The 251,382-nt window shown below is 35.8% G+C and overlaps 1 protein-coding gene across 2 annotated transcripts; it reads right to left on the bottom strand.

Moving 5' to 3' along the window:
• Positions 1-15,166: 15,166 nt before the first annotated feature.
• Positions 15,167-225,137, bottom strand: LOC129744988 (dual oxidase). 2 transcript variants are annotated; one of them, XM_055737811.1, is made up of 15 exons: positions 225,064-225,137; positions 115,062-115,324; positions 82,959-83,039; positions 46,626-47,180; positions 35,864-36,267; positions 35,523-35,800; positions 35,288-35,455; positions 24,304-25,273; positions 24,037-24,240; positions 23,666-23,975; positions 23,482-23,605; positions 17,406-17,656; positions 16,508-17,340; positions 16,310-16,438; positions 15,167-16,247 (listed from the first exon to the last, which is right to left on the bottom strand). In XM_055737811.1, exons 2-15 carry the CDS (start codon positions 115,165-115,167, stop codon positions 16,119-16,121), a joined length of 4,542 nt encoding a protein of 1,513 aa, XP_055593786.1. In that variant the 5' UTR covers positions 115,168-115,324; positions 225,064-225,137; the 3' UTR covers positions 15,167-16,118. The 2 variants fall into 2 exon arrangements, with proteins under 2 accessions (XP_055593786.1, XP_055593787.1); XM_055737812.1 differs by lacking the exon at positions 225,064-225,137 and adding an exon at positions 115,653-115,736.
• Positions 225,138-251,382: the final 26,245 nt, after the last annotated feature.

Raw genomic sequence — 251,382 nt, 5'->3', positions numbered from 1 at the left:
ACAAAAATTACAAAAATTACAAAAATTACAAAAATAACAAAAATTACAAAAATTACAAAAATTACAAAAATTACAAAAATTACAAAAATTACAAAAATTACAAAAATTACAAAAATTACAAAAATTACAAAAATTACAAAAATTACAAAAATTACAAAAATTACAAAAATTACAAAAATTACAAAAATTACAAAAATTACAAAAATTACAAAAATTACAAAAATTACAAAAATTACAAAAATTACAAAAATTACAAAAATTACAAAAATTACAAAAATTACAAAAATTACAAAAATTACAAAAATTACAAAAATTACAAAAATTACAAAAATTACAAAAATTACAAAAATTACAAAAATTACAAAAATTACAAAAATTACAAAAATTACAAAAATTACAAAAATTACAAAAATTACAAAAATTACAAAAATTACAAAAATTACAAAAATTACAAAAATTACAAAAATTACAAAAATTACAAAAATTACAAAAATTACAAAAATTACAAAAATTACAAAAATTACAAAAATTACAAAAATTACAAAAATTACAAAAATTACAAAAATTACAAAAATTACAAAAATTACAAAAATTACAAAAATTACAAAAATTACAAAAATTACAAAAATTACAAAAATTACAAAAATTACAAAAACTACAAAAATTACAAAAATTACAAAAATAACAAAAATTACAAAAATTACAAAAATTACAAAAATTACAAAAATTACAAAAATTACAAAAATTACAAAAATTACAAAAATTACAAAAATAACAAAAATTTCAAAAATTACAAAAATTACAAAAATTACAAAAATTACAAAAATTACAAAAATTACAAAAATTACAAAAATTACAAAAATTACAAAAATTACAAAAATTACAAAAATTACAAAAATTACAAAAATTAAAAAAATTACAAAAATTACAAAAATTAAAAAAAATTACAAAATTACAAAATTACAAAAATTACAAAAATTACAAAAATTACAAAAATTACAAAAATTACAAAAATTACAAAAATTACAAAAATTACAAAAATCACAAAAATTACAAAAATTACAAAAATTAAAAAAAATTACAAAAATTACAAAAATTACAAAAATTACAAAAATTACAAAAATTACAAAAATTACAAAAATTACAAAAATTACAAAAATTACAAAAATTACAAAAATTACAAAAATTACAAAAATTACAAAAATTACAAAAATTACAAAAATTACAAAAATTACAAAAATTACAAAAATTACAAAAATTACAAAAATTACAAAAATTACAAAAATTACAAAAATTACAAAAATTACAAAAATTACAAAAATTACAAAAATTACAAAAATTACAAAAATTACAAAAATTACAAAAATTACAAAAATTACAAAAATTACAAAAATTACAAAAATTACAAAAATTACAAAAATTACAAAAATTACAAAAATTACAAAAATTACAAAAATTACAAAAATTACAAAAATTACAAAAATTACAAAAATTACAAAAATTACAAAAATTACAAAAATTACAAAAATTACAAAAATTACAAAAATTACAAAAATTACAAAAATTACAAAAATTACAAAAAATTACAAAAATTACAAAAATTACAAAAATTACAAAAATTACAAAAAATACAAAAATTACAAAAACAACAATAATTACTAAATTTACAAAAATTACAAAAATTAAAAAAATTTCAAAATTACAAATATTACAAAAAATACAAATGTCTCAATTATTACAAAAAATACAAAAATTTCAAAAATCACGACAATTTCAAACGTTACAAAAAAAAAATAAAAAAATTGGAATAAATGTTTTCATCAATAAAAATTTCAACATAACTTAAATTCGGCCTGGTCATATCAGACCAAATATTCGTTAAAACTTCACTGAAGCTTGAAAATGTTACATTCAAACATAAAATAGAAGTAACCACCAGAACTCGCAACTATTGTTAGTTATTTTAACGAGGACGTCCTTTTATTCAAACAAAAAAAAAGCTGCAAGTTTAACGGAAGTTGACGTACTAAAGACCGCAAAGAGGAAGAGTAGGCGATGACTTTTGCCAACCGCACGGTTTTTCTCGTTGTTCGCAAAAATTTCATAAAATCCAAAATTTAACATTGGGAAATAGACATAAAATTATCTAAAAGAGTATCAAAGTGAAGGCTGGGATGAAGTGTTAAAGTTTTTCCACCGGCGAGATCCCAGTGAAATATATTAAATTTCATGAAAAGAGTTGCTCAAATGTGGCTGGACATTAGGGTGACCCAAAATTGCATAACTTCTGGGAATTTGGGGGCTCACCCTCTAAATGGTAGATAAGGATGTGCAGAACCAACTTTTGTATGGGGCCGACTAAAAAAAATCATGTTTAGAGGTTCCGCAAACGCGATCTTTAAAAAAAGTCCACTTTCTAAAGATTTGATTTTAAATAAATTTTGGGTCCAAAAATTTACATAAAATTTATATATTTTATATTTTTTAAATTTTGTTTGAGTTAAAAATTACACGTAAAAAATACAAAATGAACCAAATTTGTATCAAAATGTAAAACTAGCAAGCTATTTTTAAGAAAAAAATTTTTTTGGTCCAAAAATTTTGAATTCAACTGACCAAAATGTGTACCAAGCGTAGAATATTTTTGATATCAATGCCATCAAAAGATGCGGATTTCTGTGCACTTAAACTTTGCGGAACAAAACATGTGGTTTGTATCAACGTGTGAACAGCTATTCACGATTTAATGCTTAACAAAAATCACAATTTAGGATATTTTTATTTAATTTATCAAATTTGTCTTAATAAATACCTACTTTAAAATCAAAATACTTGCAAAAAAAAGACTTTGATGGTTTAAAGGAGTCATCAGAAGGCCATATGCTGAATTTGAGAAGAATCGGACAACAGGAGAGGGTTTCAATGAATCTCAAATGTGAAAGGGATTCTGAGACATAGTGCTCTAAAGAAGCATAAAAAACTGGTTTTTCATCATACATTTTTGTCTTTATCAATCGATTGCTTGATTATGAAGGTTTTATTAAAATTTCAATTAAGACTAACATTTCACTTGAAGACTGCAACTCGATTGGACTTAAAACAAAAAAGTTATGGCTGTTCCAAGATTGTATTTTTTTGGCAAATTGTCGTATAACACACAATGAGTACTTTTTACTCATTGCGTTTTACAGGACAATTTGTAACCAAAATACAATCTTTGAACAGCCATAACATTTTTGTTTTAAGTCCAATCGAGTTGCAGTCTTCAGGTGAAATGTTAGTGTTAATAGAAATTTTCATAAAACTTACAAAATCAAGCAATTGATTGGTAAAGACAAAAATGTATTATGAAAATCCAGTTTTTTATGCTTCTTTAGAACACTATGTCTTAGAATCCCTTTCACACTTGAGATTCAGTGCAACCCCTTCCTGTTGTCCGATTCTGCTCAAATTCGGCATATAGCCTTCTGATGACTCCTTTAAACCATCAAAGTCTTTTTTTGCAAGTATTTAGATTTTAAAGTAGGTATTTATTAAGACAAATTTGATAAATTAAATAAAAAATATCCTAAATTGTGATTTTTGTTAAGCATTAAATCGTGAATAGCTGTTCACACGTTGATACAAACCACATGTTTTGTTCCGCAAAGTTTAAGTGCACAGAAATCCGCATCTTTTGATGGCATTGGTATCAAAAATATTCTACGCTTGGTACACATTTTGGTCAGTTGAATTCAAAATTTTTGGACCAAAAAAATTTTTTTCTTAAAAATAGCTTGCTAGTTTTACATTTTGATACAAATTTGGTTCATTTTGTATTTTTTACGTGTAATTTTTAACTCAAACAAAATTTAAAAAATATAAAATATATAAATTTTATGTTAATTTTTGGACCCAGAATTTATTTAAAATCAAATCTTTAGAAAGTGGACTATTTTTAAAGATCGCGCTTGCGGAACCTCTAAACATGATTTTTTTTAGTCGGCCCCATACAAAAGTTTGTTCTGCACATCCTTATCTACCATTTGGAGGGTGAACCTCCAGATTCCCAGAAGTTATGCAATTTTGGGACACCCTACTGGACATGTGTTTTTTTTCGTGATCGTTATTTTTCTCCGGAAAATCTGCTGTTTTAATGTGAAAACATCAGTTGTATACGCGAAAAATACTATAATCGGGAACAGTTTGCATAAGTTGTGCACATTGGCTTATGGTGAAAATAGTTGTTTTGTGATGTTAGGTTTCTGCATCTAAAAATTTTTTTCTTGAAAACAAAGTGTAGTGCGATTGAAGGGGAAACGCACGTTTGCATCTAATATTCATACAACAGGCTAATGCTTTGAAGTTACTAAATATCAGAGTGCAGGTTAGTGTTAAAAAATCTGAATGAACAGATATGAACTGATATTGAAAAAAGTGATTTTATGGTGACTTTAGGTGGTACGTTTTTTGTTTCCTGCGCATGAAATGTGTATGCAGCATTTTTGTTTTTTGGTTGCCAACGGGAGTTTAAGGCATGCTATGATTTTTCGGAAGTCATTTCCTAATGGCAAACCAATGGATGTTTTTAGGAATGTAGCTGCACAAAGCTAAGTATCATTGATAATTAGGTCATACATAATTTCATATAAGGTTTATGTTTTCGACCGGTGAGCATTGTTAGTGGACTATACTAAAGCGTGTAAACCCACTTATCTGTCTGCTGTTATTGTCAATATCGTTTTTGTTGTTAGTTGTGTTTGTTGTTAGTTGTTTAATTGAGATTCAAAACCGTAAAAAGCCAAAAATGAAAATTTAAAAATGACTTCATATATTTATTTAATTTTATTTTCTTCATTTATTTATTTAATTAATTCAATTTATTTAATCCTATCATAACAATTTCACTGGCGCAAGTTAAAACAAATGTTCTAACTTATTCATTGTGTTAAGAATACATAATTTATTGAATGTACTTCAAATTTTGCTAAATCTACAGAAAAAAAACTATTAACCCTCATCTGCATTAGAGTGTCATTTTGACACTATTGCAAGTTTGAAGGCTTGTAACTTTTTTCAGAAGCTTCAAAATACAAAAATTTCTTCGGGGACCCTAAATAAATTCAAAATTTCTTTAATATTGTATCTTTACTTTTTTATGGACGAACCCTGGAAGCTTGGACAAAAAAAAAATCCCTTTTCCGACTTAGAGTGTCAATTTAACACTACAAAAGTAAAATCTATCAAAGTCATTTGAATTATTATGAGCTTCATATAAAACTTATATCAATAGAAACCTTGTAATGTCAGTAAAATATGTATGTTTAGAACATTATATATAGCTAAAGCTTATAGTTTTCTCATTATTCAGCATGAAAGAAAAAAAATCCGAAAAAACATGCCTCCGGAAAACTGCTGTAGTGCATATATTACACGTCCAAAAAAAATATTTGTCTTATGCATATGAAAGCTGAAGTTATTGTCTACATAATGAACACAAGAAATATTTTTTTAAATTTTTTTTAATGAAATGGTCGCAAAAAGTGCAAAAAGTGGTCTGAAAAACCTACTTTTCATTCGATTGCTTTTAAATACTGTTTGAGCGATGGTAGAGTTTTTGAAAAAATATGACTACAAAATCTATTGAAATTCTAAAATTTTGCTGTCTTTAGATTTTCCATGCAACAAAAATTGAATTTACTGGAGTTTTTCAAAGTTCACTACTTTTTTACAAATTGAAATTTCATCTGTTTTTGTGATCCACCGCCAGGTTGTACCCGGATTTTGAGTGCTTTTACTTTGTTTGTACCAATCAAAAGTATATTCATTGGAAAGCATATTTAATTAACATTCTAGTGAGGTGCTGTAAGACTTCACAAAAATATGAAAATTATAAACGTAAAATCATTCCTGAATTTCTAGAACATGCAGCACGTCCAGCAAAACGTGTTTGGTTGCTCTCCGATTAGGTACGGTGGGTGGTGATTTGGGCAGAGAGCAAAGCCGAGAGCCGAAATAATGATGCGTGTTGTTGAAATTGTGTTTAAATCACGGAAATTTCAACTTGAAAAACAAAATAATTCCATAAATTGGAGTAATAGAAGTGCTGAAGGCTTTGAACTGTCGTCTATAGTTTTTTTTTTTAATTTTAGTGTAACGAGATATGTTTTAGGTCCACGGTCAAAAAACGGAGTCTCGATATTTTAAATTTATATATTCTTTATTTTGAATGGATCAAGCAGCTTGTTATAATTTATCTTGTGTTGGATAATTCAGTAGATCAAAAAAATATATTCAAAAATTAAGTCTCAAAGGAGTGTCTCCTGAACAGGAAAAAAAACTTTTGTTCCCCATTAGTCCCAGCTTTGATCGTAATTGCCTCCGGCCACATGACAAAAATGCAACCAGGAACGAACTTGAGCCGTGAAATGCAACATGCAGGTAATGAACCGAGAGGGTTAAGAGACATTGTGAGAAGCCATAAGTACAACTTCCCCGGTAGACGTCCAATTCATTCCCCTACCGAACGAGAGAATGGCGAGTTATTGAACTTATTCGAGGCTAATAGGCTAAGCGCATATCACTCCAGTTACCGCGATTCCGATTAATATAGGTATCTACAACCTACAACGACGACGATCGCCACTTCACTTCTCCAGAAGTCCAGTGAGCAGGTCAACCGCAAGTCAGTCAGTTGGTTGATGATGCATCGTTCATGTGATACCTACCTACTTGTTAAACTACCTCCATGTGGTCTGGTGTGATTGACCGATTGACCTCCGCCAAGTTTATTTCATATCGCGTCATCAAAAGCGCTTCGAACGGTTAACGATGATTAGCGTTTAGAATGGCTAGGCGTTCGCTATTTTTTCCTACACTTCATTTTCGACACCTGTCCGTTTAAGATTAATCTAATCGACTAGGTTCGTTGACATATCCTGGTGAGGAGAGTCGGAATTGCAAAATTTGTTTTGAAAACATTAGAAAAAGTTTAAGGTCAATTACGCAAAAATGCCCTCTCACTAACTTCATAACATAAATAGCTTTCAGTTGAATTGATGGCTGGCCGATATGTGAACTTCTGGTTACTTGGGTTGCTTACCTTAGGACGAATTTAGATGATCACTGATTCTGTATTGTTATCAAAATATAAATTCTATTACTAAAGTGAGACATTTCTATCCAACTTCGTTTTACAGCTTTTAAAATTAGCAAGTCTAATCAATAAATTGTTTACTTTTCGTAGTTCAACTACCTATGAAATTCCGATCCCCAAAACTTGATGTGTTTCAAGCGCAATAAAAGCCAATTTTTTGTCTATCCATCTTATACAATCCCCAATCGAAATCTAATGATTGCAAATGAGAAACCAATCGAAATCAAATTACTTCTGCCTCTCCTTCTTAATGGTCCAACGGAGGATTTCGCTCGTCTATTTAGGTTCAATGTCGGTAAGCTCGATCAGGGAGGGGGGAAGGTATTGATCTATCAACACAGAAACACCTTTGAAGCCTGTCCCTTCTTCTGCGTTTGCCTCTGCCGTTCGATCTGATTGAAAAGTTTTTTTTATGGACATGGCACGCACTGTTCGCGGTCGAGTTCAAGGCCGTTTTGAATGGCTCAGAAAGAGGAAAATTCGTTCAAAACAACCGCTAGGTATCACCAAAAACAACGCATTCAACACACACTCGAAAACTACCGCGCAGCCGTAATAACAGAGCTTCGGAAACGGACAAGCCAATTTAGGAATTGGGAGTGTGCACTTACAATTGAATCAATTTCGGTGAAATATTGACGCGAGTCACATCACGTCTTCACCGGCGGATATTAACCTCAGTATTTAAATAGAATTGATTAACAGGATCACTTATGAATTTAAAAAGTCATTGGCTGCAGTCTGTATAGTAAATTATTTGTTTCTCTTTTGAATGAGAACTTTGTATAGTTTCAATTAGAGATTGATGAAAATAATTCGTCTGATCTATTACCAGAATCTACAAAAATAAAATGGCTGAAGATGCTATTTCGTTTGGCTTTCATCTAAATAAGATTTGACTGAAATAAACTGATCATAAAATTTATGAATATTTTTTGCAACACTATGCAATGTTTCAAAGGTTGGTTCAATGTGGATAAAAATGTGGTGAGTAATTACACCGCTTGTGTGAAGTATTGAATCACAATCACAAATATAGTTTGAAGATTTACATAACACAAAAACCCAGCTAAAAAAATTGTAACTATAGGACAAAATTTAACAATTATGTGGTCGTTTTGTTCATAGTTAATTTATTTTTTTTTGTCTTCCGCCTAACTAAGGTTTGCCACAACGATTGTTCGATCTTGGATTGATCGTTTGAAGATCGATCTTTTTAACACATTTTCATATTTTCGTAGGTGTTGGAAAGTTTAAGGAAACATGAGATATCAAAGAACGAAAGAATATATGCCGTAAATATCATGAATTTCGAAAAAGATTCAACGGCTCACCGCCTGGATTTGAACCCGCGAAACCAGCTTTAGTACAACGGGGCGTCAGCCAGGAACATTTTTTTTTTTTTTTTTTTGTGATGGTCCCACAGGCCCATTTGGGTCCTTCCTCCACCCCATACGCATCTTTTGAAGAAGGAGGGACAGTTTATCCTTAGGATAATATGTATTGTTTACTTATGTTGTCAATTTCTGTACGACTTGTTCGTCTTACTTCCGCGCATGTCCATCACCGTACAAATTTCTATCTGATGTTCCGTCAGATCTTCATCACTATTGTATGATCCTTTTTAGGATTAGTCCTTGTTTTATATTGTATGTTTTATGTAAGTTTTTGTCAGCTTCTTAAAAATATTCAAGTTTGAACTGTCTTTGATGCTCCGTGGTAGGCTGTTATACAGTTTCAGTCCATTGTAGAACACAGATCGTTTGGTCATCTCTTTTTTTGTATTTGGTAGTCTGAAATCTCGGGCTCTCCTTGTATTGACATACACGGATACGTCAACTCCGTACTGCAGACCGTCCAATAAATAGGATGGTAACATTCCTTTTTTCATTTTGTAGATAAAAATCATACTGTTGTAAGCAATCCTCTGCTTTACTGACATCCATTGCAACATATCAAGCATAAGAGCGCTAGGAGTATATCGGTTGCATCGTATTACCACTCGCATTATCTTGTTTTGTATTCTTTGCAGCCTCTTTGTCTGCGTGTCTGATGCATGAAGCAAAATTGTAGCGCAATAATCAAAGTGTGGCATAATAACAGATTTCACGTAGATAATTTTTTACCAGAAAGTCATATATCTGCTTATCCGACAAAGTATTCCATATTTCATGGCAATCTTCTTAATAGTGTAGTCAATGTGGGCTATAAAATTTAACTTTTCATCTATCTGTACTCCTAAGTATTTAACTTGATGTACTCTTTCGATTGCACAACCATCAATCAACAAGTTTGAACACTCTCCAATTTTGCGGTTGCCAATGATCATCCAGTTGGTTTTATTGAGATTCAGACACAACTTTCTCTGTTTTAGGAAATCTGCAATATTTTTCAAATCAACATTTGCGTTTTGAATAACAAGCTCTAAGTCATTTCCACTCCAGTAGGAGACTGAATCATCCGCAAATAGCTTAAGACGACCGTACTGTAGGCATTGTTTCATGTCGTTGATGTACAGTATAAATAACAGTGGACCCAAGACACTTCCTTGTGGGACACCTAAGTTATTTTCTCTGTATCGCGAGTAAGATGAATCAAATTTTGTTCTTTGCATTCTGTTATCTAAGTAATTCTTAAACCAGTTAAGAACCGTATCATTGATACCAACTCTCACTAGTACATCTATCAGCAATAACCGATCAATCGTTTCAAATGCTCTCTTAAAATCCAAAAACACAGCAATTGTGTAGCTACCATTTTCAATATTGATCTTCCATCACGGTGAAAGTGACGAAACAGGCTCCAGTATGCGTACTAGTCAAGCTCCATCGATCGACTGTTGAATCTTCTATCGATACACTCCATGTACATCTCGCATGCAGTGATGTCACACATTTTTTCTTTTTTTTTTTTGCAAGGATTTTCATCCGTTTGGATGATTCATCCCGAAAATGATGTCACACATACCGATTATCCGGTATTTATACCGATTTTTGGCGAAATTTTTACTATTTACCGAATACCGATTTTAAGCAAAATATACCAATTCCTCATTTTTTTCTTATTCGTTCAGATAGATAAAATATTTCCAAACTTGATAAATTTCAAACCAATGTAGTCCTTTTCAGCCAGCAAGCCTCAGCATAGTCGATTTTTGACTTCTATGCTTACTGTCTTGAGATCTAATCTTGACCATCAAGTAACATTGTTGATCAGAAATTATAGCAGTTTAAAACGTTGAAAGATTATATCTTGTAGTTGTATGTATAAAACTTAGGAATCAAGACAATTAAACATTTTCCGAGATCTAATTTTAATTAATTTTGGGGCGCTGATTCCTAATATTCATTTTGGGTTTTTGTCTGCTTCAGTTTTCGAAATAATCAAAACTGATTCTGATATTTTTGTTTAATTTTTCAAATAATGTGAATGAAACCGGGCAAAATCCGGACACTTTTTTACAATATACGGAAAACCGGTACCGGGTAATCTGGATTGCTTATGCTATCCTCATTCCTTGAGATCAATAAATCAAGGAAAGAAAGTTTTCCCTCAACTTCTTTCCCAATCGAAAATCGGGTCGGGCTCTGTTGGTTAGACAAACTAAGGTGTCTGTGGAAGCTAACGTTATTTTGCAGAAGCGAACTAAGATATGAAGAAGAGCAATTTACTGGAGCATTGATATCGATCTTGTTTTGTTTCAAATAACACCCCGATCAGGAGGGAAAAACTAAATCATATCAAAATGAGATATTTTGATACTAATTTTTTCCTATCTAAATGAGTTATTATTCAGTACTCGTAGGATGTTAAAATATCTCAAATCATAACAAAAGATCTATGCGATCATAGCTAAATTATATCAATTTTAGATATGCTGCTTTCAAGATTATATCTCATTCAGATAGTATAGTTTGATATTGGACAGAACAAAACCTATCTAAATTATAACTTATCAAGATATGAATGCTTCGAGAAAAAATTCTAGTGGAATGTCAATAAACCACATTATATGCTAAAACCATGCTCTATTTTTGGTTTCCCAAAAATTTGATTCAATTTTATGGATCTGTTGAGCGAAACTTATTAACGAACGGTTTGGGCCGTTGACTTCGATGTCCGTGTTTCAGAAAAAGTTGCACGTATATCAAATTATGATATAATCATTTTATTTTAGGACAATCCGAAAAAAATCTTTTTTATTGAAAAATAGCTCAACTCCATTTAAGCCTGTCAATCAGAATAAGATATAATTCAGATTGGAGAAACTTCTAAATTGAAAATTTAAAGTACTTAATAATAACTGAATCAGATGTAAATATCTTGGTGAGATACGTTTGAGTTATTATTTTGATATGCTCTCCTGATCGGGACAACTGAGAAAATTAGGAATACGTTTATCTAAGAATGTAAGTTTTCCTTTATTATACTTTAACTTTCTTGTATAAATCATTTTATTTCAAAATGATTTTGAACATTTTTAACTAACCCAAGTAACAATTTAGGTGTTCTTGGGTACTAAACATACCAAAAAATATATAGATAATAATATTTCGTGGACCGCTATAGAAACTACCAAATTCGACAACCGATGGGGCCTTCTAGTATACATCGCTGGATACCGGGACGCACCTCTCATGGCAATTTGGAAGCTCTCTTACTTGACCACCAACGATCATTTAATCGTGCTTCAAGTCGTCCTGTCTTTTGGTCAGGTGGTCAAGAGAGAGGCTTCCAATTGCCATGTCACGGCAAGTATTTGTCTCATTTGAGCAATTCACCGTTTCATCACATACACGTCGGATCACTCGCCAGATTGCTCGCTGATTGGATTTCCGGGATGCATCGAATTAAGCACGGTGGAGGCCCCCGAGCCCTTCGTCACAGTCGCGCAGATTCCAACCAGCGACAACAATCATCCTGGCCCGGTGTTCGAAGAAGGAAACGGGGCTCTCCAGCCTGTGCAACCAAGCAAGTACCCATTTATATCTTTCACTGCGTTCAGTGACACGTCTTCGTCTTGCAGAAGCCTTCCTGTCTTTTATCAGAAAACGTCGCAACACATTATTGAGCCATCCATGAACAGTCTGCGCCTGTATTACCAGAACGTGCGTGTTTTGAAATCTAAAATTTCTGAATGCTTTATTTCCGCATCTGAGCTAAGCTACGAAATCTACACGTTCACCGAAACCTGGCTTGATTCTTCAGTACCTTCTAGTCATCTATTCTGCTCTGAGTATAATGTTTTTCGCTGCGACAGAAGTAGTGTCAATAGTCGTCGTAGTCGAGGTGGAGGGCTCCTCATAGCGGTTTCAATCTAGCTTAGCTCATCAATCGTTACACGACGATAGCATAGAAAACTTGTGGTGTCCAATGTAAGTTACTATTGGATCAGCATATATATGTACCACCGGAAAAAAAATCAGGATAGCTCAATTATCGATTTACATGTTGATGCGTTAAAATGGATAACAGAACTGGGGCAGGGGTGTTCAGACCTAGACTCAGGATCTCAATTCCTATGGGAAACTGGCCAACAGTTTTCCAAGCTGAAATTCAAGCAATTCTAGGATGCACTTTAGCCTGTTTGAAAAGGGGATACAGGTACACAAGTATCTGCATGTTCTCTGACAGCCAGGTTGCAGATCGAGCACATGTTACTCCAAACTAGTATGTGTATAGTTGCACTAAGAAACCTGGCCATGAGGAACAGAGTATCTTTATTCTGGGTACCAGGCCACTGCGGTATCCTAAGGAACGAAGAAGCAGACCAACTAGCTAGGGAAGGATCTCAGGGACTGTTGATAAGACCTGAACCTTTCTGCGGAGTATCGAGGAGTGCCTTGACTATGGAATTCAAGAACTGGGAAAGCACCACTATTGTTTCCAACTGGAAAACAGCGAAGGGAGCAACCCAGGCAAAAAGATTCATTGAACCAAGCGCACGACTCTCCAAAAACATGTTGAACTCAAGTAGGCACGAGTTAAGTACTTACACAGGTCTCTTGACCAGACATTGTCCAACAAAACAGCATCTCAAAAGGATAAACATAATTTAAAACAATGACTGTCGGTTCTGCAGGTTCAAAAAAGAAACTGCAGAGCATCTTCTATGCAACTGCTGCGCCCTCCTTAATAGGAGAGAGCGTGTACTTGGGGCAAAGTAAATAGCGAACAAGACATATGGTTGCATATCAGCCCTAAGAAGGTTATATCATACATCTTTGATATCATACCCGATTGGGATAAAATGCTTAGTCAGCAATCAACTGTCACTCCAATCAATAGTGCAGGTGAACCTGAAAGCATATAGTAACGCGGGATAAATACCACAAATAGATCAACTACTGGTCGCAGTGGGCTCTCCCCTACCAGGTAAAAAAAATTCTCCTGAAAAAATTGCAACGCTTGGAATGTTTCGAAAGACTGTGTGCATGAATTAAAAGTGACATAACGAATCGCCGATTAGCTATTAAAATTGGTTCTGCTGAATTCTTTGATTTTATTCTAAACTCTGGCGTACCGCAAGGCAGCAATCTAGGTCCATTATTGTTTACTCTGTTCTGTAATGACAGAAATTTTCTACTTATTGGATGTGGAGCTCTCCAGTAGGCGGACGACCTAACAATATATTTAGTTATAAACAGTCTAGCTGATTGTTACGCGTTACAACGCTTCCTAGACTTAGTTCTGAGCTGGTGCTTCTATAGTTTATAGGTTTTAAGCGTTTCGAAGTACTGTATTATCACATTTGGGTGCAGGAAATATCCGTTCTTGTATAATTACAATATACTGGGCGAGCAGTTGCATCGTGTCTAGAAGATAAAGGATCTCGGCGTCTTATTGGACAGTCGTATGACTTTTAAACGTCATTACTCTGTGGTACTCGAGAAGGAAAACCGCATGCTGGGATTCATCATACGTTTGAGTGAAGAATTCACCGATCCAATCTGCCTGCGAGCTGTATTGCTGCCTTTTTCGATTAATATTGGAATTGGCTAACCTGATATGGTGGCCTTTCGAAATTGCCTGGATTACACGTTTTGAGGCAATTCAATGACGATTTGTGCGTTATGCTCTTCGTGAGCTACCCTGGGAGAATCCTTTAACCTTGTCACGTTTCGCTTATCGTTGTGCTCTCGTTGGTCTTCAGACGCTATCGAATCGCTATTCCATCGGCCAATATCTATTCGTGGCAAAGATTCTACGAAACGAAATTTAGTCATGAAATACAATTTTGGACACTATATCAAAAACCACTTGACAGATGGTCACTAAATTTTGCACACGCATACATTAAATACATTACTAGGTATTTTCACTGAAAATTACATCAATTTCCATTCATGCATTCAAAAGTTATTCACTAAACAAAGTGTTGCATTTTTTTTCGAATACATTCCTTACTATCCGTATAATGCAACAATCAAAATAATCTATCATGAATGGTAAATGAGAAAAAAAAACATCTCGACCAGGAATTGAACTCGATTAAAAATTTTGATAACCTTTCCGACATCTAACCAATAGGCTAAATCTTCAGATGTAAACTAGTCAAGTTCATCGAGTTGAATTCGCTGCTAGATTCTACGGCAGAAAATGCTCATCGTGCCCCGATTCAACAAGTTAAAGTAAAAACGTGTATTAAAGTGATTATAGTGAAAATTCAAAAATTCAAATGTTGGTGAAAATTGAAGAACAATGTGTACATCATGTTGCAGTGCGTATCTTATAGATCGAGATGAATTAACGATTATAAGAGCTTATTTTCCGGTGCTCATAAATTATAATAATGTCGTCACTTAAAAAACTTGTTGGATTTTTTTTAATAATTCTGTAAAGATGATAAGGTGATTTCTTTTTTGCTACAAAACTATTCCTCATGAATTTTTTTTTTTTGAGAAAATTCGTTCAGTCGTAGAAAAGAGGAGTGCTTACGATGCCCCGGATGCTCGTTATGCCCATATCTCCCCTAGTTTAGTTTTCACAGAGTGGGAATGAACCAAAAAAAAAAAACATCAACAAAAACTGTAAGGTTTTCAAATAATCTATTTATTTCTGCGATGACAATAAATACAGGCTGAACATATGACATCTATTTACAGATCATACAAAAATACAAAAAAAGAATTGCGCTTACTTACACAACTAGAGAACATATTAATAGTTAGGTTACGACATCAGGCATATCTTCGTTGCTCGCGTGTAGACAAGGCAATGGGGCAATGCATATAGTAAGTGTGGATTTAGCTGGTTAAAATAACAGTAGAGTAAAGCAGCAGTGTGTTCTGGCAATGAAATTCGCAAGCTCCGATACCGGAATAATCGGGTTCTGGAAGAGGGGCAGATTCGTTGTTTCTTGTGTCTGTGTTTTTTTCTATGAAATCGGGCAGTTTTGTGTCCTCGCCTTCGGCGGGCTGACTTTTTCCACTCAAGAGTCTTACACGCTAAAAAATCAATGCAGCTGATCAGCTCACGATACTTTTGTTTTACACTAACAAAAAATGATGACATAATCGAATTCTGACGAATTAAATGGTAATATCACTCACGTTTCTTTCCTAACAAATAATCGTTTCATGCACTGGGGCATTGATGAACAAATTGGAATATTTTTACGCACTACCTACAAGATCCAAGAGGGGTTCGATCAAAAGCAATCGAAACCTATAATGTATGCAAATGCTCTATGATTGATTAGAACCTTTTAGGCACTTGAGCTAATACTTTTTGCACAAACATGTTCATGAAACCGATTGAGCACTAAGCTCTTAGATTCATCGGTTTGGGGACTGATCTTTAACAAATGGGCAAACAACTATCCTAGGGATTGTTGGTTTTGCTTTCACTCGATGCTAAACAAGTATAAAATTATTAGACGAACAGAAAAAAAAAAACAAAAAATAAAACAGATTCCTAAGTGAGCAAAACTGTTCTGGTACTCTTTCTTCTATAGCCACTGGCACTGGGTGGTGGCAGCATCTCAACCAAAGTTCTCAAAGTGATGAATGAAGTATGGCAACTTTCGACCCTTGTTGACTTCGTCACATGCCGACATAACGCTTTTGGTTAGAGGTCGCGGTCCGCACGAGAACACTCCTATCTTGGAAACCTGATATTTTAAGTTTGATACGTTAGTATTGATATAGATTTTAGATTGTGACAGAAACTTACATAGGAATGCTTCTTCTGCACGAACTTGAGAAAACTGGACATGTCTGGTCGCCCGAAATGGTTCACGGCTTTCAAGCCAGTGAACATCGATGTTTTGGATAACCGCTGGAAGTGGTTCTCGCAAATGTACTGTAACATAAAGGGACACAAATAAGTTCTACAGCTGTTTCTTTTAGCTGGCCAGAGCTTTTTACTTACCAACATAGTAGTTCGAAGGTCGAATTTATGAAAGAACTGTGTGATGAAGATGTGGATCTCCAGCACATTGGTAACGTCCTTCTTCTCAACATCCCTGAGGACATCTATGAACCATTCGAAATGCTTGTGCGATGGGCAAATCCAAAGGAAGTATACCTTCTTACATGCCACTCCAGAATAACGATTCGTGCTAGTTCCGAAAACCAAATCATTCAAGATCGATGCATAAGGAGTAACTCCAATACCTCCGCCAACCATAACGGCCACCTCGAACTTATACCAGTCCTGATTTCCACCGCCAAATGGTCCTTCGATCCGGATCTTTGGCTGATCATCGGGGTTGTAGTTGCACGGGTCGAAATAGTTTCTCAACTTCCAAGTCCACGGTCCCTGTGCTTTGATGTGACAACTGAGGAAGTTTTCATGCGGTGCCGATGTAAGGGTGAAGCTATGCATTTCCTCCGGTTTGATCTCGGTACAGGACAACCGAACCCATTGACCGGACAGATATTTTAGATTCGGTGGCCGGTAGAACTTGATCTTGATCACGTCCGATGGCAACAGATCCGTCTCAATGACGTCCAGCGCTAGATACTTGGTTCGCAGTGATACAATTTTGTCCAGCGTGTAAACTATTCCGGGTCCAATGAAGAAAAGCCAGAATCGGGGAGCACCGGTGAGTCGGGCCAAGCCATGGATCAGACACAGGGCGTAGAGTAGCACATACAGCGAGTGAGCATTCCAAAAGAACTTATAAGCCTTCTTACGAATCGTTGGGTGGGCGAACGCAAATATTATGCACATTATACAGAACAACATAACACCGGTAACACCTTAAAATTAAAAAAAAAATTAACTTGAATAATTTCGAGAAATATTCACAATATCAAAAAATTACCTGTAACGGTTTGGAACAGCCAGTACGTAATATCCGGTCGATAATCCGACGTGAAGTGAACTTCCTTGGTGAGGCACTTCAGGTTTTCGATCGATTGCGTTGAAACGTGGTAAAAGTTCACAATGTGACCAACTGTATGTAGCAGCGAGAAGAAAAGGGCCGTGCATGCTGCAATTTTGTGGAACTGTATGTGTGAGTCCAGCGGGATGTACTGCTGGATGGGGAATTCCTTCAGCTTGGTGATGAGATTTCTAAAATAAAGAAAATGTTGAAATCTTTTATATGCGGCAGATTGATTGGTGGTTATGGTCATGTATGTTAATCTGAAAATCCAGACGGTCACGGATGGAATTAGAGTACACTGCACAGGCAAGATGTTTTTGATGTCAGTGTGGTAAATTTGTATTACTATATAATTACTTTCTCATCAGTTCAGGGACAGGATTTAATTGTGCTACTGCAGCTTCTAGAGTATTAAAAATCTTTTTGGTAATCGCTTAACTTTTCTTAAACAGACGTGTCTAAGTGAATCTCTGAATTGAGATTCGTAAAATCACGACAATGGCGTGGTTGGTAGAATTAGCACAAATAGCGCAGATTTTTATAGCTGCTGCTGTTGATAATTTAGATTTGGCCTTCCGGTGTAATAAGACGGAATTGGCTATAGAAGCACAGATTTTTATGGCTGCTGCTGCTGATTATTTTGATTTGGCCCTCCGGTGGAATGACAAGGAATTGGCTATAGAAGCGCAGATTTTTAAGGCTGCTGCTACTGGTTGTTTGTTTGTGACTGCTACTGGTTGTGACTTTCCGGTGAAAAAAAAAACGGAATTGGCTTGGAAGCACAGTTTTTTGAGGCTACTGCTGATTGTTTGCTATGATTTGGCCATCCGGTGGAAAAAGACGGAATCGGCTTAGGAAGTGCTAATTTTTAGGCTGCTGTTGTTGATTGTCTGCTTCAATTTGGCCTTTCGATGAAAAAAAAAGGAATTGGGTAAGGAAGTACAGAATTTTTAGGCTGCTGTTGCTGATTGTTTGTTTTGATTTGGTCTTCTGGTGGAATAAGACAGGATTGGCTTAAGAAGCGCTGATTTTTATGGCTGCCGCTGCTGCTGATTGTTTTGATTTGGCTTTCCGGTGGAATAAGACGGAATTGGCTATAGAAGTGTAGATTTTCAGGCAGCCTCTGATGATTGTTTATTTTGATTTGGCCAACCGGTGGAAAAAGACGGAATTAGCTATAGAAGCGCAAATTTTTAAAGCTGCTGCTGCTGATTGTTTGTTTTGGTTTGGCTTTCCGGTGAAAAAAAAAACGGAATTGGCTTAGAAGCGCAGATTTTTAAGGCTGCTGCTGATTGTTTCGGGATTTTGATGCGCAGATTTTCGGGACTGTTGCGGCTGATTGTTTGTTATAGTTTGGCAATCCGGTGGAAAAAGACAGAATCGGCTTAGAAAGTGCAAATTTTTAGGCTCTGTTGCTGATTGTCTGCTTCGATTTAGCCTTCCGGTGAAAAAAAAAAACGGAATAGGGTTAGGAAGAACAGATTTTTAAGGCTGCTGTTGCTGATCGTTTGTTTTGATTTGGCCTTCTGATGGAAAAAGCGAGGATTTTTAAGGCTGTTGCTTCTGTTTTTTTTATTTTGATTTGGAGTTTTAAGGCTACTGCTGCTGATTATTTGTTTTGAATAAGCCTTCGATTGGGTAGGCTGTTTATAAGAATACTATCGAATTATTCGAGTGACAAGAAAAGCTCAGTTTGAGAAAGCGTTGCTAAGAATGTTTTTTGCGGATTGTTCCGGCTCTGGTAAATAAAAGCAGAGCGACAGGAAAAGCGCAAATTGGGAAGGCTTTTGTGAAGAATATTTTGGGATGGGATAAAGAATAAGCAGAAAATATAAAAAAAGATTTGAAAAGCTTTTGCAGAGAATGGAATGCATAATTCAGATGAAGGATATTCGGGATATAAAATTTTGTATTTCAGAAGAACAAAAGTCTGATAATTAAAGATTCCTTTGAGAACACAGTTGAGAAGGAATGTAAAGATGAGATGAAGGATAAGCAGATATAAAATAAAATTTGTGGTATGAAGAATAAAGATGTGGAATATGGAATTAAAATTAAGGATATTTGGTAAAAAAAAAATTGTTCTAGAGGAAAAAAACAAAAGTCGACGCGTAAAAAGTTTAAATTGAGAATAGGGGTGAGAAGGAAATAGGGATGAGATGAAGAATATGCAGAAAATAAATCAAATTTAATAAAAAATTAAATTAAATAATAGTTGTATTCGGCAACACTGAAGATAAATAAAATGAAATATATTTCTATGGCAACGTTTGTTATTTTGGCCAAACTAGGCAAACCAACAAAACAAAGTGAGTCATTGATCTATTCTTGTGAGTGAAAGACGTGTCGTGTCTAAGTGAATCTCTGAACTGAGATTCGAAAAATCACTACAATTATCTCACTAAATTTTTGGCTTACTAATGGATAAGCAAACTAAATTGCTTACCAAAAATAGCGGACTCTATAACGATTTTTTTTATGCCAGACACTGGAGGATAGATATATCACCAATTATTCTTGAATTATTCCCTCTGATGGAGTATATTAATCCATCAGTTAAAAGGTTTAGTGAGAAAATTTAGAACGATTTTTTTTATAAAACTGATCAGAATAATAAGCAAATATCGTTTTATTATCAGGAGCTGCTTTCTTGTATGATTTACTCGCAATTTACAGCTGTTTTTAAAGCTTTCACAAAAATCGTTTAGGAAAGAATGGGCTTGTGATATAGCTCAGTTGGCAAGTCAGTTGCTTTCTGAGCCGATGTTCGTGAGTTCGAGCCCAAAAGTAAACATCGAACACAGTTGTACCGGATAAGTTTTTCAGTAACTGTCCGCCAACTGCAACGTTGATACAAAGTCGCGAAAGCCATTCAGATGGTAAAACGACAATAATCGAAACAAAAAAAGTTTAGAAGAGAACTCAGTGTTCTTAGTTGGGGTTAAATAATTTAATGTTTTAAATAATTAATTGGCCATATTGATAAAATGAACTGCATAAATTTACCAAAATGGCAAAATGGACGAAACTAACATGATTGATACCATTCGCAAAATAAACAGAAAAAGTCAAAACTGCAAAAATTGATATTTAAAATTTTGTCAGTTTTGTCCCTCTCTAACATTTTGTAAATTTTGTGTTCATTTGTCAATTTTGCAAATATTTTCAATTTTGTCAATTTTGTCAATAATGTCAATTTTGTCATTTCTGTTTTTTCCTAAATTTTGTCCGTTGGGTCAATTTGGTCAAATATGTCCATTTAGCCAATTTTGTCAATATCGCAAATTTGGTTAATTTGGTCAATTTAATCAATTTTGTCCTTTAAGTCAACAATGTCAATTGGGTCAAATTTGCAAATTTTGTTAATTTTGACAATTTTGTCAATATTGTCAGTTTCCTCATTGATGTTAATTTTATCAATTGAGTAACTCTTGTCAATTTTGTGAATAAATCATTTATGTCAATTTTATCATATCTGTCAATTTGGTAAAATTTGTCAGTTTTATCTTCTTTGTCAAATTTATCCATTTTGTTAATTCGGTCAACTTTGTTAATATGTCAAAAAATATAATTTAGTCAATTTTGTAGAATTAGGTCAAAGTTGTCAATTTAGCTAAATTTGTCCATTTTTTTTAATTTTTGATAATTTTGTAATTTTAGTCATTCGTGTTTTACGTCATTTCTGTTACTTTTGTCAATTTTATCACATTTGTTATATTTATCATTTTTGTCATTTTCATATTTATTGATATTCATATCAGTTTTTTCAATACTTCCTAAATTTTAGTTTTGGAATTGATGTTGATTTAGTCAGTTTTGTGAAATATTTTAATTCCGTCAATTTGGTGAATTTGGTCATTTTTGTCAAATAGGTTGTGATTCTTTTTATACTGTCTTTTAGACGGCAATATGTTGATTTTCGTTTTTATTTTCAATTTTGTCAATTTATCAATTTTTCCATCTTTTCCAATTTTGTCACAGTTATTAATTTAGACAATTTGGTCGATTTTTTTTATTTTTGCAAATATTGTAATTTTTGTTAATTTTGTATTTTTTTTGTCAATTTTGACCGTTTTGTCATTTTTTTCCATTTGATAAGTTCAATCTATTTTGCCAATTTTCTCTATTTTGTCAATTTTGTAAATTTTATTAAGTTTAAATTTTATCAGTTTTGTCCCTTAAGTCAATAATGTCCATTTCGTCAATTTTTTCAAAGTTGCAATATTTTTGTTTGTCAATATCAACAATTTTGTTGGTTTTTGGCCATTTTGAGAATTTTTAGAAAAATATTATTCAATTTACTAGAATCGAACATTTTTCAATTGCGAAAATCATGATTGAGACTTGAAAATTATCACAGAATAGTGTACCGTTACCTTGTCGCCATATCAATAATCTGATTAAATATTTTCTTAGACAATCATTGAACTCATCAGTCTATCCATAGTTTATCCACAGAATCCTTATAGTTGTTTCGACAATCCGTAGAAAATCTGTAGGAAATCGATTCGTAAATCCTTAGAAATGATTAAAATTCGAAGATATACGGAAAAATCCTACGAAGCTCATCACATTTTGAATCAAGAAGGAAGGAATGACTTTGAAGCAAAAAAAAAACCTCTTTAGTTCGGCTGCTAGCAGGGAGCAACAATAGCAATAACAAACTGAAAACGGGCTTCCTGCAGGAGCAACAATAAAAATTAAAAAAAAAAGACATACACCGTCTTAGCCGATTTAGGCTTTACAGACTGAATAAATGACGCGGACAACTTAAGATTAACATTTAACACCCAGCACCGAGATGGGAATCGAACCCATGCCATCAGTGGACCAGTGATTACCGTCTTACCACGCTAACCACTCGACCACCGAGACGTACTACGTACTAAAAATTAATGCGTTTCTTGTTCCTCTTCGGTCGGCGGGCCATAGACTATACAAATGGCATGTGCAAATTCGATGATTCCACGACGATTGTTTGATTCTATGCTCGCCCACACACGATAAAAACATAATTCCCGCGATAACAAATGATTGCTGGCGAAAACAACAACAGCACCAACAAAAAACCACCTCTAGCCCCGGCTGGGGCTGAGTAAATGGCTTTAGTTTTGTACAAGCAGCACCATACACCATACCACAGAGGGTCGCTTGCACAAAAAATTTCGATCCCGACCGATTTTATTCAAACCGTTTGCGTGGTCATTCAAGCAGTGCCATACACCATCCAAATCGTAATGCCAAAATTTCACCGAATTTCGTCGCATTTGCCCAAATATGGTGTAGTCTATGCCCCGCTTTAGAATGCGATTGGTTTTTTTCTCGGGATTTTCATCCTGAAGGATGATTCATCCCTCTAAAGCGGGCCACAGACTACACAACATTTGTACAAATTCGATGAAATTCTGGCGCCGTGAATACGATTTGCTTGGTGTATGGCACTGCTTGAATGAGCGCGCATACGGTTTGAGTGAAATCGGTCGGGATCGAAATTTTTTGTGCAAACCACCCTCTGTGGCATGGTGTATGGTGCTGCTTGTACTAAATTAAAGCCATTTACTCAGCCCAGCCGGGGTGGGAAGGGTTTTTGCTGATGCATTTGCTGTTTTTGCCAGCAACCGTTTGTTATCGCGGGAATTATGTTTTATCGTGTGTGGGCGAGCATAGAATCAAACAATCGTCGTGGAATCATCGAATTTGTACATGCCGTTTGTGTAGTCTATGGCCCGCTTAATGCGGTTGGCAAATGCTTGACATTGAAATTCTTTTAACTTCACACGGCTGGGGGCTGAATGACCGGCAAACGAAGAAGAACCCATTTGAGGAACAGTCCATTGAGTTGGACGGACCAAGAACTTTTAAAATTTGTTTAATAATGAACTGACTACCTCGTACTTATGAAAAATAAATCAGGAAACATCTACTTAAGTAGTGTAGCCTTTCAAAGTTTATGAAGTGTACGCTGCTTCAGTTTTGGACGCCTTTGTATCTATGATTATTTTATAAGATTTACCTTGACATGGTGAGCAAAAGTAGTGAGTAGCAGAACGATAGCGAGGCAGCAGATCCACGCGTAATGGCTATTCCAACTCCCATAATGTGCCTCAAATCCGTGTGCTCAGCCATGAAGGAGTAATCTGAAAAATATTTGATAAGATAAAGGATACACTCGTTCAAGCTAAGAACAAAAAACTTACGAATAAAACGCTCGACAAACAGCATTATTGTTATGACGTAAAACAGAAACAGATAGAAAATGTTCTGACGATTTTCCTCCAAGAACGTGGTGTAGCAATCAATCTTGCCCTGCAACCAGTTGCGCCTGGTATCGCCTGCCGGCTCGATGTGGAACGAAGTCATCCGAGCCACATTGGTGGAAGTATCAAGGAAATTTTGTTTCGCTCCCTTGCAGTCCAGACCGATCGCCACAAAGTCTCCCTTGTACTCCTTCATCATCAGTTTGAAATCTTGATAGGTTAGGTGGTTCTTGTGCTCCAAGCCAACGTCCTATAATTTGGTATACATTATTAAAAAATTAAATTTTTATCTTTACAAAGTTATAGAGTACCTGAAACATTCCGTCGATCAGCTCCTTGACTTGACTATCGGTGACACTTGTAGTACGGGCAATTTCCACTAGAGATCGCATCATCTCACTCAGCTCGCCTTTGTCAATTACCCCGTTCCGATCGTTGTCACACATGTCGAATATGATTCGCAGCTTGTCGTCGGTTTTACCCCGCGAGAACAGCACCACAGTTTCAAGGAATTCCTGTGAATAAAATCAAAGCGTAACAATTCTGAAGTTTATGTTTTCTAAAATCTGTTGGTATACCTGGAAAGAAATCCGACCATCCTGATCCTTATCAACAATGTTGAACATCTTCCGTACAAACATATCGTCGGGTTTCATTCCCAGTGCCGCAGCGAATTCCGATTTTGACAGACTAGTTCTCATAACGGTCATAACCTCACCATCGACGGAAGCATCCGACCTTCGACGTCGTTCACCGGGTCTCAGACCAAACGTCAGAGCATAAGCTTCCCGGAAGAAGTGTTCCAAACGTTTTTGACGCCTTTCACGCGTTTCGGCCTTAGCCAGCATGATATCTCGCTGAACATCCGCAATAGTCATGTCCTTTTTGTGCAACAACAAGAAATCTTCTAGCTTTTTGACGAATTTCCGCCGAGCTGAATTAGACTCCAACTCAAGTACCAGATCATGATCGTTCGGCACACGCAGCAAAATGTATGGCTTTTTCTTCTTATAGTTTTCCTGGGATTGCTCAACGTTGACGACTTCAATATTCTTCAAACTAAATGTCCGAAGTTTTTCACCCTTCCGATCAACCGTATAGATGGCTGCTTCCGGTCCGAACTTGACCGTCACCAGCCGTTTGTGATTCGCATGAAGCCACTCGCGGGCAACCATCTTTTCTACTGAGCCTTTTCCATTTCCACTGTTCTTCAGCGCTTCCTGTTTGATCTTTAACTTCCGCCGACGACTGTTTTGCAACTTTATCACGCAATACCCTGCTCCAGCGCAAAGGATTGGGACGAAGCCCAAAAATACACACGAATAGATGTAGGCCAGTTCCGATCCCGAAAAGTAATCGTAACCCTCCAGGTAGTTGCAAGGTTCCAGATGGGTAGCATTCAGCTGTTCCGGCTGTGGACAAGGGTCACCTTCGCTCCAGTGGAAAACATCCTTCTGGATTTCTTCTGCCTCAATATCCGTACTGTTCACGATGATGTCCCACATGGTGATCTTGCGCAGCTCAGCGATTTCTTCCTTGGAGAAAATGCTACGATAATGGATTGATAGAGAAGATTTATTATTTAGGTTGCTTGAAGCTAGCTTGAAAATGGGAATATGACACGTGGCATGAAGTTATTTGGTAAATGGCCACATGGCATAATGTTCATTTGGTATAACCAGTGTTCGGCATCGCTAACTGAAAAGTTAGCAGCGCTAATTAGATCGCTATCTCGGTCAAAGTTAGCGATCGCTAATTGAAGCCGCTAAATGTTGCGTAAAAGTTATCGATCTATAATAAAGCGCTAATCGCTAATCGATAGTAGAAAGTTTTGAAAAAGATAAGCAAAACACAAATTTTGCAGCCATCTTTATTTATTGACTAGAAAAGTTGTTAAATGATATCAATAAGGGCAGTTTTCGAACTTATTTTGTAATATTTCTGTACAATCAGTTGAGTCAGTCCACTTTTAGTTTTAGTAAGCGTATTTGGTGGAAAGTAAAAGGAAAAAAAATTGGAATCAAATTTTTTAAAATATTCACCCATTTATTTTATTTTTTACCATCAGTTAATGTGAAGATTCTCTTTAAGTAGATGTTTTATTTTGTCCGAAAATTTTTTTTCATCTTTTTTGACGTTAATACACTTATTTTGTTCTGAAAATTTCAATTTTTCACAACTTTTTCATTTTTTTATATTCAAAGAAGGCTATGCTATGCTAAGACATAAATTCAAGTGAAGACAATTCAAAAAGATGCTCATTTCTATGATTCCAGTCAAAATCGAGATCGAATAGCTTCTGAAATAAATCTTTAACGAAAATTTAAATACCTGATCGGATTCAAAATTTTAAATCTGAATGATGCTTTATTTGTCTATTGCCAAATTAACACTTCAAAGAGTTATCGTTCTTCAGTTAGCGGAACTAAAAATTAGCGGAACTTTCTTATCCGCTAGCTGAAGAAAAATATAGCGAGAAAATTAATTCGCTAACCGAAAGTTAGCGGACTTATTAGCGATTAGCGGATTAGCGTTTTTGTGCCGGACACTGGGTATAACATATCTGAGAACAAGTGGTCATTTGGCATGAAGCACAAATTTGGCATGATGGTTTTTTGGCACAAAACATCTGAAGACGAGTGGCCATTTGGTATGGTTTAAAATTATGATTAAGAAATAAGAAAAAAAACAATTCTTTCATCGCAGTAAAAGTACAAGCAACAATTTGATAAATTTGAAATATTTTCGAAAATCTGTGATCTGTGAGACGGGATCAGTGGTCTTGACCTTGCTTAATATTAATCAAAACCAAAAACCTAAATAACAAGCGACATTTTTCTTGGCCACAATGTTAAACGAAAAAAAATTGGATCGAATTTCCCTCCCACGACCTCAACACAGGCCGTCAGTCAGTTGCAAATGCTTCCGGCGATGCTCGGTGGAACTTTTTCCGTAAGTGTCGTTAAAAATCAGTAGAATCAGTGTCATTTTTAGGTCCTCTCCGGTGCCACATCCTGAAGTTGAGATTTTTTCCTGCAAGATGGACTACATAGGAAGTTTCCTTAAGTATACTGCCGTTGGACGCATAATTGTCACATGTGACATTTCGACGTTTTTCACTTTTTGATGCCAATCGTCATAATTTGATACGTATTATTGAAATTCTTTGTCGAAACATAAAGTTTATTCTAGAAATTTCAAGAAAAATTCAAAGTCAATTTGTCACACTGGGACAAATGGACGCATAACTGTCACACTGAGACGATTGGACGCATATTTGTCACACTCAAGAAATGAACGTGTTATAACTTCGGAACGTCTAAATAGAATTTCACTAAACTTGGCATGCGAGTCCTTGATAGTCGGGAAGGGATCGCGGAGATATGAAGAGGGGGAGGGTCACTGATATCGCGACATCCCAGCATGTGCAAGAAAAACTCTGCAAACTGCTTCGGGTTCGTTGCTGGCGCTTGGAATAGTGCATGTAAACATACCCACTTCATTGCATTAGTCAAATTATTACTCTTCCGGCGCCGTGTAACTGTAATCCACAATTATCCAGGATGGCCATATGTGGTTGTCGGTGGTTTTAGCAGACCATTTTTTTTCGTTTTGCTTTGAGTTATAGATTTTGGCGCACTTCGCAAAATACCGGAGATGTCTGTTTTTAATGTTTACAAATTATTCCGCCAGAGTTATTTTGTGAAATTTTTCCCGTAAATTTTGTACAAATTTAACAAAGTGCGTTGACTGACAAAATGATGATTCCCGGCAAACAGCCTCAAGTAACAGTAACTTTCAGCAATAAAACATCATTTTCTAACATAATCAAACTAAATGAGGATTAAAATTTACATATTTGATACAATATATGCGTTAAAAGCAAAGAAATTGTGCGTGACCGGGCATTAGGAACCAACACTTTTTTTTATACACCAATTATCGCCCATCACTAAACGCTTCAAAAAACAACAACTATTGAAAAAATCGAAAATTTTTCTATGCAAATCTATTCTACGAACATAAAAATATCGTTTTAAGTTGATTTCAGGTCGAATAGGTACTATCTAGTAAACAAAACCCTTTTTGCTCTAGGAGCACAGTAATGCTTAGTTCGCTAACAGACGTCGAATTCAATAATTTGACCGGAAACGAAAAACCAAATACTTTGAAATGGTCGAACAATGATGCCGACACAGAACACAGGTGTTATTTTTGGAGAAAATATACCAGATTTTTCAAAATGCACACAAAAGGGTGGTAAATGGTGTCTGGGCGGTGGATAGTGACTTGATGGTGGTTACGTTTTTTTTTTCAAATCCTTCAATCTCTTCTGTAATTTTCTTAATTTATTTCATTTGTGCTTTTGTTTGCAAGGTTTTTTTTCAGTTTTAATCCTTAACAGGTTATCCAATTTTGTCAAGTTTACAAAAGAAGCAAAACAAACCTCATGCAGATAGCTTCTGCAGTCCTTTGTTAGTTAATTAGTCATTTAAAATAAAAATTCAAAAACCTTTTCTATCCATTCTATGAATTTCTTGTAAACGAGGCCGAGATCAGTGAGATTAGCATATAGCAAACCGATTCCAATATAGAAATCATGAAACTAACGAATTATTTTGAGTATGGTGAATGAAGAATGAATTAACATTGAGGGATGGTTCTAAGTGAGGTGAATTTTCAAAATATATATAACTTTCTTCCCTTGATTTGTAAAAGATGGACTACAATTGAATTTATTTGACGTACTACCAGACTGTTGTTTTTGTTGATTGAGCTTTTTGTAGTATTGAATATATTGTATCTGATTTGTTGTAATATTTTTATTATGGATTAGAATTCATTTAATGGATTATACTGCCACTGTTCCAACAAAAGATTTATTGATTAACATTATAAACTATAGCTTCAAAGATTTTTTAAAATAAATGAATCAAATCAATTTTGGTTTTTACTTACCTTTATTCGTTGCTCATAGAAGGCTTGCTTCAATTACGAATTTTAAAACGGATAGTTGGAAAGCTCTTAAAAATAAGCGCTTTTTGGAATCGGTTTCAATTTGCAGCGTAGGGAACAAGAAACTCTTTGTCACGTTGTTAGAAAATACAGCAATAATTAGATTTCAGAATTTGTTAAACATTGCTGATACTCATTGAAAATAAAAATCTCATCGTTTACTGAATTGGCCTCAACAGGAGAAACTAGGAGTTTCAATAGGAAACTTAGGAATTTTAGGAGCATAGGAGCATAGGCTGTAGTGGCCACGTCGCTTACCAAAGTGACAGTCCATGCCACATTACCTTGACCCCCAAACACTCAGCGTGAGATTTGTGGAGGGATGGCGTACAGCCGGTCTCCGCAAAACAAATCATCACATATGCTGCACTTCCCATCCTTCTATCGACTACATGGACTTGGCCGGCGTCGTTATTGGTTCATATTGAATAGTGAGATTCTCAAAACTGTACAGTGAGATTGTGATGCTTGTACCCAGCACCTTTCATTTGGTTCATTGTGCAATGTTGATTATCTCGAACCAATCACGGAGTGCAACCATTATGCCATTGGCCGTGGGGCCGTAGGTGGACCGTAGTTGATAGCAAGCTCAAGCTCAAGCTCAAGCTCAGAGTTACTTCATCCGGAACTTGTCCCAGGACCGTATTGACTTCAAACGGATTGATTGTCCTCTTCTGGTATCGCTTCTCTCGTGGTTGCGACATTTTCAACACGGCAGCTTACAATTAGTTGAAGAAATATTGCTTCCTGTTAAGTAAGTGAGCTGCCGCAAATTGCTCCTCCGACCCGTTTTATTGATCGAACCCGTTAAAGACTTCATGTTTGTCACCAGATAATGTTCGCTTTGAAATAATCCGATTCAGACCTGATTTTTTCAATTTAAGCTTCCATTCACGAATAAAACACCAGAGCCACACACGAAATACCAAACCAAACAACTACTGGGAAAATGTTCGTGGTGTGACAAATATGCGTCCATTTTTCGACTTTTCATAGAATTTCGCGGCATAAATGTCACACAAGGATTTTCATTGAAAAAACAGTTCATTCTCGAAAAATTTGATCGAGGCTCATATGATAGGAGTATACTTTAGAGATCTACGGCATTGGAGTCAACAAAAATTGCGAAACTGTGCGATAACAGCGAAGTGTTTTTGTGAAACTTTGATTGCGTTTTTCTCGCTTTGCCTTTTTGTAACATGTGACAATTATGCTTCCAACGGCAGTATAGATCTGTGAGTTTGGCGGGCTAGTATTGTTGATGCGAAGGCTCCAATAGCGAAAACCAGCTTTTTTACAGACCGAATTGAACAAAAAAAATTGAAAAATCTGAGTTATATAGTGGAAGGAACTTGAAACATATTGTTTCATCTACCCTAGAAATATCAAGGATTATTTACCCAATACCGTTGTGCCAAAGTGAACTGAAAGCCTGGTGATGGAATCAAAATGAAAAGTGAATTTAATAACGGATCCTTTCGATCTATCCGAATCAGCTCCGGACTTTTCAATCTCGGTCAGTTCCTGAATTCTTTCTGAACAAGGATAAGGTAAGTTTGAATCCAAAGTGACCCTGTATGGAAGCATGACAATGTTGTGAAAAGAATCAGAGTTTTGCAAAATAGTATTCAGCCACACTAAATCTAGCATATATTCAAAAGTTTAAGTTCGTATTTTTTATTCAAGCGCAACGAAACTGAAAATAATGAAGAAGATTGTTCAGTTTTCATGAAATTAGTATGTAGATTAGACTGAGTCGATTTGGGGTCATTTTTGAATTTCTCAAACCCTGGGGTCTAAAAAGCTTCGTCTTGGTCTAAAACTCATCCATGATTTTTTGCAAAATTTTTAAGTAACGTTTACATGAGTAAATTTTAATTTTTAGGTTTGTATGGGAAAATTGAATATTTTGTACTGAAAAATCAACATCATTTTTGTTTCGTCTGAAGAACCGAGCCAGCTGATGGTTTTTGTGCCAATTTATAAAATTCCTAAAGGAAACTTTCTGCTGAACAACTTTGTCGAGAACCGTAACTTCGTATCTTATTAGGCAAAAAAGTTATTGGCTGTTTAACAGGGGTATGTCTTTTCGCACTGATAAACAATAAATTCAATAGACATCCCTGCAGGGTGCCTAGCGAGGTATTGCGTGACTTCTTTCCATGCAGCACTTCGCGAGGCTCAAGCAGTGATGTCGATTGAATTTATTGTTAATCAATGCGAAAAGACATACCCCTGTTAAACAGCTAATAACTTTTTTGCCTAATAAAATACACTGAGGTTTTTTTTACGCGGTATTTTGTCCCACGTAAAAAAAACCGCGTAAAAAAAACCGCGTTAATTCGAAAATCCGCGTAAAAAAAAACCGCGTTAATTCGAAAATCCGCGTAAAAAAACCGCGTTAACTCGAAAATCCGCGTAAAAAAAACCTCGTTAATTCGAAAATCCGCGTAAAAAAACCCGAAATTCGAAAATCCACGTAAAAAATCCATTTTAATTAAAAAAATCGCGCAAAAAAGCACGTTACTAGAAAAACGAATAAGAACCATGATTATTTAAAAATTTGCGTACAATGATAGTTTATTTTTAAGATGAAAAACAAAATCAATTAGATAAATAGAATACTAGAATATAGTGAGGCTTATTTGACAGTGTGGAATTCAGATCGTCTCATGTCTCAGGTCTCATTTTCCATGTCTCAGGTCTTATGTCTCAGGTCTCATGTCTCAGGTTTCATGTCTCATGTCTCATGTCTCAGGTCTCATGTCTCATGTCTCAGGTTTCATGTCTCATGTCTCAGGTCTCATGTCTCATGTCTCAGGTCTCAGGTCTCATGTCTCAGGTCTCATGTCTCATGTCTCATGTCTCATGTCTCATGTGTCAGGTCTCAGGTCTCATGTCTCAGGTCTCATGTCTCAGGTCTCATGTCTTAGGTCTTATGTCTCATGTCTCAGGTCTCATGTCTCATGTCTCATGTCTCATGTCTCAGGTCTCAGGTCTCAAGTCTCGGGTCTCATGTCTCGTGTCTCAGATTTCGAGTCTCATATTGCAGGTCTCAAGTCTCAGGTCTCAGGTCTCAGATCTCATGTATCACGTTCTTAGTCTCAGAGCTAAGATTCTCCCAACTACAAAAAGATTCTAAGTGTTTTCCTTTGAAAAAGTCTTAGAATATTTTCTCTCAAAAACCGCGTTAATTCGAAAATCCGCGTAAAAAAAACCGCGTTAATTCAAAAATCCGCGTAAAAAAAAACCGTGTAAAAAAAACCGCGTAAAAAAACCTCAGTGTACAAAGTTACGGTTCTCGACAAAGATGTTTAGCGGAAAATTTCCTTTAGGAATTTTATAAATTGGCATAAAAACCATAAGCTGGCTCGGTTCCACAGACGAAACAAAAATGATGTTGATTTTTCAGTACAAAATATTCAATTTTCCCATACAAACCTAAAAGTTCAAATTTACTCATGTAAACGTTATTGAAAAATTTTGCAAAAAATCATGGATGAGTTTTGGACCAAGACAAAGCTTTTTAGACCCCAGGGTTTGAGAAATTCCAAAATGACCCCAAATCGACTCAGTCTAATGTAGATACACTACTGGATATGATGTGGTATTCCAGACTTGTGGAAAACTAAAAAATCAATTTTCTCTAACTGAACGAATTTTTTTGAGCAGTTAAAAGCATGCAACATGATTTCAATTTCTGCTTATTTTAAGATTTATAATCTGGTGAGTGATGAAATCGACAAGCCGTTATCAAAAAACGAGAAAGGAGAAACTGTGATGGTAAACAATGAAGCTTCAGAAGTGGACAATAGTATTTCTGGTAACTTCTTCTAGTAACCTACATTGTTTTGTAACAATTTTTTCATTATGTTCAACGTGCTGCCGTGATTTTAAGAATCTCAATTCAGAGATTCACTTAAACACGTCTGTCGTTCACAAAAATAGATCAATGACTGACTTTGTTTTGTTTGTCTGCCTAGTGTTGCCAAAATAGCAAACGTTACCAATGAAATTTCTTTTATTTCATTTACTTCAGTGTTGCCGAATACAACTATAATTTTATTTTATTTTTTATTAAATTTGATTTATATTCTGCATATCCTTCATCTCATCCCTACACGTACGAATGATTATGAGCTAGAACCAAAGCTGGAGACATTTCATTCAAATGAAGATGTTGACTTAGAAGAGAAACATATAGATGCTCGAGGAATTATGAATTTAGTTTCTTGATTATTTCAAGCTGTTCTTAGCTCAATTTTTGTTCAAATGTGGTTAAAGATTATCGGACTGGACGCAAAAAAGAAAGCACGCTGAACCCGAAACATGGAAAAAATATGCCCGTAAATTTGAACAAGCCACCGGAGAGTCGTATTTAAATACACAAGTAATTATGGTACCCGAAAAACGTCTCGAAGAAATTCTTATCTGTGGTTGTAAAAATCATTGTTTTACGAAAATATGCTTCGAAGATAGGAGATTAATCCACAATCTTTTTTTATGAAAATGCTTCCTAGGAAACTCAGACAACTTTCATTGCCCAGTTTTGGTATGGATTGAAGAAGGTGAGTTTCAGATCCTAGACAGGTGAAAGAAATTCTAATCCGGACAGTACAATCAGACTTCAGAGGATAACAAACAGTTTTCAACGCTCTATTTGCAGAAACATTATCTAAAATAAGGATGAACATCAAGTATTCTCTTTCGTACACAAGCCATTACCGGTGAAGTGATTCTCCTGATTGCCGTAATTTACCCACTGGACTAAACATGACGAAAATGCACTCTCTTTATTTTGACTCAAGTACTGAAAACAATGCAAAAATCAACTTATCGAGTTACAGAAATGTGTTTCATGTCCAACTCCTAAGAAAGACACATGTAGCACCCGTGATCAGTTGAAAATTCATATTGACGCAGAAGAAGGAAAGTCATCAAAAAGCGATTCTGTGCTTCTAGAAAATTCAAGAATTCATATCTTCAACCTGGTAGATACAACTAGCGGAACTAGGGCGAATGATTATGATATAGCAAAGTAAGAAAAATGTCATGTTATTCTTTTCGATTGGCAAAAAGCACTTCCTTCGCCGAAACTAACTACTGGAATAGCTAACTATAAGCTAAAATCAACGATTTTAAGTTTTCAAATCCAGGATTTAGCTTCGAATCAGAGATTTATGTAAAAAATGCCGTGAAGGTGTTGCATCTAGAGGAGCACAAGCATTTCGTAAATATAGGTAGTTAATTTAACATTCTAAATTTTTCATATCATTCGTTTTACCCCTGGGACTGTTAACGACGGACCAGATATTCACAATACGGCAAATCCTCAAAAAATGCCGAGAACACCGAGTCTCTACGCACCATCTATTCATCGACTTCAAAGCCGCATACGACACGATCGACCGTAACGAGCTATGGAAAATCATGAACGAGAACGGCTTTTCTGGGAAGCTTATCAGACTGTTCAAGGCGACGATGAATGGAACGCAGTGCTGTGTGTGGATTTCGGGTGAATTGTCGATTTCATTCGAATCGCGCAGGCGGCTTCAACAAGGTGATGATCTATCCTGCATGATGTTCAACGTGGCGCTAGAAGGTGTTATTCGACGAGCGGTGGGCAAAATGCGGGGCACGATTTTCATCAGATCCAGTCAACTTGTCTGCTTTGCAGATGACATTGATATAGTCGGCAGATCATCTGCGGGGCGGTGAAAGAGATCTACCGCAAACTGAAACGCGAAGCAGGAAGGATTGGGTTGATGATTAATACGTCCAAGACTAAGTATATGCTGGCCTGTGGATCCGAGACCGACCGAACCCGCTTGTCCAGCAAAAACAAGGTCACAGTCGACGGCGACGAGCTGGAGATAGTCGAAGACTTTGTCTATCTCGGCTCACTGGTGACCGCAGACAATGACACCAGCCATGAGATCCAGCGGCGAATTATCAGCGGAAGTCGTGCCTACTATGGAATCCACAAAAAACTGCGGTCGAGAAGACTTAGCCCTCGCACGAAGTGTAACCTGTATATGACGCTCATTAGACCGGTTATTCTCTACGGGCACGAGATATGGATATTGCTCGTGGAGGACCTGCGTACACTCAGAATATTCGAGCGACGAGTGTTAAAAACCATCTTTGGCGGCGTACAGGAGAACGGAGTGTGGAGGCGAAGGATGAACCACGAGCTCGCGCGACTCTACGGCGAACCCAGTATTCAGAAGGTGACGAAGGATGGACAGAAACGCTGGGCAGGACATGTTGCGAGAATGCCGAACGACTGTCCTGCAAAACAGGTGTTCGCTACGAATCCGGTAGGAACAAGACGAGCAGGGGCGCAACGAGCAGGGGCGCAACGAGCGAGGTGGTTAGACCAAATGGAGCGTGATCTGGCGAACGTGGGGTGTCCGAGAAATTGGAGAACGGTTGCCATGGACCGAGTGAATTTTAGAAGTTATGTTCGTCAAGTTATGTCGTGAGACGGAACACTATGAAAAAAAAAAAATGATTTTTGAAATCCAATCACAATCCATTACTTACCCATTGTCTTCATTTTCAAACCAGAAACGATCGGCATCTCGGATCCGACTGAACTGGTCCAGGATAACTGCAGTAAAGAGTTCACCCGGTTTGCCATCCGATTCCAGCATCCCCCCGACATAGACATCCACGTTGTCCAATTTATTATCGTATGTTTTTATCAACAATCTGTAAAAAATTAATTTAATTTACAAAATGTTGAATTATTTCTTTAATTACCATATTTTAAACTTACTCCAACAGCTCCGGCTGCCGTTCGAACACATCTGGGTTGATTTCACGCCACGTTTTTTTCTTTGGTAGTTTGTAGGCCACTCTTGCTGTGTTGTAATCGGGCAGTCCGTTGTCGCGACCTCGCATGATGTTCAGCGCCCCCAGATCCCGCCGGGTGAATTCCATTGGACCGAACAGCTTATCCCGGACATCGGAACAGAGCAGCGGATCTTCCCGTTCGGCAATCTGCGAAGCCATCCCCATCAGGAACTCCTCGATCGGGGTATCATCCAAAACATCCTAAAGAAATGATAACCAATCTGTAAAATGTATAGTGGTCTTCAACTTGAAGTTCATACTTACATTCGAATTCCACCAGGTCGAACAGAGCCTCAAAGCCGGGAAGTCAGTATTCGTCCGTCGGAAGTCACACTCTCCATTTCGTCTGAACAAACCCGGAGGAATAAGAGAGTGTCCAAATCGGAAGGCCGCTGCCTGGAACATGTGGCTCACACCGGGATGCGTATCGGAATTGTAGTTCTTATACGGAGGAAGTTCGCTGTCCAGGAACGAAGGCAAATACTCGTAGGCAATGACGTTTTGCAGACTTGCGATCACAACTCGTCGAGCACGCTGGAATATCTCTTCGTCGCTCCAGTCCCGATGTTGTTTTCGGACTCGCTTGGCCACAACGTTGTGCCATCGCAAGAACAGAATGGCGAACGATAGCAGCGCCGGATTCTGGTTCGTGCGAGGATCGCCAAGAACTGGGGAATGATAAAAAGTATGAATAATATAGGAGGTTATTTACAATATTGTCACTGGACAAAGCTTTATAAGATGTTACACTAGACTTCTGCATGCTTTTTATATAAAAAAAATAGTTTATTAAAACTATAAACACTTGGCATTCGTAGCCAAAAATAACTAGAAAGCTGATATTTTCAAGATCATTCTATTTTCCATAAAGTTTTTTTTTTTTAAATATTTTTTACTCAATAGCAATGACTTTAATGAAATGCATATAATGCACTTTATGGTTTATTTGATGAAACTGATCAAAACAAACAACCGTCAAATGACCTTTATTAGCCTTGATGATTTACTGACCACACTTTACATACTTTTTGTACAGTTTCAGTGATATTTCGGGGGGTGGAGGCGTCCAGCTACACCCTTCACAGTAAAATAGATTTTTTTTTCTTAACATGACTTTTGTTTACCTTTTTGTACAAAAATGTCTGAAAACTTTCAAAAGAAATTATTTATGAGCTTGGATGGGCCAAACAATTGGATTGGGCTATTTAGATCAAAAGAATATTGCTGTTTTCAACCCTTTTTGGTTTGGGCTATTATTTTTCTAAAGAATGTATTTGTCCTCCTGTCCCGTTTTAGTATGGATTCTTCCAGACATTAACGTTTTTTTTTTTTTTGTAAATTCTTTATTTGAAACGGCTCATACCTTTAGGCTTTAAGGAGCCAAACTCGTTGTGTTTGATTACAATTGTTTGCTTAAATCTGGTTCACTTTTTTAGAAGAAAAAAGAAGATAGATAGAGAAATATGAAAATAAAAAGAATTATAGACGAAGGTCAATAGTTTTTAGAAAAAAGTATATTTCAAACATATAGTCCAAGTCCATCACAGCTAACACATCCCTCACTGGAATGTTGGGTGGCTTTCCTCGGGCCCGAAGGGAATCTATAAAGTTTGCTCTGGCGACAAGGTGGTCCTCACACGACCAAACAATATGCTCGATGTCATGGTAACCTAGGCCGCAACCGCATAAATTGCTGCTAGCAATATTTATACGATAGAGTACCGCATTCAAGGAAGAATGATTGGACATGAGGCGGGAAAATATACGAATAAAATCCCGACTCAGGTTCAACCTATTAAACCAGGGTTTAAGGCTTACCTTTGGGATAATCGAGTGGAACCACCGACCCTTCTCATCCTCGTCCCATTTGCGCTGCCAGTTGATAAGAGACAATATTTCTATAAAAAAGCAGAATTTATTGAAGAAAAACATAAAATCCCCTAGCCTGTTTTTTAACGGGTTTGACAACGAATTTCTCCTCAAAATACTTTGAAAAAAGTACCGAAGCAATGCTTCAGGCCAAAGAAGAAGGAGTCCTATATAGTTATCCTGCCGTTCCACTCCAAACTAACGAATGGGATAAAAAAAAAATCCTATCTCAACACGGTCTGAAAACAGTGTACAAGAGCCGCAACACCCTAAAGGATCGATTGGTCTCCCTGAAAGATAAGAATCCGCAAGAAGAGAGATCTAGAATCTACGAAATTCCCTGTGAGAGTTGCCTAGTTGGCCAAACTCGTCACAAATTTAACCTTCCCATGCCGTTCGGGTCAATATGACCCGAAGCGCACATTTAAAATCTCTTCATCATCATTCCAATATACTGAAGAACTAGGAATTTGACAGACCAAGTATGTTCTATGAAAATAATGATCAAATTAACGTCAAAAAATTGAAATTTGAGTTTTGAAAATCGGTTCATTGGGAAATGAAATACAGCTAAGCAAAGCAAAAATTTATAACGTTTTTTTGAAGTTAGATTTTTTTCTACCGGAAGATCTGAGATAGCGGTCAAAACTTTCATTGGACCCCAACATATCTATACACTGTCGGATAGATGGATTCTTGACGATTTCAAACATCAATGAAACACTTAAATACAGAAAAGCTGTTAAAAGTTATGAGCATTTTAAAAATAAAATTGATTTTTCGGACTTTTTACTTTCTGAACCAGTTTCTGATAACTTGGTAATACATATCGACTTTATTTTAAAATTTTGAGTAATAAGAACAAATTACCTACACAATGAATATAATATCATCAAAATCGGTTAACATTTACAGCCAGGAGAACGAAATCAAACTACAACTCAAATTTCCCCGAAACGGATATTTTGCGAACGGCATGGGAAGGTTAAAATTCGACTTAATGAATACATAAATGCTGCAGTCAACAACAGGGTTAATGAAACTCAACGTAAATGGATCACTCATAAAACTGGGAAAAAGTGATCTTCAAGAAAAGTATGAGAAAAGCTCCACATTCGAACGCATTGAAGTCGATCTTCATTAGCACCTCCGAGAAACCGTCATTTAATGAAAATGACCAATCAATTATGTCGTCGCTTTTTACCTTCACCAGAAGAAAAATTCATAAACGAACCATCTTTCGACGAATACTACCTCACTCGTACTACGATCCTGCCAGTAATTTCTTCGTGTGGTAAGCAAGGTTGCCATAGAAAAATTTGTAACTTCATAGAATTTTGAGCAAATTTTTATCACAGAATCTGTGTCACAGAACACAGAATTTCGAAATTTTCACAGAATTCACAGAATTTTTTAAATTTTGAATGGATTTCCGAAATTATACATTTTTGGACAATTTCAAATTTATGTTTCTTACTTTGAATTAGAAAAGTATGATAATATTGGTAATGGAAATTGATTTTGCCCAACTAAAATGTGAAAAAGACCCAATTTATCATGAGTTTTCTACGAAATTCAAGCAAATAGTATCACAGAAATCCATCACAGAATTTTTGGGTAAAATCACAGAAATTCAGAATTTTTTTAAGGATACTTGATCCCATTTTCTTGTTTTCAACATATCTTTTTGGAAAAAATTAGCAACTCGAACCTGTTTACATTTTCTGATAACGTGTAACTTCTAGTTTCTATGCTCCAAAAGTAAGAACGATGCTTAAACCCGTAAATGATTCAGAAGAATTATCGTAGGAGTAAAAAATGCGATATTCTTAAAGTTAAGGGAGACTTGATCCTCTATAGAAGGAGACTTGATCCTTTATTCAGGAAACGCTAGTCAAACAAAAACCCAAGATAGAATGTCAATTGACAATCTTGGGCATGTGTGTTCTATTTTGACAATTTATAAATGTTAAAAGAAGAAAATTCCATAAATTTGTCTTAACCCTAAGAACATTGCATACTTAAAGACGCTACAGTGAATCCTTGATTTGGTCACCCCATGATGCATTTAAGGGTGACAAAATGGGAACAGTGACAAAATCGGGTAGTTTGGCAAAAGCACTCTTTTATGATAATTTTGTTCAGATGAATCAGAAAACGTCATAACTGCGTCATTCAAAACAGTGTAGGGTGTTTTTCTGTGTGCTATAAATTTTGATTAATTAATTCGTTAAGACTCTTTTCCATCGAAATATTTTTTTTTTCTATTTTTCTTAAAGCACACTGTTTGGACTGGTATTATCAAGAAGAACGAATGATCAGCAAATAAAATCCCAATGACCTTATAAAAACAAGGTATGAAAATAAGTTTATAAAATATATTGTTCTAAACAACTTTAAATGAAAAAAAAAATCAAAACTGACAACTGGGGGAGCATTCTTTCTGCTTATTTCGAATGAAGCTGTACGAATATTAGGCAAAATAGTTGATTGAGCTGATGCTTTAGATTTCTCGATAAAGACGTCATCTCTTGCATGCAACTTTAACCCGATTCATGATAATCAAAGACGCGCCTACTAAAAATTCGGCACCAAACATTAAATGCGGCATAATTAGTGTTTTCACAAGTTTTAATTTTATTTTCGCGGGTAAGAAATATGAAGTGATTTTAAGCATACGCAACGTTTTGTAAATTTTTTAACATTGAGAATTAACGAATGATGTCCATTGCAGGTTGTTTTGAATCATTACGCCAAGATTAGTTAGGCTTTCTACGTATTGGATAACGTCATTACAAACGCTCAGCAGTGGTAAATTTGAAATATTGTACGATGCGGAGAAAAACATAGCCTTAGTTTTATCGCTGTTGATGGGCAATCAATTCGTTTGAGACCAACTATGAACATTTTCTAAGTCGGTATTCATTATATCTATTATATTTCCTGGTAAATTACGAGCAGCACAAAAATAAATTTGGACATGCAGGCAAGTCATTTATTTTTTTTTTTTTTTTAATTTAGATAAAATTTATTAGGCATATTACTTAACAAAAGTTTTTATGTGCCGGGGAGCTTGTTTAATTTCATCTTAACACTACTAGAGAGGGGTGGTTGGAAGGGATTAGGATTGGGAGAAGGGGTCGAAGGTGTTGGATTCGTTTTGCCGTACTGTTTGACGACAGAAGAAGACGATTTGTTGGTCTCATTGATGGTATTATCGCTATCGGCTAACACTTCATGTGCACGGCGAGGGCATGGAGATCGTTTGCGAGGTGGGCTTTCAACTGTAAGCACTTTCGGTCCAGATTCGGATGTTTGGTGTACGCGTTTCATTTGCTGCTGCTCGGTTGAATTCTGCTGGGTGAGATTTGTGTCCTTTTGTATTGTTCCACATCGTGTTATAGCTGCATAGCTGGGCGAGTTCGAGTTGGTGCAAACTGTACGGCGGGCTTCTGCTATAGAAATATTTTTCTCTACGCTCATCCTCAGAACGGTTTCTTCTTCAATCCATTTTTTACATCTTTTATCGGTGGGTGAGTGCTCCGTTGATTGGCATGTTTGGCAAAATTTTGAACCGGAACATCCAGTCGAATCATGTTTCGTACTACAGCAAATACTGCATGATTTTTCAAACGTACAATATTTTTTTGTGTGATTGTAACGGTAACAATTTTTGCAGAGCAATGGTTGTGGGATATAAACTCGAGTGCGCACTCGAAGCAATCCAAACTGCACAAATTCTGGTATTATTGTCGAGTTAATCGTCAGCACCAAAGTTGGTGTACTGACAATTTTACCTTCTGATGTTTTTTTTGTAATGCGGCGAACGTGCGTTATTTTTTGAGTTGATAACTCGGAAAGCAGTTCTTCTTCGGTCATTCCATTTACTTCGTCACATCGAACAACCAATTTCCTGGTATTTAAATGAGGATGTCTACCTATTTCAATAGGAGTACCATCTTCCAGTTTATTAAGTAGCACTAAATGCCTTCCTTGATCTTTATTTCTGATTTCTGATTTTAAAACATACCATTTCTTGTTCCGGTCAAAAAAAGCTCCTTCGATTTTTCCCACTTGTTTTTCAATGGATCGTCCAATCAGGAACGGGTTGTTTGGTAAATTGTGTCCATCCAAAGCACGTAAAAACAGGTAATATAACTTCCCATGTAGATTTGTTGGGTCAAGCCACTCCGGAAGAGTACGGTCCGGTCGATCACCGGGCGACGGGCTCATGATTAAACGCACTACCGAGCATTAGAATGCATTCGAAAATTATTTTTTTAGCCTTTATTAAGCGAGAGCAGGGATCAGAAAATCGACTGGTCTCGCTGAAGGCTGAGAAAGAACTGAAGTCATTTATAAATAAAGAGAAAAGTATTGGTCCCAGAATTGAGCCTTGAGGAACCCCTGATATAACCGGAGCAGTGCATGACCGAGATTCATTACACAAAACAAATTGTATTCAATTCTTCAAATAGAAATCTAAAAGCGAAACCGAACTTCTTGAAAACAAAAATTGGTGCGACAGTTTTTTGAGAAGTTTTACACGCGAAACTCTATCAAATGCTTTCGAAAAATGTATGGTCAACAACACTGACGTTGCCTTTTGTCAACGGCACTGTGAATATCATCGAGAACTTTGGTCAAAACTTTAGTTGTACTGTGTTTAGATCTAAATCCTGATTGAAAATCACTGAGAAGATTCATGGAGTTTAAAAATGTTTGAATTTGCAATTTTATTATACGCTTGAAAACCTTAGAAAGAACGCATAGGATGCTTATTGGACGAAGGTTAGAGAGGTCTTTGCTATTAGATTTCTTCTTTATAGGTAGGATTTTCGTTATTTTCCAAGCTGTTGGAAATTTACTAGACCTTATGATGGTATTAAGAAGCTTACATAAAGGATATGACAAAGATGGTAAAAGCAACTTCAAAAATGTAAGTGGAATTCCATCTGGACCAACGGCATTCGATTTTATTGAATTAATTGCTACTATTATATCATTGGTGTCAGTTAAGGTTAAACAAAAACCATTTTCGTTTAAAGGCAGAGGGCAGAAATTTTCGTCGTCAGAAGTGAAATGAGAGGCAAAGAATTCATTGATCTGGTCGCTGGAATGGTTGAAGACGTCGGTTATTCGTGGATTTAGAATTTTGGTTCAGTTTTAATTTTCTTCATAGTTCTTGGTTTGAATTGGCTTGTGACAGACGATTAGAAACGGTATCTATTTTGGCATGCTTTATTTTGTTCGTCACCAAATTTCGTAATCTTTTATATTGAGAAAAGTCGTGCTGCAGTTTATAGATCTAACCCAACAACGATAAGCAACATCTCGAATTCTTATAGTGTTTTGAATATCTTGATTAAATCAAGGATAACGCCTCGGAGAAACTTTTTTAAAGGGACGAATGCATCAAAAAGTTCAAGAATACGCGTGTTCAAAAAGTGAAGAACAAGGTCAGGATCATCTATCTGGTCGCAAAAAGTCCAATCGTAGGAATTAAATGCAGAATATAAAAGATTTAAGTTTATATTTGCGATAAAAAGAAGAATTATTGTACGTCTCGGTGGTCGAGGGGTTAGCGTGGTAAAACGGTAATCTCTGGTCCATTGATGGCATGGGTTCGATTCCCATCTTGGTACTGGGTGTTAAATGTGTTAATCTTAAGTTGTCCACGTCATGTATTCAGTCTGTAAAGCCTAAATCGGCTAAGACGGTGTGTATGTCTTTTTAATTAGTTTGGGGTTGTTGACTAACATTCAACGATCTATAAATTATGTCATGTTCGGAAATCCCAGGAGCAGATACTTGATCGTGTTTCATTATAAGGTCATTTATATTTGTAATCAAAAGATCTATTAAAGATCTTCCATTTGAGTGGAAGTGAGTTGGATTAGTATTAATGCAAGAAAATCCTAGGATATCCAAAGAGTCTTTAAAATTGTTTGATGACTCGCAAATGTTTAGCAAATTAGTACTGAAGTCTCCCACTAGAATAATGATTTCGTACATCAAAGAAATATCGATAAAAAGATCATAAAGTTTATCAGAGCAAACATTTCTAGGTGGGTTGTAAAAAACAGCTAAAAGAAAAGTACGACTGCCAACAGCAACTTCTGTGCACAAGTATTCGGTTTGTCCTGATGGTCTGAAATGATTCTCGAGAGAACAATAGGGTACATTTCGGTAGTAGATAGAGATACCTCCCCCTCGGGCATAAGATCTATCATTACGCAAAAGTTGGTAGCCATCAATCGCGATATTATTATCAGTAATTGTACTATTTAGCCACGTTTCAGTTAAACATATCAAATCAAATTTACTTCCCACAAAACAAGCTGTTAATTCATTGAACTTAGACATTTGTCGGGCACAAAGGCTTTGAATGTTAATGTGGCAAAAGTTAAGTTTATCAGACGGTAGAGAACAGTTTATAATGTTTCGCGGAATGTAAATGTGACTTCGGTTGTCAGGAGCATTGTTTATATTAAAAGGCATCATAAATAAAGAAAGTACTTACAAGAGAGCATAGCTTTTTCCTCCCCAAATTGACCAGTAAGCTAGGATTGTGTTTAGAAACTATCACTTGATTATCCATTTTTCACAAAAATTAAATTTTAATAACCAGTGTGTAAACATATAGCATAAGTCCTTGTCGGCTAGCAGCAGCAGTAACCTATCGTTGGTTCCCAGCAGCAACCCATCGTGCGACGTAATCAGCATCCCACCCACGCAGCAGTTCAGCAACATTACTTTTAGGAAGGAGATGGAATCATGGATAGCTTAAGGATCGGAATCAGGGGATATTTTCATGTAAGAAACAGTTTACAGTGATGAAGAAAGATCTTGAAGTCACATTTTTTTTAAATTTTCCAAACAAAGTTCAATAACTTAAAACATAGTTTTGTTATAATTTTTTGAGCTTGAAGCATTATTGTTTTGCTCTATTAGGCAAATATTTCTAGAATATTTCGGTGTCGAATTTTGAATACGGCGAATGCGGCAACATCGCTGTTTCTAGAAAAACGCGTTTAAAGTTTGACAGCTCCATAAGCTCCCAGCAAAAATATTATTTTGTTTCCATTATTTCTCAATAACCAAATATTCTTTAGATAACATTGTACAAACAAAATGTAGGTCTTCAAATGTACTTTTTTACCCAGCTGACAACTCAGTTTGTTTACATTTGGCGCATTCGCCCTATTCAAAATTCGCTACCGATTTTATCTTTGTTAGAAATTACAAATTCAATATATAGCAAGGAATCAAGTATCCCCAGGGATCAAGTATCAAGGGATCAAGATGAATTTTTATTTTATGTTTTATATATTTTTTAAAAATGCTTAAAATGGTTTTAGCTGCTTTGACTCCATCTTCCGATATATTTCAATAATTTGGTACTGTGGAACGTATATTCTTATAATATTGATGATTTATTTATGTAATTGGAAAGGTTTTTTACCACTACCAAGTTATGGATAATTTTGGGAGATTTAATCTTATAAAAAAATACGTTTTATGCCTTATTGATTTTCAAAAATAATAATTCAAAGCTAAACTTTATTTTTTTTGATACCTTTTTCATTAATGACATTGATAATAACATTGATAAATTTTCGACCTTCGAAGTTTTCTACGTATAAGTAGGGGAGAGTGGGGATACTTGATCCCCTTTTCTTATTTTCACCATATCTTTTTGGAAAAATTCAGCAACTCGCCGTCTTTGACATTTTCTGACAGCTTGTAACTTCAAGTTTCTATGCTCCAAAAATTAGAACGATACTCGAACCCGTTGATGAACTAGAAGCATTTTCGAGGGAGTTAAAAAAATTGCGATTTTTCTGAAGTTAGGGGAGACTTGATCCTCTTTTGAAGGAGACTTGATCTTTTATTCAGGAAGCCCTAATCCTTGTATAATAATCAAACAAAACCCCAAGATAGAATGTTAATTGACTATTTTGGTCATGTTTGTTCTCATTTCACAATTTATAGCTGACATAGAAAGAAAATTCTATAACTTTGTCTCAACGCTAATAACATTGCATACTTATAGGCGGTATTTTTTTATAATGAAGAGAAAATTAATTATATTTGCTCTTTTCTTCAGACAATTGTTTGATAAATATTAGTTTTTGGATAAATATTAGTAATTTCGTAATCAGCAATCATAACGATCCATTCAGAAGAAGAATATGCCGTTTGGAAGGGGGATCAATTGTACCCATAATCAACATTTTAGAAAACTTTTTATGAAAAAAGTTAAGAGTTTTAAATTGCTTTGTAAATATGGCATTATGAAGTTCATATTACGCTCGAACGATTGATTTATTGGAACAAATATTTTTTTTCATAATTTTCCCATGTAAGGAACATTTTAAAGTGATGAAAAAAGATCTTCAAGTTACATTTTGTGAAATTTTTGAAACAAAGTTCAATTACTCAAACAATTATTTTGTTAAAATTTTTTAAACTACAAGCATTGTTATTTTGCTCATTTTGGTACATTTTTCTAGAACATTTGATCTTTGTAAGACATTCCAGTTTCGAGATATAGCTAAGGAATCAAGTATCCCCAGGGATCAAGTATCCTCATTCTCCCCTACCGAATTAAGTGCCACCGTATGGGAAAACATAAATGTCAAAGTGGAACGTATTTTTTGGTTTCACCGATTAAATATCAGGCATTCATACGATATGCGAAAAGAAAACACTCTGATGGGACATTTTCCACGCGATGTGTAGACGATAAACTGCTTCATTGGTTTTTTAAAGACAGTACTGACAAGCCAGTGAATTACATACAACAAAAAGTTGAAACATCATAAAATGTCACATGTTTTTGGGGTAAATTCACAAGAAAATAAAAGTAATAGTCGAAATTGCACTTTTTCGATGACTATAACAAGCACACAACTCAGCATAAAAATGAAATGTTATAAAATAATAAAATGGTGATCATCACCACCTGGACTAGTAAAACATCTTCATTAGATCAATAATAAGTCCATTACGCGAATTTTGTCTATAAATAAAAACAGTCTATTGCAAATGCAGCTCGCGCCAATGCAGTCAGAAAATCGAATATTGAATCGTTACAGCGGTACCAACATAATTTTGTAGTATAACTAAAGGCGCATTAAATCTCGATACTCACGGTAGAGTCGCTCGGGGCTCAGCATTCGCATAACGTGCGGCACCGGATTGTTGAACAGCGGTACCCGCATCGTGTTCTTCACCGGCATCGTGCCTTCTTTGTCCGTTAGCAGCAAACCGTCCTGGAAGGCCCTCATGGCGTTCAGCCACGCCTCCGAGGTACTGTAGATGAAGCTCCCGTCGATCCACGACGTCATCTGATTGATCTGCTCCCGGGGGGCATTTGGGCTTTGACCGGTGTTTCGATCGTACGCCGCCCGGTGAAATGGAATGTATCGATCCCCGCGACATTCGCGATCGTACATTTCATCGCACTTTTCGATCTCGATCCGATGCATCTCGATTGGGCAGCCCGATTCCGACGCCATCACAATCTCGTTGGTCACAACCTGGCCGAAAAAGGCCAACATGGCCGTGCGGTTGAACTTCGAGGGCAGCCCATCCTTCCCACGCATAAACAGCCGGCTCAATTTGCGCGGTGATGGTCGATTCGAGCCGGCCAGGGCATAGACGCCATCCGAATAGGCAGGGGGCGCCTTCCTGGTGAGATGGTTATCTGAAAGTAGAGTCGGGAGGGGTGATTAATTATGGATTTTAATACCTGCCCACCACGATGGGTGAGTGAGAATTAGATTAGGCTCAATTTGATATGTATAATGAGATGTAAATTCCAAACGACTGATCGGTGGAAACAATCGCGATCGCGATCTGTCTCAACCAGTCGTAAATCTCTTCCCGGGGAATCAAAATAAAAATCCATCTTGTCCGCATGCAATTTAGATTTCAGTAGATTAATGGAAGACCCTGCCGAATATTTAAATTGGCTATGAAAAGGCCTACTATTCCTACCGTAAATTTTGTAGATTTTGTAAATTTAGTAAATTAAATTGAACGCGCACATTTAGGTTCTCACTTAAACTTCTTGTTTCTTTGAAGAGATTTTTGTGCAAGTACGCTTTAGTACCCAAGGCTGCCAGCAACAAACAAAATAAAGAATCAACGAACGATATTACCTTCTAAAAACATAAAACTCAACCATATCGATCCATCACAGACAGTAAAATAAAACCACGTCCAGTGAGCGTCACAATGACGGATGACCAAATTTTGTAAAAGTCAACTACCGGTTGACGGATCAAAATAAGCAGTAAATGTTTCCACCAACTAAGTAGAGGCCACTGGTAATAAGTGATTAATTACTGTAAATCATCGCCCAAGAGACCCTGCCAGTTAACGCAGTCTGACATGGTGAACCCAGCCCAGTCTCAGTCAGTGCGTAGTTTGCAGTCAGTTCGTGGAAGGATTCTTTCATTCTTGGCCCGAGGGGCTGTTTGTGTGTCTTGCCAATTTGGTGCGTAATCAAAGATCTGCGGTTAATGATAGCGCTCGGCCTATGAGGTAGGTAAATTTGTCACAAGATCTCCCACGATGTGGCGTGCGAATCTCGAGAAAAGAGAAAGGATCCCAACCGACCCCAAGCTAATGTGTTATCAAGTTGAAGGATGTGAATATCTACGGTTGAAATTCTTTTTTTTAACAGGTCATTTGACCTTTCGCTCCTAGATCAATCTAGGGAGACTTCTAGGGATTTCTGATCATGTTGACGGAGCAAAATATGAATTTGTACATAGGTACTTGACATTAAAAAACTACATAATCAACCGTGAAAAGCATAGTTCATCTTAAATCTGAAAACATTAAAACGGGTCTTTCTCGGAGCTATGTAAACAAAATAAAGATATTATGTACTCAAAATGTAGGACTTTTATTGAACTTTAATGGAAAAATAACAATAAAATTATTCTGATGTGGTTTTGATGAAATATCTAACATTTTGGCTAATACTACTCATCATATTTTGAACACCTTGTTCGCTAACCTTAGCGGCCATTTTGTTCCACTATCTCTTCATCTCTGTTACATCCCGAGTCGTCCTATCAATCTTCTTTGTCTTCTGCTTCACAATTGGTCAATATTTTTCGATTGGTCGGAATTGAAGGTAGTTGTATGGGTTGATGTTCTTTTCGACAAAATCCACCCCGTTGTATCAATACCACTGTAAAAGGTGATACGGTCGAAATTTGGTCAATATCAACTTGAACTGAACAACCCTCATTTTGAAGGTGTGTGTGTAGAATGTTGCTCCTATTTTGATTTTGGAATTCACTCTTCAGTGAAGAAGAGCAGCGTATCAAAATTTTGCTCGCGCATCGCGAAAATCCGAGCTACTTGCACGCAAAGCTGGCAAAATCGCTAAAAGTTGTCAAATCAACCGTTACAAATGTCGGGGGAACGTTTGTCAACAGCCAGGAAGTCTGGACCGGGGGGAAATCGAAAATCGGAAGCCGCTGAGACGACAAAGAGAGTTGCCGGTAGTTTCAAGCGAAACCCTAACATCTATCTCCGAGATGCGGCAAATAAGCTGGGTGTATCGTCTACAACCGTGCATCGAGCCAAAAAACGAGCCGGACTATCGACTTACAAGAAGGTAATGACTGCAAATCGCGATGATAAACAAAATACGACGTCCAAAGCGCGATCCCGGAGGCTGTACACGACGATGCTGACGAAGTTTGACTGCGTGGTAATGGACGACGAAACCTACGTCAAAGCCCACTACAAGCAGCTTCCGGGACAGGAGTTTTATACGGCAAAAGGAAGGGGAAAGGTAGCAGATATTTTCAAGCACATGAAACTGTCAAAGATCGGGAAGAAATATCTGGTTTGGCAAGCCATCTGTACCTGTGGCTTGAAAAGCAGCATTTTCATAGCTTCCAGGACTGTCAACCAAGAAATTTACGTGAAAGAGTGTTTAAATAAACGTCTGCTGCCTTTCCTGAAGAAACACGGTTGTTCCGTACTGTTTGGCCGGATTTTACATCTTGCCATTACGGTAAAAAGGCCATGGAGTCGTACGCCGCCAACCACGTGCAGGTGGTTCCCAAGGACAAGAACCCTCCCAACACGCCAGAGCTCCGCCCAATTGAGAAATACTGGGATATTGTCAAGCGGAACCTAAAGAAGACCAATAAAACTGCTAAGGACGAGCAGCAGTTCAAGGGAAACTGGCTTTCTACGGCGAAGAAGGTGGACAAGGTGGCTGTACAAAATCTGATGGCAGGGGTTAAGCGTAAGGCCCGGCATTTCGGATTAGGAAAAGCGGAAGCCTAACTATATTTTCCTGAATTTTATACAAATTAACTTGAAAAATAAATTTATTTTGATTTTTTATAAACGATTTCACCGATTTACACGCGTTTTCCCTTGACCAAATTTTGACCGTATCACCCTTTATTACCTCTTTTTGATAGTGACAGCTTTCCAAATCTGGCCAAAACTTTACTGGTCTTTTGTGAGATCTAATGTATGGAAGAAAAAGGTTTTCTCAGGCACTCCTTTCTTGTACATCTTGGAGTTCATGGTCTTTTTTGTCACAAAACCGGGGTTTTTCGTCCGCAGCTGCAAATTCCTAGCCAGATCAAACACTTTCTTACAAACTTATCGGCAAAAAGGAATTTGAACTTGCCGGGGACATCACCCCAAACAGTGGCTTTATAGAATGTTTGGCCAGGAAACCAGGCCATCCATGAGGAGGATGCATCTGTAGTACTTCGTTAGAACCTTGTTGTATAACTTCCGGGCACGTCCTTTGGCTACTACATTCTGCTTCAATGTCCGCTATGGTTGCTTAAAAGGCGAACACGAAAAGATTGCGACACGTTCAACAGGGCTTAACTTCTTTACTATTGGGTTAAAATCAACCAAATTTTGCACACTTTCTCATTCATGTGTATTGTTTACAAGCTTTCAAACTCGAAGTCTTGTATTACGATTCAACGAAAATGGAGGTAGTCCCACTCGAGTCGAGAGAACAAATTCTTTCCAAACACCTGGAATTTTCTGACCTGTCGCAACGGCAGTTGAGAAAAATGTTGAATATTCACCATTCAACCGTCCAGAGTGTTGAAGCGGTTCCAGGAGCGGTTGACGTTGGACAACGGCAAAGGAGCTGGAAGAAAACCGGGACCGTAGAACAAAAAGACGGGAAAGGTGGAGCGGATGATTAAAGCAAATCCCAACGTCTCAAGCCATGATTCGGCTAAAAATATCGGCATCCGCTCGCAGAGCTACGTCCAGAAAGCAAAGAAGAGAGCTGGACTGCATACATACAGTAGTTTTTCGATTTTATCACGCTCAAAAAAAATTTCACCGTGAATATGGCGAAACCGTGAATTTGGCGAAACTAAAATTTAAAGTGGAAAAATATATTTTTATCGTCTTAAATGATTGATTATAACGCATTATGTAGCGCATACACTTTGGATCAATCAATTATGAACATAAGATGTTTACTAACACTGATTACTACATAAGTTGACTATACACAAATTATTGATTTCAGTTCAAATTACTCTTCTCCATAGCAATTTTAAGATTTATTCTTGACGAAAAAGCATTTTCTCAGCCAATTAAAGTGAATTATTTAGTTTTTATGGAAATTCAACAGTCGTTATTTCTTACGTCAATTAAAAAAAAATCCAAAGAAAACTGTATCAAAAAATTATCTTCTGCCAATTAATGATTTTAATATTTTCATTCTCACTTCACATTAATCTATGATGAATTGAAAAAGTTACCTTTTTGAAAAATATTTTGAAATTTGCACAACTTAGACTCTAAAAGTGTGTTTCTCGAAATTTGCTTTATGGTCAGATAATCGTTTCTTTTTCATACTTTGCAGAAAAAAATCAAAGCCCCATTTACATATTTTATGGCAAAGCTAGAAGAATTTCATCTGCATAAAAAATCAGTTCAGACAACACTAAATTCTGCCAAATCTGGATTGCACTCGGCACCCTCTCAAGTAAACGAATATTTAAAAAATCAGATAAACCTAATCTCTTTTCAAGAACGCTTACAGTCACCCACATTTTTATATGATTAATAAACCAACAAAGTATACTATTTTAGAGCTGCTAAGCAAGCACAAATAACAACACTAGCAATAGCGTGACATCGAAATACTTATTTCGAATATTAAAAACTTTTTTAAAATCCGAATGACGATTTTACACACTTTACAGCTGAAGGTAGCAGTTCAATGACATTTTCATATTATTAATGCTTATATACCATAACATAAACCTTAAAAAAATACCATGAACAAAGACGCTCTACGCTTTTGAATGAAAACTAAGGTTCTGTAAATGGTTTCTGAATGATTTATGAAAAAACGTGATAAAATCGAAACAATAACTGTGATAAAATCGAGCGTGAATTTGGCGAGTAGTGAAAAAATTGAATAGTGATAAAATCGAGAAACTACTGTACATACAAGGTACGGAACTTCCCAAACCGCAATAAGTGACAACAATCGAGAGCTCAAACCCGGGCACGGAAGCTCAACGAGAAAATGCTGACAAAACGAGGCTACTTTGTGAAGGACGACGAAACGATGATTTTAAGCAAATTCCGGGGTTGGAGTTTTCCACCGGCAAGAGTTAGTTCGATGTGGACGACAAATTAAAGTAGAAGAAAATGTCAAAGTTCGCCTCCAAATATCTCGTTTGCTGGCCAGTCTGCTCTGGCGGACTGAGGAGAGGGCCTTTCGTGACAAAAGGCACAGTAATTGGCGAGATCTCCAAATCTGAGTGCCTTTTGCCGTTCTTGCAGCAGCACGACGAAGCTCCCCTATTTTAACCAGATTTGGCATCATGCCACTATTCTAAAAGTGTCCTGGAGTAGTATGAGGTCAATTCTGTCTATTTCGTTCCAAAGGACATGAACCCGCCAAACTGACCGTGGAGTGGAGTAGTACTGGGCAATAATGAAGCAGGAACTTCGGAAGAGCAAGAAGACAGTCAAAGACGAGAAGGACATGTTAAGAAAATGGAAAAAAAACTTAGAAACTGGTACCGGATGACACTGTAAAGACTGGAGGGCATCTAGCGAAAATGCGTTCATTTTTACACTCAAGGCTTCATCGATTAACTTTTCTTTTGATTTTTGAAGTAAATCTATATATATAAAAAGCAATTTCTGTATGTTTGTTTGTTTGTTTGTTTGTTTGTCCTCTATAGACTCCGCCGTCTTAAGAGCTAGAGGTCTGAAATTTGGTATGGATGCTCATTAGGACCAGGAAAGATGAAAAACGTTTTTAAATTTTCGGATGACCCCTTCTGAAGGGGGTCGTCCATAGAGGACAAATATTGTATTTGTGATATTGACGTTACTTTTCGTCGGATCGTGATGAAAATTTGCACATGAGTGTTTTGAAAGACAAGCAATCGATTTCAGGTGTCAAATTTTGTATAAGGGGTCAGCCGAAGGGGTCGTCCATGTTAACTGTTCGCTATTTTTGCGATATTGTCGTTATTATACATCGTATTCAGTTGAAAATTGGTACACGGTAGTTTTGAGTGACGTGCAATCGACTTGAGGTATCATATTCAGTGTAAGGGGCCGGCAAAAGGGGTTGCCCATATTCAATTTTTAGTATCTTAGTGATATTGACGTTTTTATACATCAGATTGGGATGAAAATTTGCAGATAAGATTTATTAGGGACAAACAACTAATTTCACTTATCCAAACTAAAATCAGGGGTCGGCAAAAGGGGTCGTCCATATTAACTATTCACTGTTGATGCGATATTGCCGTTATTATACATCGGATTCAGACGAAAATTTGTACACGAGAGTTTTGAGAGACGAGCAATGGATTTCAAGTATTAAATTCAGTGTAAGGGGCCGGCACAGGGGGTCGTCCATATAAACCTTTCAATATTTTTGCATTATCGTCGTTATTATACATCGGATTGGGATGAAAATTTGCACACGGTAGTTTTCGATTGAATCGATTGCAGATGTCAAATGTTTGGCCAGGGGTTGAGGAAAAGGGTCGTCCATATAAATTTATTTTTCACTGTTTTTAGCCATATTGACGTTATTTTACAATGGATTGCTTTGAAAATTTGCACACCGGAGTTTTGAGGGAAGGGCAATCGATTTCAGATATCGTAGATTATATAAGATCCCCCGAAAGGGGTTTAGCTTTTTGGCAATAATTGCGTTGTTATGCAATGATTTAGTCGAAATTCATACACGTGGTTTTTGGCACGGTCAATTGATAACTGATTTCAAATTTAGTAGCAGACGACAGACAAAGTGGTCGTCCAATATTTTTGCAATTATTACTTAACAAAGAATTCCGAAGTGCATCTGGGAAATGCTTGGCAATTGACTTTCATACAAACTGTTCATGACATATTCCAAGTTGAAAGCGAAACGGAGTTCGTATGGGATCAGCTAGTATATGTATAAAACTACTTTAAAATTTGGTTGGATTCTTAATATCATGAGAAAATTGGCATAACTTTTTCGGTGTCGCAATAATTTCTTGTTCGCCGTTTAGTTTGGAAAAGGCACTTGCCCGCATAAACGGGGCAAGTATAAACTTAGAATTTTTTTCACAGTAGTATCGTTGCTTTTAACCATTTTTTTTTTAATTTTTCACTTTCAACGGGAATTTGTTGAGAACTATTTTTGTTATGCAACGAACGATAGTTGATATTTTTTTAAAATAATTATACATATTTGACCAAAACATGCTTTTTATCTTTACCTCTAAGGTGGCTCTTAGAGCGCTTACCCGGGATTTACCGGGAATTAGAAAAATTCGTGAATTCCCGGATCCCGGGAAACGCTTAAAAAATCCCGGGAATTCCCGAAGCCAGTAAAATGTGCTAAGTACTTCAAATTTACACGATCTAAATTGGAAAAAAATGAATCAGATTGAGCAAGGAAATTGATAGTTCTACCACTGACCATACTGACTGGATACTCGATTTCGTTTGTTGGATGATTTTTCCAACAGTACGGAATATCGATTTGAAGAAATGCTATCCCAGTTAGAAAGTGGCTCCCAACTTTAAAATAGGCTACTTCAACGATAAAATCAGGCTAAGCAGTACATTTTTCCTACAGGGCATATTTATGCCAAATTTTGAAGCTTCGCAATACCGACGGTAGGTGGATTTGCAAAATTGGACAACAAAAAATAGCCAGAAAATGGTCGAATTTTCGTTCTAGGAATCATGTCAGTGTGATCAGTGGTTCTACCTTTATGGCTTAGTTTTAATTTTTTTTTTTCTTAACTATGTTTTTCCAATCGAAAACTTAGTGAAAAAGTGAAAAATGACAAACAGACTTTAAAACTAAACAATTCCAATAATGACCAGTAAGAATCTGGATGTTCTATTTTGTAACCCTCATCATTTAGAAATTCCGTTTCGGATACTGTTAACAATAGCAAAATCATCAAAAAAAAACATATTGTAAAACAAATGGATAATTTTCTGAAAATTTAAAATAAATGATGAATAACCTGAAGTACAGCTAACTAGCTTTTATCGATAGTTAGAAATCTTTCTCAAATTTTTGCAGCTAAAATCGGACCAGTTTGTCGGTTAAAGGTTGTTGTGGGTCTTTGGTTTGCTTATTGAATTTTCTTTAAAAAAGTTTGGAATGTTTTTCAATACTACTACATTAAAATTTAAAAATACCATATTGATAAGAATTCGTATGCAGTAGAAGGTTTAGACCTTCATGTTGAAGTCTGCATTTTCTATTTTTCCCGGGATCCCGGGAATTCCCGAGAAAAGGATCGTCAGATTTCCCGATTCCCGGGAACGCTAGAAGCACCGGGAAATGGACACTCTAGTGGCTCTCAGTTCATTGTAGAGCAACGCATTTTTGCCATTTCCAATGTCTGCAACTGAGATGAAATTTTCTATTAAAACCATAAAAAAACCATGATTTTTTCTAGATAGGTAGTTCATCATGTTTTGCATCCGCTGGAATAGAAAACTTATTTTTTCTTCAAATTGGCGTTCAGTTCAGTCTGGTCGAATCCCGATGAAATATATATGTATGTAATCAACAAAAACAGTTTTTTTATGGATTGTAACATTTTTTGACTAATCGGTAATTTACTGTAGTGAAAGACTCTTTCCACTTTCAAACGGAATTAATTTAATTTTCGTTTAATACAAATCGAAACACTTCTGAGAGCTATAGGAGGGTATTTGGGTACGAAAAATATTTCTTTTTTGATTTGAGATCCCTCCCTCCCCCTAGAGAGGAAGATAAGAAGAGAGAAAGTGGGCTATCATACATTTTTATGCATTACTGGAGAACTTATCGAGCATATGAACCTAATTTGGAATGAGACTGTAAATTTTTGGATACGAGAAATGATTGACCCCCCCCCACCTCCCCCCCCCCCCCCTTTCTTCCACATAACTCGAAAGGTCATCAAGCAAATGGAACTAAATTTAGCATGGGAGGGTATTTCAGTAAGAAAAAAAATTTTTTTGATGATTTGTAATACTTATTTGAAAGAAATTTTGCATTGGAAGGTTATTGGGTGCGCGTGCGATAAATTTTCCAGCGCTGTTTGAGACCGCTTATTCCTTATAATGTGAAGACGAAAAAGGTGGAAGGAGGCTCCAATCCTTTTTTTTTAGATAACTTTACTTAATCAAGCAAAAAAAGTTAATTTTTCATGGAAGGGTATTGGGGTACGAGAAATAATTCTACGATCATTAACGTGCACCATGGGACCCATATTCGGGTGACGGGTGTATTTCCTGGGAGGCCCCGTCACATCAAAAACGTGTGACGCTCTCTTACTCAAGGTAGTCGCTCAGTTTATCCACACGTTCCAAATCTTGAAGGTCTTCCTCTTTAATTTTTCTCTCCGAGAATTTCTTTGGGACCGGTTAGTATGAGCGTGACGACGAACGTTCCCCTCCTTCCGCACAGAGGGGAGATTGAAAGGTAAAAAAGGCTCTTTACCTCTAACACTATTTTATTCATACTCATACAAGGCGTCTATCCATTCTTTCACATGGGAGACGAGAGAAAGAGGGAGACTTTTTTTTATATATTTTTTTCAAATAACTTGAAAAAGCCAAATGATGCATGTGAGTTACTAAAAACAGGATGGTTTGTCTTCAACTATGTTGACCATTTGACCCTAAGTGGCCGTCTTAATATCTACAGTTTTATTCGCCACCTAGCGGTCCCTAGAAGAACTACTGATCGTAAAAGTTACCATGTGAGTTCCGCACAAGATCTCATTCAGATTTTCTGACAAACTTAAGAGGCAAAAGATGGGCATGTTAGTGGGAAATCTTTCTCAAGGTCAGGGTGCCTCCCAAGTTGTTTTACGGGAGAAGAGAATAGCCCCTTTTAAATCAGGAACGAATACTGAGAGATGTGATTTCCATGACGTTCGATACTGAAGGGTATTGTTAGGGCAATTGGGGTTACTCGTTCAATTGTTGGAAGACCGTTAGCTAGACAACGTGTAGTCCAAATCAGTGGTGCAGGGCAAGTGACTAGGTATCCATTAGTAAGTGATTGTGTCGGTAAGTGTTCCAATCTAAGAACAAAAAGTTATATTTTAGATTGCCGAAACTAGAAGATAGAACTGTGCAAGAAACTGGGTAAAGATTGTACCCCAAAGCAGTTTTGTAAGTAGATAAGTTTCTTTTTGGATACAGTAGAATCTAACAATTCACTTGTGTAATTAGATTATTAAAAAAGGATCTTTAAACGCACCACATCAAACAAAACCTGTTATATAAAACCAAATATCGGAAGGTAAGATCGTGCTCTTATAATTATGGCTGAATCGAAGGGTTATTAATGGCTTTTGGCGTTGAACAGGTAGTTCCCACTGTTCAACGTGGGTGTGCACGTGGAGGCACAGTTTTCCGAACTTTGATTCCGTAAAAATAATCGAAGATTGGTTACCCTATTCGCTGAAAACGAAAAACCCCGGTACTTATCGAACTACAAAGACACCTTTACGTGAGTTTCCGCCGAGAGTGACGAATTTTCCAAGTTAATTCCGGTCTCAGCGCTACAAGTCAAACTGATCGACCATTGCTGCTGCCGCTACCGCATGGTCGGTAACGGAACTATCGACATCGTCCAGTTCTCCGAGCTTCCCGTCAATTAGGCTTTGAGACAGGTTTGCATCGTGGCTGAGAGAAGTCAAGAAACATCGCCGACGATCGAACTCGTCGACGGTCCCGCCGTAAGTTAACCCTTGAACCACGTGGTTGCCAGAATCCGATAAAGGTTGCAGATGAGCCAATGCAGGTGTGCTAGCATGTAAGTCAAACTCATATAAATAGATATTTCGTGACGTCACGCTTAGGTAGGATGAAAGTTGGTCAGACCAATACACGTTTGTTAAAATCATCTGCCTCTTTGGACTACTAGGGGGACAGTTAACGAATCTTCCGGGTGGGTCTTTGCTTTTTTTTTTATATAAATTGCACCGTTGTGGAGATTGCATCATTAATTATTCGGGGGTAAATTGTTAGGAACCCTTTAAGCAGTTGGAAACGCTGGATTTGTATTGAGTGTGTTTGAACAAATTTCAACCGCCCTGTGAGGGAGGCTTAAGCCGGGCACCCTGAAAACACGCATCCGCAGCCCTTCTATAATGAGGGTGGCGCTAAGCTGCGGAGTGTTGAACAGATTCATTCGTTATAAACGATTAAAGCCAAATGATGCATGTGAGTTACTAAAAATGTTTCTATGTTTTTTCGAAACCTGCTCTACACTGGATGGTATAAAGGAAAGAAAATTCCATACAAGTTAAACATACATTTTGGCTAAACTAAAGTTGTTATTTGTGGTAGGCCACGACCACACGACCAATTAGAAGCTACTAGAATGTCGCAGCATGCTATCATCACGCTAGGAGTACCTACTGGTATAAATACCACCCCTTGTGTGAAAGCTCTGTCGAGTCATTCAGCCAACTTTCGAATAGTCGAGACGTGTTTTAAAGACTATCAAACAAGCCAATACTGTCTTCGCGTCGAGTGGAAATATCACCGCCGGGATTTTCCACGGAGTGAAATACGAGCCATTGTCGGGGCAATTTCAACTCATTCGTTTGACAGCACCAATTAAAAAGTAGTACGCGTTGCGTTCGTGTGGTTCGGCCATCGTCGGGGCCTTCCACGAGTCGAGTTTTCCGTGCCACCGCCGGGGCAACTCGACGAACGTACAAGCTTCGTTGTAAAACAAACCCGCCATTTTGGCGCGGTCCTCCGCTGCCATGGCGGCCTCTCATAGCAGATGGGGAGATCCTCCAAACGACAGAAGAAATAAATCCTTCAAAACTATGCCTGATTGGATGGATGTGAACGGGGAATTTGGAGAAACGCAATTTCTAGTAATAAGCACCAGAAACAACAACAGCACTGAGGAAGATCCAAAAGAGACAAAAGTAACACCAATGCCAAAAAACCCCTTCATCTTCTCCAAAACAATTGCTCAAATCGGTGTCAAAGTAGACGAAGCCAAACCAATCGAAAATGGCAACAAATATTTGCTGAAACTGAGAAACAAACAACATGTCGATAAACTCCTCAAGCTCAACCAACTTATTGACGGAACATCGGTACTTGTAGAATACCACCCAACACTCAACACAAGTCAGCGCGTGGTGACATGCCCAGGCGTAGCCGAAATGTCGACACCGGAACTCCTATCTGAACTGGCCAGCGAAAACGTTATCCGTATTTACCGTTTTACCAAAAAAGTTGAGAACAAACCTATACCAACAAATACCATGCAACGTTTGGAAAATCGCTCAAGAAAAGCAATCAGGAATGGTTTCTAGCTAGAATGATGCTTCCTCCGAGTGCTGTGATACGCACGTGGTAAAAGTACCCATTGAATATATGTCGAAAACCAACACTAACTTGATACAAGAAGATATACCATGCCCCACCGGAGGCTACCGTTGCTATTCGTCACGTGGCTAATCGACGGTGATCGACATACTTGGTGATACATTTTGAACGTCGCTCCCTCAATCATTCCCGAACGTCTATCCTCGCATCATGGTTGATAATGCTCGTTATTGATAGACGATCATTAATGTTTCAAAAGGAAAAATCTGAATAAATACCAGGACCACATGTTCAAAAAAGCTGTAGCACATGCTGGACAGTTCATTGCGGTTACCTAGTCATGATTTTGTCCTTCTAGGCAAAGCGAAAAATAAAAAATCATCTGATAGCCTACATAGATCGCTCAGAACTGATACATATCAGTTATGATCCTAAAGGTTGAAAGTCGTCAAGGGAAGGAAATCAGCATCGAGACGTTCGTTGCTGATAGTCTGCGTCCTTATTTACCTCATCATGTATCGCAAAAGTGTTTCAAATAGGGAAGCGTCGTTGTCATGCATGATTGTTTGTATGATTTGGTTGAAGAAGGAAAATTTGACTGCTTTGATTTTTTGGCTCTGAATGTAGTCAAGCATAGCTCGGTGAAAATGATTGATATTTGGAACATTGATACCATGGTTCTCACTTTCAAAACCAGCAGACCACCACCCCACGTTTATTTTGGTGCTTTCCGGGTAGCCACACGTCCGTACTACCCGAAACCACTGCAATGTTTTGGTTGCGGCGTTTATGGACATAAAAAAGTACAATGCAAATCCAAAGAAATCTGTCTGAATTGTGGAGGAAACGATTGCGCAAAGAATGAGTGTGGAAACCGTCCAAAATGCATCAACTGCCAAGGATTACACAAAACAACAGACCGGAACTGCCCTATATTCCAGGAAGAATCCGAAATCTGCAAGATCAAAACCGACCGTAAAATACCGTACTTTGAAGCCAAACGTGAATATAGTGCTAGAACGGGAGCCACATCCTTTGCTGGCATTAGTAAAATCCAACAACGCCTTGAGGTTTCGAAAGAATCCGTAGCTATCGAAAAAAAGGACCTAAAAATCGCACAGCTGGAAAAACAAATCGAACAGTTGCAAAAGGAAATCGAAATGCTTAACAAAACACTCAACATGGACAGAAAGCAAAACTATCAACCTATGGAAGAAGACGTGACCTCGGAAGCAGCAGCCTCCAGCGAAGATGAAACCGATTCGGACACATCTAACCAAAAAATAATGACTCCGAAACGTAAAATGGAAAAGGGATCTTCAGAAGACCAAACCACACCAACCTATTACATCACCAAGGAATCCAGACAAAAGGAACGAAAATTTAAAAAACTGTCCAAAAAACAACGAAACCAAACATCCGAAAACACAAAAAACATTCCTCTCGACGTTTCATCAAGTTAACACCTTTACTATGGCCAATACAAACCAGACATCACCGCAGTTAACGAGCAATAATCTAAGTCAACGACTGGCAATACAGTGGAATGTGAGAGGCATAAGAAGCAGGTTAAGCGAAATCCAACTTCTCATATCTGAAGAACAACATCCCCCAATAGTACTGGCATTCCAGGAATTAAAAACAAATAAGACGAATGACAAAACCCTTGGAGGAAACTATGTATGGCATAATCAAGCTGGTCCAACCCCTCTGAGTGGCGGCGTTTGTGTAGCAGTTTTGAAAAACTACCCCCAAACGAGAGTTCAAATTAATACATCCTTGCAAATCAGTGCGGTTGAAGTTAAAGGAAACGTAAATATGACAATGGCCTCTATCTATATTCCTCCAGATTTCCCTAATGACGACCTGACAAACGAGTTAGACGAAGTTCTCGAACAGCTTCCCAAACCTTTGGTGCTGATGGGTGATTTTAACGCCCACCATACGCAGTGGGGTGGTGAGTCAGATGACCGCAGAGGTAAAATTATAATGGAGATTATGCAGGAACACAATATGATGTTGATCAACGACGAACAAGCTACTAGAATTGACCCGAGGAATGGATCGTTGTCAACGCTTGACTTGACCTTTGTGTCCTGGAATGCCGTCGCACGAATTAGCTGGTCCCTAGATCCAGATCCCAGAAGCAGTGACCATATGCCAATAGTTCTGCGAAGCCACGCCCCACCGACCAACATAACACTTAGACCCCGTTGGATGTACAAGGAAGCAGATTGGAACCTCTATGAACAACGTATCAACAGCAAGCTCAACCCTACAGATAACTACACCATAGTGGAGCTCACCGACGCCATCGTTTCTGCTGCTGCAGAAAGCATACCCAGGACGAAAGGTATTCCTGGACGAAGATCCGTCTCGTGGTGGAATAATGATGTAAAAAGTGCAGTGAAAAGTCGAAGGAAAGCACTCCGGAAATTCCAAAGAGCTGCAAATGGAACCGAAATCAAACAACAACTATGGGAAAGTTACAAAAGTGCCAACAGAACTGCAAAAGAAATTATAACCAACGCCAAGCAACAATCGTGGGACGAATTCCTCTCTGGAATAAATCCAACGTCCACTACGCAAGAGATATGGGGACGAGTATCCTCACTCAGCGGTAAGCGCCGAAGAACGGGCTATAGTTTGATGAATGGCAACAGTTTCACAGACAACCCCAGCGAGGTGGTAGAAATCCTGGCAGATCAATATGAAAAAGTATCGTCGAACGCAAACTATGATGATGAATTCATTGCAATAAAAAATCGCTACGAATCTTGCAATTTTCCGCCAAACTCCTGCGAAGAAGAATGTTACGATAAGGATTTCACCATTGATGAGTTGCTGTATGCAATAGACTCTTGCAAAGGCACATCGGCAGGACCAGACGAAATTGGGTATCCCATGATACGCAACCTACCATATTTCGCAAAAAAAACTACTGTTGGCGAGTTTCAACGAATGCTGGCATCAGGAATATTATCCCGAGAACTGGAAAGAGGGTTACATAATACCAATACCAAAACCCGGCATGATGAAACGAACAGCAAATGAATACCGACCTATCACCTTACTGAGCTGTCTCTCAAAAGTACTTGAGCGAATGGTTAATCGTCGCTTGATGGCAACACTCGAAGAAATGCAGCTCCTTGACGAACGACAGCACGCATTCCGCAAAGGGATGGGAACGAGCACCTATTTTTGCAGTCTTGACGAGAAAATTCAAGCATCGAATGAACGAGGTCTACATGTGGAATTCGCAGCACTCGACTTGGCCAAGGCATACGACCGTACATGGAGACATAACATATTAACGCAACTAAATCGATGGGGAATCCGTGGAAGATTGTTTTCTTTTCTCAAAGATTTCCTCTCCGATCGACATTTCCGAGTGGTCATAGGAGGGACGAAATCAACAAGACGCTGCTTAGAAAACGGAGTACCACAAGGGTCCGTGTTATCAGTGACACTCTTCTTGGTTGCCATGCAGTCAATCTTCGAAACATTGCCGGATGGAATTGATGTTCTCCTCTATGCCGACGATATTCTTGTCATCTCCACAGGACCATTTGCAACATCGGTGCGAAAACGGCTTCAGACGGCAATCTCGACAATAAATCAATGGGCCCACGACATCGGATTTGTAATGTCAGCCGAGAAATCTCAACTGATGCACTGCTGCTCAAGAAAACACCGTGGGAAAGCTCCTCCTCCTCTAAAAATAGGTGAAAACACAATAAACAAGGTAAATTGTATGAAAATTCTGGGAATCTGGATCGACAGGAGGTTTAATTTTAAGAAACACATCAACATCACGAAGAAAGATAGTGCCAAACGACTTTGCTTGCTGCGGTGCATCAGTGGGCGAAGTAAAATTGGTTGCCGGAAAACAATAACAAACATCGGCAAGGCCCTGATTCTTCCGAAAATAACATATGGCATAGAGATAGTGAGTCGCGGCGGATGGCAGACATACAGCAGATTGACCCCAAGCTATAACGGCATCATCCGGTTCGCATCGGGCGCTTTTCCGTCAAGTCCAATTCCTTCACTGATGGCTGAAGCGGGGACCTTGCCTTTCCAGTTTGTTGCCACGGAACTGCTGGCACGTTGCGCTATGCGGTATCAACAAAAAACGACAGAACCAACCACAATCTTTTCCAGAGCAAATTCGTGGTTCGAAACCGAAACAGGAAACAGCCTGCCGAAGATCCAATCTGCTATCGGAATTGTTGAACGTCGATGGGATTCACCGAAACCTGTTATTGACTGGAGCATTAAAAAACTTGTGCGAGCTGGTGAAAACAACAACAGAACCAGGGTAATCTATAGGAATCATGTCGATCAAAAATATAAACGTCATCATCATATTTTTACCGATGGGTCGGTCAACAATGGGTCAGTCGCACTCGGTGTAACCAGTAAAGTTATCGATATTAGTCTGAAACTGCCAGATAGTTGTTCCATCTTCTCCGCTGAAGCAGCCGCAATAAACCATGCCATCGAGATTGCGGAACGGATTGGAGGACCTACTGTTATTTTTAGTGATTCGGCGAGCTGTCTCTCGGCGATCGAATGTGGAACCAATCGACACCCATGGATTAGAATGGCTGAAAATAGCTGCATCAGAAATCGAATATCGTTATGTTGGATCCCAAGTCATTGCGGCATAACGGGAAATCACAGAGCAGATGCTTTGGCAAACGAAGGGCATACAAGTTACCCAATGGATGATTTTGTTCCCTATCAGGATGCACAACGATGGGTACATACTCAACTGCGGTTCCGCTGGGAACAGGAATGGATCAACCAGAACACATCACATCTTCGAAAAATCAAGGAAACCTCTTTCCCCTGGAGTGATCGAAAAAATCGTACCGAACAGAGATGTCTCACGCGATTGCGAATCGGACATACCAGGATAACCCACAGCTTTCTTATGGAACGTACGAGCAGGCCGGTTTGCGAAGACTGTAACATCACACTGGATGTGGAACATATCTTATTACATTGCAGCAAAAATGAATCTGAGCGCAGGAGGTTAGGTCTAGAGACAGATTTAAAAAATGTACTAGCTAGGAATACAAATAGTGAAACCAAGCTGATAGAATTTCTTAAGAAAATTGAAGTACTTGATAAAATATAATGTAACTAGCAATTAAGTTTTCAAATAGAGGCGAATCTACCAAGCAAGCCTCTCTAATAAAATAAATTAAATTAAATTAAAAGCTCTGTCATTCAGTTGTCACACTTGCTTGAATAAACATCAATCTAGTTTAGTCTCTTAGTCAAGTCTTTTATTCTTCTGGGAACACGACATTATTGAAGTAAATAAAGGCAGAGATCTTAAATATTAATTGAAAAACTAATTTAAGATAAGTTTTTGAAAACATATAAAAAAAACTTTTGCTGAAGAAGCTGAAACAGCAGCTTCCATTTTAAAGAACAAATTTGAATTTGACGTACCTACTGTTAAAAATTTGAACAATTATGAAAAATGTTGTAGAGCACACCGGGTCAGCTAGTCTAAAATAAAAATATATGATCTTCATTCTTAGGATAAATTTGTGTCAATATAACTTTCATACATCAATGAAACTTTGCAGCAGACATTCACCTGTGGACTGTTGGGATAAATTAAAAAAAGTTTGCCTTTCGAGTAACTCAAATAATCAAAAAACCAGCTTCAAAATAAGGCAATGTTGTAGAGTAAGGTTGCCAGATTGCCCGGTTTTACCCGGATTTATTCACTTTATTTGGCAAATTAAACAAAACAAAAAATAAACAAACTCCTTTAAAACGAAATTTTTTGAGCAAGTTATATAAAAATAATCATGAAAGGTTTTTTGGAAGCCTAAAATACGATTTAAAACCTATCAAAGAGTTTTGATAAAAAAAATTTTTTTTTTTCTTTTTTTTTCTTTTTTTTCTTGTTTTTTGTTGAGGAATTTTTGAGTTTTAAGAAAATTTGCCCGGATATTGCCCGGATTTATGGTTGTCAATTTGAAATCGAATGTCCGGATTTTGCCAGGTTTTTATATAAAAATTGCCCGGTTTGTCCGGCCTGGATACGTGCTGAAAAAATTCTGGCAACCTTATTGTAGAGTATTGGCCGCACATGAACTAGCTAGATTGTAAGCCCATAGTGTAAGTTAATATCGTAGAGTACAAGTGCTTTTTCGAAGGTGATTTCAGAGATTGGTTGCATACATTAAATTAAAAAGAGCTCTTGAAAATTCTTTGAATTATTAGCAACTAGTTTTGCCGATCTATGCATCTATTATACAACGAATAAAAAGATTTTGAGCATTTTCCCTAGTGAATTTCTCCCACTTGTAAATGGGAAAGAAAAAAAAACATGTTTTTGAAAGATGATCACGAGATCATCGCCGTTTAACCCCAACAACAAAGCACTCAGTCGTAGTTTATTTCACGGTCAGTTAATTGACAAGCAAACAAAAACCTGCACCGAAATGCCATAATGGTCGAAAATTATGCTCATCATGTTCATAATCGATCCTAGGGTAAATGTACCCGAACTTGGCCCCTAAGGCATGGTTGACTATATTTCCCATGATTGTAGTCTTCCTGTAATATGTACCTTCAAAAGTCCTTCGACAAATATGATTGCTAACTAGCCTGAAATGTAGTAAAAATATGTCCTTGCTTAAAAGCGCTGGATAATTTGAGATAAACCTGATCAAACTATTGATTGAAATGCTCCTTATTGTGGCCCCCGTTCCGAATTGTGGCCCTTCATGAGTTCCTTAAATTGGCCGCCTCTAGAAGAAATTTGCCTCACTAATACAACAACAGCCCCCACGAATTCGTTGATTATATCCTGGAAGGAAGCACAACAATGTTTTGTATTGTTTTCGAAAAGTCGGAAGTACGAAATGTCAACCAATTTTTAGAATTGATATTTGCTTGCAGAATTATAATCTTACGTAAAACAGTTTCACATGTTTGTTTCAGTTTTTGGTGTGTTTAAAATTTCTATTATCAGAATGACAATCTAGAACAAATAGGTTCCAAAATATTGCATTGGTTAACATAAATATGTTTATTCACCAAGCAAACAAATCGTTTGTTCAATTTTTTAAATTGAAATCATGATAGATCTGTTTCCATTGAAGTTAACATACGATAGTGAATGTTCATATTTTTTTATTCCACTCCCATAAAAGGAGGAGAGACATTTTAGAAACCATTATGACCGAGGCAAGAAGCAAGCTAAAGCTAAAACTCAAGTAAGCGAACGAGTCTTTGAATCATACCTACATATTTTAAATGTCGCCCTTAGGAATTTTCTAGCAATCTTTTGCGTACATCCGGATAGCAAAACAAGAAAAACTATCGCTCACTCCAACCAGCCTGATAGAAATAGATTGCATCTCACTCGTTCGTTTGGGGACTACAGCCAATGAAAGCGAACAACAAATTTACAAGCTGGGTGAAATTCAAGCTGCATCCCACTCGCACTCATGCAAAATCATCATCCAAACTCGGCAGCGCTTCCTTCGCATATTCCTTTCCTACAGAAAGCACATGTGCTGATGCACAGTGATCCATAATATAAAACAAACTTGGTCAAAATATTATTTTTGATTTCACATGAAATTGAAAACAATAAAATTTAGCTCTTAATAACATAATTTGTCTACATTGTAATGCAATTACTTTTTTTAATAAACATAATATTTAGAATGTCATAATTTGAACTTTGTAACCATTCCTTTAAAGCGACACATATACAGCAAATGTTCATCTCCAGCACAAATAAAATAAAATCAAAACACGCTGAACCTCATTTCCAAATGTGGATTTTTTTTGGGCATGGATAAAGTTACTTCAACGTTTAGATCCAAGATATCGATTCGGATCCGAATCCTGTTTATTTCGTGCTCAGAAGTTGAGAGGAAAAGTTCTAGAAATTTACCAAAAAAAAGGCAGCTAAACTTTTAGTATTATAATTCCAACTAAGATGCCAAATACGCTTGAGAGATAAATAAATTGATTATAGTCCAAAATACGTTTATGGTATTTTTAACTTATTTCAATCATTCTTTTTACTTTCGACCGGTTTTAAATTTCCAAACCACTGTGCACTAACGGCCGACGATTCGGCTGCCGGCTGCCGGCTACCGTCTGCCTGCAGATTTCGTTCTCACACATACATACAAACCTCAATTAGTGGAATTTCATGCCAAGATTAGGCGAAAAAAATGTTTATATTTTCTTCAATTTCAGATCAAATATGTACGTTGTTTGGAGTAGGTTAAAATTTTATATTTTTTGCCACGTTTTGCTGTAACCAACGATATTTTTTAGTGATTTTTTCATAGGGAAGTGTGTTTTTAAAATCGATCCGAAGGTGGCAGATGCACTAGCAAGGTAGGTTCATTTCAGATTTTTTCCGAAAATCGTAATTTTACTTCCAGTTTGTCATGTGAAAAAAAAATTATTACGCAGTTATTTGGATTCAATTGTGGACAAGTGCTATGCAGAATGTAGACAAATGCGATTTTCTTTTATGTTTGATTTATTTTATATTTTTAGGCATATGTTTGACATATAAATTACCAAAATGCATTTTGGCATGCCAAGATAAGGAGCATGCCAAGTTAAGGCTCACTTACCCTATTACACCGCATATGGACGAAAACGAAATAGCGAAAGCACAGGCGGAACATGTAAATTGTAAAATAATATTCCATCACCCTAAAGTTTATGGTCGAGTCTTAGCTCATATAGCTGCATATCTACTCGTATGTTCCGACTTCATCAGTCAGTCCGTCGCCAAGTATCGACTTGCAGTGGATACATTTACAAACTTAAGCTCGACAAGACTGACTGACTTACAACTGGAAGCTGAACGTTTATGTTTTGACTGAAGAGCTGTCACTGAGCAATCTTTTTTTTGCCCTTAAAATTTATGAGCTTCATTCAGACAGGGAGATTCTGCATGCAGATTATGTCCTGCTGGGAACAACACAGACAGTCGATTTCTTTATTTGGTTAAATCATTCGGTGGAATTCAGGTCTGTTGCTCGTAAATCGACTCGATTTAACGACAGACTTCGTATTTTACTCATTCCAAATATACGATATTCTCTCATATTTTGAATGGCAATGTTAATTGTTTTTTCACGGTTAATCAATTTTATTTATGATCTTTCCTTAAACGAAACATGAAGTCGATATTTCTTATTCTTGCTTTCCTTATGCTATGCATCCTTTCTGATGAAGAATGTGTAGGTTCAATTGACATGTTTTTAGGTGCCCTAGTCTACAAAATATGTTTGGCTGAATTGACGACTCGGATGTGTTTTGAACGGGTAATAATTGGATGAAGCTTTACATTATGTATGGTTAAAAGGTCTCTAATTTATTAATTATTATTATTATTATTTACATTTTGTTAACAGAAGAAAATTGTGCAATGCGCAATGTGCATAGCAAAATTGAAAAAAAATCTTTCCAACAATTGTTTTAAAATAACTCAATTGATTCCAGGATTTTGGACGATCTTTTTTTTTTAAAAAAATTGAAAAATGTGTTTGGTATTAAGATTTTTAACGCTCATTTTTCTTTGGAAATGCAAGCGAAAAATAAGTCGACGACCTTAACCAAAGCATGTTTTGAATAATTGAAAGCCATCCAAAAATAATGATGGTAATTTTTTCATGAATAAATTGAAATACACAAAGGGTTGGATACTTGAATAGCGTCCGAAAGATGGAAAGCTTGGAGGAGGATCTGGCTCACTGTTGCAAGGATCAGCCATAAATTTCAAGACATGGATACGAACTGTATGTTGAGTTGGTTGGTGGTCTCTCATTCGGCATGTTAATTATGTTTTCCGTCGTTGAACCACATCATACAGTGCGTTTCTTTTTAGCTTTTCACAGATTCTATTTTAATGAATTTGATTAATCATGTGTGAATTCTTGTCTCTTATAACTTCCTTTAGCATAACTCAACTACTTAAGGTATTTATCTTTTTTCAATTTATATTAAAAGGTTGTTCCAAGACCAAAAAAATATGAAGGACTACTTATTGAAGGGAATAAAATCAAAACCATAGTGAAACAAGATTGATAAAAAAATCGAAAACAGCTAAATTTGAATAGTTGAAAAAAAATCTGTGTTTCGTTATTCAGAAATTTATTGATTAATTTATTAATTTTTTTTCTTTCACCTTTTGTTTTTTAAATAACTTTTGAATAATGGTAGAAATACTTTAAGAATTTTCTGGATTTTTGACAAAACTGTAAGACAATAAAAAAAGGTTTGATATCAATGATCGTTTTTCATGAAGACTGTAAGAACTTGTAAGTAATTTAGACTTCTGCGAAAAAAGTTATGAAAGTTTTTTTTCTTGTTTCCTTTTCCCCATTCTCTTAAATACGGAAATTTTTAGGAATTTTTAATGAAGTTTCAAATCAAATTGAAGTTAAAATATTAAAATTAATACCCATTTAATATTCAAATGATGAGAAGTTTTTATTGAAATAAAAATTCTTTCTAAAATGTTTAAGAACTTATCTTTTTCATCCTTATATTTGGTATTGATTTTAAAATTTTTATATTAATTTTGAAATAAAGTTGAAAGAAAGTAGGATTTTGATTTTTTTTTTCAATAAATATGTCTTTGATTTTCAATTTTGAATTTTATTTGCTATGAAAACTAAATCTTCTTGAAATCCTATAAATCAAAAATTGAAAATAGACTTTGTATGTAGGTAACTTTTGAAATTTTCTGGACCCAATCCACGGAGATAAAACATTTAAAGCTTTAATATTATAAAAGCAAAGTCCAAAACATCGAGTTTCCCAATGTTTACTTTGTTAATTCAAGCGTTCAATGGGGAATTGAACATGTTGATTTGTAAATATGTAATAATCGTAATTTAATATATATCAAATCAATTTTTTGTCACCCCCTGCCTTCCCCTGCGATTTGGCCGAAAATTTTAAAGAGGTGAATTAATGAAGTCTACTGTATTTTAATGCAAAATTTGTTATCTCGCGTGCTGCAAAAGTTATCAAAACAACTTTTAAATCTGTATTTCACTTATAGAACATGAATATGACCTAAAATAGCTATGGACTTGAAGTTCCAAAAAGTTATTCAACTAGCCTTTTTTTAAAACAGGTCCACCATTGCATGAATATGAAATGTGAACAAGCATCACAACAGGGCATATAAAGCATGGATCATCCAAAATCTAGACGCACTGTTTATTATACCATAGCGCTCCTAGTTGTCGGATCTGGAATGTTTTGACAGTACTTTGTTCGGAAATGTTTCCTCTATCAGTGCTGAAAATTTCATAACGATTCGTTTCGTTCCAATAAAGTAATGAAAGCCGCGAGGCGAAAATTAATTTTGGACACCCACGTCAAAAATCCGACGTGGTCTGGTTCAAAAATCGTGAAATCTGATTTTGGGCGGCTTCCTGGCCAAAATTTTTACAAAACCACTGGTCGGGGTGATGTCCCCGCCAAGTTCAAATTCGTTTTTGCCGATAAGTTGGCAAGAATTTGATCTGGCAAGCAGAGGTGCGAAGAGATCCGTTTACGCTACATGCAGTGCCGATTCTTACATCCCGACGTCAGCCACGAAAGAATCATCTTGCAAAGTTGCAAACTGATTGTTTCTCCCTTACGTACAGAACGTCGAACGTGTCTGCAAGCAGGGTTGCCAACATTTTTATTAAAAAATCAGGGAACAGATGAAATAAAAATCAGGAAAAATCAGGCTACGATAAAGTAACGGAAATTTCGCTAAAAGTGACGACCTTTCCGACGACCACTCCTCATTTTCTATCTTATATGTGTTGTGAGCCTACTTGGTTAAATAATTTTACTGAATCAAAGCATCAAAACAATCGCAAGTGTTCCTTCAATTCCCTTTCTTCCTAAGAATTCAAGGGAATCTTTCGATTGCTTTGATTCAGACACATTTCCACTATTTCACTTCAGCAATGGTACCTTATCCAGTTCCTTATTACCCCTTTTTTCATCACATTCGCAAAAATCAGGCATATTTTCAAAAATCAGGCAAATTGCATGGCTTATCAGGTTGTCAGGCAGAGCTTTGAAAAATCAGGCAATACCTGAAAAATCAGGCGCATTGGCATCCCTGTCTGCAAGTAAAATTTAACCGCGCGATGACTGCACGTTCTTAAAATTTCAAACGATTCTCCGAAGTTAAGATCACTTGCAAACAGCGTTGCCAGATTGAAAACCGCTCAAGTTCGTAGATTTTACGAAAATCGAAAAATGTACACAGTAAACGAAAATTACCGAGTTCGGTAATTTTTTTTACAGAAACACTTCTGTAATTCGGATATTTTCGGTAATTGATCAACTTGACGTCTTGTTTTTAACGAGCCTCGTTAATCAGCTATCCACCTACCGAACTTCGTTCATTTATATGTAAACAAATCTCTTCGCAATTAGTTTTCGGTAAAAAAACACCGAAAACTGTAAAGTAAAACTGAAAACTGCCGCTGTCAAGACAAACGTCAAAATGCGTTTGTCTTTTTCTGGCATTTTTTTACATTTTCCTTCGCTCTCTTGCAGTCGTAATAAATGGCCTCAACTTTGATCGTGTGATCGAGCGAGAAGCTGAAAAACTCGTAGCCATTTTTTAAAGTTTGGGTTTCGCGTGTGTGGTGTTGTAAAAAATTCAAACAAAACACATTTCACCCCGTTTCCATTCGGAGCCTTATCTTGAGGTAGGGGAGGTTTGGCCAGTTTAGCGGCTCATTCCGGTCCACATTTTGTCAGCTGCGAAGGGGCAGCAGGTCCCAACAAGAAGACCTACGCCGATAGCTCGCCGAGCGACAGCAGCAGCAGCTCCGAGGAGTACGGCAATAAAGTCAAAGTCTTTAATATTTGTGGTTCCATTGGAGCAGCAGGAAAATACTGTTCCGCCGGTGGGGAAGTGGATTGCCAAGGAAGCTTCGGGAACACCGTTCCAAGGAATCAAATTCCTTTCTGAACAGGAAGAGGTAAAAGTTTAGTTACATTTGTTCCGTGTCGAAATTTTATTGTAACGATTTTCTCTTATTTCTACAGAGGCAATCCGAGCTCGATGACGATCAAAATGAAAATCCGAAGAGTTTTAAAAGGCAATAAAAAAAATGTTTTAAACTAACTCGGTTTTTCGCTCAAGGCGCCTTCTGGAAATGCCGGTAATATTTACCGAAAACTGTCAAATTTTCGGTAATTTCTTCCGAAAACCATAAATCGTATGGTAATTTTAGGTAATGATGCGCTGTGTGCACACATAGCGGGATGATTCGATTCGAGCACAGTGTATGCATCATAAGCTAAAATTATCAAACGTTTTTTGGTTGCATGTATCATACACAGTAAACGAAAATTACCGAGTTCGGTAATTTTTTTACCGAAATCCTAACATGTGTAAATCGTTAAACTGTTCGGTAAAAAATAAACGAACATCGGTAAATGAAGAGTCTATTTACCGATGTTCGTTAATTTTTTACCGAAAAATTTACCGAATAGTTTAACGATTTACACATGTTAGGATTTCGGTAAAAAAATTACCGAACTCGGTAATTTTCGTTTACTGTGTAAGCTGAAAGTGCCGAACATTTTACGGGTATCAGTAAAAATTACCGAAAATTTTACAGTTTTCGTTAAATATTACCGGTATGTCGGTAAAAATTACTGAAATTTCGGTAAAAATTACGGGTTTTTCGGTAAAAGTTACCGATTTTTCTGTAACTTTTACCGAAATTTTCCGGCATTTAGAGAATATTTACCGGCATTTCGGTAATAGTTACAGGTATTTCGGTAACTTATACCGGTCGTTCGGTAAATAATACCAAACATTTACAGCTTTTCGGTAAAAAAATTACGGTATTTCGGTAATAGTTCTAGATAATTGGGTAAAAATTACAGGTATTTCGGTAATAATTTCAGGTTTTCGGTAATTTATTAAGGTATTACAGTAAATTCTACCAGTTGTTCGGTATATACTACCGAGCTTTTATAGTTTTCCTTTTAAACATTACCGACCTTTCGGTTATAATTACAGGCATTTTGGTTCAACAATACCGGTTGTTCGGTAATATAGCAAACTGTCACGTTGACAACTGTCATAATTTGACAGATGATCTTAGATATGATCAGCCGAGGTTCGGTAAAGTTTTACCGAAAAAGGTCTGTAATATTTGACAGCTGTCACTTCTCTGCCATGAGAAAAATTACCGAACGGTTTAACGAACTCCACATGTTAGGATTTCGGTAAAAAAATTACCGAACTCGGTAATTTTCGTTTACTGTGTACTGATTTCGGCAAAATAAAACTTGATGACCTTTTTTTTTGGTCGCCAGGTCTTATTTTCATTTAGCCGCAGAATCCCTTGAATTTTTTCGATTATCCGTAGAAAATCCGTAGGAAATGCTGAAAATCCGTAGATTTCGAGCATCGATCCGTAGCTCCGTAGGAATGCTGAAAATCCGTAGAACTACGGAGAAATCCGTAGATCTGGCGAGGCTGCTTGCAAACTTGCAAGCCCGAAGATAAAATCCCTTAAGCCGAACAGAAAGAATCATTTCCGAAGATAGCTACAGTCTGCAAGTTGCTTGCTTGCAGCGCCGTGATGCGATGTAGGACGTTTGCAAGCTTGCAAGTTGCAGACGCTAGAATCCTCCTTGGGCGGATCAATATGTAAAGTCTGCTTCATTTAATATTGGAACACAAACAATTGCGTGTAGTTCAGTCATTTATTAACGAATTCATAATTTGTTTTTCATACAAATGTAGCATTTTCTTTACTCTTTCATAAAAAAAAATTAAAAAAATTATTCATTGCTGTTTCGAAGAAATTCTCGTACTTTTCCCGTAATACGGCAAATTAGGCGGCGCACACCCTTTTCGTCCACCGTTTTGGCGATTTGATTCCACCAGTTCTTCATTTGAGTCATGTTCCTAACAAGTTTTCCCTTTGCCTTAAGCCTCCGCTTCGTGATTGCCCAGTATTTCTCTATCGGCCGGAACTGGGGGCAGTTTGGGGGGTTGAGGTCCTTCGGTATTACGCTGACCCCGTTCGTTGCGTACCATTCCATAACCGTTTTGCTGTAATGGCAGCTTGCGAGGTCCGGCCAAAACATTACATTAGGCACTCTTTTTTGTAGACTTCTGATGTCATTGTCTTGTCAGTGAGAAAGACTTTGGTTTTCTGTCCACAACTGCATATCCCCTGCCAAATCATGTACTTGCGGGCGAATTTATCCGCAAACACGAACTTAAATTTTGCAGGTACATCCCCCCGAGCCGTCGCCAAATAAAATTTTTGACCTGGGATTTGCCCAAAGTCCGCCTTCACGTAGGTCTCATCGTCCATCAGAATACATCCGTCGAACTTGGTCAGCACTTGGTCGTACAGCTTTCGAGCACGGATTCTGGCCACATTGTTCTGCTTCAGCGTCCGATTTGGCTGTTTGCTGGCTCGGAATGACCTTTTTCCTTCCCGAAATCGAATTCGTCGCACCGTACTGTGAGCGGCCTGGAACTTATTGGCCAAATCGCGGTCTGAAAGATTGGGATTCCTCTTGACGGCCTTGATGACTTTCCCACGCAGTTTCCGGTCGACAGTTCCACTCCGACGCTTCGAATGCGGCTTCCGAGCCGTCGTCAATGTTTCCTTGTACTGCTTGATAACACGCCATACGGTATTTCTGGGTGTTTTAAGCTGTTTAGCTAGCTTCGATGCCGACAACAATGGATTTTCAAGATAACTGTGCACAATTTGATCTCTCCGTTCGGCTTCCATGGCGGTTGTTTTCAAAATGCTATTGTTTGGTGTTGTGACATAAATACATGGTGAAAAGTAATGAATTTCCCGACACGTGGGTGAAAGAAGTTTCCAAATCCGTCCACTAGGAGCGCCACAATGAGCAAAAGAATTTGTTCCAATATTAAATGAAGCACACTTTATGTTCCCCCAACGACGATGTTTGTTTGCAAATTTGCTTGTTACCAAATCCAAACGTTCGTCGGCTCGTTCTTGTGTGGTTCGGTTCGCTCCATCAATCTGAGCCGACAGCCGAGCACGCGGAGGAAGAAAGTGATACCAAAATGTCAACCATTCTTTCAGTCGTCGTTCGGCTAGGAACGCGTGCGGACTCTACCCGTATGACGCTCTCAAGGATATCAGCACCAACACGAGAAAAGGGTCTATGTTCATTTATAACGTTTCGAGAAAAACGCGTTTGAAAATTTTTCAATCTTTTTTTAATCGCTAATTAAAATTCACGAGGAATCTTTCAAGTCTATATAGTCAAAACGATGCGTAGGATCATTCTAAATATGTTTTTATCGATGCGACGGTATTATCATGGAAAAATAGCTCGCAATTGTTTATAGACCCTAGCTGGAGTATGAAATTTGTCTAATTGTTTTTTACACCCTTTGCTTTGTACTGTATGTCTCATATGTGTGAGTGGGATGGAGATAAAATTTCTCCTTTTTTTTGACAAAGGCTTATGGTTCTCGCTACAGGAGTGAGTGAATAGCTTTCCGCATATTTCCCCTTTTAATGTTTTGCATCTAGACCGTTTGCTTTGTTGTGGAGTAAAGGGTGTAAAAGACAATCTGTGTGAGGATAATGTCATTTTATGGCTCTAAATTTTTTAGATCCTTTGCTCAAACTGCATTATAAATCTTACGAAAACTGAAAAGCTAAAAACGGTTTTTGTGTTAAGTAGAGCTCCTATTGGGCTATTTGAATCCACTGAAAACGGGTTTTGTTTATTTTGTCTTTTATACCCTTTTCTCATGTTGGTGCTGATATGTTTATAAGTAAGTGGTTATAAGTAAGAAACGAACCGAGCACGAAAGCACCAGATCCTTCAGAGCGTCATGCAGGTAGAGTCCGCACGCGTTCCTTGCCGAACGACGACTGAAAGGCAGGGTTGCCACGTATTTTCAAAAAATGTCTGGAACAATTGGGTCGAAATGTCTGGAAATGGGTATAAATGTCTGGAACATTGTAGTGTTGAGCTAGTCGGGGAAAAAACCGCCCGAACATCAAATTTTTCTGATCATTTCACCGACCAGTTCAAAAATTGATTCTTTTATTTTCTTTGGGTTATTGTATAAAGCTTTATTATTCCTTTTAGAAAATTAGAAAAATGATATCACGTTGAGCTTTTGTCGGTTCCAAAATGCAAAGTTTCAACAGCTTTATCCAGTTATTGAGTTAATCTTTACCAAAATAAATAATTTTTCAAAAATAAGAATGCATTTGGTTGGTAATGCACATCACAAATCCGTGAAAACGAAACACATCAACCACTATCTCAATGTTTGGCTATGAAAAATGATGCAGAGAATTTCTATCCTCCCTACCCAGGTGTTGAGAAACTGATTTCAATACTAAAATTTTAAAATAATACGTCATATCAAAAATTAAAAGTTCAGAATATAAACCATCTGCTTAGCAATTCATATTCCGGAATCCAGGTTCATTTAGAAATTCTTATTTTAGATCGCAGATTCATTGTTTTAAAATAAAACTATGGATTTTAAATTAAAAGTGATCGGGATCCAAATTGAAAAAAAAAAATAAAGTTAAAGATTTTGTTCATTTCTGATTGCATACAGTCATATCTAGATTAATAATATTGAAAAACCTTTTTTCATTGTTAAAACCTTTCTATCAAGTAATGCTAAACATTCAGGTTAAAAAATGGATTTAGAATTTTTCCTCGGAGGAGAAATTGTAAATGTAAAAGATATTTTAAGCACGACTCTTGAAGTATATTTTCACAGCGTGAATTAGTTTGTGTTTAAAATAACTTGTATGCGAACCATTCAGTGGATTCTAGGGCATTATGACCGGAAGTTATAGATTATCGAAAAACACTGTAAATATAAAAAGCAAATTATTTAAATCTTCGTGTCGAGCATTTTTCCAACGAGGCTTGTCGAGATAATTTTTGTAACATTAAATAACATAACTTGAGTACATACGATTTCAAACAAGACATCGTAGGTTTCGATGTTTATGAATTCAGAATATCAATATTCTGATTTCACTTTTAGATAACTATTCAGATTAAAGTTTTCGTTAAAGACAACTAACGCCATTTTGAGAAATCTCAGCCAAGTTTATCAGAGCCTAGATTGCGACGTTGAATTAGTTAATGTCTACTTTTTCAGTGGTTATGAAACGTCTAAAACTGTTTTTTCAATTTCTTTTGCAATTTCACAATATAAACCAACAGAGCTGCTGAATGTTAACAAAAATAGTATTTGATTTGGAAAGTTTGAAGCGTTTGTGTCTGGCGTTAAATTTGATAAGTTGTGATGTATGTAGATGATCCAGTTTGGAATGTTACGTAAATAGGCACATTATTGTGAATTTTTAATAACTACTTGTTGTAATGAAGTTGATCAATAAGATGTTTATACTAGAAACAAATGTAAATTGATTACAGAGTTTTTGTTTCTAGTAACTGATTCGAGTTGGGAAATACGCCCATTAAACAATTTTTCCTGAGTTTTTCGGATTCTGGTTTAGAAATCATATCAGTCTTTTCATTTCAGGTTTCATATTGAAATAATAAATAAGTTCGGGCATATCAAAAAATTTCTTGCAAACCTTACCATTTCGAAACCGCTCTTTCTCTGTCTCAAATTTGGGAAAATTTCCGAAAAACCAGTCACTTTTCGAGAACGGGACGCAAGAACGCATTCATGACACGGAAACACCAAGAAAAGAATGTCACATGGCCGCCAGCTGGTCGCATTGTATTTGGATATGCTTTTTCACACAGCCCAGTGATGAAATAAGTTCGGGACGAAATGATTCCAAATTCTCCCAGTATGCACGTTCGGACCGAGTAATGTCAAAATAGTAGACAGTTTTCGTCTGAATTCGGACGATTATGATTCAAACTTGGTCACAGTCATTTGGTGGGAAAAAAATTACTGGGCTGTTGATTAGAGCGAAGTGAGCTCGAACAATTCTACTCCACCCCAGTCAGTTAAAGTAGTCAATGACGCCAAAATACATTAAAATTTTGGAAAAAAAACTTTGTCAATCAAAAAATGTCTGGAATTGTCTGGAAGAAATACTAAAAATCTGGATGTCTGGATACAAAAAAAAAAGTCTGGCCGGAGGTCAAAAAGTCTGGAAGATCCAGATAAAATCTGGAAGGTTGACATCCCTGCTGAAAGGATGGTTGACAAATTGCAACTTTGCAAGATGATTTTTTCGTGGCTGACGTCGGGCTGTAAGAATCGGCTTAAAGTCGTGCGCTGCATGCTACATGAAGGAATCTCATTGCACCTCTGCTGGCAAGGTATTTGCAGCTGCGGACGAAAAACCCCGGTTTTTGTGAAAAACAAGACCATGGACTTCGAAATGTACAAGGAGGAGTGCCTTAAAAAACGTTTCGTACATTAGATCTCACAAAGGACCAATAAACTTTTCGCCAAATTTGGCAAGCTGCCACTGCAGCTAGGAGGTACTACAGTGGAATCGGGCAACGGATGGATTTTGTCGAAAAGGACAACAACCCATCCAACTGCCCTCAATTCCGCCCTATCGAAAACTTTTGGGCAATTGTCAAGCAGAAGATGAAGAAGAATGGTAGGACGACTCGGGAAGCAACAGAGATGAAGAGATTGTGGAACAAAATGGCCACTGCGATCAGTGAATAGAGTGTCCAAATTATGATGAGTGGTTCTCGACGAATAGTTCGAAATTTCATCAAAACAACATCGGAATAATTTTTTTCTTATTTTTCCTTTGAAGTGCAATAAAAACCCTATATTTTGGTTACAAAATTTTTTTATTTTATTTACATAGCTCCGAGATAGACCCTTTTTAATGCGTCCAGATTTTGCTTGATCCATGCTTTATCAATGCACTTGGCATTCCTGAACACCCAAAAAATCAAAGCACGAACATCTGTGTATCGCTTTTCCACAGGGCGAATTTGTCGATATTAGTACCGGAAAATCTCGTTTATCGGGCGCGCTTGTCAAAAATCGATTCTGTTCTTCTATGGTTTGAGATTAGGGCTGAGGCCTCCTGCTAGGATGGTGTTCGTGTAGAACTGTCAATATATCCTAATGAAACCCCACTCTCCTTTATTCTATTTAGGTGCACTGATTCTCATGTCAGAAGCTTTTTGGTTTTATTCCAAATTTCAATTCATGATCGATTTCTGGTGTTTCGGAAATAGAGATTTCCAATTCGTGAACTAGACTGCTAAAAATTTATTTTCCAGCAAATTTATAATTCAGAATATAGAACACTGTTATGAACAATTCATTAATCACTTTCCGGAAAAAGCTTCGAATTTTCATATTGAATGTGTATTTTATTATTGATATTATTCCTAGCTAAATTCAAGTTTCAAACTTAAAGCACCACAGCACATACCCCGCCCCCTCCCCATGGACGCGTCCTGCGCACGGACCTGTATTTTTTATATATAATTCCATATGTGCAACATAAAGTTTAATTAATGTAATAGTATTTAATCAAATCAACCACTTAAAATTGTTGAAAACAAAGTTGATGTTGAAAATTTGATATCTTCTTTTTCTGTTTTACCAAAAAAAAAAATCAATGAACGACATTAGGTTCAGTACGTGAACTTTTGACAAAAATGAACAATTTTGAATTTTCTTGAAAATTTAAATTCGACCACATTTTTACATACACGAGTGCCTCCAAAAACACTTATTTATGCTATCAAACGTAAACAATAGGTTGAATTTTTTTTTTAAATTTTATATATGACACACTATTCATCTAAGGTTTTACGATCCATTAAAAGTGAAATGTATGAAAACCTTCAAAAATCATCAAAAAGGATGAAAGATTTTCAACAAAGATGTTTGGTTTTGAAATCCAGGCGAATTATTTAAAATTTGGGCTTAAAATTAAGAAGAAAGTCCAATTTGATGTAGTTCTCACCCTTGCTTAGCTCAAAATACAAATAATTAAATTTTCAAGAAAAGTGAGAAATGTTGTTTCATAATAAAACCCCACAAATGCTTTTTACTGCAGGTCATCTTGAATAAATTTAAGTGGAAGATTGATTTTTTAATATAATTAAACCATCCTGAACATTTAAACTCTCTACAATCAATAACTAAGTAGGAAGAATACTATTTCTAGTCTTGATACAATCAGTGATGACAAGTTTTATTAGATTTTCCTAATGAAACAATAATCACTCTGTTTGTCAAATTACAACTCGTTTCCCTGAATTTGTATCACTTTGATGTTGTCTACAAAGCTGTAACCATGGAAATTTTCCATTAGATTATGTTATTGGCATATAGAATGAGATTAACGCTAAAGATAAGACAAGCGTTTTAACAGTGACTAGTACACTCAGGCAAATTTTTATTACGATATTCATAAGATACGTCTTATGAACCACTTTTAGGAGTGTAAATGTATTAATCATAAGAGTCTTATGAAATTCTTTAAATTTTCATAGGATTATCTTATGATAGGAAGAAGAAACGGCATTGTGAAAAAAACAATGAACACATTCATTCATTCCAACAGTTTTTCATCGTCTAACGGTACGAAGCACTCGCCAGTTGAAAGTTATAAGTTTTCTTAAATAGTTAAATGTAATTTTCATCTCCTGAATGGTAAGTTTGATTTGAAGTGCATTTAATGCATTTGGTTTAATTATAAACCAAAACATATTTTTTGTTTACTTTTCAGCAAGCTGATCGGCAAAAAAACGAAACGTCGAAAAATTGGATGCGGCAAAAATTTATTGGTGGAACTGGGTGTTGATGTGCTGCTGATGGTGACCATGAATGATTTAATTTAGTTTTGGAAAACAATAAAGTAAATGTTTCTGCATCAAATATCTTAAATTATTCTTATTTGTTTTTGATATTCGACTGAGTTAAATTTTTTTTAAATTGGTTGATGAACGGCTTTTCAGTCAATTTTTAAAATCAAAACGATTGTTATTTATTACTATCCAGACGTTTCGGCTATTTGTTGTAGCCTTCTTCAGTGGAAAATAATTGTCAAGTTCGTTTCTTGTCTAGTTTCTATTGTAGCTAAATTCAACCATTGGTCTTTAGCTACAATAGAAACTAGACAAGAAACGAACCTGACAATTATTTTCCACTGAAGAAGGCTACAACAAATAGCCGAAACGTCTGGATAGTAATAAATAACAATCGTTTTGATTTTAAAAATTGACTGAAAAGCCGTTCATCAACCAATTTTAAAAATTATTCTTATTAGAAAGTGATTTCCGATTTTTATAAGAGCCTCTTATGAAAAGCTACAAACTCTTATTGCAGTAGGCGTTCATCTTCAGAATTCATTTGCGTCATAAGACAATCTTATGAATTTAAATGATTTTTATTATGGCACTTCTTCATAAGAGAATCTTATGGCAAACATAATAGTATTTTTCTGAGTGTATGATTTTGTCTTTGAAAAATCCATGAAAAAGGGTAAAAAAAAACTTCAAAAAACTAAATTGTTCTATACTCCCCGATGGATTGTTTCAAATTTGGGCTCAAATGAAAGGGGAAAGTCTCAGCTTTCGAATGGTGCAAAAATTAGCAATAAATACTTATTTTCAAAAAATAAAGTTTTCACTCAAAGCCATCTTTTGAACATTTCTGTAAGGCTAAGCGTTGTTCATATTTGTAAATTTATGATCATCAAAACTAAAAGGAAGCATTTTTTTTAAAACCATTTAAACTTCATGAACAGTTTCGCACAAGGTTTGAGCATTTGAAAATATTATTTTAGTCTTGACCTTTCAGGTTCTTTCAAATTTCGTGAAACTTTTCAGGAACAATTAAATCCGAGAACATTCGTAATCTACTACATCAAATGAGAAAGGAATATTATTCCAATTCACAGATGGTCTGCTCTGTTTTGGGTAGTTTTGAGTGTAATACGTTACTGACATTAAATGAGGCCCTCAGGATCAGAAGGGGGCAAGTGCCAAAATCATCAATTTTCAGTTAAGTACACCCAACGTTTTTTCATGTTTCAATGTTCATCTGGTGCAAAACTCAGAATTTTTATAATTTTTTGATAACTTTTTCGATTGTATTAAAAGTGCTCGAATTCGAAAATGAATATAAAAAATCGAGCACTTTCACAACTTTGAAGCGCGTTTTCTCGAAACTATCATTTAGGCACTAGCACCCCTCTGATCCCAATGATGTATCTTTTTTTTTTTTTTCTTTATTATAGAGACTTTCAGCCTCGGGCTGGTTCGTCTCTTCGATGATGTATCAATGATACATTGTATCATCTCAAAGGATGAAAATCCTTGAAAAAGCAAACTCACTGAAGCAGAATTCACCTTCGTGTATTGGGAATTTTAATCTCAACTGTTAAAAATGAGAATTTTTAGAAAAGAAAATATTCATGAATACACTCTAGCTGAACAAAGCAATAAAACGAAATATTCCAAACGAGAGAATTTCCTGAGATACGACTATGAAAATCATTCAGATAGGAAAAACAAGTTGACTGATTTGAGCCACTCTTGGTACTTAACATCATATGCTTTTTTATTTCTTAAAAATTAATTGGACACTTACCAACTGCTCCCCAATCGGGATGTGCCAGATTATTGTACCAGCCATCGTAGCGCTGTTTTTCTACATGACTCATCAGCCGATCTGAAAAAAAAAGTTAAAAAAGATTATGTTAATTTTAAAATGAAGAAATCTAAACAGCAGAATCATTATCCGGGTCAGGGGAAGGATTACAGATGCACAAATATTTTTCTTAATGCTTTCATTTTTTTCTGTTCTAGAATGTCTTGACACATTTTTATTAAACGATACTGCTGAACCTTTTAAAGTACTTTCTAATACTATGCAAATTGAACATTAAATTGCTACTGCTTCTTGTTTCTAATTGCCAGGATCAGATCAGATGCGTCGGCCAAGGTAAACTCTAACTACCGTCTGGCTGTGCAAACCGAGTGAATGGACTGCACTTATGTAGATGACGATGCAGTTTTTCAACAAGGACGGGTTTTAAATCGAGCAAAAACACTCCTAGTTTTCCAGCTACCAGATTGTCGCTAGCTAACAAGTGCCATCCAAACGATTGTTGCGGTTTGCGTATTGTCACCCCTTTTGAGGTTAGGTCCCGCTCTCACGATCCGATAGAACCTTCACGAGTTGAGAATCGAACGTTCCCAACTATTTCGGGTTCCATTCTTGTTGCCGTTGAAGTTGTTTGTAACAAGATTCCAGAGGTCACTGTCCCTATTGTAAATCAATCAACTAATATCAATGGGAGTTTTTGTGTGCCCTCTCAAAACAACCAGGTCATCTGATGAGGACGGCGACCGACGCTCGATTTTAGAAACGTGTGAAGTTATTCGACGATCATAAAACCTTGCCGGGGAACATCTTAGCGACTCACGATCAATTAAATCACGAAATCATTCAGTGAATGTGTAGCCTCCGCGATCGTTACTGAATGGCAATGTTTGTTAACACGTGCCCACATTCGCTTGATTTTCGTTCGAGAAAAATGTCCAGTCGAATCGATTGCTCGACCTACACGTGAAGGAGCGTCCGGCGGTTGGCAGCAAGTAACGCACATGTCCTCTAGAGTCGCATTAAATAATTGCTTCCAGTTCATGTGTTAGCTAGTATTTCAGTGAGAATTCAGAATTCATCCGAATTAACGAGTCTTAAAATAGATTACTTACTTCAAACTACACTAATGAGGAAATTTCTCTGTTTGTAATGATAGGCGTCTGAATATTTCGTAATATAGAACACACAATAAAATAAGGACTAATTATTGCGTGCTATTTAGAGTAATGAAAAACGCTAGGGATCTCTCATGGCACTAAAGTTATTAAACATTAAATGCAGAGTCATGCAATTACAATGAAAGTAAATACACTCTGACTACAATAACGATTCTTTACGTATACAGATTAAGAACGAGAGTTAGTTTTCTTTTTTAGTTTAGTTAATAATTCAAGTTAAGTTGAAGTATGAATTTCGTTTCAAGACCTTCAAGTGCCAATATTTATAATGGAGGAATTGAGTGTAACGTTTTTCAATTCCTTACGGGAAATGCATATTTTTTAAATGATCCCTATTTGTTTTCCACGTAACTTTACACTTACTTTTGCTATCGATCAAGCTGGTGAGATTCTGTTGCCACAGGCCACAATTGTTTAAAAAGAAAAAAAAACGTAAATAGGGCCGAACACGGAATGAAAAGTAAAACATGAATGTAATTGTTTCTTATGTTTATTAAAGTTTTAACACAGGTGGTACTATTTGCGTTTCGGTCACTGTAGTTGAATAAATTTTTTGTGTAGGATTAAATTTTGAAATGATTTTGCTCCTGCGCGGGCTTCAAGTGAGAAAATCAACGTAATGCAACCAACAGTGCTTCCAGATGACTAAAATCAGACGGAAATTGGGTAATATTGACCAATGAGAGAACTGGAAAATAATGGGTCTTGTTACGATTGTGACTTGTGACTATGAGAGCAAAATCTTGAATTCTCTTGCATTCTTCCGATGTGTACGAATAAGGTGTCGGATAACGCCCAATTAGTGTAGTTTTCGTCGCTTTAGACAGAAATGAAATCCATGTGTGTATATTGCCTTCAATTTGGTAGGTAAATGCTGTGTTTTCAACATTTATACGATCATTTTATAATGTATATGGAACGTTTATCAAAACAGCATGATAGCAGATACAGCTACACTAATGTTTGCTGAGAAAATATGGTGGTCAAATCATGCGCAAAATATTGGAACCGCTAGCGGGGAGATATTTAAAAAAAAATACGCAAAGGACAGCGAAAGAAACCCTTTAAAGGGCACCTGGCAGGTTTTCAAACTTTCCGTTACAAAGTCTCGCCTGAATGTTCCGAAGATAAACAAAGAGAAAAAAAATTATGTCTTGCAGGTGGCTGACGACGAATTTTTGTTTTCGTGTCGAAGGAGAACAATCTGTTAAAATTGTTATAACTTCAATTAAACTAACAGTCAATTAAAGAAAATCAAACTACAGGAAACAAAAAAGTAATAAAAAAAGCTTTCTCAAAAACCACTTAACAGAACGTCACAAAAATTTTAACCTGTGAACTAGGTAGCTTCACTGAAAATTTCATCAATTTCCATTCATGCATTCAATAGTTTTCCACAAAACAAATTGTTGCATTCTTTTCGAATACACTCCTTATTAACAATAAAGATTGCTCCATTAAGAATTGGGTTAAACTTTTGCTCGTATTGTGGTGCTCCTTGTGTATGGATTTTGAAGTTCTTGGCACCCATTTGTCGGGAATTTTGTCAGCTTCACGTATGTATTTTTTTTGCAAGCAATCAAGATGGAAGCCGAAGGGAAAGGGAAAAAAATCTGCACAGTTTTTTTGGAAAATGCATTGTGGTCTGCATCTAGGCTAGCTAAACAGCTGAAGTTGCCCAGAAATACCGTATGGTGCGAAGCCTATAGCCAATCGTCGGAGTGACCTGTCGACCGAAAACTGCGTGGTAAGATTTAAAAAACAATTTAGAGTAATTCCAATCTGTCGGACCGTGATTTGGCCAGAAAATAGTGTGGCCAAAATCCGTTCTCGGAAGCTATATGGCCAGGTACTGACCCAGTTCGACGAGTGTCTTCTGATGGACGATGAAACCTATGTCAAGGCTGACTTCGGGCAGATCCCAGGTCAAAAATTAACTTGGCAACGGCTCGGGGGAATGTTCCAGCTAAATTCAAGTTAGTTTCGCAGACAAATTTGCACGAAAATTTATGATTTGGCAGGGCATTTGCAGCTAAGGAAAAAAAACCGAAAATTTTCGTTACACATAAGACAATGACGTCGAAACTATACCAAAAAGAGTGTCTCCAAAAATGAATTTCATTCGATCCCACGACCATTCCGTGATGTTTTGGCCAGATTTGGCAAGCTGTCATTACAGCAAAAACGCATGCAGAGAAAGGGGTCCAGTTCGTTCCGGAAAACATTAACCCAGACAACTGGCCCAAAACCCGAAGCAGTCGACCATATGCTCGCTAGGCTAAAATCCCGAGTCGATGGGTGGGGATAAAAAAACAAGAGAGATCAATACAAGGAAAGATCACATGCGGGATATACATGGTGTTTCGATAAAAGGTCCAGCAGTTGATCGGCAGAGCTTGATTGCTCGTGGTGGCCGATTTCATCATGTTCACCGTGGTGCAATTGGCTAACGCGCCGTTGTACTGAAGCGGAAATTGCAGGTTCAAGTCCTGCCGGTGAACCGTTGTATCTTTTTCGAAAAAATCATGATAAAGGGTGATACGGTCAAAATTTGGTCAAGGGAAACCGCGTGTAAATCGGTGAAATCGTTTATTTAAAAAATCAATTTAAATTTTTTTTTTCAAGTTTAATTAGTATAAAATTCAGGAAAAATATTCAGTTAGGCTTCAGATTTTGTCCACCTTCTTCGCCACAGAAAGCCAGTTTGCCTTGAACTGCTGCTCGTCCTTAGCAGTGTTTTTTGTCTTCTTTAGGTTTCGCTTGACAATAGCCCAGTATTTCTCAATTGGGCGGAGCTCTGGCGTGTTGGGAGGGTTCTTGTCCTTGGAAACCACCTGCACGTTGTTGGCGGCGTACCATTCCATGGCCTTTTTACCGTAATGGCAAGATGCCAAATCCGGCCAAAACAGTACGGAACAACCGTGATTCTTCAGGAAAGGCAGCATACGTTTATTCAAACACTCTTTCGCGTAAATTTTTTGGTTGACAGTCCCGGAAGCTATGAAAATGCTGCTTTTCAAGCCACAGGTACAGATGGCTTGCCAAACCAGATATTTCTTCGCGAACTTTGAAAGTTTCATGTGCTTGAAAATATCTGCTACCTTTCCCCTTCCTTTTGCCGTATAAAACTCCTGTCCCGGAAGCTGCTTGTAGTCGGCTTTGACGTAGGTTTCGTCGTCCATTACCACGCAGTCAAATTTCGTCAGTATCGTCGTGTACAGCCTCCGAAATCGCGCTTTGGACGTCGTATTTTGTTTATCATCGCGATTTGGAGTCACTACCTTCTTGTAAGTCGATAGTCCGGCTCGTTTTTTGGCTCGATGCATGGTTGTAGACGATACACCCAGCTTATTTGCGGCATCTCGCAGAGAGAGGTTAGGGTTTCGCTTGAAACTACCGGCAACTCTCTTTGTCGTCTCAGCGGCTTCCGGTTTTCGATTTCCCCCCGGTCCAGACTTCCTGGCTCTCGAAAAACTTTCCCCAAACACTTAAATTACATTTTTAACGGTTGATTTGGCAACTTTTAGCGATTTTGCCAGCTTTGCGTGCGAGTAGCTCGGATTTTCGCGATGCGCGAGCAAAGTTTTGATACGCCGCTCTTCTTCCTTGAACGGCATTTTGACGACTGAAGAGTGAATTCCAAAATTAAAATAGGAGCAACATTCTACACACACACCTTCAAAATGAGGGGTGTTCAGGATTTTTAAATGCAAAATTGAAAGAAATACGTCAAGTTGATATTGACCAAATTTTGACCGTATCACCCTTTAGGATTTTCGATAGAACATTATTATTATCTTTTCAGGACCAGAACTTTTTCATGATATTAAACAGTATGTTCAATTCAGACCGGCGAGAGAGAAGTGAATATATTCAAACACTCAATATTGTATTTTTAAGTTCTTGAAATATTATTTGCTGCCTAATAGAACGAATTTACACTGATTTTCGAATGAAATCAGTTTGGACTGAAAAAATGGGTTAAGATTTTCACATGAAACCTATTTATCGACTCCTAACGTTTCTCAATTTGAGAAACCTAGTATTATTCGAACTTAACTTCTCTCGCATTTATCAGCATACATATATTTATGAAGCTGATCAAAGTTTTTTTTTTCCTTTGATCACCTCTTGTGCAAATTGCACAGGCTCCAATTTATGAGCGTCTTAATAGTTTGGGTTTAGTGTCGTTCCATTTGGCTAGCCATTCCGCAGCAGCTTCAATTGTTTCGTTTTGTTGAAAAGGTAATTTATTTGGATTTTCTTCGATATGATGGCGATTTGCTCATTCGCTCAACAAATCCGCTAAGCAATGAGTGGGTACCGTCTTCCTTTTTTTTTGTCTTTAATCTTCGTGCTGCTCCTTTGTCGCCATTTTTTTGCCTCAGTTTGAATCGAGTCTTTGTTCTCGTAGTTCAGTCAGATTTCAGTCAACTCGCACATAAATTAGCCATTGTGGGGGCTTGTTTGCTGATTATTTTTGGGCTTTGAACGAACCAGAAAAAAAACAGACGATCGGTCGTTCCATTCCCATCGCATTTGTAGTGAGTTATTTTTAGTCTGATGACCTTGTCTGTGTACCCGAAGGCTTCTTCAATTTCTAAGGGCGTGATGTGATGGATGAGTGTTGGTGGGAAGGTGATGAGGACTCTTGAGATGAGCTTAAGGTTTCATTTTTTTTCTATTTTCAATCAAAGCCATTCTGAGCCTGACTCAGATTGCCGCTCAATATAATTGTGCCCCCTCAATTATGCCCTTTATTACACAATCTTTCTCTCCGTTCCTCTCATTCTCGGTGAGCTCTCGTCTCGGATCGCTCTTCGTTCTAGCTCTAGCCTTTGGATCCGGTTCGGATTCCTAATTAGATGCGGCATCAAGCACGTGTCTGTCGGGGTCGACTGTTCCTGTGCGCTGTTTGATCTGTTCATCGAGTAATTAATATCGCTTAGCGAGCATTAGAATGAGCTGTATGGTTGAATTTAATTTTTGGGGAAAATTATTGGAAGAATAAAATAATAAAAGGGACGTACGAATAGAATATAAAAATTACTTAATATGGCACATAAGAAAAAATGCAAGAGTGAAAAACGAGTGAAAAATGTCAAACTCTTAGGAAGCACGATAGGGAATCATTTGAAATGAAAAAATTAATGCCGAAATAAAGAAAAAAAAGGAAATTATAAATAGTGAAATGTAAATGAAAATTATAACTACAAAACAAATACAACTTATAATGGACACGAATAGCCTCATAGGAGTTAAGTGTCACTAATAAAGTCAAAAAAAAACTTATAATGAAAATTTTAATCGAAACTGAAAGAAGTCCAGAAGATCGAAAGAGAAAAACTAAGCAAACATACAATTAGTTTTTTTCTATCAGCTTTTGTTTTTTTAAATAACATCAAAAACAGGAAAAAAATCATTTAGAAAATTCGGCACATTTTTGACAAAACATAAAACATTAAAAAAATTAAAATAAAAGTATTCACTTAATTTTCAATTTTTCCCTGGACTGCAAGTAATTTAGGCTTTTGCGAAAAAAGTTAGAATTTTTTTTATGTGATTGCTTTTCCCCATTCTGTAAAGCAAGTGAAATTGTACAATTTTTTTATGTGAATTGATGATCCGACTTTTATGATTTGTAAAAGAAGTTTCAACCTAAATTGAGTTTTCGAAATTTTTAAAGAAAATTTCAAATAATTTTGAGGCTTCAACAAATAGGTTCAATTTAATAAAACTTTTTTTTTTATACTTTCTGTGTTAATGCCAAAAATACGTGTTGAGATACCTGTGAAATTTTTAAAAACTGTAGAATTAAACATTTTAAGATAATTCATCATCATCATGATCAACATATTTTTCCTTTTTTAAATAAAGTATAATAAACATACTGTTTTTTGTACTTCATGTAGATTTGTAAGTTCATCAATTTATCTCTGATTGAATTCACTCAAGACTGATTCATTTATAAACTAATAAACTCTATTTCACCAAAACTAGAGGCGATAGACAAAATCTACTAAATAATTATATGGAAAAAAAATCTGTTTTCTATGAGTAATCAATTAAATTCTATGAATGAGTTAAAGAATGGAAAGCAGTTTTTATCGTAAAAATTGTCTTCTAAAATGTCCAAAAACTTGTATTTTTGATCAACATATTTTATTTGTATTTTAATATAAATTTACCAAATTTTATAATTCAGTTTTTTTAATGTTTATTTAAATTGACTGCATATTCTAGTCAAACTATTTTAATTTTTTGAAATATTTTTAATTAGTTTGTCTTTGTTTTTTTTCAATTAAAAATTCATGATTTTCGAAAACATAATCTCCTTTAAATTTTAATGAGAAAAAAACACAGTTTCTGCCTTTTGTCCTTATCAGGACCCAATATTTCAATTGGCGGCGAAAAAGTACTTAGAGCCTAAAATTTTAAACTAGATATAAAGTCTGCCCTATAAAGTTTATAAATGTTTCCCTGATTTTTATTATTTTAAATAATCTTTTTTGAATCGATCATGAATTTTTAGTAGGGGGAACTTGTCTACTACCGGACACTAAAAGTTTTTTAGCAATAACTCCAAAATATGAAAATATATTTTTGGTAATTTTGGTTCCACTACTGATTTGAAGAGTATCAATATTATGATCACTTAACTATATTAGAGTACAAAAAAATATAACATATTTATGTAGAAAGAACAAATATTTTATTTTAGGTTTCACTGATTTCCAAAAGTGTTGTTTATGGCCGGACACTACGAATTACTTCACCAAAGTTGTCATTAATGGCCCAAAAACGGAGCAAAATGACTCACCGGCTAGATTCCTTCACTTAACGCTTGCGCGGATCTTTTCGGAACAATATTTCCCGGGTTCACAAGGCCGATAAAAAATTGTGAAATTCCAAAAATTTAAAGTCCACGACTCAAATACTTCCAAATAGCCAACTTCTCGACAGCAAAGCCAAAATGTCTAAGAGGGTATAACTTACCTTCTTCCCCTGAGGTCAACTTCCCCGCCATTTTTCTTCAGGAAAAACCGACATCAGTATCTAACCGTTGGAAGGCCATTATACCGAAAGATTTTCCATATTTCCCCCGCCAGGTATCTTTTACACATAGTCTTGCGTGTATATTCCTCCCATGAAGGATTATTTCGTAGTGAGCTCGAGCGTTACGAATTGTGACATAGGGGAGGGGGGAGGTATGCTAATCGTTACGTAACGATTTTTTCCTTAAAAATTTCAGTTTAATCGCAGCTATTTTGATGTCATGCATTTTTTTCAGAATGATAAGCACATCAAAATCAGCTTAAAATTTGTAAGCTTTAACATGATTAACCCCCAAGAACTCAATTAAACCTTAAGACGGAAATTTTACTATTTTTTCTCAATTAATTAAAAAAAATGCAATTTTGGTTATTCCGACGAATATTACTTAGAGGAGTATATTTTGCATAATTGTTTTATTTATTTTGCTCATAAAACAAAATAAATTAAACAAGTTAGATCATCAGTAAACAAGCACAGAACAACTGGTAATAAGACAATCATTTTATTTTATCAAAGAGCACTAAGAAGCACTAAAATTTAAAAGTTTTATATTAAAATCTTTTCTTACCATCGAAAAACATTATTCAAAAACATGAAAAGATGAAGGGGGGGGGGGGGGGGTTAATTATCAACGTTACGTAATTTTCATAGGGGGGGTACGTCGAAGCGTGACCATTTGTGACATACGGGGAGGGGTCAAAAAAGTGCATTTTTTGCTTTACGTAATTTATGGATGCCGCCTAAGCCAAATCGAAAACAAAGATCTCGTAATGAAAATCCTAATTCAACATGAAAACAATATTCAGGAAGCTCCGTAATAAAAAGAATTTAAGCTATCAATTCGAAGCAATCAACTTATGTTAAAGCAATCAACTAGTAAAAGTTCCCAGCACTAGTAATTTTTAATTAGTAAAATTTCGAAATTTTCGGAAAAAACGCTAAATAAAAGAAATGTTCACATTGATGTTGATAATCCACGCGACAGATTATTAAAATCAATGTTAGAATTTCTAGTAACTAGTAAAAGTTATGCCAAATGAGAGGGCTTGTGGCCAGGATTATTAAAATCAATGTTGCACGGTTTTAATAACTAGTAAATTTCGTAATTTTTCTATTTCATATTTATTAGTGCTGGTAGCTTTTACTTATTACTGGAAATGCAATCAATGATTTTAATAATCCACGCGACAAGCCCTTGCATTTGACGTTTATTCCGAAAATTTCGCAATATAACTATTTCATTAAATATTACTATTGTTGTTACTTTTACTAGTCATTAAAACCTTCCAACTCCAACATTGATTTTAATAATCCTGACGACAAGCCCTTTCATTTGGCGTTTTTCTTGAAAATTTCGTTTTACTATTTCATAGCACTAGATCTCTCTGACATTTTCGTCGTCCATCAAATGCATCCGTTGTACTTGGTCAACACTTTCTCTTACAACTTCCTTGCCCTGGTTTTGGCAACCAGGTTTTGTTTCAGCGTCCTGTTGTGGTGTTTGCTTGCATGATACGACCGCAAGCCTTCTCGCACACAAATTCGTCGAGCTGTACTGTGGTTCGTCTTGAACGTTTTTGCCAAATCACGCAAGGAGAATCCAGGATTATTGTGAACTGATAGAATTACCTTTGCTCGGAGCTTCCGGTCATATGTTCCACTTTTACGCCTGGTTTGTTTTGCTCGATCCACCGTAAGGGTCTCCCGGTAACGCAACGAATTTACAGTCGATTTTGGATATTTCAGGAATTTCGCGATCTTTACCCCTGACCACGTCGGTTTCTCTACGTGAGTGTGCAAAATTTTCTCTCGCCTTTCGCGTTCCATCGTCGATCACTTTTGACTGACTGCTTCAATCTTGATGAAATTTTCACCACTAATACTGTATTTGTTTTCTCCACTCGTGGAGTGTTCCACCGTACCCGATAAAAACAAACACAAATCGTCGCCAGTGTATTGCTATCTCACTCACTCACACGCTCTCTCGCAACACTGGCAAAATTATCGGTGGGCCACCGTCCGTAAGCAGAACTCCGACAGGTCAAAACCAGTGCAACACCGTCCGAATAAACAAACAGTTTGACAGCACCTAGTGGTGCACCAGTGCAACACTAGTGCAAAACTCGGCATAAACAAATACGGTATAAGTAAACAAACCATCCGGATCAAAACACTGTCAATAGATTCGCGATGTGACAACTAGGGGCGCTGCAGTAAATGAAAAGATGCGACCAGATTCTATGTGAAACAGACTTTAGGGGTTAAGATTTAATCAACCATCTGACGACCTTTCCTGTAAAAGAACTCAAAGATATGATCTGCATTGGTTTTGCCAGTTTTGAATCGGCAAGGATATACATTTAAAAAATCGGATCGATGACATCACGTCAAAATCGATATTGTCAATCAGAAACAATCCATTCCGTCGTCGTCTACTCTTGGAACAGGTGTGATTCACACTAGCCATAGAAATCCGGCAAGCTGCGACCGACTAAACGGCAACTAAACATTTTAATTAACTACAAAATCGCCACATTTGACCTCCCGCTACCTGCGCACGTTCGTATTTGTAGATTGGCAAAATATGACAAACATTCCGGCGGCAGCATGGAGTTATTTTAACGAACGCAACTTGCCTCACAAAAGTTGCTCCGGAGCTGCCGGTCACTTCACTTTGTCACCAGCATCAGCTCTCCTCGGTGACAGCACAAGCACAAATTGTCAGCCTCCACGTGCCCCTTGTTCTAGCAGCCGAACCCAACGACTCGAAAGCCAGCCAGCCAGACAGCAGAGTAGCCCACTGGCTAATTAATTTCGTAATAAGGTTTGAAAGTTAAAAGGGTGCACCGCAAATCCACTCGATTCCTAGAGACCTAGCTCATGTGATCTACGCGCAATTTATTCTAGCTGCTTGGCGATTGTATGGAACACATATTACATATTGACTGGGTTCATAATAAGCTTGCCAGATTGCCCGGTTTATCCGGGTTTGCCCGGGTACTTAACACAAAATTTGGAAAAAGTACGGTCCGGCCCGGCTTCCCGGCTAGCCCACATTTATTCACCTTATTTGACAAATCGAACAAAGAAATAAACTGTGTTTTCAATTTTTTATATTTATTCGTCCAAAACGAAATTTTTTACAACAAGTTTTTTTTAAATAATCATGAAACGTTAAATGGAAGCCTTAAATACGATCTAAGATCTGCTGATAAGTTTTGATGAAAAAAAAACATTTTTTTTTTAAATGAAGAGTTAATCACCGTAAATTTGTTTTATGAAATTGCAAGGTAGTAGGCCCGTGAGGAACAAATTGATGAAATGTGATGAAAAGTTTTTCAAATCAAAATTACCCTTCCGCTCATTTTCAACATCTTTCACCTTATTCTAATCTTCTATCCGTCTATATTCTTTCAATTCTTAAATATTCTTCCTCAAAGAATATAAATTTCACCGATATAGCCGATAAAATAATTTCATAAAAAACATTTTTTTCAAGTTTTTTTTCTTGATTTTTGATGAGTAATTCCTGGGTTTTTTACCTAATTTTCCTAGATATTGCTCGGATTTTTAATCGATAACATTGAAATTAAATGCTTGGATTTTGCCAGGTTATTAAATAAAATTGTCCAGATACGTGATGAAAATAATTGTGGCAACCTTAATGTAACTAGACCATAATAGAAGCATTTGATGAGTCAGTTCTGGAAGAATGGAAGTAGAAGGAGAAAATAAAAAACCAAGGATAAAAGTAAGCATTAACACACTATTTTATTGAAGGAAATATTGCATTATATTGAATCGAGGATAAAAACAATGATAAGACGAACAAAATTGGATAAAAGAAACACTAAAGAAAAATTTCAAAACGCTGAAAGCACAAGATAGAAATCGAGGAGACCGAAAACTAAGCTAAAAGTAAAAGTATCGAAAGAAAGCTAAGCAAAGATGTTTGAAGGTGAAATAAGTACAAGATAAGAAAAATCAAGAAAGAAAGGTAAGTTAAGTAAAGAAAATACAGGAAAAAAATAGAGAAAGAAACATGTGCAGAAAATACAGATCCGCTACCACACACATCGAGATCTTTAAGATCTCTTATTTCTTAATGTGCACCAAGTGAAAATCATTTGAGTTTAGCCTAGAAAGCTATGACTTACTACGAATAAAATTTTGAGTGAAATTCTCCAGTTAATTTAATGAAATCCACCAATCTGAATCATGTATGAACAAAAACTACAACATCGATAACACGCAGTACAATTTTGCAACACTCAAAATCGCCCTTTCGACCTTGTCTTTATTATTGCGTGACTCTGTTTTGCAGCTTTATACGCCAGGTTCTTGTAAGTTAAGACATCTTGTCAAGATATTATAAAGAAAGCAACAGACTGCATTCATCTCATGCTCGAGTGCCCTGAAGGGATCCAATTTTCGTACTTGTTGTGAAGTGGATCATGTAGTGAAGGTGGCGAAACACTGGTTCAAACTGCATCGGAAACTGGAATTTTGCCGACAGACTGAAGACATTCATACCAACAATATCCTCTCGAAAACTTTTAAATTGATTGCAGGTTGGGAGTTAACTGGCGTAAAAGGGGAAAATATTTTAAAAGCTCCTGACAAATTTTAATTCAAGCATTCAGGACTTGATCATAAAATAAAATAAAAATATTTTTCTGTGTTTGTTTTCCAGTCTCAGAAAGTACTCCAAGTCATGATAGAAAATTTACTTTATATTTGTGACTTCATTTCTCCATATGGTCTCGCATAAAGGGTGATACGGTCAAAGTTTGGTCAAGGGAAAACGCGTGTAAATCGGTGAAATCGTTTATTTAAAAATTCAAATTAAATTTCTTTTTCAAGTTTAATTAGTATAAAATTTTGGAAAAATATTCAGTTAGGCTTCCGCTTTTCCAAATCCGAATTGCCGGGCCTTACGCTTAACCCCTGCCATCAGATTTTGTACAGCCATCTTTTCCACCTTCTTCGCCGCAGAAAGCCAGTTTGCCTTGAACTGCTCCTCTTCCTTAGCAGTTTTTTTTGGTCTTCTTTAGGTTCCGCTTGACAATAGCCCAGTATTTCTCAATTGGGCGGAGCTCTGGCGTGTTGGGAGAGTTCTTGTCCTTGGGAACCACCTGCACGTTGTTGGCGGCGTACCACTCCATGGCCTTTTTACCGTAATGGCAAGATGCCAAATCCGGCCAAAACAGTACGGAACAACCGTGTTTCTTCAGGAACGGCAGCAGACGTTTATTCAAAAACTCTTTCGCGTAAATTTCACGTAATGTTCTGGTTGTCTGACTGTCAACCAAGTCCCGGAAGCTATGAAATTGCTGCTTTTCAAGCCACAGGTATAAATGGCTTGCCAAACCAGATATTTCTTCGCGAACTTTGACAGTTTCATGTGCTTGAAAATATCTGCAACCTTTTCCCTTCCTTTTGCCGTATAAAACTCCTGTCCTGCAGCCGAATTCCGGGCAGAAAATGTCGTGAAAGAAAAGAAATTATTGAAGACATTTTTAAAATTTTCTTATCTTGGAATTCCGGTGAATTTAAAGAAGACATTTTTTGACGTTTAAAAAAGAAAACATGATTTTCAATCTCTTCGGATTTTTTTCGTTGCGAAATTTTCTTAGATTGACATTCCGGTCAATTAAAAGAAGACTTTTTTTGACGCTTGAAATAGAAAACGAGATTTTTAATTTCTTCGGCATTTTTGCTTCCGAAATTCAAAAAGACATTTCTTTTCAGTGAGGATTTCTGTTAAATTAAACGTTAATACCTATTAAAACTTGAAAATAATGGAGCAAATGATTGTATCATATTATTATACAAAATAGAAGTGGTATAAACGCCAAGAAAAAATTGAACTACTTCGGCATCGTCGTTATTTGAGAGATATTAGTAATCCATTTGATATTTCGGATGGAAATTTCGAAAAACTCTTTCGAATGCCAAAATGTTTGGCTAAGAAGCTTATTACTTATTGGATCAACCATTGAACAATATCCCATTAAAGGATGAAAGAACCTTAACAATTCCGGTACATTTACAAGTTCTAACAACATTGCGATATCTTGGCTCAGGTAATCGATTAAACCTAATTAATCTAAATCAATAAGTATGACACTTTCGAATGAACAACTATAACATATTTCGTCATATCATCACATCCGATTGTTTACAAACATGTAACTTTCTAGCTTCATTTTTCAAAATGTTCAATTATGCCTTCAATACTCAACGATATGTTTTTTTCACATTTAATTGCATGCACGGTTGTGAACAAGATTTGAAGTATTTTATCTAGCAATATTGAATATTGCTGTTATAAATAGTTTTCAGTATTACAAATAAAATTTTAATCTAATTACCATGCTCAATATCTGGAAACAAACTAACATGGGAGAAAGACGGTGCCAACAATAAGTCGTTTTGAATAGTCTCACCGACAACAAACGTCAAAGACGTCTAGCGGTGAATAGGTGAACTATACTTTTTTCTTCTCTTACATTTGTCTTTTTTTCTTTCTCTTTACTTTTTCGGAATCAGCCAAGAAGAAAAGACATTTTTATGAAGAGAACGACCATTTTAGAATTTCTTTTCTAGAAGAGATTTTTGGTGATTTTCTTCAAGTACCGGAATTCGGCTGCTGGAAGCTATTTGTAGTCGGCTTGACGTAGGTTTCGTCGTCCATTACCACGCAATCAAACTTCATCAGCATCGTCGTGTACAGCTTATTTGCGGCATCTCGGAGAGTGAGGTTAGGGTTTCGCTTGAAACTACCGGCAACTCTCTTTGTCGTCTCAGCGGCTTCCGGTTTTCGATTTCCCCTCGATCCAGACTTCCTGGCTGTCGACAAACGTTCCCCAAACACTTTAATTACATTTGTAACGGTTGATTTGGCAACTTTTAGCGATTTTTCCAGCTTTACGTGCGAGTAGCTCGGATTCTCGCGATGCGCGAGCAAAATTTTGATACGCTGCTCTTCTTCCTTGGACGGCATTTTGACAACTGAAGAGTGGATTCGAAAATCAAAATAGGAGCAACATTCTACACACACACCTTCAAAGTGAGGGGTGTTCAGGTTTGCAAAATTGAAAGAAATACGTCAAGTTGATATTGACTAAATTTTGACCGTATCACCCTTTAGCTCAGACAGACAATCAAATTTTGATTTGCTTGACGAGAGGCTGTTGACAAGCACGATTCCAAACTAAGGCTGAGCCTCCGGGCGTTGGATTTTCCAAAATATGAGCTATAGGAATTTGTTCTTCTGACACCCAACAATAAGCTCAGGCTGCTATTTGAGTAGCGTTGATGACAGACTCCGAGACAAAAACAAGTGCCTCAAAGCATTCCGTGGATTGATGAGTAAATATACTGCCTGATTTGTTATTTGCCCTGTGCACTAATTTCAAAGCTCGCTAGATAGTTTTTTTTGGAGATACTTAAGATGAGTTTATGAAGCTATATGTAGGGACAGTCGTACCCGATGATTGTTGTTCCTCCGCAGAGTATGCAGGTTTCAGTCGAGCCCTTTGAGGTTCACTTTGAAGAACTTCTCGGTTCGGCCTAACACTTCAAACGGGCCTTCATATGGAGGCGATAACGATGGTCGCACAGAATCGTTACGCACGAAAACGTTCTTGCACGATTGCAGATCTTGGTGTACGAAAACTTTTCGTTCGCCGTGCCAGGCGGTCTTCTTCGGGCGCTTCTTCATCGCTTTGCGGAGATAAGCGACAAATTCGGCTTCATTCGGCTTCTCTGAGTTGTCGACGAAAAACTCGGATGGTATTCGTAATGTCGTTCCGTAAACCATCTCTGCTGGCGACGCTTTGATGTCTTCTTTGTAGACCGTACGCAATCCAAGCAGGATCACCGGTAAGTGTTCGCTCCAGTGAACGGGATCGTGGCAAAGGATTGATGATTTCAACGTCCTGTGCCACCGCTCTATGATACCATTCGATTGCGGGTGGTAAGCGGTTGTGCGGAGATGAGTAGTACCAAGAAGACGAGTCAGCTCGGAAAACAATGATGATTCAAATTGCCTACCTTGGTCAGTTGTGACGCTGTTAGGCACACCAAAACGAGCAATCCATCCGGTAACCAGAGCTTCGGCTATAGTTGGAGCTGTCATGTCTGGGATAGGGAAGGCTTCGGGCCAGCGACTGAACCGATCGATGACAGTGAGGCAATAACGGTTCCCTTTGCTTGGTGGAAAAGGTCCAACAATGTCGATGTTGATATGGGAAAATCGACAGTCTGGCGTTGAGTAGCAAGTGACCGGTGATTGTGTGTGTCTAGTCACCTTCGAGCGTTGACATTGGAAGCAGCTTCTGGCGAAAGCGATGCTTTCTTTCCGGATGCTTGGCCAAACAAATCTCTCCGTCATTAGCTTGGCTGTTGCGCGCGTTCCTGGGTGCGATAGGTGATGTGTTGCTTGTAGAGCTGCGTTGCGAAAACGTTTCGTAACAAATGGGCGAATGCGTTCGCCGAAGCAATCACAAAATAATTGTTTTGTGCTGCCTGGAACGGTAAAAAGTTTTAGCTTTAAAGACGATTTAGATTTACCTTTTAAAATATTTTGAAGTTCTTCATCCGTTTTCTGGTCTTCGGCGAGGGCATCGAAATCGAGTGGATGGTTACTTTCGATGGCCGTGATGCGAGAGAGCAAATCGGCTACGATGTTTTTCCTGCCAACTATGTGTCGAATATCCGTCGTGATTTGCCCGATAAAGTCCAAGTGACGAGCTTGTCGATTGGAAGCTTTATCGAGCTTTTGGTGAAATGCATAAGTGATCGGCTTGTGATCGTTATAGATGTGGCAGCGTCTTCCTTCCAACATAAATTTAAAGTGCCGCACTGCGGTTAGCTCACGATCGTAGGTGCTGTAGCGAAGCTGAGCTTTGTCGAACTTTTTCGAAAAAAATCCCAGCGGTTGAATTCCTCCATCCACAATTTGGTGCAGTACAGCACCCGCTGCAATGTCGGAAGCGTCCACCCACAGAGAAAGATCGGCTTTTTTAGCAGGATGTGCTAAAAGGGTTGCTTGGGCAAGTTGTTGCTTACACTGGCCGAAAGCTTTTGTAGTTTCTTCACTCCAAACTAACGGTGTACAATCGTTGCGTTTGTTCCCTGGAATCATTTGAAGCAATGGAATTTGAGCTTCGATGGCATTCGGGACAAACCGTCGGTAAAAGTTTATCATGGCTAAAAAACTTTTTAAGTCCTTCACTGTGTTCGGTTGTTTGAAATTTCGGACTGCCTCAACACGTTCTGGCAATGGACTAATACTGGCTTACAACTCAAACAGAGCACATCATTTCATTTTGATCTGAAAGCCCCAAAATTGATAAGAGTGCCTAAATATATAATTACGCAAAAATGAAAGTTTGAACTTATTTTTTAATGCTCAGCCAAAGTAAAGCTGTTTTTGACTTTGGTGTAAATTTATTGATTGAATTTAAAGATAAAAGTGGGCGATGTTGGTGAGGTTGGTATCGCACGTGTTTTTTTTGCTTCGTCGCGGTGACAATAAAATTTTTGAAGTTTGTCATTGTGAAATAGTGATTTTTTTGGGATAAGTGGATGAAGCATAGTGATCAATAATTGCATGTTTTATTGTATGTAACCGACCCGATTTCTCCGTTGATTTCATCCATCTCTAGCAGTTGGCATCGTCGAATGATCCGTTGCAAGAGGAATCACACTTCAACAATTGGTGAGTTCGTTCCATAATCCTCCTTATTCATTTTCATTTTCATTTTGAACTGATGTTCCAATCAGGGAGTTTCTTCCTGAGAATTCTCGAAATTGAAAAATTCTTAAATACCGTTAATTGATTAATAAAGAGACGTGAGGTGATCCCCCGCATTTTGCGGGGAGCCCAGGGGAGTTTTTTTTTCTATTGTAACCTACTTTATAATCTTAAAAAGAACAATTTTGGAAACATTTTCGGTTTAAATTTATAATGATGTGTTCTAATTACTTTTATGTTTAAAAAAAAATGGCTGGAAGCGAAATGAGATGCGCATAAGAATTTACATGGAATCGTCATCAAATTATGTTCAACTTCAAATTATGTTGTGCCTTGGAACCTGACAGTATGTCCACACGCTCGTTTTATAAATCATGTTTCAGGTTTAAAATTTGCGATATTCATCAAAGTTTTCTTTGCTAAAGGTCAATGGTAAGTTTGGAATGATATGGATTTTTTTTTCTTTGATGTGATTCTTTGCTATGACGACACATTAGGATTTTTCGGGCTACTTTGTCAGTCATGGATATGTGTTAAAATTTACAAACTGTTTATTGATCATATGGATGTTCAAAACTTTCTCCCGCAAAATCTTTTGAAAGAATTAATTTTGAATGATTTTGTGATGGTACTTACTTTTATCTCTGTTCTTCCAATATTATGATAAATTAAAAATTAGACGAAATTCGCTACGGTGATAATAAAGGATTTTAAGCAAACGGTGTTTTCAAAATCAATATCAAAAGGCCGTCGCAAAGTTTTGTGAAACTATTTAAAATTTATCATTACTGGGCCTTATTTTCCAAACAGGAAAATCTACCACAGTCCTAGACATTTGTCTTCACGAAAGCAAATTAGAGGTTGCGTTATTTTTTCCCTAAAGATCGATGTAGAATGACATGAAGTTCAAAATCTCATATTCTCAAATTTTAAGTATTGCCTTTATGCTAGGGACCGTTGGCGATCTTTAATTCATCTTTTTGGCATGATTTTAAACAAAGGGTTAAGTCCCTTGAATAAAGTATCATTTCTCCTCCAATTTTTCAAAAATAAATATTTTCCTCACTTCACGAGAAAATTGATCTTGGGGAAGGCATGGATACCGTCCTTTATTTATGAAGCGTAGTTAATGGGAACTACATGCTATCACTAAACTGCAAAACTAGAATATCAATAACTATTAGTTATAACAATGATAATGAATATTAATCGGCAGAGAACTTTCATTTGCATTGCATTAGAATCAAACGTTCAATCAAAACAAACAATGATTTTCTCAGAACAAAATTATGCACTTAACTCTCATTGAAAAAATCTGTCAAAATTTACACGTTCATTTGGAGCATAATAAGAATCTATTGACTGACTGACCTGTTGATAATGTACCACAATTGAAATCGAGCCGTTCCATACCATATGAACTTTACAATCAAACATATCCACTCAAATAATCAACTCAATTATAACATTATTTTATAATACATCATATAACGCATTAAGAAAGAATGAAAAACTTCTAAGCCTAAAGGCTTGCGTTGGAAGTTGTGAAAACAAATTGTTCACATTTCGCTCTTAATAGTGTGAATTTTTTTCCTTAAGTTATGGATACGAACAAGAGCTTAGGATTGCTTGGAAAAAGCCTTTTGAAAAACCTTCAGGTTTATGAAAAAGTTTTATAGGTATAGGTTTTGACAGCTGTCTATTTCATTCAAAATTGCCATTTTTCAAATAATTTGATCTTAGTAAAAAATATGAGAGAATAAATAAAGAAAAAAAATCAACTTATCGAAAATCATGCCAATTTCCATCATTAGCGAATTTGTGTCCAAGATCACAAAATAATGATCTAATCTTCCCAACAAATATCTGGTCATTGAAAACAATGACTGTAGCAAAGTGTCTAACGTACAAAAAACGTGCATCAAGTGTTACTTAATCGGGAATGATCACACTCGTGATTGTCTGATAAGTATTGCTCGTTGAAACACCACACTCATCCTCCTTCCAGCTGCTCCAGTTGACAATATAAAAAATCATTCAAGTAAGAACTAGGAATCAAGCAATCATCAATGATTTACATTTTTCGTGAGAAAGAATGCTGTTGCATCGGTTAGAATTTGATTTATAAATATTCCGATCGAGTGAATGTTGTTTTTTTCTTCAAATAGTTGTTCAAATCCGGGAGTGTAATCATCAAGTACATACCAGTTACGCGACCCTCAAAGTGATTCATTAATGTGCCCATTTGGACCACTGGAAATATCCAAGATCATTGCGCATGATTTATCAAAATATTATTCAGATTACATACTATTATGTTGTTGGTAGGGCACACATATCTCAATCGAAGAACTAACATAGGAAAAACGACTGAAAAAGGAAAAATGACTGATCGTAATCGTTTTGCTACTAAACTGCGCCATGAGCACGCAGGTGGCCGCGTTAATCCCATCAATCACACATCCGGTACCAATTCACGGGTTCTTCTAGAAGTAGCCATAGGTAGGTAGCTAGCTATTAGCGAAGAATCTTACGAGCCGGCAGCAAGCATGATGAGTTCCCGATCACGTTCCTACTGATACATACTACTGATCAATCATATCGGATGGAATGGCTTCGGTCAGCTAGTTTCCACTTGAAGCCAGCTGGGTCACAGCCGGGTTATTGCAATTTGAGTTGAGTTTAGTTTTTTTCTCCATAGAATGTTCGTCTTGAAGTTAGTAGCTGGTTGATAAAAAAAAAATATAACATCGTCTAGTCATGCAGACTAGATGGAATGAGAAGTAAGAAAAATAAAACCTTCTTGTTTTGTTGTTACCAGTTGAATTATTTCTTCGTCTGGTTCATCGATGTCTTAAACCTACTGAAAAATGCTGAGCTTTGACCCCAACTGAGTCATGTATAGCGATCTGCCAAATGATTTAAAAACAATTCAGAATTCGCTACTGGTCATCATTAATCTAACCAAGAATTCGTTGTTGTTGATGTAAATAGTATCTTTAAAATTGGCAAATGTATCTTGAAATATATTTAAGTAGACTCTATGCGGTGCACAATGGGGAAAAAAGTGTATAAACCGCGAAGAAATTCAATATTTTCCCTCTTACTCGAAACAAATCCATAAAAAGTATTTTCTTTTGGTAAAAATGTCCAGAGAAGCGTTTGAACAAAGTTTCAGACGCCGAAGAGGCTTACAAACGGAGTTGTAGTGCCTTTTTATCCCCTTATTCCCCTATATTTTGTAAACAATCCAGAAAAAAACTTATTTAGACTTGAAAACTTTGAACAAAAAATCTTTTGCATTTTTTTCTGATAAATCGAATGGAAGTTGAATGAGCCTCCGCACGCTTCGGAAATTGAATTAATAGCTGATTTTACCCTCAATTCCCCTATATTTTTCAATTATTTAAGAAAAATGCATGTTCGGCCTTCCAAATTTTGAACCAAATGGGACGTATTGTATGTGATTTTTTTCGAGGAATCCAATGAATGCAGTTTGAGCCACCGCAAGCTTCGGAAAATGGAGTTATGGCCGTTTTATTCTTAATTCCCCTACATCTTTCAAAAAGTTAAATTAACACATGTTCGGACTTGGAAATTTTGAACCAAATGGGTCGTATCTTGTGTGATTTTTTCCCAAAAATCCAATGAAGGCTTTTCGAGCCACCGCACGCTTCGGAAAATTGAGTTATGGCTGTTTTACCCTCAATTCCCCTATATTTTTCTATTATTTCAGAAAAAAGCATATTCGGACTTGAAAATTTTGAACCAAATGGATTGTATCTTATGTGATTTTTTCCGAAAAATTCAACGAAACATATTAGAGCCACCGCACGGATTGGAAACATGAATTATGGCTGTTCTACCCTCAATTTCCCACATTTTTCAAATTTTTCAGGAGAACCACGCTTGGACTTTAAAATTTTGATTCAAATGGGACGTATCTTGTGTGATTTTTTTCGAGGAATGTAAAAAATCCTATTTGATCTACCGCACGCATTGGAAACAGGAGTTATGGCTGTTTTACCCTCAATTCCCGTACTTTTTTCAAATAGTTCAGAAAAAGCATGTTTGTACTTCAAAATCTTGAACCAAAATGAGATTTTTCTAATGAAACTTTTTCCGAGGAATCCAATGGAGGCTGTTTGAGCCTCCGCACGCGTCGGAAAATGAATTTATAGCTGTTTTTACCCTCAATTCCTTCACATTTTTTCAATTATTTCTGAAAAAAGCATGTTCGGACTTAACGAAATGGTACGTATCTTGTGTGAATTTTTTCGAGGAATCCAACGAAGACTATCTGAGCCACCGCATGCATTTAGTACTGAAATTGAAGAACAACAATCTTTCTAGCATAAAATGCTTACAAAAAGGAAAATTTCCAGTAGATTCCCCGAGTTATCAACGAAAAAGACAAGTTTCCTTGTAAATTTATAGATTTTTCGTGTTGGCGACGTCGCAGTTTGTACCAATACTAGATCAGGGCTGCCTTGACACTACCTTCTTTGAATATTCATTGATTTATTTATTGCATATTTTTAAGCTGAATTTTTCCCTAAAGATAAATCAGATAGTTCTTAGAAACATGTACATTTTGGAAGCTGGATTATTGAGCTTTTTAGTATTAAAAAAAAAACCAATAATTTCTATACTTTATATCAACGGCAAATCAGTTCAAGTTTATTGAATCCAAAAGCTTTTATTTTTGTTACAACGTTTCTGTGTTACTTAACACCTTCATCAGGGATCCTATAAGTTATGTGTAGTTAATTTAAACAATTAGTGAAGTGTATAGTGTGTGTGTTGATTTCTTATTTTCTGGCGTTACTTTCAAAATAGTTGATTCTGAATAGCTTTAGTAAAAGAGTATTGTTCGGATGTGTTATGGTGGACTTTTACTGTGAATTGGTAAAATTATGTTTTTTAGTTTTCTTATATGATAATATGTTCAACTTACATTCAAATTTTTAAATTTTAATTTTCCAACACTAAACACAAATGAGGACATTCAAGTTGAATTGTTTGGAGTAGTTTCTTTTTGCATTGTTTTCTGGATATCGATATTTATGACAAGTTTTTTATCGGTCTTCTGGTAATTGTGTGTTTTTTTTAAGATGTGTAAAACAGATGCAAAGATGGAGTTGACATTTTGGATATTAGTTCTCTGGTTGACTGTTTTTGTAGTGTCGAAAATATGCCACATCTCGAGGAAATTGAGAGTGTGTTTGTTGAGACTTGAGTCTATAACATTTGTTTTCTCTATGTTAAAAGTGTGTTCTGTCTCTAGAATGGGTAAAGCTGTATTGTTCTTCTCTTTCTGTTTTTCTGTAGTTATTGTTTGGTTTGTATTACCATCTTGTTCTTTCTTTAGTAACTTGATGTTACTCGATCGATAGAGAGTATTTTTGGTGAGTCCCTTGTAACATAGGGGCATGAATTTTACCAATTCACAGTGAAACTCCACCACAACACATCCGGACAATACGCTTTTACTAGAGTAATTCAGAATCAACTATTTTGAAAGTAACGCTAGAAAATAAGAAACCACATTATACACTTCACTAATTGTTAAAATTAACTACACATAACTCACAGGATCCCTGATGAAGGTGTTAACCAACACCGAAACGTTGGATCAAGAATAAAAGTTTTCGGATTCAATAAAATTGGACTGATTTGCCGTTTATTCAAAGTACTAAAACATATAGTCGAAAACTAAAAAATCTATTGTTTTGACTTTAATGCAAATTGTTGCATTTCATAGTTTTGGATTTTTTTTTAATTTGAGATTTTGGTATGAGATTTGGTAGGAAAAATGGAATGGAAACCACGGAAACATGGAAAGTTTTTAAATCTTTAAATTTTTTGACTTCGCAATTTGAAGAACGTTATCCCAAGTAACAATTTTAGTTTTATAAGAATCTATAAGAGATCTATAAAACCTCCCCTTAAATCAACACCAAATTTTATAAGTTCCTTCAAAACATTTATAAAACGCTTACACATACAAAAAGGCCTACCTACAGGAGGTTTTCCAGACAGGAATTAAAATACTTTATAAAACCATGAGAATATATAAGGCCTTTACCAAAAACTCTTCTAAGACCATAGATTCTCGTGATAGGAAACAAATTCTTGATTAAATCGATTCTCTCCAATAGATGGATTAAAAATGTTTATATCAAATCAAATCATTTGTTTAATTTAATGTTTTTTATATTTTCTCAATCCAATAATTAAAAATCATAAAGTTACATTTGATTTTTTTCAAGTTCTTCTCGCATAAAGATTTTGCGCATCTGATTTTATCGATTGATTTTTTGAAAAACTAGCAATGAAAATGCGCCCCACATTAAACCTTCGAAATTTATTGAAACAAAGTCGATTTGTAATACTATTAAACTGTAAGGTTTTAATTAAGACTATATTCATAAGGGTTATTTAAGGGTATTTGTAATACTATTAAACTATTAGGTTTTAATCAAGGTTTTCTTTCTTTATAAGGGTTATTGCAGTGCACATCTACAGTCCATTTGTACTGTATCAAAGCAATTATGTATGTATTAATCTGATTGGGTTGGCCGAGAGTATGATACTCTATATCACCACTTTTTGTTTGTGTTTGTATTTCTGTTATTCATCGTAGGGTGTTCCTTAATTATTTATTTTTTGATTTGTCGTTTCAGACTCTAGATTTTAAATCTCGCTTTTTCCAGGAAACTAAGAATTTCTCTTAGTTTTGTTTCTTCGAAATTTTGAACCATCTCGAGTAGATTGGAGTAACGATCCCAATGATAATGGTTTCTAATATGGTTGAACTGAACACAGTTCAACAGGGCATGCTCTGTGGTGAAGTTCGTATTGCACAGTTCGCATAATTTCGAGTCACGGATTTTCATAATTCCCAGGTAGTACGGTGAGTAGTCGTGCCCGCTGAGTAATCGGTTTAATGTTCGAATTTGGATATTGTTAAGCTCAATATTCCAATACCATGGTTTCTTGTTAAAATTCGATTGGAATTCATAAAATTTGATTCCTTTTTAATCTTTGTTTGCGATGTTTTTGTACCAAGAGTTTGTGTTTTGCAGCGATTCGGATTTAAATTGTCTGTATGCATCATCAAGTCGTAGTTTATTCTCTATTATGATCGTTCCATCTAATCCTTGTCTAGCCAGAGTATCTGCGTGTTCATTACCATCAATTCCAACGTGCGATGGGATCCATTGGATTGTGGCGTTTTTCGTTGTCGCTATTGTGCATATATCATGGGTGATTTTGTCAAATTTCTTGTTTTTCAGGTCTCTAGTGAGGATTTTACAGGCTGTTTGGGAGTCGGTAAATATTACCACACCAGTGATTGTGTTGTCTGCTTGTTCTAGTGCTTCTCTAATTGCTATTAGTTCTGCAGTCGCAATACTTACTTCATTAGCTAGACTCATGCTTATCTTGGTGCCGGAAGTTGCGTCATAAATTCCTATTCCACATTTATTTGTTCTAATTGAAGCATCTGTATACCATTGATCGAGGTGGCTGTAGTGTTTATTAATCGTTTCTTGTGCAAGTTTTTTCAGAACAATAGGGGACGTTTGTTTCTTTTTCATTCCCGATCCTATCATTTGTTCTTCAATTTTTATTTTAATCTCTATTCTAGGTTTTGTTTCTGTGTAAATTTTCTGGTATTTTTCAGCATTTTGTATGTAAATTTTCTCTATGAATGTGTATTGGGCTTCGTTTTTTATATTTAAAAAGTCTATTGAATGAAGTTGTTGCGCGATTAAATCGTTTCGGTGTATGTGAAGGGCAATTCTTTTTTTGGCTAAGTAGTTTCGTTTGATTGTTAGTGGTTCTTCCCCAGCTATAGCAGCTAGGGTATTTATGGGTGTAGTTTTCGTGCATCCTGTAGCAATACGTAGGCATTGTCTATTCGTAATTTCCAGCATATCACAGTATTTTTTTGGTGTTGATCCATAGATAACAGCTCCGTAGTTTAAATAATTTCCATATAAAGCTTCATGGTATAGCATTAAAACTCTTGGAGTGCCGCCGTACCTAATACCACTTATTATTTTCAGCATGTTTTGTTTATCCAGTATACTTTGTTTTAGTGTTATGATGTGTATGCCGTATTTTAATGTCTGGTCGAGTGTTATTCCTAGATATTTGTAATTTCTGACTGTTTCCAATGTTTCACCTCCCATCGTCAAATGGAGTTGTTTATCACTATCTTTAAATAGCATTGCTTTTGTTTTTGAGCTATTAAGATGTAACCCCAACTCTGTAGCTTTAGTCACAAATTTGTCTATTTCATATTGCATTTTCTTTGTTGCTTGTGACAGTGATTTTGCTTTAACGATTTTGAAAAAATCGTCGGCAAATTGTAGTGTAGTTACATCTGGGTCAAGGTTAGTATTGTGTAGTGAAACAGTATAAATATTGAATAACACAGGCGACATGACATCTCCTTGTGGTACTCCAGAGCAAATTTGTTGGCTTACAATTCCTTGCTCTGTGTATACTAGAGTTTTACGGTTCATCAAAAAATTATAAATCCATGTGCAAGTATCCTGTTTGAAACCATTGTACAGCATTATTCTGTAAAGTTGTTCAACGTTAACTGTATTGAAAGCGTTTGAGAAATCAAAAAAAAACACCAATTGTTGTGTAGTTTTCTCTTCTTGCTGCTTTTATCGTATTTGTAGCGAACGTCACACAATGTTCTGTGGACATTCCCTTTCTAAATCCAAAAGAGAGGTCTGGAAGAATATTGTTTCTGTTGCACGTTTCCTGGATATCTTCTAGGACTGCTGCATTTAAAATTTTTACTAATGTTGGTAGCAGTGCAATAGGTCGGCTAGAGCGAAAATCATTGGGAGGTTTATTAGGTTTGAGAATGGGTATTATTTTTATTTCTTTTAGGTGATTATCTAACGTGGACTTTCTCCACATTTCATTTAAAAGATCAATTATTTTTGTTACCGAGTAGAAATCTAGATTTTTCAGGGCACCGTAATTGAGATTATCAGTGCCTGGTGATGATGATGGTGATTTGTTTTTAAGAAAATTTTTCCAGTTTTGGAATTTTAATATACAGTCCACCCACAATCATGGGTCACACACAATTATTAGTCACCGATCATTAGAACTACTGATATCCACTAAACCAAAAGAAATTATTTCATATTATTATTTTTAGTTAATCAACAATAGCATCAAAATGCATTAAAAATATTATTTGTGCGTTTGATAACAGTAAAATTGCTGTTTGAATACTTTCTATCAAAGGTAAACTATAAGCTGTGGAACTATCGCATAAAATTCTAATGTTATAAGATCGACATCTTAAACCGTTAAGCGCTTATTACGGTTATTTCAAAGATTCCAACCAAATGAATTGGTCCCATATAAGCACAAAAGAAGAGTTTACATTTTCCAAATAAAACTGAGCGAATGAAATGTGAAAATTCAATACTATTTAGCAAAATGAAAGTGACCCATAATTGTTACAGAATCCACCAAGTTCCACACAATCATGGGTCACTTTTTCGCAAGCAAAACAAAACATTTCTTGGTTGCTAGCTCAACCCAATTGCCCCTTGAACGTATACTAGCAAAGAATGCCCCTGAATGTTTGCCAGAAACTTGTTGATTTTCATGTTGATATTCGGGTGTTGCCATGGACTTCTATGTGACTAATAATTGTGGGCAATATGACTAATAATTGTTGCAAGCTTCAATTTTGACCCATAATTGTGGTTTTGAAAAACGTTGATTGTTTCGGTAGATTATTTTATTTTTCAACAAAATTGGAAACAAAATCATGTTTGAAATCAAAGAGGGAATATTTAATGACTGAAATTCATGCAAAGCTTGATGTTTGGTCCACTAACACCCAAACGAACGATCATTTTGTGGTGAAATGATACGTTAAGTGACTAATGATTGTGGGGGGACTGTAGTTGGTCTTGTGTTATTTTCAGGTGGTAGTGGTTCTATTGAATTGGATGGTCCAAAGTTCAACAATAGGAATTCTGTTGCCATGTCTTTACTATTAATTATCGGGTTATTTTTAGGGTTAACTATAGGTCGTAGTTTCAATCTTTTTACAAGCTTCCAGTTTTCTTGCGTGTTTCTCGGATCAATAGAACCAGAGAGTTCTTCCATTTTGTTTTTAATGTGTTGAAGTTTGGCTTTTTGAAATATTGCAGAAGATTTTTTCCACCGTATCAAATTTTCACTGCTACTGTACTTGTTGTATTCTCTAAGGGTGTTTTGTTTTTGTTCATACAGTTTTGATAGATCTGAGCTCCAGTAATATTTTGGAGTATGTGTGCTTATTTTTTTGTGATTTTTACTAATGTTTTGAGTAAGCTTGGATATATCTTTCAGATTGTCAAATTCCCAATGTTTTATTTGTGCTATTTCTTCGATTATCTTTTTTCTATCGTAGAAGTATTTTTGTTTGGTTTTAATTCTCAGATCTAAGTTTGTTTCGATCATCAAATGTCCACTTCCACCAAAAGCTTTCTCTATCACATTCCATTGAACTATGTCGAAAAGATTTGTTGAACATAGTGTCAGATCTATCGCACTTGATCTCTGATTAGCTACTGGAGGTAAATAAGTGGAGACTCCAGTGTTAAGTAGCATGAGATTAGAACCTACTATAGCATCATGGACTATTTTTCCTTTGGTATTGGTGTCATTACAACCCCATATCACATTGTGACTGTTGAAATCTCCTCCTACTAAAATTTTTTCAAATTTCGAAAGTTCGTTGAAAAAGATGGTTATTGCTGCTTCTAAATTGTTTGTTGATATTCTTGGATTTACGTAAATAACCACCAAAGCTAATTTTATCGTAGGTATGTATAATCCTAATGTGTCAAAAGCAATTATGATTTTTTTTCAGAAGATTTTTCAGGTTTTATAAGGAAGTGTGGAAATGGTTTTATAGAACTCTTGAAATCTCTTATAAGAACCTCAAAAGAAATATAATTGACACTTTTATAAACAGTTTTATAAAGGTTTTGTGGCTATCTTGTAGAACGTTTTTATAGAGTTCTTATTGAAATACCTTTAAGGATAACAAAGACTTTTTGAATCTTTTATAAAACACCCTCATTTGCTTACAAAGCCTATTTGAATTTAAATCGTTTCTTGGGTTACATTCGGAATTTATTGGAACAAAGAATTTAGAAATTTTTGAATTTAGAAAAGTTACAATTCTTGAAAACTAGATATTTGTGAGTATCAAAACATTCATTTTAGAAACAATTTATTTGAAAATTAGGATTCTTGGAAGATATTTGGAATGATATTATTAGGAAAGACCGCGAGTAATTTCGACTTCTGGGGAAAAAAACATAGTTTTCTTTTTGTCAATTTCATCCAGTTCTGCAAAATATGGGAAATTTGGCGAAATTTTTTAGAAAATTGTAACCAAATGGAATCCTCGATATTTAAGAGCATAAGTCAAATCGTTTTTAAGCTTTCAACAAAGTTGTAAGTGAGTTAAAGTCTTCAATATCGAATACTCAAATGGTGAATATAGTGATGGGTGTCTCACGAAGTTGAGGGGAAAAAAATAAAGGGGATCAACAGTAACGTGATTGTTGATTCTAAATCGACATTTTGTACGAGAACTTGGAAGAATACATGCTAAAAATAATGACCCGAACCAAAAAGCGTAGAAAACAGCTGCATTCTTTTTATCTACTTTTTTCGAAGCAATCGTGTGCTCATTAGACCGCTGCAAAAAATGACTTTTTGTTCCCATATGTTTTTTTGATGCCTTGTAGGTTACCAAGCATTAGTGGAAAATTTAAGATGATTTGGTTGATTCCTGAGTTGGCGCAACGCGTTTCAATTTTGTATGGAAATTTGTATGGAGATGAAATTTTTGCACATTAAATCATCCAGAAAATTCAAATAAGCTTGAAATCAAGTTGGATTTTGAATTTTGGTTTTGACTATTCCTAAGTGTCATGTTTTGCTAACATCAAGCATCTTATCATTTTCAAGCATCATCAAGCATCTTATCATTTTATGAAAAAGTTATATAACCATTTCAAAATAAAAAATCTAAATCCAATGAAAATTAAATAAAAATGTCCGATTTTGCTAGCTAGGGCTTTTAATAATCTCATGAAATGTTTTTGCATAGGTTATCTAAGTTAAAAAATTTCCTGGATTGGCAAAGCATTTTTTGAGATTTTTTTATTCTCATGCTTTGGTTACACAGCTAAAATAAAAAAAAGGTTTAAAAAAAGTTTTGTATGACATCGAATATGTTTTCTGGGGTTCAATTTAGGTTTGTGCTTTGTTGACATGAACTATACTGCAAGAATCAAGGAATGTTTGTTCTATTTTTTGGAACTTTCAGTACATCTCTGGCGATTTTCGAATGAAAATTTTGTTTTCCCATACAAATTTCCTTACAAAATTAAAACTCATTGCGCTAATTTAGGACTGGATGGATAGCTTTCAAAATTTTTATTGCTATTTCTGGCAGCAAAACCACCAAAAAAAGTTATGTGAGGTTTAATATTTAAGAACTTATAATTTCCATACAAAGCTTGCAGCGGTCTAGTGGTTATCCATGGCTAGAAAATTAATCCTCTTAAGAGTTTGTGAACGTTTTCGAACAGAAGGTAAACAATACTGATGTTTTGAATTAAAAAAGAGCTATTTTATTGTTTTGGGGTCTGGCTTAAAACATCAGCCCCTCCACCCATCTCCGAAATATAACACAAAAAAAGTATGCAAAGCGTGATCAGTTAATCATCAACACTAAAAAATAGTTATCTATCCAACAGGTCACAAAAAGTGCATTTTTTAAGCACAAGTCGTAAATTGAGAGTTACGTTGAATGCTGAATAAATCGAGTTTTGTAACGAGTTGAATACAGAGTTTTATGCAAATTCCTAAAATTCCCTTAAAAATTTCCTGATCGTGGAGTGTACTTTTCGACACTGAATTAGGTGCTGAAAAGAAGCACGAAATTGTTTCTAGCGTCGCAATGTTCATTTTTCAACACTGAATTGCATAAAAGCCGTTTTATCTAATGATTATTTGTTTTTATGATTTTTAACAAAAAATAATCCATGAAGTGGATTTTTCTAATGCTTTCCTTTTAAAATGTTCAATAAGTAAACCGAATACTACAGAGTTAAAAAAAACAAAATTTTATGGTTTGATGACGGATTTTAATCACCGATAAATTTATTAATTTAATCATGTTGTTGGCACGTGCGGCGAGATGAAATTCTAGATAGAAGATTTGAATAGGAATGGTAAAATGATTTTGAAATTACCAGCTTTCCAATAATCTCATTGAAATTCGAAAAAAAAGAGAAACTGGAAATATCGGCAATTCAAGATTAACTAGAGGGGTGAATTTTTATTTGTGGTGGTCACTGTAGATGAAGTCTTGCTAAATATTTGGGTTGTAGAGATGCTTGGGTATATTTTTATCACTTTATTTCTTTACAATAATATCAGATGCCTAAATTGAAGATTGAAAACGAAATCCTTTCTGAATGTCAAAAACAACAGAAATAATTCTTAGGGAAACCGTATAGAACCGTTTCAAAAATATTATATCCGTGGTTATTTTCGGTATCCGCAATTTTAGTACTATTTCCATTACTTAGCACAAACATTCGGCGCAATTGTCGACAGAAGCTCGCCATTTTACGATGATTGTTCAATAAACGGTCGGTTATTATGAGCAGTTGACAATTAATACTTTAACGATTGCCTGAACACAGTCTTTAGTAAACACACACTGGTTATACATTTTTATTGCAGTATCACGAACCGTGGACAGATTATAGCCGTCTCACAGTCAATACCCATACAATTAATTAGTGGCTTTCACTTGTCAATCGTCGTATGGATGCGTTGAAAAAAAAAGGCAATTTATTCGACACGGATCGTATGATTACCGCAATCAGATTATTAAATCGATTACGCCGCTTTGCATAAATCACTTTGTCATGTTGGCCCCTCATGAGTGTGAAATCTGAATTCGGATGCTGGGACAAAAGATGTCTGAAGGATTATGGAGAAAAAAGAATTTCAACTTACCGCCAATTCCTACGCCAGCGTCGTCGGTCTTTTGAGCTTTCAGCCTGGAGCTGCCAAATAAGCACAACACCAGAAGACCCAGAAAGGGTCGATGGAAGACTCTCATATTATCCTGCTCGTTTCACGCCGTCTTGGAAAAAAAGCTCACTTTCCTTGAATCATTTAGCTATCATTTGTAAGATAAGCTTTTTTATCTTCTTTATCACTTTAATGGACACGTTAAAATATCATACACTGGCATTCGTTGGAGCCAAATGAACTAGCTAATTGTGGGGGTTGTTGGAGGAGCCAAAAAACAGAAAAAATAATTTAATTTCCCGTCAATTTTGCACCTTTCAAGGTGTTTTCTTCGCCGCGTCGCCAACTGGCAACAATTTCCTTTCACTTTTGAACAAACCACAGCAAACAACCCGGAATTCGTCGTTTTCTTCTTTTTCTTTACCGGTGGCTTCTTTTTTTTTATTCGACTCGTCACAAAAACCCACACCTTAAATAATTTGTAGGATCACTTGAAAAAAACTGCAAATGATTTTCAGATTAAAACAACAATATCTCCCGAAGGCGCGTGCGTAAAACGAACGATATGCTCACCGCGTGATATGTAGATTAGCACTGGTTGGCCCACGATTGCTGATCGAACGAATCAAAATCACTGCCTTGATGTCACGATAGAATTAAAAATGTGGTCCTAAGCCGAGCCTAGAGAGGAAGGAGCCGTTCTACTAGTAGTTCCAATCGAAGTTCCACACACAGGTCAACAGGTGGAGCAGCTAGCCATTACAAATACCAGTTCGAAGCTCTAAGTGTGCAAGAGCTACCGACGAGATTAGCAGCCAATCGATCAATTTAGGATTGGAGTTTTTTTTTGTTCACTCACTCCAGATCGCAGATGGTTTTATGGGTATTTTTATAGCTCACTCAAAAATCGTCCGGGTACCAGTTCTTTTTAGCACCGTGCGTTTGTTCGAATAGTGGTTTCACAGACAAATGGATCACTTCGTTGAATAATTGTTATTTAAATTGTTGATTTTTAGTCTGGGGGAGAGGGGGGGTTGAAATTCAAATTAAGGCAGAAATAATAACAATACCAAAAATGCACAAAAAATAGAGAAATCACACGAAATTCATAAAATAAGAAATTTCAATGATACGGTTCAAAGCAAATCAGAATCAAAGTTTCAAATGAATGTTATTTCCGAGTTTCTACTAATAAATTACTCAAAATGTTGATCCTTGGCCTGATCTAAAAATTTTAAGTAAATATTTCCGAAACGCGAGAAACCGAATTTGACGGGGCTTGTGATACAGCTTAGTTGGCAAGTCCGTTGCCTTCTATGCCGATGTCCACGAGTTCGATCCCAACAGTAAACATCGAATACAGTTGTGCCGGATGAGTTTTTCAATAACTGTCCGCCAACTGCAATGATATAAATAAAGTCGCGAATGCCATAAAGATGGTAAAACGGCAATAATCGAAACAACAACAAAAAATGACACCAGATTTAAAAAGAAATAAAATCCGAATCCTAAAATAAATTTCAGATCAGGTTAAAAATTACCCATGATTAAATCTTGATTGGCAAAACGATAATAATTGTTGATTACACTAATTTACAGTATTTTTGAACTAAGTTACCTGAAGATCGCTTTCAATGCCAAATCGGGCGCTGAATCCAAAAACGAAATTTCAAAAAATCGCAGTAGAACAGTTTTTGAGTTATGCTCAAATAAGAAATTTTGAAAAATATTAAAAAGTACTTGTACTCAGATTCAAATAACTCGGAATTCATAACATTAATTTGAAATCTCTTTTTTTTCATATTTAAGGAGAATAAATTTTCTATCGATCATTAGATTGAATTTTCACCAAAAATTCTCGTAAAAAAAAAGTTCTCACTGCGTGTTAGACGACAATTTACGACCAAAATATAATGTTTAAACCGCAATAACTTTTTTATATTAAGTCCAATCAGGTTGCAGTCTTCGATTAAAATATTTGTCTAAGTTTAGACTTTAAGAAAATTATTCATAAAAAGCAATCGGCCGGTGGGTAAAAAAGTGAATAATGAAAAACCAGTATTTTTTGTTCCCCCCGAGCAAAATACCTTAAAATCCTATTCACGTTTGAGACTCAAGCAACCCCACGCCCTGGTCAGATCGTTTTAAAATTTTGCATGTAACCTTATGTTACTGTTAAGCTTATAATCTATTTGGACTTGGAGCGAGTAAGATTTACCATGTTTAATTTTTCCTATACTATGATAAGTACACTGCGGTTTGTTAAATTATTCAAAAATGCAAAAAAAAATACTATTATGGTGAAGTATTCATAACTTCTTCAATTTTCAACCACTTTTAATAAATAACCACTAGAAATCTTTGTTTTGAATTGATATTTGAAGTCAATAAATAATCAGATATTTTAAATGTTATCTTCATGTCTAAAACTGTCTCTGAAACAAATTTTTCTCTCAAAAAATGCGTTTTTTTTTTGTTTTTCCTATTATTAAGTCACTAATATCAAAAATACTGTTGACCATACGCAAAAATGAAGTTCAGATGATCGATAGCGAATTTATTCACTTTTAATATGCAAAAAAGAAATTTCAAATTTATGTTATGTATTCCGAGGAATACACCTTTTCTTATTTTTTTAAAAATTTCATATTTGGAGCATAGCTTAAAAATTTTTACTATTAAGATTTTTTTGGATTTCATTTTTGGATTCAGCTCCCTTTTTCACATTGAAAATTTAGGTCAGCCAATAAAGTTAACATTTTTTTTTAATTTAAAAAATTCTTCTTTAGTATCTTATATTTGAAATAATAATTAATCACGACTTTAAATATGAATTTTCGATAAGGAAAGAATATCCATTTTGAACTTGAGAGAATTTATTCAATACACAGAGATGATGATTGTAATTGATTTGATAATGAAGAAAACACTTCATTTTTCTAGAGAGTTCTACCAGTAATCAAAGTCAGAAATTAAATCCTTTTTTATATTCAAATTCTTTCAGGTTTCAAAATAAAAGGCTACAAAAGTTCACAATAATAACTTTACATAATTAAAATACAATTTGTTAAATTCCTTATCACTGACTAAGTAAATAAAGGTTGGAAAAGGGCTCTTTCTGGAATGATGACATACGAAACCGATAAAAATAAAAATAAGAAGTTACAAGATTTGTTGGAAATAGTGGAAGCACCAAGCATATACGAATAATACTTATCTTGCGCATTTAAATGAAGCATGCAACATCGAATCATTTTTCGATCTTTTCAAAGTTTGAATATCCACTGTCAATCGAAAAATGGGTCCTGGAATGGACAAAAGCAAGAAGCTGAGTTTTTCTATAAAAAAAACTAATTTATGGTTTCTTAGAAGTAAATGTTTTCAGAACACCACAATTTAGAGTTGAAAAATAAAGACAAACTTATTAAAAAATTAGTTTGACTAGGAGATTAGGTAAATTGATTTGAAAATTTAAGAAACTGTAGAAAGTTTAGTCAAATAATTATAAAATTAAAATAATTAATAAAAAAAACTGAAAATAAAATGTAAATTCAAAGTTATGTTCTTTAAGTAAGAGCATTTCAAGATTATGAAAATGAAAATTTTCTGCATGATAAATAAATTGATGATATGTGATGAAAATGCTTTCAATCAATTTCGTCTCGCTCATTTTCAATATCTATTCATCTAACCTCTATCCGCCTATAATTTTCATAATTCTGAAATACTCTTCCTAATAGAACATCACTTTCACCAATGAGGTCGGTAAATTAAATTAACAAACATTACTAACGGTGATTAAGCTCATCATAAATTAAAATATAATATGATGATGGAAAAGATATAGTGGTCAATTTTTGAAAGTTTTTCTTTTCAATAAAAACCTCGTTCCATTTTAAAAACTCATTTACAGAATTGATAAGATAATTCAAGAGACAGCATTTTGTCAGATTTTGTTTGTCACATCTTGTTTCGGTTTTTTTTCCTCTAATTATAGACACTTTACCACGTTAGTGGCGTTCGTGTCTTATCTTGTTTCGGTGATACGAAGCTTTAAGTTAAAAATGTATCAGTATTGAGTGAAATCAATCATTGATAACATATGAACTAACAAATCTACAAAAAAAAAAGAAAAAAACTGATTCTGAATTCATTCTATTAAAGAATAACTTTTAATAATGATGATTAATGATTAAAAAAATTAAAATTCTAAAGTTTGTGAAAAAAATCAAACGACAACTTATTTTTGAAGAAAGTTCGAAGAAGGCTTTATTTCTATTGAAATAACTTGTCTATTGACAAATTTGTATAAGTCTCCAAAAGCATTTGATTTTTGCTTTAAAATATCTTAAATTCAGTTTGGATAATAAATTCAGTTGAGTTAATATTGCTTTAAAAAAAAATTACTGTCCAGAATTGGAAAAATTAACAAATAGAAAACTTCTACAGTTTTTTTTTCGCAGAAGTTATAATAACCTACTTGTGGTTTTTGGAAATATAGATTTTTTTGTGATGTGTTAATTTTTTGTCAGAAAAAATGCAAAAAATTTATGAAATAAGTAATTTCAATCTATTTTGTAAAAAGTTTCAGAGCAACAAAAAAATCCTTGCACCTTAAAAAAAATATGGATTTTTTTGGCCTTGTGTAATTCATAAACTTTTTTTTAATGTGAAATTGAGCATTTTCTGACATTTTTGTATACACTTATTTTCAAATACTTTTTGGGATCAAATAATTTCTCGTTACTTCGGCCCAAGCAACCAAAAGTCACATATTTACTTGAATAAAGGCTTTGAAAGTTACATATTGGCTGACAAACAGAATCAACTGTCCAATTCCCTTGAGTGAACTTTATGTACACATTAATGAACTTAGAAGTAGCAAAAGTGAATAATATGTACGTTGTATGTGACTTTATTTAACTCGACTCACATGAGTGAACTATATGTATTCATTAATAAGCTTGAAAGTTGCACAAGTGATTTATATGTACGTTGTAAGGGACTAACGTCACATAAAAAAATGTATTAAGGTGTTTTTTTCCTGACTGGCTGGGTGGGTGCGCCTGCAGGTATGCTACAAAATCATATCACCACTTCGAGTTATAGTTTCAGTTAGGACAACATCTAGACGTGGTCTTGTGGTAGCGGGTTCGATTCTCGCTACGAAGATCGGGGTTTCAATCCCCCCAAGCCGGGCAAGTTTTTTTTAAATAAGTAATTTGATTCTTGAGTTACCGTTTTGTGGGGAATAAGAGTGACTAGAGAATTATTGAGTAGAAGAAATGCTAAAGATTATTGGAATTTGATGAACGTGCGTACTAACGGATTATGTGAAACGGGATGGTCGTTAGCAACGATGCCACATATTGATCTATATCATCAGTGTATCTCTTTCTGTTACATTGGGACTCTTATGGGCAAGAATAGGATAGACTTTTGATACAGATTTGTTGTGGTATCGCTGGTCGTAAGGCTTCGGTGAATTCAAATGTGTGAGTATATACAAACGATTATTGTTAGCATATAGGAGTTGAAATGAATAATGCTTTGAACGTGTATGAGTGTAAACGATCGTTCTGAAAATTAAGTGTTCGAGGGAGGAAGGCTTGAAGAATAAGGCAGTTAAGTGAAGTAATTTCACTGCTGTGACTGCAGCTATTCTCGCAAGCTGAGCACTAAGCGGTGTACACCACTCGATTCAGCGACAAATTTTACACTTAATCACATGGTTTTTACATTTGATATGTGGATTTATCTGTTGTTAAAGTAAAATTTATGCAAAAATTAAAAAAAAGCTAAGAGAAGTTGGGGACATTTAGCCGTTTCTATTCATTCTAGTACAAAAAAGTAACACGATTAGCTAGAGGATGAAAAAATCTACCAAAAATTATCATTCATGATGAAAAATTTATGGATTACACTTTGTTTGACTGCAACAAAGTGTAACTGTAACTTATCGTTGTCAAAACAAAAATTGGAGTATACCAATCGATTCAGCCGACGTTTTTACATAAATAATTATGGTTTAACTTAACTTAACTTAATGATCCCGCGCCGATCCTCCGGTGCATAGGGCCGTGGTAAAAGACCTCCACTGTTGACGATCCGGAGCCAGCGTCTTCATCTGGTCCCAGTCAAGATTCTCGTCGACAGTACGGATTTCAGCGGCTAGGCTTCGCCGCCACGAATTTCTGGGTCTGCCTCTTCTTCGATGACCTTCTGGATTCCAATCTAGCGCCTCTCTGCAAATCTCGTTTTCATCTCTTCGCAGCGTGTGCCCAATCCATCTCCACTTACGTTCCCGAATCTCGATTTCCAGCGCCCCCTGATGACACCGGCGATGTAGTTCCTCATTCGAGATCCAGTTGCCAGGCCACCAAGCGCGGATGATATTCCGCAGGCAGCGGTTTACAAATACTTGCAGTTTTCGCGTCGTTACCGCATATGTGCACCAAGTTTCGCACCCGTACAGCAATACGGATTTGACGTTTGAGTTGAAGATTCGGATTTTCGTTCGTAGAGAGATCTGGCGTGACCGCCAGATGTTTCGGAGACTCGCAAACGCAAATCGGGCCTTTCTTATCCGGGTTTCGATGTCTTTTCTGGTACCACCATCAGGCGTTATCTGGCTACCAAGATACTGGAAGCACTCCACTTTCTCAACTTGTTGCCCAGCTACCATGAAACTGGAGGGATTTCCTGTGTTGATCTCCATCGACTTGGTCTTTCCGACATTGACTTTGAGACCTGCTGCCTTGGAACTTTCGGTGAGGTCGTCGAGTTTGCTCTGCATATCTGGTTGTGTTTGGGCGAGCAAAACAATATCGTCAGCCAGGTCAAGGTCGTTCAGTTGCTCCATTGTTGAAGGATTCCACGGCAATCCTCGGTTCGGTGCACAGTCAATCGATCCAATCAGAATCTCATCCATTACGATTAGAAAAAGTAGCGGTGATAGAATACATCCTACAACCAATCCCGGTAACTGCTGGAGTGAGAGCAGTTACCGGGATTGGTTCGGACAAGACACCGTCGTGCAAGACCTTGCACGAAAATGCCTCGTACTGTGCTTCGATGAGATGGACTAGTTTCTCTGGGACCCCTCGTCGCCTTAGAGCCGCCCAGATGTTTTCATGGTTAAGTCGGTCGAATGCTTTTTCGAAATCAACGAACACCAGCAGAAGAGAGTCCTGGAATTCGTTGATTTGTTCCAGTATGATTCGTAGCGTTGTGATGTGGTCCACACATGATCGTCCGGATCGGAATCCAGCTTGTTGCCGTCGGAGTGTAGCGTCTATTTTCTCCTGGATCCTGTTCAGGATCACTTTGCAGAGTACTTTGAGGGTTGTACAGATCAACGTTATGCCTCGCCAGTTACCGCACTCTGTCAGGTCTCCTTTTTTCGGGACCTTTACGAGGATACCCTGCATCCAGTCGGCCGGGAATGTTGCAGTATCCCAGATGTCAGCGAAAAGACGGTGCAACATTTGTGCTGATAGGGCAGGGTCGGCTTTCAGCATTTCAGCAGGGATGCAATCGATCCCAGGTGCTTTGTTGGATTTCATGTTTTTGATTGCCGCTTCTATTTCAGCCAGCGAAGGCGCTTCCGAGTTGACGCCATTTATGCGACTTACTGTTGGCGCTTCGAGCTGCAGATTCTGTTGGCCATCGCTATTCGTGACTCGGAAGAGTTGTTCGAAGTGCTCAGTCCATCGTTTGAGCTGATCTGTTCGATCGGTCAATAACTGACCTGCTCGGTCTTTTAGCGGCATTCTTGCATTAGTCCTTGCACCACTGAGGCGGCGAGAAATGTCATAAAGTAATCGGATATCTCCATTGGCGGCGGCTCTTTCTCCCTCTTCGGCTAGGGAGTTTGTCCAGGCTCTCTTGTCTCGTCTACAAGCTCGTTTAACTGCCTTTTCCAGCTCCGCATATCGTAAGCGGGCGGCTGCTTTGGCTAACCCGGTACATGCCTGCTCAATTCCGACTTTCGCCTTTCTCCGATCATCGACCATCCTCCAAGTTTCATCCGACATCCATTCACTCCTTCTTCCACAAACTTTACCGAGAGTACCATGGCTCGTCGTGATAAAGGCATTCTTGATTCCACACCACTGTTCTTCGACTGTTCCGTCTGTCGGCAGTTCCGAGGCTCGGGATTCTAGCTGTTCAACGTATGCCCTTTTCACCTCTGGATTCTCCAACCGACGGACGTCGTATCGACATCCGACTTTCTCCTCGCGCCGTTGGACACGCGCAACTCTCAGTCATATCTCGCCAAGGACGAGGTGATGGTCAGATGCAATGTCTGCGCTTCGTTTGTTGCGGACATCAAGAAGGCTCCTTCTCCATTTTCGGCTGATGCAGATGTGGTCAATTTGATTTTCTGTTCGGCCATCTCGGGATACCCAAGTGACCTTATGTGCTGGTCGATGGGGGAAGAGCGATCCGCCGATCACCATGTTGTTGTTGCCACAAAATTCTACAAACAGCTCTCCGTTTTCGCTCATCTGTCCTATGCCATGGCGCCCCATGATGCGCTCAAGGTCCTGATTGTCGGAGCCAATCTTTGCGTTGAAGTCGCCCAAATGGATTTGAATGTCACCCTTCGGAATTCTCTCAACCACGCTATTCAGTTGACTGTAAAACTGCTCTTTCTCCTGCAAGTCGGCAACGTCAGTTGGCGCATAACACTGGACCATTGTAAGGTTTCTAACCCGTGTTCTGAATCTGGCTACGATTATTCTTTCGTTTATCGGTTCCCATCTTATGAGGGCCGCATGGGCCTGCGGGCTTAACAGGAAACCAACTCCTCGTTCCCGAGTAGCATGTTCTCCTCGTATGCCAGAGTAAAGCAGGACTTGCCCGGATTGTGTCTTGTGTTCTCCAGTATTAGGCCAACGGACTTCGCTCAGTCCCAGAATTTCAAGCTTGAGGCGGCTAGCCTCTCTAGCAAGTTGTTCCAGTTTGCCTTGTTGGGCAAGGGTTAAAACATTCCAAGTTCCAATTCGTGTCCGTGTTTTCATGCTAAAAGTCGTCGCCAAAGTTCCAGGTCGGTCATTTCTTTCGGATTCCGTAACAATTTCAAATCGGGAGCAGTAGGTTTTTAACCTAAAGTCCCTATCCCGCGATGGGGCTGCCATCTTGGACTTAGCTGGCGGGAGCCGCATTTCATAAATTCAGCCGCTTGCTGCAAGACAGACGCTGTTTGAGCCGCCCCTGACCTGGAGAACAGACGCTCGGTTGTTGTTGCACGTCGCCCCTGACCTGGGGAACAGACGCGTGCGGCCACCTTCTCAGTCTGCATGCGACCAAAGCATCCACCGGGGTTGGGTACCCGATCTCCGCTTAGGTTACTCGCACCCCAGCCGGCACCGCGGGGAGGTAGAGATAGGAGTTGTGAAAAAGAGGTGATATGACCACTATGGGGTCTCGTGTTGCACATTATCCACCGTTAATTATGGTTTGTATGACATTTTTGTTGCAAGTTAGATTGCTACAATCGGAATTATAACTTTACACCCTTAAAAATAGAGGAAATCGGGCAAAATGAGGCGTTCCGAGTCTTTTAATCAGAAAGCGGTGTAGACCATTCGATTCCTCGTGTTTTTTGCATAAGAAATGATAGTTTTCCAGAATTTAGTACTATTAAGGCGTTCGTCACAGTAATAGGTACCTTTTTTGATCAAAAATCCCCACTGTGCAATGATGGAGCTGAGTAAGCTTTTTTGTACCTGTTTTCTGGGACTTTTGGTTGCTAGGTGATTAATTTCTTGAACTAAAAATTTAGCTTGCAAAAAATCTCCATTGGGAAAAAGTTAACCCCTTGCCCTCACCACGTTCTCTCGGCCTTGTTCTGGGGATAATCATAAGAAATGCAAATTTGAATTAAAAACAAGGAAATATAAAGAATAATAGTTAAACTTAGATTAAAAATAAATGAAAATATCTGAACAATAAAGTAAAGTCCAGATTTACATACAACTTATGGAAATGATTTAAAATATTAACAAATGCAATTTAAAATAAAGAGTAAGAATCAAAACATCTGAGAAAATCATCTTTAAAATAATTTGAAGATTGAGGAAAATAGAAACATCGAAAACAAAGTTGGACTTTAAATAATCGTGAAAAAGTGTGATTTTTCATCATCATGATGAATTTAAGAGTAATGAAATGGGTTTGTAGGAATTTAAGATTTATCAAACTTTTAATTGATATTTTTGAAGGAATAATTAGTTGAAATTGGTTTTAACTTCCACCTTTAACATGAATAGAATACACTTCTACCCCAAATAAATAAAAAAAATTACATCAACCGATTTTATAAAGTACCAACATATTTTATCAAAATGGTCAAAATTGGCTATAAATAATATGATGAATTGAAATTGATGACAAACTAGGTCAAAAAGTTGACAAACCACTTGACTGGTTCAGTTACAAAAAACAAATTTTGAAAAAAAAGAGAAATACCAGTAGAAAAAATATTTTCCTCAACAAATATGACAAGGGAACTATACAAAGAGTTATGGAGGGTAATGTCTAGTTTGAGATACTGTAAAAATTCTAGAACAGTTAATTCAAAATGTTTCAAATAGAAATACCTGGACATACAGTGAGCGAAATAAGAATAGCTCCACTACGTGTTTTGCTTGTTAAATATGAATGATTGAAAATTACGAAAATTTTCTTCCACAATTTGTTCTGAATTGCTTAACGGATAAATCAAGCATAAGTTTACTTTTTTTGGACGTAGCAATTGGCGTTGAGGACCAAAAATGTGAAAAAGGGTGCGAAATAAGAATAGCACCACTTGAGTTTTTCAACAAAAACAAGATTATTTTTAAAAATTCACTGTGTGAATGTGAATAATAATGCTTCTACGAATTATTTGAATAGATAACTGCATTTTAAGGAGTTTTCCAGAATTACAAAGGTCTTCAAAGCTTTTAAAAGGGGGTTTTAAGATATGCTCCTCTGCCATTAAGGTTTTTGATAATTGAGCTATAATTCTTTACCAAACTACTAACTTTCTTCATCATTCGTTTTCCAGTTTCAAGTCGTAGATGGCATCGCAATGATTTAAAATAAAAGTAAAAATAAAAATAGAGCTTACAGTAAACGAAGCATCCCAACATCTTCCTGATTGTCGCCCAAACTTCCGAAATCGGAGTACAGTACTGGCTCGCTAATGGGACTATTTTTAATCGGACAAGTTTCGTAATAGGACGTTTTTAAGGGTTGATACCAGATGCTCTATTGTCGGACGTTTTCTCCTGAAATCTGATTCTTTATTAATGAATCAGATTTGTAATAGGGCAACTGCGCCTGTATTGCTTCTACCGAATAGAAAGTGTTGCTGATATTTTAACCCAACTTTAGTAATCGGACCTTTTCGATAATCGGACGCACTCCATCATTGTTCGATTAGCGAGTGAGTGCTGTAATTCAGCTCAACATTTTCATCCCAAAATCCGGGCCATACTGTCAACTGAGGCATCATGCAACACTTTTCAACTTCAATGGCTTCTTAAAACTTTATGTCCACAGATAATCATATCGCTTGTTCATCGAAATTTTTAAGGTTAATGGGACATCAAAACGACGTAGTCAGAAAAATTATTGGTTTCACAAGTTATTTTTAATTTTACAAAAACATGCTTTTTTAACCCTAACTGGCTGAATCATAAAAACCAATGCTCGGATGGATTTGCAATAAACAAACGCCTGATGCAAAACAATCATATTCCAGCATATGACAACGAGATTTAAAATGTGTAATTTTGATTTGCATTTTGATGCAGTTTAGCCCAGACTAGTAACTGCATTATATAATTTTTTTTTTAATTTGGTGATCGTCCGAAAAATATTTTTACACCAACAGTGTTGGTATAGGATAATGAAAGCAATACAAAGTTTCTAGGTAATATCATTAAGTCAATGCGTCATTCTGGGTTAAGTATTCACGGCATCTGAAAAAAATGCATTTAACCCCGTGTGCAAGGTTGCCGAAATCACAGAAAAATCTATAGTTTCACAGAATTTTGAGCCAATTTTCATCACAAAATCTGCGTCACAGAACACAGAATTTTTGAAAATATTCACAGATTTTACAGGTTTTTTTTTTAAATTTAGGATTAATTTTTTTATGTACATTTAAGGTTTAGATAATAAGCATTCGCGTGTCAGGCGTCGTGCGGTTCGGTTCGTTTCCTTCATACGCGACGAGTGTAGTTGGACAAAAAAAATCTAAATGAAAATTTCCTCTGCAAACATGTCCGAAGAGCTTGTTGCTTACAGTTTTTATGAAGAATCGAGGGGAAATGGCTGTTTTTTGTGAGAAAGCTGTTGGAAAAAAAAATTAATAAAGTGTTGTGGTACTTTGACGAGAAAATGGTCAAAATAAGCTGCAGCAAATGATTGGTTTTATTGCCAATGAAGAGATGGGGGCGATGCTGAATGTTTGAGAAAGTGAAATGAGGGAAAATAAAGTTTCTAAAATCTCTGGGATTCAAGTAACAGGGGCAAGTTGAAGTGAAAATTTAAAAGAAAATAAGCAGCAGCGTTTTAAAAACGGCTTATCTTGAGCGGTTGAATGTGATTGGGGCTTTCAGGTGTGTGGTATTCCCCAAATTTACAGCAAATGAGCTATGTAAATCTGTGTGAGAAGAAGGTTAAGGGTCATTTTAGAAAGGAGGTGACGAATAAATTTGTTGTTGGCCGACCGCTGGCTGATGGTGTAAAAAGGGATTCGAATCATATGGTAGTAGAAGTCAAGACATGTCCGAGCATGTTTAAGTGCCAGCCTACCAAGCGTCGTGCGGGCGTCCGTTGAGAAATGTGCTTTAATTGATCACAGCAAGCGTTGCGAAAAACCGGTGTGGGACTAACAGAATCTATTCTCTCTCTCACTCTCTCACAGTTCCGAGTTTGTTAACGGAAATCTTCGAACATGTATACCACGGTTGTGCCCTAGTGCGAGATCTAGGTGGGCGTATGGTAAATGCGTCATATAACGTGGGTGGGCGAATAAGGTATTTCCCGACTTGTCAACCGAACAGCTGATTTCTCATGTTTACAATTTTCGGCACCTGGTGGTAGGGTAAAAATAACAACAACACTACGCATGTTCAATGGCGGGATAGTAACGAAACCAAATTGGCGGTGCAATAGTTATGCATAACCATGGTTTTGCAAAGTTCTTAACTTTTTAAACTACCTAAAATTAAATAATTGTAGACATGAAATACTTTGAAGGTAATATTGATGTTATGTAATGTTAATTTAAAAAAAAAAGTTCTTTCGAAGAAATGATTGAACAGTGCAAATCTCTCAAGTTCAAAATGGCGACCAGTAGGTGTTTACAAATATCAAAACAAAAACAAAAAGCTACCCTACCACCATCTGTCTCAGGAAATGCTCTATAGAGCGTAGCCAGAAAAGAAGAGAGTCTATTATTCACGTTCAAGTAGTTTGACAAAATAATTAATTTAAAAAGTGAAAAAAATAGTTTCGATATTCTTTAATTTGAATTTTGATTAATTGCTAGGTATGCCATCTCAAAGCTAATGAATGAGGATGATGTGGTAGGTTTGTGGTTTAAATTCTACTTCAGGTGGGTGGGTATAATCTTCCGGATGCAGTAATTTCGAGTGAGTGAGTGGAGAAAAATCGGAATGATACAAAGTCGATCTGGAAAAAATCCTTGTTCGCGTATTTAATTGTTGTGAAAAAGGTGCATATTTAGAAGCGGAGTGAAGAAAAATATGACTTAAATGAAGAATACAGTCAAAAATCCCGCATTTGTTGAGAGTTGAGTGGATAGTGTGGCGGACCAAGTGGATGAAATTTGGATTCCATTATCGGCATTAGATTTTGGTTTGAGTTCCATTATCTGCCGATGGGTAAGATGTATTTATTTGAGATATATGAGTTTATTGGAACATTCAATCAGTTGCCAACTGGCCAGGTATATACACGGATGCCGGAATACCTGTTGTAAATGTTGAACATTGAAAATGTTATACATTTTGGACTGGTTGTGTATCTGATTGAGTCGTTCTTCCAAATTATACTTTCATGAACACTTTAGACATTCACTCCATAACAGATCACACAAAACCATAGTGTCGGGTATAGTGTTACTGCATTGTAGATTTTTTCATATGATAGTATTATAAAAAATGCATGAAACCACATACTTTGATAAAACTGCGGTGAATCCGTGCACCTATGGTGGATTATCTACATATACATTTAAGGTTTAGATAATAATTATTTTAAGATAATCTTTGAATCAGAAAATTATGACAAAACTGGTAATGTTAATTGATTTTTCTTAAGTCAAATGTAAAAAGACGCAATTTGACATGACTTTTGAATTAAATTAATAGAAAAAGCATCACAGAAATCCTTCACAGAATTTTTGGGCAAAATCACAGAAAGTCAGAATTTTTTTTCGTCAAAACACATCGGCAACCTTGCCCGTGACCCCGCATGTTGCCCCGTTTGACGGTATTCAAAATTAATTCAGTCCGCGGGCCATAAAGTCCCCTGAACACATTTTCCCTTCAAAGTACATAAAGGGCCCACATGATGCTAAATTGTCATGAATTTATTAGGGGTTCCAGATGATTTTTTTTTAATTCACCTGAAAAAAATCCAAAAGTGCCACATTACAAAACACAGGATATTGGTTGAGGCTAGAAAAATTTGTTAAGCTTTTACGAGCAACTAAGGATTCTGTTAAATTACCTATTACGAATAGATAGATTGCGTTTTACCAATTTTAATTTTGATCTTATCTACAACCAGGGCCGTAGGAAGAACCGGCTCATGGGGGGGGTTTTGATGACAATTTTTACCTATAACATTTTTGCTTGAACAATGCATACATAAGGGAAAAATGTGTGTAAATGTTAGTACATAATTCAAGTTAAAGTTATTTTGCATTAAAAGTTATTCTTTTTTGGACGGATATTTTTATGGAAAACATATCAACTGATAGAGAAATGGCAGCATGTCAAAGTTGGAAGAGAGTGCGCAGCTTCACGCTAATTCATTCTTTTTTTAACACAACAGTTGGTAAATCAGTTGCCTTCTGAACTGATGTCCGTGAGTTTGAGCTCGAGAGTAAACATCGAACACAGTTGATTTGAATAAATTTTTTAATGACTGGTGTGTTAAATGCATCGTTGTCTCTAAGTCCTCGATTAAAATTAATGATTTTTGTTTGAACCTTTGATTTTGAAGAATCTGCAATATATCTAAATAATGTTAAATAAAATTTCCAGGAGGATAGTAAAACAATTTCATAAATTATCATTTATTATTTTTCATTTCATAATTTTATTCCTGTGATTAAGGTTATCAAAATTAAAATTTCAAATTCTTTGAAATAAATCCAGATCGTTTTTCTATGTGTTAGGGGAAATGGGGGCATAATGGCCACCTTAAGGAAAACGGTTATTTAACCATAGAAAATAGCTATAATATGGAGGTTACATTATTGTTTCGTGTTCAGACACTTGAAAAGCCTATTCCCTAACGGGCTGAAACGTGAAAAACTAGATGAAAACGTTAAAAATGCATTTAAAAAAATATTGCCAAAAGCTGAAAACCAGCCACTGTGGAGGCATAATGAGAACCCCCCCTGAGGCAGTATGAGCACCATTAATCAGAGCAAGATGTGCGTTTTTGCCGGGGAATCTAGCAGCGAATTCAATTCGAGGAAGTCAGGTGAGTCGTAGATTCATCAAACAAAGCAATAACAAAATAATCTAGATCTGTTTGTAGAATACAAACAATTCACGCACGCTCATACATTAAGTGCTTTGTTCGGAGGATGATGCTACTAGCCGTATAATGTAACAATAAAAAAATGATCATGAATTGTGAATGGAAAAAAATCACCTCGAACAGAAATCTAACTCTAGTCTTTTGATTACCTCTCCGACACCTTACCAATAGGCTAAATTGTCGGATGAAAACTAGTCAAGGTGTGGCGCTATAAATCAATTTTAATTCGCTGCTAGATTCTACGGCAGAAAATGCTCATTATGCCTCGATAATATGGTGCTCTATATGCCCCTAGTCAACAAATTTAAGTAAAAACGTGTTTTAAAATTGATAAAAGTGAAAAATCAAAAATTTTTTGATGGTAAAAATTGAGAAACAATGTGTACATCATGTTGCAGTGCGTACATTACAGATCAAGGTTATTTTAAGATCATAAGAGCTTATTTCGTGGTGCTCAAAAATTATAATATTTTCGTAACTTGAGAACCAAGCTAGTTTTTTTTAAATATCTCTGTAAAGATGATAAGGTGATTCCTTTTTTTGGGAAAAATTAATACTATAGGAAGTACGAAACAAATCCTCATGAAAATTTATTTAAGAAAATACGCACTTTCGTAGAGAGCGTAGTTCTCATTATGCCTCGGGTGCTCGTTATGCCCTCATCTCCCCTATGTGATTTTTACCAGGTTTGTGTTTCTAAACTGACTTTGATTGAATTTAAAAATTTTATTTTGAATCAAGAATCAAAGTACTGAAACTGCGATCTCCTCCAATTTGAATCCTTAATGAAATTTAAACATTGATATTTTAATATATATTATAAAACTTCAATTTGAACTAAATCAGAATACAAACTTTGGATTTTAGTTCCATGTCTGAATTCTGCATTTTGAACCCAAAATCAAAACCTTAATCCAAATACCATATAAGAAATCCTACGAATTTGAAACCCATGAATGAAATTTGTATCAAAACCCTTAACCAGAAATCTTTTGTTTGATTTTGAATTTATGGTATTCAATATGAATTTTGTTTCAATTATTCATTCGTAATTGAACTTGTTTCACATTTTTTAATTCTGGACTTTCTTATGTTCCAACTTTGCAGGATTCTTAGCAGAATTCTATACTGAAGATGATCCAACCTGAAAATCAAGAACAATAAACTGGATACTTACTAGATATTTTTCCGCAAGTATCCAAGCTGGGCAAATCCAGGAAATTTTATTCTTAAACCTTGCGAAATTAGGGCATATTATTTCAAAATTTTCTCAAAAATCCGGCCAATATGCAGGCAAATTTCGGTATTATTCCATTAAAATAAAAAAAAATACAAGGAAACTGTTATTATTCAATCTAAACACATCAGCCGATTCAGAATCATGTTTTAAATTTTCAAAAAATCTTTTATGTATATTTTGACGAAATTTGTTTAAAATAAATTATTTGGACGCGAGATACATAATTCTTATGACTCAATTGAGATTTACGTTTGATATGATTAATGTAAGGAGAAAATCTGGTCAAAATCCAGACTTGCTAAGCTTAGTCTAACTTTTTTGGACTAAATCACTATCAACAAGTGAGATTTTTTTGAAAAACTGCTGAAGAATTGTTGTTCTGAAATGAGATTTCGAGGTTTTGGAGTCGAGATTTTTGCACTGTTGTTACTCATGAATCATTTCAGTTTTTCATCAAAGTTTTATTGGAAATTTCTAATTTTATGTCTCGCAAAAAAATTTCACTTGGCATTTTTGGACCATCATGGGGGGGGTTTAACCCCCAAACCCCCCCCCCCCCCCCCCCCGTTCCTACGGCCATGTCTACAACATTATTCGTAGTTATTCAATTAATATTCTCTTACATATGTATTACTAAAACAAGGTTTTTTAAATGAAAATTACTGTAACAATTTTCGTACACACATTCATTATACAATAAACCCAGGTTTTTCTTCGAATAAAGTTGCGTAATAAATACTTTTAGCACCTTTTAGCAGCTCAATTTTTGAAGGCAATCTCATTCGCAAATCGACCATCCAGGGGTCACTCAGTGCTAATTTTATTTCTCTTCACTGCCTGGACCTCACTCTCATCGGACCAAACCAACCTGTTCGAAACGACTTCGAGCTCGTAAATAAATCGAAGCACAAAGAATAACGATCCACGAAAAAGGTTTTTCGTTGTTTTTACTTCGCTTCCATCCATCCAGCCATCCATAATTTAGTTTGGCGACTTCTTTTTAGATTGTCGAAATCCAGTTCTTCAATAAGTCAGAAAAGTCGAACAACAGCAGCGCACCCTTTCTATAGATTCTTTTTTTTTTTTTTGTTAAATTTCAGTCACTTTTATGATCGAAAACAACTTCACTACTAATTGTGGTGTGCTGCTGAAATATGTAGGATGGTAATGGAGCTTCTGTACGACGACGAGTTGACGTTCATACAGTCGTAGTGAAGTAAAATGTATATCAAGGTCGTCCGACAAACAACAGAAACTCACTGAACTGGATTTTTCGACGACCCGGCACCATTTCGAGTGTAGATCGTCGCTTCGTTGGTTCGTTGGTTGACTGACTAGCAACGAAAACAAAATCTACCCAAATTAACCTCAAGTACTCATGTTGAACATAGTTACATGAACTACGCGACCCGGCCTATTACAAAATTTTATTAGGAATCTGTCCCGACAGACATCACCTAATCAGAAACCAGACGAAGACGATTCATTGTTGAAACGGATTTGACAGGAATCTGAAAAAAGAGAGAACAAAAATAAATGCGATTAGTACCTGGGAAACACACATAGCTGAATTAATGACTTTATTGTTATTATTCCCCCTAAAAAAAAACAAAAAAAAATAGAAGATGGATTTATGCCACCCCCAAAAATAAAGTGCTATTAAGTCATATAAAGATTCTCAAGCAAATATGAAACGATTGTTTTTTGTTATATTTCCTTCCTAATTGAGCGCCGTCAGTTTTTTCTCACCTTTTAAACCCCGATTGTCTTCACTGATTAAAAAACACACGATGCTAAAATCATTCGAATGTGTGAAAATGTGTTTCACATTTTTAAACGAAGAGAAAAATAGATTGATAAAAGGATACATTTTCTTTGAAATGCTGTGGGAATCTATTTGGTATTCAGGCGATTCCAATTCTCAGGATTGTGATTGGCAAAACGAGCAAGAAGAATAATTAAGTTTTTTCTGCTAAACACCTGTCGAGGAAAATGAAATCAGAACCTTCCTAACCTGATGACGGAAAAGACCTGTTGACCAAAAAAAATATTAAAGACATATATCATCCTAGCTGTTTTAGGCTTTACGGACTACATAAACGTGTGAACAACTAAAGATCAACATTAGATATACAGACCAAGTTCGAGCATAATGAGCATATCTAAAGATAGCTCTCTGGAATTGTAGAGCTGAATAAAGCTATGATAATTTAGTATCCGGACACTTCGTTTCGGTGATAGCTACATTACTAGAGATTGGGTATGAAAAACTTTAGCAGCGTTGGGTTGGTTATGAAAAGGACTATCTTGTCTATTTTTGATAGATTTAACGTGTGTTTGAGATATTTACGATGCAAAAAGACATGGTAAAAATAATTTTGCACAAATTTTCGCCTATTGCGCATTTAGCGCCTCGAAAATTCATCATTGTCGCCTTGAAAACTCATGAACTGTTGATTTTTTCTGATTTTTTTCTTGACCAAATGGTTAAGAAGTATAAGGAGCCACTCTAGGATCAACACGAAGTTCAAACCAAGCGTCAGAGTGGAACCCTTGATCTTAAATATGGTAAAAAAGACTATGGTTATTGGGGATAACTGAATGCAGATCGCTTAAATAATGCAATAAATTCAATTCCGGCAGGCAAAAAGTGATGCCTAACTAGTAAACAACATGAAAATAAATAATAGTAAGCAGTTAAATATATCGCAATCTGTGTAACCGATTTTTACGTAATGTGACAGATGTGTTCTGATGGACAGAGGAATATATGTTAAAACCGGATTTAAGAGATCGAATTTTTCTAGATGCCTAAGGCTATGACCATTTAGTATCCGGGCACTTTATTTCGGTGATAGCTACGTTAATAGAGCTCTGATATGCAAAACTTTAGTAGCGTTGTGTTGGTTATGAAAAGGATTATCTTGCCTATTTTTGATAGATTTTTAAGTTAACGTGTGTTTGAGATATTTACGATGCAAAAGACATGGTAAAAATAATTTTGCACAAATTTGCTTCTTTTACGCATTTCGAGCCTCGAAAATTCTTCATTGTTAACCTGAAAGCTCATGAACTGTTGTTTTTCTGATTTTTTTTTCAAACCAAATGATTAAGAAGTATAAGGAGCCAATCTAGGATCCACATGAAGTTCAAACCAACCATCGGAGTGCAACCTTTGATCTTAAATATGGTAAATAGTCTATGGTTATTGGTTATAACTGAATGCAGACTCCTTAAATATTGCAAAAAATCCATTTCCGACAGGCAAAAAGTGTTGCCTGACTAGTAGACACCAATTAAATTAACCAAGTAATTAACTAATAATGATCAGTTCCAAAGATCGCAATCTGTGCATCCGGTTTTTATGCAATATGAAAGATGTGTTCTGAAGGACAACAAAATTTATGTTAAAACCGGATTTAAGAAATCAAATTCTTCGAGATGCCTTCTCAAGAAAAGGTTCCAACCAAATTCCAATTGCTTTTTCCAGGTGAGTTTGTGTAAAATATGATGATTTTGCAAAGGTTTTGCTTCTGTGGTAAAAAATAATAGATCAATACACTGCCGTTCCAAGCAGGATTGTCCCATGTGGAAAAACGTACAAAAAAAAACGCGATTTAAATATCAGCTATATTTAAAATATTTCTCTCAAACTAAAAATTCACCGACAGTTTTTTCGTAGTAAACAGTTTAAGTTAATCATTTTACAATGTTTTCTGCCAAAAAAATCACATTTCTTACAAAAAACAGCACATTAAAGCCAAAAATGCTCCGTGTGACACTTTTGCGTAGAATCAGAACGCATACCGCTGCTAGTTTTATGAAAAACTGACACACGGCTACAATTTTTCTATCATTTTAAAACAGGGCCGTAGGAAGAACCGGCTCATGGGGGGGGGGGGGGGGGTTGATGACAAATTTTTCTCACTAACATTTTTGCTGAAACAATGCCTACACAAGTGAAAAATTGTATATATACTTAGTGCAAATAATTCAAATTAAAGTTATTTTGCATTAAAAGTTGTTTATTTTTGAAATTAAGTCCTAGGAGAAGCCAATTTTGTTCATGAAGCTTTCAGAAAAATAGGTACTTGCGATATAGCTCAGTTGGTAAATCAGTTGCCTCCTGAGCTGATATCCGTGAGTTCGAGCCCAAGAGTAAACATCGATCACAGTTGTTCCAGATAGGTTTTTTAATACCTGGTGCGCACACTGCATCGAAAATCGAGACAAAAAAAATGGATTTTGAACCTTCATTCAGATTTTTTTATTGTAAACTCACTTACTTTAGCAAGCTTCTTAACCATAAGCATAACCGTTGGATAAGCATTGGATGAAAATGTATCAAATATTCAGAAATAAAAGTAAAAAATAAGATGTGCGGTTGAAATAAGGTTTTTTTACAACTCTTGTAAACTCGATTAAAATTTAAGACTAAGTTAGAACCTTTTATTTTGAAGAATCTGTAATATATGTAAGTTTTGTAAATAAAATTTCCAGCTGAATTTTTACATAAGGATAAAAAACAAGTTCAAAATTTATCATTTAATATTAAATTTTTCCTAATTTAAATCCTGTTATTAAAGTTTTCAAAAACAAAATCTAGATTTTTCAAAAAACAAATTCTTTGAATTGTATTTAGATCTTATTTTTTATGTGTGATTTTCACCAGGTTTGTGTTTCTAATCTAACTTTGATAAATTTAAAATTTTAATTTTGAATCAAGAATCAAAGTTATCAAACTCCAATCTCCTTCAATTTGAATCCCTGATGAAATTTTAACATCGATATTTTAATATTGATCATAAAACTTAAATTTTAGCTTAATCTGAATACAAACCTTGAATTTTAGTTCCAAGTCTGAATTCTGCATTTTGAACCCAAATTCTAAGCCTGAATCTAAATTCCGGATAAGGAATCCTATGAATTTGAAAACAAAAAGCGAAATTTGTATCAGAACCCTTGACCAGAAATATTTTATTTGAATTTGAACTTATGGTTTTCAATATGATTTTTTTTTCAATTATTTATTCGTAATTGAACTTGAAAAATTTTAATAAAATTGTGAATAACGAAATTTTTACATATTTTTAATTTCTGGACTCATGAAACTTTTTTTATGACTCAACTTTGCAAATAAATTGAGAATTCAAATTTCAGATCCAAATCTTAAAAGTGGTTTGAATTTCAAATATTTTTTTTCATATTCCGAATTTCAGAGTTTTGAATATGGAAAATTCATCACATTTAAGATTGAAATGCAACACTTATGTTGGATCAAGTATCCAGGCGTGGCAAATCAAGGCAATTTTATCCTGAAACCTTGCGAAATAAGGGCATATTGTTTTAAGTTTTTCTTAAAAACCCGTCCAATACGCAGGCAAATTTCAGAATTATTCCTCTAAAATAAAGAAAAAAAAACACACGGATTATTGTTTCTAATTTTTTCGAAACACATCAGGCGATTCAGAATCATTAGAAAAATCAATCTTCCAAATAATCGTTTATGTTTTTTGATAAAATTTGATTAAAAAAATTATTTGGAGACAAGATACATGATTCTAAGGACACAATAGAAATTTTCGTTTGATTTTGCAAATAGAGTGAGAAAATCTGGTCCAAATCCGTATAATCTGGTAAGCTTAGTCTAACTTTATTGGGATTTAATATTTGGGACACAATTACTATCAACAAGTGAGAATTAAAAAAAAAAAACTGTTGTAGAATTGTGGTCCTGGAATGAGATTTCGAGGTTTTGGAGTCAAGATTGTTACACTATTGCTACTCTTGAGTCATTTACGTAGTTCATCAAAATTTGATTAGAAAAATCAAATTTTATGTTTAGTACAACATTTCACTTGGCATCTTCGGACCTTCATGGGGGGGGGGGGGGTTTAACCCCCAAAACCTCCCCCCCCGTTCCTACGGCCATGTTTTAAAAGCTTGTATAGCTTTTTTTTCTCAAAAACTCAAGTTTAACCGTAATTTGAAAAACACGTTCCTCTTTGTTTATAAAAATGTATAGTTTAGTATGGATCCTGTAAGTAGTGCCTACCGAAAAGTGTTTTGTGAAAATTTCTCTGAATAAAACACTCAAGGCTTCTCGCTCCTCCTCCGCCCTTTATTTTAGTGTTCTTTTCAGTGAAGAACATTAAATTCAACAGTATGAACTCATCTTAAGAGAATTATTTGATAAAACTTGCATTTTTCATAAAATTTTCTCTAGTGTGATAGTTTTGCGTAGAACTATCAACATAGAGACAACCACCTTGATGAAAATTTTGTATAAGTTCACAGTTAACACTAAAAGAGACTGTTTTTAGCAAAAAAGTGAAAATGACCCAAAAGTCATATGGGACAGTCTTGCTTGGAACGGCAGTACATGACTTAAAAAAGTGTTCAAAGATAAAAAAAAATTATGAAAAAGTCAGAGTATTTCTTGAAATCATTGATACATTTTTTTTATATTTTTACATTAAATATCATATTAACACCTTCATTTCCTCCATAGAAAGTTTTTCGATAAAATGAATAATTTTTAAAATACACACGTTTGTAACTGTCCGGATTCTAAATGATCATAGACTTAGTCGGATACAATATGGGAATATTTCTGATAATTTGGATAGTATTATTTTGTAAGATTCTAATTGAATACAGATTTATGCTAGCAGCAAGGCCGTGCGAACGGGGGGGGGGGGGGGGGTTTAGGGGTTAAACCCCCCCCCCCCCCCATGAAGATTTTTTCCAAGTAAAATTTCCACCGTAGTAACGGAAGATTACTTGATATTAAAATGTATTTGAAAATAAGTGTTAACAAGCAAGTTAGAAATTTTTTCCTCCTCCGGCGGAATTTCGATATAAATCACCTTTGGGTTGAGGCATTTCGATCTACGACACTATTTGCCGTTCACGAATTTAAACTAACTTTGATTGTAGATTTCAATGTTCAGTTCAATCAACCTTTTGTATTGAAACTCAAAACTTGATATAAACAAACCCTACCTTGTCTTTTGAATGGGTTTTTTAGGAAGTGTAACTAAATAAGAACAGAGATTGAAACGAACCATTTTTTTATTAAAAAAAAGAAATGTTTATGTTATTACAAATGTTATGTTGATATAAAATATTCTGAAAAAAACCAATTTTAGCCTCAATTTCATTTCATGGTTTTTGTTCTTCTAAATGTTTAACGAAAAGAGTTTTAATAATTTACACAAAGCCACAAAATTTACATTTTTCTGAGGTGCAATGAATTTAAACGGTTATTTCAATTAATTTGTTTGTTCCGAATCAAGATATGCAATTATTTCGATCAGCTTTTGTTATTGAAATGACTTTTGAAAAAAAGTAAAAATTATTTGACAAATTTCTGCAATATTTTTTTCAAATACTCAAATCAAAAACATATTACTTAAAAATAAAAGCTTTATATGAATTATCGATTTTAAACAGAATCAAGTTTTTCTTACACTTTCTGCTATAATGTCAAAGATACTTGAAATGTTATGTTTTAATTTTTTTAACTGATCAATTTTACTCCTTATCATATTTTGTTTTCATTTTCGAATAAATTTACAGAATTTTATAGCACAGCTTTTTTCAATTTTATTATTAACTTGCCGAATTTTATAGCCAATTTTTTTTATTTTTAGATATATTTTTTACAAATTTGTCTTTGTTTTTTAATTCTGAATTTTCGTTTTCTTGAAACATAAGCCATTAACTCCAAATTTTTAATAAGAAAACATAGTTTCTACCTTCTGTTCTTTCTAGGAGCCAATTTTTCAATCGAAAGTGACAAAATTCTCAGAGCTTGTAATTTAAAGCTTGAAAACTGGGATTGAAAATTTAAAAACTTTTTATTAATATTTTTCATATGAAATATTGGTTTTTGGATCGAAGTAGCAACTTTAAAACTAATAAAAAATACGCAGTGTTAACAAACTTGGATTTGTGCTTACAATATGAATAACAAAACTTTGAACTCCTTATTTTGAATTTTTTATCAGTTTAATTACCTTAAATTTACTTTTTAATCCGTTTTATTTCTGGCTTCTATAACTGGTACTTTTAAAATAAATCTAAATATATTCTTCTTTTTATCAAGTTAAATTGAACCATCAAACGTTGAATAAATTCTGTTTAAAATAATTAACATTTCAAATCGCGATTAAATTTTTTTTCCTCAAATAAAAAAAAACAGCGAAATTTTTGATTAAATTTTCAGTTGAAGATGAGGAGAAGAATTATAAGTTGAGATGATTAAAAACTAACAAATATTATCATTTTTCCAACAACTAATAATGGAAAGTTTTGCACTAGATTGGACATTTATTTAAGAATTCAGATTTGTTTTTACCTCTGTATTTTTTAAATGTTTATTTTAAATTTGTTAAGTCATTTTTTTGGAACAAATTTCTTCCTTCCTTCGTGACTTATCGAAAATTTGAAACTTTCATTGAAATATGTTTCGAAAATTTTGTTTTTTCATCAGCCCTTTTTTTTTAGTTTGTGTGTTAATAATAAGTGAGAAACGGTGTAAGAAATCCCTTTCCTTTTTCATTGTTTATTTTTGGTATTGTTATTATTTTTATATAAATTTGAATTTCGAAAACCCCCCCCCCCCCCCCCCCCCCCCCCCTTCCATGGACGGGTCCTTCGCACGGGCCTGGCTAGCAGTATATTAATTTGTGCGACTAATTATCCGGTATACAGAAATCTGTGTAAGTCATGCTAAAGCAGGAGAAATGGAAGCTTATCGAGAGGTAGAAATGCTAGATACTCCTTCTCAAATGTATATCCTGTTACTCAAAGCTTCGGGAAAAAAACTAAATATAAATGAATGATGTAAGTCAGATTTAGCGTAGGAAGAAGCGTGATTTCTGAATATTTCAATTGGAATAAAAATGTATCAAAATGATGCACTCAGTAAACCTACTATGACCATTTACCAAATCTCTGTGCTGAAAATTCCTTGAAAAGTGTACTGTACCAAAGATGATATGATTGGAAAAGCATTGTTGGCATAAAGACTTGAGCTCCCAAACAAAATTTTGCATGACCACTAGACTGAGTCGATTTGGGGTCATTTTGCAATTTCTCAGGTTTTACAGACGAAACAAAAATGATGTTGATTTTTCAGTGCAAAATATTCAATTTTCCCATACAAACCTAAAAGTTCAAATTTACTCATGTAAACGTTTCTTAAAAATTTTGCCAAAAATCATGGATGAGTTTTGGACCAAGATGAAGCTTTTAAGACCCCACAGTTGCGTTTGGGACGCCGTGCGGTTCAGTTCGATTTTGATTTGCACTGGTTTCAATTCTTCGGAAAGTAGTGAAAATAATTCTGTTTTGAAAATGTATCCGAATGTTTGGAGATAATAAAGTGATATTTAATAAATGGGCTGAGATCATCATTCCATTTTAATTATGTGTGGAAAGTTTGTGAAAAAAGTGATGAAAATGGTCGAAGGAAGTGGTTTCATAAATGTGCATGTACGAAAAGCGACAGTGACGTTTTAGTGTTAGCATGACTGAGGAAAGAAAACAGCTCAGAAAATATGGTGAAGGTGGAAGGAAAGTTATTTTAAGTTCTCAGAGGATTGATTGTTTTGAAATTTCGGAAAATTCTTGTGATTTAAAAAGTTTTCTGTGAAAGATTCTGGTGTGATTCGTGTAAGTGTGAGAGTGCCAATGCAGCGGCGTTCGTTACTCGGAGAGTGCTTCATTATGAAAAGAAGCGATGGTTTACACACGGCTTAGCTGTTTGACAAATGTTTCGAGCCATTGATAGTTGTATAGATTGGGTTGGAAAATATCGGTGCTCCTTAATAATTATTAATATGTATGCTGATGGCAAGAAGCGTGTGTAACAACTTGGCTGAGCGAGCAGTGAGAAATTTGCTGAAGGAAACGAACTTCATCGTAGCAGGCGTTGCAATTTGCAATCCAACATTTGGTGAGAAACTTCCAACTTATCGCTCTCAATTTTCTTATATTTGTCTAGGGTACGCTGTACGTGTAGGTATTAAGCGGGCCACAGACTACACAACATTTGTACAAATGCGATGAAATTTTGTCGCTGTAAACACGATTTGCATAGTCTATGGCACTGCTTGAATGAGCGCCCAAACGGTTGGAGTAAAATCGGTCGGGATCGAAATATTTTGTACAAACCATCCTCCCAGCTGGGGTGGAGATGGTTTTTTTTGTTGCTGTTGCTGCTTTCGCCAGCAATCGTTTGTGTTCGCGTGAAAAATGTTTGTATAGTGTGTGGGCGGGCATAGATCAAACAATCGTCGTGGAATTATCAAATTTGTAAAGGCCATTTGTGTAGTCTATGGCTCGCTTTAACGGATAGCTTCTTGTTTCCTTTTTGCTTTCTCGTCCGAGTCGAAGCGTTTGTTCCGAATGCTAATCCCACGAGTTAGGCGTTTGCCGCGGTGTTTTTCTTCAATATTAATTACTAATATTTTTAAGGTCCTCCCTCTGTCCCAGTACATTAGAACACCGATAAAGCAGTAGAGGAGTAGCGCAGTGTGTCCTCAGAATTCAAGAGGTTAGAAAAAAGACGTTTCATGTTTATCAATTGTAAATTTTAATTTTATTGCTCATACACACTCGCTTAGATTATATGAATCACAGTTTTTTCCATGGAAATTTCTAATTAAAATATTGTCAAAACTAGTCCATTTTTTCTCTTTATCTAGATGTTTATGTTATTTGAAAGAATGCATTTGAAAGTAATTTGAATGTAATTTGAAAGAATGATCGACCATATCAGCAAGCACATTTAGTATCTATAATTTTACATATTTTTGTTCCATACCTTGGTTTAGAGTTATTCTTTGCTCAGTTTTTCTAAATTTTATTTCTTTATTTTTATATTGACTCGATTCCTTCGAATCAATAGAGTTTGATAGGTTTGAAGATGCATTAAAATCAGTACTTCATTATAATAACTTTATTTGAAAAACGAGTTCAGGATTTCAGATTCTGAAAGCAAGCGAGCGAGGAAGTTCGGTATCGATTTTAGTAAAAGGAAAATGTGCCAACATACTATCACAAAAAATGCATTTTAAATGCTACTCGCAAAAATATGTATTTTTTTAAACTTACTCAGGAAATACCTCGAATTGTTTTGAGCGCACTTTTCAAAAATCGTCAAAGAACTTTTAATTTAATAATATTTAAATAATATTTTGTAAAACTCAAATTTATATTTTTTTAGCCATGGAAATCGCCTACACGTTATTAAAGGTATCTAGTCAAGTTCAATAACATGTTTTAATTTCCAGCTTGACCACATTTTTTTTCACTATATGTTATTTTAGAAGGATTTTTTTTTATTTTAAATATGTATGGGAGGGCCATCCGGACACCATATCGAAGCGGTGTGGAAGGTAGAGTGCACTGGGCAGTTACCTTCTTAACATGTCGCCTAGATAAGGTGGGTTCGTCTATAAACCTCCTATGGAACATTCCACATCACAATGGCTGAGTTTCTTATTTATTGGTAATGAATTGTTCTTTCATTGGAGCCAAATTATCCTTTCCCCGAACGAATCGTACAGGTTACTCTATCTGTACCTTCACTCCCTTGAAATAGTCCACTCAAAGGCAATTTAGAGTTAATAAAAAGGAAATTTGGATCAAGTTGTGATGCGTGATAGTTCGCTGCAAACGGGCTGTGCCACGCTACATAGGTTGGAAAATTACATCATACATACATCAAGATGAAGCTTTTAAGACCCCACACACAAAAAAAAATCTGATTTTTACATTTAATGTAAAATTTAATTTCATGTAAAATTCGGTCAGATGTGTTGTATATTATAACGCAGCCCTGAAAAAAACCATGCGTTTCCTCATTCGGGTCTATTTGTTGTAATTTTACATGACTTTTGCTTGAAACGATGTTTGGAATCAGACACGTTGCTGTCGCGCACAGGGTGTGTCTTATTGTTTGCCAATTTTGATAAACATAAAAAAGTGAAATCCTTTTAACAATTTTCACCCAAAATAATTTATGTTGTATAGCTTATTGTAAAAAACACACAAATTTTGTAGCCTCTATTGGAGAAGTGATATTTTGTTCTTAGCAACAGTTCGCCTGTTGTCTTTGATTCTTTGTATTTAAAAAAAAATATAGGAAAAACTCTAACCTATAACATTGATTTTAAATCTAACAATTATAAATTATTAGCAAAAAAAGTAGTAAACTTTTGGTTCAAATAAATATTGCATAAAAAGGTCAACAATATTCTCAATTTGTTGTTACAAAAGATTCGGCACAATACAGTTTTTTTTTCTCTTTATTCTTCGATTTAAGTATAAACTTGAGAATTCAAAAAATCAAGTTTTTGGATTTGAATCGTTTTGAATTGTTTAATATTTATACAATTAAAATATAAGCTTCATTACCCCTTCTTCACATTCCATCATTTTGCAAAGGACATTTCAAAGTACAACGAACAAAAAACAAGTATTATCAATCAAAAAACATTCTGGATTAACTTAGTGCTACCTATTTTGAAAAGTAATGAAAAACTGTTTTCAATATTATCCATCAAAAAAGTATTAACGAAACTAAAAAAAAATCAGACACACCCTGTAGCAGGATCGTTTCACAAACAAACACCGAACGGCCGACCGGTAAACAGCAAGTTCGATTTGATGCGCGAAGAAAATGCTGTGTCAAATCTGGAGCTCGTGGATTTCAAGTAATCATAAACATTATGAACATTTTTTAAACCATTGGCATGCTTTGTTATTAAGCTGATGGCAAGAATTTGATAAAATAATGATTCAAAAACTAAAAAGGGATAATGAGCCGGTACGGTTGCATTGTTATGGTCATGTAAATTCACAATAGCATTTTTTTCGTTTCGGAAATTTACATTACGTCGTAAGTCATGTAAATTTAGTAGAAATAACTTGTTCCATTTATTTGCAGGTTATAACATGTAATTATTTAATACTGTGCAGGGTTCGAGAAATTCCAAAATGACCCCAAATCGACTCAGTCTAATGACCACTGCATTCAAGCGAAACAAAATAAATATTTTATGGGATTTTAATCCTTTTGGATAGTTCATCCCTTAGAAAGTAAAGTGAGAATCAAACTCACTACAAAATCTCATCTCGGCTTGTCAGTCCGATATCTAACCCAGCGCACCACCTGAGTCGTTTAGCAAACGAATCTTAGAAAAAAATCTGAGCTTTACATTTAATGTAAACTTTGATTTCATGTAAAATTCGGTCAAATGTGGTATATATTATAAGGCAGTTCTGAGAAAACCCGTGTGCTTCCTTATTCGGGTCAATTTGTTGTAATTTTACATGATTTTTGCAAGAAACGGTGTTTGGAATTAAAAACAAGATGTGTCTTATTGTTTGCCAATTTGAAAAAAAAAAATCCTTCTCAAATTGTTCCCCGAAAAAAACAAATTATGTTATATTGTTTTTTTTTTTTTTTTGTAAAAACAAAACTTTAAAATAGGACATTACTTAATAGAATTTTGTAGTCTTTTTGGATAGAAGCTCATCTCTTGTCCTATTTTGCTATTTTTAGGCTATTTTGATGGTTATGTTAATTGATTTTTCAAAATTGTTACCTTAAATGAGATTCGAATTCATAAAAATTAAATGATAAGAAGTATACCAGATTTTTTTTTAAATGCTTACTGATGATACCTTGTTCAATTGTGAAACCATTGACGGCCAAACACTACGTATCTCATAATCCTTGACCATACAACCATAGGAATAAAAAGAATTCCTTTTCGTATGATCAGGCTCCAAACTACCCATGGTTCATTGTTGGAAATCGCTAGATCTCGTTAAGCAAATAACACCTTTTGCCAAGAACATAACTATTATAGCCATCAAATCCCGTCACACAAGAATAGCTCTAATTTAGATTCCTTCTCGTCGCCCCAAAATTGTAGCCAATGTAGTGTGGAATAGCAAATTCAATAATTGGCAGTTTCGCTCGGCGCATGAAAAGGAACAAGTTTCGTGTTGTTGCTGCTGACAGGTATTGATGATCGGGAATAGCATGATTTCTGCTAGTCGTGATCAATTGGGGTTTCCGGGATTTTGTTTGCAAAAAGTTTATTGGTTAAATTTTCAATTTTTTCCCAACTGAGTGACGTGCCTCGCAATAGTTTATTAGACGCACGGACATACTATCACATATTAAGAAAAATGACAGCGTTTGGATTAATTTTTAGATTTTTGAATGTAGGTTGTTCTTGAAAAAAAAATCTATATTCGTACTTTTCTTTTTTTTGTCCTCATTAAGCCGGTACAAATATCAAATTATTCTTTTGTCAAAGCCCCCCCCCCCCCCCCCCTTCCCCTTCGAAATTTCCAAAAACCCAAAGGGTGGAGTAGTTGAAGTTTGAAGTATTTTATGAAAATTTCGGTCAAAATTTATCAAATATCGGAAATATTACAAAAGCGAAACACAAGTTGTTGAAGATGGGAGTTTCATCACTTTTTGTATGCTTGATTTAATTGAATTTTTCGATAAAAGAAATTACTTGATTTATGGGTTTTGTGCAATGATATAGTAAGAAATTGAATTGTGTACAAGCTTCTATGCAATTCATACTAATTTATTATTTTTAGCATTATTTTTTAATATCCCTCCTTGCAATGATTCAACTCCGAGTGACAAAAGAAGGATTTGAATTTTTTTTTTCGGCCTTATAGACTTTCAGTCTTTGGCATATTCGTACTACATTTATAATATTTTCAACTTTAAGAAATATTTGACTTCACAATGTTTAAAAATGTTGAATATTGCATATAACTTAGCAGTTTTTTAAGCATACATCAAATGCCGGCTTAAAAGTACCATCGATCGATTGCCACGTATAATTAAGTTCCGATACTAATCCCCTAAGTAGCAGTTGCGGATTATTGTGTCGGGTGTCGAATTCCATCTCGACCGCCCAACCTCCTACTGTGCATTTGAACTTGAGATAATGACTCTAGAAAAAAAAATCGCTCATATGCAGAAGGCCCGAATCCTTGATTGGGCTCGTAAATTGAAAGTCATGGACGTTTGATAGCAAACCAAAAGAAATACCCATTGACAGCGGAATGTGACAGAGAGCCCAAATCCATTCGATGTTGATGTTGACCGGTCAAAGTCGCAATGGCTTTTTGATATACGACACGGTTTGGATTCGGTCAACAGGATTACAAAGCATGGCATCTTGCTTCTGTCAGTCCGTCCGGCGCTGAAGTGGGGCCAATCTGGGTTGACTTGTTTATGGTTTTGAGACAACAACAAAAAAAAACAGTTCGATAAGAATCTCTCCAATTGCTGCCTTACTTCTTGCATACTAATCAGTGAATAACCTTGCATCTAGAATATTTCAGCACAAGGGGTATTTCTGTCAAACAAATTAAAATGTTGAGAGAAACATTCCGGACCCAAAACTTTGTAGTACCTGTACATTAGAGTGCCCCAAATGATCCGACTTTTGAAAAAGTTATGCGCTACAGGCTAAAATTGATCCTAGGCCTAGAACAAGCCTGAAGTATGTATAGGATTTTGATACGTTTTGTTCGGGTGGAACATGAAAATCCAGTTTTTCATCAATAACTTTGATCCCCTTCGGCCGATTTTTTTTGATACGGTTTTTCTTAAAGCTTAAATTATGACAAATATTTCATTCCAAGATTTTTTCATTTCGATTCGAGTTGAGATAGAAAAGTTATTAGGATTCAAAACTGGGCTAACTTTTTTATGTATGATTTTCACCACTATCAATGAGACACCGCCTCAGACATTTTGACGCTGCATTTCGGAAGCTATCTTTACCTGAGGCTAGTAAAGGGTGATACGGTCAAAATTTGGTCAATATCAACTTGGCGTATTTCTTTCAATTTTGCATTTAAAAAACCTGAACACTAGAGTGCCCCAAATGACCCGACTTTTGAAAAAGTTATGCGCTGCAGGCTTAAATTGATCCTTGGCCTAGTACAAGATCTCATGCCAAATTTGGGCGAGATCGGATCTCGGGAAGGGGTCGCTCAACGAGCCTGATGTTTGTATGGGATTTCGAGACATTTTGTTCGGGAGAAACATGAAAAACCAGTTTTTCATCAATAACTTTGGTTTCCGTCTGCCGATTTCTTCCAAAAACAGGTTTTCTTAGAGCTTAAATTATGACAAATATTCCATCTGAAGGCTGCATTTCGATAAGAGTTAAGATAAAAGAGTTATTAGGCTTCAAAATTGGGCTAACTTTTTTATCGGTGGTATTCAGCACTGTTAATGAGGCGTCAATATGTTCGACCGCCTCGACTCATTAACAGTGATGAATACCACTTTTAAAAATGTTAGCCCATTTTTGAAGCCTTATAACTTTCTTATCTTAACTCTAATTGAAATGTAGTCTTGGGATGAAATATTTTTCATAATTTAAGCTTATAGAAAAACCGTTTTTGAAAGAAATCGGCCGACGGGAACCAAAGTTGTTAGCTTAGCTTAGCTTGATTAACTACTCACATCCACCTTAAACCGTAAAACCCGAAATGCATAGTTATAGAAAATGGAATACTTCCTCCAAAATCAAATTATGATTACAATCAGTTCGAGTTCCACGATCGCTGGTGTGGCTCAGTAGAACAAGTTCCACATCGCCAATGGTTGCTACTCCGTGATTGACCGAGGCCATCAATTTTGTTCAGAGGTCAAATGAATGGTGCTTGGGATTAGCAGCTCATTCACACTGCACAAAACTAATGCCCTCTCTTTGAACGTCAATAACGGCGCCGGCCACGTCCTAGTAGTCAATGGATAGATTGGAAAAAATAAAGGGATGAAAGATTTATTTTGTGCATTAGGACCGAGGTCACCTCTGCATCCTAGCAAATTAATTTTGGTTGGGACTGGGTAAAAGGAATTAATTGGGAGACACTTTTGACAAGTGTTACGGTGAACCATAAAAAATATTTTCCTTACTCCTATTAGCTCCTATTCGACGCTTTCAGTTAATACGGGGGCATGAGGTTGTTTAGTGTAATGATGACAAAAAAATAACTACTATACTATCACTAAGTGCCTATTTTTCATGAATAATTCCTAGTATCTTTCTGCAACATAAATTTGTAAAAAATAACGACGACGATTTACCTTCTTTTTAATTTGTTTATATCTCTATGTAAAAAATCTATCCTCAATAGCAACAAGCTTTGCGGTAATGAATGAGTGAGTAATAAATATAAAAAAAACCGTTTAACGCGATTTATTAAAAAAAAATGATATCAACAAAGCCATCTCTTAAAAAGTTCATCAATTCAAAGTGCTCATCGTAAAATTATGATACATAGCTCTGAATCTAACTAGACGAAACATTTTTAAATCTAGATTTTCTATCAAATTCTTCTATCTATTTCTATCTATTTAAAATATTTTTAATTCAAAAAAATAGTTCTACATGAAACAGGGTTGTGAAAGTTAGGTGGGAATTTCCCTATCTATTTCCTGTTCTCTCCAAAAAGTGAAGATCTCAACCCAAGCACACAATTGTAAACATACACAACGAGTTTGGCTCCTTAAAACCTCAAGTATTAGCAGTTTCAATAAAAATTATAAAAAAAATCGAAAGAGTTTACAATTTTTTCCAGATGTTGTTGAGAGGTTTCCCTGGAAAAGCTGCTTCATCCGCGGTCGAACCGGAAAGGTTCTTTACACTATATGTTATTATATCAAAAGATTCTTAAACATCCCACAGCATATCAACAGCAACTGTCAATGTAACCGAAATCTACAATCGTAAGAAAATCGTTTTAATTCAAATTAATTGTAAAAATATTTACCAAAAGTTTAAATTTTATGTTCACAATGACCGTTATTGAACTTTTCTAATGAAAGAAAATAAAATGTCGATGCTTATCAAAAAGTATATTTGCAACTGTTTATGCATTTTCTGCAAAAGCTCCTGAATAAATGCTATTTAAATATAAGTTTTGCAAAAAATTTTGAAGAAACTACTGGTGAATGTCCATAGAAATATTTTAACTTTGCTGAGAAATTTGCCTTCAAAAATTTCAAAGCAGCAATAATACTTGTTTAATAAACAACTAAGCAACTAAGTAGAAGAAATAAAGAAAAACACTTAGCTTTAAATGGATCCGGATCCTCCCCGAAGTCAACACCTGTCTCGATGACGAATCGCCCAAAATTGGTCCGAGGGTCCAGCACCAGCCCAGTCCCATCTCTTGAAAAACTTTTTGGATAAAACCTATCCGTTCGTAAATTTTAACTTTACATCACTTCACTGTGGTTAACAAATCAAAGGTCACTCGGCCGACGGGAACCAAAGTTGTTGATGAAAAACTGGTTTTCATGTTTCTACCGAACAAAATGTCTCGAAATCCCATACAAACTTCAGGCTCGTTGAACGACCCCTTCCCGAGATCCGATCTCGCCCCAATTTGGCATGAGATCTTGTACTAGGCGAAGGATCAATTTAAGCCTGCAGCGCATAACATTTCACAGGTTTTGAATTTCCCATACAAATTTGGAGCAGTCTACTGAACACCCCTCATTTTGAAGGTGTGTGTGTGTATAGAATGTTGCTCCTATTTTGATTTTGGAATTCACTCTTCAGTTGTCAAAATGCCGTCCAAGGAAGAAGAGCAGTGTATCAAAATTTTGCTCGCGCATCGCGAAAATCCGAGCTACTCGCACGCAAAGCTGGCAAAATCGGTAAAAGTTGCCAAATCAACCGTTACAAGTGTAGTTAAAGTGTTTGGGGAACGTTTGTCGACAGCCAGGAAGTCTGGATCGGGGGGGAATCGAAAACCGGAAGCCGCTGAGACGACAAAGAGAGTTGCCGGTAGTTTCAAGCGAAACCCTAAACTCTCTCTCCGAGATGCCGCAAATAGGGGAAAAGTTCATATAACGCCCCATGTGGCTAATACGCGCCACCCTGGTTTTGAAGAATCTGAAACATTTTAAGCCTGCAAAATATTACCAATTTGTTCTAAATGCTGTGATTGGTCATGGCAAGTATGAATTTTTCCTTAAAATGCTCCTGTGTCGTGATAATTTTACAATTTAGGTTTTTCTTCATTTCGATCTAAATTTTAAAACACTTTCAATAAGGTGTCACCAAGCAGAGAAAAACGAATAAGACAATATTTTCTGACACATCGATAGAGGAGAATCTAAACTATAATTTTATGCAAAAAAATTATACCGAACTCGCTAATGTATGCTTTTTATGGGTATGTTCTATCACGGCCCATGCGCTCGTTATAACGCGCCAATCGTAGTAGGCTGAAAATAGCATTAATTTTTCAAAAAGGCCAATTTTCATTGAAAATAAACAAAAAGTCTAAAACCTTATTTTGAGCGTTAAATCAGCCCAAAAAATCTACTTTTATAATTTTTTTAAATTTTGTTTAGTGCATTTTGATTTTCTTTTCAGTCAAAGTGTCTGTAAGTATTGGTGTGTTTTCGGTCTTCGGCTGCTTTCGGGTGTGTTCGGCTGCTAGGCGCGTATTGAATACACAGCGGCGCGTATTTCCAACACAGTTTTGTTCTGTGGCTTTGAATAAGGTTTTTAAAAATCAAGTTTTTGAAGCAACTATAGCAATTTGATTAGTAAAAAATCATAGGCATTTGTAGTAAACAAATTTCTTCAACGATTGCACCCATTTTTAACACAATTTGTACGTGGAATACATAGAAAATCAGCGATTCGCTTAGGTGGCGCATAATAGGGCATGTTCCCCTAAGCTGGGTGTATCGTCTACAACAGTGCATCGAGCCAAAAAACGAGCCGGACTATCGACTTACAAGAAGGTAGTGACTCCAAATCGCGATGATAAACAAAATACGACGGCCAAAGCGCGATCCCGGAGGCTGTACACGACGATGCTGACGAAGTTTGACTGCGCGTGGTAATGGACGACGAAACCTACGTCAAAGCCGACTACAATCAGCTTCCGGGACAGGAGTTTTATACGGCAAAAGGAAGGGGAAAGGTAGCAGATATTTTCAAACACATGAAACTGTCAAAGTTCGCGAAGAAATATCTGGTTTGGCAAGCCATCTGAACCTGTGGCTTGAAAAGCAGCATTTTCATAGCTTCCGGGACTGTCAACCAAGAAATTTACGTGAAAGAGTGTTTGAATAAACGTCTGCTTCCTTTCCTGAAGAAACACGGTTGTTCCGTACTGTTTTGGCCGGATTTGGCATCTTGCCATTACGGTAAAGGCCATGGAGTGGTACGCCGCCAACAACGTGCAGGTGGTTCCCAAGGACAAGAACCCTCCCAACACGCCAGAGCTCCGCCAAATTGAGAAATACTGGGCTATTGTCAAGCGGAACTTAAAGAAGATAAAAAAAAACTGCTAAGGACGAGCAGCAGTTCAAGGAAAAATGGCTTTCTGCGGCGAAGAAGGTGGACAAGGTGGCTGTACAAAATCTGATGGCAGGGGTTAAGCGTAAGGCCCGGCAATTCGGATTTGGAAAAGCGGAAGCCTAACTGAATATTTTTCCTGAATTTTATATTAACCATACTTGAAAAAGAAATTTTATTTGATTTTTTTAATTAACGATTTCACCGATTTACAGGCGTTTTCCTTTGACCATATTTTTGTTGCAACCGGGACCGTCAATCAGGAAATTTACGTAAAAGAGTGTCTTCAAAAGCGTTTGCTGCCTTTGCTCAAGAAATATGAATAGTCTGTTGTGCTGTTTTTAGCCGGATTTGGCATCCTGCCATTATGAAAAAAAGGCCATGGAATGGTATGCGGCTAACAACATTCAGGTTGTGCCCAAGGATAAGAACTCTCCAGAACACACCTGAACTTCTCCCAATCGAAAAATATTGGACGGTAGTTTAGCAAAACCGTAAGAAGTCTCAAAAAACTGTAAGCAGCGAGAAGCAGTTTAAAGAAAACTGGCGTTCTGCGACGAAGAAAGTGGATAAGGTGGCTGTACAAAATCTGATGGTGTCAAACGAAAGTTTAGACTAGGTCGACCGAATTTTAACAGAAAGATATTTTGATTTTATTAATAAACAAATAATCGATTTACACGCAATTTAGTTTGACCACTTTTTGATCTGAACACACTTTATATTGAAAAATCGTTAGTTAGTTGTAGATTTTGTGTAATTTGAAATTTAATTTTAAGTCATCATTCGGACCTATACTTGATCTATTGATTGTATGAACAAATAAACAGTCTTTTATAGACGAGAAATCGATACTGTCGAAGAAGATCTTATACATTATATCCTTTTTATTCCTTAATGGCCCCAAATATTCGGTCGAATATTCGTTTCACCGAATAGTTGAAAAGGTCAATTTACTATACTCGGCCGTTGACCGAATACCATTATTCAGTTTTTACATCTCTATTCTCAAAGCATTATTGGATAAAATACAAATTTTCAATTTAAACCCAACTAAGGCTTAAAATCCACAAGCATTTAAAAATTCCGCAGTTCACTATCTCAAAGGAATGTTTTTCATTTCACGAGTCCCTTGTCAACTAGTCTAGCACTAGTTATGGAGAAAACGACGACAGTTGTTCCAATTATTTCAGCTTTTTATATCATTCATCAAAGTATAGTTGACTATAGATATCATAGATTCAACTATACATTGCTGATTGGCCTTTTATAATCAACCATTAGTATGATAGATTTAACTATGATGATAAGATTGATTCAACTATCAATGTGATGGATTCAACTAAAATTGTATGATTGAAGGCATTTAATCATAAATATAATAAATTCAACTATAAACTGCTGATAGACCTTTTGCAATCAACTATAAAAATTTTTGATTCAATCATAGTGATATGATTGATTTATTTATAAATGTGATAGACTCAACTATAATTCTATGATTGAATTTAGACGATATCTACATACTTTTATGATTGCCATTCGCAAGCAAAACCAACCAGGAGGAAACTTTATTTATGTGTGTGTGTTCTTACAGCGATTGTAGTAATACACCGTCAACTGGGGTATCATGCAACACTTTTCAAATTCATTGGCTTTTTAAAACTTAATGTCCATAGAGAATCATACCGCTTGTACATCAAAAGTTTTAAGGTTGATTGAATATCAAATTGACGTAGTCGGAAAAATTATAGGTTTCCCAAGTTATATTTAAATTTACAGAGTCATGCCATTCTAACCCTATTAAGAAAAAGAGGTAAGATGCAACAAATTAAGTTTTTAATGAAAAACCAAATGAAAACGTTCGAAATTTTATAGTTTTTATATATTTCGATGCCATAACGTATAAAGCATTATTTTTTCAGTCAACAATGTATTTGAGCAAAAAGCATAAAGAGCGGCATACATTTGGAGGTCAAAAATCCTACAAAATTCTACTAGCTGAAATCATAAAAATTAATGTATAGATGGATGAACTTCACAAACGCGTGATGCAAAACAACTATTCCAGCAAATGGAATCGAGATTTAAGAGGTGAATCTTTGATTTGAATTTTAGACCAGTCTGGTAATCCGGGCTTTGACCAGACCGAACTAAGCGCCATGAGGAAATTTAGAAACAACAGAAATTGAGTATTGTGTAATTCATATGCTAGATCGAAAAAGCTAATATGATTGACTGAAACGAATTCCTTGGATTACAAACTATCGATTCTGGTTCATAAAATTCAAAGAATTTGTCTCTAGACGAAATTATTTGCATTTTGAGTTCAGTGTAAAGATTAAACGCTGATGGCGTTCAGTTCGGTCTCGTCGAATTCCGTTCATATATAAAAATGAATGTTTGTCTGTCTGTCTGTCTGTCTGTCTGTTCTCTATAGACTTAGAAACTACTGGACCGATCAGCGTGAAATTAGGTGTAAGGCCGTTTTTAGGTTCGGAGATGGTTTCTATAATAGTTTCAGAACCTTCCGACTTGAGAGAGAGGGGGCTCCAATACAAAATTAACATAATATATGACACAATCTGATGAATTTTTGAAATGATTTTCATACATTTCATTCTACATAAACATATTTTAACAAAACTAAATGATTCATTATTATGGTCGACAGGGTTTGATATACAACATTCGAAATATTTTTAATAAAATTTAACAAACATAAGCGTTTTGTCTTCATTAGATGATTTATTGATTTGGCAAACAAGTTTTTTCTGTAATGAAATGAGATTGTGTAGGACTCTTCCAATTTTAATTTATGAGAGTTCTCATATTCTATAAATGTTAAATATGTACATGTAATCAACCCAAACGAATTTCTGAGTGTTTTTATAAAGTTTGCTACATTTTTGGACCCTGTGGAAAAAGTACTGTATCGAATTTTCCATCCACTTTTAAACATGGTTATATTTTTTATTTCATTTAAAGAGATAAGATTTATTGTACTATTGTAAAAAAGATCCGTCCCATTTTTTGTAAATGGCAGCTCCCATATACAACCAACATTGTAATACTAATCGAATCATTTCTGATTGATATTCATTCTAATTGCTATAAAACGAGTTTTGTTAGATGATTTGTTGTTTTGAAAAACCTCTGCAATTTTTATTAAAAGAGGCTCGCATCCCAAACAATTCTATTGCAGAATTTCTATTATATATAAATTTTGCACTCGAAATATTACTTTGTAAATTTGAGATCCTTCCCTCCTTCTTGGGACCTTCTAGAGAGATTTTTCTCATCTCTCATAGGTTTTTATGCATGCCTTAAGAACTAATCGAGCAAATAAACCAAATTTGAAATGGGTTGGTGGAGAACAGATTCCATGACCATTTGTCCCCCATTTGTCCCCTCATTCTCCCATGGGGGAAATTAAAAAGGGAGAGAGGCTCTCATACAAATTTTTACATAACTCGAGAGCTGAACCAAATTTGGCATGGGAGAGTATTTGGGTCGAGAAATACTTCTATGATTATTTAGATTACTTATTTGGAAGAAACTTGGCATGAGAGGGTTATTGGGTACGAAAAATGTTTCTAGGACAATTTGAGACCCCTAATTCCTTATAGTGGAAAGATCTCTTATCATGCAAAACCAAGTTAATTTATCATAGGAAGATATTGAGGGGAGTGAGAAAAATATTTCTATGATGATTTTAGACCCCTCCATCTAACAGAGGAGAAAAAGAAAGGAAAAAAAGGATCTCATACCATTTCTGTTATACTCATACAAGACTAATGAAGCAATCAAAGCCAATTGATGCATGTGGTGAGTTACTAAAAATGTTTCTATGTTAATTCAAAACCTGCTCAACATTTGACGGCGAAGAGGAAGGGAATTTTATTCAAGTTTAGGGCATATAGTCCAAGTTACTGACCCTTAATCCAGAACTGCTGGCAGACTATCGATGCTGCAGAAGCAGTTCAAGTAGAAAGAAGAAGAAGAAACAGACATTTTTGCATAACTAAAGTGCTTTTGAAGCAAATAAAGGCAGAGTACTAATTTGAGAATTGAACAATGATTGGAAAAAAAAATCAAATAAGATTTTGAAAACAGAAAAAAAAATCCATCAAGATGGACGTTCTATTCTTCTTAGTATTGCAGTTCGAAGTGGAAGTTGCAGCTTCCATTTTAATGATCAATTTTGATCTTAAAATTTGACGTACTGATAAAAATTAAAATAGTTTTAAAACGTGTTGCAAAGCACACCGGGTCAGCTAGTTGAATTATACCAATAGGTGGAAGGTGGAAGGTTGACATAGGTTGACAAAGTCCTTTACATATTTCGAGAACGATGCTACTAATCGGCGACAGCAAGTGTGCTGGTGAATAAGAAAAGGGGAAAAAACTATGGAGCCAAAAAAAAAGGGAAAATTACCATTACTTCATTTATTCAATAATTTTCAATCCATTTTCTAACAATTGGATTTCAGATAAACAAGTAGAATGCAATAAAAATCAAAAATGTGCAATCATAAAATTGAGCCTTAGGCAATCAGTAGCACGATTTTTCACTCGGGCACCAAGTACTCAAGTTTGAGCTTTCCCTGGAATAAGGAATCACTGTTCGACTTATCAGAACACGGCCTTTTAGGAATTAAGTAACGTTTTATTTTGCCGCTGAGATTGGTTGACTTTCTGGCTGACCAGGAATGGAAGGAAAGAGCTGGCCGGTTTCTAGTAGTACGATTCAAAAATTCAATTTTAATTGGCTCTTGTTAAGTGTATTGCTGTTAGAATTTTTTATCTATAAATATAAATAAATACAAGAATGAAAAAGAATAGGAATAAATTTTATCAACCGGCTATTGGAAACAATTAATATGATGGCTTTTAATATAAATATAGGTTAAATCTACAATATCTATAGTTGAACTCAATAAATTAATCATAAAAATATAATACAATCTATCATATTGATAGTCAAATCAACTATACCAGTGTAGCTGAATCTACAATATTGATGGTTGAATGTAGAAAATCAACCATAGGACTAAAGTTGAATCTATAATAGTTATGGTTGAGTGCGTAAAATCAATAATATTTATAATTGGTCGAGAATTATTCAGAACTAGCTGATCCCATACGAACTCCGTTTCGCTTTCAACTTGGAATATGTCATGTCAGTTTGTATGAAAGTCAATTGCCAAGCATTTTCCAGATTCACCACGTGTATAAATTTCGACTAAATCATTGCATAACATCGCAATTATTGCCAAAAAGCTAAACCCCTTACGGGGGCTCTTATATAAACTTTGATATCTGAAGTCGATTGCCCTTCCCTCAAAACTCCCGTGTGCAAATTTTCAAAGCAATCCATTGTATAATAACGTCAATATTGCTAAAAATAGTGAAAAATTAATTTTTATGGACGACCCCTTTCGTCGACCCCTGGCAAAATATTTGACATCTGAGATCGATTGTCCGTTCCGTGTGGAAATTTTCATCCCAATCCGATGTATAATAACGTAGATATTGCAAAAATATTTAAAGGTTTATACGGACGACCCCCTTTGCCGGCCCCTAAAACTGAATTGAATACCTGAAATTTATTACTCATCTCTCAAAACCCTCGTGTACAAATTTTCGTCTGAATCCGATGTATAATAACGATAATATTGCATCAACAGTGAATAGTTAACATGGACGACCCCTTTGGCCGACCCCTGATTTTAGTTTGGATAAGTGAAATCAGTTATTTGTCCCTAATAACTCCTTTGTGCAAATTTTCATGCCAATCTGATGTATAAAAACGACAATATCACTAAGATACTGAAAATTTAATATGGACGACCCCTTTTGCCGGCCCCTTACACTAAATTGGATACCTCAAATCGATTGCACGTCACTTAAAACTATCGTGAACCAATTTTCATCTGAATACGATGTGTAATAACGTCAATATCGCAAAAACAGCGAACAGTTGATATGGACGACCCCTTTGGCTGTCCCCTTACACAAAATTTGACAACTGAATTCAATTGCTCGTCTTTCAACACACTCATGTGCAAATTTTCAATACAATCCGACGAAAAATAACGTCAATATCGTGAAAACAATATTTGTCTTGTATGGACGACCCCCTCCAGAAGGGGTCATCCAAAAATCTGAAAACATTTTTCATCCTTCCTGGTCCAAGTGAGTATCCATGCCAAATTTCAGCTCTTTAGCTCTTAAGACGGCTGTGTCTATAGAGGACAAACAAACAAACAAACAAACAAACAAACATACAGAAATTGCTTTTTATATATATAGACTAGCTGATCCCATACGAACTCCGTTTCGCTTTAAACTTGGAATATGTCATGAACAGTTTGTATGAAAGTCAATTGCCAAGCATTTTCCAGATTCATTGTTAAGTAATAATTGCAAAAATATTGGACGCTCACTTCGTTTGTCGTCTGCTACTAAATATGAAATCAGGAATCAAAAACCACGTGTATAAATTTCGACTAAATCATTGCATAACAACGCAATTATTGCCAAAAAGCTAAACCCCTTTCGGGGGCTCTTATACAATCTTTGATATCTGAAAACGATTGCCCTTCCCTCAAAACTCCCGTGTACCAATTTTCATAGCAATCCGTTGTATAATAACGTCAATATTGCTAAAACAGTGGAAAATTAATTAATATGGACGACCCCTTCCGTCGACCCCTGGCAAAATATTTGACATCTGAAATCGATTGCCCGTCCCTGAAATCTACCGTGTGCAAAGTTTCATCTCAATCCGTTGTATAGTTTCGACGATATAGCAAAATTATTGAAAGGTTAATATGGACGACCCCCTTTGCCAGCCCCGTACACTGAATTTAATACCTGAAATCCATTGCCCGTCTCTCATAACTCTCGTGTACCAATTTTCGTCTGAATCCGATGTATAATAACGACAATATCGCATCAACAGTTAAAAGTTAATATGGACGACCCCTTTGGCCGACCCCTGATTTTGATTTGGATAAGTGAAATCGGTTGTTCGTCTCTAATAACTCCTATGTGCAAATTTTCATCCCAATCCGATGTATAAAAACGTCAATATCACTAAGATACTGAAAATTTTATATGGACGACCCCTTTTGCCGACCCCTTACACTGAATCTGATACCTCAAATCGATTGCCCGTCACTCAAAACTATCGTGTACCAATTTTCATCTGAATACGATGAGTAATAACGTCAATATCGCAAAAATAGCGAACAGTTAATATGGACGACCCCTTTGGACGATCCCTTACACAAAATTTGTCACCTAAAATCGATTTCTCGTCTTTCAAAACACCCATGTGCAAATTTTCAACACGATCCGACGAAAAGTCAAGTCAATATTGCGAAAACAGTTTTTGCCTTCTATGGACGACCCCCTTCAGAAGGGGTCATCCGAAAATCTAAAAACATTTTTCATCATTCCTGGTCCTAATGAGTATCCATGCCAAATTTCAGACCTCTAGCTCTTAAGACGGCTGAGTCTATAGAGGACAAACAAACAAACAAACAAACAAACAAACATACAGAAATTGCTTTTTATATATATAGATTATGATAGAATATAAGTAGAAAATTGTTGACTATACTTTGCATATTTCTCTGTATTGTCATGTGTTAGCAAATTATTTAAAAATACATTCAACTTTTAAGTGTAAACTTTGAGCTATCGTTTTGTTCTGTATTGGCTACACCGTTTTTTTTTTTCAAAAATCAGTAGTAACTTTAACTCTCCGAACAATTTGATCTAAGCCATCTTAATTTGTCAAAATGGAAATTAAAGCTAAGGAAAATAATATACACTCATGAATAAACCTCTTTATGGTGATAATTCATATTTGAAAAATAAGGTATTTTTATGTGTCAAGTACATTTTTCACCGGTGATCATGCATAAATTTGACATCTCGTCAAATTGTAACACACCTTTATCTATGCAAAAATCGCATTAACATTGACGAACCCTCATTGTATCAGAAGAAGAAAAATTGGCAAAAACACGAAGCCAAATCCAAGAATTGGAAAGCGTTAACTCAAGGTCATTCATTATGAATGGCACTTTTGGTCGGTCAAGCATTAGCTCTAAGTTTTCCATATTAAACACGCTGAGCGTGCGTGAGTGTGTTTGCCAGAATGTGGGGTTATAAAATCCAAAACGTTTTGTGATCACGCCGCAAATAGCGAAATAACTGCTCAACGATCCACGAAGTCTTGGCCAGAGATTTGGCGGATAATCTCCTGGTCAGCATGCATGAGAGCTGGCCATCATTTGAATACATAACTATCGGTGTGCCTTAAATGTGTTTGGCCGGTCCATTCAATTTGATCAACAACACGATGAATCTACAATTCCTTAGAGTTGTAATTAGTTTAAAATACAAAAACATCGTGCCAAATGGTACCTTCACACTTCTCCGCTGGACTCTTAAAAATTGCAAATTAACTCTAATTTTGGGACCGTTTGTCCGAGGGATCGTTTATCTGAAATGGTAATCTGGCTCGTGAGTTCGGTTTTTCGACACGTCATTCTGAAGCGGAGTGAAAAAGGTCTCGAAGACCACGGAAGCGCAAATCACTTCTAAAATCTTGTGTTTGGGAAAATCTATACATTCCATCGCCAATTGAATCGGTTTTTTTAACAAACACGTAGAGATTGATACTAAGCGAACGCGTGCCTCATACTTAATCTTAGGTGGTAATTGACCAATTACAAGAGGAAATAAGATTTTAAACGATGGTGTTCATTCGGTAAATTGAATAGGATGATTGAATATTCAGCTTACAGTATTGGAAATTTAAAAAAAATATATACAGAAATGTTCGTCGAAAATTTTCACCTTTTTGTTTACATTTTTACCTAATAACAAAACGTCAAAGATTCTTCTGGCATCTCGAATCAAGGATTGTTTGATATTGTTAAGGCCCAAGCATAATTTTCTCAATTGCAATTGTTCAAACTTTTCTCAATCGCTAAAGTTCAATGATGTTAAAAAAAAATGACAGATGACTTACAAAAATGACACAATTGACAAAAATGGAAGAATTGTCAATACCAAATCAACAAAATAATAAAAAAGGACAAAATCGACTGAATGGACAAAATTCAAAAATGAATAATTTGACGAAGTTGATTCAATTTCAACAGAAAAAATTAAAAAAAATTAACCAACTCCCCATAATTGACATAATGGACAAATTAACTAAAATGAAAGAAATTTAAAAAATTTACAAAATAGTTAACATAAACAAATTGACAGATTAACCAAAATGGGTCAATTAGGGTAAGTGAGCCCTATTTTGGCATGGTCCTTTTCTTGGCATGCCAACATGTCGTTGCATGTTTTTCAGGTTCAAATTAAGCTTAAAAAATTTTGAATATATTTTCATTGCGAAGAGAATAATTTGTTTCAAATCTGTGCATACCGAATTTTTTGATTGTTTGTACTTTAATAAAGAAGTTAATTTTTTTCGATCTGCATCCGAGGAAATTATTTTGGAAATCACCGTATGAAAATCAGATGAACTCACCTTTCTAGTGCAACTGTTAAATTCACATGCACTTTCAAACGCGGACATTCATTTGAAAAATTTGCAATAAATACTCATGCTTACAGTTAAACTCGGCAAAAAATCTAAAAATACTAGAAAGACTAAAGAGTGAATATTTATTTAGTTTTTGAATAAAAATTTAAAACTAATTTTGTTCCTTTTCTTGGCATGCAACTTCAATCAAAATACACCACCAGTGTTGGAAGCTGGAAAAAATACATGTTCATTAAAGAGGTATTTTTGGGCTGATGTTTTCCCTAAAACTTCATTTAAAATTACGCACAAATGTTTTCATACTAATTGGGTTGTATGATAAGACCGTTGCTATCAACTTAATCTTCGAAATAAGTTGGAGAACATAAGTGATTCGACTAACTAAAAGTCATATCCAAGCATTTTAAATGCAAAAATCGCTATTTGGGAACCATGAATCAAAGGTACATTGGTATGCGTGCAAACAGCATTTGCATTGCAGTCTGCGAGCCGAGCAAAAGCCACGTGGTCTCCTACAGAACACAGTGGTTCGAAATATTGAAAAAAACTAAGTTAAATTAAGCATCACACAAGACTTAAGATGTTTTTCTTATCTAAAAGTTGTTAGCTCGATGGCAATTTATGACTTTAGTAAATACATAATTAATTGAGTTTTGGAATTGTTTTCTATTGTTTGGGAACCATATACCTACTCAGATTTAATTTTTTGGAATTTTGTTCTAATTTTTTTCATGGAAACAGAAGTTGGAAGTCCAGGAAAATACCGTCTGCTTTCCAATTATTCCTTGAAATATTTGATGTGAGTCGAATTAAAAAAAAACTGTTTTAGCAAGTTTAGTTTACATTCTAACATCTATTTGGCATGTCAAACCACTGCGCAACACCCCGGGCATTCGAGATGGCTCTTGCTAGAAGCTCATAATCTCAGCTAACAAATTCAAAAGGGCAAAATTTTTAAATACCATTCAAGGAATTTTTCAATTTCTTACTTTATGAAGCCAAACTCCACAATATGAAGACAGTTGTTTAGTAGTGAAAATAACTCTTGTGTCGCAATCGCATTGCGGAATTTCCGGACCTCCGACTTTTTGAAATGAAAGCTTATTTTGTGCTTCCCTTTCAACTAAATTTCATCAATGTTTTCAAAAGCCTTTTTGTTGTATGAGTGGCGCCCGGTGTTCCATCGTCGCATAGAACTTTACGCTCAGCTGACGTCATTCTGTCAGTGGCCTTATATTCAGAATAGCCAACGATTCTGTTAACTGTCAATTAAGCATTGTTGGTAAAGATCTATTGCACTTTGCTGGTGGTCAAGAATCGGATCATCGAAACGGCAAACAAATGGTACGGCGGCCAAGTAATTGGAGCACCGCAGTGAGTACTTTGCATGCATTTTACTCACATTAATGAAAGTTTCATAGAGAAAACATATTTTTGTTGAACTATAAGCAAGTTAGCAAGTAAATTCTTCAAAGAATGTTATATGGTGCACTCAACAGGAAGGTAGGAATGTCGAAAAAAAGGGTAAACCATGCCTTAGGTGCCAAGGTTGGGTACATTTACCCCAGACGAAAATAACACAATCGATGAATTAAATTAAAAAAAATGACAAAAATGACAAAAATTACAAAAATGACAAAAATGACAAAAATGACAAAAATGACAAAAATGACAAAAATGACAAAAATGACAAAAATGACAAAAATGACAAAAATGACAAAAATGACAAAAATGACAAAAATGACAAAAATGACAAAAATGACAAAAATGACAAAAATGACAAAAATGACAAAAATGACAAAAATGACAAAAATGACAAAAATGACAAAAATGACAAAAATGACAAAAATGACAAAAATGACAAAAATGACAAAAATGACAAAAATGACAAAAATGACAAAAATGACAAAAATGACAAAAATGACAAAAATGACAAAAATGACAAAAATGACAAAAATGACAAAAATGACAAAAATGACAAAAATGACAAAAATGACAAAAATGACAAAAATGACAAAAATGACAAAAATGACAAAAATGACAAAAATGACAAAAATGACAAAAATGACAAAAATGACAAAAATGACAAAAATGACAAAAATGACAAAAATGACAAAAATGACAAAAATGACAAAAATGACAAAAATGACAAAAATGACAAAAATGACAAAAATGACAAAAATTACAAAAATTACTAAAAATACAAAAAAATGACAAAAATTACAAAAATTACAAAAAAAAAAAATTACAAAAATTACAAAAATGACCAAAAATGACAAAAATGACGAAAATGACAAAAATTACAAAAATTACAAAAATTACAAAAATTACAAAAATTACAAAAATTACAAAAATTACAAAAATTACAAAAATTACAAAAATTACAAAAATTACAAAAATTACAAAAATTACAAAAATTACAAAAATTACAAAAATTACAAAAATTACAAAAATTACAAAAATTACAAAAATTACAAAAATTACAAAAATTACAAAATTTACAAAAATTACAAAAATTACAAAAAGTACAAAAAATACAAAATTTACAAAAATTACAAAAATTTAAAAAATATTGAAAATTACAAAAGTTACAAAAATACAAAAATTCCAAATATTACAAAAATTACAAAACTTACAATTAAAATAACAAAAATTACAAAAAATACAAAATTTATTGATATGTCAGAAATTTAATTGATTCGTTAAATTGACTAGATTGAAAAAATTGACAAATTTGACAAACCAAATTGATCAAATTGGCAGATTTGATAAAATTGAAAAAGTTGGTAAAATTGACAGAATTGACATCAGTGACAAAATTGACAAAATTAAACTTTTTTTAAAATAAATGACAGAAATGACAAAACTTCCAAAAATAATACTTTATATGGACATTATATTGACTTCATATTGAATTATATATTGACGAAATTGAAAAAAAAATTAAAAATGCCAAAATTGGTAATGATAAGAAAACTGGAAAACATTAGTGGAAAATCGATCAATTTGAAAAAAGGACAAATTGAATAAATGATCATATTGATAACATTGACGTAATTGACAAAGCTGACTTAATTGAAAACAGTGTTGTACTGTAGTTTTTCGATTTTATCACTCTTCGATTTCTTCAATACTTGCCAAATTCACGCTCGATTTTACCACGGTTATTGTTTCGATATTATCACGCTTTTTTTTTAGAAATAATTAAAAATCCATTTCCAAGACGTTAATTTTCTTTCAAAAGCGTAGAGCGTCTTTGTTCATGATATTTTTTATGGTTTATGTTCCGGTATAAAAGAATTCAATACTATGAAAATGTCATTGAACTGTTTTTAAAATCGTCATTTGAATTTTACGTCACGCAAATGCTAGTGTTGTTATTTGTGCTTGGTGATCTTTGCCTTAAAACATGTTAAAAGGAATAAGATTCCTGATTTTATACTGATTTTATAGGATTATCTGTCCATAAAGCAAAATTCGATAAACACACAACACAAATCTGAGTTGAGCAATTTTTAAAACATTTTTCAAAAAGGTAAACTTTTCAGTTAATCCAAGGTCTGAAGATTAAAATATTGAAATTTGAAATTTGCAGAAGATAATTTTTTGGTGCAGTTTTCTTTGAATTCTTTTTCATTCATTTGAATTCAGAAATAACGACTGTTAAATTTCCATTAAAAAACTAAATAATTCACTTTTATAAGATCTATCAAATTGAAGTTTTATTTTTAAAAAAAAAATCTCAAAATTGCTATAGACAAGAATAAATTGAACTGAAATCGATCCTTTGTGTTTGGTAATCTTTGATAATTACATCTCATGATCAAAATTTATTGAGACAAAACGTTTTTACTACTGAAAACATTATGAATTATTTATTGGAGACAATCAAAATATATTTTTCGGTTTAGTTTTTAGTTTTGCCAGATTCACGGTTTCGCCAAGTTCACGGTGACATTTTTTTGACCGTGGATAAATCGAAAAACTACAATCAAATTTAATAGACGATGGAATTGCTGAATCATTTAGGTTCTGAATTTGCATTGTGTAGAGTAAGTGAGATGCACACATTAATCCACCCAATAATATTCTTAAAATCTTTTTTTCCTTCACTTCAGAGATTACTCAACGCAAACTTTCAAAAATTTGAAACACATGGCACGGCGTCTTTTCTTAAAATAGTATTCTTCAATTTTATATTTGGTTCATTTTGAGATTACCATATACTGAGACATCAAGAGAGAACATTGAGATTATTTTAATGGATTTAAAGTTATAGAAACAGGATCATACATGATATTCCAGGATCCAGCCATTAAAAAACCGTTTATTGGTAGCAAATAATGTTATTTATATTTTTTATAAATACTTTTTTTTAATATATTTGTATTTTAAAATTTACTGCGTTTGAAATTCTTGAATTGTAATTTTATGAATCAGAATATTGAAATCCCAAGTTTTCGTTGGTTTATTATTTTGTTATCATATGACAGTCATATTAACAGTGTGTAAGAAAGGTTACAATCCACTGTCAAATGTATTACATCGGGTTTTTTTTCCACTGTATTCAAATCGCTTTGTTAACTTCAGCAAAGTTGGAGCCAGAGAATTTCTTAATTATTTCAGTTTATTAAAATTTACTTTGAATTGCATAGGAAAAAATAATCAGAAAAAATGACATTTCGAACGGAGAGATTGGGGTAGCGCTAGCCCCTCTTCTGTTCGTCACTGCGGCTCCCGGCTTTCGGTTCCTCGAACACTTTGATGACGGTTGATTTGGCCGCTTTAACGATTTTGCTATTTCTGCATACGTGTAGTTTGGATATTCACGACGCATGAAGGGGAAAACTGTACAAGACGCACCAGCGGGGTATATTGACCCATGCAATTCTTTCTCAAAAATACTTCGAATGATGTTATTCTTCATTTTTGTTGTAGCAAACAAACTTTTTCATCATATATTAGATGAAAAGTTCACAAAAACGACTTCGTTTCTTAGAAACAGAAAGATTAATGAAATCAGCATGAACCTTCCCAAGCAACCAAAAGTCCCATAAAACAGGTACAAAAACGCTTACTCAGCCCCATCATTGATATGAAGTACGTTCTAGGCAGCTCAAAAGTTAAGTTCTTATTGATAATTTCAAGTTCCAAAACAAGTCTTAATGATCTTCTATTCAGCTTCCAGCATCCTTTTAATTCAGCTTCCAAAAAATCGTAAAACGAGCCGGATTCCAAACTCGACAAATTGCTCAATTGCTTCTTTTTTACATTTCCTACATATATCGCATCAGAATGGTCACTCAATTACCAAATTATTTATTAAAAAAAAAACTTGCCCGGTTTGGGGATCGAATCTCGACCTACGTGGTGAGAATCGAACACGCTAACACAAGACCACGCCTAAATGTTGTTCTAACTGAAACTAAAACTCGTGATGATTTTATTTTGAAAGCACCTCAATACACTTTTTGTGACTTACCAAATCCCGTTTTGAGCACTTCTGTGCCCCTTATGTGACTTATGTAAGTCCCGTACAACGTACGTATCATTTTTGCAACTTTCAAGTTCGTCAAGTACATATAGTTCACTCATGGGAATTGAACAAAACAATTCACATACAACGTACATATGTGTACAACTTTCAAGTTCATTAATGAGTACATAGAGTTCACTAAAGGAAATTGGGCAGTTGATTCTAAATAGAATTGACAAATGTCAGCAAATATCCCAAGCAACCAAAAGTCTTGTTTTAAAGGTCGAACACAGCTTAATCAGCATAATCAATGTGCTGAAGTTCGTTTTATTCAGCCCAAAATTTAAGTTCTCATTGAAACTTTGAAGTTCCATTACAGATTTGAACGGCCTTCTATTCAGCCCACAAGTAAACGTTTAATCAGCGAAAACAAAAAATAATTCTCCTCTCCTCTCTTATATAGCCCATGTGGTGCTGCCGGTTTCTCGGCTTCCATCTTTATTCCTCCCATCGCCTCCCCCAATTGATCTTATTTAATTGCTTTGTTTTTAACTTTGAGCGATACATGCCGGCACGTACGCCAGTTCTGCTACACAATTATTTGATTCGCTTACTCAAGCAATCAAACAACCTAATGGAAAAAATTTGTCCTGGTACCAGATTTGAACCCGATCCTCCGAGATGATAGCCAAACACGCTGCCACGACGCCACGCCTAGATGTTGCCTTGCCGGCAGCTAAAATTCGAAGCGGTTATAAGCTTCCTAGAATACCCGCAAGGCAACCAGCGGCCAGCAGCAAAGACGCATGTTGATTATTACTCAGAAACATTACGAAACGGCATATAAATCAATCATCGTTTATAATAATATCGGTTAAAAAATGGAATTCCATGTTTATAACTGTTAAGCATAAAATTATACAAATGCTTGAGTTTAACTTGATATTTAATTAATGAACTGCTTCAATTGATTTTCTAATGTGTGACAAATTCGTGGTAAATAAATACAGTTGGACGAAATTTTATAAAGTCAAAATATTTACTCTTTTCAAAAACAATCATTTGCGAGTTAGCTTTAAGTTGTTCTGAGTTGAAGTTTCAAAATACATACATACATACAAATACACACACAAATACATACAAATTATACATTTCAACAGTTTCCATGCTCCAAAAAATGATTTATTTATTATATGCCCTTTGGTGATGTTCGTTCACATTCCATATTCATGAAATGGCGGACATGTCTCAAAAAAGGCTGTTCGAGGAACTTTATGGAACTTGAAGTTCACAGAAGGCTATTTGAGACCTAATTTGTAACTTTTATACTGTGTGAATGCGATTTACATGTCACAAAAAAGCTATTTGAGAAACTTCTTGGAACTTGAAGTTCACAGCAGGTTATTTGAGGAACTACTTGGTACTTGAAGTTCACAGAAGGCTATTTGAGACCTAATGTGTAACTTTTATACTGTGTGGGTGCGATTGACATGTCACAAAAAAGGCTATTTGAGGAACTTCTTGGAACTTGAAGTTCACAGAAGGCTATTTGAAACCTAATTTGTAACTTTTATACTGTGTGGATGCGATTGACATGTCACAAAAATAACTATTTGAGGAACTTTTTGGAACTTCATGCCAATAGAAGGCTATTTGAGGAACCTTTTGTAACTTTCATGTTCACCTGCGAGAAAATTCGGTACCAATTCCCTTTGAAACCTTTGTTCAGCGAAATTCGAACATGGGAGGCACGAGTTTAAGTAGATATGACACTTTTGGTTGCTTGGGATGTAACTTTCAATGCCTTTATTCAAGTAAATATGTAACTTTTGGTTGCTTGGGATGTTATTTATCATGTGTTAAATACATATAAGGTTTTATGGTAAACCAACCTGTACAATTTGATTAATCTTCAACTTATCATTTTTCCACTCGTATGCACTTTCGGAAGACTATAAATATTTTGTTGTATTTCACTAACTGTCGTGATTTTACGAATCTCAATTCAGAGATTCACTTAAACACGTCTGTCGCTAACAAGAATAGATCAATGACTGACTTTGTTTTGTTTGTTTGCCTAGTGTTGCCAAAATAGCAAACGTTGCCAATGAAATTTTTTTTTATCTTCAGTGTTGCCGAATACAACCATAATTTTAATTTATTTTTAATTAAATTTGATTTCTTTTCTTCATATCCTTCATCTCATCCCTACACTAACTTCCCAAAAATTTTAACCAAAATCAATCATATCAAAATTGGGGCAAAATGCCCACAATGCCACGATTTTTGGGCTCTAATTTTGAATGCTTTTAACTTTTGAGAAAACCCGAGTATCAAAACAGAATGCTATTCAATTTATTTGCTGACTCCCAAATTACGATAACTATGCATAATTAAAACTATTTTTGCCCTTGTTCGAGTTTAAAAGGTGCACGAATATTCGGCTCGATAAAATTAACTGCCGCCATGTTTACCGCGATATGAGTCAAGAAATTGAATTTCGTCGCCTACTTGAAGGCGTTTTACGTTTAAAATCAAAATCGTGTTTTCATCATACTCTTTCTTTTAAATAATGCGTAAATATGATCCCCAAATCGTCGTAAACTTTCAATTTGGTTCTTAGATGATTGGCATCGTTGTAAATGGCGATTTTGCAACTGGTGCGTCTTCTACAGTTTTGCCCTACAAAATTTTCATTCGTAGCTCCTCTTGCTTGGTCGCCATTTTGCCAAAAATCCAATGTCAAAATCCAAATAGAAGTATTGCGTATTATGAGGGCGAGAAAAAAAAAATTGCTAGTGATGAGAAAAAAAATAAGATTTTCTGTTTTAAGCTTCCATCAATCATTGATCGGTATGAAACTATCACGAAACTATTTGTCTCGCTACCAATTTTATCTCCAGCCTTATCCCTCACAAAAAATATGAGCTTTGATTCCCCTTCCAACAAACCTGAACCAACCCGATTGGCTTTGAATAAAAGTGCCTTCCGCCAAACAATTGAGATCTATTCAGCCATCAATCACCTCACCAGTCAATTTTAGAAGCCTTGTTACCGATATGGAATCATTAATTCAATTAAAATTCTTGCGCTTACTGAAAGGCCAAGTGGTTGGTTAGCTAGCAGAAAGTGTTTGAAAGGAGAAAAAAAAACAAATCTCAAAAGAGGGTAGTTTAACGGTGCTAGGCACATCAATCATACTTCCTCCGTCCAAATCGTCAAATCGTAATCACTCTTTTTTAATAAATACTCATAAAACTAAGCAATTCCTTTTTCACTTGAATTCTGCATTGCCAGAGAACAAACAGGTCTTGGACAAATTTTCTTGAAAGATTTTTATCAATGTTGGGCTTAAAGTATTCCTGATTGGCTAAGAAGATAAAAAAAGCTGGTGGCCGAGGAATTGCCTCTGAAAATACAATTGGTAGAAATACTTAAAGGCATTGACCCGAGACTTGTAGCAAAATTGAAAACGAATGCTTTGCTTCAGTATTTTACTATTCCAGTTTTTAGTTTTCATTTGTTTCATGAAATTCATATGTTTATTCCTGTTCAAAAGTTTTGCAGAATAAAAAAGTCGATTTTTAAAATTATTTGAAAAAAAAAGTAGAAAATCGATACGATTTCATTGACTTTGACTGCATGTTATTCAAAAATATTATGTTTTCTGAAACTAAAAATTTCAAAAAAAGAGATCAAAGTTAGAATGACGAATCGAGGTTTTCTACCTAAAAAATGCCCAATCCCTATACTTTTGAAAACTTTTAAGCGCTACTTCTGCACGGCTAAGCTGTTTGAAAAGTGTAACAACCAGTATAAAGTGTCTCAAGAAGCCAAACGGATATGGGTTAAGTTTGCGTCAAGCGTTAAGTGCATCAACAACCGCCTTAAACGCACTTATGTGTGTGGGCTAAGCTGGGTATAGCGTCCATTTCGGCCAAGCGTTATTGGACCATCACCGGTTTCTGTCTCTAAGGTGACTCTACCGAACTTCGATTGGTACGGAACAGCTTTAAAATTAATCGACAAACAATGTTCATCATCCGTGCGGCTACCATACATATTTGAAACTTTCAACAACCGCTAAAATGTGGATCAAATCGTGAGTGTAATAAAATTAACAATTCAATTCCGTTCAGCTAGTGCGTTGTGTTTTTATTTATGAGACCTTGAAGGGGGCCATTTCGCACAGGAAAAAAGACCCAACTGAATCGATTCTTTGCCAGCGGAGATTTTTTTTATGAAGGGGCTCTTCTAGGCACCGAATAGATTTATAATAGACGGTGTGCTACGGAATTCACTTGGATCTCCCTCAAGTACGCTCTAGGAGCTCATCAAGTTTTGCCGCGAAGCCCTCGAGTGGCACTTCACATAATTTTCAAGAATCACTGTGTCCCAAAACTACGGCTAACGAATAGCAGATGGCTGTTTGGCTGGCTTCGTCATCCAGTTGATTGGCAATTTACCGGACAGGGCGCTGAATCAACAACCGATTCATACATGGGAGCCTTTTTATAGAGTCATTTTATTGATTGCGCTCGCGCATGGTGTATGCAAATTTAATAAATCAAACATCACGCTCGTTTGTACGAATTTACCTGACAAGGTTTGTTTGAACTGTTTGCAGATTGACGACACGTGCATTGAAAATCGCATCTACATAACTTCAAAAAAAAAAAGAAATATTTAAGGTTAATAAAGATGAACATTTTAAGATCAAGGTTTGGCTTAACAAAAAAACTTTATTTGATAAAAAAGATAGAATAACGTATACATTTAACGTTTGAGTTGGAGATTCGGATTTCGTTCGTAGAGAGATCTGGCGTGACCGCCAGAAGCGCCAAATGTTCAGGAGACTCGCAAACGCAAATCGGGTCTATCTGATCCGGATTTCGATATCTTTCATGGTACCACCATAAGGCGTTATCTGGCTACCAAGGTACTGGAAGCACTCCTCTATCTCAACTTATTGCCCATGTACTAAGAAATGGGAACGATTTTCTGAGCTTATTTCCATCGACTTGGTCTTTCCGACATTGCTTTTGAGACCTGCTGCCTGTTGCATTGGAGTTTTCGGTGCTCTGCATGTCTTGTTGTTTTTGGGCGAGCAAAACAATATCGTCTGCTAGGTCAAGGTCGTTCTTGTTGTTTTTGGGCGAGCAAAACAATATCGTCTGCTAGGTCAAGGTCGTTCAGTTGCTCCATTTTCGAAGGATTCCATGGCTGTCCTTGGCTTGGTCTACAGTCAATCGATCCAGTCAAGATCTCATCCATTACGATGAGAAAAATACATCCTTGTCTCACTCCAGCAGTTACCGGGATTGGTCGGACAAGACACCGTAGTGTTAGACCTTGCACGAAAATGCCTCGTACTGTGCTTCGATGAGATGGACTAGTTTCTTTGGGACCCTCGTCGTTTTAGAGCAGCCCAGATGTTTTCATGGTTCAGTCGGTCGAATGGTTTTTCGAAATCAACGAACACCAGCAACAGAGGCCTGGAATTCGATGATTTGTTCCAGTATGATTTGTAGCGTTGTGGTGTGGTTCACACATGACCGTCCGGATCGGAATCCAGCTTGTGGGCGTCAGATGTCAGTGAAAAGACGGTGCAACATTTGTGCTGACAAGGCAGCACTTCCGCAAGGATGCAATCAATCCCAGGCGCTTTGTTGAATTTCATGTCTTTGATCGCAGCTTCTATTTCAGCCAGCGAAGGCGCTTCCTGAGTTGACGAAATTAAAGCGCCTACTGTCGGCGCTTCGAGCTGCGGGTTCTGTTGGCCATCGCTATTCGTGACTCGGAAGAGTTGTTCGAAGTGCTCAGTCCATCGTTTGAGCTGATCAGTTCGACCGGCCATTAATTGACCTGCTCGGTCTTTCAGCGGCGTTCTTGCATTAGTCCATGAACTGCTAAGGGGACGATAAATGTAATAAAGTAATCGGATATCCCCAATAGCGGCTGCTCTTTCTCCCTCCTCGGCTAAGGAGTTTGTCCAGGCTCTCTTGTCTCGTCTACAAGCTCGTTTAACGCATATCGTAAGCGGGCGGCTGCTTTGGCTGACCCGGTACATGCCTACTCAATTTTGACTTTCGACTTTCTCCGATCATCAACGATCCTCCAAGTTTCATCCGACATCCATTCACTTCTTCTTCCACAAACCTCTCCGAGAGTGCCATGGCTCGTCGTGATAAAGGCATTCTAGATTTCACACCACTGTTCTTCGACTGTTCCGTCTGTCAGTAATCCCTGGCGCGTCCTGGAATTCGTTGATTTGTTCCAGTATTATTCGTAGCGTTGTGATGTGGCCCACACATCATCGTCCGGATCGGAATCCAGCTTGTTGCCGTCGAAGTGTAGCGTCGATTTTCTCCTGGATCCTGTTCAGGATCACTTTGCAGAGTACTTTGAGAGTTGTACAGATCAAAGTGATGCCACGCCAGTTACCACACTCGGTCAGGTCTCCTTTCTCCGGGACCTTTACGAGGATACCCTGCATCCAGTCGGCCGGGAATGTTGCAGTATCCCAAATGTCAGCGAAAAGACAGTGCAACATGGCAGGGTTGGCTTTGAGCATTTCAGCAGGAATGCAATCGATTCCAGGCGCTTTGTTGGATTTCATGTCCTTGATTGCCGCTTCTATTTCAGCCAGCGAGGGCGCTTCCGAGTTGACGCCATAAATGCGACTTACTGTTGGCGCTTCGAGCTGCAGATTCTGTTGGCCATCGCTATTTGTGACTCGAAAAAGTTGTTCAAAATGCTCAGGCCAACGCTTGAGCTGATCTGTTCGATCTGTCAGCAGCTGACCTGCTCGGACTTTCAGCGGCATTCTTGCATTAGTTCTTGCACCACAAGGCGGCAAGAAATATCATATAAAAATCGGATATCTCCAATGGCGGCGGCTCTTTCTTCCTGTTCGACTAAGGAATTTGTCCAGGCTCTCTTGTCTCGTCTACAAGCTCGTTTAACTGCCTTTTTCAGTTCCGCATATCGTAAGCGGGCGGCTTCTTTGGCTGACCCGGTACATGCCTGCTCAATTTTGACTTTCGCCTTTCTCCGATCATCGATCGTCCTCCAGGTTTCATCCGACATCCATTCACTTCTTCTTCCACAGTACCATGGCTTCTCCGAGAGTACCATGGCTCGTCGTGATAAAGGCAATCTTAATTCTACACCACTGTTCTTCGACTGTTCCGTCTGTCGGCAGCTCCGAAGCTCGGGATACTAGCCATGGACAAATGGTCAGATTCAATGTCTGTTATTATAGTCATAAAAGTCTAGTAAATTTGATTGTATGTACTCAGGAAATTCTATAATTTCAAATCAATAAATTTATAACACAAATACAAAAGATTTTTTTCTACTTTTCATCACCTCACAACATGGTCGTAGGAACAGAGCAGGAAGGGGGGGAGGTGTGGTAAAAAAATGTCGAGCGAAATATTTTTTGCTAAACTTAAAACTTTAAATAATTAATCAAATTTAGATGATTAACTAAAATTAGTCACGAGTAACAATCAGTAAGGGAGATAAAGGGATAATGGCCTCTTTAAGGAAAACGCTTATTTAACCATAAAAAACAGCTCTAATATGTAAATTACATAATTGTTTCGTGTTCAGACACTCAAATAGTCTATTGTCTTATTGGTTAAAACTTGAAAAAGTAGATGAAAACGTTTAAAAATGCATTTTGATTTTTTTTTGCCGTAAGCTGAAAACCAGTCACTGCAGAAGCATAATGAGAACTTCCCCTGGGGCAGAATAAGCATCATTGATTGGGGCACGATGAGCGTTTTCTACCGGGGAATGTAGCAGCGAATTTAACTCGATGAAGTTTACTGAATAATAGAGCTACAACTTGACTTGATTCATCTAACGATTTGGCTTAGAGGCGATGGGCACGCTCGCTATCCCGGTATACGATTTCTCATGCGTTAAACAGAGAAAGCAATAGCCTTCACTCCAATTTCACTCTGATAAGCTGGAAATCTGTGTAAGAGTAAAGAGCAAGCTTTATTCTTTTTAGCAGGCCAAGCCCTATTGGAAGGTGTTGGAGAGATAATCAGAGGCCCAATCGTCAGATGTAAACTAGACAAGCTATAGCTCTATAACTCAGTTCGCTGCTTGATTATACTGCAGAAAAAGCTTATCGTGCCCCGATTTATAGTGTTCTGTTCGCCCCTAGTCAACAAATTTAAGTAAAACGCGTTTTAAAATTGATTGAAGTGAAAAATCAAAAATTTAATTATGGTGAAAATTGAGAAACAATGTGTACATAATGTTGCAGTGCGTACACTATAGATGAAGACGATTTTAATGTCATAAAAGTTTATTTCGTGGTGCTCAAAAATCATAATATTTTCGTCACTTGACAACCTAGCTGGTTTTTTCCAAATATTTTCGTAAAGATGATAAGAAGTTTTCTTTTTGGGTGATAAATTAATACTATAGGAAGTACGAAACAAATCCTCATAAATATTTATTTAAGAAAAAAACGCTTATTAAGGCTCAGGTGCTCGCTATGCCCTTAACTCCCCTACTTAGTCCAAAATCTTAAAATTCCAACTCAGGTCCCAAATTTTATAACAGTTTTAAAAAAAATTCTCACTTGATGGCAATAATTCAGTCCCGAATATTGAATTCCAAAAGTTAGACTCCAAAAAGTCTAACATACTCCAAGAAGTTAGACTAAGCTTGCCAGGTTGCCCAGATGTTGGGCTGATTTTTAAAATATGATTCGGCTGGTCAACGGTGGATAATGTGCAACACGAGACCCCATATTGGTCATATCACCTCTTATTCACAATTCCTATCTCTACCTCCCCGCGGCGCCAGCTGGGATGCGAGTAACCTAAGCGGAGATCGGGTACCCAACCCCGGTGGATGCTTTGGTCGCATGCAGACTGAGAAGGTGGCCGCATGCGTCTGTTCCCCAGGTCAGGGGCGGCGTGCAACAACAACCGAGCGTCTGTTCTCCAGGTCAGGGGCGGCTCAAGCAGCGTCTGTCTCGCAGCGAGCGGCTGAATTTATGAAATGCGGCTCCCGCCAGCTAAGTCCAAGATGGCAGCCCCATCGCGGGATAGGGACTTTAGGCTAACAACCTACTGCTCCTGATATCTTGTATTGTTACGAAAACTGAGAGAAGAAATAACCGAACTGGAACTTTGGCAACGACTTTTAGCATGAAAACACGGACTAGAATTGGAACTTGGAATGTTTTGACCCTTGCCCATCCAGCTGAGCTGGCTCAACTTGCTAGATAAGTTAGCCGCCTCAAGCTAGAGATATTGGGACTGAGCGAAGTCCGTTGGCCTAACACTGGAGAACACAAGACGCAGTCCGGGCAAGTACTGCTTTACTCTGGCATACGAGGAGAACATGCTACTCGGGAACGAGGAGTTGGTTTCCTGTTAAGCCCGCAGGCCCATGCGGCCCTCATAAGATGGGAACCGATAAACGAAAGAATAATCGTAGCCAGATTCAGAACACGGGTTAGAAACCTTACAATGGTCCAGTGTTATGCGCCAACTGACGTTGCCGATTTGCAGGAGAAAGAGCAGTTTTACAATCGATTGAACAGCGTGGTTGAGAGAATTCCGAAGGTTGACATTCAAATCCACTTAGGCGACTTCAACGCAAAGATTGGCTCCGACAATCAGGACTTTGAGCGCATCATGGGGCGCCATGGCTTAGGACAGATGAGCGAAAACGGAGAGCTGTTTGTGGAATTTTATGGCAACAACAACATGGTGATCGGAGGATCGCTCTTCCTCCATCGACCAGCACATAAGGTCACTAGGGTATCCCGAGATGGCCGAACAGAAAATCAAATTGACCACATCTGCATCAGCTGAAAATAGAGTAGGAGCCTTCTTGATGTCTGCAACAAACAAAGCGCAGATATTGCATCTGACCATCACCTCGTCCTTGGCGAAATACGACTGAGAGTTGCGCGTGTCCAACGGCGCGAGGAGAAAGTCGGGTGTCGATACGATGTCCGCCGGTTGGAGAATCCAGAGGTGAAAAGGGCATACGTTGAACAGCTAGAATCCCGAGCCTCGGAGTTGCCGACAGACGGAACAGTCTAAGTACAGTGGTGTGGAATCAAGAATGCCTTTATCACGACGAGCCATGGTACTCTCGGTAAAGTTCGTGGCAGGCATGTACCGGGTCAGCCAAAGAAGCCGCCCGCTTACGATATGCGGAACTGAAAAAGGCAGTTAAACGAGCTTGTAGACGAGACAAAAGAGCCTGGACAAACTCCCTAGCCGAAGAGGGAGAAAGAGCCGCCGCCAATGGAGATATCCGAATACTTTATGAAATTTCTCGCCTACTCAGTGGTGCAAGGACTAACGCAAGAATGCCGCTGAAAGACCGAGCAGGTCAGATCGGAAAGACCGATCGAACAGATCAGCTCAAACGATGGACTGAGCACTTCGAACAACTTCCGAGTCACGAATAGCGATGGCCAACAGAACCCGCAGCTCAAAGCGCCAACAGTAAGTCGAATAAATGGCGTCAACTCGAAAGCGCCTTCATTGGCTGAAATAGAAGCGGCAATCAAGGACATGAAATCCAACAAAGCGCCTGGAATCGATTGCATTCCTGCTGAAATGCTCAAAGCCAACCCTGCCATGTTGCACTGTCTTTTCGCTGACATTTGGGATACTGCAACATTCCCGGCCGACTGGATGCAGGGTATCCTTGTAAAGGTCCCGAAGAAAGGAGACCTGACAGAGTGCGGTAACTGGCGTGGCATAACTTTGATCTGTACAACCCTTAAAGTACTCTGCAAAGTGATCCTGAACAGGATCCAGGAGAAAATCGACGCTACACTCCGACGGCAACAAGGTGGATTCCGATCCGGACGATCATGTGTGGACCACATCACAACACTACGAATAATACTGGAACAAATCAACGAATTCCAGAACTCTCTTCTGCTGGTGTTCGTTGATTTCGAAAAAGCATTCGATCGACTTAACCATGAAAACATCTGGGCTGCTCTTAGACGACGAGGGGTCCCAGAGAAACTAGTCGAAGCACAAAACGAGGCATTTTCGTGCAAGGTCTTGCACGCCGGTGTCTTGTCCGAACCAATCCCGGTAACTGCTAGAGTGAGACAGGGATGTATTTTGTCACCACTGCTTTTTCTCATCGTAATAGATGAGATCTTGACTGGATCGATTAACTGTAGACCAAACCGAGGATTGCCGTGGAATCCTTCAGCAATTGAGCAACTGAACGACCTTGACCTGGCAGACGATATTGTTTTGCTCGCCCAAACACAACAAGACATGCAGAGCAAACTCGACGACCTCACCGAAAGCTCCAAGGCAGCAGGTCTCAAAATCAATGTCGGGAAGACCAAGTCGATGGAAAACAACACAGAAAATCGTTCCAATTTCGTGGTAGCTGGACAACAGGTTGAGACAGTGGAGTGCTTCCAGTATCTTGGTAGCCAGATTACGTACCAAGAAGGACATCGAAACCCGGATCAGAAAAGCCCGATTTGCGTTTTCAAGTCTCCGAAACATCTGGCGGTCACGCAAGATCTCTCTACGAACTAAGATCCGAATCTTCAACTCAAACGTCAAATCCGTATTGCTGTACGGGTGTGAGACTTGGTGCACATATGCGGTGACGACGCGAAAACTGCAAGTTTTTGTGAATCGCTGCCTGCGGAACATCATCCGCGCTTGGTGGCCTGGCAACTGGATCTCAAACGTTGAACTTCATCGCCGGTGTCATCAAAAGGCGCTAGAAATCGAGATTCGGGAACGTAAGTGGAGATGGATTGGGCACACGCTACGAAGAGATGAAAACGAGATTTGCAGAGAGGCGCTTGACTGGAATCCAGATGGGCATCGAAGAAGAGGCAGGCCCAAAAGCTCGTGGCGGCGAAGTCTAGCCGCTGAAATCCGAACTGTCCACGAGAATCTTGACTGGGACCAGGTGAAGACGCTGGCTCCGGATCGTCAACAGTGGAGGTCTTTTATCTCAGCCCTATGCGTCGGTCAATCGGTGCCGGACCCTAGGTAGGTAGGTACCCAAGTAACAATTTTAGCTTTATTATGGTCAGCAAAACATCGTTTGGACTATCGCATTAATCTTCATAAAAAGCTAAAGCGCATTCTATAACATCACCTGGACTCTAATAAAGCCAAAATCAGGCTATTTGGCCCTACCCTAGAAACGTCATCAAGACATATAATTGTTGGTCATCAATATTGGTCACCAAAGCTTTTAAAAAGCTATTATAAAACATGTTAGAAATTTTTGTTTTTTTTTCGGTTCTGTCAGTTCTCGGAGTTTTTTTTTATTTTTTCCAGCAACCATAATGGTTGATGAATGATGATTGCATTATTCAGATATGATCTGGTAAAATTAAAAGCTAAAAAAACCAATGTTTTACCCATATATTGAGCTTCTTTTCTACTGCCAGTCAAGATTTTAGGTAAAATGTATATGAAATAGTATCTTAAAATAAATGCGCCTCGTTAAATCTGATGGTCAATCATGATGGAATTGATGGAAAAAGGCCTGAAAAAATATTTTCCAATGCTTGCATTGTGAATCCATCAACATGGCGTCATTTTGTGCCCTTCGATTTTGCAACCAACATGGCGTGAGTCAATTCATAGTTTTATTATGGTTTAATGATGACCCCAAAAAAAGCTACGATTTGACGTTTCTCTCGCAAGCCAACCAATTACACGCTAAGGTTGAGTTCCTCATTTCTGAGTTGTTAATCATTAGTACAGTAAATGAGGACAGACTTTTTGAATGAAAAGGGATTGGTTTTGAATGACCCGTGGAATAAATCATGAGTTGAAGTCAAATTTCGTTGTCTGACGCCATCTTGAAATCCAAGATGGCGGCTTCCGCTGAACTTTAAAATGGTGTAAATGACTTGAAATCGCATGAAACCCCAACAAAATGGGTATCGGGTGAAAGGGCTAAACGAGTAGAAGTTGAATTTAGCTATCAGACGCCATCTTGAAATCCAAGATGGCGGCATCCGCTCAACTTTTAATGCTTAATGCTGACAAAAAGTCGCATTAAACCACCTCTATACGGGTATTGGGTGAAAGGGCTAAACTAGAAGTCGATTTTTTTCTTTCCGACGCCATCTTGAAATCCAAGATGGCAGCTTCCACTGAATTTAAAATATTGTTAATCAATGAAAATCGCTTGAACACAACTTTTTTCACGTAATACTACATTAAAACTACTATTTTAAGACAATTTAGATAATTTTAAATCACTTTTATTATTTTTTCATTATGTTTCTAATGCATTTAGCACTTTTCTTGTTTTGTTTATAGTTTTTGATTTTTTTGCCATTTATGAAATTATATTATTCCTATCATGCTCTTATGTTTAAATTGTATTGGTCTTATTCTAGCGAAAACTATAAGGTTATGTTGTTTCTGTTTACCGTCTGATTTAGGCACATGTGCCAAATTCGATGTTGCCAAAATCGAATGTTGCCAAAAACGAATGGGGTCTGTATTGTGGTGGTTTTTGTGGGATTTTCAGTCACTTACAGATTTTCAAAGAAACGCGAAAAGAGATATTTGACTTCTATCATTTAGCCTTAGCACCCAATACAATATATTTGGGAGTTTCATGCTATTTTCATTCATTTACAGTATTTTTAAGTTCAGCTGAAGCCACCATCTTGGATTTCAAGATAGCGACAGAATACAAAAATAAACTTTTTATAGCTTATCCCAATTGACAAACACCCATATTTTGGAGGTTTCATGCGATATTCAATGATTTAGAGCATTTTTAAAGTTTATAGAAAGCTGCCATCTTGGATTTCAAGATGGCGTAAGATAGCAATATTCGACTTCTACTCGTTAAGCCCTTCCACCCACTACCACCTGGGTTTCATGTCATTTTAAGTCATTTACTACATTTTAAAGTTTAGCGGAAGCCACCATCTTGGATTTCAAGATGGCGTCAGATAGCGAAATTCAACTTCTACCGGTTGATTTCTTTCAACTTATTCCCCCTATAATATAGGTTTTATGCGATTTTCAGTCATTTACAGTATTTTCAAGTTGAGTGGTAGCCGCCAACTTGGATTTAAGATGGCGACGGGCAACGAAATTTGACTTCTACTCGTTTATTACTTTCACCTAATAACCATATTGTGAAGGTTTCACGATATTTTCAGTAATTTACAGCTTTGAAAATAAAAGCGGAAGCCGCCATCTTGAATAAATGATGGCGTCAAGCAACAATTTTTTTCCTACTATTTGGGCCCTTTCACTCAATACTCATATTGTAAAGATATTCATACCACTTTCGGTGATTTCAAGTTATCAAAGATGTATTTTTTTTTATTTTAACTCAAAACCAACACGCATATCTTACCAAAAATGTGTAAAAATGGGAGTTCCAATTCAAATATGTGCTATCTAATCTGAGCGTGTTCTGTTTTGACATCTTGATCGAGAACTGTCACTAAGTTTTATGACGGTTTAATAATCATGCACTGAGTGCTATTATAGAACATGCAAAAGAAAGCTTGAAGCAAACTTCTAGGTTTGTGTTTTATTATAGTTTAAAAAAAGCATTCACAACTCTTTCAAAATAACTAAAACAGCATGTTTAATAAAAGTTTTATTAGCGTTTTCAAAACCATCTAAAAACATATGGTCGAAAAAAAATTATAAGCATTCTGCATGACCATAATAAAACCGCCATAAAACGAGCTGCACAAAAAAATGCCATAATCAAACCATAATAAAACTTCCTAATGCTAGTTGGCATAATCTGTGTTACTTGGGTAGGTAGGTAAAATATGATTCTCGGCTGATTTGATTCTTTAAAAAACCAACTTTGTCAAATGTTTCTTCATGATTTTTTTTAATTAACTCCAGAATTTGCCCGAATATTGAGCGGATTTTGGAGAAAGTTTTGAAACAATATGCCTGGTTTATTCAAGGTTTTAACATAAAATAGTCCGGATTAGCGCGGCCCGGATACTTGCGGAAAAAAATCCAGAAAGTACCCAGTTTATTGATCTTGATTTACAGATTGGATCATCATTGGGATAGAATCCTGATTAGAATGTTGATTTTGGATATGAAAAGAAAATATTAAAATGCAATTAATTTTTAAAATGCAAGTTCAATTATGATCAAATAATTGAAAAAATAAAATATATTGAAACCCATAAATTCCGAATCAAGTAAGAGATTTTTGTTTGAGAGTTCTGATAAAATTTCGATTTTGGTTTTAAACTCCTAGAAATTTTTAAATTCAAAATCTGAATCTAAATTCTGATTCAAACTCGGAATTAAAATTTAAAATTCGTATTCAGATTCAACTCAATATTAATAATAAAATATGAATATGAGAATTAAATTAAGGATTCAAATTGAAAGAGATCGCAGTTTCATAACTTTTATTCTTGATTCAAAATGGAATTTTCAAATGCAATCAGGGTCAGTTTAGAAACACAAACCTGCTGAAAATTACAAATGTAGAAAAAGACTTGATTCATTTCAAAGAATTTATTTTTTGAAAAGAAATTTATTGTGAATTTAAGAAATATGATTCATGATTTTATCTATATACATATATATAAAAAGAAATTTCTGTGGGTTTTTTGTTTGTTTGTTTGTTTGTCCTCTATAGACTCAGCCGTCTTAAAAGCTAGAGGTCTGAAATTTGGCATGGATGCTCATTCAGACCAGGAATGATGAAAAATGTTTTTAGATTTTCGGATGACCCCTTCTGAAGGGGGTCTTCCATACAAGACAAATATTGTTTTCGCGATACTGACGTTATTTTTCGTCGGATCGTGTTGAAAATTTGCAAAAGAGTGTTTAGAAAAACTACCAATTGATTTCAGGTGTCAAATTTTGTGTAAGGGATCGGCCAAAGGGGTCGTCCATATTAAATTTTCAGCATCTTAGTGATATTGACGTTCTTATACATCGGATTGGGATGAAAATTTGCACATAGGAGTTATTAGGGACAAACAACTGATTTCACTTATCCAAACTAAAATCAGGGGCCGGCCAAAGGGGGCGTCCATATTAACTTTTCACTGTTGATGCTATATTGTCGTTATAAGACATCGGATTCAGATGAAAATTGGTACACGAAAGTTTTGAGAGACGAGCAATGAATTTCAGGTATTAGATTCAGTGTAGGGGGCCGGCAGAAGGGGTCGTCCATATTAAACTTTCAATTTTTTTGCTATATCGTCGATATTATACATCGGATTGAGATGAAAATTTGCTCACGGTAATTTTCAGAGACGGGCAATCGATTTGAGATGTCAAATATTTTCCAGGGGTCGACGAAAGGGAAACAATGGATTGCTTTTAAAATTGGCACACGGGAGTTTTGAGGGAAGGGCTATCGATTTCAGATATCAAAGATTGTATAAGAGGCCCCCGAAAGGGGTTTAACTTTTTGGCAATAATTGCTTTGTTATGCAACGATTTAGTCGAAATTTAAACACGGCTTTTTTGGCGCGGTCAATTGATTCCTGATTTCAAATTAAGTAGCAGACGACAGAAAAAGTGATCGTCCATTATTTTTGCAATTATTACTTAACAATGAATTCGGAAGTGCATCTGGCAAATGCTTGGCAACTGACTTCCATGCAAACTGTTCATGACATATTCCAAGTTGAAAGCAAAACGGAGTTCGTATGGGATCAGCTAGTAAATTCTAAATTTTTATTGATAATTTTTCATGATAAAATAACTTGTATATAATCATCAGGTAAAGTTCAGTTGGGAATATAATTTGTCATTTAACACTATTTATATTACAGATTCTTAAAACAAAGGTTCAAACTAAAATCCTAGACTTTTTTCGAGTTTAAAAGAGTAAAAAATTATCCTTATTTGAATTGTAAACCTCATTTGTTACTCTTATATCTGAATATTTAATTCATTTTCAAAATACTAAATACTAAAAGTTTTTCTTTCAAAGGAAACCTCCAAAATCCATAATTTATTTGCTTTATTTTTTGTTTCGTTTATAGTCGTTTAAATATCTTTGTGTCATTCGGAACTTTTATCAACGATGTATTTGGCGGACAGTTATAAAAAATTATGTGGTACAACTGTGTTCGATGTTAACCTTTGGATTCGAACTCACAAACATCAGCTCAGGAGGCAACTGACATGCCAACTGATCAATACCACAAGTCCTCATGTTTGTGAAAAAATAGGCATCTCCTAGGACTTTTTTCCGAAAGTTATGATTTAAAACTAATAACTTTTAATGTTAAATAACTTCAATCTGAATAATTAGATATTACCTAAACTTTTTTCACTATTCTTTGTGTGTGCATTGTCCTTCGTCTTTTGTCATCACCCCTCTTCGAAATTTCCAAAAACCCAAACGGGGAAATAAATAAAGTTTGAAGTAATTTATGTAAATTTAGATAAAAATGCAAATATCCGAAAGATTACAAGACCAAAAAACAAACTGTAGAAGATTGGAGTTATTTCACCTTTTGTATTCTTGATTTCATTGAATTTTTAGTTGAAAAATCACTTGATTTAGAGGTCTTGTACCAAGATATTGTATGCAATTTTGTTGCACACAAGCTTTCGTGCAATTTAGTCCAATTTATTTGTTTTTCGCATTAATTTTATTATCCCCCTCCCTCGCGATGTTACAACTCCGAGTGACGAAAGAAGAATTTGAAATTTGGTGCGGCTTACTAAATATGTTAAAAATTTGCAATTAGGACTATTGGAAGCATATTTTCATTTACATAATGTTCAAAATTCACAATCTCAACTTAAAATCGAAACTATTTACCAAATTTCATAATTCGGATCTGAAAGAAAATTACAATTCGAAACATAGAATTTGAATACAATTGAGTTTCCGCATGGATGCTAGATATTTTAATATTACAAGCACAAGAACCAACTCATGATTCATTTTACAGTATTCTATAACAGTATTTGTTATCAAGATTTCTTTGCTAGAATATTTAATGTGGTTAAATTTAGCAGATTTCGATTATAAAGGTTTCGAATTAATTTAAAATACAGGCACAAAAAAAACTTTGAAAGATTCGGTTTCCAGTGGAAGTGGTGTAAGTGGAATAAGGATGATTACTCAAAACAAAATATTAAATTTTTCCTTACAACCCTTTCGTTAAGAATTAGTTATGTGAATGTTACTTTAAAATCAATCGATGAGTGTTAAATAAAAACGAAAGAAAGTAGGCGTTGACTTGATGGCGGCGCACGCGTTTTTTTTCTCCGTCCGTGGAAATTAAGTAATTTGTTGGTTTTTATAGTGAAAGTTATCTATGAATCTTGACAAAAAGCTTGGATCGGATAGCAAGAATATGTGTTGTACCAGGAAAGATTCCTTTTCGTTTCCTGGCCGCCTAACTGTGTATTTTTTCGGAATTCGCCTACGGGGGCTTGAAATAAATCGGAACTCCTCAGCTCCCATGTGTTGTTTTGTTCTGTATTTTCCCGGAAGGAAGACTGGTGATCTGGGCAATTTGATGGTGTAAAAAATTCCAATCAACTCGAAAAATTGAAGTGTTTTAATATGAAAATAGGAAAAATAAATAAAAAATCTATAAAGTGATTCATGGTGGCATTACAGAATGATTTTTTTTTCGTTCCCGCATCGTGTAATGTGATTTTCTACGCATGTTTTCGGTTCCAAACGTTGCCGGCTTTCGGCTTGCTATGACTTTTGCGAGTAAAGGCGCTCTATCCTTGGTCGATGACCAGAAATGATAATTGTACACTGAAATCCAAAACAATTCAAGTAATAAAACTAAAGTTTATAATTTTAGTAACGTTTATCAATATCATAAATTTCTACAAAATTCTTCTGTTCAAGTTTTGTGATTTCTGTGTACAAAATAAATCATTTCCAGCCGCTAACGTACGGTCCTAGTGAATGGAGTAGTTAATTAACATTAAACATGGCTTCTTCATCAAGGAGCAATTTCTTAGCATGCTTCCAACGATACTGCCCATTTGAAATGTATGGTACTGGTGGTTCACATTTCTTCCTGTTCCTATGTTCCAGATGTCTCTGCGTTCTCTGCTCCATGCCCAACCATTTTATGTTTTTGATCATTTTAATATTTTTATGTTAAAATTATTAAAAACATGAACATAGAAAGAAGAATAATAAGTCATTTTATTATTCTTTGGGACTCAGACATAGGTTCTGGCTATGGAAGTACGATAAGTGATTAGTGATTAGTGAATGGATGAGTGTTAAATAAAAACGAAATATTTTAGACTCAGAAAACAGAAATTAGGAATTTAAAAATGACCCCAAATGCACTCAGTCTAATATTCCAGGTTTTCTGATCATATGACTCAAGATAAAAAAAATCGACTCGGGACCGGATCCATCAATCCGACAGTTCAAGGGCTTGGATAACGTGTATTGCCTAGTGGGCTTCTCTTGCGAATAGTTTTCAAATAGTAGGTGATACCCAAAAAAGTTTAAATAGAAATTTGTTTTTATTAGAGGAACCTCTAATACGAGTTTGCACAATATATGATCGTATTAGCCTTTAAAAGAATCTATTTATAAATTAGAGTGACGAAATTTGAAAGTTGGATGAAATTATTTTTTGATTAAAGGATTCTTAAAGGATTTTTATGTTCAGCTTTTAAGAAATTGAAGTTAGCGGATATTTTATTCGTTAAATTTTGAAATGTGCTGCTATCGAAGTATCATCACAAATGCAACAAAGTTGCACAACAATAATCGAAAGGATATCTGCTGTTATTGATGTGACAATTGGCAGGCGTCCATAGTGTAATGGAAAACATTCGCATGCACTCAGTTCAATGCAAGTCAACAGTTTCCGATGCGATAAAACTATAATTCAAAATTATAGCTCAAGCCCATTTTAAAATACCTTGAAGCTATCAGCACCTACCTTCGCATTCCCAGATTGGGACCGAAAACCCGATCGGAATCCGGTTTGCCACCGGAGTGCCCCACTTGATTTTCGCCTCGATTTTTTGTTGGTTGCTGTTTACACCTTCTCAACAACGTAGGTCTTTCGATCCCACAACTCCTGAAATCGTGCCATCCAGTAAGTAACCACCACACCGGTCAACTGACCTTTAACTTTGCTCCCTGGTGCAGCTGATCAAGATTTATGGACAAGAGCCCGCGAAAGGATCCCCAGCAGCCTTTCGCCTTCACGTTCTGCGGCCCAGTCAGCATCGAAAGGCTCTCTGTGAAACCTTTCCCTCCCAATCAAGGTGGGTATTGAGGAGCAATACTTTAGACACCTCGAATTCTGAACTATGTTGGAAACAACCAGCTGCGACACCTTGATCCAAACTACCCAACATAAGTGCTATGCTTAAACGTATGTATGCGCGGTTTTCGAAGAATGTAAGGTAAGGTCAATCCTATCGAGTTCGCGCAGCATAAAGTGGGATTGCGAGCTGCTGCTGCTCTATTTTCCATTCTCGCGATCGCCGTAGACATTGCGGTGTCATGGGAAGCTGTGATCTAGTAGAGCTAGCCCAAAAACCACATCTCGGCCGGCCTTGCTCGGGTTAAATCGAGACAAGAACATCGAACACCCCCGATGGCGATCTGGCTAATGTGTCACTTTCCAGAATGACTAATCGGCGAGCAATGCTCCTCGCAACAAATCGTCACCAGTCAGTCGATAGACGAATGGACAGCAACACACGTTTCATTCAGCATAGGTAGGTACTACTTAGGCTTCTCTCACCTTGACGCGTTATATGATTAATCAAAAATCGCTTTACGCAGCTGGCATTCCATGAAGATAATTGGAATGAACACTAAGCACCAGGCAACGAGTCGAGCGACTGAGCGATGCAATCGCTCATTCCATTTACTCCTTCTAGAACGTAGAGACTTAAATTTTTTTTGATTCAATGAAAATTAAGTTTATTATTAAAAAATGGAACTTCCATATTGTTAATTTCTCATTCAATTAATGACCCTACATTTCGCAACATTGTACGAGAAAATTTAATTTGATTCTCATCATGAAAAACATGTACAGTACCGTTCATAATTGTATAGAAATTGGAAGCACGCGCACTGTCACTCCGACTTTGAACTTCCATAACTTTTTACTCTTATGATATTTTTTGATCAAATTTTTTGCGTTAGATAGATAAACTATCACACTGGAATTTGTGTGGCCTGAGAAACAGTAATTCTACGAAAATCGCACTTTTTGGACTTTTCTCATTCAAAATGGAATATCTCTGAAACTACGCTACATTTGTTATTGGAATTTTGCACAGTGATTGTTGAAATATGAAGCTAGCATGTCTGAAGTTTTCGAGAAGTTCTATCGATGATATCAAAAGTTACGCGAGGTGCAATATTTCAGGCATGAACATAGAAATGCGATTTCTATATAATTTTGGACGATTCAGGAGAGTTATATCGTTTCCTTTACCAATCAGACAAAAAATGTCTGGCAAAAGCAATGAAGAAAAGAAAAAATGGAATAAATGATCCATTTGTGTTTTGAAAAATCAAAATCTCGCGATATTGTTTTGATTTTTCGGTTGAAATAGATTTACTGTTTGTTAAACAGAGAATATGATTTTCCTATGGAAACATTCGTCCAAAATTATATAGAAATCAGAATTACTGTTTCTCAGGCCACACAAACTCCAGAAAGCTCTAATTTTGTGATATAATAGTGTAATAGTTGATCTATCTAACGCAAAAAATTTGATCAAAAAATATCATTAGAGTAAAAAGTTATGGAAGTTCAAAGTCGAAGTGACAGTGCGCTTGCTTCCAATTTCTATACAATTATGAACGGTACTGTAGATTGTGGTTGTCAGAATTTATTAAGCAGGTATCCGGGCCGGACAAATCAACAACCAAAAATCTGGGCAAATTAGGTCACAACCCAGGAATAACTCAACTAAAATCAACAAAAAAATACATAAAAACTATTTTCTCATCAAAAACTCAACAGCAGATTTTAAATCGAATTTTAGACTTCCAAAAAACCTTTCATGATTATATTAATACAACTTTCTGAAAAAAATTCGTTTTAGACGCATCAATAAGACAAATTTAAAGTAGAAATAAAGTAAATCAATCCGTGCCAAATCCGGACTTTTGCAATGAAACCCTGGCAACTATGCCGGACCGGACTTTTCAGAAGTTTTGTTTTAAATATCCGGGCAAACCCCGATACAACCGGAGGCCATCTGGCAACCTTAATGTAGATATATTGAACACTCTTGACGGACCCTAGGAGAAGCATCTTTGTGTACGCAGAAAATTATTAATAATCAACTTTTATATCATGTTGTTGTAGTAATGTTTTGAACTGTAAAGTTTAATTGCGAGCTCTTCAAATTATATAAAAGTGGAAGTATAAAGTAAGCTGTGCTTTCTTAGGGTCCGTAAATGTTTTTTTTTTTCTAAACGGAAAAAACTATATCTTAATAATCATTGTCAACCTATAAAGGTAGTCTGTTTTCTCGTTATTTCCAACATTAACTAACAATATTTTAGTGATTTTTTAGTGTTGTGGACTTGGTTTCAACATAATAGTTGAAATCCTCTTAATAACTTTCAAACTTACATTTGCTATTTCGACTTGTCCCCAACTTGAAATAGGGTAAGTAGCCCTACTTTGGACCCTTTAAGCGGTGGTTTATATAAACCCATGTTTTTCTCATACATGGACAGGTGTTTTGTGGTTTTTAGAAAAAACTCATTAGAAGTTATTCGTCTAATCAGCCAGTTTTAATATGAATTATTATCCTTGGTTAAGCCGTTTTTAGTATATTTACAAAGACATGGCTGATTAAAATTTCCTAATTTGAACCTACTGTTCCTGTTTTGGAACTGGACTAGACCTTTTATTGAAATATTGCTAGTAAAAAGTTAGATTTCCCGAAAAACCATCAAAAACCTTATTAAATATTTTATTTTGAATAAAAATACCATGGTAAAAAGTGTCCTTTTTCTGAACCCTTCTATCCATAGTATTAATTTTTTACCAAAAAAGAAATATCCTTCTCATCTTTACAGAAATATTAAATAATAACCAGCTAGGTTCTCAAGTGACGAAAATATTATAATTTTTGAGCACCACCAAATAGGCTTTTATGACCTTTAAATCATCTAGATCTGAAATGTAGGCACTGCAACATGATCTACACATTGTTTCTCAATTTTCAACATCATCAAATTTTTTATTTTTCACTTTAATCAATTTTAAAACGCGTTTTTTCTTTAATTTGTTCACTGGAGGCGAACAGAGCACTATCAATGAAGGCAGTGTTCAGACACTCAAATAGTCTATTGCCTAATTGGATGAAACTTGAAAAAGTAAATAAAAACGTTTAAAAATGCATTTTAAAAATTTTTGCCGATACCTGAAAACAAGTCACTGTAGAGGCATAATGAGAAACCCCCCGAGGCAGTATGAACACCACACGGAAAATAAAAAAAAAGGTAAATTTTACCTTTTTTTCATTCACCTAGCAAAAAGGTAAATTTTACCTTTTTTTCTATTTACCTAGCAAAAAGGTAAATTTTACCTTTTTCGCATTCACCTAGCAAAATAGTAAATAATACCATTTTCCCATTTACTGATTTAAAAGGTAGATGCTGGTTGGTTTGATTGTTTTCTTCGATAAGAATTAAAAAAATAAAAAATTCTTTCAGAAATGATATTTATTGGAGATAAATAGGGACTGGTAATTCGGCTCCGCGTTCTTCTGAGCCGCTATGGCCGCTGAATCCACCTGCGTTGCGTACATTCATGGCCTCCTCCGTTCGACTAATCCGGTCAGGTTCGGCTTTTCCGGCTGGAGGATATATGACGTGGAATACACCTCGGGCCGATCTGAAACAAAATCAATATAGTATTATGACGAGAACCAGCACATCTAAATGATATTTAAGAACACTTACCATTCTATTCCGATTTTCACATATTAGGCACAAAGCAAAACTTGTTCCTAGAATGACAAAACAGCTTAACCTCAATGAACGGGTTCGGCGAATAGTTACTTTTTTTTTAGAAGAATTGTACCGTTTTGTTTAGCTCAATCCAGGTCAATTACACCTCGCTACGAGGTAAGTTTTACCTTATTTGGATTTACCTTTTTTTCTAGGTGAATTATACTTTTTTATCGAGCTCAATTCAGGTGAACTTCACCTCGCTACGAGGTAAGATTTACCTTTTTTCTCGGTGAATTGTACCTTTTTTCCCACCTCGATTCAGGTAAATTTTACCTCACTGTGAGGTGAGTTTCACCTCGAAAAGGTAGAAGTTACCTTTTTGGCTTTCACGAGCGTTCACCTTTGCTAACTCGGTAAATTTTACCTTTTTATTATTTTCCGTGCATTAATGAAGCCATAATGAGCATTTTCTGCCGGGGAATCTAGCAGCGAATTCAACTCGATGAAGTCAACTGAATAATAGAGCTACAGCTTGGCTTGTTTCGTCTGTCGATTTGGCCTATTGGTAAGGTGTCGGAGAGGTCATCAGTAGACTCGAGTTCGATTCCTGTTCGAGGGGATTTTTTTTTTTGCACATACCATTCATGATTGATTTTTTTTATTGTTACATTATACGGCTAATAGCATCAAAGCATCATCCGTCAAACAAAATACCAGAAACATAATGTATGAGCATGTGTTAATTCTTTGAATTCTATTTACAAACAGACCTAGATTATTTTGTTATTGCTTTGTTTGATGAATCTACGCCTCACCGTTTAGTGCAATCATAATCATGAATGAAAAAAAATCATCTCGACCAGGAATCGAACTCGAGCCTACTGATTACCTCTCCGACATCTAACCAATAGGCCAAATCGTCAGACGATTCAAGTTAGCTGTAGCTCTATTACTCAGTTGACTTCATCGAGTCGAATTTGCTGCTAGATTCCCCGGCAGAAAACGCTCATTATGCCTTCATTAATGGTGTTCATACTGCCTCGGGGGGTTTCTCATTATGCCTCTACAGTGACTGGTTTTCAGCTTTCGGCAAAAATTTTTAAAATGCATTTTTAAACGTTTTTATCTACTTTTTTCAAGTTTCATCCAATTAGGCAATAGACTATTTGAGTGTCTGAACACGAAACAATGATGTAATTCACATATTACAGCTGTTCTCAATGGTTAAATAAGCGTTTTCATATTTTTTTGTAAGGTTTTTTTTTATGTATAATGAACCAATTTTGAGCTCATATTATTTATAATACAAATGACGCTATGAATTATTCTAAGCCGAATTTCTACAGTAAAATTTATAATGCAGATAGTCAGTGGTCGGCAACCTGCGGCTTTTTCAATGTAAAGCTGCGAATCTTTAACTAACGGCACTAATATTTTCATTTTTTATGTTTCGATTAAAGTTGTGTCTTAACTGCATTCGCGACTTTATATCAACGTTGCAGTTGGCGGAAAGTTACTGAAAAACTTCTCCGGCGCTTATATGATTTATTTGACAGAAATAGATATAAAAACGAGCTAAATTGATATTTGAGTTTGGTGACCAAAACCGATTTTTTAATACAACGACTATATGACTAGGGGAGAGGAAGGCTATATGCGCATATTAAGGAAAGCACTCATTTTCTCCTATACTCCAAAAGATAGGAGTCTGAAAACTATATGCACATGAGCGGACATCTGTTTTATATACGTTAGTGAAATTTTTCTGTTAAAATCTCTTACAGTTTTTGTGAAAATAATTTTATAATAAAAGAAGTCAAAATAGCCGATTTCCGAAACTGGCGGGCTAAATGCGCATATTTATGTTTTTAGCTATATTTCATTACCACTTGCAATATTTTGATATTATTTAATTGAAAATGGTAGAAACGGATGTTAAGCATACGTCAAGGCCGAAATTTTGGTGAAATTTTTTACATCACTAGTTCTTTTGCATGAAACATAGTTAAGTATGCCATATGGCCATATTTCAGGGTAATATTTTGTCAATATTGTATTTTTATCGGATCAGTAGGAAGTTCTTCTTTTTTCGCTGTAAGATCGTGATTTGAGCGTAGATTTCATGTTTAAATGATAGAAAGTTAAAAATTTATAAGACTAATCTATTTTTCTTGATATAGGCATTTAACCTGCCTTGATATGGGCATACAGAACTTGTCTCTTATTCCAATATCTTATCATTTACAACTTTGCCAAAAGCTTCGATTTGTTGAATTTCCGATTTCCAGATGAATAAGAAAGAAAAACCACTAAAATTTTTGTTCACAGAATCTGTATCCACAATAATGAAAGTTCAATATATTATATCAAAACTGACAAAAATCTTGTTTGAATTTTTAAATTTTTTCGACTTTATATAATAATTTAATTTTTTTATGCCATGTGTTAAAAGCGTATTACCCTCAAACTGCACTAATTAGATATGATGAATCTCCAGCCATATCGTCAATCGGCTGTATGCGCATATTACCCAATATGCGCATATAGGAACACTTCCCCCTACAGATTTTTATAGGTCCAGAAGAAAGCCTTCTACGATTAACATCTCTGAAGGAACAAATCAAAAGTCCCAAATATCAAGATTCTTAGATTTGATTGAAGTTTATTTTTTTGTTGGTTGACGCTGATTTTGAACTTAGAACAATCCATTTGCAATTAACCCTTTAACCCTCATCCGCATTAGATTTCATTACCCTAATCAGCACTTGTGGTGTCAATTTGACACCACAAGCTCAAATCGTTATAACTTTTGGCGTGTTAGACCGATTTAAACAAAACTTACATCAAAAGAAACCTTGTAATGTCAGTAAATATGTTTAGAACATTATATATAGCTAAAGTTACTAGTTTTCTCGTTATTCAGCATGAAAGAAAAAAAATCCGAAAAAACATGCCTCACGAAAACTGCTGTAGTTCATATATTACACGTTCAAAAAAATATTTGCCTTATGCATATGAAAGCTGAAGTTAATGCCTACATTATGAAGACAAGAAATATTTTTTTAAATTTTTTTAATTAAATGGTCACAAAAAGTTCTAAAAAGTGGTCTAAAAAACCTACTTTTCATTCGATTGCTAGTAAATACTGTTTGAGCGATGGTAGAGTTTTGAAAAAAATATGACTACAAAATGTATAAAAATTCTAACATTTTGCTGTCTTTAGATTTTTGATGCAACAAAAATTGAATTTACTGGAATTTTTCAAAGTTCACTACTTTGCGCGATTTTTTTACAAATTGAAATTTCATCTGTTTTTGTGGTCCACCGTCAGGTTGTACCCGGATTACCAGTGCTTTTACTTTGTTTGGACCAACCAAGAGTATAATCATTGGAAAGCATATTTAATCTTCATTCTAGTGAGGTGCAACAAATCACGCTGTGAGATTTCACAAAAATATGAAAATTATAAACATAAAATCATTCCTAAATTTCTAGAACTACAAGCACCTCGTCCAGCAAAACGTGTTTGTTTGCTCTCCGAGTAGGTACGGTGGGTGGTGATTCGGGCAGAGAGCGAAGCCGAAAGACGAAATAATGATGCGTGTCGTGACTAGCAAATGCAAACTACTCTCAATAGAATATTTTCAACCAATTTTTTTTCTTTCATGCTGAATAACGAGAAAACTTGTAACTTAAGCTGTATATAATGTTCTAAACATATTTTACTGACATTACAAGGTTTCTATTGATATAAGTTTTATATGAAGTTCATAATAATTCAAACGACTCAAATAGATTTTACTTTTGTGGTGTCAAAATGACACCAAAAGTCGGAAAAGAGAGTTTTTTTGTCCAGGCTTCCAGGGTTCGTCCATAAAAAAAGTAAAGATGCAATATTGAAAAACTTTTGAATTCATTTAGGGTCCCCGAAGAAATTTTTGTATTTTGAAGCTTCTGAAAAAAGTTACAAGCCTTCAAACTTGCAATGGTGTCAAAATGACACCCTAATGCGGATGAGGGTTAATGAATAACATTATTCTGAAACAACAATATTACATATCAAATACGTGAAAAATGCGTAAATGTTTCACATTCTTTTTTTCGTTTCAATATTAAAGTTGAGCTGGAGATTGAAAAGAATGAACTCAATTTTTTTTCCTTTTACAGATTTATTATTAACAGGTGAAAATTATACAAAAAATGAGAAAAAATTCTAATTTTATTGTTATTTTGGTAAAAGAAAGTGCTATTTTGACAATAAAACGCTATTCTTACCAAGTTTCTGAGTCTTAAGTAAACACAATCAACAAAGCGCTCTTTAAAAAAAAAAAAGGTTTAGAGCGAAGCAATTTTTTTGAAAACTTTTAAAAACTTCAACGATTAATAACTTGAAAAACAAAAAAATAACGGCTTCAATCTTTTTGTGTTTTTATTTGAATTTAAGAACATCATAATACTGGGTAAGAATTTAATAAACCGGTCTATTTTAAAATATCATTCATTAAGTGTTGAAAAAATAAATTTAGCTTTTTGTAGAGAAATGAATCCAACTTAGATGAAATTTCAGGGACTAGATAAGAGAAAATCGATGTTGAAAAACATGCGAAAAAAAAATGCGAGTCAAGACCCATCTCTGGGTCGCAGTTTAAAAATAAATTTAGCTTTAAAAAAAATGCAACTTTCAATTCATTTATATTGCGAATTAAGAATCCAGAATTTGATAACATTTTTAAATCTTAAAACCGTGACTAGCCCTTATTCCAAATTCTGCGCATTTTGTATTTTTAAAATAGGCATTTCTTAAATTAGGGAGAAAAAAAATTTCCGATTGTACAAGCAGATTGCTCGAACTACATTTGTTCCGATTTCAAGTTGATTTAAAAATTGTTTTAATTGTTTTCGATATTTTAAAATGCGTAGAATAAGTGTCCTCACCACCAGAGGAAGAATGACCAAGCTGGTTAAAATCCTCTATAAATAAACAAAATAGGATAGAATAGTGTCTTAACCGCGCAGGCTCAAGGTCGTTTCTGGTAAGTATTTATATCAGCTCTTAAAATTTTGTTTTAATTTGTCATTTCTAACATTTATTTAAAAGAAATCTTTTGATAAATAAATACGAGTTTAGGAAGCCGAAGCCAGATATTTAAAACATTGAACCCCTCGATATGAAATTGATCCATGAATGCGCGGGAAAAAGTGTAATGAAGAATAATGTTACAATAAACAGCCTCTTTTACAGTCAGACGATCACGAGACAAGTTGTATTTATTTTGTATCCGCAATGGTCATTACACAACAATCATAATTGAGCTTATCTGGTAAATTTTCCTTGTGGTTATTTTGCTTCATGAGCTGAATTTTCGAAAAAAGGACATTGAAAAAACCAACTAACATCACAGGCCAAAATTTTGTACAAAGTTTCAGTGACAGGTATTCATTATATATCTCAGAATAAATCAGATTTTATTTTTAAGGGTCATTATTTCCAAATTTTATACACTTTTCCAACTTTAATTCGAAATCTGAATTCAGGAAAATATTTAAATACTGAATTATAATGCCAGTAAAATACTTTAACGTATTGATCAGCTATTCGTTTACTCAAGCTTTCCATCAAGTTTACGAAATAGTTTAATTTTTTATTCAGTTGCTAAAATGCCCAGCAAATACCCAAAAATGTCTATTCTGACGTCAAACTATATCTTGGTATTTATCTTATACGTAAAATTCTGTAGACACAAACGCTGGATGCTATAAATTCTTAAAAATATAAAAAAGACATAAGTTGTTTGAAGCATGATTTAAGTAGACCAAATTTATCGAAAACGTAAATTTAATTTTATTGAAACTCATATTTCTTAACCATTCATATACTTCGTTACGTTAAGAAAATGTCAGATTTTTTCACTTTCTAACAGTTTCATATACATGAATTACATACTCCAACTTATTTTATTTTCCTTATTTCAATTATTCATTCTTACCTTTAAAAATGCTTAATTCAATAATTATTTCTTATTATTGATTCATTTCAATTCTTAGTATTGTCTCGAAAACAATGATGCGGCTCTTTCAATCTCTAAAATTTTGTTGTTTTTGGCTCTTTCTACTCAAAAGGTTGCCGACCACTGGGATAGTTGAAAAGTAATAACATTTTATTTTAATTTATATTCCTTGGTTGGGTTGAAATGTATTGCAAAGATTATTTCTGACTTTATCAAGAAGATATTGGAAGAAAGTTTATCATGAATAGAATTTAACAGTTTTTTTTTATTTCCGACCTGAATTGGTATATCTATAAATGAAAAATTAACTTCTTTATTAAGGCAACTTATAGATATTCGAACGAAAATATTTAATTGCGAGTTTTGCACTTGTTTCACGAGTAAATTTTCTCCATAAATCCTCTTGAAAACGGAATTTGAATTTTGGTCTAAGATCATTCCGAGAGATCATGCATATTTATTTTATGCCTGGTGAATACTCTCCAGTTGCTCTCTGGGAGTCCCAAACAGTAACTCATCGGTTTTCCGGATCATAAACTGCAACCATCGTGCGACGCCGGCGTCGGCATCGAGACGTCGAGACGTCACCGTCATCTTCAATTTGCATCCATTGCATGCTATGTAGGTAAGTACACAAACAGTTACCCTCCATTTTCAAGAGTGTACCCATCATCATCAACCACCATTATTGATGGGTTGTTTGGGTGAATGGGCGGGGTGGTGGAATGGCGGTCAATCAAATGCTGAGGCACGTCTGCCCAAGCTAAGCTGAGAAGTCTGCCTGGTTGTTTGAAAGCGAAAATGTGTCACACTTTTATTTTCATTCGTCTTCCATAAACACGCGCTCGTTGCATCTTTGAAGCGGTGTTAGAATACTGGTTTTGGTGTAAGCTGGTAATACTAAATAGGTACGAAATAAATCGTTAAGCGACTCGGGGTTCTCAAAGCTTATCATAATAAATAAATAGTAATGTTAATAAACAACTTATACGATTACTTTATCGTTAAACCGAATTGATTGAATACGAAAGGTATCGAAAATACCACCTTATCAAAAAAGACTTCAATGCTTTAGTAGAGGGGAACCCGAATTTGAATCAAAATTTAGAATTAGTCTTTATTTAGAATCTTAATTGAAAAGGATTGAAGATGTTCAATTTAATTTCATTATCAGTAAATAATGTTTAAAAGTTAGTGATATTTCTGAAAAATATCTTGCTGTTCTACATAAAAGTTAAAAATGATAATTGCTCACTTTACATCTGCACACTACTATTGAGAAATAATATTTCGCTACTTGTGAAGATTATTTTATCTACAAATTTTTAACTATGAATTCCAGTACAAGTGATCTTAAAATGTAACTAAAAGTTTAAAAAGCTTTATCAATAATGAAAGATTCAAGACCTGCAAACATAAGACAAAAATTTGATTGTTTGAATATTTCTTAAGTGACCTATTTCTGCTTTATTTTCAAAGTGACAGAACTATATGCAGGTATCTTATTATCTCATCAATGACATTCAATATTAATCATTCAAATGCCTCTTATCCATGCAAAAAAGCAACATAGAATTTGCATTGAATCCAGATATGAGCTGTAAGTATGCCATATTTTATGACACCGTGCGCCACCCGACTCATCTGCTGATTTTAATGCTGAGCTGAATGCTCATTCATAGTAAGAGGTGTCGTTTATGTAAGGTTAAACTTTTCCTACTTTGTATTTGATGAAAAATAGTGCTACGATCCATTGATCACGTTCTATAAACCATCAATATTTTGAAATCAATATTGACTATTTATTTCGATCATCTTTTCCATTTTTTTTGCCTCCCGCCTCAATGTCAATAAAAAAAAAACTTCATACAGGCAATATATCTAAGTGTCAACATTTAGAAAGTGATTCATGGCAGAAGGTACTGTGCTCTGTTGACCCTCACGCGGCCACACAGGCTAGACGACGACGATGATAGCCTTCATGATGTCTGACGCTCAACTTTAGATTCTTCCTAAACTTATTTACTAACTTTGGTTGTGGTTTAGTGAAAAAAGAGCCCAACAGCGTGTTCATGTGAGAGCCGGGCACTGGAATAGTTCAATACTGTACGAGTTGTTAGCTTCCAGATTGGTGCTGATCTGTGAATAAATGTGTGATTATTATAAATAAACCGACTCAAGAGGGATTTGAAATGTTTTCAAGATGACTGTTTTTAAATAAATGCTTTTAATTTCCTCGTTAACCTGTTGTGATATCAATATTTCAAGCGTTTAAAACGAGCAGATAATAAGCAACAATTGTTAGAGAAAACGCTCTACTTTTGAAAATAAAGTTAACCACTTTAGTGCATACTTTTGCAATTGATTAAATTTTTTACCACAATTTGTATGGTATTTAATTTTGGACTATGCCTTGAATTTCATAAAACATAGGATACCTTAAAGATGCCTTCTTCTGCTTCAGACTTAATTCTACATTAGCTTTGAGTAAACTGTAGTTGGTTGTTTTATTTTGCTATAAAATGAAAGTCAATGAGCCTTGTTGATACCAAGATTTGTTACACATAATGATGCTATCATTTTGCTGTTAACATTCACTCGACGACACTAGAATTAACGCTCATATTGAGGTAATCGCTCCCTTCTACCAGGACTTCAAAAACGTTGTCTACGAAGCTATCTCCCTCGTCCTGGATTCTGTCGAATGGGAGAACGAGCTCGATATATCTAATCCCGATGCTACCGCAGCGACTTTTTCAAACATACGGAACTATATGACCGACTGCCATGTTCCGAAACCTATAGCTTACCTTCCAACTGCGACAACTGAAGACGGATAAAAACCCTGCGCTTCAAAACTTCAGCATGCACAAGTCCCTCTACACTAAGGTTGCCAGATTGCTTGGTTTTATACGAGTTTGCCCGGATATTCATTATAAAGCCCGATCCGGCCCGGATGTCATTGCAAAAGCCCGGATTTTGCCCGGGTTTATTCCCGTTCTCATTCTCAAATCAAACTTTATAATCAAATTTTGTTGTAAAAATCTTTTATTTGTGCGTTTAAAACGAAATTTTTGAGTAAGTTTCATTAAATTAATCATGAAAGGTTTTTTGAAAGCCTTAAATACAATTTGAAGCACAATTTTAAGACAAACCCGAGATCTTTCTAGAAGTAGGTAAAAAATCAGCATAAAGAAACCGGGCTTCGTCACAAATGTTCTTGAACAGCTTCTCAGCAAACACCGATCCTGAAATATGCTTTATTTTTTGCTGTGAAATATTCTAGCGTTTTCACAACTTATCCAGTTCCTCAGATCAACTGGTATGGCTGTAGGAAATATCTCACATCTAGATTCTTTTTTAAACGGTATTTCCCTCGATGACGCAGCCATTTTGAAAGTGGCAGCAAAGCTCAAAAACTCATCTCCTACGGGTCCGGACAGGATACAAGCTATCTTCTTGAAACGATTCATGCAACATTTGCTAACTCACATCAGACATATTTTTCGAGCTTCGCTGGACTTCGCGAGCTTTCTCTCGCTTTGGAAAAAAAAACTCACATTTTCCCTGTTCCCAAAAAAGGTGATAAGAGAGATGCAAACAACTACCGCGGAATATCAGCTCTGTGTTCGATAGCCAAACTGTTCGAATTGGTCGTTCTGGATTCGGTTTTCTCGTCCTCAAAGCAATACTTTTCCAACGATCAGAACTGATTTTTGCCGACAACAAATTTGCTGACTTTTACATCGTTCGTTAAAGAAACCTTTTCATAAAGTCCCAAACTGACGCCATCTAGACTGATCTGTCTACTGCTTTAGATAAAGAAAATTACGAGATCGCTACACTCGAACGCTTATGGTTTTGCGGATTCCTACTGGACTGGTTTCTAAGCTATTTCACGGGACGAAAGTTATCAGTGTAAACTGGAAATTACCTTTCAAGACAATTCTCCTCTTGTTCAGGCGTGCCCCAGGGAAGTCACTTGGGACCGATAATTTTTGTCATCTATTTTAACAATGTACTCACTCTCCTGGACGGCCACAAACTTGCGTATGCCGACGACCTCAAACTCCACACCATTAATGGCCGAGACGATATCGATCTCTTGCAAAGACAGTTCAACACCTTCTCTCACTGGTGTGACACCAACTGTCTTCCTCTGAACCACAGCAAATGTGCGTTTATTTAATTTTCTCGCAAGCGGAACCCTCTTCACGCAGAGTACACTCTCGGGAATGAAACCATGCATCGCCCGGGTGGACCATATCAACGATCAAAGCGTTATCCTAGAGTCTAGAATAGCGTCGAGATCGTTGATGTGGTCCACCCCGGCGATGGTTTCGTTCCTGAGTGTGTACTCTGTGTGAAGAGGGTTCTGCTTGGTCTAAGACCTAGACCATCGGCTAGAGTTTAAGACTCATACAAATGACATCGTTGATAAAACTTCTGGAAGTCTTACCTTCTTTTTTCGCATAACAAAAAAAATTAAATGTGTATACATAAGGTTGCCAGATTGCCCGGTTTTATCCGCGATACTAGCTGAAAAATTTCTGGCAACTTTATGTATACAGCCTAAGAAGCCTATATTGCAGCATAGTTCTCTCAACTCTCGAATATGGATGTGCAGTTTGGAGTCCATTTTACCAGAACGAAGCTGAACGAATAGAGGCTATCCAGCGGCGCTTCATGCGGTATGTCCTGCGACACTTGAACTGGTTAGATCTGTCACGTTTACCCAATTACGGATGCCGTTGCCACCTGATTGATTCAGACACGCTTTTAGTTCGTCGAAACGCTGTACGTGTTTTAGTCGTAGCGGATCTCCTTTCGTCAAGCATTGACTCTCTCATGCTGCTGAAGGCGATCCCGAGGATTAAGGAACCAAAATCTGCAGCTCTATGTTCCAATCCGGCTGAACAACTACGGAACCAACAGCGCTCTACTAGGAATTTTTAGAACTTTTAACCGCTTTGCCGAGTACTTCGATTTCGACGTTTCAAGGGCTACTTTCCGAAGACAAATGTTAAAGGTTTTGAAAACTTTGTAGATTTAAGAAGTTTTAATTCATTATTATAGTTATCATTAGGATCAACATCAACGTTGATGTTTTTACACAAATATCTTTTTTTCAATTCCGAAAAATTATTTGAATATTCTATGAAATTATTTTATCGGCTATATCGGTGAAATATTATATTCTTTGAGAAAGAATATTTAAGAACTGAAAGATTATAGGATAGAAGATTAGAATAAGGTGAAAGATGTTGAAAATGAGCGGAAGGGTAATTTTAATTTGAAAAACTTTTCATCACATTTCATCGTTATGTTCCTCACGGGCCTACTACCTTGCAGTGGTAGATACGGGATAGATTTGTAGCTACCACCACACAATAGTAGGCCTAGCGTGGTTCGTCCCACAAGCGGAAGACTTGCAGTACGAACGAACAAAAAGATGAAATGTAATCGCTCAGAAAGCTCCAAATACAACCGAGACACATTTATCGATAGATGCGGTTCTCGGTATTGTATCATCCGTCTATAATCTTTCAATTTTTAAATACACCTAGGTCTTTTTTTACACTGATATACGTACCGCGTAAAAAAAACCGTGTTAATTCCCGAAAACCGTATAAAAAAAACCGTGCTAATTGCGGAAAACCGTGTAAAAAAAGACCTTTTAATTTATGCAGCTTTGAAACTTGAAACAATAAGACATGTAACTAGACCTGAGACCTGAGATTTGAGACCTGAAACTTGAGACTTTATACTTAAGACATGAGACCTGAGATCTGAGACTTGCAAACTGGTACCTTAGACTTGAGACCTGACAATTGAGACATGAGACCTGAGAACTGATACGTGAGACCTGAGACTTTCGACATGACACCTGAGACCTGAGACCTGAGATCTGAGACCTGAGACCTGAGACCTAAAACCTGAGACTTGAGACCTGAGACCTGAGACCTGAGACCTGAGACATGAGACCTAAGACATGAGACATTAGACCTGAGACCTGAGACCTGAGACATAAAACATGAGACCTGAGACATTGGACATGAGACATGAGACCTGAGACCTGAGACATGAGACCTGAGACATGAGAACTAAGACATTAGACATGAGACATGAGACATGAGACATGAGACATGAGACATGAGACATGAGACATGAGACATAAGACATGAGACATGAGACATTAGACATTAGACATTAGACATTAGACATTAGACATAAGACATTAGACATTAGACATTAGACATTAGACATTAGACATTAGACATGAGACATGAGACATGAGACATTAGACATTAGACATGATACATGAGACCTGAGACATTAGACATGAGACTTGAGACATGAGACATTAGACATGAGACATGAGACATTAGACATTAGACATTAGACATTAGACATTAGACATTAGACATTAGACATTAGACATTAGATATTAGACATGAAACATGAGACATGAGACATGAGACATGAGACATGAGACCTAAGACATTAGACATGAGACTTGAGACTTGAGACTTGAGACCTGAGACATTAAACATTAGACATTAGACATTAGACATTAGACATTAGACATTAGACATGAGACATTAGACATTAGACATTAGACCTGAGACATTAGACATGTGACTTGAGACATGAGACATTAGACATTAGACATGAGACATGAGACATTAGACATTAGACATTAGACATGAGACATGAGACATGTTTGCAGCATAGCAGCAAACATGGAAACAAAAAAACTTACCAAAGCAGGTAAAAAACACTACTTTTTCGTGCTTTGTAGAGTGTTTGCAGCAAAACTGACTTTAAATTTGAACCAAAATTCTGAGTATCGTATTGTTTAAGTGATATAACTAATAATGGGAATGTTGCTTTTACAACCTGGTCATATACTATATAACTTATTAATTTTTCGATCAAAGATCATTGTGAAGCATAATCAATGTCAATAGAAGAAGGTTCAGTCCCTGTGTTTGGCATCACAAAAATGTGATTAAAAAAATGAAATATAGACGTGCTTTACATAGTTTTTATATCGGGAGCTAAGCACTGGACACCAAAATCCTTTCCCATTGATCAAAAAAGTATGAGAAAGTGGCACAAATGTTGTAGAAATAAGCAAAGAGCTCAGTATGGCCAGCCCAGTCTGTAAAATGATGAAAATATGATACTTTTACCGCATTCGTTTTCTCCATTCGCCCAGTTTTGAACATAATTCGTCGTAAGTGTTTTGCTACCTCGATCACTCACACACGAATCTTCAGTGTTCCTCCGTGCAGTTTAAATCAAATCTGGGGAATTACGGATGCAAAACTTAGCGCATAAACTTCTAAAAATGACTGTAAAATGTGCATAACTTGTTGTGACCTGGTGCAAAACTGGGTATAAACGAATACGTTATTAGATTTTTGGATATAACATGAAGTCAGTAAAGCTGCAACAATCTACCGCCCCTTCTTTCATAACAGTCCCATATACAAAAATAAGCAAGCGAGACAATCAGCTTTTTCTGTTTTGGAATGTATTTTTAAATTGTGACCACCACTTTCAGCATAGACGAAAATCGTTTCTAGGTTGTCATAATAAATCGTTAGGCCTGAAATTTTCGAAATTGGGTTATTGGTAAGGTCGAGAGCACCATTTTTATTCATTTTGGGACTGTTAATCGACCATATTTGAAACCTTTTTCGAATCTACTAGCATAACAGTCCCATACGAAATATATTTTTCTCACCAAGCTACTTTCTAAGACTTAAATTTGATCATTTTTGAACTTCTAAATGCAATTGTCAGAAAAAGAAACATACTTTTGCAAAAAAATATCATGAATTCCACATTGCAAGTTGAATCTTTTTACGATTTTTTATTGCATCCGATAGTTTTTCGCTCAGGAAGCCATTCCTAAGAAAGTCAGACCTGCCTTCGAAAACTAGTGTGCATCATTCGACATCAAGTGAGTTAAAAAAACGTTTAAATGATTCAAAGCTATAAACCAAAGACTATTTCGCCGAAAGAAACATTGAAAAGTAACCAAATCCGTGGTATTTCACATATGGGACTGTTATTCAGGTATATTTCATATAGAACAGCCACGAATTGATATTTTTTTTTTCGAAATTTCTAGAACAAAACCTTTTTTTTTAGTCTTTTATGTTGAAGCCTTATGTTGACCTAAAATGACGAAAATTCATATGGGACTGTTATGCGAGTAAGGGCAGTCTGAAAAGGACGAAAAAATAGTGTTTTTACCAGCTTTGATAAGTTCTTTTGTTTCCATGTCGTTAGAAGTGCGCGCTATCTCCATATGTGAGTGCAGTTATTCGACCATTGTTTGTTCTCGATGCAAAAATAGAGATTTATCGTCATTATTTCTTTCATAACTTCATAACTTTGCAAAATATTCGGTGGTGCAGACGGTACTTTTAGACGCCATTTAAAGTTTATTTACAACTTTTCATGTTGAAGGTCATTATTCAATTTTTTTTCAACTATTCTATTTGGAAAGCTGATAAAATTTCAATGCATTTTGATGTGCTATTTTATAATTTCCGTTGAGAAACAACAGAGTTATGTAGCTTTGAAAAATGGTTATTTTTTATTTACAAAAAAATCTAACCGAAGCTAACTCAAAAAATAAAAATATGAACCAAATTTTCAATTTTGGAGAAAATCTGAATACCCCCGGCGCAAACCCGTCAGATAATAAAAAAAAATCCCCAACAGTATTTTTTTAAACATTACATAGTATTTCAAACCCCATAAAACTGTTTGACATTCTTCAAATTCATATTTTATGACAAAAATAATAAACATAGCATAGAGCACTCAAGAATGACAAAATCATGGAAATTTCATAACATTTGAAAACAAATACAAACAAAAAAAACTAAAAATGATGTGAAAAGATAAAAAAATACAAATACAGTCCCCCCACAATCATGGGTCACACACAATTATTATTCACCGATCATTAGAACTGCTGATATCTACTAAACCAAAAGAAATTATATCATATTATTTTTTTTAGTTTATCAACAATATCATCAAAATGCATTAAAAATATTATTTGTGCGTTTGATAACAGTAAAATTGCTGTTTGAATACTTTCTATCAAAGGTAAACTATAAGCTGTGGAACTATCGCATAAAATTCCAATGTTATAAGGTTGACATCTTAAACCGTTAAGCCCCTTATGCGGGTATTTCAAAGATTCCAACCAAATGAATTGGTCCCATATAAGCACAAAAGAAGAGTTTACATTTTCCAAATAAAACTGAGCGAATGAAATGCGAAAATTCAATAATATTTAGCAAAATAAAAGTGACCCATAATTGTTACAGAATCCACCAAGTTCCACACAATCATGGGTCACTTTTTCGCAAGCAAAACAAAACATTTCTTGGTTGCTAGCTCAACCCAATTGCCCCTTGAACGTATACTAGCAAAGAATGCCCCTGAATGTTTGCCAGAAACTTGTTGATTTTCATGTTGATATTCGGGTGTTGCCATGGACTTCTATGTGACTAATAATTGTGGGCAATATGACTAATAATTGTTACAAGCTTCAATTTTGACCCATAATTGTGGTTTTGAAAAACGTTGATTGTTTCGGTAAATTATTTTATTTTTCAATAAAATTGGAAACAAAATCATGTTTGAAATCAAAGAGGGAATATATAATGACTGAAATTCATGCAAAGCTTGATGTTTGGTCCACTAACGCCCAAATGAACGAACATTTTGTGGTTAAATGATACGTTAAGTGACTAATGATTGTGGGGGGACTGTACAACAAAGATATAAACAAAGTAAATAATACCAAAAAATCGCTGAATGTGTCCACAACATAGCAAAAACAAACAAAAAATGGCTAAAAATGACAAAAATTAGCAAAAAATTACTCTTCTAATGTTTTTTTTTGGAGTAACAAGAAATAAACGTTGAAGAAAAAAAATCGATTTTTTCACGATTCGATTTTGCCAACACAAAATGTTCGGGCGTGTTGCCAAAATCGAAAAGGGCCTGTATAGGGTAACGGACTTATTTTGGACCGGGTCCATATTTTGAACCACCTTGCAAAAATGTTGCAATATTTCTCTCATTTTTCATGTGAATCTTGAAACATTTGGACAGATACAGTTAAAGCTCCTTTCTATGTTTCTTATAATATCTATTTAACATTCTATACAAGTATGCTGATAACGTAAAGAAAATAAAAATATATTTTTGATTTTTTCACATTTCGGCCTCAGGTTTTCGGCATAGATGTAATGAATTAAACATCTACAAATATGTTTACAGCAATGATGAAAAACTTTTAAAAGTAGTTTTCAGGCAACACCCATATAGAACTGATTTTTTTAGGAAAAAAATTCTTAAGGTATAGGAGATGAAATATTTTCCCTTCTAAAGGCGGGGTTGAAAAAAAAACGAAAAAACATCGACAAATATGCCCCTAGTTTAATTTGTGTGTCTAAGTTATTTGCGGAACAAAATTGTAGCTATGAAGCATGTAATACGTTTCAAAATACAGGTTTTACCTGTGGAAATGTGTAAAAACTACAACCAAAAAAAAGTTCTTCCCAAAAATGTCAAAAATTACCTCAACGAAAAAGTTTTACGTACAACAAAAATTGTTTGTTATCGTAAAACTGAGCTTTACAATAATTTTTTGATGAAAAAATCCGGCTTTGGGGGAGTTTAAAGATCACGCGATTCTCGAACAGCTTTATGTTGCTTGAATCTATAAACTCTTCAGTACTGAAACCAAACCAAATCTACTTAGGTTTTGCATCAATTGATGTCGCGGGGCTAATGATGAAGGATTTTCTTAACTTATCGTTGAAAGTTGCTTTGCTTTTTAAAAATTGACAGCGAAGATAAGATATTTGGTCACAGAAATCTAACCAGTATATATTTTACTCTTTACACAACAAATACGTCGAGATAGCAAAGTGCTTTGGGAATTTTTCAAATCATTTGAAAACCACTTTATATATGAACGAAAGATTTTTTTCAGTTGGTACTCTCTTGTTACCGACAATTTCTATTTTACAGCATAATTCCAGAAAAAAATAACAAATGGTGTAGTTCGAAATATTCAACAAAGAAATACTGGATCAAAGCATTCGAAGGTTTTTTCGATTCATTTGATTCAGTAGAATGATTTAACCAAGTAGGCTCACAACACATATTCGATCAAAGAAGTGAAAATATAGGCTGAGGAAAAGTTGATGGAATTTAGATAGCGGTCGACAAATCTTAACAGAAAAAATAAAAAAGGAAAAGGTTAACTACACTATATGCATAAATCCAGCGCTGTTGTAACTGTTGAAAAATTTAAAAAAAAAAAAGTAGTTCAAGAGTGGTCCAAAAAAGGGTTCCGGAGTGCAACAAAGGAAGATATTTTTCGATAGAAAAAAACCTTGATCTTCGTAATGAATGGATAAAGCAGTCCAAAGCGTTACATACACTATTTTAATTGAAGAAATAGCATCCCCACTTCCCATACCAAGATTGGTCCGTTACCCTATATTTCGATAACTTCAAATATATCAACTTTGTGTTCATATAAATTAAATTTTAATTTTATTGAATCACTCTAACTACTAACAACGGCGAGCATCGTAAAGTAGTGCAGTGGACAAATCCATCAGTCCGCAAACCTCAAAACCGAAGCTAATGAATTCTGTAGCGGTCTGACAAGCCCATCAATGTCCTCTGGCTGTCGTTCGTGGGATTTTTGTGTAGGTATTAGTATTTGTGTTTTGGTGGCGATAAATTCAGCAGGCAATCAAACTAGTCGAAAAACTAGTTAACGCCAAATCCGTTCGATCACCAACACCAATGTCAATCACAACCCAAAAATGCGGAAGAACAACCGAAGACTACCGTTGCATTTTTTTATTTGGCAATTGACTTCCCATATTTAGCTTTTCGTTTTTTATATAAAGCGGTACTTATCACAGTGTCATCAGGCGAGAGCCATCACCTCAAAATTGGGAATTTGGAAATATTATTGAAAATATTATTGTCTAAATTTACGTTTATTTCAATTTTACGACTAGTTTGAATTTGTTGAGTGTATAAAATAGTTTGAACCATCATGTCGATGAACCCACGATCGAATGGCTTAAGAAGCTGGAATCTTCCTGATTAACGCACCAAATATGAAACGACTTCAGAAATTTACGGCATTCGACATCACAGATAAATCGACCATAAATTCACCGAAAAAGTGACACTATCAATTTTCAAACTTAAAAAAGCAAAAACCGATTTTTTTTTCTCTCATTGGATGAAATCTATTCAACAACTTACTTAATTGCTGACCTACGATCAGTTCCACAGCTGTGAGCATCTGTTGGTAGGTGATAATACTATCAACACGACCGTGCCAATCAACGCGGGAAATCGAAAGTAAACATCGACTAGTAGGTACCTAAGTATAAATTCATGGATTCCTCTACGTATGTAGAGAGAGGAGGCATCTCGTAATGGATCGAACGATTTCGCGTGATGCGGTTTCTCGTTTGTGGTTTTGCGATGCGCTCAAGTCTTTTGTAGCCGGAGCATGCTCACAAGTAAATAGTATGTGTAATATATCTACCTACTTCATCGGCTTGAGAGAGGCCTAAGTAATCTACATATTCAAGAAGATTATTCACCATATTCAAGGAATTTAGAAACCATTTTCATTATTTGATTAGTAGTGCGTTTGTTTAAAATGGTGCCATGGTTTTTTCGATTATAGTCGTTTTACCATCTTTGTGGCATTCGCGACTTTATCAACGTTGCAGTTGGCGGATAGTTATTGAAAAACTCATCCGGTACAACTGTGTTCGATGTTTACTCTTGGGCTCGAACTCACGGACATCGGCTCAGGGAGCAACTGACTTGCCAACTGAGCTGTATCACAAGCCCCTGAAATGGTGCCATGGGCAATTCTGATTTTGTTGAAAAAATGTATAGAAAATCATTTGATATCTAAATTTTAGTTAATTACCTTCCAAATTTTCAAAATTCAGTCAATTCAAAGGAACGAAAATGTCTGCGGAAAAAAACATTCATTTTAAGAAAGCAAATGGACGGGGAAGGGGTGCAGTTAAAAATTTTCATACGGTGAGTGCCCCTACTTTGGACCTAGTGCCTACTTTGATCCTATAATCAGAAATAACACTCCTATGAAAATAATGAACTCTTTTTCTTCCTTTGTTCGCTATTTGCCATAAAAAGTTATTCTAATCAAATTTTCAAGGTTTTTAAAAAAAGTACATGCTTTTCCGTGGGAAAACAGGCGGCTCAATTAAAGCTTGCTTCATTTAGAATCGGATCACACTTTTGCTCATATTGTGGCGCTCTTGACTTGACATTCTGCAAATCGACTGTTCTTTGTAAACAATCAACATGGAAGCCAAAAGAAGGGAAAAAATGTGCACAGCTATTTAGAAAATCCATTGTGGTCTGCATCTAGACTAGCTAAACAGCTGAATTTGCCCAGAAATGGCGCGTTATCGAACAGTATAAGAAATCGTTGACGACGATTCGGAAGCCTCAAGCCAATCGTCAGAGGAATTCCAATCTGTCGGATCGTGATTTGGCCAGAAAATTAGGTGCTGCCCATAATACCGTGACTATATTTCGACTCCAGGAAGAAATGAAGTCGTATCGAGCTAGCAAACAGTCAAATCGGAACATAAAACAGAATAGTGTGGCCAAAATCCGTGCTCGGAAGCTATACGACCAGGTGCTGACCAATTTCGACGGGTGTCTTCTGATGAACGATGAAACCTATGAACTTCGGGCAAATTCCAGGTCAAAAATTTTACATAACAACGGTTCGGGGGGATGTACCAGCCAAATTAAAATTTGTTTTTGCCGACAAATTTACACAAAAATTAATGATTTAGCGGGGCATTTGCAGCTGTAGCAAAAAAACGAAAATTTTCGTTACAAATAAGACAATAACGTCAGAGCTATACAAATATGAGTGTCTCCAAAAACGAATTTCGCCGTTCATTCGATCTCACAACCATCTCGTAATGTTATAGCCAGATTTGGCAAGCTGTCTTTACAGCAAAGTCGTTCAAGAATGGTATGCAAAGAAAGGGGTCCAGTAAGCCGTGTTGCAGGAAAAAATCGAGACTTTTTTCGAAACCGTGACGAATAACTTTATCCGCATTTTTACTTAAAAGTATGGAAAAACGCTACATTTGTAAAAAAAAAAATCCTGAATTCAATATTTAAAAAACTGAAATACAGGTTATTTTTTTGTTCCAATCCTACGTGAGGCAAGATTTAGAGGGAAACATTTTGAGAAATCATAGAGATTCAAAATAAATCACATTATCTAACAGGCCAAGCCTAAGTTTAAATGATAACTACCATTGCTGTTATGAATATAAACTATGCTACCAATTTTCACAAAATCATTGGAAAACCCAGAAAACAGGTAAAGGGTCCAAAAATAGGACCATGGTGTTCCTACTGAGCATTTCAACATTTTCTGTGAGCTTTAGGTAAAAAACGAGAGAACAGAAATTAAGGTTTTTATTTGAATCGTTAAAATCCATCATATTTTTTCATAGTATTTTTTTTATTTAAAATTAAATATTTTATTTTAGATTATTTGAGCAAAACATTTCACTGTCACTTAAGATCTAAGTCCAATAAAGGGTACTAGTCTAGTTTCAAAATAAGAACAGTGGATTCAGGAAAAATATTCAGTTAGGCTTCCGCTTTTCCAAATCCGAATTGCCGGGCCTAACGCTTAACCCCTGCCATCAGATTTTGTACAGCCACCTTGTCCACCTTCTTCGCCGCAGAAAGCCAGTTTGCCTTGAACTGCTACTCGTCCTTAGCAGTTTTTTTGGTCTTCTTTAGGTTCCGCTTGACAATAGCCCAGTATTTCTCAATTGGGGGGAGCTCTGGCGTGTTGGGAGGGTTCTTATCCTTGGGAACCACCTGCACGTTGTTGGCGACGTACAACTCCATGGCCTTTTTACCGTAATGGCAAGATGCCAAATCCGGCCCAAACAGTACGGAACAACCGTGTTTCTTCAGGAAAGGCAGCAGACGTTTATTCAAACACTCTTTCACGTAAATTTCTTGGTTGACAGTCCCTGAAGCTATGAAAATGCTGCTTTTCAAGCCACAGGTACAGATGGCTTGCCAAACCATATATGAGGCCCTTAGAGCCAAAGGGGTATAAGTGCATGAAAGCTGATTTCGAGAAAAAAAGCACTTGAACTTCGTTGTGTTCCAGTAAATTCCATAGTTATTTTTTATGAATTTTTTTCATGTGAATGATTTTCTTAAAGAAAAACAAAGCATTTTACAACATTTTCCCAAAAAAACAACGTTTATTTGACGTTTATTGAGGCGATACATATTTTTTTTAAATTTGGCACTTATACCCCTTTGGCTCCAAACACATGCACTTATACCCCTTTGCCACCAAATAAGTTCACTTATACCCCTTTGCCACCAACAAATTTTCACATCCGGGTTTTTTTTATCTTGTTTTTATGGGTAAGAAACCATCAATATTCATTGCTACAAGAGTCAATTAGTTTTTGTATAAATATATTTTTTGTTGTTTTGATGAGAAATATACTCTGGTACAGTAGATTAAGCGATTTCATGGCTGAATATCGATCTGGTCTTGGCAACTTCTAGTAAATCACTCCAAACAACGTTTTTTCATCAGGATTAATTTATAATAATTCGTGAAAGGTATTTTCCACTAAATTCCAATCACCACATGTTTTGTACGCCTTTGCCTAATCAATTGGGTATTGGAATGGGACTTGCGGTCACTCTGAGTTGGTTTTTCACAGTAAATTAACGATAGGCGCTTCAATTTTAATCCAATTATCTCGCTCAAATACATTTTTTTGTACTTTATAAGCCTTTAATCCGTGACACACTCCATATATCCAGAAAAAAGGAATTTCTGATCCGCTAATTTGTTATTTAAATAAAAATATAATTAAATCTATTAATTTTATTTCCTACTACAATTATCACTTAATGCAATCAGATGAATCACAGTTGATGGTAAATTTTGAAACATCATCAGCTATTCAAAAGAAAAGTGAATTACATTTATTTTAAAATTTTTTGGTCCCAATGGAAAAATATTACTTTCTTGAAATCAAGTTAGGTTTGGTGGCAAAGGGGTATAAGTACATCAGTTTAATTGACTTTGGAGGCAAAGGGGTATAAGTGCAGCACTTATACCCCTTTGGCTCCAAACAAAAAGGAAATTTCAGTTAGCAGGATTTTTTCAACGAGATCTAAACATAACAAAATAGTGAAATAAAATTATGATTAAAATAGCATATGATGATTGACAGTCAAGGATTCATTCTAGATGGTTATCTCGATTTTTTCCATTTTGTCACTTATACCCCTTTGGCGCCAAGGGCCTCATATTTCTTCGCGAACTTTGACAGTTTCATGTGCTTGAAAATACCTGCTACCTTTCTCCTTCCTTTTGCCGTATAAAATTCCTGTCCCGGAAGCTGCTTGTAGTCGGCTTTGATGTAGGTTTCGTCGTCCATTACCACGCAGTCAAACTTCGTCAATATCGTCGTGTACAGCCTCCGGGATTGCGCTTTGGCCGTCGCATTTTGTTTATCATCGCGATTTGGAGTCACTACCTAAGTCGATAGTTCGGCTCATTTTTTGGCTCGATGCACGGTTGTAGACGATACACCCAGCTTATTTGCGGCATCTCGGAGAGAGAGGTTAGGGTTTCGCTTGAAACTACCGGCAACTCTCTTTGTCGTCTCAGCGGCTTCCGGTTTCCGATTTCCCCCCGATCCAGACTTCCTGGCTGTCGAAAAACGTTTCCCAAATACTTTAATTACATTTGTAACGGTTGATTTGGTAACTTTTAGCGATTTTGCCAGCTTTGCGTGCGATAAGCTCGAATTTTTGCGATGCGCGAGCAAAATTTTGATACGCTGCTCTTCTTCTTTGGGCGGTATTTTGACAACTGAAGAGTGAATTCCAAAATCAAAATAGGAGCATCATTCTACACACACACACACACCTTCAAAATGAGGTTTTTTAAATGCAAAATTGAAAGAAATACGTCAAGTTGATATTGGCCAAATTTTGACCGTATCACCCTTTAGTCAGGAAAATAATTGATTTCCCCAGTTCTTTTTAATATTGCAAAAACGTGCGTTTTTCACCCTACTAAAAGGGATAAGTTGCAACAAACTTTGTTTTTAATGAAAAATCAAATGTGAACGTTTGAAAATTTATAGTTTTTGATTTATTAGTAATGTCATAAAGCAGAAAGCACCCTACGCAGTAATTTTTGGTTTTGATCGAATTAAATTTTACATTTTAGTCTGGTACGTCTCGGTGGTCGAGTGGTTAGCGTGGTAAGACGGTAATCATTGGTCCACTGATGACATGGGTTCGATTCCCATCTCCACGTCAATTATTCAGTCTGTAAAGCCTAAATCGGCTAAGACGGTGTATGTCTTTAAAAAAAAAATTATATGGAAAAATCATAAGGATGTTGCATAAGGTGTAAAAAATACTACAAAAAATTCGATCTCAAATCATAAAAATTAATGTTTGGATGGATGAAATTTTTAATTTTACAATCGCGCGTTGCCAAACAATCATATTCCAGGAAATGGAATCGAGACTTAAGAGGTGAAACTTTGATTTGAATTTTGATGCATTTTAGCCCAGACTGGTAACTGAATTATAAAAATATTTATTTAAAAGAAAATTGGTGATTGCACAAGAACATTGTAGGTATAGGATAATAAAAGCAACATAATGCTTGTAAGTGATATCATTAAGCTAATCCGTCATACTGGGGAGAATTTTTTACGACATCGAAAAATGTTAAAATTTGTACACTTATTGCTCTATTTTTTTAATATTCCATGCGAGTCAAAAATTTAAAAAAAAACTATCTCACAAAGTGAAAAACTATGTCATCCTCATTTTGTTATCATCAAATGATAATAAAGGTTGTGTTATACAAATGTTGCGTCTAACCCAGCTGTTGCATGTTAACCCGTTTGACAGTATGTAAAAAAGCTGCAAGCGGAAGGAATAACCTTTAGTAAAGGTCTGTTTCGTCTAATTTGCTCAAATTTCGTTGAAAAATGTCCTGATTTATCCCGGATGAATACATTTTATTTGGAAAATCATACTAAAATTTTAAAATTGAATAATTATAGTTTTTAACTTTTGCGTCTTAAAACAAATATTTATGAGCGAGTTTTTTTTTTTTTTTTCAAAACAAACACGAACGAATTTTTGAAAGCCTTTAATGCGATTCTAAATCAGCTAATATTTTTCTATTAAAAAATGTTTCAAATGTTTTCTTCATGATTTTCAGTGAATAATCTCTGGGCGTTAATCCACTTTGTCCGGATATTGCCCGGAATTTGAATTGAGGTTTTGGTACATTTTACGATCAAACTGAGAAAAATACAGCCGAACCTGGGTAAGCGAGAACTGGATAAGCTCTATAAGTGAGAGAAATCCCAGCCCAGTCCTATGAATTTTATGGAATAAAAGCTCTATAAGTGAGAATGTGAAACCTCGATTTTGTTTCTTGGCTAGTTCCATAAAAAAACTGGTTAAACAAACTGGTGTACCTTTTCGTTGTTTCAATGGAATTTTATCAGATACACAATAAATTTAGCACTTAAGAAAAAACAATTGATTCCTTTGACTCTCGCTTATCCAAATTCGACCGTATTTCATCTTGTATAGAGAAAAATGGGGATACTTCATCCCTTTTTCTTGTTTTCATCATATCTTTTTTGAAAAAAAAAATGTAGATAGCCGTCTTTTGTTTTTTTTCTGACAGTGTGTAATTTCACGTTCATATTCTGTAAAAATTAGATCAATACATGACCTCGTAGATGAGCTATAAGCTTTTTGGTGGGATTAAAAAAAATTGATATATAGAAAATTAAAGAAGATTTGATCCTTTAATCAGAGAGCGTTAAGCTTCGGGAAAAATCATGCAAAATCTAAAGTTAAAAAATCCATTGAGTTTATAGCCATATAAGATTTCATATTACAGATTATTAGTGTCAGACAAAAGGAATTCTGAAAGTATGTCTACTACCCTTTTTTCATCGCATACTTAAAGGCGCAATTTTCTAATTTTAAGATAAAAGCACTTTTTTGAGTCCTTTTTATCAGGAAATTATTGGATAAATATTAGATATTGGATAAATATAAATAATTTTATGCTTAGAAATGATCAACATTCAATCAGAAGAAAAATATATATTTTTGGACTCGAGGGATCAAGTGAACCCATAACATAGATTTTGAAAAACTTTTTCTATAAATTGAGAGTTTACTATTGCTTTGAAAATATGGAATTAAGAAGTTCAAATTATACTCTAACAATTGACAAATTGAAATAGATAATTTTATTATAAGTTTTTCGTGTGGGGAACGTTTTAAAAGATCCTCAATTCACATGTTGTTTCTTTTTTAAACAAAGTGGCATAGCTCAAAAAATAAACTTTTTACGATAACAGGTTTGTTGTTTTGTTCTATCTGGTAATTTTATATTGGAAATTTGATCTGTGTAAGACATATCAGTTTCGAGGTATAGCTTTGGAATCAAGTATCCTCATTCTCCCCCATGCCCATGCGAAGGACCCGCTCATTGGGGGGGGGGGGGTGTCTTTCGGCAAGTCATCAATAAATTATTTAAAATGATTTTCCTCATTCTGAACAGAACATTTGCTTAAAAATAAATACTCAGCAGTCAAGTTTTCAAATTTATCCTCAATATTTAAGAAAACACAGAAAACGAATGCTGTTTAAAATTTTGCATAAAACCGAAATTTAAAGCTGCGGACATAAGAATCATAGAAATACAATACAATAAACAACCAGATTTGAAAAGAAACTAAATCCGAATTCCGAAATTAATTTCAAACCAGGTATGAAATTTATCATGATTTGAAATTATTCAGCAAAATGATAATAATTGTTGTTTAACTTGAAGGCTTGAATGAAACATTCTCCTGTATTATTATGATCTTTAAAAATATTTATTTACGATTTGAGTTGTGATATCATGATTATGGATAAAAAAATCCTTTTTGAGCTTGAGAAAATTTATTCAAAAAACATACCTGATAATTAAATTCAATTTAACACAAAGAATAACATCAATATTATTGCAAGAGTTCTAGTGATCAAAATCAGAGATAAAATCATTTTTTTTAATTCAAATTCTCCCAGTTATCAGGCCAAAAAAGTTAATTTTTGAAGTACAAACTAATAACTTCATATATTTATAAAACAACATGTTCAATTCATCATTGAAAGCTTCTACTGCCAAAGTACAGGTTGGAAAATGGGTGATTTCTAAAATGATCAATAAGAAACTGAAGAAAGATGAAATAATGATTTTCGAAATACTTTGTAGCCGTCCATTGAAATATTGGGTCCTAAAAAAAAACAAAAAGTAGAACTTTGTTTTTCTTTTTTTTTTTCTTCAGAACACATATATTCAGAATTGAAAAAACAGAGATAAATTTAATCAATTTATTTTTAAAAAATTGACTAAAAATTTAAGTAAATTTATGTGAAAATTAAAAAAGCAGGCTCATGATAGGTTTTTTGAAAACCTTAGATACGATTAAAAATGTGCTGTTTTTGTTGAGATGAAATGTTTATTTAAGTTTTTTTTCTTGATTTTGTTTGAATAATTCCTTAGTTTTGACGAAATTCACCCGGATATTGAGTGGATTCTGGTCGACAAGCTTGAAATCAAATGCCCGGATTGTGACAGGTTTTAAGACATTTTATGTTTCATCACTAGATTTCGGATATAATTAAAACGCGTATTACTTAGTTTAAAGCTGACCGGGAAGCTGATCAGACTGATCAAGGCGACGATGGATGGAACGCAGTGCTGTGTGCGGATTTCGGGTGAATTGTCGAGTTCATTCGAATCGCGCAGGGGGCTTCGACAAGGTGATGGTCTATCCTGCATGATGTTCAACGTGGCGCTAGAAGGTGTTATTCGACGAGCGGTGGGCGAAATGCGGGGCACGATTTTCAACAGATCCAGTCAACTTATCTGCTTTGCCGATGACATTGATATAGTCGGCAGATCATCTGCGACGGTGGAGGAGATCTACCGCAAATTGAAACGCGAAGCAGGAAGGATTGGGTTGATGATTAATACGTCCAAGACGAAGTACATGCTGGCCTGCGGATCCGAGACCGACCGAACCCGCTTGTCCAGTAATAACAAGGTCATGATCGACGGCGACGAGCTGGAGATAGTCGAAGACTTTGTCTATCTCGGCTCACTGGTGACCGCAGACACTGACACCAGCCGTGAGATCCGGAGGCGAATTATCAGCGGAAGTCGTGCCTACTATGGACTCCACAAGCAACTGCGGTCGAGAAGACTTAGCCCTCGCACGAAGTGTAACCTATATATGACGCTCATTAGATCGGTTGTTCTCTACGGGCACGAGACATGGATATTGCTCGAGGAGGACCTGCGTACACTCGGAGTATTCGAGCGACGAGTGTTAAAAACCATCTTTGGCGGCGTACAGGAGAACGGAGTGTGGAGGCGAAGGATGAACCACGAGCTCGCGCGCCTCTACGGCGAACCCAGTATCCAGAAGGTGGTGAAGGCTGACCGGATACGCTGGGCGGGACATGTTGCGAGAATGCCGGACGACTGTCCTGCAAAACAGGTGTTCGCTACGAATCCGGTAGGAACAAGACGAGCGGGGGCGCAACGAGCGAGGTGGTTAGACCAAGTGGAGCGTGATCTGGCGAACGTGGGGTGCCCGAGAAATTGGAGAACGGTTGCTATGAACCGAGTGAATTTTAGGAATTATGTTCGTCAAGTTATGTCGTGAGACGGAATACTATGTAAATAAATAATAAATAATTAGTTTAAAGCCAGAACTAAAAGAGGCTAGCTCTTCCAAGTTTATTTATGCTTTTCCAGAGCTATTGTTTCCATTCGGTTGTTTGTTTAGTTCGGCTGAGCGTTAGCACGAGCGTACACGCTTAAATAAAATTAGCTTATCTTGGACATAACAAGACAAAAGTAGTATAATATATATAATAAACAGTATAAATGGATTAAAGTTAACAAGTAGAACACTGCTATAACGTTTTTCCCCAAGACCATAATTACTTGCGATCTTGGGGAAACTGGATAATTGATTTGAATCCTTTCTTTTATTTTTTTAAGTTTTAAAATTTTGTCAAAAAAAATTTATTCAAAGATTTTAACTTATTTAAAAAAAACCAAAGCTGATAGACAAAATCCTTATTACATCTTTGGATTCAGGGCACCCAAAAAAATCAAAACCTTAAGAGTTGATTATTTGCACCTCGGAAAAAGTGTGAATTTTGAGGCCTTGAGCGATTTATCTAAACAATTTTGAATATGGAGTTTGGGATTAAGAAGAATGAAAAAGACAAAACACAATTGAGGCTGGAATTGGTTTCTTTAGGAATATTTCATACCGACATGAAATTTGGAATGACATTTACCCTATGTTTTGCAATCAAAGTGATGAGTTATAAAGTCATCGATACGAGGTTTTGTTTTTATTTTCCTAAATCTGTTGACTATCGTGAGTTTTTAACACCTGTCACAATCAACTGAGTCGATTTTGGTCATTTTTGAATTTCTCAAACCCTGGAGTTTTATAAGCTTCGTTTTGGTCCAAAACTCATTCATGATTTTTTGCAGAATTTTTAAGTTACATTTACGATCAATTAAACGCTGCCGTCACGCGACTACCCATTGATGTTCTGGATCTGGACGTTTTTGCTATTAGTGAGGAAATGGTCTCAGAGGCTACATTAATTTGAAGTATTCCGCTTCATTCGGACAAGATGGAATACCAGCGTGCATATTGAAAAAATGTCGTCATTCACTGATAAAACCTCTTACCCACATGTTTAATCAGTCCCTAGTACAACAGAAATTCCCTTCCAGCTGGAAAAAATCGCATATGTGTCCAGTCCACAAAAAAGATGACAAACAAGATGTTCTTAACTACAGAGGTGTCACATCGCTAGCTGCATGCTCAAAGGTAATGGAGAGAATCGTCAACGATGTTATGTTCTCAGTTTGTCGGAACTGGATCTCTGAGGATCAGCATGGATTTTTCCCTAAACGATCGGAAACTTCAAACCTAACAGTTTTTACATCCTTCTGTATATCGAAAATGGATGGCGGCAAACAAATCGATGCTATTTACACAGATATTTCAGCTGCATTCGATTCAGTGAACCATGAAATCCTCCTTAAAAAAGTTACCTAACGAATCGCCGATTGGCTGTTAAAATTGGTTCTGCTGAATCCTTTGGTTTTATTCCAAACTCTGGCGTACCACAAGGCAGCAATCTGGGTCCATTATTGTTTACGCTGTTCTGCAATGACTTAAATTTGCTATTCATTGGATGTGGTGTTCTTCAGTATGCGGATGACCTAAAAATATACTTAGTTATAAACAGTCTAGCTGATTTTTACGTGTTACAACGCTTCCTGGACATAGTAGTGAGCTGGTGTGCCTATAATTTATTGGTTTTGAGCGTTTCGAAGTGCTGTATTATCACATTTGAGCGCAGGAAACATTCGTTCTTGTAGAATTACAATATACTGGGTGAGTAGTTGCATCGTGTGGAGGAGGTAAGGATCTTGGTGTCTTATTGGACAGTCGTATGACTTTTAAACGTCATTACTCTGTGATACTTGAGAAGGCAAACCGCATGTTGGGATTCATCATACGTTTGAGTGAAGAATTCATCGATCCGATCTGCCTGGGAGCCCTGTTTGGCTGCCTGGTTCGATCAATACTGGAATTGGCGAACCTGGTATGGTGGCCTTTCAAAGCTGCTTGGATTACGCGTTTTGAGGCAATTCAACGACGATTTGTGCGTTATGCTCTTCGTGCGCTACCCTGGGAGAATCCTTTAAACCTGCCACCTTACGCTCATCGTTGTGCTCTGCTAGGTCTTCAGACGCTATCGAATCGCCATTCCATCGGCCAATCTCTATTCGTGACTAAGATTTTACTAAACGAAATCGATTGCGCATGGCTGCTTTCCCGATGTAACATCTATGCACCAGAACGAACTCTTCGCAATCGAAATTGGCTCTTTCTGGAATCAAGAAGCACGCGCTATGGCAGTAACGACCCTCTTCTATCCGCAATAACATGCTTTTTACGTCATTTTACACACTTTGACTTTAATGTATCCATTTCAATTTTTAGACGTCGGATTGAATCTCATTTGAGTGTACAATTACGAAACTAAGAATGCCTACCATGTTTTGTACAAATAGTATTAAGTAGCTCATTAAGGGGGGGGGGAGGTAGGGTCTAACGGGTATATAAAAACACCATTTTCACGATTTTTTTCTAGAGCTATCGTTCAAACAAATGTATTCAAATTTTTTGCATTATACAAAGCATTGTTAAAAGAACATTTAGTAATTTTTTCGTAGAAAAATGTTGAAAAATGAGCCGGTGACGAAGCACTTTCGAGGATGCCTTTTAGAAAACAGGATTTGCGGTGGACACTGTATCTCAGCACAGAATCATCTGAAGTCAAAAAATCAGAGCAAAATATTTTTAAAAGATGTTTTTCTGGACCCCAACGTTTTTATTTAACTTTAAAAAAAATTTATGAAATTTTTGTGGCTGATTGAAGTAAAAACTACGATTTTTCACGAAAAAATCCGCCATTTTTTATCTGCAAAATCTCCCCAAAGTAAAACAAACAAAAAAGAACAACGTTGGGGTCTGGTATTTTATATGTAGAAAATATGTTCCAAATTTGAAAAGAATCGGATAAGTAGTTTTCAAATGACAATGTCCACGGACTTTAAAAATGTGCTTTCGAGAAAAACGCGTTTGAAGTTTCTGCTCTTGCTTTCTTGCAGTATTAGATAGGAGAAGATAAAGGCCTATAATTTCTACAGTTTTGCTTCAATTGATTTGAAAATTTGACACAACATTCTTGAAATGTTTTACAATAAGAAAATAAAAAAAATTAAAAATCGATTTTTTAAAGTGTTAGAAGTATTGTTCAGCGAAAAATTTCCTTTAGAGAATTTATGAATTGGCACAAAAACCATAAGCAGGGTCGGTTCCACAGAAGAAACAACAATGATTTTTCAGTACAAAATATTCCATTCTCCCATACAAACCCAAAAGTTCAAATTTACTCATGTAAACGTTACTTAAAAATTCTGCAAAAAATCAAGGATAAGTTTTGGGCCCAGGGTTTGAGAATTTCAAAAATGACCCCAAATCGACTCAGTCAACTGTCACATGGCTACCAACTTGTGATGCTTAGAATTAGTAATCAATGAATGAATTTTGAAGTTCAAATGGTGAACTTGTTTAGATACACTTCTTAGTAAAAGCCCATTCCAAACACGAGTTAAGGTTTTTATGTGTCAAGATTTGAATTTCAATACAAAAGTCTAACTGAATTGCAAATCGAAATCTACAATTGATTAGATTAGTGAACGTCATATAGAGTCGTTAAATGAAATATTTTAGGCCTAGAGATTGATCTAAGACTACATTCCACCGGAGGCAAGCCGATTTTTTGACATGTTTGTTAACACTTATTTTCAAACACTTTGTGGGATCAAGTGATTTACCGGTAAATTAATTTTTTGTACTGAAAATTTGAATTGGAAAAATATTCATGGAGGATGGGCCCTTCCTTCCCTTACTTTCGCACGGCCTTGAATCTCCCCTAACGTTTATTACGGCCGACGCGCAGTATGAATAATCAAAAAAATAATATCTGTTCTAAAGTCTGACAAAAGCCAAATTTTAAATGTGTACCGGCCTTATTGCTTTTGGTAATTTATTGATTTTCATTTTTGTAAATTAGATGTTTTCAAACGAAACTTATGCTTAGTTAAAACAAATGCACAAAAAATATTGTTACTCTGTCCAATCAATTCCAATAAGTCATTAATAACAACACATATATACTTTACAGCTTTCATTATCTTACCACAAAGTGCGAAAAAAATCCGCCCCCTTTTCGAAACGCTATCGGAAGGTGCTTTGTCATATTTAAGCTGAGGCGATTTTAATTGGGCCATGTTTTCAAGTTTTCCAAGGAAATAAAACTAAGGATGACTGATGTATTAATTGCTTCACAAACACTTACCAACATTGAACTTCCAATGGAATAAACACGATTGGCGACGCTTTGTGTCGCGTACATCAACGCCACCAACGGCGGATGGGAGGCTCTTCTTCGTCTAATTTACGGGTCAGAGGAGAGCCCCAAAGAAACGAAACATCGCGCGGCATCAGAAATATGAAGATGCTGCTGCTGCCGTTTGCTTCTAAGGCTGGAAATTGCAATGGCACGGTGCATTACAACAGTACAGCAGCGTTTCGTTTCGTTTCGTTTTTTCCTCAATTCAAGTTTACTAACGCCTCTGAAGTTGGGGTTGTTGGGGGGAAGTTCTCGATGATCGTGGCCTCCAAAAAGACGCTACCCGTTGTTGATGCGCTACTGTGTTTGAAAGCCACCCCCCATTTGCTTGGACTCGAGGCGGCCTAACGTAGAGGAACCTAGCTCCGAGGTGCTGCTAACTAAGGTGATGGTTCTTGATTAATTTGATTATTGCACAAATATGTGTACTGGTGCTATGGCTGGCTTTTACAATTCATTTAATTATGTTCGTTTATTTTTTGTTGTTTTTCCATCATCGGTTGATATTGTGGGTTAATGAGCCGCCCAGGTGACCGTCTTGTGTCTTGTGTGTGGAATTTACCCCCTATTCGACACCCTCTCAGGCGATGGGAGTGGAGTGAGGAGGAAGGCTGAAAGAGGCCGACTTCAAGTTTTACGTGTCACTGCCATCCATTCGAGTGCTTCTTTCGGTAGGTACTCATTGCGACCAATTATGAAATTGTCGATTGGCTGCCTGCACACCTTTATTGTACTTGGTGTCTTTTGCAAAACTGTTTCCTTTTACACTTTGATGAACACCGAGATATTTCAAAACTATGAACCGGAGCTATCCTTGCGATTTTTTTTTATTACAATTAGCAACAATTAAACCCCGTCACTTGAACGAGTTTGGAACGTTCAGCTCTTTGAGATTCAAGACATTCGGGGTAGTACCGATAAAAAACCAGAAATATTCGTAGTGAAATCCTCAGTTACTCTCACTCACGATCGGCTACCTTGCTGCGTTACTTGCGATTTCTTCTCCAACTCAAACGTATTATGGATACCGTTCACCGAAAAGTAAAATTAAATTGCGACCAAAACGCAATCCCCCAAAGATCTTCGCAACTCACGTAGCAGCACTTGAACTACCACGTCTTCTTCTTTTTCTTCTCCTTCTGCTCAAGTCGCCGATCGAAAACCGTAGGACAAAACGAGACAGCAATCAATGCGCCACCTCACACACTTTCCCCTTAGCGCGCAACCGTCTAGAAAACAACCCCACGGAGACAAAAAAAAAATACCCACGATTTAGCACACCAAACGCCTCGAACCGCGCACAAGATCTCCAAAAAACTTCGACCGAACTCTCAAACACCTGGACCAAGACTGTCGCGAAGCGTGAGCCAAGTCTCCATCCAAAGCGAGGGGCTCACCTGTCTACCAAGTACACATTACTGGTGCAGAACCCATCGAAGCGCACCGCAATTCATGAGAAAACCGCTTCTCTCCCACATCAACTCTCAACAACAGCAACCGCGATCGATTAGCATCCGGTTCGATCGAAACCGAGAAAACGACGGCGACGGCGACGACATGAAAAACAGCTGAGCCGCGTCGTGATGCCGATCGTCGTGAGAGACCCACAACACGACACAACGCCAAACCTCTCGTGCGCAAGGAGCGTGGGTTGCAGTTGAAGAAGAAACACGGGCTGATGGGAGTTTTCAACCTGTTGCTGTTGCTGCTGCCTTAGAGAGATCCGGCTTAGGCGGCGTGCGATCGATGGGATGGAGAAACCGCAAATTCGCGGATCAGAGTTAACACTTATACTTACCAACCAAAACGACGAAGTACTAGGCCGAATCTACCAATATCTAACCGTTGCGTTAGGAGTCTGGGGGAAGTCGGGGTGAAATATATATTTCGTTCACCCAAGTAAGTTTTAAACTACTCACCGTTTTTAAGAAAAACTGAAATTTTTTACGAAAAATCTCAGAAGAGTTTTTATTATGCTCTAATACAGTGACATCAAATTTTTCCGTTTAAATTCAACCCTTAGAAGAATATTTTTTTAAAACAGCCCTTGGCCGAAACCGTAAATTGAAATCTTTCAATCAAGCAAAAGTGACAAATACACAAAAAAGGCAATAATAGAAAAACTTAAAATTCAAATTAAAAATATAAAAAAAAGCTCAAATGGCCCACATAATGCTATTTGAAAAGCAAAATAAATATTAACAAATACAATCACACTCCACAAATTTCAAAGATGATCCAATGATCAAAATAACAGAGTTGTTAGAATGACTGAAATTATGTTGAATTTAATTTCGTGCCATGTTTTGTGACTTTGGAAACTTTTTATTTAGTCATTTAGGATGTTTGTGTAATTTTACAATAATGTTTTTTTTTCCCTATTTGGTATTCGTTACATAAGCAGTGTTCGGCACAAATGCGCTAATCAGCTAATCGCCAATTAGTCCGCTAACTTTTTGTTAGCGGTTTATTTTTGCTGCTAAATTATGATTGAGCTTGCGAATTAAAAAGTTCCACTGTTTTTCAGTTCCGCTAATTGAAACCCGCTATCACCCATATATTTGTATCAATCTCACGAATTATTACTTAAAAAGGTATACTTATTGTCAATTAGCATGTTAAGGTGACACTGAGTATCATTCTGACTACAATATGCGATTCAGGCGCAAATTGCTACTTCGAAAGGTCTCAGAGTGGAGGAGTGCGTAAAGGGTGTCCACGATGAAATTGCCACACTATGAAATTTCTTTAACTTTTTAACCGTTGGGTAGAAATTAATGAACATTTGGGTGGATTTAGTTCATAGTGCATTGTTAACCTTCCTAGGCCGTTCGGGTCAATATGACCCGAAGCGAACTTTAAAATCGTCATAACTCTTTTGAAAAAAATCGGAAAAATATGGAATTTTGGAACATATTACTAAAACCACGAAATACATAACCTGTAGAAAAAGCAACTTCCTGTGACCACCGGAAATGCCACAACTGGCAAGCCGAAAAAAAAAGTTACACAAAAGCCGTTCGGGTCAATATGACCCGAGAGTTTGCGCGCGTTCCCCTGATGATATATGTTAACCGATTTTCATGATTTTACATTCATTAGTTAGGAAATTTTTTCTAGTTTCTGAATGTATAAAATTTCAGTTGATGTAACTTATCCGAACGTCTGGATTCTGCTCCGAATGGAAAAAACCCCCGAAAATAATGTCTTCTCAGAATTCCCATATCTTCTCATTGCTTTGACGTATTGAAATTATTTAATAAGTTTTGAAATTGTGAAAAATAAATCTTTTTAAACATATAGAAAAAAATGGATGGTCATATGGAATTTTTGGTCGCTAGCGTGGAATTTCTGAAAAAAAGCTTTTTTTTATGAACTTTTGCTTTGCAGTGTTGTATCTCATTCTTAACTGAACCGATTTCCAAAGTTCAAATTTTAGTTTTATTTTGATAACATGATAATCATTTTCACTGAATACACTTAGTATCTCAAATATTACTGTTGTTCGTAATACGACAATGAAAACAAGAAAAAATCGTGATTTTCGAACCCGTCTGTTATGATGCGCACATTTCTCATTTTGTTATCGTGATTTCTTAAAACTTTTCATCAAACCTGCCCATTTTTTATATACCCAATGATAGATTTTAATCTCTACAATCTATTGATATGCTGTTTATGTGGTTTTTCAAAAATTTGTAGCAACGTTTTCCGAATTTACTAAAAGATATCGGAATTCGTCCAGATTTTCAAAAGTTTTGTAGCAAGCAAGCACAACCCCCCGAGAGAGCGTAAATCGAACAAAATCCATGGCTCTCCCAGTCGTGCTCTCGAAATCTGCCGTTCTATGGCAGACTGAAGGAATCGCCAGCATGGTTACTTAGGGTGGTTTGTGCTGATACGTATGAATATTTTTACGTACCTAATTCATAGCTAAGTCATTGTCTTCATCATTTTGATTGTTTTTCAGCTTTTCAAAGTTACAGAGACCTAGTTCAGAAATGTTTTGGAATTCTCATTTGGCAAAATAATTTCGGTGGCATCTTCTTTGATTTTTATTTGTAACATAAAATTTACATACATACATAAGACTTTTACACAAGTGTGAATGATTTCGATGTTAATTTTTAAATTATTTCAAAACAATACGTATTAAAATAAGATTTGCTGTTTATATTTCAGATTACAAATCTGAACTTTAAATCCGAATGAAGAATAAAATTTTAGAATAAATAATTCAATATTCATGATTCATTTTTCTATGTTAACAATTTATTTTTTCTGAATTCAAAACTCTTAAATCGAAATTATAAAATTGTTCACAATACTAAGCTTCCAATGGTGAATTTTGAATAAAAAGTCCACAATTTTCAATTCTTTTTTAAACCCTTATTTAAAAAATAAAACAAACTCACGATTGAAAACTCGTACTACAAAATTGTAAGTTTCATATTTATGATACTAAAATCGAAACTGTCAAATTTAAATTTGAATTCTGATTTTTGTTGGGTATGAATTTGAAATTAAGAATAAGCAATCCTTTTGTCTTAGTTTTCAATTACTAATTTATTCATTATAAATTCCAATTCTGAACTCTTAGAAAAATGTTTATTTGAATTGCAAAATTCATAATTGGAAATTCAAAAATTAAAATAATAAAATCCGAAAAACTAGTTTAGATCTCACAATTCGAAGCACAGCATTATGAATCCATAAAACTATTTCTGAAGTTTTAATCATAAATTATTTATAATTTATTTGGAGTTTTTTTTTTTAATTTTTTTTTAATCCTGATAATAAGTTAAAATTATGAATCTTTTTGAAGAAAACATGAGTAAAATCATAAAAATCACACTTATGTAAATGAAGAATGTCTATTTAAAAAAAATATCACTGAAACAAAAGATGTCGATGACAATTTTCTGGAACATAATGTCTTAACCTTTTTAAACACGACATTTTTTAAATTGATATGGCAATCACTAATTCATTCAAAGCTTCTTTTAATTCTCATAACACCACGAAGAGTTCAAATTATGATTTAAATTACTTTTATGCACATTTTGTCTTATATTTCACATGTAAATTAGAACTCGATATTTATAGTATTATAAACTTAAAGATTTAAATCGTTGTAATATTGGTTGTGATTGTTTTTCATATAACAATATCCACGCGCTTCCGAAATAATTTAAATTAAGTGTCGTTTTGAAACCACACTATGCATTAAAGATAAAATAAATTCTGAACTAGGTCTCTGTAACTTTGAAAAGCGGAAAAACAATCAAAATGATGAAGACAATGACTTAGCTATGAATTAGGTACGTAAAAATATTCATACGTATCAGCACAAACCACCCTAAGTAACCATGCTGGCGATTCCTTCAGTCTGCCATAGAACGGCAGATTTCGAGAGCACGACTGGGAGAGCCATGGATTTTGTTCGATTTACGCTCTCTCGGGGGGTTGTGCTTGCTTGCTACAAAACTTTTGAAAATCTGGACGAATTCCGATATCTTTTAGTAAATTCGGAAAACGTTGCTACAAATTTTTGAAAAACCACATAAACAGCATATCAATAGATTGTAGAGATTAAAATCTATCATTGGGTATATAAAAATGGGCAGGTTTGATGAAAAGTTTTAAGAAATCACGATAACAAAATGAGAAATGTGCGCATCATAACAGACGGGTTCGAAAATCACGATTTTTTTCTTGTTTTCATTCTCGTATTACGAATAACAGTAATATTTGAGATACTAAGTGTATTCAGTGAAAATGAGTATCATGTTATCAAAATAAAACTAAAATTTAAATTTTGAAAATCGGTCCAATTATGAATGAGATACAGCGCTGCTAAGAAAAAATGATACCTCTTTTGAAAAGTGAGAATTTTTTTTTCCGGTAATTCCAAGATCGCGACCAAAACTCCCATGGGACCCTAAAATTTTTCTATATGTTTAAAAAGATTTATTTTTCACAATTTCAAAACATATAAAAAAAATTTTTTACACCAACCTATACTGCAGATATAAGAATTTTAAAATGATGTCTTTTTCAAAGCGTTCTATAGGTCATCTGCTAAGTCAAATCGATTTAAATTTTATATATTTAAAATCTTGAATAAATTACCTAAACAATGAATCTAAATTCATAAATATCGGTCAAGATATGTGACCAGTGGAACGAAATCAATTTACTAGTCAAAACCAGCGAAAAATAATTTGTTCAAAATTTTGCGAACGGCCTAGGAAGGTTAACATCCTGCAAGTTTAAAAGTCCTGTGATCAAAACTCGCGGAAATGGAATCGAAAGAACAGCTAGTGCGTGATAAAATCTTGCACATTCATCATGAGAACAAGGATCTCGCATCATTCCATCGCTAAAACGTTGGGAATCGCGAATTCCACGGTATCGCGAGTGATTAAGCGGCTCGAGGAACGATTGACCACCGATCGGAAGCCCAGAAGTGAAGGCAAAATCACAACCGCGCAGTTGGGGCCTTCAACCGAAACCCGAATGCCTCCGTTCGGGATGTGGCTAAGAAGCTGCACCTAAGCCGAAATTTTGTCCAGAAGGCTGAAACTTAGGCTGGATTTCGAACGTTCAAGGTACAAAAGGCCCCTAATCTCGAAGAGAAGCCCCTAATCTCGACAAAGACGCCAAAACCCGTGCTAGGAAGTTGTACCTCAACATGCTGACGAAAGTTGAATACTGCATCATGGACGACCAAACATATGTGAAGGATAAGTTCAGTGTTCCGGATCATGTTCGCACTCAGAAGATGTCAAAATTTGCGAATAAATTCCTGGTGTGGCAAGCCATCTGCACGTACGGGAAGCGGAGTGCACCTTTCGAGACCCAGGACACGATGAACATGAAGAACCCAAGTAACAATTTTAGTTTTATAAGAATCTACAAGAGATCTATAAAACCTCGCCTGAAATCAACACCAAATTTCATAAGTTCCTTCAAAACATTTATAAAACGCTTATATATACAAAAAGGCCCACCTACAGGAGGTTTTCCAGACAGGAATTAAAATACTTTATAAAACCATGGGAATATATAAGGCCTTTACCAAAAACTCTTCTAAGACCATGAATTCTCGTGATAGAAAAAAACTTCTTGATTGAATCAATTCTCTCCAATAGATGGTTTAAAAATGTTTATAACAAAGCAAATCATTGTGACTTAATGTTTTTATATTTTCTCTATCCAATAATCAAAACTCATAAAGTTACATTAGATTTTTTCAAGTTCTTCTCGCATAAAGATATTGCGCTTCTGATTTTATCGATTAATTTTTTGAAAAACTAGCAATGAAAATGCGCCCCACATTAAACCTTCGAAATTAACTAAAACAAATCAATTAATTTTCTTGATAATAGCATTCCGTTTTGTGAAAATGTATTTTTCCTTGTTTTCTTCGTCATAATTTGATTTAACATTCTGCGAAATTAATATTTTTCTTCAAAATACTGTAAAAAATTGCTTTTAACGCAATAACATTCAATAAAAAAAAATATTTTTTTTACATTTTCCCTTTAAAAAATGGGGAATGAACAATAATTCCTATTTGATTTATAAAAGTCAGTTATAAAACTAGATTGTCTAGATAAATTCCTTTTCTGGAATAATTGGACTTGGTTAAATCCCTTATGCATCTTATAGAACATTTTATCTACATTTTTTCTTGAAGAAAACCATATCCGGAGAAATTTGTTGGCTATAAAACTATTATGTTTTATGCAAAGCTTCCTTTTTTAAGGTTATTTGACGTTTAACTAGAGCGTACAGAAGAACCCAGATGGGTTTTGGTGATTTATCCGGGAAAATAATATACCAAAGTCCAGCCCGTTACTACGGCAAACCGGTTACTCATTTCGGACAAGTGAAGCTGAACGAACTCGGATCTTGGATTGTGCGCCGCGAAAAGAGTCCCAAAGCCGAAGCCGGGACTGTGGTCACTCGCGCCTTGTGGCGATGATAGCACAAATAGTGGCCACCAAAGCGGATGGGATCCGCTCTGTTTTTGAAGGCCATCGTTTAAAGAATGGTTTTACGGTACTACGGTAAACTGAAGCATCATCGGAACAACAAGTACCTCTAAAAAGGAAGAAATGGAGCACAGGAATGGACCAGTGAATGTGGGTGCTGTGGAGTCGATGTGTTATGTAAGATCAAGAACGTCACAGCCTTCCGGCGGGCATTTTCGATTCAAAACATGCTTGATGGAATCAATGTTAGCCATAATTGAAAACGAACGAACTCCCTAAAAGTTAGATTATACATTTTGTAACTGGTGTGAAGATAAAAAAGGAAATATTGACAATAAATTTTACAATATATCAAAATGCAAAAAGTTTGTTTACATTCTGTTTGGCGTTGTACATTTTTTTCTTGACGAAGACCTCATACGGAGTTATTTGCTACCTATAAAACTATTAAGTTTTATTCAAAGCTTTCTTTCTTAAAAAGGGTTATTTAATGGTATTTTAAAAGACAATTTGTAATACTATTAAACTATAAGGTTTTAATTGGGACTTTTTATATTCATAAGGGTTATTTAAGGGTATTTTGAGTGTCAATTTGTAATACTATTAAACTATTAGGTTATAATCAAAGTTTTCTTTCTTTATAAGGGTCACAGTCAATTTGTACTATATAAAAGCAATTATGATTTTATTCGGAAGATATTTCAGATTTCATAAGGAAGTGTGGAAATGGTTTTATAGAACTCTTGAAATCTCTTACAAAAACAACAAAAGAAACATAATTGACACTTTTGTAAAAAGTTTTATAAAGGTTTTGTAGCTATCTTGAAGAACGTTTTTATAGAGTTCTTATCGAAATACCTCAAAGGATAACAAAGACTTTTTGAATCTTTTATAAAACAACCTCATTTGCTTACAAAGCCTATTGGAATTTAAATTGTTACTTGGGGAAGTGCCTCCAGAAGCGGCTGCTTCCTCTTCTGAAGGCCCACAGCGTCCCAAAAATCTTCTGACAAGATTTGGCCTCATGCCACTACTCCAAGGACGTGCTGAAGTGTTATGCGGACAGTAAGGTCAATTTCGTGCCGGAAATGTTCAACACTCCGATGCTTCTTAAACGACCTAAGATATGGAAGACAGTCGAGGAACTGAAGACAGTATGGGTTTACATGCAAAAAACGGTTAATACACAGGTTTGGCAGAATCTTATGGCCGGGGTCAAGGCCAAATTGCGGGCATTTGCGTAGAGACTGTAAATAAAATACGAGTAAAATGGTAAATTGAAGTTTAATAGCTATTTTTCAATCCCTGGAAATTTGATGGCAATCGGATGAAAACTCAAATTTTACGAATCAATTTTGTGTGTGACAATTTCATCGTGGACACCCTTTTTTTTGCAACTTCACAAAAGGAGTATACAATTAAAGGTATTGAACAATGTTAAACTATGTTTAACTTCCTTTCATTAGTTTTTTGATTTTTAACGGATGAGATATTTAGTTTTCACAACTCAACACAAATCAAATTATTTTTGGATTTAACTCGAAACAATCATCACAGTAACGAAACTCAGCACAGTAGGGTTCATCCACTCCTTCGAAACCATACCGTACAAAGATAGTATGACTAGTGGAGGGGCGTGATCTTACTGTGCTTCATAAACCAAACCTCTAAAATTAAACTGCATGGACCTCCCAAGAAGCAAAACATCAGCAAAAGTAACGCGTGACAAGCGCGGTTTATCTTGTCTAATCTTGTCTAAGCTTGGGAGGAGAAGACAGGAAATGGTCTTCGTAACCGTGTGCAACCTGGTGTGGGAAATTTTTAAGCACCCTTTCCAAAAATTCATCCTATCTCCTATCCACCTCCAAAAACCATCCTTAATCTCCATCCCTTCCTTCCTATCCTTACTGTTACCCTAACGGCAGCAACGTAAGTGTTTTAAATTTAAGTACATCTAATATATAAAGATGAGTTGGACTATATATGTTTGTTTGTTTGTATGCACCTTATACAAATCCACACCGCTGAACCGATCAGCCTGAAATTTGGTACAGAGATGTAGTTGAACCAGGGTAAGGTTTTAGTAATAGTTATGAGCCCCTCCCACCTAAGAAAAGGGACCCTCCCATACAACTTTCGGTTTTATTCACACAAACTAAAAGTCATGGCACACATTTTGCTAACAGATTTTCGTTTCCTTTGGCGGGGTTTTTTTCACCATCTCCATGGGCCAGGCATTAGAAACGACCATTCAGAGTTCACGTGTACTGGACAGCAAATCAAAGCTTGCTGAATATTAAGGATTTGAAAGGGGAAACTTTGGCGGTTTTTTTGTCCTTCTACTGTTCAAAGCACGTGGATATATTTGGATGAAATAATGAGTCTACATTTTGCATTGAAAAATACAACCAGCCTGTTAGAAATATATTAACTTGAAGTGTAGTGGTTTTCAAAGTGCTCTCTACCGCCGCCAAGAGGATTCGAGAGACTACAAGAATGTACAGTGAACTGATCAGTGAACAGTGAATTGTCTTCTTCAGCTGAATAACTTTTAGGAATCAATGCTGAAAAACGAATGAACATTTTTTAATAAATTCTAGCATCTAAGAATCAACATATTCTTGGAATCCCTCACAAAGAAAGAAAAAATAATAAGATTCTGATCTATAAGTTGAATGCTTCGATTTCAACGCGTTGATAGCCGTCGGGGAATTTTAACGGGGAAAAAGAAAATAGATGAGATATAAAAATATCTTGATAAAATAGATAAGAGTATACATATATCAAATCTGAGATTTTTAGAATTATACAATTCAATTAAATTGATCACTTTTGAATCATTTTTGGTCATCAATGTGTTCAATTCTATCATCCAATTTTGAGAAAACTTATGGTAGAACCGTTTAGTACTGCGAATTCAAACACATGATATCTAAGAATTTTAACAGTGATCACCCTTCACCCAAATTAATGGGTTGTTTGTGCCCAAGAATAGAAACATTGATATATAATTTAAATAAAACCTTTCTCTTAACGTTATAATGGTAACTTCGGTTTAGAGATGATTTGTTTTTGATATCTTCAAAAAACTGTTTGTGGAACTTTCAGCATTTAAGGAAAAGTACTCATAAACTCAGATTCGGAAGTCTTTTTAGAAATTTCTAAGCACAGAAACTTGAATATACCATTGTACAGGGAGATCGTTTATTTTGAAAAGGGGGGTGAACTCCAAAAGAAATTTTTATTAGATGAGGGAAAGGAAAGATATAAGAAAAAATCATTTGAAGATAAAAAAAATAAAGCCAAATCCATTCAAGCTTCCTGGAAAATGGTGGGTGAAAAAAATGTTTTTGTGATAGGATGAATAAGCAATCAAGGGAAATTATTTTGAATGTCTTTAAAATAAAACCTAACACCTATACGTTTTTCTTAAATATGAAAACAATAAACACAGTGAATAATCTCAATAAAAACTTTAAAAAGACTAACAAACTTTACATGGCTAAACATGCGCCAAATTTTTCAATTATGATGAATATAAAGCTTCCAAAATTTTGAAAAGTCAAACGACTCATTTTGATTTATATTTTATGCGAACCCGAGCAAGGCCGGGTAAAATCAGCTAGTATTACATAAGTAAAGCTTAGTTCGTTTAGAAATGGGACAGCTACGAATGCATGTATCTCAAAAACCTTTCGTTTGATCCTAATACTTTCTATGAAGGAAATGAAGATAATTTTATGATTATTTATGAAAAAATTTGAAAAAAATTATTTATTGTTTTTTGTAAGATTAAATTCTACTTTATTCTTGGTACCTCCCATTGATCAGCGCACACTTTTTCCACACAACCCTGGAGCTGTAACATTGTCTAGGAACCGTCAACAGTTTTTATAAACTTCTTCGGTCATAACCAAATAAAGAAAAAAAACTTAGTATTTTACTGATTTTTCATGTCAGTTGTAATACAAATATGATAAAATTACCAATGGATTGAAATTAACATTATTCAGATGTCAACAATCATTATAGCCTTCGCTTTGAGTTCGATTAGAAATGGTATGAATGTCCACGTTTGGCAATGCTCCTGCAGGTTTGAAAAAGGTGAAAACTTGTTAAAGATTTAGCATTTGACCCAATAAACAATATGGCCTATGTTTGAAAATGATTTGAGTCAAAACAATTAGAGTATAACCATTTTTATGTTTTTGTTAGAAATTATGGTTGACTGTATATCAATTTTCTGTTAAAGTGCTTCTTTTCCAGTTAGCGATACCGAGCACTGTACATGTTTAAGCGATTTATGTAATTTTTGTGATTAGTTGTCAACATTATATTTTCATCAATTCAGATAATTCTGACATTTTGGTTATTTTATCATATTTATGATTTTTGGCAATTCTGCAATTTTTGTTATTGTGTCAATTTATTTTATTCATTTTTGTAATTTTTGACATTTTTGTCAAATTTGTAATTTTTGAAATTTTTTGTCTATTTTTGGCATCAACAGCATTTTTGTCATTTTATCATATTTGTTGTAATTTTTGCCAGTTTTTATCATTTTTTAAAATTTTCGTAATTTTAGTGATTTTGATCATTTTTGTCGTTTTTATTGTTATAACAAATTTGTCATTTTTGTAGGTGAGTGTGGGGTATCATGGACCACTTTTTTTCTTTGTTTCATAACTTCTTTATAATAAAAGATAAAAAAAAGCTCTTCTTCATTTTTAAGGTATCCTTAGGCATTTTTTTTTGTTTTTTAATGTATTAATATCCTGAGTTCTGACTGTTTTAAAACAAGTATTTTTTTTTTTTTTTTTTTTGAAAAACTGTGAGGAAACATGGGCCACCAAATCCAAATTGACTAGAAAACGTTAAAATTTTATGAGTTGACCCAAAACTGAAATTTCATAATTCATTTAGTTATTTAAAAGCAATTTTAGATGAAGAAATAAAACTGAGAGTTGTTTATGATCGAATAGTTCCTTAAACCTGGCTCGCGAACGTTTTGGCAAAATTTCTTATACAGGATTTATGTTCGTATCTAATCACAAAATATTTTTCATAATTCTTCATTTTGCATGAGAAAACTTTGCAGATAGTAAAAACGTATTTTAAGTTATGAATGTGTATAAAAACACCAAAACATAGGTGGCCCAAGATACTCCACAAAATATGGCCCACGTTTCTCCACAAGCTATGATTTGCAAATTGGTTGCGTTTATGTGACTTATTGATGTTTCATCAAAAAATCCTTTTCCGCGTTAAAGAACATGACAAAACTAGGATCATAAGCGTATGCGCATTATTTATATTATGTACTTTGAGTCTTCCACGGATGCAATTAACGGGTGCTTGTTTATTTAATTATGAAAATACATTTTTCAGGCTAGTTAAATAAATGAAGCATATGATGCGTACTAAAGTCAACAACATTAAGAAAAAAAATGCTTACGCAAAGCGACGGCGGTGACAGTTGGATTGAGATTTTTATTTCAACACACATCTGAGATATTCAAAGTGACCCACATTTCCCCATGGCCCACGTTACCCCACTTTCCCCTATTGATATAATTTATGTAATTTTTGCAATTTTTGTCATTTTTGTCCTTTTAAACATTTTTATTTTAGTCATTGTTATAATTTTATTATATTTATCAGTTTTGTCAATTCTGTCATTTTTGTCATTTTTATCATTTTTGTAATTTCTATCATTTTGCAAAAGTTTGCCTTTGTGCGAGTGTAAACGCTTTAAGTAATGTTTACATGAGTAAATTTTAACTTTTGAGGTTGTATGGAAAAATTAAATGATTTTTTCCCAAGAATCATTCTTGTTTCTACTGTGGAACCGAGCCTGCTAACAGCCTGCAAGCAATACCTCGCTAAACACCATAAGTGATGTTAGTTGAATTGATAGATTCTGAATGCCAAAAGACTTACACGGAAAATAATAAAAAGGTAAAATTTACCGCGATAGCAAGGTGAACGCTCGTGGAAGCCGGAAATTAACTTCGACCTTTTCGAGGTGAAACTTACCTCACAGTGCGATAAAGTTTACCTGAATCGTGCTGGAAAAAAAGGTACAACTCACCTAGAAAAAAGGTGTATCCAAAAAAGGTAAATCTTACCTCGTAGCGAGGTGAAGTTGACCTGGATAGAGCTAAACATAACGGTACAATTCACCTAGAAAAAAGTAACTGATTGCCGAACCCGTTTATTGAGGTTAAACTGTTTTGTCATTCAGAAACAAATTTTACTTCGTGCCCAATATGTGAAAATTGAAACAGAAGTGTTTTCCCAGATATCATTCAGTTGTGCTGGTTCTCCTCAAAACAATTTTTTTCTAGATCGGCCCACAGAGTTCCGAGGTGTATTCCACGTCATCCTCCATATATTATTCCGGAAAAGCCGGGCCTGACCGGATTAGATCAACGCAGAAGGGCATGAATGTGTTAACGCAATTCAGGAGCATTTGCCTCGAGCCTGGCGAAGAAAGAACTTGCCTCAACAATTTTTTTAAACACGGTGTTACATTTCTCAAATGAATATACATTTTTGAATGAATTTTTGTTTTTGAAGAAACCAACCAAATCAACTAGCATTTACCTTTTAAATCAGAGAATGAAAAAAAACGGTATCATTAACTGTTTTGCTAGGTGAATGCTAAGAATGTAAAATTTACCTTTTTGCTAGGTGAATTGAAAAAAAGTAAAATTTACTTTTTTGCTAGGGGGATGAAAAAAGGTAAAATTTACCGAGAAAGATGGGTGGAAAAAAATCACCTCGCTTCTCGGTTAATTTTACCTTTTTTATTTTCCGTGTATTCTCTATTCGGCAGCTAAAGGATGTTCGAATCAAAAAGTGGTCAGACTAAATTGCGTGTAAATCGAGTATTTGTTTGTTAAAAAATCAAAGCATCTTTCATTATGAAGTTCAACATGTATAAAGAACGGAAAAAATGCACAGTTAAGATTCGAGTTGACTTAGTCCAAATTAGCGAGCCTTTCGTTTGTTGCTGCCGTCAGATTTTGTACAGTCACTCTATCCACTTTCTTCGCCGCAGAATTCCAGATTGCTGTGAACTGCTTGTCGATGCTAACAGTTTTTTGGATCTTTTTATGGTTCTGCTTAACTATCACCCAATATTTTTCGATTGTGCGAAGTTCTGGTGTGTTAGGGGAGAGGGGGAGGGGGTGTTGAGCCTTGGGCACAATCTGAATGTTGTTAGCAGCATACCACTCCATCGCTTTTTTCCATAATGGCAGGAGCCAAATCTGGCCAAAACAGCACAGACAATTCATGTATCTCTAGGAAAGGCCGCAAACGCTTTTGAAGACACTCCTTCGCGTAAATTTCCTGGTTTACGGTCCCGTTTGTAACAAAAATGTAGCAGATATTGTGCATTTTACTAAAAATAAAAAAAAATTGTTGGTGAATTGACAGCGGAATACAGACTTCCGACAAACTAGTACTTCATTTTTCTTAGTCGGAAGATCGAAAAATTTATAAATTGGCACAAAAACCATTAACAGGCTCAATTCCACAGAAAAAAAAGTAATGTTCATTTTGTCAAAACAAAAATACTTAATTTTCCCATACAGATCACCCATACCACCCATACAGATACACAGATACCCATGGGATCAGAAACAGGATAACGAAACGGGATCGGATCCTAGGATAAGGATTAAAGAGCAGGGTTAAGAACAGGATCGGAGTTCGGTATAAGTATCAAGATCCGGAACAGGTACAAAAGCCTAAATCAGAATACTGGATCAGTATCAAGATCTGGGATAAGGGTCCAGGAACATGATCCAAGATCAGGAAACAGAATTCGGGATCAGTATTCAAGATCCGGGATCAGGACCAGAATCTAGAACCAGTATCAGAATCAAGGCTCAAGGTCCAGAATCAGCATTGTGATCCTGATCTAGCTTCAGAATATAGAATCAGAACTCAAGATCTAGAATTCAGGACCTGGATTATTTATTTTATTTATATAGTATTCCGTCTCATGACATAACTTGACGAACATAATTCCTAAAATTCACTCGGTCCATGGCAACCGTTTTCCAATTCCTCGGGCACCCCACGTTCGTCAGATCACGTTCCACTTGGTCTAACCACCTCGCTCGTTGCGCCCCCGCTCGTCTTGTTCCTACCGGATTCGTAGCGAACACCTGTTTTGCAGGACAGTCGTCCGGCATTCTCGCAACATGTCCCGCCCAGCGTATCCGGTCAGCCTTCACCACCTTCTGGATACTGGGTTCGCCGTAGAGGCGCGCGAGCTCGTGGTTCATCCTTCGCCTCCACACTCCGTTCTCCTGTACGCCGCCAAAGATGGTTCTTAACACTCGTCGCTCGAATACTCCGAGTGTACGCAGGTCCTCCTAGAGCAATATCCATGTCTGGTGCCCGTAGAGAACAACCGGTCTAATGGGCGTCATATGCGGTCGGTGATTTTCCACATTTCGACGGGTGCCTCTTTGCACTACTGCCGCCCGCGCGGCATTCTCTTCGTCCATCACCCTCCTACACTCCTCGTCGAACCAGTCGTTCCGTCGAATTCGCTCCACATAACCGATGACGTTCTCCGCAGCACTGTTGATGGCTGTCTTGATGGTATCCCAACAGTCCTCGAGAGTGGCTTCATCGCGCTCTGCCGGCAGCGCTGCTTCGACCGATTGCGCGTAGTCTGCCGTGACCTCAGGTTGCTTAAGTCGTGCGATATTTAACCGAGGCGGGCGCCGGTTTCGTGTGCTGTTCACTACGGAGAGTTTTGGGCGCATCTTCACCATCACCAGATAGTGGTCTGACTCGATGTTGGCGCCTCGACAGGATCTGACGTCGATGATGTTCGAGAAGTGCCGGCTGTCAATCAAAACGTGGTCGATCTGTGATTGCGTTTGGTACGGTGATCTCCAGGTGTACTTGTGTGGGAGGTGGTGCTGGAAAAAGGTACTACGTACGGCCATTCGTTTGGAGGCGGCGAAATCAATAAGTCTGAGGCCGTTTTCGTTGGTCAGCTGGTGCGCACTGAACCTTCCAATTGTCGGTTTGAATTCCTCCTCCTGGCCGACCTGAGCATTGAAATCCCTGATGACGATCTTGATATCATGTTTTGGGCAACGGTCGTATTCACGCTCCAGCTGCGCGTAGAATTCGTCTTTGTCGTCACCGGTACTTCCGAGGTGAAGGCTGTGCACGTTGATGATGCTGATGTTGAAGAACCGGCCCTTGATTCTCAACCGGCACATTCGTGAGTTGATCGGCCACCACCCGATCACGCGCTTTTGCATCTTTCCCATCACTATAAAAGCTGTTCCTAGCTCGTGTGTGTTGCCGCAGCTCTGGTAGATGGCACGGCCATCTGGGTACGTTCGTACTTTTTTTTATTAGTTGATCACCCAGGTGGTAAATCCTTTTTACGGATTGCATTCCAAGGCACGGCGAGCCACCGCGTCCCCCCAGTTTGCTACTCTGGGTCCATGGGTGCAATTGGACGACTCATGATACTATGTACCAGGACCGTAGGAAGAACCGACTCATGGGGGCGGGGGGGGGGGTTTGGTGGCTGATTTTGATCTATGATTTTTTGCCCAACAATGCACGAAAACAAAAAAAAATTAAAAATTTATGTTTGTAACTATTCGGTCATTCATTTTTAAGTACTTAAAAGTTTTCGTAATAATTGTAACTTTAGAAAATTAGTTTTCAACCTAAAAGATGAGCTAAATTCGCTTTCATCGATGTTAAAATCTTTGAATTTGTTTAAGAGTCTGGTAGATCAAACTTAGTTGATTTCGGCATAAAATAAGCTTATTTTAGGAGAGTCTTTCATTTCTGAAAAAAAACTTATTCTATACTCAAATCAAACAAGCCCAATCTTCCAAACTATTTTTCAAATTCAAAGATTTATACCTTCGATGAAAATCAACCAAATTTTCAAAAAAAAGTAAGCGAAAAAATCATCAGATTTTCGGATCAAATTTTCTTGATGCAAACTTCAACCAATTCAATGATTTTAGTATGAAATTTGGCTTTAAAAATACTGCAATACTTTGCGGACCAAATACGAGATATCTCGATTTTTGGCTTTCCGCTAGTATGCTATAATAATTCAAATGTTATGAATCTAATAATGAAACCTCGTTCTACAAAATGTAACACAACACAGTATTTTGTTCATTGGTTTCTGAAACATCAAATAAAAAATTTTGGTGTCCTTAATGCGTTAATAATGTTGAACAATACACTGGAAAAATATACAATTTTTGGCATATTTTTTAGGTGAAGATTCTTCTTTACCATTAAATATTTTTCATAAAGAATAAATTACATAATGAAAATCCTGCATATGATTTTTTTTCAAAAATGTTGGTTTTGAGGAACAATTTTCAGCTGAATTGTGTTTACAAACTAATTTTGTAGAAAAATTTGAAATCTGGAAATTAAATTGACAAGCAATCTTAACACACTGAGAACCTCAAAGAAATCTTCGGCGAGAAAAACCGAAATTCGGCATTCAGTATCTCAGAAACCCCTGAACAAAGTTTTACAAATTAAGCCTTTTTAATTTAACGGCAAACATTGTGTTCAATTTTGTCTAATAAAGTTTAACACTTAAAATCAGTCAATTCGAGTTATACTTCGAAGTGAAGCACACTGTTGGCAAGTGAAAAAACGATATTTTTTGTTTGGTCCACAATATGTTATGTTCATGATCTCTTGCATTGCTCAACAATTTATGTAGATTGTAAAATTCATTTACAAGCTAAACCTTTTCTGTATTTTAATCTGCGTTCTGAATCTGATTTCTGAACATGAATTCAAAAATTGCGCTTTGAATTTGTATCTGAATTTCCATACGATTTCTGAAATGTACGATTTCCGAATCTTATTCCAGATTAGAATTTTATGAGCCAAGTTAAAGTGCCGTTATTCATGAATCTATTAATTACATTCTTTAGTTCAGGTTTAATCTAAATTCCCTATTTAAAATATGAATTTACAAAGATCTGAATCTTACTTTTAAATTTTGGATTGCCGTTTTAAAGCTTTAATTTTTTTAATCTTGTGTAAAAACTATGTTCAAGAATTTTGAATTTAATTATAAAACAAAATTTCTCTTTTTTTCATATTCGGAAAACTATTTTCAAAGTATTGTAAATGCATATCATCTCGAAAAACATAATTCAAATTTGATATGAAATGTAAAACCGAGTTTGAACCAGGATTTTGAAGCAGCTTTTCATTTCTAATTTCTTATGATTATTCGAATTAAAAATCAACAATCCTGAACTGGATACAGAATCCAAAATTCGAAAAACTTTACGATAAATACACTTTTGGTTATGCGAATTATGGAACCAGAACTTCCAAAATGTTTTTGATTTAATTTGAAGTTCGACATTCAGACCTGAATTTCGATGAAAAATTGAGAAAATTTTGAAAGGTGTAGCAGAATTTTGGACTTGGTGTTTTGAGGTTTTGGCATTAGTTTTTAGTCTAGATTGTTACTGTTGATTAACCTTACTTTATTATAATAGTTTGGTTCGTTCTAAATTTTAAATTTTGAGTGTAGAGTAGAATCTCTCGCTTGCTGTTTTGGATCCTCATGGGGGGGTTTAACCCCCAAAATCCCCCCCCCCCCCCGTTCCTACGGCCATGCTATGTACCCCTACGCCATAAAATCCACCTGGGGCCTCTGGCCATAATTCCCATCCGGACCGGCAACGAAGGCTTTACCCATGATGGGAGACCATACTCGCGCAATGCGCTCCACGGTAAATACTCGTTTTATTCGTACTACACCAGCAATCATCATCCACTCTTTGTCACGATTCACGACTTACGGGTTGGCAGTCCGTTCGCCGCTACTCGTGACTCGAGTCCCACGTATGGCCTCTTGTCACAATTTGAGCCGTCTTCGCCCGTCTCTCCTCGTGACTCGAGACCTTCACTCGCTCATCCTCTTGACACGATTCGAGAGTGCGCTTATTCACCTCTCCTCGTGTCTTGAGGGTCCTCGCTCAAATCGTCTCTTGACCCAATTCGAGACGAGAACAACTCGCCTCTCCTCGGGTCTGGAGATAACCACACATCCCGCTTTTTCTCCGTCTCGACACTTCGAGACTCATCCTGAGGCCCATCCAATAGGCGCCACATATTACGGCACAAGGCCCCTCTGTCTGTCGTGAGTCAATCGTATCCGCGAATTGGGTACGTTCGTACTGTGGAGCCCTTCCAGCATACCTCCTGCAGCGCTACGATGTCGAATTTGCGGCTCTTCAATTCTTCAGAGCACGTGGGTACTGCCCATAAAATTTAAAGAACGGCAGTTCCATGTTCCAAGTTTCCAATCGCTAGTCCCTTTTCGTCGCGTGGGTCTTTGCCAATTTCCATCCGAAATTTGTTGTTCGTTGTTCGTTGCTTATGTTTTTTTGTAGTCACGGGCTCACAAGGCCCGCAGCTAACCCCACTATCTCGCAGGAGGACCGTCGTGATGTTGCTGTTTTGGGTCCCGATCACCACCAGGACGTTGTTGCACTCCGCACGCCGCCCCTGACATGGAGAACAGACGCGTGCGAAGCCCCCTCAGTTTGCATGGGACCAAAGCATCCACCGGGTTTGGTTACCCGATCTCCGCTAAGGTTGCTCGCACCCCAGCTAGCACCACGGGGAGGTAGAGAATCGGAGTTGCAGACAAGAGGTGTTATGACCACTACCCGAAGGTTGGGTGAATGGGGTCTCGAGTTGCACATTGTCTACCGTTCACTAGCCAACCTGGACCTGGATATAGTATCCAAAAACAGGGGTAAGGATTAAGCAACCAGAATCCTGTATCCTGGTTCAGAATTCGTTTTCAGGATTCAGGATTATGATTGAACATTTAGGATAGGAATCCAATATCCAGAATATGAGATCTAGATTCAGGACCCAGGATCAAGAACAGTATAAAAATGCGAAATCAGGATCAAATATCAAGAATTCGGAATCCAAGATACGGAATGATTGTCCAGGCTCCGAATATTGGATCGGGTTCAAGATCAGAATCAGGATCAAGAATTGAGAACCCGGAATCAGGATTCGGACTAGAATCGGAGATTATGTACCGGAAACAGAATTTGAGAAAAGAATTCAAAACTGAGGATCAAAACCAAGTATCCGGGATTGGGATCTGGAACAGAATCAGCGATCACGATTCAATTTTGGGAATTAATGTTAAGGATCAGAGTTAGGAATCAATGTCCAGGATCAGGACCATGAAACGGAATGAGAATTTATTACAAGAAATACGTTGATATAGAGAGGGTGTCGTAATTCTACGTCTACCTTGCGGTCATATGTTTTATATAATTCCGCATTTTCGCATTCTATTCTTTTTTATTTCATTTTAACTCAAAATGTTGTTCCCAAAAAATTACTCGACATTTTTTTTACACTGTGGCAATTAAGCAGATGTTATGGATGCTTGTGCTTATGCTTATGATACATACACAGCCAGATCTTGTCAGCATCCCGGTGAGTAGTTAAAGTACATTTAAAACTCATCTTTACAAGGCCGGTCCCACTTTGCAGTATTGAACGCAAAGACAACTGCAACACAGGGAGGAAGAAACGTGGACAATAGTACCATACGTTTCCATGATTTGATTGTTTTTTCGTTGGGAGCATATTTGCTAAAAAGTCGTGTGTTCCTGGATACCGGTCCTTGATTATCTCTCCTCAAGTGGATGGAAATAAGGTCATTTCACAGAGAAATTCAAAATTTCAGGCGGAATTTCACTTTCCAATGAAGCATATTTTGTGGATCATGAACTGAACTATTTTTTTAAGCATTTGAACAAGAACAAGATTACCCCATCCATATTGATCTATTTAATATGTAATAAAGAATTGGTGGGACCTGCAGCATGTTTTGAACTAGTTCTCTAACAGACTTAGCCGAGGCCCGCAGGTGAATAGCCTGCCTACCTGTACAAAGTAGTTTGTATTTATGTTTGATGCTAATCATGTTCATGTTCGACATAGAACGATATTATGTTAGAAAGGTAATTAACAATGCTTACCCGTTTAGATTTTAGTCTCGATTAACCGGATTGGCAGCTAAGCTTCTAAACTTAGAAATTTGAATAGATTTTTCAAAACTGAATTGATTCTTATTAAAATGTCAGTGTCATCTGAAGTGAGCTGTTGCCGTGAGTATTAATTTTCACGTTAAATTTAATGCAACCATTTACATGCGTACCAGTTACAGTCATTTTTAACCAGATGCCAGAGACATTGTTGACAGCAGGTAATGATGGCTAATAAATTTGCCAACCCTTTTTCTTCACATTCGAATATCGCAGAGCTCAGATTTCAGCGACGGGAAAGAATCAGAAAGTGCGTTTACTGATCCATAATCTTTACCAACTAATGATCGGTTCACATTGAACTAGATGCAACTAATTTGTTGGTATCAGAATAAAAGGTGTTATTGATGGAGTGCTCCTTCATCGATCGAGAGTTGCTCACAGTGCACCCCATAGTGCAGAAATTAGTGTCACGAAAAAAAATGTACAAAAAAAAACGCACCCGGTGAGCAGTCAATTACTTGACATGCCTCGGTAGGTACTCCGAGTTAATTACATCTAAGGTACAGCGTTTAACAATTGTCGTATTGCTCCTACGTTTAGGTGAGAAAACTGCTTTTTTATTACCCTGGGTTGGGGCTACTACTACATAAAATATTTATGATTTTGTCTTGTGACAGACAGATGTTGAAATCGTTTTTACACAGTTGGTTTTAGAGTTGACAAGTGTAATAGAAATAATATAAAAAACGAATGTTCCTGACTTAACATCTAAGAATTTAGAATGATAGATACACAAATATCAATGAACACCATTCCCTCAATAGTTTTTTGAAGGTTTTAAGAATTTCATTTGTTATTGTATTGCGGAAATCTTGCGTTAATATTCTCAAAATTCAGTGCAAAGTTGAATTTAAATGCAAGAAAGAGTGCTGACATAAAGTTCGAAAAACAGCTACCTTTGAAAATTCATGTATTTTGACAATCTTAATGTGGCAAGTTACGTCAACTTCACGAAGCTCATTTCAATATTTATCTGGTAGGACTTCATCAATTTTTACGGTTCATTGATTGAAAAGTAAAGTGATGTAAAACACTTTTTTACATTTTTTGTGGTCATGATCTTAAAAAATTTCAAAAAAATATTATGTGCAACGTATAGCTTCTAACTTTAGCTTTTTAAACACTAAGTGATATTTTTTTGCATTTCGCAGCTGCTCTACAGTCTTTTTACGAAGCATGTTTTTAGGATTTTTTTCTTAGACTTTGAAACTGAAGTGTTGTAGTTTTACCTGAATATTGTCTGGAAAACATATTTGAGTAACGTTTCGAGGTTTCCAAAACTATAAATTTTGTATTAGATATAGTGTTTAGATTAATCAGGAGTGTCAACCCGTGCAAAGAATCCGTTAATGGAATGGAAGGGGGGGGGGGGGGGCGAAGTTTGTTTCGAAATTCAAATTTGCAAAAAATAATATAAATACTAAAAATAGACCATAAATTCAATACAAAATTATGTTACTTATTCTGAACTATTAATCTGCTTGCAATTACATTCAAGGCAGTCTAGTTTCGTTAACGAGCTTAGATCACTACTTCTTATTGGCTTTCTGGTGAATTTGAAATCAATTCTTTTGACGTGTTTTTTTGTAATTAGTAGTAGGCCGAGAGATCAAAAGAATTGTTTTTATTTGATTTTAAATTCACCGAAAAGCATAACCCAGAAAAGCCAATCAGCAGTCTAGTTTTCAAATTTGAAATCAATGGCTGATATGAATAAAGCTGTAGTAATTGCTTTTGATATTTTCGAGCAATTTTGTGAGTCAAATACTTCGAATGGCATTCATATTTTTATCCGGAACTGGTTGAAAGTAAATGTTCTACTCTGCCTTTTCATATCTAGTTGAGCAAATGCTTTAAAATTTTGCCATTCTAAAGTACGAGCTAAGTAAAAGCTATCAAAACAATTGCTATTTTCTTATTCATACCACCTAACAGGGCCGTAGGAAGAACCGGCTCATGAGGGGGGGTTTTGGTGACTGAAAATTTGCCTAACAACGTACGAAAAAATACATTTATATTTGTTACTATTTATATGATTATTCATTTTTAAGTAAGTTTTCATTAATAGTTTTTGTATTAAAACGTAACTTTAGAAAAATGGTCCTTAGCCTAAAGGGTGAGCTATTTTTTATGAAACCTCTAGAAACAAAATATGGAATTTCCTTCCATTGAAAGTACAAATTTAAGAATTTGTTAAAGAGTCTGGTAGGTCGAAGCATAAAATAAGTTCTTTTTAAGCTAGCCTTCAATTTATTAAAAAACGTATTCTATGCTCAAATCATACAAGCTCAATCTTCCAAACTCTTTTGCAAATTCCAAGAATTTAACCTTTGAAGAAAATAAATAAAAAATTAAAAAAAAAGTAAGTGATAACAAATTTTCGGATCAAATTTACTCGAAGCAAACTTGAACTAAATTTATGATTTCAGTTTGAAATTCAGCTTTGAAAAACTTCAATATCAATCATGTTAATCAATACACCGAGAAAATATAGAATTTTGTGCAAATGTTTTAGGTGAAGATCAGATACTTATTTTTTTTTAACAGGAAATATTTTTCATAAAGAATCAATTCCATAATGAAAATTCTGTGGGTAATTTTTTAAAATATAATTTGGGATATTTTGCATAAAACAAAACATAGAAAATTAACTCAAATACTTTATATCTGCGGTTTCCAGCTGAGTTGTGTGTACAAACTTCTTCTGATTAAAAAAAACTAAATCTGGAAATTGACAAGCAAGTTTTCATGATCTCTTGAATTCCTTTACAATTTTATGTTGATTGAAAAACGCGTTCACTCATTCCTGAATTTGATATATGATATCTTAATACTGAACCTGAATTCAAAAATTGAACCTTTTTCCAAATTTCTATACCATTTCTGAAAAGTACAAAAAATACAACTTCCGAATCTGAATTCCAGATCAGAATTTTATGAGCTAAGTTTCAGAATCATCATTCATGAATTTTTTATTTAAATTCTGTATCGCTGGTTTAATCTTAATTCATTTTTTCAATTATTTATTTTTAATCTGTATTGTGAATCGGAATTTAAATGTGAATTTCAAATGATGAATCTGAATTTGAGTTTTCAATTTTGGATCGCCACTTAGAAGCATTTAATGTTTAAATTTAGTTTTAGAATAAAGTTTGAGAACTTCGAATTAAAATGTAAAACAAAATTCTTCTTTTTTTCATATTCAGAAAACTATTATCAAAATATTGAAATTGCAAATGATTTTCGAAAAAAATGATTCAAATTTGATATCAAAAGCAAAACCGAATCAGAATTTCAAAGCAGCTTTTCATTCCTTATTTCTTATGATTATTCGAACTGAAAATCAAGAATCCTAAACTTGATACAGAATCAGAAATACGAAAATATGAAGAAATACAATTTTGGTTACGGGAATATAGAATCAGACCCTCCAAAATGGGTTTAATTTAAAATTTAATATTCATTCATGAATATTTAATTTTACCCGGTGATAAGGTTGCCAAATAATATAAATATGCCCGGATATTTGATATAAAATTTGGGAAAAATCCGGTCTGACCCGGTTGCCCGGATTTAATTGGAAAAGCCGGGTTTGTTCTCATTCTCATTTTTAAATCAAATTTTAAAAAACAAATTGACTTGTAAATTATTTTTTTATTTATGCGTCCAAAATTTTTTGAGCAAGTTTTAAAAAAAATTATCAGGAAAGGTTTTTTCAAGTTTTTTTTTTCATGATTTATTATGAGCCTTGAATTTGGTAGAAAATTTTGATATCAAAAACCCGGATTTTGCCTGGTTTTTACATAAAAAAGCCCGGATTCGTCTGGCCCGGATACGTGCTGGAAAAATTCTGACAACTTTAGTCTATGAACAAAGGAGAAAATTTTGAAATACTGTAGCAAAATTTTGAATTTTGGATGGGGTTTTGAGGTTTGGCATTAGTTTTTAGTCTAGTTTTTTTTCGTGAATACATTTGCTCTATTATCATAATTTGATTATGGATTTAAAATTTTGAGTGTAGAGTTGAATACCTTACTTGCTTTTTTGGACCCTCATGGGGGGGGTTTAACACCCAAAACCCCCCCTCCCATTCCTACGACCATGCCACCTAATATTTCCGAAACAAAGGTTGTAACCCGATTGGACCCGATTTTCGGCTAAAATACAATCTTTGTACCGCGATAACTTTTATGTTTCAATTCCAATCGTGTTGCAGTCTTCAAGAGAAATATTTGTCTCAATTTGGGCTTCAAGAAAATTATTCCTAATCTTCGGCAATCGGCTCGTGAAAAAAAAATTATGAATGGGAAACCAGTATTTTTCAATTCCTTCCGAGCGAAATACCTAAAAATCCTATCCACGTTTGAAAGTGAAACTCAAGCAACCCCTTCCCATTGTCAGATCGTTCTGAAGTTTGACATGTGACCTTCTGGTAAGCTTATAATTAATTTTAACTCGGATTGAGTGAGATTTACCATGTTTAATTCTTCCGATACTATGATAAGTACACCGCGGTTTGTTAAATTATTCAAAAATGCAATAATTACTGCTATGGTAAAGTAACCATAACGTCTTTAATTTTTAACCGATTTTGATAAATAACCACTTGAAACCTTTGTTTTGAATTGATATTTAAGTACAAAAGAAAATAAGATTTTTTTAAATGTTCCCTTTGAGTCTAAAACTCACGCTGAAACAAATTTTTTTCAAAAAAAAATGCGTTTTATATATGTTTTTCTATCATAAAGTCACTAATATCAAGAATACTGTTGATCATACGCAAAAATGACAGTTCAGATTATCGGTAGCAAATTTATTCACCTTCATTATGCAAGAAAGAGATTTCGAATTAATGTTATTTAGTCAGAGATATTTGAATTTAAGTACAATTACTTTTTAAATTTTTCCGAAATTTCATATTTGGAGCTTAAAAACTATTCTACTATTCTACTATTCTCAGTACTGAGATTTTATTGAATTTTATTTTCTGATTCAGCGTCTAGTTTCACGTTAAAAGAGATGTTCAGTTTACCTAGTTCAAAAATGCTGTAAACTAGTGTTTTCAATCGAAGGTTTCAAAGTTTAAAATTTCGTGTACCAAATTTGGTTACAATCTGTCAAGTGGTTTTTTGAGATAGCATCCAATATTGAAGATCATTGACAAAATTTTTTGGGCAGAAAGTTAGCTAAAATTTGAACAAAAGTGATGATGATTGATTACATGAAGGGAGAGGGATGTGAGAGGTTTTTTCAAGCTCAATCTGAAAATATGAATAAAGAAAATGATAAAAAAAATTCATATCTTTATGACTGGTTCATCTAACTGACTTATAAGTAGGCCTGACTTCATTTCTACAAGGTGGAAAAGCTGACCATCGGTAAAGTAAACAAAAGACGGTGGTCAAATCGTGCGCAAAATTATCTGACTGCTTATGCGGAGATATTTT

Source organism: Uranotaenia lowii, chromosome 2, assembly GCF_029784155.1.
Source record: "Uranotaenia lowii strain MFRU-FL chromosome 2, ASM2978415v1, whole genome shotgun sequence".
NCBI classification, from domain to species: Eukaryota; Metazoa; Arthropoda; class Insecta; order Diptera; family Culicidae; genus Uranotaenia; species Uranotaenia lowii.
The sequence above is the reverse complement of the archived record's forward strand: the minus strand, read 5'-3'. Positions and strand labels throughout refer to the sequence as shown.

Excerpts from the sequence above, each read along its gene's own strand:
- LOC129744988 (XM_055737811.1), bottom strand. The coding sequence starts at position 115,167 with ATGAGAGTCTTCCATCGACCCTTTCTGGGTCTTCTGGTGTTGTGCTTA. Across the intron at positions 25,274-35,287 it reads TTTGAAAATGAAGACAATGG|CATTTTCTCCAAGGAAGAAA; the intron begins GTAAGTAATGGA and ends CCATTATCGTAG. Across the intron at positions 17,341-17,405 it reads GCTGTTCCAAACCGTTACAG|GTGTTACCGGTGTTATGTTG; the intron begins GTAATTTTTTGA and ends TTTAATTTTAAG.